Here is a 288,358-nt window from a genome sequence, read left to right as displayed (position 1 = left end):
CTATTACGAGTAAACAATGAGTGACAAGCAGAAATGGTTGGATATTAGAAGAAAGAATATGATTACAGGTTAGTGCTATTTCTTCTGAAGATTATATATGCTAGACAAAGGTATTTGATTATATTTAGGAAAAAATGAGCTCTGATATCAGACCATTTGAATTTGAATTCCACCACTCTTTCTTATTATATTTACAGGGAAATTATACTTTGTGTTTTTATCTCTGTAAGATTATGGTGCTACTGATGTTTACTTCATCCAGCTGTTGTGGAGATTAAAAGTATCAAGAAGCATGATCTATTTAGAATCATGCCTCACACAAATCTTGTTAAGATGGCAGCATAGGAAGAAGCAAAGCAGCTTAGGGGAGAAAAAGAAAAAAACAGCAAAAAATAATTATTAGCTATTGTTATTTTTCAGCACCCGATTTTTCACCTTTTGCTTTTCCCTCCTTTCCAAATTACAACAAAATTATTATAGGGTGAACAGGTTTTTTTTTTCAACTGTTTTATGATTTTGGGCAAATCATAGTAACTACTGTGTCATAGTTTCCTCATATATATAAAAATAAAACTATCTAAAACAATGACAAGGCTTAAACGAGAAAACACATTTAGGATTATTGGTATATAGCAAGTGTGAGAAATGTTACTGACCTTCCTTCCTAATTGCACTACATAGTAGCACAGACAATTTTTCTCATTTCCCCATCAGTCAGGATGTCACCTCTTTCCCAAGAATAGGCCTTTGTGCAGCAGCTTAACTTGCTACATGGCTTTTAAAGTACAAACCCTTTATGGCAAATGATACTGTAACAGCCCACAGTCTGGTTAGACTATTGTTGAAAATTGTGTCCTAAAAAGTGGCTATCTGAACTACAACAAGGATACTATAAGTGCCGGGCGTGGTGGCGCACGCCTTTAATCCCAGCACTCGGGAGGCAGAGGTAGGAGGATCACCGTGAGTTCGAGGCCACCCTGAGACTACATAGTGAATTCCAGGTCAGCCTGAGCCAGAGTGAGACCCTACCTCGAAAAACCAAAAAAAAAAAAAAAAAAAAGGATACTATAAGTATGATTAATTCTTTTTTAACAGTGAATTATGTAAGTTCACACACTCACATGTTCATCCTATCTACCAGTACACTGACAAAGGAGGAAGGGGTTGAGGGTGAGTATTAAATCATGGCATATGGAATGGATAGAATGGAGATTCCAGGGGGAACTTCAGACATTTAATATACTATTTACTTTCTCATTGTTGGGGAAATAAAAAAAACACCTGATACCCCCCCCCCACACACACACACACAAAAGAAAAACAAAAGAAAGAGAGGTGTATTTTGTCTCACAATTTGAGGTGATACAGTCCATCTTTTCAGGAAAGGCATTAGCTGTGGAGGGTATGGACAGTCAGGCTCCAGCCAATTAGTTGATGGCCCTGCCCTCAATCAAGTGGGCCTTGTACTCCTCAGTTAAATCTATCTGAAATGACCTCACAGACACACCCTAAGGTAGGCCTCATTACTGCCCTAGCTATCTCTTAATCTATAAAGTTGACAATCAAAATTAGCCATCACACTGGTATTACCAACTCGAAGCAATATAGGGTCTAGGCAACACTATGAAGTGACTAAGCTGGGTGTGCGAACTCAAATCTAGTGTGTGTTCAAGTATACTTCTCTGAGAAACATAGCATCACTTTCTCAGGTCCAGTAGACTCAGCTGCTTTGATTAAAGAGCATCTTAGTGCCACTGGGGCGGGGGGGGGGGGCATTCTGACATAATTTTAAAAAAACAATTAAGCTTTTTTTCTTTGGTGATTTTGTGTAACTTGTGTTAATGCATCCTTAAGTCTCAACCTTTTGAGATTGTATAAAGGATGAGATAGGGGAAAGGGATAGGGTTTGAAATTAGTTAAATATCAGGTTGGTTTAAGATAGAGAAAGACAGAAAAATCATAAAGAAAGCGGGGCATTAACAGAAAGATGAGTTAAGGACACTCTAAGAAAGAAGTAACATATGGAAAATAAAACATATGTTTACTTGCCTTGGACATATCAGAAAGGGCTACCTGCCACTTTTAGCAAAAGGTCTATGCATTCTTTAAATTTTACTTATATTTGAACAATGTACATTTTTAATCTCCAAAGCTATTACTTCTCCTTTATATTTGCAATGGTAATGTATAGTCACTGTGAACATTAAAAAATCTTTAAAGTACTTAATAATAGACAGTTTCCATCTTCCTATTGAAAAATCTGGTGATAAAATGACGGTCTCCCCTAATAACTCAATTGGAGCTAGTCTCATGAAGTTCCCAAAGGCTATAAATTGTGAAAAATATCAATAAATGTTTTACAATCCTTGTTTTTTAAAAAATTTCTATATCATTTTATACCATGAACCACTCGTTTTAATGATTTTACCCTTGGCCTTTTGACTTTCTCCCCTCTCACAGTTCTCTTCCTAACAGAGAACTCTGTGGAAGTGTCCTGTATAAGCTCCTTTCCCTGGAATTGCCCTTATAATTTTCTAGAAATTATATCCTAAACTTTGTTGTATCCTTACCCCCAGTGTGCAGGCTTTGTTTGTTTATACTGTAGCAACAGAATCCTCAAATCTCAATCATACACGAGTCACACTTGATGCATACTTTCATTCTCAGTTTGGTCACTCCATCCTCATAACTAAACCTTTCTAAAAGCCACAGAGCCTTCTCTAGCACTATTTATTTATTTATTTGCAAGATTGAGAGAGAGAGAGAGACAGAGAGAAAGAATGGACGCACTAGGGCCTTCTGCCACTGCAAACAAACTCCAGATGCATGTGCCACTTTGTGCATCTGGTTCTATGTGGATACTGGGGAATTAAACACAGACTGTCAGGGTTTGCAAGTAAGCACCTTTAACTGCTGACCTATCTCTCCAGCCCCACCAGCAATCTTTCATATGCATCCTCAATCTTGTTTCTTTTTTATTGTTTCTTCCATTGCTTTGCTAAGAACCCATCAACTTCCAAGTGACCATCGCAATAGTCTCCAAAGTAACCTCACTGAATCCACTCTCCCATCATTTATTCATCAGGAAGCCATGGTTTCCACTCTTATGGAATTTATAGTGTCACATAAAGGGAATTAAATTATTGGTAGGACAACATGTGACATGAGTCCTTCATACCATTGAACAGAGCCTCCTAGCATATGCAAGCATCGTCTCATAACTGAGGATCTATCACTAAACAGTATGATCATGCCTCAAAATAGAGATTAATTTTTTAAAATGGGATACTTCAAAATAGTGCCAAGTACCAGATAAAATAGGATAACTTTGTAGGATACAGAGTAAGTAAAAGATGTAAATACCCCTTATTAAGCAAGAGAGTTAAAAGATCTTTTTTAATTTTACCCAAGACTAGTATGATAAGGGTAAACTAGATACAAAAAGATCTAGATGTGGACAAAGCCATTCAGAAGGAAAAAGCCACAAGAAAGCCTCAACCAGGAACAAAAGAACAAATCATGTGGAGCTTCGCAGAGCATAACATGTTTGGATTTTACTGTCAGTACCATTGAAGACTACTGGAAGGTTTATTTCAGGGAAAGATGAACAACTTTATATGTAAAAAAAAGACTTCTGATTTCTGTGAGGAAAAATAGATTCTAGAAAGGAAGGGAGGAGGGTACTTAATAGGTTGATATTGTATATATGTAAATACAATGATTGTGATGGGGAGGTAATATGATGGAGAATGGAATTTCAAAGGGGAAAGTGGTGGGGGGAGGGAATTACCATGGGATATTTTTTTATAATCATGGAAAATGCTAATAAACATTTAAAAAAAATAGATTATAATATTAATAATAGACCTAGGAAAACCAGTAAAGCAACTACGAAAATAATCCAGAAATAACGTTAAAAGAGATCATGCTAAGAGTTGGAAAGAAGGGTTCTGTGGAGGGAGAAGAGGATCAAATGAAGGCAACAAGAGAGAATTATGATCAAAATACTATGATCAAAATACATGCACATGATTGTCAATCAAAAAAAAAAAATTTTAAGCCAGACATGGTGGCTCATGCCTTTAATTCCAGCACTCAGGCGGCAGAGGTAAGAGAACTGGTTCGAGTTCAAGGCCAGTCTGAGACAACATAGTAGATTCCAGGTCAGAATGGGCAAGAGCAAAGTCCTGCCTAAAGGGGGGTGGGGGTGAGTTGCTGGAGAGATTGCTCAGTGATTAAGGTACTTTCCTGCAAAGCCTAAGGACCTGGGTTTAATTCCCTAGTACCCACGTAAAGCCAAATACACAAAGTGGTGCATGTACCTGGAGTCCACTCACAACTTACAAATAATATATACTTTTAAAAAGTTTCTTTAAAGAGATAATGGTGAAAGCAGCAGTAAAGTACAAAAGTGTAAGTGTACCCATGAGGATGAAGAGACAGAGTGAAACTTATAAAAGATTGCATGTAGCTAGGAATGAGAGGAAAGTTATATATATATATATATATATATATATATATATATATATATATATATATACGACTTGTCAAGTCAGTATGGTGCCTTACACCTATATCCTGAGCACTCAAGAGGCTAAGGCAGGTATAGTTCTAGGATATATATCCTAGGCTACATAGGGAGTTCCAGGCTGGGCTACAAGGTGAGAACCTAAAAAAGAAAGATAACATGGAATTTAGTATGAAAAATATAAATATATGATAATGACCTTAACTGGGATGAAGAAATAACATATAAAAATGTTTGTGATGGATACTGAAAGGGAAATTGAGTTCTCTTTTGGATGGCTGAAATTATTAATCAAAGTACAGTGCTATGATAGTATAAAATATAAGCTGGCAATGCCAAGAAAGACTTCCTAGAGGAAGATCTAAAAATGATCTAAATGGCCAAACACAGAATGGGGGTATGCTTCATATTGCTATTGATATAATCTTTATAAAACTAAACTGGAATAGAAAATTCCTTGTTTAAGATCCACCTGTTAATACTGGTCAACTATAGCATAATTCACTCTGATGACCCTCTTAGAAGTCCTTCTCCTCCATTAGAATGTTGATTCCCTGGGGGACAGAAATCAATGTTCACTCAGAACTTCCCCAACTATAAAACAGTATTTACAGCTATGAGCTATTATACAGTACTAATCAGAACACAGAACACCCCCAGGTATTAAACAGGAAAATGACCTGTGTAGCAGTCCCTGAGCCTCAGACCCTCTATGATTACTGCCAATTTTCATGTTTTATGATTAAAATTTCTGTGGTTCATGAAAATGTTAAATTGAAAGCAGCAATTAGAATTTTAGTCCAGATTTGTGTGACCCTTTAAAAAAAGAAAACATGATTTCTCAATACCTCCATCTCTTCATATATGAAAAGCAAATTAAGATATTGCTTCACTTTCTACAAAAGCTCATTGATGGTGCAAACCAAATTTAAGTGTCAAGTGATTAAAATGTAAGTAGAGCTCTGTAAGTGAAGGAATACTTTTCCTCAGCGATATGTGATAAGAGAGGAGGCTCGTTGCCTGCTAAATTATGCCTTACTGCATTGTGAAAGGATATGTTCATAACTAATGATTTTGCTTTTTTTAATCTTTTATCAAGCTGTTCTTTTTATATGAGAATCATTACAAGAACAGCAAAGTGTGTCCTCATTTTTTCAAGAGTGTATTTGTAAGATAATAACTCAAATCTGTAACTGATTTTGGTCCCTTTTATTGGTCACCACCTCCTCCATTTTTTATGACTGTATCATCTCTAATATTTAAGTACTGATCAATAGTAAGATGCAATTTGATTAAGAGCCAATTTTTCAAGAACATATCCACCATAGGATACTCACATATACCTTGTGTTCCATGGGTTTTTTTAATTTTTTTATTAGTTTTCTATTCAGCAAATACAGGCAGTTTGGTACCATTATTAGGCTCATCCATGACCTACCCCCTCCCCAACAGCCCCTCCTTGTTGATGTATATGGGTCGTGCATTGTGGAGTTAGCCCACAGTTATTGGTACGATAAATGTCTCTGCATATCATGTCCCAACATGTATGTGCCATGGTTTTACTTCATTCACCACAATTTGATTTAGAGAGGAAGAAATTTTATTCCAACTTAAAAGAGTTACACTACAGAAAATATTTCAGAAACACAAAGTATCTAGAACTTAATCACAACAAGTAAAAATGTAAACTACAAATAAAAATTTTGGGAAATATGGACTATAGAAGTCTTATCAGTTAAGGAGCTTGCCTAGGAAGACTAAGGACCCAGGTTCAATTTCCCAGTATCCATGTAAGCCAAGCCCACATGGTGGCCCATGCATCTGGAGCTCATTTGCAGTAACTAGAGGCCCTGGCATGCCTATAGTCATTCTCTCTCTCTCTCTCTCTTATAAATATATATATATTTAAAAGATTGTTTAAAAATATATATTGCACTGGCCAGATGTAGTGGTTCCCACCTGTAATCCTAACAATCAGGAGGCTGAGGTAGGAGGTTCACCATGGGCTCGAGGCCACTCTGAGAATACAGAATGTATTCCAGGTCAGCCTAGGTTAGAGAAAGACCCTGCCTTGAGAAAATAATAACAATAATAATAATAATAATAATAATAATAATAATTCACTGAAGAGATGGCTTCATAGCTAAGGAGCTTGCCTGCAAAGCCTAAGGACCCAGGTTCTATTCACCAGTACCCACATAAGCAAGATGCAAATGGTGGCCCATGCATCTGGAATTCATTTGCTATGACTAGAGGCCCTGGCATGGCTATTCTCTCTATGTCTGCCTCTAGCTATCTCTCACACACAAATAAATAAAATATTTTTTAAAAAAATATAATAAAGAAGCCGGGCCTGGTGGCATATGCCCTCAATCCCAACACTTGAGAGGCAGAAATAGTAGGATCACCACAAATTTGAGGTCACTCTGAGGCTACACATTGAATTCCAGGTCAGCCTGAGCTAGAGTGAGACCCTACCTCAAAAAAACAAAATAAAAATAAAAATAAATGAAAAATAAAACGCTGGGAAAGAGTGAACATAGGTGGGAATACTAGTAGAGGTTTCACTAATCAACATTTGCAGCTAAAGTGAAAAACTTAATCCCACTGTAATTATTCTATGCCTAAAGAGCTGAAGATCAATTTATTATAAGAACAATATACCCTATTAAAGTCTAAAGATGTTTTTACAGAAATTAGCAATGGCAATGTGCTCACCAAATAAGTTATCTCTGTTTCCTCAGATTCCATTATCCAAGTTCCTTTGTACATAATTGCAGATATATGTGGCTAGATAGCTAAATTGTGGTCAGGAGGTATGTATACAGTTTTGCCTCCACAAGGCAATAAGTATGTCCACTTCTAGCTGCCAGATCAACAGCTAGGACTGAGTCCTAGTGTAACCCAATATATGTGGAGAATAATGAGCTGGCATGCACTGCACAAGCCAAGAAATTAGATTAGATTTTATTGGTGTTTGATTAAAAGACCAAACTGTATCTGAAGTAGGTATATTAAAGTAATTATATTTCAAAACACTAGAGGACCTGAGTTATGTCCCATAAGAGGTCATAAGAAATGTGTCATTCTCCAAAGCCATCAAGAATATGCTAACAATAGGGGCACCAACAATACCAAGAAAGTCAACAGTGGTCGTTCTTTGCAAACAAGAAATGGTGAAAAGAAAGATAAGCACGGAATTGGTGACCCTGAACTACCAGAAGCCAACAGGCTAAAATTTCTGTCATGATTGACATCAACTAAATACCTAAGGGCACTTAGGTTTCCCAGGGACAAACTAATGGGGCAGCCAATAAGGGTGCTGCTTACATCAATCATCACAAAAGACAAGAAGAGAGCAGGAGTCTTAAGTGGTTGACCTCACACTTATTTGCTCAGTTCTAAATCTAAACCAATTTTCAGATCCAAACCAGCTGGCTGAGGTGGTGACTCAGAGTTACACATGACCTTAAGGCTATCTGTATTTTCAGTTCTCTTTAATGGGAATTCTCTGCTCCCAGATGTCCACTTGCTTGCTTACCTCTCCTCCTTGAAGTCTTTGTTAAAAAGTTACCTTTTGGGGCTGGAGAGATGACTTAGCAGTTAAGCACTTGCCTATGAAGCCTAAGAACCCCAGTTTGAGGCTCGATTCCCGAGAACCCATGTAAGCCAGATGCACAAGATGGTGCTCGCATCTGGAGTTCATTTGCCATGGCAGAAGGCAATGGCACGCCCATTCTCTCTTCCTCTTCTCTTCTCTTCTCTTCTCTTCTCTTCTCTTCTCTTCTCTTTTCCCTCCCTCCCTCCCTCCCTCTCTCTTTCTCTCTCTCTCTCTCCCTCTCTCTGTCTCAAATAAATAAATACAAATGGACAAAAAAACTTTTTTAAGTTATCTTTTCAGTGAGCCCTTCCTAAACCATCCTATTATAAACTGTGATGCTCCTTTCCATAGGACTTGCTGATATGTGTGTGTGTGTGTGTGTGTGTGTGTGTGTGTATCACTTATTTCTGTATAGCTCTCATTACCCATTAAAGTTCTAGTTCAATGAGATAGTTGATCTGTTGTTCACTATTCCTAGAATAATACCTAATCATCATAGACTTGACTTATGCTGAAAATTTTTCTATGGAATGAATGAATTAAGAAAAATAGGATTGACTCCATCAAAAATCTAGGGAGAAAAAATATCTAGGAAGTCATCAACTGCAGAGACAAAACAATAACCATGAGAAGATATTGTATCAGGTGGGAAAACTGTAGCAGAGTACCAAGGTTCAAGGACTATTAATCAATATTTGGAAACAGAATAAATTAGGATTTTGCCAAGAAATTAAGAAGAGGCCTATGAATAGGAGTGTAGAAAACTATGTTACACTAGAAAGCAAAAAGGAAAGACAAAAATTATCAAGCTTTGAACCTTAGGGATATTTTGCAGAGCTCAAGTTCGGTGACAACTGAAAAGTATATACTAGGTTTGGCAACATGGAAGTCATCAGTGGGTAAAGCAAAGGCATTTCTCACTAAGAAGGGAAGCCCTGGCAGTAAGTGTATTAGAAACATTCTTATGCAAAGCAAAACTATAACACTACAGCTCCATCCCTTTCCACCAGTTTTCACATGGAGATTAAAAAGACATTTTCTAGAAAATTGTTCCCTGGCTGCCATGATCATGTTGTTGTAAATTAGAATATGCCTCTGCATTGCTTATGCAAATCTAATGGACATATATTTATGGTGAACATATATATGGTATTTATATCTGAATTTCTGAATTCATAATGCTTAGTTCCCAGTGGGAGGTCCAGAGTACATGGAACATCAGAAAGTAGCCCTGCAATAATAAATCAAGTAAACTTTCTGCACAGAAAAAATAATAATAATGTCTGCTAGAAAGAAAGAAACCTTTTTTTCTGATGTGTCACCTGGAAACTGCTGTGTTATATATGGTTTTCTAGAAGTCCTTTTAGACAGAGATGAAAAATCTGCTAGAGAAAGATCAAGAGCTACATGGACCCCAGAAGGAAAACAGTCTGTGGTCACTCCTCTTCCATGTGTACAGTTTTTCCTTTATACCATGATAAATCCATGCTTCATTAGTTGAGATGAGCAAATAACAAAATAAAATATAAAACAATAAAACAAATAACTTATGTGTTACAGTCAGTTTCTACTTCCTGGAAGGAAGCAAGCAACCAAAAGCAGCAGATCAGAAGAAAGTTGTTTATTTTGGCTTACAGATACAAGGGGAAACTCCACGATGACATGAACAGAGGCTACACATCACCTCCTGGCTAACATCAGGTGGACAACAAAAGCAGGAGAGTGTGCCAAACACTGGCAAGGAGAAGCTGGCTAAAACACCCATAAGTCTGCTCCCAGCAACACCCCTTCTCCAGGAGGCTCCAAGTCCCAGATTGCCATCAACGGAGGACCTAACATTCAGAACACATAAATTTACAGGGGACACCTAATTCAAACCACCATATTATACAAATTCAATATGTAGAAAAACAATGAATTAGCAATAAGGTAGGTATAATTTCAAATTATAATGCTGGAAAGATAAATAAAATCTTGAAGTGAGAATCTTTTTTTAATTGGCCAGGCCTGTTGGCACACACCTTTATTTTTTGTTGTTGTTTATTTTTTTATTTTTTTATTTTTTTTAGATTTTTTGTTCATTTTTATTTATTTATTTGAGAGCAACAGAGAGAGAAAGAGGCAGATAGAGAGAGAGAGAGAATGGGCACGCCAGGGCCTCCAGCCACTGCAGACGAACTCCAGATGCGTGTGCCCCCTTGTGCATCTGGCTAACGTGGGTCCTGGAGAATCGAGCCTCGAACCAGGATCCTTAGGCTTCACAGGCAAGCATTTAACTGCTAAGCCATCTCTCCAGCCCTGTTGTTGTTTATTTTTATTTATTTATTTGAGAGCGACAGAGAGAGAGAGAGAAATAGGCATAGAGCAAGAGAGAGAATGGGCATGCCCGGGCTTCCAGCCACTGCAAACGAACTCCAGACACGTGCACCCGCTTGTGCATCTGGCTAATGTGGGTCCTGGGGAATCGAGCCTTGAACTGGAGCCCTTAGGCTTCACAGGCAAGCACTTAACCGCTAAGCCAACTCTCCAGCCCTTGAAGTGAGAAATTTTTAATCAAATAAGTCAAAAACTTTCAAGGAGATAATGAATAATAAAAGAGGTAGAGTAAATCAGATTCAACCTAAAGTCTACTGAAAGTAGAAACCAATGAAATAAAATTAAAATCCATAAATTTTCTAAAGAATAAAATTTTAAAAATAATAAAGATAATAAAAATTCATGAAATAGGGCTGGAGAGATGGCTTAGCAGTTAAGGCACTTGCCTGTGAAGCCTAATGACCGTGGTTCGATTCTCCAGGCCCCACGTTAGCCAGATGTACATCATGGAAGATGCGTCTGGAGTTCGTTTGCAATGGCTAGAGACCCTGGAATGCCCATTCTCTCTCTCTCTCTTGCTCTGTCTCTTTCTCCCTTTTCTCCCCCATCTCTAATAAATAAATAAAATTTATATAAAAAAATCATGAAATTAAATATAGTGGAAATCACTTGAAATGAAGACTGAAAGAGGTATTTAAGGGCCATAAACTTCAAAGTGAAATATAAAAATGAGAATAATTAAGATGCCAGGCACAGTGGTACACACCTATATGATTCTAGCACTAAGAGGCTAAGTCAGGAACATTATGAGTTCTAAGACACCTAGGCTACATGGCAAGACCCTGTTTCAAAAACAATTATAAAAATGAATAGGAAGTAAAATTAAAAACCCTATAATATTAAGCAATGTAAATCCCTGAAAGAAAATTATACTGCAACAATATTGCAACCTCTACAAACCTCCCAGCTACTCGATACCTTAAACTATGATGGTTAAGGACTTAAATATACTGAATAATGGGCCAGATACCAATCTGCCAAGGGAAGCAGTTAAGAGATTTGAAATGAGATGCTTGGACACAGGAAAGGGACACTTCCTGAGATTTGGGGAACACGGTGCCCTTTTCTGAGATGGTTTAGACAGTTTTCATCAGGAGATGTCATATTGCTAGAGAGAAGCTACAAAAACCCACAAAATATTTCCATATATAATAATTTTTAATAATTTTTAAACTAAATGCTCATTGGGATAGGACTCTAGAAATGCAGAAATCTAACCAGAGCAGATACATGTAATTTTAAAATCAGATCTAGTCCTAGAAAGGTAATGAGTACATTTCATATTTTCTTTTAAATATACAAATTCATTTCATAAGCATCTAACACAGTAAGTACTAAGTACTTTGTAAGTGACAAAATCATGGGCATAGGAATTCACAAGTTCTTTCAATACAGCATCCTTATATAACTATGTAATGGGTACACTGTCTCTAACCTACAGGTTAATAATTTGAAGCATGGAGGCTTTAGACAATTTACCCAAAGCCACACATATGCTTCCAGGCTCTAAAATCATTCCTCACACAAAACTCATGACTTTGTTTTTGATGTGATAGCTTTCCCTTTTTTTTTTTCTTTTTTCTTGTAAACTGTCATAATCTAAACTTTTTAGTTTCAAAACTAAGTTATCCATACAGTGTTTTCTGTTACAAAATGTTTAAGACCATTTAATGGTCTTTAAACTTCTTCAGACATTTCAAGTCTGGCAGACTTAGCCTGCCTCCACTAAATGTACAATCTACTCCAATCATGTTGACAGATCAAATCCAAAAGAAGCTGTTAATTAGCACTGCAATTAATAGTGCTGTTTATTAACTTTGAAGAAAATTACTAAAGATGTCAGAAGAAAATTAGTTGAATTTCACCTTTGATGATTTAAAATGTTGATCATACTCTTTAACAGTCAACAATTCCTTTCAAAATACAGATTGGCTTTGAGAGACTTATGAAAAGAAATTTAAGTAATAATAGCTTCCATTGTTTTTTTTATTTTTTTAATATTCATTTGAGAGAGAATGGGCATGTCAGGGCCTCCTGACACTGCAAATGAACTCCAGATACATGTGCCAATTTGTGTATCTCATTTCAGGTGTGTACTGGGGAGTCAAACCCAGAATGGCAGACTTGGAAAACAAGTGCCTTTAACCACTGAGTCATCTCCGCAGCTCACTTCCACAGATTTCATAAAATCACTGATAATGTAAATGCTTTAAATATTTTATTATCGCTAAAACTCTGTAAAATAAAATATTATTTTCACATTTTACACACTCATAAATGGACTTGAATAAGTAGTATCATGTAGCATGAATAACCTAGCTCCCAGGTAAGCATGCATGCCTCATACTCTAAAGCCCACTGTGTTCTGATTGGAACTATCATAAAGGAGATAGTGTCATTTTCGGGTTACACGTGAGTATGTTGAAATTTGGAACATGAATTGGGTCTTAAATTAAACACTTTTAAGAAAACCCTTTATATTAAAGAAAAGAGGGTCAGGGATGTAGCTTAGTGGTAGAGCACTGGACTCATATGCCTAAAGCCCTGGGTTTGATCCCCAGCAAGATACACACACACACACCCACCACCACCACCACCACCACCAATGAAGCAGCAAGGACTTAAAGATAAAAAGATAAGATCAGCTTTATATAAATAAATATGTTCTACAATTTTAATAAAGTCAGTTATTCTAAGAATTATGACAGTTTATATCATTGATTAGGTTAAAAATTATAGTGTAATTATTCCATAGGTAGCTGTTATACCCAATCTCTTATGTGGATCTGAACTATCTTCTAAATTCAATTGATTATATAAAAAACTTACCTTTTTCTTATTTCTAACTATATACTAATTAAATGGAATATAAAAGTGAATAACTAAAGTCCACCATGATATCCTAAAATTTGAGAGGTATCTTAAATCACCAACACTTCTAATGAACGTTCCCTTTAACAGACAATATCTTAAATATATTTCATTCTTGTCCCCCCCAAAAAAAATAATAGTAGAACTTTTATAACCACACATTAATTAAACTGTTATTACATCCTGCATTTTCTCCTCAAATTTCAGTCATTACTGTAACCTAACCATATGTAAAACGTCTAGGATTCACTAGAGTAGCTTAACCTTACAATTTTCATTTTATCTTCAAATTTCTCTCATCCTAAAAATTTAACTTTTGTCCTTCTGTCAACAGACTTCAGAAATACAATGAGTAACATTCGTATTGTGACTTGAATTGTTACTATCCTGAAAGAAATTATACTTGGAACTAGAGAGATTGTGGTTGTTTGCAAAACCTGTTTCCCCAGGTTCAATTCCATAGTACCCGCATAAAACCAAATGCACAAAATGGCACATGCATCTAGTTTGTTTGCAAGGGCAAGAAGCCCTTCTCTCCCTCTCTCTCTTTCTCTCTCTCCTCCATGCAAATCGATAAATAAATAAAACATTTAAAAAATAAATCATATGTGGAAGTCCTCCTACCCAATATCTCAGATAGGGTTTTTTGAATATTAAGTTAAATGAGATCATTAGGGAGGCCTTAATCTATGACTGGTATGCCTATAAAAATGAGACAAAGACAGAGATACATAAGAAACACCAATAAAAACCATCTTTGCTGGCATCATAATTTTGGACTTCTAGCTTCTGAAGTATGAAGAACTAAATTTCTGTTGCTTAAGAAATCCAAGCTTTAACATTTGTCATGGGTGTCCTAGAAAATATTTTTGATTATTTGTGTTCCTCCCTTCACTACCCTAAAAACATGTGACAATTTGAACATTAAAGTCTTCTTTAAAGAAAAATGCACCAACAAAGGTGGCTTGTGCCTATAATTCCAGCCCTCAGGAAGCAATGGCAGCAGTGTCTCAAGTTAGAGACCATCCTGGTCTACAAAGCAACTTCCAGGCTAGCCTGGGATACATGGATGGACCCTACCTCTCAAAACAAAAGACTCAAAAAATAAATCCCAAACAAAAGCAATAAACAGGTTGATTCTCAAGGACCACAGAAATTCTCAGTATTTTAGTTTGGAAAGAAGAGGGGACGAAGATTTTTAAGATAGAAAAGTGTTAAATTGTTTCCCAAATTGATATTTGCAAGTGTTTTCAAGATACCTAAAAATTCTAGTGATTTTTTTTGTACTTAGGAAACACATGAGGCAATATATAGGTTGAGCTCATGTCCTGAAAGATAGCTAAATGTCCACAATGCCCTGAGCAAAGAGCATAGTTTAATTCTGAATAGAAAATTAAGAAGCCCACAGAGCACAGAGAGATTCAAAATCAAATGTCCAAATGAAAACAAATTTATACATATGTTTGCCTTACTAAGAGGAGGAATAATTTTTCTGATCTATGACTCTAGGTTTACTCTTCAGGAAAATTTATCAGGGATTTCTAGTTCAAGAATAGACTCTTACCAAGAGACAAAATAAAGGTTACTAGTTCTTAGAAGTTGCCCTTTCTGAAAATAATCTATTCAGTATTTTCACATTTCTTTTAATGTTCAAATGTTGCACAGAGTTCCTGATACTAGATTTGAAGTGTGAATGTAAAAATAAACTCAGACACCAAAATCTGCCTGTCATTCATCAGGCTGAAACAACAGACAAGATAAAGCCAGCGGCAGAGTTGACAGAAAACTATTTCTGCCAAGGACACACTACAGCTATAAACTATTAAATGACCCTTTGTTTTGAGTGACTGCTACTTTCCTGCTGAAAAACTTTCATTCCCTGCTCCTTGCAGAGCTCCTTACAAGTTCCTGCTTCTAAAAAAAAACAAAGCCCATGGTGCATAGGAAATGATTCAGTGGTTAAAGGTACTTGCTTGCAAAGTTTACTGTCATAGGTTCAATTCTCCAGCCAATTAAATAAAGCCAGAAATTTTGGGGGCGGGGAAGGGGGCTGGACAGATGGCTTGGCAGTTAAGGCACTTGCCTGCAAAGCCAAAGGACCCAGATTCAATCTCCCATGTAAACCAGATGCACAAGGGGGCACATGTGTCTGGAGTTTGTTTGCCATGACTTGATGTCCTAGGGCACCTATTCTCTATCTTCTGCTCACTGCCTCTTACTCTCTCAATCTCTCTCTATCATAAATAAGTAAATAAATAAAACCAGATGGGTGTTCATTTGTAGCAGTAAGAGACCCTGAAGTGCATGCACACACATGTGCAAATAAAAAAAATTAAAACTAGAGTGAAACCCTACCTTGAAAAAACAAAAAAAGAAATTTAAAAATTAAGCCCATGATTAAGTGTGCTGTAGTGCATGTGTATATATGTAGTGCATTCGGGAGGTTTACTGTCAGGATGCTATTGGTGAGTTATTAGGGAGAGGGCTGGGGTTTGTGCTTCCATTTGATTTTAGTTAGATATTTCGATTCATCTAAATTTGGGCAGTAGCTATTTGTTAGCCTTCACTAAAATAAGGATAAGTTTTCATAGATCCCAATCAAATGTGTTTTTCGTTGAGAAGTTTCTACTGGCCCAAGGTATGCTATTGACAGTGATAGCAACTTTAACCAGACGTGGGTTCATGTGGAAGTTATACATAGTAGGGAATCCAGCATATACAAAGGCAGAAGACAGAAAGCTTTATAATAGGTGCATATTAAAGTCACTTCTTCCCTCCTGCTTGTCATTTTTCCTGTTTCTTTTTAAAGCCTCTTGTTTGTTATAAACTCCATTTGAATGTGTCAGGATACTTGCTAAAAGAACACGAAAGAGAAAAGAATATCCTCAGTACAGAGAAGTGGAATTCTCTCTTTTCAGGTGTATTGACAATTGTGAAAAACTAATTTTACAAAAGAAAGAGAAAATAATAAAACTGACATTTAAGAAAAAAAATATATATAGCTTAACTGCTTCCTAGGTGATCTCTATTTCACTAGAATCTGGCTGCATCACCATACTGTTTGGGTCCATACCATGGTGGTGCTGTCTGTGAAAGTAAGACAATTCTGTGATTATCTGGATTTATCATCTCCAATGCTGATACTTTTTGCATGACAGAGGGCTGTAGACCAAGTGTGACACTAGAAATCATGTTGAAGTGTCATAAAAATGAAAGCTATTATTGTTATCTCACCACTCACTGTAAGAAAAACGCTTAACTATACGTTTAAGATACCATATAAATATATGCTATGCTACTTAATATATACTAAATATGCTATACAAGAGAAGGGGTACTTAGGCTGCATAAGATACAAGCTACTTGATTAGTTGTCAGACATCAAACTACCTTGTTGTATCTAAAGTTTCAAAAATTTCAGATTCAGACAACCATGGTTCAAAAATATATTTTAAATTGCACCTCTACTGAACACATAGAGGCTTGTTTTCTCCCTCGACACGAATAATTGTTGACAGGACATTTACACTGTAGTGGATATTATAGGTAATCTCTAGATGATTTAAAAACATAGGAAAATTAACATAGATTATATGCTTATACTGTGTCATTTTATATTAGGAACTTGAGTATCCTCAAAGTTTGGTCTATAGGGACTCCAGAGCCAATTACCCAGTGGACACCAAAGGACAACTGTCCAGTAGTAAACAAAATAGTACCTTCCTTCCTAGTGCTTAAAGTTTAATAAAACAATGTGTTTATGGGACAGGATTTTGTGTATATACATTAGAGTTAATTTCTCACTGCTATTGCTGGGACAAAACACCCAAAGAGAAGCAGTTTATGGAAGAAAATGGTTTGTTTCAGGCTTGCAGTTTTGAGAGGAAATTTTATCATAGTGATGAAAGCATGACAAAAGAAAAAAAAAAACAGGCAACTGACTCACATCTTCATACATAAGCAGCAGGAACTAGAAGAATGAGGTAGCTAGCAAACAACCATGTGGGCCAGAATAATAAACCTCAAGGTCTGCCCCCAGTGACACACCTCCTCCAGCAAGGCTCCACCTCCCAAAGGCTCATCAGCTTGGGAATGAGTGTGAGGCTTAATCACAAACATATGAAGTTGGGGGAAATTTTGATGTACAAACCACCATATACGCATTCCTCTAAAATCTTCTATTCTTATTTCAATCACATCTTCATTATTATGCATTTATTGAGTATGCATACTATGCTAACCCCAATAAGGAGAACATCAATTCTCCAATTAGGCAAAACAAGAACCATGAAATTAATGTAATTCTTCTTTGTCTCACACCCAATCTACCAGCAAAATCCTCCTTCTCTGGCCCCTTCTTGTACAAATAAGAACAAATGGATCCCAAGCTTCCTGGAGCAGTTTGTATTGCAGAAATTTCACAGTGAAAGGAGCAGCAGCATGCTTCTAAGTTCCCCTTTCTCAAGGGTATTCTGATGGAACAGACAAGAATGTATCAACAACAGACATCAAAATCCTACCACTGAATTATAAGAATGTTGGAAGCACAACCTCAGCCCTGATATAATAAAAGGGGATCCAACTGTAATAATTGTGTCATGGAAGAAATCTGGTTGTCAGTCCTCTTCAACATCCTTGATATTCTTCAGCTAGAAGAACAGAAGCTAGCCCCTGGTGTGATCAGGGTTAGGATGCAAGACTTGTAGTTCCTACATATGATGGAACAAACCAGCAATCTCCTTTGCCTTGTCAGCACTCTATCAGAATTGGTAATAAGTATTTGATTTCCAAAGGACTATAAGCAAAGCCCATATCTTGTCTACAACAAGTTGAAGAGAACTGGTTAAAACATACTAATCCCACCCTTTATCTGTCTTTATAACCAAACACATTGCAGTAAAAATGGCCCATTTAAATAAAAATCATTCCCTCACTTTCCTCAGTTCCATAGTCTTAAGTACTTTTCCATTTCATTTGGGATAAAATCCAAAACTTACTTTAGCCTACAAAGTTCTGTAAGACCTAACTCTTCCATGAGCTCTAATTTCATTCCTACCATTCTTTTCATGACACACTCACTCCCCTCAGCCACACTGTTTCTCTAACACCTTTACCAGGCTTTTGCATTTGCTGTTCCTTCTACATGGAACATTTTTCTATCTGCAAGGCATTAAAAGGTATCTTTGGTAAGAAACTATAAAGATATGTCAATCAGTTAATCTGTTCCTTATGAAAATTCCAAATTGAATCAATCATTGAACATGGGAAATGATGTTAATCTTGGGCTGGTAATCCCTGGAGGGCTTGGAAGAAGCAAAAGGAAAACTATATAAAGGAAAATTCTTGGGCTGGAGAGATGGCTTAGAGGTTAAGCGCTTGCCTGTGAAGCCTAAGGACCCCGGTTCGAGGCTCGGTTCCCCAGGTCCCACGTTAGCCAGATGCACAAGGGGGCGCACGTGTCTGGAATTCGTTTGCAGAGGCTGGAAGCCCTGGCACGCCCATTCTCTCCCTCTCCCTCTATCTGTCTTTCTCTCTGTGTCTGTCGCTCTCAAATAAATAAATAAAAAATGAACAAAAATATTTTTTTTAAAAAAAAGGAAAATTCTTATATGATAGGCTGCATCTGATTCTTACAGTGGGGTAATAGAAGGAGACAAGTTCTAGTGAAGATACTACTGAGGGCTAATAACCATGTTTCTACATTGTTAAGACTTTCTGAGCCAATGTTACCAGAAATTTGCAAGCAAAATGAGTGAATAAAAAGTGAGAGAGAGTTCCTAAGAGACTAATGTTCCTGGGTGTATATGTTACATTAAAAGTGGGATGAAACACAGAATCCTTCTAGGCCTTGTAAACCCAAAAACAGTGGCTTTGTCCTTCTCCCTCCACCTCTAAATAGTTATTTGTATTCCAAGGCATAGAGATGCAAGTATTTTAACTTTCTCTTCCCTTTCCTCTTGTTTATATTACAGAAATTAAGTTTTGTTCCCGTTCAGGAAGAAAGATTAGTAGCTGTTTGAGCTAACATATTTAAACTTCCAGATTCATAATTTCAATGTTCTTCTCCTATAGCACAGACCCTCAGGCATGTAGGGTGACTCTGGCTCCCATTGCATCACCCCAACAGGAGAATGAGTTGTGCAAAGAGAACCAATGAAGTAACTGATGTAAGAAATGTTTATATACAAGGTAACATGAATAATTATATTTAAACTCATAAAACATGTGAGACAATAATCCACTATGGAAAATAATAAACACATAAAATTAAAAATGACACCCTTAGCACTCGATAAAACAGAACAATCTAACAATAACAATACTTAAGTGTGTTAAAAAGGTAAAATAAGTCATAAAACCATAAGAAATGAACCAATATTAATAGAACAGTGGAAAAATAGGAAAACAATCAAGGAGCACTTATAGATCATACCAAATTAACCAATGGAATCAGTAGCTTGCATTCAAAAGCTAGTTAGAAAACACCAAAGGCAGAATGACAAAGAAGAGTGACATATATAAGATTCTTAACAGGCATACAGTACAAAGAGACCATAGGTGAAATAGATCATAGCCAATAAATAAATAAGAAGAGATATGGATGCTATAATGAGTTAAGTTTATCATTCAAAGAAAAATAATAAATGAGTGGAAACAATGACAGCAATTTTGGAGAAAAAGGAAATAGTCAATGAGATAAAAACAGAATTTTTTTCAAGAACTAATGAAAAGACATGATAAGAACACTAAATAGAATAAAAATAAACAGATAAATCCTAGATACCAATTACAAAAATTCTAAATAAATTTAGATTTTAAATTTTGCCTAAAGTGGAGCACAACCTCTAGATAATAAAAAATAATATGCACAAAATGACAGAAACCAATTTACTTCGTGGAAAATAGTTAAAGCACCCAGTTGAAAGGCTTGAACAACCAAAAATGCCTGCATGCTTCCAAGTAAGTGAATGTCCCTATGATAAAAATAAAATCACATACCTCATACAAAATCCAAAAGAAGTTCCCTGTGGATATAACACATGGATATGAAAAGCAAATCTTCTGACATTTTAAGAAAAATTATAATAGCATATATGACTTTCAGATAGAGAATGATCACTCAAACAATAGATTTAAAAAACAGAAATCAGAAACAAAGTGGACCATAAATGCAACTACAAATAAAAATCATGTAATTCGCTACTTTGAATGAGGAGAACAGATAATAGAGAACAAACGATGGGGACATTTTTCATGCTTTATTGCTCTGAGTTTTGCCCCTAATTTATTTTGCTAGCCAGTTTTTTAATACATTAAAGTACATATAATCGTGTGGGAGAAGTTGCTTTGTTTAGTTGGGATATTTAGGTAGATAGACATACTGATAGATGATGATGATAAATAGGTAGATAGATGATAGATAGATAGATAGATAGATAGATAGATAGATAGATAGATAGATGATGGGTGGGTAGATGGAAGGATGGATGGATGGATAGAGAGAGAGAGAGAGAGAGAGATGATAGGTACATAGATACATAGATAGAAAGAACATAGATAGATGATACATAGATAGACAAAATTTCTTGAAAGGGAGCCTACAAAAACAGGTCATTGTATAATTATATCTTTTAGTAGAATCCCTACTTCTTAGATAACCAGAATAATAGCCTCTTGCTAGAACACATTTTCACAAAGTGGCCTTTATGCTGTACAGAAAGCTTCAAATCACACTGTTTATGTCATTTAGCACCACTATGGTGCCAAATGAGAGTAATATAGTAGACATTTCAAACTATCTCAACAAGCCTTGATATATAATAGCATTAGGACTCCAGAATGAACTTTTACACTAACTCTGGGGGCTGGGGAAGATGGCCTAGTCATTTAAAGTGCCCACTCTGCAAACCTGACAACAGGACTCCAGATCTCCAAAGCCCACAGATGCAAATAGCACACACATCTGCACCTGTGAGAATGAAAGGTAGAGTCAGGAGATTCCCTCACGGGCCAACCAGCCTGGTGTTCACAGTAGCAAAATAACAGACTCCATCTCAGATAAGGCGGAAGGGTATCACTAGTAATTATATACACACAAAGCACAATGGGCACTAACTGAAAACATTATTTACTTTGTTTCTTCTGTCCTTCAAAAAGATTTAATGGGCTGGAGAGATGGCTCAGCAGTTAAAGTGTTTGCCTGCGAAGCCAAAGGACCCATATCAGGCCGATGCAAAAGGTAGCCAGGTGTCTGGAGTTCTTTTACAGTGGCTGAAGGCACTGGAACACCCATTCTCTCTCACTCTCACTCTCTGCCTCTTCCTATCTCTCTCTCTCTCTCTCAAATAAAAGAAAAGAAAAGAAAGAAAAGAAAAGAAAAGAAAAGAAAAGAAAAGAAAAATATTTAGCATTTCCTATACACAGGTTGATATCATACATTAAGAAAAGTATAAATATTTAAGCTGATCTGGGAAAGTTGGGAAAGCTGGGTGGGACAATAGATATTTTCAGTACGATTCAGAGACCTGCTTCTATTCTCTGCTTTGAGCCCTTATTTTACAATCCTCACGGTATTGTCTGTGCTGCCACATTGTGTATTCATTCACACAAGAGATATGGCTGAGTCCACTGCACAGTATATTCATTTACACAACAAACATGCCTGATATCACCACATATCATAAGCCTTAACTATTCTTTGGCAATCTTTATCTCTAATGTATTAGTTTTAAGACCTAGGGTCAAATCTCAATTCTACAATTCATTAGTTATGTCCTTAACCTAGGTAGTTCACTACTCTGAGACTAAGTTTATTCACTTATAAAATGCAAAACAACATATACCTCCCAGGATTTTGTTAGGAATTATCGAAATACACAAGTGGAGCACATATTAAGCATGATGTTGGGTCTAACTTCACGAGCATTTTATTATATGTTTCTCATACATATGTATATGAAACTTGTAATTGATTATTTAGCCCACTAAAGAAAACAGAAATTCCACGTTTTTTGATATATAAGTACAAATTTTAAATAGTGTTAAGGACATCTTGAAAGCAAAATTTTAAGGTTTATCAAAAAGCATCATCCTTGTAATTTTGAGCAGGAAAATAGTTGATAAGGTATAGAAACCATACACAATGAAGAAAAAGGCTGGATAGCCTAAGCAGGAGACTTACTTTTCTACCTCATACCACCATTTACAAAAGAACAAGTACCACAGACTAGAAAGCATTTATTCTTTATGTGCCCAGCAAATCATAAAGTCTACAAAACATTTAACTTGCACATTTGCATTAGTCTGTTAAATATACTATAACATAACCCAACACACTGGATGACTGACAAACAATGAGCATTTATTATCACAGAAATAGATATTCTGGCACTGGAAAGTGCTTAGAGGTTCAGGTGCTTGCCTGTGAAACCCAATGACCCAGGTTCAATTGCCCAGAACCCATGTAAGCCAGATGCAAAAGGTGGCGCATGCATCTAGAATTGATCTGCAGTAGCTAAAGGCCCTGGCATGCCCATTCTCTCTGTCTCTCTCTCTCAAATAAGTAAATATGTGTGTGTGTGTGTGTGTGTGTGTGTGTGTGTGTGTGTGTGTGTGTGTGTATGTATGTATGTATGTATTCTCGTGGTTCTGAAAGGTAGAAATCCAAGATTGAGATGTAAGCAGTATTTCTTCCTACTGGAGCCATGGAGAAAATATGTGTCACAGGATTGTACCTGGCCATTATACTCTTGTCTTCACATTTCCTTCCCCTTTTCATGTCTAAGTCCAAGTGTCCTTTTCTTACAAGAGCACCCACCATTTTAGATTAAGAACAATTCTAATTATTTCATTTTAATTTAATCAACTCTTCAAAGATCCTAATTGACAGGTATGATGTCTCATGCCTCAATGACAGCATTTTGAAGACTAAGGTAGAGGGATCCTAAGTTTGAGACTAGCCTTGCCTACATGAGTTCAAAACCAGGCTGAGCAACATAGCAATACCCTATTTTTAAAAAGGCCAAGTATGGTGGGGCATGCCTTTAATCCCAGCACTCAGGAGGACAAGGCAGGAGGAGCACTATGAGTTCAAGACCAACCTGTGGCTACATAGTGAATTACAGGTCAGCCTGAGCTAGAGCAAGACTCTACCTCGAACAACAAACAAACAAACAACAACAACAAAAAAAAAAAACAGGAAAATGCAGATCCAAAAATGAGCCTGCTCTCCATTATCAAGCTACCACCAATCATGGGCTACAACAGAGCCTACACCTATTAAATTATCTCTTAAAAAAAAAAAGTTATCCCATTTATCTGGTGCTAACTTTACTCTCTGTCAGAAAGTCTGCTTCTCTTTTTCAGAGAGATGCATATCCTAAGGAGAGAACCACCCCATCATACCGCAAAAGGGCCCCAGCTGAAATTGGAGAAACAAGCAAGTGTGCTGTTTTCTTGGTGAACCTGGTACCAGCACAAAGGTGAAGGAGATTGACACAGAGAACAATCAACTTTTACCAAAGCAGATATCCAGAGACACAGAGGCTCCCAAGACCTCATCACTGAAGCAGACCTAAAATGAACCCAACAAGGCTCAGGGAAATTTGTGGAAGAGGGGGCAGAAAATATGTCAGAGACACACGTTGGGTCATGATACACAGAGATGTTTCCCTCTACTCATAACTGAGGGATAGGCCCACAATGCATGACCCATATACTCCAACAAGGAGGGTCCAGGTGGAGGGGGAAGGACAGGGAGGAGGCTAACAATGGTACCAACTTGACTGTATTCACTGAGTATAAAGCTAATTAAAAATAAAAATTAAAAAAAACAAGACTGATATTCGATCTCACCATATCTCACCAGTAAGAATGACTAAAATTATGAAAACAAACTGTTGGCAATGTTGCAGGAGTTAAGAGCAGTATGATATGCTGTTGCTAAGAATAAAACAGTGCAACCATTGTGGAAATCCATTTGAAGGTTCCTTAAAACACTCAAAATAGAACTATCATGTGATTTACCCATCCCACTTCTTGCTGTATACTTGAAGAAATCTAAATGGCGTACCGCAGAGACACCTGCCCATCCATATTTGCTGTGGCACTATTCACAGTAGCCTTGAGGAATCAGTCTAAGTGACCATCAATAAATGAGTGGATAAAAAATACGGTATGCACACAGTAGACATTTGTTCCCCATAATGAAAAGTAAATTGTAACATCTGCAGGAAATGAATATAATTGGAGATTGCTACGAAAAGAAAATTGAGCCATATCGGAAGACAAATATTTCTGTTTTGTCTCATATTTGGAATCAAGAAATAAACAGCAAGACATGAAGGAATAATGTAAAGAATAATAATAATATAGAATAATGAGAGGAGGTGAAAATGATCAAAGTACATGGCATACATGTATGAAGCCTACATAATCATGTCTACAATATTTTTAAATATATATACTGTTAAATTTTTTAATATTATTCATTTACTTACTTGAGAGAGAAAGTAAATGAGTGAATGGGTCTGCCAAGGCCTCTAGTCACTGCAAATGAACTCCAGACACACCATCTTGCACATCTGGCTTTAAGTGGTACTGGGGAATCAAACCTGGGTCCTTTAGCATTGTAGACAAGTGCCTTAACTGCCAAACTACCTCTCCAGCCCTACTAAAGTTTTCTGAAGGCTCTGGATGTAGCTAAATGATAGAGAACATATCAAGCATACACTAAGCCCTAGCAAAACAGTAGAAAACAAAAAGAAAAATGTCCAAACTCTACAATACCATCACATTCTGAGTTACTGGGGGTGACATTTCAATGTAATTTCGGGGTGGAGGCACCACAACTCATTCATAGAAGTAACTAAATTATCAAATATGTTTAAGACAAGTAACACTAAGTACTATCAAGGAGGAAATGGAGAAAAACTTTTACACTTCCCTTGGAGTATAAAATGCCATCTAACCCAGTTCACCCAAAAACCAATACTACAACTCAGTAATTCCACACTTGTGTATTTTGTCAAGAGAAACACTGGCAAAGGTGTCTCAAAAGCATCAAGCATGGGTGTCACACACCTGTAATTTTATCACTAAGGAAGCCAAGATAGGAAAAAAGTAAGTTTGGGGCCAGACTAGGATACACACAGATCCTGCCTCCAAAAAAAAAATAAATAAAAGTATGAAATATCCTAAATATTTATCAACAAGAGAAGTATATTGTGGAACATACTTATGATCCTTATAATAATATGATTAAATAATGCGAGGGGCTAAGAAGATGGCTCTGCAGTTAAAAATGCTTATGAAAGAAAAAGGATGCTTAATTTCAATGCCTCCCAGCCTGGGTTCTATTCCCTAGTCCAGGTAAATCCACACATACTATGTGGCATCTGAAGTTTGTTTGCAGGAGCAAGAGACTCTTATGTGCCTATACTAACCCCCCCCCCCACCTCTCCCCCCACCTCTCTCTTACTCTCTCCCTTTCCCTCTCTCTCTTTCACAGATAAAACTATTTTTTAAAGAGGGAAGAAGGAGGAAAAGATCAATGACAGGATCTACTAGTATTCATAAGTAGGAATCTCAGAGATATAATATTGAAACATATAAGGCAAGTTGCAAAAGAATAAATGCAACAGTGAAGTGTAACTTAAAATATGCAAACTAAAGCATATCTTGTTTATGAATTTTTATATGTAAAGTGTATAATATACACTTAACTACTTTAAAACAAAAGCAAGTAAATCCCAATATTAACTGTTTTGCCATTAAAACATGTACTAATAAATTTTTAATTAAGCCCAGGGGACTAAGTGGTCTTCGCAAAATCTTACATACAAGCTGATTAGAAAACGACTGGACTGTGAATGGTAATGACAGCTAAATAAAAAGAAGCTATTCTGGAGTCTTAAAGGTTCTTTTTTTTTAACTGTGCATAGGAATAAAACTAAATGTCAAGCTGAAATGCTAAACTATCCTGCACATATAAAAATGCCACATACACACTTAAATATAACTCTTGTAAAATAGACAAAACAGGACAGCACAGTAGAGAACAACATTAGATTCACTCAGATTTCACTGAAGTCCTGATTCTGTCTTGCTGGTTTTATTGCCTTCAGCAAGACACTTATTTAATTTATCTCAACCTTTTTCTATCTCTTAAAGTTTTTTCATTGATAAAATTCCTAATCATGTTCTAGAAAGGTCAAGACTTGTTTTTGTAGTCTACACATAGTATGTCCTCCATTAATAGTACTCCTATCAGTAAACTTATGTCTAGCCAGTAGAGAAAGTAAGATTAAAAGTACTGCTGAGATATCAGCAAAATGGCAGAATTGCACTCAACAATGCACAGATGAATGACACAGAAATATCAATTTGTAAAGCTTTCTATAAACAAAGCACTAATGGATTGAAGAGATATCTTAACAGTTGAAAGTCCTTGCTTATAAAGCCTGATGGTCTAGGTTCAATTCCTCAGTACCCACATAAAGTCAAATACACAAGGTAACAAATGCAAATGCATCTGGCATTCATTCATTCCCCCCCCCTCTCTCTCTCTCTTTTTCTCTTTCTCTTTCTCTCTCTCCCTCTCTCTCTCCCCCCCCCCATCCTCTTTCTCTCTCAAAATAATAAGTAAAATTGGGCTGGAGAGATGTCTCAGTGGTTAAGGCACTTGTCTACAAAGTCTAAGACCAGGTTTTGATTCTCCAGTATCCATGTAAGCCAGATGCACAAGGTAACACACATATCTGGAGTTCATTTGCAATGACTAGAGGCCCTGGCATACCCATTTTCTCTATCACACTCTGTCTCTCTCCTCACCACCCCCCACCTTTCTCTCTTTTCATCTCAGATAAATAATAATTTTTTTTTTCTTGGGTTTTCGAGGTAGGGTCTCTCTCTAGCCCAGGCTGACTTGGAATTCACTATGGAGTCTTAGGGTGGCTTCGAACTCACGGCAATCCTCCTACCTCTGCCTCCCAAGTGCTGGGATTAAAGGCATGCACCACCATGCCCGGCTATAAAATATTTTTAAAGAAACAAGTATTTAATAACCAAAAAAATTAAATAATAAATAAAATTTTAAATAAACTATTAAAAAACAGTATTTCACAAGAGCTAAGGAAGCCAGATGAGAAATTACAGTTCTTAGGTGTAGCACCAAAATAAGAAAAGCTGCTTTCAAGGGAGCACAAAGCATAGTTTGACATTACCCACACCCCTGCTATCCCAACTCCAGACTGCACAGTGTGGAGAGACAGATCCGCTGCTAAGAGGAAAGAGAGAGATGTGAGCACTAGACTTTGATGCATACTCCAAAACCAGACCTATACCAATAAATCCCAGTGACAACTGGAGCCCCACATGCCCAGAATCCAAGCCAGTATTAACCAACTGAGTGAACAAGACGTACCCCAGCACAAGACCAAACCCACCACAATAAGGTTATAAATAGACCTTTACCAGAGGAAAAGCTCTCTTGGCTACCTGATCATCTTTCCTGAACTTCCAGGTCCAGATAAGTCCCCCTGACCCTTACTTGCACAAGGGCTCTCTATCCCCTCCTGTCCTCCATAGCAGGAGCTCTCTGTACTTTCTTTCCTTTCCTCTCTAAATCCTTTTTCATGTTTCCTTCAGACCCAATGCACAGACTTTCAGACCACATGAGGTAACTATTTCCCTTCCTTTGCTTTTATAATTTCTTTAGTTAAACAATAGAAACAAACTCAGGGTTTAGAGTTATACTGTCTATCATTTCTACCTTCAAGCCTTTTCTGTGACTCTTCTCTCTGTTGGGCATTCTTTCCCCCAAGATCTTCACAGGCCCACCTCCTCGTGTCAGTCTTTCTTCAATATTGCCTTCCCAGAAAGACTCTCTAATCTCTTCTAACATGACCCTGTCTTAGTCCGATTGTACAGCTATAATAACTTATTTAAGCTGGATAATTTATAAATGATATAAATTCATCTCTAATGGGAATCTAGGAAGTCTAAGATCAATATAAAAAGAGGATTGATATCTAATGAAGGCTGTTCTCTGCTTCCATGATGGCACCTTGTTAATGTATCCCCTGGAGGGAAGAACACTGTCCTACCAGGCAGGAAAGACTGAAGGTATGAGGAAGCTCCTTACATCCTTCAGACCCTTTATGAGGGTGGTAATTCCATTCACAAGAGCAGTGCCTTCATGACTAAATTGCAACTTCAGAAGGCCTGCCTCAATGCTGTGGCACTGGGGATCAAGGTTCATGAAGGATTTAGGAAGAGGTAGGAGTGGGGGAGGGAGGCAACATCATTCACACTGTAGCTAGCCTGATCATTGTCTTTATACTACCCTGCTTAATTTGTTTTATAACATTTATTTTCCTTTATAAATAATTAAACACCTAGAAAAAAATAATTTTTCTTAAAAAAATTCTGAAAACATTCTGTATAATTATGGTATATACTTACAGAATAAAATCTACTAGGTAGATGTGGTTATTTCATCCAGACAATTACTTTAAGTAAAGAAAGCATATAAAAAAAGAGAAGTTTTAAATGCAACTGAGAAATTTTTAATCTTAAAAATAAGACAATTTCTTAGATTAGGCTGCTGACATATATAAGCTATATTGCATAATTTAATCATTCCTGAAAAATGCTTCCAATGTGTTTTAACTTTAGAGAACCAAAGACTAATGAGCCTCATAAAAATGATAAATTATTTCAAAAGCACATTTGCAAAATAAAACATTAGACATTTTGCTTTAGATATACTATAGACTATATGTGAAAAGACAAGATTACAAAGCTCTTTGAAGAAGTATAGAATATACTTTTGACCTTAAGTTATGGAAGAAATTTTTTAAAAAGCACAAAAATTGCAACCAATTAAGAGTAACACTACAAAAAATATAGTTAAAAATGCCACAGAGAAATACACATAATCACAGTAAGCAAACAACACAGAATTTACATAACAAATTCCAACAAATAATTTTTCTCCTAAAATGGACAAAATAGGGCTGCAGAGATGGCTTAGCAGTTAAGGTTAAAGGACCCACATAAAGCAGATGCACAAGGTGGCACATGCATCTGGAGTTTGTTTGCAGTGGCTGGAGGCCCTGGCACACCCATTCATATTCTCTCTCTCTCTCTCTCTCTAAGTAAAATATATCTTTTAAAAAAAAAAAAAAAAACCTGTTACAATAGGGCTGGAAAGATTGCTCAGTGGCTAAAGGTGCCTGCTTGCAAATCCTTCCAACCTGGGTTCAATGCCTCAGTACAAAGTGGAGTATATTTGCAGTGGCAAGTGGCTGTGGGCATGCCCATACTCCCTCTCTACTTCTCTCAAATAAATAAATAAATAATATGTTTAAAGCTGGGCATGGTGGAGCACATCTATATTTCCAGCATTCTGGCTAAAGTAGGAGGATCACTGTGAGTTCAAGGCCAGCTTGGGAATAACAGAATGAGTTCCAAGTCAACATAGAATAGATTAAGACTCTACCTCAAAAAAAAAGAAGGAAAAATAATAAGTAAATAATATAAACAGGAACTTTACAATTATTATTATTGTTATTTATTATACATAAATTGGCAATAAACATACAGAGATTTTCAGCCTTATTCATTATTGAGATAATGCCAATTAATAATACAAAAATGAAATATTCATCCACTAGATTGGTGCAAATATTAACAATACAAGTCTTAGCAAAGACATAAAACAATGTGAACATACAATCACTTTATAAGAAGCTTAGGAATACTTGAATAGGATAATGTTTTCTTAAACCCAGCAAGTCATCACTTAGAAAATAACCCTACAAAAACACCCATGTGAGGAAACTTCCAGACAAGACAGCAGATTAGAACCTCACTCCTCTTGACTCCATTAAGAAGAGTCAGTTTAAGGAAGCAGAGCCTTTATTCCAAAGAAAGAGGAAGAGCTTCAGAACTTTAACAAAATTGGTGAGAGAGGAGATGAAAAGTACCTAGAAAAAAAGAAAAGCAACGTATCAAAAAGAATTTAACCAGAGCCAGGTGTGGTGGTGCACACCTTTAGTCCCAGCACTTGGGGAGGCAGAGGTAGGAGGATTGCCATGAATTCGAGGCCACCCTGAGATTACATAGTGAATTCCAGGTCAGTCTGGGCTAAACTGAAATCCTACCTCGAAAACCAAAAAAAAAAAAAATTTAACCAAGCAGAACACAGCTCCTCAACTATGCTACTCCCCTGTGGAGTGGACAGGGAGCAGAAGCCTGGTACACAGATAAGCATGGCAGCCCTGATGAAAAAAGATGGGTAGTCCTATCCTCTGTGGCAAGCCCACAGCCCCCATATCACTCAAATCCCAGAAGCCCAGCGATGGAAATGAATCCCACTGTTGCTCTGTACGACGTGGAGGGTAAGGGCCAGGCACCATCTTCACCAAAAATGTATACTTTGAAAGTAAGCTACATGCAGGCCTGACAAATGGGAACAGCCACAAGTTCTGGAGCCGGAATTTAACCCTTCACAGCTCCAGGATGACAGCCTGAGAAGCAGTTGAGGGGAGAAGGCCACATGCTGGCACCAAGAAGCTTGGCTAAAGCAGTGAAGTAGTGTACAGGTAGAGAAAACCCCCAGCTGCACTGGCTTAGAATAGATCTTACAAAGTGAGAATGACACTGGAATTTAAAAGCCTTATGCCCAAGAGCTGTGAAGGACATCCCTCTAGCAGAGTTACTAAAACTTTAGAAATATTAGTGGAAGCATAAAAACAGTCCTCTGCCTGCTTAGATCTTAGTGCTGTGGCAGAATCCCATACTCCCATATACAACATTCCTCAGCTAAACCATTAGCCACATCACCCCACCCCAAACAGTATGGTCTGACGAACCTTGGGAGCATGAGAAAACCTGTATAATCCACAGCTATAAAATAAGTGTGGACCACAAAGGCCTCTGGTACTCCAAATCACTTTTTTTGTATGTATATGTGTGTGGTGTGCATGCATACATGTATGCATGTTTGGATGTGTGTTGCATACATGTTGTGTACACAGGTGCATGTGCACATGTGTCCATTTGAAAGACAGGGATCAATATCAGGGGTCGGAGTCAGTTGTTCTTTACTTTATTCTTTAAGACAGGATCTCTCATTTAACCTGGAGCTCACCAGTTGGGATAGACTAGCTAACCACTAAGCCCCAGGGACCCTCCCGTCTCTACCCCAGGGTAGGGATAATAGTTGCACCCCATCATCCTTGGCTCTTGCCTGGGTGCTGGAGATCTAAACTCAGGTGCTTTCTGGGCAAGTACTTTATCCACTAAGCCATTTCTTCAGCCTGAAAACTACTAAAGACAACTAATGTAGACACTGCACACTAATCAAGTGCAGGCTCAACACCAGTATCAAGCATAAGAATGGCAGAAGAAGCCAGGCATGGTGGCACACACCTTTAATCCCAGCACTCGGGAGGCAGAGGTAGGAGGATCCACATGAGTTCAAGGCCACCCTGAGACTACATAGTGAATTCCAGGTCAGCATGAGCTAGACTGAGACCCTACCTCAAAAAACAACAACACAAAAAAAGAATGGCAGAAGACCACAACCTCAGCTGACACCCACCCAAGTGTATAATAGGGAGTGACCAGGTTTCAGAATGCAGAAAGAAACAGCTAGAACACCTTTTTATTTTCTTTCTTCATGTCTTTTCTTCTTTCTTTTATTCTAGTTTTTTTTTGTAACATTGCTTTGTGCCTTTTTTGCTTGCTTGTTTGTTTGTTTGTTTGTTTGTTTGTTTGTTTGTTTGTTTGTTTTTTCAAGGTATGGTCTTGCTCTAGCTCATGCTGTCCTGCTGGAATTCACTATGCCTCAGGCTGGCCTTGAACTCACAGTGATCCTCCTACTTTTGCTCCCTAGTGCTGGGATTAAAGGCATGGGCCACCATGCCTGGCTCCTTTTCTCTTTTTAATTAAAAATATTTTTTATTAATTTAGTTGTAAGCAGAGTGAGACACAGGGAGGGGAAGGAGAGAATGGGCACTCCAGGGCCTCCAGCCACTGCAAACAAACTCCAGATGCATGCATCACTTTGTGCATATGGTTTTACGTGGGTACTGGAGAATCAAACAAGGGTGTTAGGCTTTGCAGGCAAGTGTCCTTGTCTCTGTCCTACCTTCTTCTCAGTAACCCCCATGTATTACAAGAGTGCAGTAAAATCCCAGCAGTTCCAATTTGTCTTCTCTTTGTGTCAGGATCTCTATGCCTTCTATTCAGATCTCAAAAAATATTCCTTATCCCCTTCAAGTCCTACTGTCCTTTAAGACTCTTACCACTTTTCATCCCCAGGATGTGCCAGCCTGTCTATACTCCAGGTCACCCTTGCTGCTGCTCACTCATTGCCTCCCTGCTTAATTAGGCTTGTTAGGGGGACCTGTAGTAGTTAGTACCTACCATAAAAATAATGCTCAGAGCTTGAGCCAGAACCAGGTTGCTATAGACTCCCACTGTTTGCAAGTATGGGTATGACTGAGCTTTCAAGATTAACACCTTCTAAAAATGCAATTATTACAGATATCTTTGAGCGCTTTACTATGCTTCAGGCATCAAATAGACATGGTACTATTCATGAGTACTATTCATGGTACTATTCATGCAACCAGTGAAGTTTTTCAGAAAATTGTGCTCAGTAGGGGGGCTTCATGTTTGAAGTTTGTCCTTTGTGGGTGCCATGTTAAAACCAATGACCTACAAGTCAAACGTGATAGAGGATAAAGGAGCAAGCAGATACTGGCAGTTGTCGGGAGTCTGCTCATGTGTGATCCTGCCCATATCTCCATCCCACATCTCCATGATGGGTTTTCAGCCATCTGTTCCTCCACACCCTGACCAGCAAGTTCTGTTACTTATTCTCTGCTGTGGGCAGCAACCTGTGCACAGAGAGGTTAGGGTCAGGTATTTGTACCCGAATACTAAATCCTGGGACTATGCACAGTCTGCATTGCTCTGTAAGCATCCCTATTATTCCAAGAAGCATAACATTAAATGGCAAATTAAAGAATAAAGGGGGGAAGAGATTTCTCTTCATTTTAATTTTTTGCCTTGCTTTTAAAGAAGTCCTACACTTTCATTTTGCGTTGTGTCTTTTGTCTTATATAGCACTGCATTTTTTACTATATTGTCCTTATTTTTATGTTTTTATTACTTATTCTAATTCATATATTCATCCAGTTTTGTTTATACATAGTTTTTATCATTGAGAAATTAGTTTTCTTTTCCTTTTAATTCATTTTGTGCTAGTTTATTCTTCCTCTCTAGTATACTTTTGGTAATCTTTGTCCTTTAACTTATTGATTTAAAATAAACCAACATTTTTATTACTCTTTACCCTTCAAACATTTATCTACTTTGGCTTCCACACTTTATTATTATTGACAAATCTTTTTGTTTTGTTTTGTTTGCTGTGTTCTGTGTGTTTTTTAAGGTTTTTACTCTCTTAATATTACCTCTGATCCTTCATAACATTTTCCTATACACTCCTGTGTTTCCTTTCATTTATTTAAACTGTTTTTTTCCTCTATTTTTTCGTTTCCCAGCTCCTCTCATTATTTCACTTATCTTCTATTTCCACATTTACACTTAATAATTCCACATTAACTTTTCCATTTTCTGTTTTATAGTGATTGGTGATATATTAACGTGTTTCATTAATTTTTGAGTTGTATTGCTATATCTTGTGTGGTTTAATACTGTTGCTGATATGCAGTTTGTTTTCTTCTCACAGAGCAGTACTCAAGATTGAACCCTTAAGAATAAACTATTCAATGGAGAGAAAATCCAGAAGAGAGCCAGTCCCCAGACAGCGGGCTAGTGCTAGAAAGCCCTACATGAGCTACTGGGAGAAAGTTGCCAACAACTGTGTGAGTAAGCAAGGGTCTAAGCTACCCAGAAACAACCATCCTGACAAGAAGTACACACAGAAGCAATGGTGGCACACAGAGTTGGTGGGTAACCAATGGCTTTTCTGATTGGCTAAGAGATCAACTCAGTGGAAAGGAACCCATATCTGGAACTGGAAACTAGGTCTGAATGCTATAGAGACAAAGATTATGTTCTCCAATGTCAAGATCCCACTAGTCTTTGGCTAAAAGAGGGGTACATTCATCAAAGTCTTCCTAAAGTAATAATGCGTATTCAATCTGATCTATGCTGACTTCATTCTCTGTTGGAGGATCTGTTTTTCTTCCCCAGAAGGTAACAAGACCCAAGGACATAAACCACCCCTCGTATCCCAGTCAAGGCCCAGCAGAAACCACAGAGGAAGCAAGAAGACAAGCAAGAGTATTGCTTTCATGGTGCCAGGGTGAAGAAGACAGGCGCTGAGGATACTCAACACATACCAAAGCAGAAACCCAGAAGTTTCTAAGAGCTCATCACTAAGTACACTAAAAATACACCCTCCAAAGTTCAGGGAATTTTGCGGAAGAGGAGGCAGAAAGATTGTAAGAGACACAGGTTGGGGTGTCGTGCCCAGAGGCATTGTCTCACCCTTCAATAAATGATTGCTACTCCCATAGTGTATCACCCGCATTGGAATACCAGCAACCCCACTGAGGAGGAACCCCTGCAGAATGGAGGCAAGGAGGAGGAAAAGGATAGTTCTAACATCTGGTGTACCCATACAAAGTATGTTCGTAATAAAAAAAAAAAATAGCCTGTTCAATAAGATCTCCAAATAAAACCAGCAGACAGATTTTAACTACAAGGATGCTATTTTCACTGCTCTTATTCAATATAGTACTCTAAGTTTTAGATAGAGTAACAACAGAAAGCAATAAATAGGATACAAATTAGAAAGAAAAATCAAAATACCCTTATTTGGATATTATACTGTTAAAGATATTAAATACTTCATAAAACCCTTAAATTTGATACACACATTCAGGAAGCATTAAAATAGAAAACAAAAATCAGTAGCTTTCTATACACTAATAATGAATATGTCAAGAAAGAAATTAAGAAAAAAATCCCTTTAACAGTAAAAATACAGCATGGTTTGTTATCACTGGTAATCTTACCATATTACGGTTACTACTGACAAAAGTAACTGAAAGCATCACTAATTCAAGCACTATATCACCCAGGCTCAATATTATGTATGCTATGTTTCTACCACTTTCTTCCCTTAACACAATGACTGGTATTATTTAAAAGGTGTTAAGAGACATCCACTTGCTAGTGGGTTCTTCAGCTTGTATGACTACCATCCCACAGTCCCTCAGTTCTCAACCTCTTCTAATTTCAATGTCTAATTCTTTTCTATCATACAGCATCTCGTATAGTTTATTAAAAACTTAAAATCAATTTTAAAAACTTAAATGTCATATAGTCTATTAAAACTTAAAATCAATTTTAAAAACTTAAGTATCATTCCATTTTAAACTATTTTTCCATTTGGCTATAATATTTAATTCTAAACTAGTGCTTAAAACAATAACATGGTATCACTGATCTATACCTTGGATGTTTGTGGTCTATGTTCCCTCATCTAAGGCACTAAGGAAAATTAGAAAGAACCAGGTCTAGTATCAGCTTATTGCTCTCAGAAACACATTTATGAACCACTGGCTCATTTTAGAAGGTCTATCAAATGCATTACCAGTGGCACAAACACAGAATATATGGGTCAGGGTTATTTTCTCTGTATGTGCAGAACAATCACAGAAATGTGAAACAAAACAAATACTCACCAGCTCAATTACTGGTTCTGCTTAAAATGAGCCCATTTTGTTATTGTCTATTCATCTGGATAATATCGGAATTACTTTTGTTCTAACATGCCCACATACTACCCCCACAGTGATCCTTTTGCCTTAAAGACTTGCCATGTTTATAGACCTATGGGTAAATGGTCTTTAACATTTACAGAAAATAACTTTAAAAGTATAAAGCCTAAAAATTGCTATGGCTAATAATGAAAATTACTGTTTTCTTTTACTACTAAATCAAAACAGGCATGATGGGGCACACCTTTAATCCCAGTACTCGGGAAGCAGAGGTAGGAGGATCACTGTAAATTCAAGGCCAGCCTGAGACTACAGAGTGAATTCCAAGTCAGCCTGGACTAGAGCAAAACCCTACCTCAAAAAACCAAAAGAAAAAAAAAATTGTAGAGAAAGGAATATAATCCCACTCCATTAAACTGGGCTCTAAAGTCATAACTAGTTAAAAGATTTTCCATTTTTAGACACAACCCACAGGTGAAATATAGATGTAATGATGCTTATGGAATAGGATGAAGAGTGTTAAAATAAAGATAAAATTGACAGATGATAAGGGCACATAGAAGAAAAGACTTTAAGGGACATTAGTATATTCTTGCAAGACAGACAGTTAAGAGATATGGAAATATAGCTATATTTTAAAATATGATTTTGTTGGGTTTTATTAGTGATATTTGAAATTAGTATACAAAGCAATGGGTTTCATTATAGGTTTTTCACATTTTATTAACAGTTGACACAAATAAACATAATGCAATTTGATCATAATCTCTTCCCAATACCTTCTATTTCCCCCGTTCATTAAACTTTTCCTATTGCCCTCCTCCAGCCTCCTGCTGATCCTTGTTCTCCCTCCAATATCTCCTCTTACTTTTATGTCCCATGTATTTTGTTACCTTCTTTTTTCTTCTTTTTCCTCTTCCCCAATCCTCCCTTAGACCTCTTCTCCCTCCCTCACCTGCCCTGTCATAATCTCTATTCTAGTTTCTTGACCTATACATACACATATATATAAACTAAAATCTAGAATCTGTATATGTGAGAAAACATGTAGCCTTTGGTTTCTGACTCTAGAATACTTAAGATAAATAATTTCCATTTACATCATTTTCAGGCAAATATCATATTACATTTTTCTATGTGGCTGAATAAAATTCCATCGTGTATACATACTGTATTTTCTTTATCAATTCATGCATTGACAAACATCTAAGCTTATTCCATTTCCAAGCTATTGTGAGTAGCACAGCAATAAAACACAGATATGTATGTTTCACTGTGGTAGGATTTAGAGTCCTTTGAGCAAATATCCAGGAGTGGTATATATGGCTCATAAGGTTGTTCTACTTTTAGTTTTTGGGGGAATCTCCATACTGATTTCCATAGTGGCTGAAAACAGTTTGCATTCACACAAATAGGTTTCTGTGCATTAGTTACAGTTACAAAAGGAAATAGAGTATTTTTTATCTTAGTTGTTTTAATCTCAGTACTTTGGTGATGGAGGTAGGAGAGTTAGCAATTCAATGTCATCTGCAGCTACACAGTGAGTTGGAGCTAGCCTCAACTACATGAGACTTGGTCTCAAATAAATAAATAATAGATAAATGAAAATTTTAAGTAACATAGCTAATAAACATTTAGAGAGAAAAAAGATGCAAATGATCTACTACTGTAAAGTAATTGGAGGTCTAAAGTTGAGAAATTAAGTTGCGATGATATATACACATTAGTGAATAACATAAAACAGCTACCACACACAATACAACTAGAAGTTGAAAAGAATTGCATATGTGCCCTGGGTAAAGATGAAAGGCATAAGATTGAGCAAAAACTCTTCAAAGTTCATACTACATGGAGCATTGGTCAATAAGTTAAAATTTTTGGCCTTTTTCAAAGTACAGCTAGACTACACTGGTGATTGTTTTTGTCTTGCTTTCTGTGCAGCTAAATCAGGAATGTTGAGAGCAGATTTTGAAGAGAACATGCCAGGAACTATTACTTGTACAATTAAGGAAAGCATGGCAATGTATGTCAGAACAGTGTGCTCCTTTCACAAAGTTTTTTTTTTTTTTTTACTTGTACAGTAGCCATGATTACTGATTAATTCATCCAAAACAACACTGGGATAGTTCATTAAGACATTTTTGTTTCTTCCACAAAATAAAGTTTTCACAGAAATAAAAATAACCAGGACCTACTATGTAAAAATAAGATTAAAACAAAATAGACATTGAGTAATGGATAATGATTCTATGTGAATATCCATCTAACTCTGTTTTGCAACTGCTCAGTGCTAATATTCACAATGAATCATGATGGTTAATCCTAATTAATGTACTTTCAAACAGAATTTTGAAGAAAAAAGTAATGATAATTACTAAAAATACTAATTAAAGTCCTATAACCATTCATTAAAAGAACAGTTCAATTAATTCATATGTTCTCTACCCTCCACATCTTCCCCCAATATCATTCATGCATCAATAAGTACATATTTGCTAGCTACAGTACTAATAAAAGTGAATGAGCTCTCTGGGTCTTAAGACACTTAGATTCTTAAGTGCCAATATTTTTCCATATTAAATTCTAACTTAAAATCAAAATAATATAGAAAAATACACATCATGAAATGGACTGGCAACATTCCAGAATCATAAAATGTAGTACATTTAGGCAAGGATGTAAATCAGTGAGTAAATAAATTAATATTCATCCCCATACTCGAACAGGAAGGATGAGTAACATTTCAAGCTTGCTTTCTTGATTAAACTCTTCACTGACTTCTTTTTTAATGTTCTCTAAAAGGCCAAATTATATTAAGATTTAGCTGAAGGAGTCAATGTGTTTGATTAGAAAAATGTAAATAGAAAATAGAATTTAATCAGTAAAATTATTGGGATTTCACCCTGCAAATTATAGAAATTCTTAATGCTATTCTAAACCAAGTATGTAACTTACTTTGCAATCAAGTAGTGTTGATTCTATTTCTTTTTTACCATCTTCTGTAGACTTGGACTAAATGTGTATAGTCAGACCATGATAATGATTTACCAAGTTTTCTCTCATCATGAGCCAGCAAGCCTATATTCTTATTTTTAAAAAATGACAAAATCCTCTATGAATGAGAGCGTAACAAAAAAACCAGTGTCACTGTCACACAAACAAGAAATGTTATATACTAAAAAAAAAAAACCTAAATATTCCCTGTCCCCTTTTTCCTTCAGATACACTCTTCTTCTTGTCACTACTAAGAGAAATTGTCTATCCTGTATGCCATGTTACATGGTTCTTGTCACTGTGATGTTTATCTATGCCATTGAGTAGCCAACATATGAACAACAGGTACCTATCACCTTGAGTATTTTGTTACGTATGTGTGTGGGTAGGAGAACTGTGAATTAAGCACTAAGATAAATGTTATTATAATTCTCCATTTTTCTATAAAGAAATCAAGTCTTAGAGGTTAAGAAGTTTACAAATCTAGAAGTGATGACTTAGGGATGGCTGAAATTTATAGTTGGTGAGCAGCTAGAAGGATGCAGTCAAGTCTGTCTGAGTGCACAGACTATATTCCTTATATATAATGTGCCCAGTTTCTGACCATCATTAGATGTCTGAGTCCTATTCCTGTGGTATCTGCCCCAGTTAGGGAATTTTTATTCTAGTAGTTCACTAATTATCTTAGAAAATGCATTATTTTGAATAATCTTGCCTTTCCCTGAACAGTCTTCTTACTGAATAAGCCAAACTAACATCAGTAAATGGAAAAGCTAGCTTCATTTTTTGTCTTCTGTATTACAACAATAAAATTAAAAAATATAGTTCACCAATTCCAGTCATCTGAATACAGCCATACATGCCAAATTATTCCCAATATTGCCTTGAATGCCACCTTATCACATACAGTATAGATGGCCCTAGAGTGCCTCTTAATGTTTACCTAGCTTTCAGAAATCTTCTCTATCAGTCAACTTCTTAGTACTGGGACAAAATATCTGTCAAAAGTCAGTTTTCAGGCTGGAGGGATAGCTTAGAAGTTAAGGCATTTGCCTGCAAAACCAAAGGACCCAGGTTATATTCCCAAGGACCCACATTAGACAGATGCACAAGGGGGGTGCATGTGTCTACAGTTCATTTGAAGTGGCTGGAAGCCCTGGCTCATGTTCGTGCTTTCCCCCCCTCCCTCTCTCCCTCTCTCTCTCTCTCTCTCTCTCTCTCTCTCTCTCTCTCTCTCTCTCCCTCATTCCCTCCCTCTTTCTCTGTCAAATAAATTAATTAATTAAAATAAAATACTTTTAAAAGTCAGTTTTAAGAGAGAACTGGTTTATTTCAGCATAAATTTCCAGGACACAGTATATCACAGAAGGGAAAGCATGGTGGCAGGAGCTTGAAGTGGGAGTTATATTCAATCAACAGTGAGGAAACAGAGCAGAGCAATAAATCAGACTGCTTAGCCAGCTCTTTACTTTTAATATAGCCCAGGACCCCAGCCTACAGAATGGTGCTGTCCAAAGTTCAAGTGGATCTTCCCACATAATTATCCAACTCAAGAAAATCCTTCATATCAGGCACAGATGCTAACTTGATCTACACAATCCCTCATGGGTGACTGCAGATCCTATCAAGTTGACAATCAATATGAACCATCACATACTCCACATTCAACATCCGCGTGTCTTCTAAGAAATATGCCTACCAGGCTTCCACCCAGACTAACTGATTCTGCTTCTTGCGTGGTATAACAGACAGCTTCAGGTTTACTGAGATGAACTTCCAAACCAGGCACAGGAAGGGATTTATTGAAGCTTACAGATCTAGGGGAGTTCCATAATGGCAGAAGAAACTGGCCTGCTTTCACAGGTCCAAGCAGAGATAGAGAAGCCACAAGCCAAAAGCCACATAACACAGCACACTTCAGGAACTCCAGCTAGGCACAGTTTGTATATCTTTAGTCTGGAGTTTCAAACCTACCACTACACCTTCTCTAGCCAGGTGGCTGCAGATACAAACTAAAACTAATAAAACACTGGGGCTGCCTATTCAAACTACCACAGGAGGCAAGTCCAGGAAACTAGCCCACTATGTACCCTCAAGCCTGAAAAGGTAGTGATTTATACAAAAATCAGATGTGCTAAAACCATATACATGAAACTCAAGCTGGGAAACAGGAAAAGAAATTACTACAACCTTAAAATATTAATTTCACTGTATTTAAAATAAGATTGTTAATGCATAGAAAGAAATCAAGATTGGAGAGATTTCTCAGTGGTTAAGGCACTTGCCTGCAAAGCCTATCTACCTGGGTTTAATTCCCCAGTTCCCACATAAAGCCAAATGCACAAAGTGGTGCATGCATCTGGAGTTCATTTGCAGTGGCTAAAGTCCTTGGTGTACCCATTGTCTCTCTATCTCTCTCTCTCTCTCTCCCTCTGCCTCTTTCTTTCTCTCTCTCTCCCTCTCTCTCAACTAAGTAAATAAATAAAATATTTTTTAATTTAAGATGTGAAGAGAGTCAGGTGTGTTGGTTCTTGTCTATAATCACAGCTCTTGGGAAATTGAGGCAGGAAGAGCATGAGTTCAATGCCAGCCTGGGCAGCATAGTAAAGCCCTTTCTCAAAAAGAAAAATAAAGCCACAGGGTCTAGTGAGAGTGCTCAGTATATAAAGTGCTTGCTGCCCAAGCTGAAGTGCCCAAATTTATTCCCACACCCCACATAAAAAAAAGTTGTAATCTGGTAGGGTTCTGTAATCCCAGCATGCTGACAGTTACAGTGAGATGGGAGGCAGAGAAAGGAGAATGTCCTGAAAGCTCACAGTGATCACAGCAAAGAAAAACAGAACAGAAACTCAGAGCAGAGCCAAAGACCTGCCTCAAATGAGGTGAACAAGCCAGGATTAACCTGGAATTATTCTCTAACCACCACATGCACACCATTGCATGTGTTATCTGCACACACTCACATTCATGAACAAGCACACACATGAACATGCACATATACACATACAAATAGGTAATCAGATAATAAAATAAGAATATGTGAATAGTAATAGCAATACACCCTCCTTTATTACAAAAAGTACTATGAGAAGACATTTTAAAGCTTCCATGCCTATAGATGAAATTACCTTCTGCCAGGAAAGTTAAAGAAACCTTGAAAATATGAAAAGTTAATTATCTCAAAAAAAACAAATAGACACATTTGTGAGAGGTATTAGAGGTTTGGCTCTTGAAAACTAAAATACAGTAAATGTTATAATAAAGTATCCAGACAAATTGTTTGGTTTATTAATGCATGTAAAACATATATTTATATTATGCTACAGTTTATTAAGTACACATGGGTACCATAAAATTCTATATCCTAAAAGACAGGCTGAATGGTTGAATCTTCATCAGGTCCTTAGAAGAAACATCTAAATCACAATGCCCTGGATGATGATGATGACTGACCTTGACTGATTAATGTCCCATTTCTCTCTTTCTCTCCCCCTGCCCTTTTCTCTCTTCTATCTTTTATATCACCTAACTTTTTCTTCCTTCTTTTCCTTGGCACTGGCCCATAACTCCCAGTACCAGCATGTTGTTAACATATACAATGAACTCAGAGAGACCTACAAGGTTTCCCCAAAGAAGACAGATTTCTGTCAGAGTACTTGAAGACCCACCAAAGGTTAGTGGTAAGACCATAATGCCAAAGACAGCATGTACTGTTGGTACGGAAAATGGAGTGACCTGGCTAGAATCTGGAAGAGAGTCAGTCCCCAGACAGCTAGCTTGTCTAGTATCAGATGATGCTGCATGAGTGACTGGGGGGAAATGACCAACATCTGACCAAGCAACTCATGGTCTAAACTACTCGGAAGCAAACAATCTGATGCGATGCTCACTCAAGTGCAATAGTGGCAAACAGCCATGCTGGGTAACCAACTGCTCTTGATTTGACTAACTAATCCACTCAGTGGAAGGGAACCCATAGCTGGAGATGGGAAACAAGTCAGAACCATATCTGATAAACAAGCCTGCTCTCCATTATCAAGTTCCCACCAATCGTGGGCTACAAGAGGGACTACACCTATTAAATTGTCTCTAAAATAATAATGGTTATCCCATTTATCTGGTGCTGACTTCACTCCCTGTTGGAGAGTTTGCTTCTCTTTTTCAGACAGACGCAGATCCCGAGGAAAGAATCAGCCCATCACACCTCAACAGGCAGGGCCCTAACTGAAACCAAGAGTAATTGGGGAAATGAGCAAGAGTGCGGCTTTCTTGTTGAACCTGGTACCAGCACAAGGGTGAAGGAGGGAGATACACAGACAACTCATACCAAACCAGATGTCCAAAGACACAGAGGGTCCCAAGACCTTATCACTGAAGTAGACCTAAAATGAACCCAGCATGGCTCAGGGAAATTTGCATAAGAGGGGGCAGAAAGATTGTTAGAGCCACATGTTGGGACATTATGCACAAAGACATTGCCTCTTACCCATAATTGATGGCTAACCCCACAATACATGACCCTCATTCCCCAATGAGGAGGGTCCCTGTAGAGGGGGCAGGACAAGGAGGAGGCTAACAATGGTACCAACATGGCTGTATACACACTATGTACATAACTAATAAAAATAAATACATAAACAAAAATTTAAAAATCGTCATCACTTAATGGGAAAAATATGTTATTGCTAAAAGAAATTAACATTTGAATAGTTGCAATTGGTGTCAATAGACTTCCTCAGTCAACATTGCCAAAAAATAGACCAAAAAGTTCTGTTAGTTTAAAAAAAAATCCACATACCACAATATCTACAAGTGGCAACCAAGAGCAGTAAAGAGAAACACAAGACAGAGTGTGCCTGCACGCTGACATTCAGAGAGGGGAAAGGTCATCCAATGGGCAAAACAATGTAAACCAAGATAAGGTATAATTGAGCTCTTGAGGAAATACAAGGCAGACTTTTTGTGAGAGAACACTAGTAAAATCATTCTGGAGAGATAGAAGATGGTAGAGGTACAAAATTTTGCACTTTATTTCAGAAGAAAGAGAGGAGGACTGAGATGTTTTAGTGAGTGGTTCTTACAAGCATGTTTAAAAGCAGCATTTGGGCAAACTTCTGTAAGAACCAAGAATTTTCAAAATAAATACCTTCAAAACAAAAAGGGAAATGAGGTTTAATTTTAAATGAATTACTATGTGGTCTGGACTGAATATGAAGTAGTCATATTTGTATTTAATGCACAAGAAATGTTCAAAACTAAGTAAGACTAATGTGTTTACAAATCCACTAAGATGCTCATTTTCCAAAGCAATTTAAAGTTAGATACTAATTTACGTTCTACACTGAGTACCTCAAATATAAGATAATGAGAAAACGCTTCACTGGACAGGCTTACATATTTTTAAATGAAAACTAAAAATTACTTTAACTTGAAATTACAACATAATTCTTGAAACAGCTACTCAGTGACATAAATGGAAAATCTGTTTCTAAACTATATTCATAAAATATCACTGATTTATAAACTATTAAAAGTAATTTATAAAATAACAAATAGTTAATTATAATAGCTAATTATAAAATAGTCAATTTATAACATGTGGCAATTCATAGTCAACATAATAAGACTATGGATTTATCATAAGATATAATTTATATCAATCTTTTTTGTAGCACTAATGAACAAGTCTAAGGCTTCACACATGCTAAGTGGGCATTCTATTACTGAAGTTTTATTTTTTAGTTTGGAACCAGGTCTAAATTGTCCAAGCTGGCATAGAACTCATGATCCTCCTGCCTCAGTCTCTCAACTGTGGAATTGCAGGCAGGAGCTACCAGACCTGCCCTGTATTCCTTTTTATAGAAAATACTTTACTATGTGATTTTATTCACTGAATATTGCCAGTGGACATAGTTCACAAAACTTTCACTCCTTACTGAACAACTTAAGGCCACATGCTAGCTGCACCAAAGATATATCCTCTTGAGACTTTTATGTGCAGGTGGGCATGAGGCAAATTCTAGAGCCACATCAGATACACAGATGTCACTGAGGAAAGGGTAAGAAGTAAATCTCTGAGATCTATGCTGAAGGCAAATTTGAGGGAAACAAGTGATCCACCACCCTTGTCTCTGGTCCCTTCATGTGTGGCTCCTGCAGGAAATCAGATATAACTGGTGTCTGGGCCACAAAGCAATGGATTGCTGAACTACTACACCCACAGACCAGTGTCCTCTATTCTCTGCCCAGCCACAGCACATGCACCTTGCAGCATAAAACCCTACCAGTTTTGTCAGAGACACTCCAGCAAGCCAAGTCTACTCAATGGGGCTGCCGTCTGCCCATGCAGTGCAGTAATGTATCCACAGGCACCCTTAGATTTGATTGCACTGTGTTTTCTGACGCTACTCAAAAATAATTCAAAGGACCCAACTCAAGATAACTGCTGATTACAGCAGAGTTTACTGACAGAAGCACTGACTATCTTGGAGTGCCGAGAACAGATCACTTACTTATTTAAGCCACTTGTTTGAAGGTACAGCCTTACATGTCATGGCTGTCTCTCACCTTTCCCTCCTCAGAAGGGAGTCCTATGTTGCAAGCTCCAGCCAAGGTGCCAGGTGTCAGGTGCTGGGTCATCCTCTTGTGCTGTATTGTTCCCCCTGGTCTCTGGAATTCTCCCGGTTCCATCTCCTGTACTGTCAATTTCCATTGCTCACCCACTGCCACTAACCTCAAGTGGTTACACACCTGTTGTTTTGTTTCTATCCCACGGATGAGCAAACCCACGCCATGTGCCTCTATTGTGTCATCTCCTCTCTTCCCTCAAGTAGTCAGTAAAACGCCCATCCACATCCCACAACAATCATTCATTCAACAGATAGTTTTAATATGTGTTACAGTACACAATGTTCTACATGCTAGGGATACAGCAGTGAGTGTAACAGTCACCATTGTAGTTATAAATACAAATAATAAAAAATAATAGGAGAATCACTGTCACGTTGAGGCCACCCTGAGACTTCATAGTGAATTCCAGGTCAGCCTGGGCTACAGCAAGACCCTACCTCAAAAAAAAAAAAAAAAAAGAATCTGAATGTTTGAGTTAGAGAGATCGCTCGGTGGTTAAGGCATTTCCCTGCAAAGCCTATGGACCAGGGCTCGATTTCCCAGTACATATGTAAAGCCAGATGCACAAAATGGCACATGACTCCAGTTCATTTGCAGTGGCTATAGACCCTAGTGTGCCTATTCTCTCTTTTTCTCTCTCTCTAAAATAATAATAATAAAGGCCATACATATTTTAAGGAAGAATAATTATTTTAAATAAAAGTGAAGTATATTTAGAATGTTATTCAATCTATTTCACCAGAGCCAACACACTTCCACAATGGCAGATGTCAGCTGAACAAGGTGCCAGGCTACCACCCTGCTCTGACACCCCTCCAGAGAGGTAGTCTGTTCTCCTATGATAACATCCTTCTTCTGGCCTAATGAAGCCCTTCTCCCCCCCCCACACCCCCCACAGTAAGCTTCCTTGCATGTTCCTTATTCTTCACTATTTCTAAAGTCTCAGAGATCCTAGAACATTGATTAATACTTTTTGACACATAAAATCACAATCCTTTGTGAAATTTTGTTTGACTCACCCCCTACTTCTGGTTCTGCACTGTCTCTGCATCTTATACACCATCTTACAATTGTATGCTGTGTACTGTAGCATATTTGTTGCTTTACATCTCCTTCCTGTAGACTATAAACAGTCATCTATCTTATTTAGCACTTAGGTTTTATCTCTAAGTGTCTCAGTAAAAGTTGAGAGAATTAGAAGCTGTCTGTAAATATATATATATTGCTCAATATGATACAATAAAGTTGAATTTTCAGAATCTAACAAATTTGGCAGGAAATCAGTCATGAGAATATAAATATGGCTAAGCCAAGTACCATATGTTTTAACCTATAGGCATGGACAGCAGAAAGATTTAGACCTACATATATCTAGGTATTATGGCAATCCACCAATTAGTTGTACAACTCTAGGAAGATGGTTTATCCATCACAATCCTTAAATTTCTTGATTTGTTACCCAGAAGAATCATCTCTCTTTTTTTTTTGTTTGTTTTTGTTTTTTCGAGGTAGGGTCTCACTCTAGCTCAGGCTGACCTGGAATTCACTATGCTGTCTCAAGGAGGGCTTCAAACTCACAGTGATCCTCCTACCTCTGCCTCCCTCCCAAGTGCTGGAATTTAAAAGCGTGTACCACCACACCCGGCTTCATATTTTTTATAGTTGCCCTCTCATTGCTGAGATAAAAGACCCAACCAAAAGCAACTGATGGGAGAATGGAGTTTATTTCAGCAGACAGTCTCAAGGGGAAGTTTCAGGGAAAGGATGGCAGAGACTAAGCATCACATCTTGCCACAGCAGCTGGTAGAAACACACAGAGTGAGTGAAGCTCACACCTCTGGATGGAAATAGTCTGAGTGATCTGAGCTGGAACTGGCAAGCTGGGGACTAATAAACCTCAAAGCCTACCCACAGTGACACACCTACTCTAGCAAAGTTCCACTTCTTAAATCACTACCAGCTGGGGCCCAAGTTCAAGACACACAAGGCTAGGGAGGACATCTCATTCAAACCACCACAGTACCTGTCCTGCAAGTTGATGTTAGGATCAAAGACAACATTTACAAGGGATGAAGCATGGTGTTTAACTCCTGTGCAAATAATAGGATACTCAATAAATTATACTACTACATTATAAGTTATTTAAAAGCAGGAGGGGCATGAGCAGATCTATATAATAAATATAACTTTATGAAGGTACAAAGAATATATTTCCAATTATTAGTTTTAAAAACACCCAGAAATTTCTTTATTTATTTATGTTTTTAATGTTTTATTTACTTATTTATTTATGAGAGGGGGAGAGAGAGAGAAAGGCAGACAGAGAGAGAGAGAAAGAGAATGGGTACACCAAGACCTCTAGCCACTGCAAACAAACTCCAGATGCATGTGCCACCTTGTGTATCTGGCTTATATGAGGACTCAGAAATTGAAACTGGGCTTTCCAAGCAAATACCTTAACCATCTACCCAACTAACTATCTCTCCATCCCGGTTTTGTTTTTGGTTTGTTTTGTTGTTGTTGTTGTTGTTGTTTGGTTTTCAAGGTAGGGTCTCACTCTAGTCCAGGCTGACCTGGAATTCACTATATAGTCTCAGGGTGGCCTCAAACTCACAGCGATCCTCCGACCTCTGCCTCCTGAGTGCTGGGTTTAAAGGCATGTGCCACCACACCTGGCCTGTTTTTGGTTTTTTGAGGCAGGGTCTCACTCTAGCCCAGGCTGACCTGGAGTTCACTTTGTAGTCTCAGACTGGCCTTGAACTCACAGCAATCTTCCCAGAAACTTATTTTTAATTGTACAGGAAAAAAAACTAATGAATACTTCAACTAAAGAAAAATGAGAATAACAATGGAAGAACTTGAAGGAATTTTAGTAAGAACAACTGATGAAGCTTGGGAAATAATAGGATAGGAGATACTTTTCAATAATGAGAATAGTATGTCGAAATGTGTACAGGTTAATGGTGTTGATTTTTTAAATAATAAAACATACTTTTGAGAGCATGCAAATAAGTTTAATGGAGGGGGATGAAAAAGGGATAGCCTGAAGAAAAGTGAGACAGATATGAGGTGAAGAAACAGAGGGAGATAACAGACAACAAGTTGTTGTACCTTACTGGAGATTAGGCAGGATGAAAAAAATAGTATTTAAAGACAAGTAAATAAAAAGCTGGCAGAACTAGTTCATTCTGACATTCTAACAAGGTTCATGTGAAATATTATTGGTCTGATCAAGAATTAATGTTTCAGATTTGATTCCACAAGTTTAAAAAGTTTAAATTTTTTTAATCCATAATCAATCAATTCAGTAAACACATATTAAGTAATTCATCTACAACATGATGTAAAAGTTTCTAGGGTAGACATAATAATAGTTGCTCTAATATGCCCATATCCAAATCTACACAACCTATAAATATGACATATGTCAATAATCCCCCACAGATGTAATTAAATTATAGAACTTGAGATAGGAGATTACTAAGGATTACTTAGTGAACCCAATGTAATCATGGCAGTGCTTATGAGAGGGAGTTAGCATGGGTAAGAGCCATAAAATGCACTGTGATGCAGACAGAGATTGGTACAAAGCATTCAAAGATGGAAGAATCTACTAGTCAAAGAATAGTGATCACTGAAACTGGACAAGGCAAAGAAGTGGATATTCCCCACAAATACTCCAAAAAGAAACACGCCTACTGACACTTTGATACAATGGAATTAATTCCAGACTTCTGATCTCCAGAATTATAAGAAGATAAATTTGAGTTGTTTAAAGCCTATGGGTCCACATGGCTTACTATATTGATAGAAAATCAATACAGTGGCAAACAAAAACTATCGTGTACACTACATTATATTAATCACTATGATAGTAACTGTCTCAAAATATGACTCGTTGCACTTGCACACAAAAAATTACTATTGTATTAAAGAGAAAAAATTGTTCCTTCATTATGTTATAAAAGCTACAACTAAATAAACTATTATAGAAGCATAGTACCTGAAAGAGAAGAATTGGGCTTCAGTGAGTTTGTGGATTTCCTAATCAGCTGGGAAAATACTTCTCATTCTTGCTGTAAGAATTTCACAAACCTCAAACAATCTCAAAATTCAGAGTGGAAAAAAAAAAAAGCACTAAAAGCTTTTTTGGTTAAAAAAATTTTCTAAGTCAAAATGTCTGGGGAAAATGTCTGCATATAATTGGCCTTAGATCAAAACTCCAATAAAACAAGTATTATCAGAACAATTATTTTAAACTTAAGATACAAGTAATATAATATCAGTAGGTGGTGATGTTTGTGGTGGAGTATAAACGGCATTTATTTGCTAAAGAACCATATTTGTAAGCACCTTGCAAATAAACTAAAAATACAACCTAACAATAGCAACAATGCCTGAAGATTCCACAGAGCACTTTTTTTAGAACCTTTCCGGTGAGTTTTGAACCTTAAATTTTAAAATGATAACAGAACTAAGGAGAAAATCTTTGAAGTACAAAAAATTAGTGGTCAAGGGTAAATGTAATTAAAACTACTCTGTGATACTATCTTACTACAGAGTCAGAATGGCTATCATTAAGAAAACTGATGACAAATGCTGGCCAGGGTGTGGGGAAAGAGGAACCCTTACTCAGTACTGATGGTAGTAGAAACTAGTACAGCCACTATGGAAGGCAATATGGAGGTATCTCGAAAAATTAGAAATAGAACTCTCACATGATCCATCTATAACTCCCCGGCACATATCCTAAGGACTCCACACTCTGCTAAAGAGATACTTGTATGTTCATGTTAATTGTATCTCTATTTATAATAGCTGAGAATTGGAATCAGCCTATATGCCCATCATCAGATGAATGGATAAAGAAAATGAGGGGCATATATAATGGAATTCTATTCAGCAGTACAGAAAAGGAAATTGTGAAATTTTCAGGAAAATAAATGGACCTGGAGTTTTATTAAGTGAAGTGACCTAAACTCAGAAAGATCAAAATCATATGTTCTCTCTGATATACAGATTCTAACCTACAATGCCTATATGTAATTAGATATAGGGCAAATAAGGGTATAATCTATAAAGCTAGACTGGTAATAAAGAGCAAATATAAACAGAATAGGAAGTGCAGTGTGGCAAGGACAAAAGGACTCACATGACATGTCAACAGAACGGGGAGGACATTGGGGGAAAAGCAAAAGGGAGAAGAAAGCATTGGGGGAAAAGAGGGTAAGAACTAGGACAAACTGTATTTGGAAATGCCAAAATAAGTAATACTTAAATTTCTGTATGACAACTAAAATAAAATAAAGAAATCAGTGGTCAAAAATGCTCTCTGTTACCTCCATGCCAGACAATTATATTCTCTGTTAATGACCCACACCCAGTAGAGAATTTCTCTAAAACTCAGTCTAATACTTCCTATACCATGTTGTAATTTTCTGATTTAATTATATATAATTCATATTCAGGAAGGGAGATGTACAGGCAAGTTCTATAGCCCTCACAGGTTCCAAACACAGTTTTAAGCATTGCCTAAAGTTTCCACAACCACATTGTGTCTGAGTAGAAAAACCAACCTGGTATATGCCCCAACTCTCATGACCTAAGGGACAAAGTTCACCGTTTTCTTCAAACCATGCTCGCTAATGAAGTACATTCTGCCATGAGAGTTAGCCCACACAATATAGTGCCATTCTTGAGGCTCAGCTATCATCCTACCATACCTACACAAATGCTGAGCACCACAACCCCATCCATCCATAGCACAGTTCCAGAAAAGGCCAAGACCTCAGCTTCTAAAACATACACTGTGTCCTATACTGCCAGGGGATGGGCAGATTTGTATGCAAAGAAGCCGAACGAGTAGAAAATGGACAGCCTACTTCCAGTCCCACCAAGAAACCCATCCAGGCAGCATTTCTGCCCTACCAGTGAACCTGCCACGTGTGAGTGTGTGAGTCCTTGGCATACATGCACACATAAACGAGGCATGATGACCACCCAGGTACAACCCATGTGAACATACCACACAAAACCAACCAGCACACAGAGCTCACACGTACCTGATCCCACCCACCAGTCATACAAGCAGCACAGCCTCCCCCTTACAGTGAATAAGCCATAGAAGTCACTAAGTGATCATGCCTGTACCTATACCTAGTTAAGCTGATAGGAAGCATTCCCACTGCCCAAATGGCATGCAAGAAACCCAAGTTGCCTGTAGAAGCTGAGTGCACACAAGCATGATGAACCCAAGGGAGGCCAATAACCATGTGGATGGCAACCCCATTCCCTGATCAGTCCATGCACAGCGGGCCACGTTCTCCACTGGACTGCAAACACCCCATAGCAACAGTGCATGATAAATACCACTACATGACATAGAGTTCCACTTTCTCTTCCCATAAACTCATGATGCCACTAGCTTGTTTATAAAGTATCCACTGAAGCCCAAACCTGGCTTGATACCAGCCAAACAATGTCTTCCCCTCCAGCAAGATTACATCTTGAGGACACAGTAAGAAATACCTATGCCAAGGCCATTAGAACAATCATAGACATTGCTGATAAGAATTGCAGATAAAGAAATTGCAGAGACGTATTACTGAGTACAATCAGTAATGCACCATACCCACAGAAACTTTAGTACTCATCCACAGGAAAAGTCTCTAAAACAAAAATAAGGGAAAGTCAAAAAATAAAATAAAACCATGATACAACAGAAAAAAACAACTACTAGACTAAAATTGTACATGTCAACACAGAACTCCACATGTCAACATAGAACCCTATGTTCAACAAAGAACTCCACATTCAACATAGGAACACAAAATATATGAAAAAGAAATCAAGTGTGACACCCTTAAAGGAAAGGAAATTTATGAAATGCCTGAAAAGAAATTCAAAATAATATGATAATGAAAACAAATAATAAATTCAACAAGGATATAAACAAAGGAAATAAATAAAAATAGAACAACTTAAGAATACAATGAATGAAATTTTGAAATATAACTGAAATCACAATAGACCAGATCAGACTGAAGAATTTCTGAACTTTAAGACAGGTCTTTTTAATTAACACAATCAGAATAAGATAGAAATTAAAACAGAAAAATTACAAGACCTGTGGGGCACCACTAAATGAAAAAAAATTCACATGGTGGGAGTACAAAGAGAAAAGAGGGGCCAAAGAGCACAGAAGGCATATTTAACACAATAATAGCTAGCAACTTCCAGCATCAAGATCCACAAAGTATCCCAGTTAGACTCAACCCAAAGAAGTCTTCCCCAAGGCGCATTGTGATTAAACTGTTAAAAGTCAAAGACAGAGAATTCTAAAAGCAGCAATAGAAACATATCATGGAAAATCCCATTATATCAGCCACAGGTTTCTCAGTAATACCCTGGAAGACTAGTACAGGATAAGATTTTAGAGAATGAAAGAAAAAACTAGAAGACAAGAATACTGTATCCAGCAAAGGTATTCTTCTGAAATGAAGAAGAAATAGTCTTGAAGAAATAAATCATGAGTTTGGCAATATAAGAAACAGGAAAGAGGGCTGGAGAGATGGCTTAGCGGTTAAGCGCTCACCTATGAAGCCTATGGACCCCGGTTCAAGGCTCAGTTCCCCAGGTCCCACGTTAGCCAGATGCACAAGGGGGCGCACGCGTCTAGAGTTTGTTTGCAGAGGCTGGAAGCCCTGGCGCGCCCATTCCCTCTCTCTCCCTCTATCTGTCTTTCTCTCTGTGTCTGTTGCTCTCAAATACATAAATAAAAAATGAACAAAAAAAAATTTAAAAAAAAAAAGAAATAGGAAAGAGAAACCCACATCTAGAAATGAAAGAACCATGAGTATCTCTACCATGAAAGGATATAATTCACTAATGAATTATATGCATAAAAGAGAAAAAGGAAGACATCAATCTTCTCTCAACAGAAAACCATTAATCCACAAAGACTAACATGAGGGGGGAAAGAAACAAAGAATATATAAAATAACCAGTAAACAATAAAATAATGCAAATAGGATGTTACCTAGTAATAATAACCATGCACATAAACAATTAAATTTCCCAAATTTGTTCTTATTCAACAACATAAAATAAGATGCTACTATCTTACAAGAAATTTTCTCTATACCCCAAAACCCAGTTATGAAAGCCAAAAATGTTATTCTACCCATCCCCAACTTCTCTATGTAACAGGGAGCTATAAAGAAAAACGATGCTGGGCTGGAGAGATTGCTCAGTGGTTAAGGCACCTGCCTGCAAAACCTAATGACCTAAGTAAGATTCCTCAAACCCATGTAAAGTGAAATATGCAAAAGGGGCACAGCATCTGAAGTTCGTTTGTAGCAACTGTAGGCCCTGGAGTGCCCATTCTCTCTGTGTATCTTTCCCTTCCTTTCTTTCTCCCCTTCTCTCTCTTCCTTCCCACCCCCCTATCTCCTCTTGTAAGTGTATAAAAAACTATTTTAAAAAGATCATTCTCGGTGAACTAACCCAATCACAGAAAAAAAAAAAAAATTGCCACATAGTATCACTCAATCTACCCAAGATGCCTTACATACCCAGCAAGCGTCTCGTGGACTAGACAATAGGATGGGTGGGGAGGGAGGAGAGGGCAACGGAGGGGGTGAGAAACACAAATCTAGACCCAAACAGCAATGGTACCATAAAATTCTACTTCCTAAAAGGCAGACCAAATGGCTGAACCTTCACCAAACCCTTACAGGGAACACCTTAACCACAATACACTGGAGAGGATATGATGAAGACTGACCTTAATCTTCTACAGCCTCTCTCTCCCCCCGCCTCTTCTCTCTAACTCTTTTATATTAATTATCTTTTTCTTCCTTTTCTTAAAGGGCACTGACCTGTAACTCCCAGTACCAGCATGTGGCTATCACCCACAATGAGCTTTTGATCAGAGAGACCTACAAGGTTTCCTAAAAGAAAGACAGATTTCTGAGTACTTGATGACCCGCCAAAGGTTAGTGGTAAGACCCTACTGCTGAAGACACCTTCTGTGGTCAAGAGTAAAATGGAATGGCATGGCTGGAAGCTGGATCCCCAGACAGTCAGCGCCTCTAGTGCCAGACGGCGCTACATGGGTGACTGGGGGAAAATGACCAATATCTGTCCAAGCAACTCATGGTAAAAACCTACTTAGCAGCAAATAACCTGTTGTGATGCCCACACAAGTGCAATAGTGGCACACAGCTATGGTGGGAAACCATCTGCTCTCAATTCAGCTAACTGATCCATTCAGTGTCACAGGACCCATAGCTGGAGCTGGGAAACAAGTCAGAACCATATCCAAACATAAGCCCACTCTCCATTATCAAGCTACCATCAATTGTGGGCTACAAGAGGGCCTACACCTATTAAATTCTCTATTAAAAAAGTAAGGGTTATCTCATTTGTCCTGGTGCTAACTTACTCTCCGTTGGAGAATCTGCTTCTCTTTTTCAGATAGATATAGATCCTAAGGAGAGAGCCACCCCATCATACCTCAAAAGGGCCCCAGCTGAAACTAAGGAAAATTGGCAAAACAAGCAAGGGTGCTGTTTTCATGGTGAACCTAGTACCAGCACAAGGGTGAAGGAGATCAACACAGAGAAAAATCAACTCCTACCAAATCAGAGAGACAGAGACCCAGAGTCCCCCAACACCTCATCAGTGAAGTAGACCAAAAATGAACCCAACATGGCTCAGGGAAATTTTGCGGAAGAGGGAGCGGAAAGAATGTCAGAGCCACATACTGGGTCATGATATGCACATACATTTATCCTATCCATAACTGTGGCCTAACCCCAGAATGCATTACCCATATACCTCAACAAGGAGGGACCAAGGGGAGGGGGTAGGTCATGGATGAGCCTAATAATGGTACCAAACTGACTGTGCTTGCTGAATACATAACTAATTAATTAAAAAAGAAAAAAGACCTCAATTTCAAAAAGATCCTCTACCTCATACCCAGGAGGAGGTATGAGGTAGAGGCCTAGAAAAATCTAGACCAAGAGGCTTTCCTAGGTTTTCCAAAGCAGCCCGTCACATCAACTGGCTCATTTCCTACTGTCCTGTTATACTTCTACAGAGCTGTCACTATTTCAACAAGACTAAAATCAGTAGAACCCAGTGATGTAGTTGGATTATAGCATGAGTGAGAGCCTGAGTTCAATCTTCAAAAGCAAAACAAAATAAAATAAAAGGTAAAAAGAAGAAAGCCAACTATATCTTTGAGTCTTTAATTTTTTAGGGATTCTTTGTCATAAAGGTTTTTATCAAATTTGTTGTGCTTTTCTATGTCAATCTGTCCTTTGTTATAGGAGTGTCAGTCCTGTGGTCCTTACAATAGGTGAGGAAAAGTACCATGCCCTCTATGTCCTTTGACATCTGTATTCTTATAGCTGTAAATTATAAAGAATGCTTCCTTTGATATGCATCCTTTCTTTTCTTTTTTTTTTTTGTGTTTGTTTGTTCAAGATAGGGTCTCATTCTAATCCAGTCAGACCTGGAATTCTATGTAGTCTCAGGGTGGCCTTGAACTCATGGCGAGCCTCCTACCTCTGCCACCTGAATGCTGGGATTAAAGACATGTGCCACCATGCCTGGTTATTAATTCTTTCATTTTTACTAACCTCATACAGCTTCAAACTGAAAAATGTTATAAATAATTTAGTCTAATTTCCTCATTTTACAGATGAAAACTTGGCCAAGAAGAGTTGACATATCCAGTGTCATAAAGGTGTGAACACAGATTCCCAAGGAGCAGCTGCACGTACTTTGAAGCACCCTACAAGGCTGAGTGACTATAGAACTGTGAATGTGGAAAGGTGGAATGTTGCAGACTGAGAGCCAAATTATCTTAAGCTATTTTCAGCCCCCTTGTTAATTTATTGCCCACTTCAGTGTCTAACTTAACATCCTGGCAGTATCAAGTAATCATGTGAAAACTTTTTAGAATATACTAACATAATTCCAACTTCCACCAACCCAAAGGCTAATTATGTTATCAGAGAGTATTTGAAGCCTACAGAAAAGATTTCTCCTTCACTATAACCCGCCTACCTGATATTTCCACCAATGTATTTGAAAAAATGCCTTGGTGTATGACCTTCTTTTGTTCTGTAACTACAAAAAATTTCATGGAATTGTTAACATGTTGGAACATGGAATTTGAGCTAACCTGAATCTGTGTTCCTGGGCCATGATCATTCGTACTTGACTCCAGAATAAACTACCTCTTCTTCTATTTGAGGTGTTTTTCATTGACAGGAGTAATTGGGTATTAATATGTTGCAAGTATTTTAGCTTGAATAAACATCATTATTATAGTATGTACTAGTAAGCTATATGAAACTTGAGTATTAATGACTCAGAAATTGTTCAGAAATCCTCTGAGAGGGTTTATGAAACTATTATTTATTTGGCTTTTGCAATAGAACAATTAGTACAGTACCTAAGGAAGAAAGATTTTCAGACAGTAAGTTATTTTGAAGGAACAAGATGTGATCCACAACCTCCTAATCATAACAAAAGTAGCATTTGGGGGCCAAATTCTGTATTATGAATTCAGTGACCCTTTACTCCTACTCCTCCATTTCTTTTGTAATTACTCACTACTTCCTAATACCGGGCTTCTTGTTGAATTGTTAATAAAATCCAGAAAATGCCTGATGAATTTAATTCAGATGTAAATGGAGTTATTTGGGTTGTTTCTGTCTCTGCCTCTAAAAAATTATAGTATGACACAGTGTGCTAAAGCTGAAAGCCCCACAGCTTTCTCAGCTTGACACTTGAAATAATTTAGAGGACAAAGGGGGAAGAGAATCTGTGACTGCTGCACAGCTAATTTATTTACAACAACCAGAGAACTGAGAAAACCTACCCACACTTGTATGCCCACAGAGAAAGAGAAATGAATTCTTTTCAAGACAGCAGATAATTTTTTCTCCTGCTGGTGCCATTCCTTGTTTCTTTCTCTTTTCTTTCCTCCTCATTTTACATAACCTCAACAATATCATAGTTCCAATTCTAAATTTACTTCTGAGTTCAACCTAAGTAGGAAATTACAGAAAAGGAAGTAGGGTGCCACCCCCATTGTGAAGTCATCTCATGGAAATACATTATGATAATAAAAACACCCACAGGTCTGCACAAAATGGCATGTGCTAACTGACTTACAAATAGATGATAACTGAGTATTAGATTTGCCTATGAACTCTGCAAGGTTCTTTGAAAATAAAATAGGACAAGCTGTAAACATAATTTGAGTTTATGAAGACAGTAAATTGCCAAGAATTTTCCTCCAAATTCCTATGTTGAAGAGTTGGTGTCCAGAAGATGGTGCTACTAGGGGGTGGTAGAAACTTCAGGAAGTAGGGTCTGTTTGAGAATATGTTCTTCAGGAATCTGTGACTCTCTCTCTCTCTCTCTCTCTCTCCCTTCTTCCTTTCCTTGTTTCTTTCCTCCCTATCTCCCTTCTTCTCTCCCTCCTCCTCCTCTTCCTTCTTCTTTTCCTCTCTCTCCCTCTCTCTCTCCTTCCCTACCCATGTTCTTCCCACTCTCTGTTTCTCTGCTTCCAGGAGACCAGAGGTGAGCAGTCTTGCTTCGCCATGTCCTGTCTCACCATATACGAAGTGACATACCCTAATAACCATGGGTTGAAACCTAAGAAAGTGTGAACCAAAATAAATTTTTCCTCATAAGTTGACTAACATGAAAATATGTGGATGAGGCCTTATCTTTTAAAGGAAATATTCATGTGCTCAAAAGCAGCTTTTTTTTCCCTTTGTAAATTAGCCTAATACATGATAGCATGGACAGTAAGAAGAATGCTGGCCTATCTTTTAGCTTTTTTAGAGGTAGATTTAATGTTCTCAGAAGTCTCTTTTAAATCTTGAGCTTTATAGTTCTATAAATCTTCATTTTTTGATCCTGTGTGCTAGCACAATCATTTGACATGACATTTCATGACCAAAAATGTCACAGTAAATAATTTCAACAGTAGGTGAATGTTTAGAAAAGTAAAAGTTAGTCCCATCTTAAGGGTATCCAAAATGAAATAAAAATAGTCAACTATCAATCAGATAGAAACTAACATTATATATAAACATATATAATGTATATATGTATATACACACACACACACACATAATATACATTATATATATATATAATTTAAATGCTTGGAAAACCATACATCAAAATGCTACTGTGTGAGGTGATAGTATTGCTGAGTATAGCTATAAGTAATCAATTCTGTTTTGTAAGCCTTTCCATAATGTCCATTTCATAGTACAAGTATAAATTTAATATGTTATATTAATATCCCAAACCAAGCAATTAGGAAAGGAAAGCTGGCCTCAGGATAGTAAAATTACTCAAGTTTTGCTCATGTCTAGGTATATTTCTAAGCCACATACATATGTCTGTCATGGCAAAGGGAAGTCTTGTTGAATATTAATCAGAAACTTTACAAATAATATGAAGACTCAAGCAGGCAAAGAGAAAATCAGCAGACACAATAAGTGAGTAAAATAGAATGTTTCTCCCCAAAACCCTTTAAAATAGAATAATCAAATATTTAAAGTAGTATTCTTAATATTATTAAAAAGATAAGAAACTGGAAGTGTGGCTCAGTATCAAAGTGCCTGACTAGTATGCATGATGCATGAGGCTTTGGGTTTGATCCCTAGCACTGCCCCAAAAAAAGCAGATTAAAAAAATAATAAGTCAAGCATGGTGGCACATGCCTTTAACCCCAGCACCTGGGAGGCAGAGGTAGGAGGATTCCTGTGAATTTGAGGATACCCTGTGACTACATAGTTAATTCCAGGTTATCCTGGGCTAAAGCGAGACCCTACCTCAAAAAACAAAAAAATGAAAAAGAAAGAAAGAAAAAGGATAAAAAGAAGAAATAGAGAAATATAGATATTTTGAAAGAAGTTATGGTAATAAGTAATTAACAACAAATAGAAATTCTAAAATGAATTTGTTAAATTTTTAATGTTATTGTATGAATTTTAACAATGAGACTAGATATAGCCAAAGAGAAACTTATGGAGAATCAAACTAAGTCATCAATCTAGATAAATAGGAATTATAAGAGGAAGCAGGAAATTTTTTAAAATATTGAAAATTTTCATGATATTAAAATGATAATAGCTAACTTACCAAGATTGGTGAAAACATACTGGGTAGGCTACCTCCCTGGCATGCCTCAAGCTGAGTTCCAACTCCAGTACCACATAGGCCAGTTATGATGGCACATGCTTGTAATTCCAGCATTCAGGAGGAAGAGGCAAGAGAAGTTTATGGTCATCCTTAAAAAGTAAGTTTGAGGCTAGCTTGTGATAAATGAGACACTGTCTCAAAAAAAAAGGGGGGGGGGACTGGAGAGATGGCTTAGTGGTTAAGGTGTTTGCCTGCAAAGTCGAAGGACCTAGGTTCAATTCCCCAGGACCCACATTAGCCAGATGCACAAGGGGGCACATACTTGGCACACTCATTCTCTCTCACTCTTTCTCTCCATCTATCTATTTATCTCTATCTCTCTCTCCCTCTCTCCCTCCCTCCCTCCCTCCCTCACTGTTTCTCTGTTAAATAACTTGTACTTTTTATGTGTCAAACATGATTTTAAGTGCTGGATTACACCAACATTTTTGGATAGATAAAAATTTGGCTTATATCATGAGGAAAGATAGTAGACTCTTATGGCTATTTTCCAAGATTATCTAAGGAAAATAGAGTGGAGTTGAGACTATAGAACATTAAAATTTTAAATAAATTCAAGCTAAGCTGGGAATGGTGGCATACACCTTTAATTCCAGCACTGGGGAGGCAGAAGTAGAAGGATCACCATGAATTGAAGGCCACCCTGAGACTACACAGTTAATTCCAAGTCAGCCTAGACTAGAATGTGAGCTACCTCGAAAAAAAAAAAAAATTGTATCTTCATGTATTAGATTCTCAATTAAAAACAGGACATGTAAGAAGGTACTGCAGTCAGCCTCAGGTTTCTAGTATGATATGGGAATAAACAAAACAAACAGATGATGCTTGCCTTCATGAAGCCTAATTTTTAGAGGTAAGAACAGAACAATATACAAAGTACAAGTATAAAACAGATGTAAATGCAGAATTCTACATTCAGTGGTGTATGCATCTGGAGTTCATTTGCAGTGGCTACAGACCCTGGCACACCCATACTCATCCTCTCTCTCCCTCTCACTTCCCCTTCCCCTCTCCTCCTCCCCCTCCTCTTCCCTTTTTCCTGTTCTTCTGCTTGCAAATAAATAATAAATAAAGTAAATCATGAATATTATTTTTAATTGTTATTGGGAACTTTAATATATGAACATATTTCAAATTGGGGATATTCCCACCAGGTTATCTACCCTCTTTAGTTCCCTCTCCTCCATTCCTACTCCCCTGGGTGCCCTTTCCAGTGGGGTATCAGTAGTCACTATGGGTCACAGATACACATATTAGTTCCTGTGGGGAAGACAATTGTTGCAGTCAGGTTTTCATTGCTGGTAAAAAATCACCTAACAGCAGCTTGTGGGGAAAAAGAGGTTTATTTTTGGCTCCATGATGGCAGGAAAAAACAATGGCATGAGCAGAGAGTAGACACCACCTTCTGGCCAACATAAGGTGGACAATAGCAACAGGAGAGTGTGCCAAACACTGACATGGGGAAACTGGACATAACACCCATAAGCCTGCCCCCAACAATAAACCACCTCCAGGAGGCTTTCATTTCTGACTGCTATCAGCTGGTGAGACTAGCATTCAGAATACCTAAGTTTATGGGGAACAACTGAATCAAACCACCACAACAATGCTTCCCAATACAAATATTAAAACTTCTTATACAAATACTGTATAAAAGTGACACTGATAAATCAGTTTAAATTTTCATTTTATAATGGCTATACAGGACATCTAGAAATTAACAGCCTAACAAAAAGATATGTGGAATGCAGATAAAGTGGTACTTAATAGGAAAAATTACAGCAAAAAAAATGCATACATTTGAGAATTGAGAATATGCAAGCTTGTGACAAGGATGTGGAAAAAGAGGAACCCTGCTACACTGTTGGAGGGAATGCAATCTGGTCCAGCCGTTGTGGAAATCAGTGTGGAGGTTCCTAAGACAGCTAAAAATAGACCTACCATATGACCCAGCTATGCCATTCCTAGACATATATCCAAAGGACTTGTCTTAACTACCTTAGAATACTTGCTCAACCACATTTATTGTTGCTCTACTCACAATAGCTAGGAAATGGAACCAGCCTAAATGGTCCTCAACTGATGAGTGGATAATGAAGATGTGTCACATTTACACAATGGAGTTCTACTCAGTGTAAAGAAAATGAAGTTATGAAATTTGCAGGAAAATGGGTGGATCTGGAAAGGATTATATTTAGTGAGGTAACCCAGGCGCAGAAAGCCAAATGTCACATGTTCTCTCTCATATGTGGATCCTAGCTACAAATAATTGGACTTCTGTGTGAATAGGAAGAAAACTCAAGCAGAGACCAGTAAGCTAGAAAGGAGATATAAATGGAATAGAAAGTGAGAGAGGGGGACCTAATAGGATGGTATTGTATATATGTAAGTAGAACAACAAATTAAAGGGGGTGAAAATGCCTAAGTGAGGTCCATGGAAGAAACTGAGTAAAGGAAAGGTGGAGGAAGGCCTAATAAAAGCCTAAAAGGATACAAATAAGTTGTATGGAAACCTAATTTTTTTGGTGAAGGAACACTCAGGAGCCATAGATTGTTACTAGAAAATTTTCAGTACCAGGGATGGGATACCTTCCAGTGAGTTGTTGGCCAGAGAGGTCCATGATGCCCCCAAAACATCATAGGCCATTGCCAAAGCCCTTGGTTTCCCACCAGGAATAGATGGCAAGGCCCTGTGGCCAAAGACTCCACATACTTGGGCTGCAAGGTCACCAAGAAATCATGCTGGAACTGAGCTGAAAACCTCCTCCATGTAGACCAACTAACAGAAACATGAAAACAGCCATGCTGCATGCAGTTCAATGAGAGAGAGAGAAATTACCAGTGAAGATATTCAACAGTGGGCACGGCAAGCCTTATATTTGGCCAGCCAGACCAAATGAGCCAACTGGTGCAATAGTGGCATGTCTGTTATGGGGACAACCAACTGCCCTGTAATTTGACTGGAGGCCTGCTCCATAGGAGGGAATACATCCCTGATACAAAAAAACCTATAACAGGGGTACTCATGAGCCCTAAGGGTGTAACTGCTGCTGTCTGGCTAAATATATATACTATGCTCACCAAACTGCCCAGTAAGCACTTCTCTTAATGTTCATACTCACATATTAATGCTCCTCTCACTTTAGGTTACAGAACCTTTTATTTTCAGATGGCAGTGACCTTGGGATGACTCAGAAGGCACCATGAGAAGTGACAGAGGAGTAGTCAGCACTGAAATATTTCAATCACACTTTCCATGGCTCAGGATCCATTGCAAAAGAAGTGGCAGAAAGAATGTAAGAGCCAAAGGAAGGGTAGGACTCCTTACAACATGGTCCTCCAGACACAAAATGGCCTAAATATCCACAACCTCACAGTGCCTGACCCTACCTACACAAGACTTTCATAATAGGAGGAAAAGATCATGACATCAAAATAAAAGAGAAACTGGGGACTGGAGAGATGGCTTAATGGTTAAGGCATTTGCCTACCAAGCCAAAGGACCTCAGTTCAATTCTCCAGGACCCATGTTAGCCAGATGCACAAGGGAGCACAGGCATCTGGAGTTGGTTTGCAGTGGCTGGAGACCCTAGCACACCCATTCTCTCTCTCTCCCTCTCTCTGCCTCATTCTCTCTCTCTCCCAAATAAATAAAAATAAAGTTTTAAAAATAAAAGAGAGACTGATTGAGAGGGGGAGGGGATACAATGGAGAGTGGAGTTTCAAAGGTGAAAGTGGGGGGAGGGAAGGAATTACTATGGGATATTGTTTACCATTATGGAAGTTGTCAATACAAATAATAAAAATGTTTTTAAAAATATGAAGCATCACAGATTTAAGCTCTAAACAGGAATAATTATGCTAAATGGAGAACTAAATGCTCTCACTGAAAGACCTAGATGATCAATCTAATTCAAAATAAAAACAAAACAGACTCTGTCACAAGAGTCCTACTGTATTAGTTACTGTCTTCATTGCTGTGATAAAAATCCCTGACAAGAACCAGCTCAAGGGAGGAAAGGTTTGTATGATGGTTTGTTTGGGTTGCCAATTAGACAGAACCTGGAATTGCCTGTGAGAGATTATCTAGATTGGATTAGCCTGCCTCAGAACATACATAGAAGGGATTATTTTAATTAGGTTGAGGTAGAAAGACCCATCTTAACTGTGGGTGGCATTTCATGGGTATTAAAAAAAAAAAGGAGGCAGGCGTGATGGTGCACATCTTTAATCCCAGCACTCGAGAGGCAGGGGTAGGATTGCTGTGAGTTTTAGGCCAGCCTGGAACTACCATAGTGAACTCCAGATCAGCCTGGGCTAGAGTGAAACCCCACCTCAAAAAAAAAAAAAAAAAAAAAGGAGATAGAGTTGACCAGGCACCAGCATCCATCATTCTCTGCTTCCTCACTGTGAGATACATCTGACCAGTTCTGCTTCAAACTCCTGCTGTCCCACCATGATGGACTGTAACCTGGAACTATAAGCTGAAATAAAACCTGCTCTTAAAAAAAAAATATGAAGCAAATCCAGACATAATACACACAAAGCCCTGTGTATTGGTGATTCTCCCCCTTTGCTATGACAAAATACCTGACTAAAGCAACGTAAAGGAAGAAGGGATTACTTCAGTTTAAAGTTCAAAGTTATAGTCCATCATGGAGTCCATCATAAGGAGCATAAGGCAGCTGCTCATATTCCATCCACAATCAGGAAGCAGAGAGACTAAATGCTGGTGCTCAGCTGACTTTCTCCTCTTTATTCAATCTTAGACCCCAGCCCATGGAATACTGCCACCCACAGCCCTGGTGGTCTTCCCACCTCAATTAACCAATCCAAAACCATCCTCACAGATATACCCAGGCATTTATTACCTAAGTGATTCAACTTCCTACCAAGATGGCAATATTAACCATCACATCCTCCCATCCCTAGCGCTACATAAACCAGATATGTTGGTGGACACCTGTGAACCCAGCACTCTGGAGATGGACCTTGGCTACATAAAAGTTTGAGGTTTGTGATACATGAGACCCTGTCTCAAAAAATATGGAAAAAAATAAAAATGCAACTTAAAAAATTGATTCATCCCACATAGGTGACACAAGACCCTGGTCTAGGCAGATTTCCATGAGCAGGTTGACCTTCAGCAGTCTTACAAAAACACATATTAGAAAAATTAAATTCTATTCAATAAATGATGCTAGGAAAATTGAATTATCTACATGCAGAAGGAACTAGGTCCCTATCTCTCACCATATACCAAAATAAATTCAAAATAGGTTAAAGGCTTAAATGTAGAATATGAAATAGTGTAAGTATTAAAAGAAACAAAAAAATACAAAATACCAGAATATGACCCTAGGCAAAGATTTTTTTTTTTTGGTGAGTAACCCCAAAAACACAGGCAGCTAAAGTAAAATTTGACAAACTGAATTACATAAAACAAAACAGCATCTGTATATAGAATAGGAGGTGATATTTGCAAACTATTCATCAAGATTAATTTCCATAATATATAAGGAAGTCAACAGCAAAACATAATAACATTCCAATTTAAATATGGGCACATATTTAATATTATCACATATAGAGGTTAAAACTTTGGTCTCAAAGAAACAGAGTGGCTGGGAATGGTGGTACATGCCTTTAATCCCAGCACTCATAAGGCAGAGGTAGGAGGATCACCATGAGTTAAAGGCCTCCATGAGACTACATAGTAAATTCCAGGTCAGTCTGGGCTAGACTGATACCCTACCTCGAAAAACCAAAACTAAGAAAGAAAAGAAACAGAGAATAGAGTGGTGATTACAAAAGCTGAGAAAAGAGTAGAGGAGGGAGCATTAGAGAGAGAATTATTAGTGGGTACCCAGGTGCTGTTAGAAGAATGACTTCTAATGTTTTATGTTACAGAACATAGATAATTAAAGATAAAAATTAATTTAATATTTCAAAATAACTAATACAGAGGATTTTGAATGCTCTTAATACAAAGAAATGATATATGTTTGAGTTGATAGGAATCCCCATCACTGTGATCTAATCATTATACATTAGATACATGTATTACTATATCACACTATAATCCATAAATATGCACAATTGTGTGCTAATTAAAATTACTCAAAAAATTAAAATATATTATGGAGTTAATGTAAAATTCTTATGAAAATAATATTAGTAATTTCTAATCCTTATTAAATAATCAAAATGTTTAAAAATATTTTTTCTTATTTTTCTTTTTTTTGACAATTTCATGCCTGAATGCAATTTATTTTGGTCATAAACACTCCCACATTACCCTCTTCTATCTCTTTCCCATTCCTACTGATCCCTTTCTTCCCAACCAACATGCCTCCTACTTTCATGTCCTTTTGTTATTCTTGTATTTGTTTGTTTGTTCATTTGTAACCTGTGGAGTTTAATTAGAATTGCTTATATGAGCATAAATGAGCATTTCTTACTACAGCATGGGCAACTTACCAGTGGCTATGCCACTGAACAAAATGACTCCCTTCCACCAGCAACTATTAACTGCTAACTGCCCCTCAGGGATGGTTAGGGTCTCATGAAGACCTATCCCAGCCATTACAGAATGTTGATGGCTCCAGTCTTGTCCAGGTTACCCCAAGTGCTATGTATTTATGATTATGATGGCCATGTCATCTCCAAAAGAGCATTCCACAGCATTGCTCCCCATCCCAACTCTTACATTATTACATTCTCCTCTTCCACAACATTCCCTGAGCCTTTTTTTTTTTTTTTTTTTTTTTGAGAGCAACAGACAGAGAAAGAGGCAGATAAAGAGAAAGAATGGGCATGTCAGGGCCTCCAGCTACTACAAACAAACTCCAGATGCATGCACCCTCTTGTTCATCTGGCTTACAAGTGTCCTGGGGAATTGAGCCTCGAACCAGGGTCCTTAGGCTTCACAGGCAAGCACTTAACTGCTAAGCCATCTCTCTAGCCTCCCTGAGACTTTGAGGGGTTGATACATCCGTCCTATATAAAGCTGAGCTCAATAGTCACTTATTCTCAACACTTGTACCATTTCTGTCTTTGTACTAACTGCCACCCACTACAAAAAGAAGCCTCCCTAACCATAAGCACTCAACTTCAGGGAACGTGCATGTGTATGCAGGTCCATATACCTTCTGACTTCATAAGCCCAGGTAGTTTCAAATTTTTCTGTTAGTATAATTAAATGTCTAACTTTAAAAAAAAAAAAACATATGGGGCTAAAGAGGTGGCTTAGCTGTTAAAGCATTTGCCTATGAAGCCTAAGGACCCAGGTTTGATTCACCAGTACCCATATAAACCATATATACAAAGTGGTGCATGTACATGTCTGGAGCTCGTTTGCAACAACTGGAGGCCCTAGTGTGCCCATTCTTTCTTCCTCTTTCTTTCTCTGTCTTTCTCTTTCTTTCTCTCCCTTTCTCTCCTTTTCTCTCTCTCTCTCAAAATAAAATAAAACCAAGTTTTAAAAAGTACACTCAGCAAACAATTCTTATATGCAAAAATGAGATGTGCATATCCCATAACCCCATGGGAAATATCTGTAACCTCACAGAAGAGGGTCCCCAGCAGAATGGGGGCGGGGATGAGAGATAAGAGGTAACCAAAAAACGATGTACCCATATAAAATATGTTAATAAAAAAATTACAAATTAAAAAAAGAGTTGTCACATAAAATATATGTTGGCATATTGTGGAAATTAATCTTACAAGGACATTTAATACAATGTTCTATGAGTTAAATACTTGCGTAAATCTCCTGGTTGTATTCTTACTGTTATAGTTAAGGAACTATCATAATATGAATCTCAAATTCTACTCTGTCCAAATTTGGATAAAGAATGCAGCACTTCTCTGGTCCAGCATCCTCTTCTTCTTTGCCCATGATCACCCACTGGTTCTAGGACTCAAGAAATTAATTTAAAAGCCACTGTAATCAAACAAAGTTACTTTTAGACAAGATTATATGGTGCTTTCTTCATAATTTATAACTTCACTTTGACATGCCCAAACCTATCATAAAGGCATTTGATTTCAGTCTTAAAAGTGTTCTTACAAAGCCAGGTTTATTTATTTCATATTACTCTTCTAAGTATTTACAAATTAACTTAGTTGTATATTAGCATCACAAAACCTCTAATTGAAAAGCATTTCTTCAGATTAATAGGAGTTTTTATATAGCCTACTTTCATATTAAAATCATTTCTCTAAAACCCAGAATCCTATGGGAATTGACAGCACAGATGTAGTAGCAGATGTGATGGGTTGGACAGCTGATCAGAGTTAACAACTTGGGAAGTATTACAAGCCCACCCATGTGCACCAGGTAATCAGAATGACAGCAAAATAACTCAAAAAAAAAAAAAAAAGCTTCACACTCTCACAGCAGAGACTGCAGAATTGATCTTCAAATAACCAACTTCAAAGCTTCATTGAAAATCTCACTTGCCCTTCTATTTCTTGCAAAGAAAAGAGATGAATCAAAAAACACTCATTGGATGACTAAATGTGTGTGTCACCTGCCTTTGGAAGGCTAAATGGATATGACAGAAAAAAAAACTTTAAACTATTTTATTATTTTTTATTTTTATTAACATTTTCCATGATTATAAAAAAAAATCCCATGGTTATTCCCTCCTTTCCCCTCCACACATTTTCCCCTTTGAAATTCCATTCTCCATCATATTACCTCCCCAATAAACTATTTAAAATAAGTAAATATCATATGAAATACTCTTTAGACTCTGAATCTCCATCCATGTAGAAATCCAACACCAACAATAAAGCAAGGTGTCTCAAATTTTATAATCTAAATATACACATAAGAATTATATGCATATTATAAATGGAAATTATATGTATATTACAAATAGAATATAAATATAAAATGCCTTCTTTATACTGCACAATTATTATGATTGTATAAATGCCACAAATTCTAATATCAAACTAAAACACTTAAGAAACAAAGGGTTAAAACTACAGAGGGCTGAAGAGATGGCTCAGCAGTTAAAGGCATAATGTGAAGTGTAGTTCATATATTGTTCCCACTCTCAAACAAAACTTCTTTAATTAAACACTAATATAGAACTGGGGAGATGGCTTGGCAGTTAAAGGTACTTGGTTGCAAAGCTTGCCAGTCTGGGTTAAATTTGCTAGTACCCACGTAAAGGCAGATGCACCAAGTGGCACAGGCATCTGTAGTTTATTTGCAGTGGCAAGAGATGCTGATGCATCCATGTTCTCTCATTCTCATTCTCTCTCTCTCTTTCTCTCTCTCTCTCTTTCTCTTCTTCCCCACCTAGCAAATAAATAAATAAATATGAATATACTTCCTTTGCTTCTAAACAGAATATCCTCTTAATTCTGGATTTTTACGGTCTATTTTCTTGCTACTACACCTCCCCAAAAAAATAATGACCAGTCTTTTCAACTTATTGACAAAGTTGTTATTTAAAGGCTGACTTACCTAACTATATTTCTTAGAGACACCAAAATTTGCATTATTTCCTTTAAAATAGAAAAAATATTTCAAATTTAAATTGCAAAATTAGTTGTCAAGGTTTTTAAAAAGACTAAAAACATTTTATTCTTAAAAATACTAAAATAGCTCCTGTTCCACTATAAATTTTCATCTTCTCCCTCTCTCTCTTCCTCTCCTCTCCTCTCCCTCTCTCTCTCGCTCACTCGCTCGCTCGCTCTCTCTCCTTTCCCTTCCTTTTTTTTTTTTTTCCTTAGCTAGGTTTTTCCAAAGAACACAGCAGGCTGGACTAGTTTGCAGCATCTTTGTATCTTAGCCATCTGAGAACTAAGACTGTTTGATTTGATTTGACTTCTTTACCTTCTCTTTTCATTTTATTGCCAAACTGCCTAGTATGCCTAGTCTCCCCCTGCTGCTCCTACTGCTCTCTCTTCTATCTACTTTTCTTTCTGCCTTTTTTTCTCTATCAACTCAACAGAAATTACTAGTTTTACTCTTCTTTCTTTCCCACTTACACCAATACCTAATATATTGGTGCACACGGTACTATCAATGGTTATTTACTTGCTAAAATGAATGTTTACTTCCTAAAATGTATTAGTGCACACAGACCTGTCAATGCTTGTTTACTTCCTAAAATTTGATAGCAACAGTAGTATACTCTCAGAAAAATTGAGTCTGGTGGTCCCAACCCCAATATAGCAGAGGAAAATAACAGCATTGCAAACATTTCTACTTCCACTGAATGAATAAGATTGATTTGAAAAAATAATACAAACAACATACTAACTCCAAATACAGAGTTTCCAAGGCAAAAACATATGAAATACAAAAAAACAAAGAATATGACTCCTCCAAAAGTTATTGATTCCACAGAATTAAGTTCCGATGAGAGTAAATTAGGTGAAATTCCAGACAAAGAATTCAAAAGAATGATTATAAGTATGTTCAAAGAAATGAAAGAGGACACAAACTCTTGAGTGGATTTCAGAGAACACAAACAGCTGAATGAAATAAGGAAGTCAATATAGATTATGAAAATGGAATTCAATAAAGAGATAGAAATACTGAAAAATTGAAACACTGGAAATGGAAAATTCAATAGGCCAAATAAAAATTTTGTGGACAGCCTCACCACTAGAATGGATCAAAGGGAGTACTGAATATCAGCTCTTGATGACTAGGGAGAAGAAGGATAACCTTGAGGTAGTGATAAAGATAAACTGATAAAATAAAAAAGCATGAATGAAACAGTCAGCATCTATGAGAACTATGAAAAGATAAAATCTATGAATCACTGGCACAGAAGAGTTTCATGGTAAAGACATAGAAAATGTTTTCAATTAAAAAAAGCATAAAATTTCCCAAGTCTATAGAAAGAGATACCTATCTAGATATAGGAGGCATTTAGAATGCCAAATAGAAAAGAAGAGGAAAGGATCTTCCCATGTCACATTATAGTGTAAACACCAACTACATAGAACAAAGAAAGTATATTCAAGTCTGCAAGAGGAAAATGCCAAGTCACATATAAACATAGGCCCATTAACATAACATTTCTCAACAGAAACTTGAAAAGCCAGTAAGGCTTGAAATGATGTATTTCAAGCTCTGAAACACAATACTGTCAATGTAGACTACGATACTCAGTGAAACTACCTATCATAATTGAAGGAGAAAAAAATGGTGCAATAAAAACAAGCTAAAAGAATCCATGCCGGGCGTGGTGGCGCACGCCTTTAATCCCAGCACTCGGGAGGCAGAGGTAGGAGGATCGCCGTGAGTTCAAGGCCACCCTGAGACTACAGAGTGAATTCCAGGTCAGCCTGGACCAGAGTGAGACACCAAAATAAAAATAAAAAAAAAAAGAATCCATGAGCCGGGCATGGTGGTGCATGCCTTTAATCCCAGCACTCGGGAGGCAGAGGTAGGAGGATCACCAGGAGTTGGAGGCCAGCCTGAGGCTACATAGTGAATTCCAGGTCAACCTGAGCTAGAGTGAGACCCTACCTTGAAAAAAAAAAATCCATGAGAAGTAGGCCATATCTCTAGAAGTTACTTGGAGGAATCATTCAGATTGAAGACAAAGATAAACACAACCATGTAGGGCCAGTAAAGAATAAATTGCATTATAATGATAGATAAGCAAGTGAAAGATAGAAAAATACCAAACACTATAAAATCAACAAAACAATAGGAATTAATACAAATATTTCAATGATAATTCTATATGCTAATGGTATAAACTGTCAATCAAAACACAGGCTAGAAGATTGAATTAAAATCATAAACCATCTATTTGTAGCTTCCAAGAAACATGCCTCACCATTACAGATAGGTGTAAGTAAAGTTGGAAAGGATGGAAAAAAATACCTCAACCAAATATACCTAGGAAACAAGCAGGTGTTACTTTTCTAATTATATCTGACAAGGCATATTTTAAACCAAAATTACAAGAGATTTTTTTTTAATTTTTTTGTTCATTTTTATTTATTTATTTGAGAGTGACAGACAGAGAGAGAAAGAGGCAGATAGAGAGAGAATGGGCATGCCAGGGCCTCCAGCCACTGCAAACAAACTCCAGATGCGTGCACCCCCTTGTGCATCTGGCTAACATGGGTCCTGAAGAGTCGAGCCTCGAACCGGGGTCCTTAGGCTTCACAAGCAAGCGCTTAACCACTAAGCCATCTCTCCAGCCCTAGAAGAGATTTTTTAAGTCACTTAAAGATTCCATCTGTCAGGTTCAGCATTTGCAGAAAAGGACTGTGAGACAGTTCTTTGTCTTCCTTGGTCACTCTCTACTTTTATTTATTTATTTTTAACTATGTTTACTCATTTGTAAGGAGACAGAGAAAGAGAAAGAGTGGAGGAGAGAGAAAGGAGAGAATGAGCATGTCAGAGCCTCTTGCCCCTGCATATAAACTCCAGATGCATATGCTACTTTGTGCATCTGGCCTTATGTGGGTACTAGGGAATCAAACCTGGGGCCACCAGGCTTTGCAAGTAAGCACTTTTAAACACTGAGCCTTTGCTACAGCCTCTCCACTTTTGTTCTTTGGGATGGATCTTTTGTTGAGCCTGGAATTCACCAATAGCTAGATTAGCTATACCTTGAGCTCCATCTCCACCTCCCAGTCTAGTGTTAAAGGCACACACTGCTATCCTAGAATCTAGGGATACAAGCTCAGGTCATAATGCTTGCATGGCAAAAACTTTACCCACTGATTCTGTTACCCTGCCTTCACTGGAGGGTTCTGAGAAGAATAATACTTTTTTAAATGTCTGTTTCTTTTTTTTAATATAAAATTATTTAGTTATTTGAGAGGGAAGAAGAAAAGAGAGAGAGAGAGAGAATGGGTGCACCAGGGACCTCTAGCCACTACAAATGAACTATAGACACATGTGCCACCATGTGCATCTGGCTTACATGGGTACTGGGGACTTGAACCTGGGTCTTTAGGCTTTTTAAGCAAGCATCTTTTTTGCATTTTTTATTAGTATTCTATTCAGTAAATACAGGCAGTTTGGTACCATTATTAGGCTCATCCGTGACCTACCCCTTCCCCATTGGCCCCTCCTTGTTGAGGTATATGGGTCATGCATTGTGGAGTTAAACCATAGTTATTGGTACAATAAATGTCTCTGCATATCTTGACCCAACATGTGGCTCTGACATTCTTTCCTCCTCCTCTTCCAAAAAATTTCCCTGAGCCATGTTGGGTTCATTTTTGGTCTGGTAAGCAAGCATCTTAACTGCTAAGCCATCTCTCCAGCCCTGTTTTTTTGTAATGACCAACTCTGCATCCCATGTTGAGACTTGACTGAAAATTATAAGGAAGAGACCAGGAGGGAATGTTAGGAGTTCATTGTGACATTATTGTAATATTTAAGGTGAAAGATGGTTGTGGTTTAGAGTATGGCAGCAATGAGCGTATTGAAAAAGGTTAGCTCATAGATTTTGAAGATGTGGCCATTGAGATCTGCTAACAGATTAGGTATTAGATATGACAAAAATAGTGGCATCAAGAAAGACTTACTCTTCCTCACCCCCCACCCCCCGAGTAGCTGGAATTATGACATTCCCATTTTCAACACTTGAGAAGTCCAGGAAATCAGCGTATCTGGAATAGGGGTAAAATGGAAAATCAGGATTTATTAAGTAAATTAAATGTAGAAATGTTGGTCATCAGGGAGACATTAAGCATGGAAAATCTAGCCATGGAAGAATTAAGAATATCAGTATTTTTAAAACTGTGAGACTTAAGGGAGAGGCATGGGGTCATGAAATATATAAGAACATGAAATTTTTAAATTAAATTATCTGAAGCTGGTATATTTACAATTGAGGTAATTAAATTAATTTATGCCAAATTTTATGCAAAATAGCTTCATTAAAATTCCATGTATAAACCAATTAGTTGGATATAGTATGGCTTTTTATTAACTTTAACTTTCCTAAATTAAATAATATATCTCAATTTCTTAAATGTCAATTGCTAGATAAAAATTTAGTCTAAATAGCTCGAGTTCTCATTTCTATAAATAGTGGCAATATGAGACTCAATTTCAAGTTTAAAAGAGGTTATGCTTAATCAAGTATATTAAGGACTTATATGAATTGCTTTGTGTCTTATTATATGATCTGTTTTAGAGAACATTTCATGATTGAGAAGAATGCATAATTTGCAGTGTTGAGTTGAAATGATCTTCAGATATCTGTTATATCCATGTGATCTGTGATGCTATTTAACTCAGATGTTTTTCTGTTTATTTTTTTGCATTAAAGTGCATTCATTGCAAGAGTGGGGTATTGATGTCACTCATTATTATTGTTTTTTGTATAATATGTGTCTTTGCATCTAGTAGTATTTGTTTTATGAAACTGAGTATACTAATGTTCAGCCTATATATGTATAAAACTACAATATCCTCTTGATGGTCTAAGAGTCTCAGAGCTCTCTACCCCTCTCCCCACTCCCCGTTTCCCCCCGGCCATGCTCTAGCTAGGTGGGGGATTCTGAAGCTGCCTCCAGTAATGGCATTTGATATTTCAGAGAGTTGTCTTTCTCCACTCTCTGTAAGCCCACATGAGGACTGAGATCTTAGAATCTGTACCTACTAACTGACCAAGCCTTTCTGTATCCGAGTTCAAAGGAAAAACAACTTCCTGCAAGCCATCACCTGTTGACGCAAAGTCTCACTTTCCCAAAAGAGTTCAACAGGAGTTCTAGGCAGCCTGGCTACTGCAGGCTCCAGTCAGTTCTCATCCCCTATACCCCACGTAGCACAGTGCAAGATCTTTCCTCTTTCTTTCAAAGGCCTTAAAAATTTCTTCCTCCTTCTATAACTTGGTCAGCATCCCCTTCCATCTTCCTTTTTGCTCCTCTTTGGAGTCCCCTTCCCTCTTTTTCTGAATCCCACCACTCTCATACCTAGTGTTAAATCAAATATCTATCTCTTACGTTCGCATGTGCATGCATTTTACCACACACCCACACATATGCTATATAACACACATAGAGACACACAAAACAGAAAAACTTTCCAAGCCTAAAAAGTAAAAGCAATTGGTTCCACTTCATTCACAAAAGTTAATGTTTGTATAATGGCCAAGAAGTCCTATATAACCTGCCCTCTCACTGCAATAAGCTTATTTCCTACTACTACTGGTCAGCAGTGACAAATTAATTAATAAAAACCCGGGATATGGGCTGGAGAGATGGCTTAGCGGTTAAGCGCTTGCCTGTGAAGCCTAAGGACCCCGGTTCAAGGCTCGGTTCCCCAGGTCCCACGTTAGCCAGACGCACAAGGGGGCGCACGCATCTGGAGTTCATTTGCAGTGGCTGGAAGCCCTGGCGCGCCCATTCTATCTCTCTCCCTCTATCTGTCTTTCTCCCTGTGTCTGTTGCTCTCTAATAAATAAATAAAAAATGAACAAAAAAAAATTTTAAAAAAAACCCAGGATATATACATACACATATACATATACATATATATATATCATAGTGAATAATTATATTAATAAGAACACTTTGTTTTTAATAACAGTTTTACAAAAGCACTGAGAATCAGTCAAGAAATCTAAAAGCTGGGCATGGTGGCACATGTCTTTAATCCCAGCACTTGGGAGGTAGAGGTAGGACGATCACCATGAGTTCAAGGCCAGCCTGAGACTATATCGTGAATTCTAGGTCAGCCTGAGCTAGAGTTAAACCCTACCTCAAAAAACCAAAAAGAAATAAAATAAAATAAAGAAATCTAATGGAAATTATTTGGATATAAAAAGATATATGAGAAGTCTTCCATATTCAATACATGAAATTTAATTATGTTATTAACAGAAATTCACATTTTATTGTCAAATATTTGTACTATTGTGGTACTGTTTCATTCTGCTAGGAGTAAGCTCTAAAAAGAACGAGGGACACAAACAAGTAGCATTTGTATGCTTTAATAGGTCTACCAGTTTCAAATGATTCCACTTTGACTAATGCACACAAACAAACTCCAAAACATTGCCTTGCACTAAAGTAGCATAGTTAACCTGATACTTTCCAGGCCTCACAAATCACATTTTCTGATGCCCTGAACTCTTGGCACAAATACCCTGCATGGTATGCAAAGTTCTCATTTCAGTAATAACAAATCACCACAGAAGATATGCTATTTTTTCCAGCAGGACATGGTGACGCACCCCTTTAATCCTAGCACTCAGGAGGCAGAGGTAGGAGGATCACTGTGAGTTCGAGGTCACCCTGAGATTACATAGTGAATTCCAGGTCAGCCTGGGCTAGAGTGAGACCCTACTTCAAAAAAACTAAATATAGGGGCTGGAGAGATAGCTTAGCAGTTAAGCGCTTGCCTGTGAAGCCTAAGGACCCCACTTCGAGGCTCAACTCCCCAGGACCAAATACATAAGGGGGTGCACACATCTGGAGTTCGTCTGCAGTGGCTGGAGGCCCTGGCGCGCCCATTCTCTCTCTCTCTCTCCCTGCCTCTTTGTCTGTCACTCTCAAATAATATAATAAAAATGATAAACAACAACAAAAAAAATTTTTTAAAAAAACTAAATATATATATATGTGTGTGTGTGTGTGTATCTTTTCCGATATAGGACTTTAGAAAATGTCCATGCAGTGATCTCATCAAAATTTAAAAGTAGATGATTTGAAGTAAGTTACCTTTTTCTTCATTCAACAAATTATATTAGTATGTGTTATACTCCATTAGCCCTTCTATGTGTTTCTGCCCTCAATAAGATGGCATTACAGTTGGGAGGTTATACAACACAAATAGCACAGATAAGTAAACATAAGTATGATGAGGAAGAAGTAACCACAGTAAGAGAAAAGTAATGATGGGGAAAGGCTGACTGTTTTAGACAGAAGGGTCAAAAAAGGCCTGAGGACATGGTAACTGGACATGCACTTAAACTAGCAAGAAAGAGAAACAGCAAATACAATACTCAGAAGTTTGAAACTTGTCCAAGGACATGTTCAAAGCCAACATGATAGAAGAGGAGGAAGCATTGAAGAGTGTCGTTTGAAGAAGTCAGAGTCAGATTATGTAAGGTCTTATAAACATGATATGGATTTTGAATTTTGTCTCAAAGATGATAGGAAATAAATGGGGGATTTTGAAGACAGTACGATAAGTTTCATCCCAAAATGTCTCTTTGCATAACATATAAATTGGATTAGAACAAGAGTGAAAGAGTGAAAACAAGACAATATCAGTTGAGAAGTTGCTGAAGGAAATTAAGGAATCTTTAACTGATAATAAGATAATAATTACAAATAAAAGTAATATATTAAGATTTTATTAACTAATAAATTAAATTTAAAAAAAAAGAAAAAAAAGATTTTATTGAGATAATGTCACCAACAAAATATATTTGTTTTAGGTTGAAAGTACTATTTAGTAAAATTTCTACATATAATGCTCATTTATTTTATGCCTCTATTTCCTATAAACCTAATTAAAAATATTCATTTATTTGAGAGAGGCAGAGAGAGAGAGAGAGAGAGAGAGAGAGAGAGAGAGAGAGAGAGAGGTGCACCACGGCCTCCAGACACTAACCAAACTCCAGATGTGTGTGTGACCTTGTGCACATGCTTGCCCTTGAGCATGTGTTACCTTGTGCATTTGGTTTATGGATCATGGGTCCTTAGGCTTTGCAGGCAAGTGCCTTAACTGCTAAGCCATCTGTCCAGTCCATGTGTTGCATTTTTAATGGTGACTGACAGTAAGTGCTCACAGTTTTCTACCATTGGCATCTTTAAAATCCACTCCCATTATCTGACATTTCTCTTCACCTTATCTTCTGCTTCTATTTGAGTTTTTGGCCAATGAAAAGTACTACTAGTGAGAGATCAGAAAAGACTAATGGGGTTTGGGTATATATTCTGGCTGTGTTCCTCTGGCCATGATTTGACTATATTCTTCTTAAATTGACAGTTCTTTAATGTGGCCCCTTTCCCATTTTTATCACCCCATTTGTGTTAGTTATGTTTTGTCACTCTGGCAATATACTTGAGAAAAGAACATAAAGGAAGAAGGATTTATTTCTGATCCATACTTTCAAAGGTTTTAGTCAATGGTAACTTGGTTTCATTTGCCAGATCACAGTGAGGATGAACATCATGTCAGGGAGTATGTGGTGCAAAGTGGCTGTCCTCAAGGTAGAGAGGAGGCAGAGAAAGTGATAGGATGGAGGTAGGGATAAGATAGATCCTTCAAAGGCATGCCTCCAGGGAGCTTCTTCTTCTGATAAGATCTTACCTCCCAATTGACTATTAGTGTGAATGACCATTCAGTATGAATGGATTAACTAGGGATGAAATTCATGCCTTAATTATCCAATCACCTCTCCATAACCCCACAAGCTGGAGGACCAAAAATTTAACACATGAGCCTTTTGGGGCTATGTTTCATTTCCCAAATTATAGCATTCCTCATAGGAAAATGTGTAAGAAAGTTATTTACATTTCAAGGCTGTAGATTCCCACATTGATAGTTATGTTTGTAGGTCTGACTTCTATCCTGTGCATACATTGCTTGCCTAGCATCTTCTACTTGGATGTCCATCAAGCAGTTCAAAACTTAGCATGCCCCAAATGGGACACTTGATTTTCCTTCTCCACAGGCCAATTTGCTTATCCTCTACTCTTCATTTTTCTTATTCAATCCCTTTATCATTTACCCAGTTTACTTAAGCTAAAAACATAGGAATCATCATTGGTTACTTTCAATATGGGTGGGCATGGTGGCATGGAATTCTGCTTCTCTTTGTCAGATGGGAGTGGGACCTGCAGAGATAAATGACCCAGTGCTTTACCTGGCCTCAGCTGAAACCACAGAGGAATTGGGGAAATGAGCAAGAGTGCTGCTTTCTTGGTGAACCTGGTATCAGCACAAGGGTGAATGAGAGAGACACCAAGGACACTCAACACTTACCAAAGCAGAGATCCAGAGGTTCCTAAGAGACCATCACTGAAGTAGACTTAAAATGCACCCAAAATGGCTTATTTTATATAACTGTTTAAAAACTCAAGGCTTTTTAAAAATTTATTTTTATTAGATATGGACATACTTAGCATGTAAACAACACATGTTGGCACCATCCTTCCCCTTATTCCTGCCCCTTTTCCAAACAGGCCCTCCTCGCTAGGGATGCAGGTCAACCCCAGGGGGATTGTGGGTCATGCATTATGGGGGCAGCAGTCAGTTATGGGACAGAGGCAATATCTCTGTGCATAATGTCCCAACTTGTAGCTTTAAAAATCTTTCTGCCCCTCTTCCACAAAATTCCCTGAGCCACCCACACACCACCTGGCACAGGGAACCCCTCAAATATTTTAAAGACAATATTAATATTTGGCATAATTTATTATATTAGTTTAAATTTTCTTTAATGTTTTAGTGATTCAAGATTAAAGTAGTTTATAAGAACTGGTGAACTCAGTGAATACCAAGTAAAATTCACCATTAGTGCTCAAATGGCTCTGAAAATATTTAATGAAAATACAAAATCATGAAATGAGAATTCTAATCTTATGGCATCTCAAAAAAATGTCCACAATTAACTGAGCATATGTGGTGATAATATGGGGAAATCATAGAAATAAATTCTATAAGATTTGATTATCATAATCTCGAAGTCACTGGAATGTTTTGAATCCCTAATATAATGAAGAAGTTCCACAGCTTCTGAATGGAAAACTGTTTCTGGGGCAGAATAAAAATGTTTTCTTAGGGATCTCTTAGGACCAACTCATGTAAACAACCCAAGATAGATCAATGATCTTCATCCTCCATCTTTTCTAACTTTTGCCAGGAGCCAGAGCTAACAGAATAAAGAGAAAGCCTCTCATGGGAAATACTTGTGAGATACTCCTTTTCTTATTGCTCCTTATAGTTAATTCCTTTCAAGACTCAATACTAAAGTTTAAAAGAGTATAAAGAGGAAAGAACCAGCACTGTGGTTGCCCTATTTTAGTTAATTATATTGAAAGTATAACCTACATTATGCAATAAAATCACAGTTCTTTATTGTGTCCATGGCTTGTCCAGCCACTGCACAACCATCAACTCCTTGTTAAATGAAAAAGTGACCATCTAATCTAGTTTAAAGTCAGTTTTATGTAATAATTTATTTTAAACAAACCATCCCAGCTACAACATACTATTTATATTTGTGTTTCTCCCCCTCCTTTTGGTTTCAAGGGAGGTGGGTAGAGGAGAAAAAGGGGTCAGAGGAGGGTTAATCAAAAATAAAGAGTTTGCTGGGTGTGGTCACACACACCTTTAATCCCAGCACTTGGGAGGCAGAGGTAGGAGGATCACTATGAGTTGGAGGCCACCCTAAGACTATATAGTAAATTTCAGGTCAGCTTGGCTAGAGCAAGACCCTCCCTCACAAAACCAAAAAAAAAAAAAAAAGATAAATAAATAAAATAGTTTATGAATAAGCAATATAGACACTTATTTGTTAGCTAATTAAAAGTGTGTGTGTGTGTGTGTGTGTGTGTAGAGAAAGAGAGAGAGAGAGAGAGAGAGAGAGAGAGAGATTGGACAAAAGTACTCTGTGGAGACATAAGCATTACAGGTATAGAAAAATATCAGCACTAGAGTTTGGATAGCTCCCAATGAGTTTTTGGTCAGGAAGACCCAAACAATACAGGCGATTGCCAAGGCTCTTGGTTGTCCACCAGCACTAGCTAACAAGACTCTATTGCTGAAGATATCACAACTTTGGTTGCAAGACACTGAGAAATCAAGGTAGAGCTAAGCTGGAAGCCCCTTCCCTACTGACTAGCAGTTATACTGCTAGAAAGTGCTATGCAGCCTGCTGGGGCAGAAAAGCTACCAACAGTTGAACCAGCAGTAGACCCTGCAATCTACACATCTGGCCATCAAGGGAAGATGTACCACTAGTACAGTAGTGACATGTATATTATACTGATTATGTAACATTTTAATAACATAGTTTTAATTTTAAGAAAAACCTTAATACATGGAAAAATACGTTTAATCCAATAATGTATTTTAAACAATCTATCTCAGCTACAAAATACCATTTATGTTCATTCTTTCTCTTTCTGTCCTTACCCCACTTATTTCTCACATTGCTTCTTTCTCTCTAAAGTAAAAAATAGAAGAGGGGGGCTGGAGAGATGGCTTAATGGTTAAAACACTTCCCTGCAAAGCCAAAGGACCCAGGTTCAATTCTCCAGGACCCATGTAAGCTAGATGCACAAAATGGCACATGCATCTACAGCTTGTGTACAGTGGCTGGAGGCCCTGGCATGCTTGCATGCGTGCGCACGCGCTCTTCCTCTCTCTCTCTCTCTCTCTCTCTCTCTATCATAAATAAATAAAAATATTTTTAAAGATTTAAGGTATTGATTAAAAATAGAAGAGGGACTAGTTTGAATAAAAAAGAGAGCCAGTGGAAGGGATATGGACAAGGAAAGAAAGAGAGAGTGGTGGGATTAAATTATTATTATGGCATATTGTCTATATGTATGGAGATTATAATTTTAAAAAATTTAATGCTACGCCTGGGCTGGAGAGATGGCTTAGTGATTAAGGCACTTGCCTGTAAAACCAAAGTACCCAGGTTCAGTTCCCTAGGACCTATGTAAGCCACATGCACAAGGGGACACATGCATTGGGAATTCATTTGCAGTGGCTGGAGGCCCTGGCATGCCCATTCTCTCCCTCCCTCTTCCCCCCCCCTTCCCTCTCTGTCTCTCACTCCCCCTTGCAATTAAATAAAATATTTTTTAAAGAAGGTATACAGGGCTAGAGAGATGGCTTACCAGTTGAGGCACTTGCCTGTGAAGCCTAAGGGCCCATGTTTGACTCCTTAGATCCCATGTAAGGCAGATGCACAAGGTGACACATGCACAAGGTCGCATATGTGCACAGGGTGGTACATGCATCTGGAGTTTGAATACAGTGGCTAGAAGCCATGGTGCACCAATTCATATTCTTTCTCTCTCTCTCTCTCTCTCTCTCTCTCTCTCTCTCTCTCTCTCTCTCACACACACACACACACACACACACACACACACACACACACAGAAAAGCCAGTCTCAAAAAAAGGGATATATACCTTAATTTTATAAATTAAGTGGTTGAGTTGTTGATGTGCAGAAAAAGAGTGAATTGCCACAAATCATACAACACATGGTTAGAGAGAAAAGACCAAAACCACCTTCTACTCTCAGTCTCTTTTATCATAAAAGTAGGAAGTTGTTCATCAAGATTCTAATGTGCAAAAATTAATCAACTTTGTGTAATTTCTTCTGATTAGACCACAGTTCTCCCTCCCTCACTTTCTCACCTGCTGTGGGATCAGATTTTTCTAAAATTTTAAAAAATATATTTTGGACTGGAGAGATGGCTTAGTGGTTAAAGTACTTGCCTGAAAATCCTAAGGACACAGGTTCAATTCCCCAGAACCCATGTAAGCCAGCTGTACAAAGTGGTGCCTGTGTCTGAAGTTTGTTTGCAGTGGCTGGAGGTCCCAACGGCATGCCCATTCTCTCTTTCCCTATCTCTCTTCCTCTTTCATAAGTAAATAAATAAAAAATAAATGTTTTTAATGTATTTATCAGGCTGGAGGGATAGCTTCACAGTTAAGCCATTTGTCTGCAAAGCCAAAGGACCCAGGTTCTATTCCCTAGGACCCACATAAGTCATATGCACAAGGGGGCCCATGCGCCTAGAGTTTGTTTGCAGTGGCTAGATCCCTTGTGTACCCATTCTCTCTCTCTCTCCCTCCTCCCTCCCTCCCTCCCTCCCACTCTCTCTCTCTCTCTCCCCCCCTTCTCCCTCTTTCTTTCTGTCAAATAAATAAATAAAGTTGGGCATGGTGGCACACACCTTTAATTCCAGCACTAGGGAAGCAGACGTAGGAGAATCATTGTGACTTCGAGGCCACCCTGAGACTACATAGTTAATTCCAGGTCAGCCTGGACCAGAGTGAGACTCTACCAGGAAAAAACAAAAGTTAATTAATTAATTAATTATTTTTTTAAAAATTTATTTATCTGCATTCAGGCATGTGCGTGTATGCCCACATATACTCTAGGGCCTCTTGTTTCTAGAAATGAACACCATATGCTTGAGCACTTTTTGGCATGTGGCTTAGGTAGACAGTTTGGGAATTGAACACTAACCAGCAGGGTTTGCAAGCAAACCATCTTCCAGTCCATGGTTATATAATCCCTTATCCAAATTCACAAGATTTAACTTTAATCATGGGGTAAAAATTTTATAATTTCCATCAAATTATTTAACTACCCTGTACCTGTTTTCAAGTTTTTTTTTAATGGCATTAGCAAGTTATATCCTGAAGATGACAAAACAGAAGTACAACAGATATCATTTAATTATCATATTAATTTTCTATCCAATACCTATTGTTCCATAGTGACAGAAATCAAACCTTATGAAGAACATCAATGTGATAATCCCAGTGACTCAAGATTGGTTTTTTGGGTATTTTTGGTTTTTTGGTTTGGTTTTTTTTTTTTTTTGGTTTTTCGAGGTAGAGTCTCACTCTAGTCCAAACTGACCTGGAATTCACTATGGAGTCTCACGGTGGCCTCGAACTCACGGCAATCCTCCTACCTCTGCCTCCCGAGTGCTGGGATTAAAGGTATGCACCACCATGCCCGGCCTCAAGATTGGTTTTTTAAAAGTACTGAAGGAGGATAAGCAAAAGCTAGCTTTTTTATGGCAGTTTTAGTTAGAGATTAAGACCTAGAGAGATCCAGGAGATACCACCCCACATGCCATCTCTCCCTGACACAGGAATGGAACTTCTGGCTGGGCATGGTGGTGCGCGCCATTAATACCTGCACTTAGCAGGCCGAGGTAGGAGGATCACAATAAGTTAGAGGCCACCCTAGACTGCAGAGTGAATTCCAGGTCAGCTTGGACTAGAGTGGCAAATGGACCTACAGTGGCCCCTGCTGCCCACAGCCTAACATGCTATCTAGACAGATGATCCAAGTGGGCTGGCTCTGGGATCCGCCCTCCAAACCTACCAACCAATGGGTTTTGCACTGCCTATAAAGACTCTTGTCTTCTTCCTGTGGCTAACACAGCTCAGCTTCATACAGCTCAGCCAGGCTCTGTTTTTCTAGCTCTACTTCCAGGCTCTGCCTTTCTTCCCACTGCTACAGGGTCACACATGAGTCTGGCTTCCCACTCACCCAGCCTGCCTGGATGGGAGCAGGGAGGGCATAAAACTGTTTCTTGGTCTGGGGGAACTTTTCTGCTTAACTCTGCTTTATAGTTTGGGGTAACTTCTCACTTTGATTACATAAATGATTTTCTTCTGGTCTCTAATCTACCATGTGCCTATTTTCCTTACACCCCAGATCGACCATGTGGGTGCATTCACTAACTCTAGGTCTGCTACTTGTGCAATTTCTTTAAATTTAGGGTAACCATGAATATAACTTTCTTCATTACACATTTCTTCTCTGAATCGCCTGGTCTCTGCTATGATACCTGCCCTCTCATTTTGCTCACTATTTGTCTTGTTAACTTCCCTACATGGAAAAGCACATGGCAGATGCCATGCCGGTTCCTCCCAAGTCTCCCTACACAAACTCCTAGATTCTACTTTCCACACATTTATATGTTTACTCTGATTTCTCCTTAAAAGCTTTAGTTTTTCTTAAGTCCACAAGCTTTCAGCTTTACTCTCATCTCTTTGAGAGCCTCAGTTTCTCTTAAATCCCAATCTCCCTTAAATAAGCCCCATAGTTTGTGTTTTCCCCCTAAATAAACTTATTAATTCATAATTTATCCTTCTTGAGTCCATCTTTATTAATTCCTTACTAAACATAGGAGAGAACAAAAAACATGGGGTTCATAAATTCTGGGGAACCCCTCCTGGATCCCAAAATCTTGTATCAGTATGACAACATTTTCCTACGTAGTCTCTTGAGTTGGTGGTAGTAGCTATTTGACCCAGGTCAGACCAGTCTACCATTTAAAAACAAAATCTGTGTTGATAAAGTGATAGACATAGTAGCACTAAGTAGAATTTTTTGCTTTCTTAGTAAAGAAAAAACAATGGCTGTGAATGTTCTTCTCCCTTTCTTACTACCAATTTCCTCTTACCTGGAACAAGGTACCTGGGACAGCAAAAGCCATGCTTTGACCATAAAATAAACATAAGAGAAACACCACAATAATCACAAACATTGGCTAGAACTTTCCTGAGAAGAAAGCAGCCAAACACTAGCAGCTGCCCACCTTTACATTTTTACTGTGGAATAAAAATGTACACCCTACTGGCATATTAAGCTTTGGGCTTTAAGTATTTTTTAATTCAGGATAATACTATGAATTTGATTTATTCAAGAAACTACCTATGATTTTATCAGTTTCATCCAAAAGTTCTCATCAGAATTATACTCATTACTTTCTTACACCTTAGTTGATGCATCCCATGATAAACATGCTTATATCCCTCTCATCAACAATTACTACAAGCCGAACATAGTGTCTCTTCAATAGTAGCAGATGAGAAACATTTGGTCAAATGAAAGAAATTTAACGGACTATTTCATAGCACGCAGTGGCTGAATTAAAACCAGTTCCTGCATTCAAGCTTGCAGTCTACTGAGGAAAATCAACATGCTTCAATAACGATAGTACAGTATAATAAGCACTGTACCAAAAATATGAACAAATACTATGGCAACATAAGGGGAAAAAATGATTAATTATACCTAAAGTTAAGGATAATAACAAAGAAATATTTAACCAACTGATAAAACACTCAAATCCTTAGAATAACTGTTTATACTAAAAAAAAATATATTTACATTGGTTTTCTTTGTTATACAGTCTGTGATGGTTGGAATGTAAATGCCCCCTTAACCTCAGGTGTTTGTGAATGAGCTTCCTGCTTGGTCTCAAACAGGTGGTGCATTTGACAGGTGGAGCCCTGCTGCAGGAGGTGAACTGCTGAGGGTGGACCCTGGAGTTGCTGAGTCTACAGCTACTGCTCACACATGCTGCATTCTCTCTCTGACACCAACGTACGACGAAGTGAGCCAGCTTCCTCCACCATAATGAACCTTTCCTTGGAAACTGGAAGCCTGAAATAACACTTTTCCTCCTAGGTGCTGCTTTTGGTCCAGTGTTTTGTCCCACCAACAAGAAGCTAACGGCTAAGCAGTTCAATAAAATTTAGGTTCTGCTGGCAATTTTTAGATATTAAGGGGCTTATTCTTCTAGTAATCTTTTAGCATCTTCTTTACATTTATTGCACATGTAAATTCCCTGAAAGTAGGGCTGGAGAGATAGCGGTTAAGCGCTTGCCTGTGAAGACTAAGGACCCCGGTTCGAGGCTCGGTTCCCCAAGTCCTACGTTAGCCAGATGCACAAGGGAGCACACGCGTCTGGAGTTCGTTTGCAGTGGCTGGAAGCCCTGGCGTGCCCATTCTCTCTCTCTCCCTCTATCTGTCTTTCTCTCTATGTCTGTCGCTTTCAAATAACAAAATAAAAAATGAACAAAAAATATTTTTAAAAAAATTCCCTGAAAGTATTCCAACAATCAAAAAGTTAAGGCTATAAAACGTTAGTAATAATATCATGCTGGATATTAGAAAACACAAATGGAAAGACCTATCGTGTTCTGCTTTTTTTTACTTGTCAGCTACCACATAACTAGTGTTAGTGAGCATCATCAAATTTTCAGTTATGATATGCCTAACAGAAATAGCCAGACCCTTTCATGCTTCCAAAAAGAACTTTTGGTGTTGAACTGTCTTCCTGAGTAGAGAAGTTCATATTCCATCTCAGAATACATTCATTTTTCCTACTGCAACCATAGCACAAATAAAGGCATCCTTCCTTTAGAAACAACCAGCCTTAAAAGCAACCCAAGCACATAAACTTAGTTAAATGGTGCCATCTGGTGACATAAATCTTAAAGCAATATACAAAGTCCTGAGCTAAGAATGGCATCAACCCTTTTGATGACATTCAAGTCAAAGTGTCACACATAGGAAAGATTTGGTCCTTCCAGACATGAAACAGTGACACACTCAGATGGTGCCATTTAACAAAAGGAATTATAAGAACTGCTTGGGTCACACTGTATGCTTACCATTCTTGATTCTCAAGTTTACCACAAAACTTCAAAACCTAAGTCCAATGGGATTCCCTATCCATTTTCTAGGGGACCTTTTTAAGTCATGAATATTGAAAACGCCCTCCAGTCAGTCTCTTTCAAATCTCTGAATTTGTATAATTTTCAACATGTCAAATGTCACCTCCTGATAAAACTTTCCCTGATTCATTGCTAAATTCAGCGTATCATAGAACATGCTATGTATCATTTGTCCTTTTCTCCTTTGTATCATTTATCACAATTATAAACTATGCAATTTCAATTAATGCTTATCTCCCAGGTGCCTATCAGAGAGCTTGGCACTGTTTCAAAAGTATTGTGAGCCAGGCGTGGTGGCCCAGGCCTTTAATCTCAGCACTTGGAAGGCAGAGGTAGGAGGATCACTGTGAGGTCAAGGCCACCCTGAGACTACATAGTGAATTCCAGATCAGCCTGGGCTTGAGTAAAACCGTACGCTGAAAAAGAAAAAAATTGACTAAATGAATGTGTAAATAGAGTAGGAAAGTATTGTCTCTCCTATCTTCTAACTCAAATCCTATCAGTGACAAGATTTATTATTTCAAGTTTTCGTTTTCTATAAAAGCTCTCCTTTCAGTACTGATCTACAGTAATCTTCTCTGAATTCCTGTAGTACTTTGGTCCAGCCCCTGGAGTTTAATTCTTGGCTATATGCTATGTTGTGCTTCTGTGCACTTGTTAATATTACCTTCCCAATTGGTTTAAAGGGTTAACTGCTCATTAAGGTCAGGTTTTAACTCCATAACATCCATCTCTACAAGTCTATATAAAAGCTACATAAATACTTTGTAAACTATTACTACTCAGCTTGCAATAGCTAAAACAACCACAATTCTTTTATTTAAAGGAGCACTACAATCAAATAAGTAGGAACATGGTGAACTGTAGTATCCAAGAGTTTAACATTTACTGTTTTAGTCAATCAAGATTTATTTGAAGGTCCATAATGTACTTTGGTTTGTTTCATTGGAGCATATACATTTAGATTGTAAGTAGCAGCAAGAATCGCCTAGTGAGTGCCTATTGTACATGGTTCAATAGCAACATATCCTTGTAGCTTTGCTATTCTGTATCCATAAGAACATAGGTGGAAACTATAATTATATGTTCAAAGGAGAAAATAACTTAAATGTACACTGCTGATCTTCAGGGGAAATTAGATTCAATAATAATATTTGTGAATTTGTGCATTCTCAAAGCTCTCAAGAAATGTCTCAGAATGATAAAAGTTCATTAATATTCTAACCAGATTAATATCAGATCCTTATAAAAACTAAAATAAGGAAAAGCTATTGTGAGGCTGGGGATGTATTCCAATAGAGTACTTACTTAGCATATCCAAGGCCCTGAGTTAAATGCCCATCACCCCAAAACCAAAAGGAACACTACCGTAATATCTTTTCAAATTCATGGGTAATATTCAAATACTCTTTTTTTTTTAATTTATTTTTTATTTGAGAGCGACAGACACAGAGAGAAAGACAGGTAGAGGGAGAGAGAGAGAGAATAGGCATGCCAGGGCTTCCAGCCTCTGCAAACGAACTCCAGACGCGTGCACCCCCTTGTGCATCTGGGTAACGTGGGACCTGGGGAACCGAGCCTCAAACCGGGGTCCTTAGGCTTCACAGGCAAGCGCTTAACCGCTAAGCCATCTCTCCAGCCCTCAAATACTCTTATTTGATTCCCTGATGGCCAAATATCTAGCCATTAAAAACAGTTGTTCAGCAGCTGGGAAGACCACTCAGCAGGCAAAGCACTTGCTTGGAAAACCTGCCAGACATGTTTAATTCCCAAGACGTCCACATAAGCCAGACACAACCAGTGGCAGGAGCATCTAGTGTTGTTTATAGTGGCAAGAGGCCCTGACGTGCATACATGTGCAAATAGTTTTTTAAAGAAATACAGGTTCAAAATGATTCATAATCACCTAAAATAGTTATTAAAACATCAGTGCTGAGCCCTATTTCCAAAGTTTCTGACTCAGTAGCTCTGGGTATGACTCAGGTGACTAGTGCTGCTGATACAGGATACACAAACTACAATTTGAAAAGCTCTGTTTTAAAGAATTTGAGCCAAGTTATTACAAAGTAACATTGTTGTGCAATTGTGCACCATAATCTATAAATACTCTTTAATTTCCTTATAATCAGGTGATAAAAGTAAACACTACTATTAAAAGTTAAAACCAAAATAACCATACAGTGTTTGAAGTAGGTGTTATTTTGAAATAAAAATATTACATTAGAATTATTTTTAACTTGGATTGAAATGCAACAAAAACTCGTACACACATTTATTTTGTACCCTTATAACCACTATAATTTAATAATTAAATAATTGTTTCTATAAAGTTTATTTTACCTTACTTGACTTGCTTTACTTGTCCATTAAGTATACAGTTGACTCTTGTAACCTTGTGCCTCCAACAATGTCTAACACTTAACAAGTATTTAAACAACTGATTATATGAATAAAGATATATTGATGATTATTACTATTGTTATCATTATTAAGGCCTCACATATTGTGAGTACAAAAGCAAATTAAATATAACCCCTGCCATCACAGAGCACTGAATAAAGACTTTGAAGGAATATATATATTCAAGTGACCATAAGGCTTTAATAATACAACCAAAAGGCCATGAAACATAATGAAAGGGCTGGTTAAAGCTTTTGATAAGTACAGATGTGGTAGAACACTTCAAGAAGCAGATGATAAATCCCAATATATATTGGGACTATTGGAATGGTCTCAGGAATCCCTACAGTTCTCTGTTATTACTTATATAAATGAAAAGCACTCTAATCTAAAACAAAGTCTGACCTGTGAGATTAAATGGTCTGAATAAAACTGGATGAGCACTTTTCTAAGACGTGACTACTGGAAGAATTCTCAAGAAAGTATCATTTTACTACCTTCTCCCTTCTAAATTTTTCCAAATGATTTCCCCCTTAAACAAGGTAGTGAGATACAGGGTTAAATTACGTAAACAGAAGCCAGGCATGGTGGTACATGCCTTTAATACCAGCACTCAGGAGGCAGAGGTAGGAGAATTGCCATGAGTTCAAGGCCACCCTGAGACTACATAGTGAATTCCAGGACAGCCTGAGCTAGAGTGAAACCCTACCTCAAAAAAAAAAAAAAAAAAATTATATAAACAAAGTTTTATAAGGAGATAAAAGTATGATACGTATGTATGTATATCTGACTACATAATGACTATTACACCATTTTATTTTCTTTAAATTTTCAAAACAGGTCTAGATGCATAGTATACAAATAATCATTTTCCACCTTGCTTCTTTATCACCTAAATGAAGAACAAATAACCTAATAGAGTGCCTTGAACATTCGTACGTTTTAACCACTGTTACTTTTAAAAGATTTAAATTAATTTATAAAGCTTTGTGGAATTTCAATTCACTTATATTCAAAGTCTGAAATATGTTGATATTGTAATTACCATAAAACTGCAATTACCCATTGGATATTTTTTCCTCAGCAGTACCACAAGATGTCACTCTAAGCCCAACATCTACAAGTGTAGCTTCTAGCATATTGAAAATAAGTTTTCATTTTTCAAACTTTAATGGTGTTTTTAGTTATATTGAAACTATAACATTGGGAGTTTCATCAAAGTGATTTTATAATGTAAAACATAAATAAAATATATTCAATGTTAACCTTCCTAAATTCTTATTTTTAGATTTTCTACCTATAACCACCAGCATTAAAAAGCAATGAAAGGCAGGCGTGGTGGTGTACACCTTTAATCCCAGCACTTGAGAGGCAGAGGTAGGAGGATCACCATGACTTCAAGGCTACACTGAGACTATATAGTGAATTCGAGGTCAGCCTGGAATAAAGTGAAACCCTACCTCAAAAAATAAAATAAAATAAAATAAAATAAAATAAAGCCAGGTGTGGTGGTGCACACATTTAATCTCAGCACTAGGGAGGCAGAGGTAGGAGGATCGCCAAGAGTTCAAGGCCACCCTGAGACTACATAGTGAATTCCAGGTCAGTCTTGACCAGAGTAAGACCCTATCTCAAAAAAACAAAATAAAATAAAAAGCAATGAAAATGGTCAGTATACTCGTTTCTTTTAGAATAGCATTCACAAGGTACTGTGATAGATTTCTAGCAGAGTAAATAAATATAAATAAATAAATAAATGTGCTATATTGAATGGAGTATTTTTTCAAGTTTAGCTTGTTGCTTTTGTCAAGAAAAATAATTGTTGGGCTGGAGAGATGGCTTAGCAGTTAAACGCTTGCCTGTGAAGCCTAAGGACCCCAGGTTGAGTCTTGATTCCCAGGACCCACATTAGCCAGATGCACAAGGGGGCGCCCACGTCTGGAGTTCGTTAGCAATGGCTGGAGGCCTTAGTGCTCCCATTCTCTCTCTCTCTCTCTCTCTCTCTCTCTCTCTCTCTCTCTCTCTCTTTCTCTCTCTCTGCCTCTTTCTCTCTCTATCTGTCGCTCTCAAATAATAAAAATAAAAACCAAAAAAAAATTTTAAAAAGAAAAATAATTGTTTATATCTTTTTTTTTTTTTTTGAGAGAGACAGACACAGAGAGAGAAAGACAGATAGAGGGGGAGAGAGAGAATGGGCACACCAGGGCTTCCAGCCTCTGCAAGCGAACTCCAGACGCGTGCGCCCCCTTGTGCATCTGGCTAATGTGGGACCTGGGGAACCGAGCCTCGAACCGGGGTCCTTAGGCTTCACAGGCAAGCGCTTAACCGCTAAGCCATCTCTCCAGCCCTGTTTATATCTTTTGATAGCAAATGTTTCTCTTAAAATATTATTAATGGGCTGGAGGGATGGCTTAGCAGTTAAGGTGCTTGCCTGTAAAGCCAAAGGATGCAGGTTCAATTCCCCAGGAACCATGTTAGCCAGATGCACAAGGGGGCACACACATCTGGAGATCATCTGCAGCGGTTAGAGGCCCTGGTGCGCCCAGTCTCTCCCTCTCTCTCTCTCTCTCTCTCCCCCCCCCTTTCTCTGTCAGATAAATAAATAATATTTTTTAAATATTATTAATAAAATAATTGAGGGCCAGAGCAATTGCTCAGTGGTTGAGGCACTGCTGCAAAGCCCAACTGCTGGGATTCAATTCCCCAGTACCCACATAAAGCCAGATGCACAGTGGTGCATGCATCTGGAATTTGTTGGCAGTGGCTAGAGGCCCTGGTGTGCCCATTCTCTAGCTAGCAAGCTAGCTCTAGCTCTATTTCAATATGCCTGAATATAAATAAATATTTTAAAAATGACTGAGCCGGGCGTGGTGGTGCACACCTTTAAACCCAGCACTTGGGAGGCAGAGGTGGGAGGATTGCCATAAATTCAAGGCTACCCTAGGTCAGCCTGAGCTAGAATGAAAACATACCTTGATAAACAAAATAAAATAACTGAAAGCAATCTACATAAATGCAAAAGATACATACAAAACCACATATAAATAAACTACATCACTGTTTTACACATTAATGAACAGCAAGCACTAACTTCTTTGGTTTGGTTTGGTTTGGTTTGGTTTGGTTTGGTTTGGTTTGGTTTGGTTTGGTTTTTCCAAGGTAGGGTCTCATTCTCTGCCCAGTCTAACCTGGAATTTACTGTAGTCTCAGGGTGGCCTCCAACTCACAGTGATCCTCCTACCTCTGCCTCTCCAATGCTGGGATTAAAAACATGTGCCACCATGCTCGGGCTGATCACTACCTTTCAAACACTCAGGAGCCGTAGATTGTTGCTAGAAAATTTTCAGTACCAGGAATGGGCTATCTTCCAGTGAGTTGTTGGCCAGGAAGGTCCCTGAGGCACCCAAAACATTAGAGGCCATTGCTGAGGCCCTTGGTTTTTTTTTTTTTGTTTGTTTAAAAAAATTTTTTATAATTTTTTTATTAATTAGTTTTGTACTCAGCAAATACAGTCAGTTTGGGTTAGGGTTATTTATTTATTTATTTATTTGCAGGCAGAAAGAGACAGAAGACAGACAGACACAAAGAATGGGCTCACTAGAGCCTCTAGCCGCTGCCAACAAACTCCTGATGCATGTCCCATTTTTTGCATATGGCTTTACGTGGGTACTAGGAAATTGGACTCAGGTCATTAGGCTTTGTAGGAAAGCCCTTTAACCACTAAGTCATCTCTCCAGCCCCTTGTTACATGGTGTTTATTTTGAGTCCTTAAAGAAAATGTACAGTAAAACATTGGATAATAATAATAAATTAGTAATCGTTATTTTGCTATCTATAAAGAGCTTAATGCAAAATTTTGTTCTGATACATAGTGCTCCATTCTTAGTACTAGGATTTATCCTCAAGTGGTTTTCAAAGGCCAGCTAATGTGAATATATACCTTCAAATCTGGGCATTGGGATTACTTACATAACAGCATTTTACAGATTACTATTATGTCTCATTTTATAAGGGAAATTCAAGCTACACTACAGGCTTTTATCCAGGATATTTATCCTTCACTTAAAATAATGGCAAAATGAAATTGCTGGTCAGTCACTTGCCTTCTTATCCCTGAGGTAATGGTGTTGTCAAGCGGTCTCATTACCAAAAGGGTAGAAGTATCTAAATCATCCAACAATACTTTATCCAAATCAAGTATTCAAAAGCTCAACTTCTCAAAAGAAGTAACCAGTCTAAACTAAACACATCATGCGCATCAATTTAGGCACATTGCCATTTAGTTAATGGCCTTTCCTAATCATCTAGTACACAACACTATTAATATTTAATTGAGAAATTTGTGGTTTAAAATGTTCTGTAAAATACCATTCTCTAATGCAATGGTTGTTTAAATCCTGTAAGACTGCACTTAGAGTTGTTTTTATTTAATACTGGCTGAAATGATTACAGCTATTTGTGTCATTAATTATTCGCTGATACAATAAATTATGTTAAAAGATAAACCCACAAGCAAAATACTATAAAGCTTTTTACATCCATTTAAATTCAACAAATTAATCTTAATGTTTTCTCAATTTAATGTTTAATTTTACTGGAACTATAACACTGGGGCTTTACTAGTAAGTACCCTTGTAATTTAAAACACAAAACATTTCCAACATTGAATTTAGTAAGTTACTACTTTTAGATTTTCTATCCATAAGCCTTCAGCATTTAAAAGAAAAAAACAATGAAAATTTCCAGTAGACTCAGTTATTTCTCCTAAAATGCATTGTATTGTTGCCTTTTATGCACAAGTTGCTGGGCTTGATCTCTGCAAATAAATAAATAGGTAAATAAATAAACTAAAATGTACTGTTAAGAGTTTTTGAATTTAATTTATTGCTTGATTGAGAAAAATGTTTGTTTATATATTTTTTATTTTATTTTATTTATTTGAGAGAGAAAAACGGGGAAAGGACCAAATAAAGAGAATGGGCATGTCAGGGCCTTCAGCCACTGCAAATGAACTCCAGATGCATGCACAACCTTGTGCATCTGGCTTGTGAAGGTCCTGAAGAATTGAACCTGGGTCCTTTGAATTCACAGTCAAACACCTTAAGCACTAAGCCATCCCTCCAGTCCTGTTTATATCTTTTACTAGTTATTTTTTTCTCTTGAAATAGTATGAAGGAAATAGTTAAAAGCTAACCACATAACTGCAAAAGATGTCTATATATGCCCATATGAGATAAACAATGTCCTTTTGTTCTTCATAATTTTTAATGGTTTGATTCATAAAAAAATCATAAGATGGTTAGCCCTGAATCAAGGCTGGCAGTTGGCTGAAGCTGTTGGTTTCAAGCAGGAGCCTAAAGAAATGTCTTTCTATGGTCTGTTGGCCATTTCAGAAGTTTGGAAATGTAATGGTCAATTCATTAGAAAGAAACATCTGGCTGGAAAAAAAAAAGTCAGAAGATGGGCTAGAGAGACAGCTTAGTGGTTAAAGCGCTTGCTTGCAAAGCCTAAGGACTCAGGTTCAGCTCCCCAGAACCCACATAAGCTATATGCACAAGGTGACACATAAGCACAGGTGCCACATGCACACAAGGTGCACTTGCATCTGGAGTGCACTTGTGTCTGGAGTTCATTTGCAGTGGGTAAGGCCCTAGCACACCAATTCATTCTCATTCTTCCCCTCTCTCTCTCTCTCTCTCTCTCTCTCTTTCTTTCTCATAGAAAAAAAAAACAAAACAAAATATAAGAAGTGCTAAAGTTTTCACCAGCAAATTTTGCAGTTCTGGATCATAAGTTTCTCAGAAGAAAGAAAGGTGAAGAGTGCTTACTTTAAAAATGAAAGCAGAACATGTGATACATGAATCTGGAGTTTATTTGCATTGTTTGCATTGGCTGGAGGCCCTGGCATGCCCATTCTCACTCTTTCTCTCTCTCCCCCTCTTTCTGTCCCAAATAAATAAATTTTAAAAATCTTAAAAATATATTTTTTAATTGAGCTGGGAAATGGAACCAGCCTAGATGTCCCTCAACTGATGAGTAGATAATGAAGATGTGGCACATTTATACAATGGAGTTCTATTCAGCAGTAAAGAAAAATGAAGTTATGAAATTTGCAGAAAAATGGATGGATCTGGAAAGGATTATACTAAGTGAGGTAACCCAGGCCCAGAAAGCCAAGCGCCACATGTTCTCCCTCGTATGTGGATCCTGGCTACAGATGATTGGGCTTCTGCATGAGAATGAAAATACCTAGTAGCAGAGGCCAGTAAGTTAAAAAGGAGACATAAAGGGAAGAGAAAGGAAAGGAGGAGGGTACTTAATAGGTTGATATTGTATATATGTAAGTACAATGATTGTTATGGGGAGGTAATATGATGGAGAATGGAATTTCAAAAGAGAAAGTGGGGGGGGGAGGTAATTAACATGGGATTTTTTTATAATCATGGAAAATGCTAATAAAAATTATATATATATATATATATATATATATATATATATATATATATATATATATATATATATATTTTAAGGGCTGGGGAAATGGCTTAGTAGTTAAGGCATTTTCCTGTGAAGCCTAAGGACCTGGGTTCGACTCCCCAGGACCCATGTAAGCCAGATGCACAAGGGGGCACATGCATCTGCAGTTTGTTTGCAGTGTCTGGAGGCCCTGGTGCACCCATTCGCTCTTTCTCTCTCTCAAATAAGTAAAAAAATATTTTTAAATATAGTAAAAAAGAAAAATTTTCAGGGTAATTTGAATACCACACAATTCACCTATTGAAAGTTTTCAATTCAGTGATTAGTTATGTTTAGAGTTCTAAGACCACCACCAATTTTACAGCATTTCTATCACTCTTTTCAGAGACCCTATAACCATGAACACTCATTCATTTTTCTTAACATTTCCAGCCCATGTCATTCACTCTTTCTTTCTATACAGAGTTGCCTGAGCCAGACACTTCATGACAGGGGAACTGCAAACACTTTGAGATCTCCTGTGCATAGCTTTAGAACTTATACTTAACTGTGTTTTCCATGTTCACACATTTTGTACTATGTGTCTGTATTCTACTTATTACATTGCCAAATCTATTCCTCTGTATGGATATTCCTCATTTCCTTGTCCGTTCCTCAGTTGAGGAATTGGGATGTTCCTCTTCCTACCGTGGCTATCGTGAGTGACGTATTTATGAATGTATCCATACACATATTTGTATATACACTTATGCTTTTGTTTCTCTTAAGTCTGTTCCTAGGACTAACATGGTTGAGGCCTGTAGTGGTTTGATTCAGGTGTCCCTCATAAAATTACATGTTCTGAATGCTAGGTTCCAAGTTGGTGGCAACCTGGGCATTAGAGCCTCCCGGAGCTGATGTATTCTGGGGGACAGGTTCATGGGTGTCAGCTTCCCCTTGCCAGTGTTTGCTGTTGTCCACCTGATGTTGACCAGGAGGTGATGTCCACCCTTTGCTCATGCCATCCTTATCCTCTGCCATCATGGAGCTTCCTCTTGAGTCTATAAATCAAAATAAACCCTTTCCTCCCACCAAAAAAAAAAAAAAAAAATGAAAGCAGAACTTTGATTTTTGAGTAGAATGTGACCCAAGTATTTTGTGTTAACCAATTTATTCTATAGAGAAGATGACTTTTTTCTATAGTACACTCACCCTCAACTTTTCACAACAAATTATTCAAAGTTTTATCTGAGTAAATTTGTTCCATACAAAATATTCCTCTTGAATACTTTATTTATTTGAAAGTAAAGAGAAGAGAGAGAGAATGGGCAACCCAGGACCTCTTGACACTTCAAATTAACTCAAGATGCATGCGCCACTGTGCATCTGACTTTACATGGGTACTAGGGAATGCAACCTGGGCCAACATGCTTTGCAAGCAAACACCTTTAACCATGGAGTCAACTTTCCAGTCTCCTAAATATTCCTTCAATGTTGATATTTTTAGTAACCTATCCTTCGTGTCTATTTTATATAATAATTTTTTAGGTAAAAATTAAATAAGAATAAAGAAAAATCTTATTTTTGAGGAACAAGAAAAATATCACAGTTTGAAATTTAGTAAACATAAATTCAAACTAATGAGACCAATTTCTATTAAGATTGTCAATAATTTCTGTAATACATACCCAGCAAAGCTTGAAATAAGCTGCTCTTAAAAATACTCATCACCTTTTTAACAGCATTTTTCAACAGCTGCTCCTCTGGTTTTCTTAATTTTTTGCAGTATTCTTCCAGTAATGATAAAGCTCGGTCAGTATCTGAAAAACACAGTTTTAGAATTCTATATATAGTCCTGGAACAACTACAAACTAAATTCTTCTATCCTATCCTATAGCTATTCCTAACTTCATGACACAAAATATAATAAAATGCTAGTATGTTCCATAAGTGACATAAAATTCATCATTATACTCAATACCTAATTTCATTAACCCACTTTTATTTCTTTATAATCTTGTGTTCCAAAGGAATCTGTAACTATGAAACAACACACAAAGTTATGATTCCTTTTGTCAAAAGAAAAAGAAATCTGCTCTTTCTACCATCTTCCCATGTGGCCAACACGGTGCACATGACTGTCCCGGCAAATGCTGTCAAGAGCATCAACAATACTGAAAGCAGAGGCAAATTCCAAGTTCTTATTAGGCCGTGCTCCCAAGTCATCATTCAGTTTCTAACAGTGATGATGAATCATGGTTACATTGGCTAGTTTGAAATCCCTGATGATCACAGAGCTGGGAAATTGTTGTGAACCTCACAGGCAGGTTAAACAAGTGTGGAGTGATCAGCCCCAGATTTGATGTACAGCTCAAAGACTTAGAAAAATGGCAGAATAATTTGCTCCCATCCGTCAGTTTGGTTTCATTGTAATGACAACCTCAGCTGGCATCATGGACCATGAGGAAACAAGACAAAAACACACAGGAGGGAAAATCCTGGGATTTTTATCCCCCTAGGGGTATAAAGAAAGCATACATATGAATAAAATGTCTCGGTGGAAGAAAAAAAAAAAGAAAAAGAAAAAAATCTGTCTTAAAGTTGATGACTGTCTGCAAAATAATGTCTAGTTTTTAACCAGAATTTGGAGGTTTCCTTTCCATAATAAACTTATAGCCTATGTTCCCACCCTATTTCTCAAGAGATGCACCACCTGTTTCCAACATGCACAGTGCTCAAGTCATACTGAATTAGTCACTTTCTCTGCTTTTTCTCACCTCTGTGTTTGTCTTTGCTCCTAATATTCCCTGTACTGGAATCTCCTACCCAATACTACTATTTCTCCCAAGAATCAGTGTTGCAATTTTAAAAGGGCTTGTTATTAACTAGATTTGAATCTGAAACCTACTTAGCAGCTGCGTGTGGTCTATAACAGGAATCTTTTGGGGTATATGTGTAATGTGTATATGATATGTGTGGTGGTTTGAATAGAATAGATGGCCCCCAATATATTCAGTTTTTTATTGTTTGTACTTTACATCTGTAGCCACCTGGCTGGAGGTAATGTCACTGGGTGATCTTAAGGTGTGGTGGTGGGTTTCAGATTTCAATCTAAAGATATGCAAAGTGTGCCTAGCTGGAGTTCCTGAAGTGTGCTGTGTGGCTTTTGACCTTTAGGCTTGTACTTCTCTCTTTCCACTTGATACTGTGAAGGCAGGCCAGCTTCTTCTGCCATTTGTGGAACTTCCCCTGGATCTATAGTCTTCAATAAATATCCCGTCCTCCATAACTGTGTCTGGTCCAAAAGTTCATCTCCGTGAACCTGAAGCTGTCTGCTATAATATGTATGTGTTTGTGTATGTGCATGTGCAGGAAATACTCATGAAGTCAGAGGACATCAGATGTCAATCCTCACCTACCTCATTTTGAGTGAAGGGCTCTTACTGTTCACATCTCCATTCACTGGGCATACTTGTCTCTGGACATCTCCTGTCTCAAATTCCCCATCTTGCCTAGGCATGATCAGATTACAGAAGCCCACCAAAGCTTCCAACTTTTTACCTAAGATCTAGGGATCTGAACTCAGGTATTCATGATTGCATTGCAAGTACTTTATCTATTAAGCCATCTCCCCAACCCTATTTAATTTTCTGAATTTCACCTTACAGGTATTAGGAATAAATAAAATAATGTATGGATAACGTTTAGCACAAGGTCTACCACATAGTCAGTAGCTAAAAACCTACCTTCCCATAATGAAGATCTCATTCAAATTCTCCTTTCCTGTAAAGCCATCTCTGATGGCTAAAATTAATCACTATCTCCCCTTCTTTAAACCAGTTTGTGCACAATACTCTATATCATGCTACCATAAGACTTTCTGAAACAGATGTCTTCATCTCTCCAAAACAAAATATTCTTGGAAAAGTCACCAGAGTGACATTTTACATGTAGTAATAAAATTGTCCTCAAATTTTAAAAGCTCTGTCTCCCTTGCAAAGTGCCGCTTTAGGAAGTATGCATTTATATATTTAAATAAAATTTGTTGAGCACTGTATTTATATACAAAACATTCCTTTCTCCTGAACCTCTCCTACAACTTTTCTTTGCTGATGTTACATAAATCAGAAAGCTACTTCAACAAACTCCTCACATAACATACACTCACACCTGAAACTGTTCCCATCTTTCAATCCACCTTTCTTTACTAGAAATCAAGTACTTACACTTCTATCAAAAGTCAAGTTATCCACTATCTTCTCTTCCCTACTCAGAGGACACTGTTTCATCAACTGTTATTCTTCTCCCAATTATTCCTATTAGCACAAAAATAAACTGGAATACCAGTAACTTTCAAAATGTTTCTTGACCCATAACTTCCCTTCAACTAACTATAGTCCCCATTAGTCTGCTCTACTTTATAATAAAACTCCTTAATATTTGCTGTCTCCACATCCTTTCCTTTCATTCCCTTTTAATACTCCTCGAGTCAGCCTTTCCTATAACTTCATAAAAACAGCTCTGGCCAATGTCGCCTATTATATCCTTATTAACAAAGTCAATGCTCAATTAGTTTTTGGCAAATTCTTGTAATCACAGCCTAGTAGGGGCTGGAATTGATAAATGAGTAATTCTAATATAAATATAGCTTAGATTTGAAACATCACTTAACATGGCCTGTGTAAAGGCTTGGTCACCAGCCTATAGCACTACTGGAATATGGTAGAGCCATTAAGAGGCAGGGCCAAATCAGAAGAAATTAGGTTCTTCGGGGCATGCCCTTGATAGGGACACTGGAACCTCCACTATCTCTGAACCCCTCAGCTTCCATTCCATGAACAGGCCTCCCACCATGGTGCAGTAAGCCACTACGAGGCCAAAGAAACAGCAGGACCAAGTGAGTATGGACTAAAATCTCTAAAACTATGATTCAAAAGAATCAAGTCTCAATTAGTAGCACTTGCCATTTTCAAGGAGCAAATACTACAAGTAAGATCAATTTCAAGCTAGCAACATGTCATCACTAAACACAAACCAAGGAAGATATGTACAACATTAAGTCATTATACAGGGTTTCAACCACATGAATACAGAAGAGACAACTCCAAGGGCAGAGGTAGTATCAAGATGGAAAATAATTAAGAACTCTTGAGTTTTAATGAGTAACATAATTTATTTCCAACATAATTTTATTTTATATAAAATTGTATACTATTTCAAATGGTTATGTTTAACAACTAGCTTGCAAATTTGCCATAAAGACTAATGATCAGCTCTTACAAGTTAGTACAAGCCAGCTCCAGTTCATTACTGCCTCAAGTCAGCATTTTTCTATAGGTTTTCCTCACACATTACCCTGATACCAAAACCACATGAGGACAAAAAAAAAAAGAAAGAAAGGCTATAGGACAATATCTTTGATGAACAAAAAAAAAAATCCTCAACAAAATGGCAATGAACTGAATATAACAACACATTAAAAAGAAAATTCAAAAGAAAAGAAAGAAAGAAAATTCATCGGTGGCACAAAGAGCCCAATATATGCAAACCAATAAATGTGATACACAGCATCATTAGAATATAGGACAAAAATCATAAGGTCATCTCAATAGATGAAGAAAAGGCATCTGATAAAAATTCAACATCCCTTCAAGGTGAAAATGCTGAATAAAGTAAGTATAGAAAGCTGGGCATGGTGGTACATGCCTTTAGTCCCAGCACTGGGAAGGCTGAGGTAGGAGGGTTGCTGTGAGTTCAAGGCCAGCCTAAGACTATATAGTGAATTCTAGGTCAGCCTAGGCTAGAGTGAGACCCTACTTGAAGAAAAAAATAAGTATAGAAGAAATATACCTCACATAATATAGTTCACATGAATATATACTTATACATTTCTATAAAACTCTGATTTAAAGAAAAGAAAAGGAAAGAAAAGAAAAGAAAAGAAAGAAAGAACGAACTGCCTCACTAGGAGCCCAGACTGGCCTCAAATTTACTGTTGTCCAGGACTACAAGCATATACTACCACACTTAGCCTTAGAACTTTAAGTTCTAAGACCCTATTGCTAAAGATACCACATATTTGGGCTGCAGAACACTGAGAAATCAAGCTGGATCTGAACTAAAAGTCTCCTCCCTATTGAAGAAGTTATGCCTATTGTAGAAAAGTCATCAGCGCTCTTAACCAGAAGTTAAGGACTCTGCAAGCTTTATGACTGGCCGCCAGGCCAAATGTTCCAACTGGTATAATGGTGCAGGTCTGTTGTGGGAGAAAACAAATGCCCTTTGATTGGATTCAATTCAGTTGGGAGGGAATTCATGCCTGGTACTAAAAACCTAATCAAAAGACCATGGCTGGGAAGATCATAAGCCCTAGTGGGGAAATTACTGTTGTTGTCTGGCTAAATTGATTGATTACACCCACCAAACTACCCTCTAAATAATTATGCTTATGGCTACATATTAATGCGACTCTCAACTTTTGGTTAGAGCTTTTTGTTTTTGCTTTTTTTCAGACAGCAGTGACCAGTGGGGAGACTTGAAGCTCATCAAAGTGCTGAGAAAAAGTGACAGTGATGTAATCAGACTGAGCAATCTATATCACACCCTTGAAGGCTCAGTAACCATTGTGAAAGAGGCAGTGGAAAGAATGTCAGAGCCAAAGGAAAGGGAGGAGTACTTTGAAATATGGTCTTCCAGACATAAAGTGGCAGTGGCATTCATGACATTACAGTAATGATATCTACACATGCCCTACATAATACCGGGTGGGGGAGAAATGATAACATCAAAATAGGAAAGAGACTAGTTAGAAAGAAGAAGGAATTCAGTGGAGGGGGGAGAATATGGTAAAGGAAAAAGGAAGGATAATATGAGGGGAATATGATCATGGTATGTTGTCTGTGTGCAAAGGCTGTCAATGAAAAATTATTTTTTTGCCAGGCGTGGTGGTGCACACCTTCAATCCCAGTACTGAGGTGTCACAAGCAGAAGGATCATGGTGAGTTTAAGGCCAGCGTGAGACTACATAGTGAATTCCAGGTCAGCCTTGGCTAGCGTAAAACCCTACCTCAAAAAAAAAAGTTAATTTTTAAAAATAACTTAAATTTTTAAAATTCTTTCATATTTTATCTATGCAACATTTTAATACTTTGGGAACATAGAAAATACTTTAATTTTCATCTTGACAGTAAGCAAACAGCAGTTTCTCTGAAATAATGGACTCTTGACCTCATTTTCTAAACCATCCCTACCCACTACTTACTAATGAAGATATCAAAAATACCACAACTATACTATACCTTTACATATCCTTCTGGAGTCTGATCCCATTATTAATTCTCTCTAGTGCCTAAAGACTTAAGTGTCTCTATTTTATTTTTTTGAGAGATAGTATGGACATACCAGGGCCCTTGCCACTGCAAATGAACTCCAGATGTATGCATCACTTTGTGCCTCTGGCTTTATGTGAGTAGTATGGACTCAAATCTGAGCCATCAGGCTTTGAAAGCAAGTGGCTTTAAAAACTTACTGATCTTCACAGCACAAAGTTAAGTATTCCTAGTATTTTCATGTATTAAAGTGATTTTTGAAAATCTAATAAATGACACATCTTTTTCTACCAATCTCTTAAATTATAAATGTGAAGCCTGTTTGTTTGTTATGTATTTTTTAATGTCTGTGACATTTTGTAGGTCTTTATTTGGTTATGTATACTTGCGAAGGTCGACTTTCAAAGCTAATAATATTCCTATAATCACATGACAAGATACTTTAATAAGGGAGGGACTCATTTATTCAACATTTATATATTAACCAATGAATGAAAATACTACATTGATTCAAAACAGATAAATATTCTTTAAACCAGCAAAATTCATGTCTCATCTTAGTATGAGAAACATCTAATATATAAAATGCTAGAATATAAGAAAAAATAGATATAATCAAATTTCTTAGACAACTTAGGGTTCACATACCAGCATCTAGTGCTGGAAAGTCACAGTTTGGTGATTTATTTTGTTTTTTATTGTTTTGAGGTAGGGTCTTGCTCTAGTCCATACTGACCTAGAATGCACTATGTAGTCTCAGGCTGGCCTGGAACTCTCAGCAATCCTCCTACCCCAGCCTCCTGAATGCTGAGCTTCTTTCAATTACTGATAATGATTATCACCTAGTGTCAATTCCATTATGCTTTTCAACACCCTCTACATAATTCTCACCTCTCTGGTTTAATAATGTTTATCCTGAGAGTAATCTAAAACTAGACAGCTATCCAATGATGATAATAAAACTAACAGGCAAAATGACCAGGATACTGTCATACCTTGTTTACCACGACTAGAGAGATGGCACTTGCCTGCAAAGCCTAAAAACCCAGGTTCTACTCCCTAGTACCCATATAAAACCAGATGTGCAAGGTGAAGCAAATCTGGAGTTCATTTGCAGCAGTTGAAGGCCCTGGTGTGCCCACTGTCAGTCAGTCTCCCTCTCCCTCTCCCTCTCCCTCTCCCTCTCCCTCTCCCTCTCCCTCTCCCTCTCTCTCTCCTTGCAAATAAATAAATAAATAAATAATAAAATATTCTTTTTTTTTTTTTTTTGAGGTAGGGTCTCACTCTGGCTCAGGCTGACCTGGAATTCACTATGTAGTCTCAGGATGGCCTTGAACTCTTGGCGATCCTCCTACCTCTGCCTCCCGAGTGCTGGGATTAAAGGCGTGCGCCACCACGCCCGGCTAATAAAATATTCTTTAAAAATTGTTCACATATCTCTATAACTTGAATATAGTAGAAAATTTAGATAATTACGGAGATAAGTCAGTACTAACATTTTATTTCCTGTCCACATCAATTTTCACCTGAATTGCTGGTATGATGGATGGTCTCCATTTTTCTGTTTTTTTCATTAAATGAAATCTACCTTCAATGATTCTTGTGTGCACTCAGAAAAAAGAAACTAAATTTGGACTACTTTCAGGTAGTTACAGGCAGAAATGAAGCTGTCATTTTCAAATGAGAAGTCTTGGGATGAAATATGCAACCAAAGGATATAGTGAGTGTTACATAAGTGGCATTGTAGATAATCATGTGTCTGTTAATTAAGACTCTATTGTATTTGGTTTAAGAATAGCACAGCCAGTGAGTTATAAATAATTTGGGATGGGTAATTTCAATTTGAAATAGTGGATGTCAATAGTGCAAACACATGAACTTACAGAAAAAAAAAGAAGACAATATACAAAAGAATTTCCTGTAGCTAAAAAAAAAGAGAGAGAAAATTGTAGACCAGAGGGGTGCTGCCATTAACAAAACTAAGATCAAAGTACAATAGAGGGCTGGAGAGATGGCTTAGCACTTAAGTGCTTGCCTGTGAAGCCTAACGACCCCAGTTTGAGGCTCAATTCCACAGAACCCAGGTTAGCCAGGTGCACAAGGGGGCGCACACGTCTGGAGTTCGTTTGCAGTGGCTGGAGGCCCTGGCATGCCCATTCTTTCCCTCCCTCCCTCTCTCTTTTTCTCCCTCCCTCCCTCCCTCCCTCCCTCTTTCTCTGTCTGTCACCCTCAAATAACTAAATTTAAAAAAATACAATAGAGGAAAACATGAATTTAATATACAAATAAGTCTTGGAAAGAAAAGCATTTGCAATAATGAAATTCCTTATATAAACTTATTTAACATTTTAGTTTGGAAAGAATTACATGTGCATTATATTGATTTCCAGTACTAAAAGTATATCATGCATATTTCATATGAAACTGAAAATTCAGAGATCCAAGATCACAGAGTACTAAATACCAGATTTGTAGTTTAATCCTAATGTTTTGGATTCCAAATATAGTGTTTTCTCCACAGTACCATTCTTAATCTTCCAAAAAGAGAATAACATTGTTATGGGAAAAACACAACCTATAAGGTATAACTTGTATCACTGAATTTTAGAATACTGTATTTAATATTAAATCACTAAATTTCACACATATCCCATATTAGAAATTGTATTCATAACATAAATAAAATGGCTTACTATTATATAAATCTGGCAGGCAGATGAAAGTCTCTCATTTATTAATCAGTTCTCTATTTACTGAGTATCTTACTATGATTTAGACACTGGAAGTGCAGTACTGAACAAGAGGGGCAGTAGACTCAAAGCACAGAGATTTTATTCTGAAAGCAAAGCAATTAAACAGTTCAACAAAATAAAAGAGTAAACCAGAGTATAATGACAAGACACCAGATGCCACAGAAGCCAAGAAAGAAGTTGTTACCATGTATACAAAGTTTAGCCTTAAATTCAACAAGGGACAACCCATGGACAGAATATTTTGAAGGGAGGACTGATATAACCATCTTTAGTGCCTTTTATTTTTCAGTTTCTAACACATGATAGGCAAGTGAGAATGGGCAAACCAGGACCTCTAGCCACTGCAAATGGACTCCAGATGTATGCAACACTTTGTGCATCTGGCTTTACATGGGTCCTGAGGAATTTAACCTTTGGTTTTGCAGGCAAGTGCCTTAACTGCTAAACCATCTCTCCAGCCCCTATCCATTTTTGGGGGGTTTAGAAATATTATTTTTAAATATATTTTAGTTATTTATTTGAGAGAGAAAAAGAGGCAGGAGGAGGGAGAGAATGGGCATGCCAGGGCCTCCAGCCACTGCAAACGAGCTCCAGATGCATGCAACCCTTTGTGCATCTGTTTTATGAGGGTACTGGGGAATCGAACCAGGACCCATTGGCTTTTCAAGCAAGTGTGCTAACCGCTAAGACATCCCTCCAGCCCTAGAAATATTTGAACAACCTATTATACATCAATTAAAACAAGCAATAACATTTAAATTTTCATATTTCATACTATTTTAATGAATATATAAAAAATTGAATAGTCACAATTTTTATCGGTGCTTATTACACATAACTAGAAAATAAAAATTGGTGATATTAGAACTCTGGACTCTATAAATAAAAATATTTTATTAAGAAATATTGAAAGTTGTACATGGTGACACACAGCTATAATTAAATACTCATAAGGCTGAAGCAGGAAGATCACAAGTTTGAGGACAGCCTGCACTGCATATGTAAAGGAAAATAAAGAAAAGAAAATGAAAGATGGAAAGAAAAGGGAAAGAAGGCAGAAGAAAAAATTTTAATAACAAAAAGAAGGAAAAGAAGAGAATTAAAAGGAAAGAGGAAAGGAAGGAGGAAGAGAATATAAGTGCTAAATTGGTTTTTATTTGTTTTTGAAATTTTTTTTGTTTGTTTTGGGTTCTTTCTTTTTTTTTTTTTTTTTTTTGACAGAGAGAGAGAATGGGCATGCCTGAGTCTCCAGCCACTGCAGACAAACTTCAGACACATGCGCACCCTTGCGCATCTGGTTAAAGTGGGTCCTGGGGAATTGAACCTGGGTCCTTTCAGCCATCCCTCCAGCCCATAAGTGCTTAATTCTTATGGTTGATGCAGCTGCTTTTGTTTTTGCAAATCAAGGATATTCATACAAAAATAACCAACTAATTAATACCAAGAGAAAAGTTATTCTTTCACAAAGTCTGTAAAAAGGTTTTAATAATAACACATACATTTCAACATGATACAACGAATGTGCTGTTTCATTGGTAATAGTATTCGCTGGCATTTGTTAAGTGATGTTAATCATTAAACATAGATCATCTTATTTAATCTTTACAAGAATCCTGAGGAATACTACCTGATTCGTTTTGCAAAGGAGAGAACTTCAAACAAGATAAATGATGTAACTTTTCAGTTACTTTCTACTCTCATAATAAAACACCTGAGAAAAGCAACATAAACAGGATTTATTTTGGCTCTGCTTTCAGTCCATGGTCACTTGGCCCTGCTGCTTTTGGCCTATGGAAAGGCAGGAGGTCACAGCAGAAATATGTGAAGGAAACCCGCTCACCTCATCGCAGCCAAGCAGTAGAGTGAGGAAGAGGTGAGGGTCCCAAAAATCCCTTTAAGGGCATACACACAATGATATAACTTGCAACTACTCAGTCCCACCTTTTTGGTAAGGCAACAAAAGGCAGGCAACACAGCATTTAGCATATATGCCCTTAGAGGACATTTACAATCCAAGCCACAACATCGTCAAAGGTTATATGATCAATAAGTGCCAGAACTAGAAAGTTCTTTCTGGACTGGCATACTGAAGTGGAGGGAAGCCAGTATTAATCAAATCCTTTCCATCAGCTAACTAAAGTTATATGAAGAAATAATAAGAAAAATAAAGAAAAAAATAAAGCCAGGGATGGTGGTGTGTACCTTTAATCCCAGCACTAGGGAGGCAGAGGTAAGAGGATCACCATGATTTCAAGGCCACCCTGAGACTACATAGTGAATTCCAGGTCAGCCTGAGCTACAGTGAGACCCTACCTCAAAAAAAAAAAAAAAAAAAGAAAAGAAAGAAAAGAGAAAAAAGAAAACAATAAAAAATGTTTCTCACAGAAATGATAGATCTTCATGTATAGGTAGAGAGAGGAAATAGAATTATTTTGCCCACTACTCAATGATTAACAGTAAAACATAAATGTGAGTTATAGTAATGGATAATTACTGTATATCTAAATTTATTCATCAAGAGTCCAACTTAATGAACATCCTAGTAACCTTCTGAGTATGGTTTAATTTTTTCCACTGTGCTGCTGCTGCTGCTGATGATGATGACAACATGATGACAATGGCAATGATGATGCTAATGATGACAATGGTAACAGTGACAGAGGATGTGATTATACAATCTAAGGCAAGAAAACAATGATTTGAAAATACATGTTACCATTTCTACATTGACCAGTAAACTTCAACTCCTCTATTATGTCTTATATTAAATATCATACCTTCACAGATGGACTTAATTCCTGTTATCTAATTTACATGACAGGGTATGTTAACAACACTACACAATCTTAACATGCTCACTTCCACATCTGCATTCCTAACAAATTTCAAGAGTGGTAAGAGCAGACATAATACCTTTTGCCCCTGGAAAACACCTATATGGTATATAGCAGGAGCACAGTAAGGTCTTGGATAAATGGTTAAATAAATAGGAAAATAGATTGCACATGCAATCTAACACCTTATAAAAATAATGTCAGCTTGCCTATGTAGGATAATAAAATAGAATCTAGTAGTGCCACTCTAAACCTTAGTATCATACTTTCAATGATAAAGAAGCCACAACTCTCAAAAATGATAAGACCCATCCAAAATAAAAGCCTCAGAATCTTAAGCCAATGGAGTTAGGGCTTCAGTGAATAACAAGATTGTATTATCAGAAAAGATGGGATAGAAAGGAAAATCTTATCTACGATCTTTGTAATTTTTTTTTTTGTTTTGTTTTCTTGAGATAGGGTCTTGCTTCAGCCCAAGCTGACCTGGAATTTACTATGTAGTCTCAGGCTGGCCTCAAATTCACAATGATCCTCCTGAGTACTGGGATTAAAGGCATGTACCACCATGCCCAGCCAATCTTTGAAATTTTAATAACTCATTTTCATAGAATTTTCTATGTTATATCATTTCTCTTGATCTTTTTTTTTTTTTTTTTTTTGAGAAAGGGTCTCACTCTGTAGCAAAGGTTGGTCTGCAACTCACTATGTGGAACAGGCACAAGCTGGCTTCAAACTCATGACAATCCTCCTGCCTTAGTGTCCCAAGAAATGAGATTAGTGGCATAAGCCACCAATACCCTAGGTGCCCTTGAACAAAAAGCCTAATACAAATGAGGTCAGAAGAACTATTTCATAATGGAGATGATTTTGGCCATAATTCTTGAAATAGCTTTGAGAAGGGCAGTACAATTGAACTTATACAGAAAGCTTACTAGCTGAAATTCAAAATGACTGACTGGACAGAAGAGACTAGGTAAAACTCATGATCCTTTGCTGACATAGCAACCTGCATTGAGGATACAGAGCCCTTGTATCTTGACTGCTTCAAATTCCTGAGCAGAAATTGTGGCTCTGGAACAGATCTCATTTGCCCAATAGAAAAGAGTTATGTATATCACTGTTATTCTAAAAAGTATTTTATAATCACTGGCATAATAATAGCAAATATTAAGAAATAAGGGCATACAAAGGAAACATATAATTACTAAAGAATAATCTCTTAATGTTTAGTGAAAAGTATTAGATCTATTTTTGACAAAAGTGTGAAATGACTGAAAGCCTTAATTCACTCTTTAAAAAAATCTAATACTGTATACATTTCTCACTGACTAGACTCTCTTACCCAAAAAGTAAACAACAGCAAGCCTAAAAGAGATATAAGATATTTGATTTTAAATGGGCCAGTAAGCAATTTCTCTAAAACCTAACACATCACACATCTTTTGCTATCAAACCATTACTATATCACTTGCAACTTTCTTAATACACAATGTATAATATAAAATCAATTAATAGAACAATTTACCTCTATATCTATTATCCAAATCACAGCATACACATAATTAGTAATTAAATATAAAAGTATTATTTTTATTTCTCTGTCCAAACTGTTCCTTCTGTATGCTTCCTGGGTTAATGAGTATTTTCTAACATCAAGCTTTCTATAGCTTCATGACTTTTAATATGCTCTCAATCAATATCAATATACCCCTTTGGGATAAAATAATAATAATAATTTTAGAAAAATATTTTGCAGAAATCACAAGCTTTCTGGCAGATCCAAGCCTTAACTCTTGAGTTTTATAAGCTGTGAGAAAAACACAAAAATGAAAACTGAAGTCTTGTGCTACAGAAAACACATCAAGTTACAGCATTACTCATGTGAAATAAGAGTTCAAACACAAATTGGGGAAAATAAATGCAAAGGGAATGCAACAGCCGCTCAGAAATAGTTCATAAATTCAAGCATATATTTTTCTCTCCATTGATTCTGTTAAAAATACATAAGTAATTCAAGAAAAGCTAGAAATCAGGTGTATATTGCAGGTAGCACACACCTATAATCCCAACACTGGGGAGACAGAAGGATGGAAAGCTCAAGGACAGCTAGGCCACGTAGGAAGATCTATCTCGAAAAGGAGAGAGGAGGACAGGTGGGGGGGAGGAAAAGCTAGAGATGGAAAGATAGTATACACAGATACAAGAAGCAAATGAAAATCAGTGACATATTTAAAAAAATAAGTTTGGCATTATTGCCTGCCAAGTAGCAGAGCTAGCTTTCAAAAAAGTTGGTGGGGAAAGGAGTAGCAGAGTGGGTGGGGGGCAGTGGGACTGCCCACCCTCCTAGATGCTTTGGGAGGAAAAATACAATACTTTATAAAAAAAAAAAAAAAAGCATGGAGGAGAACTGGAGAGATGTTTTAGCAGTTAAGGTGCTTGTCTGTAAAGCCTAAGGACCCATGTTCAACTCCCCAGATCCTACGTAAACCAGACCCACAAGGTACAGCATGCACATGCACACAAGGTGTTCACTCTTTTGCTTTCTCTCACTAAAAAAGACCAGAGCCGGTCATGATGGCGCATGCCTTTAATCCCAGCAGAGAAAGGTGAGTCACTGTATATTCAAGGCCAGCCTGAGGTTACATTTACATAGTGAATTCCAGGTCAGACTGGGCTAGAGTGAGACCCTACCTTGAAAAACATGTTGGGCTTGCCTCACAAAAAAAAAAAAAAAAAAAAAAAAAAATCTCAATGATTAAAAGTGCCTGCTTGCTAAACCTGAAAACCTGGGTTCAATTTCCCAATGCCCAGGTGTGGTGGTTTGATCTAGGTGTCCCCCATAAACTTAAGAATTCTGAATATTAGGTTCCCAGCTGATGGAGATTTGGGAATTAACTCCTCCTGGAGGCAGTGCACTGTTGGGGGTGCATTTATGGATATTATAGCCAGCTTTCCCTTACCAGTGTTTGGCACACTCTCCTGCTATTATTGTCCACCTGATGCTTGCGAAGAGGTAATGTCCACCTTCAGCACATGCCATCATTTTCCCCTGCCATCATGGAGCTTCCCCTCTAGTGTAGAAGTCAAAGTAAACCTTTTTTTTTTTCTTCCCCACAAGCTGCTCTTGGTCAGCTGATTTCTACTAGCAATGACAACCTGACTACAACAGAAAAGTTGGTACCAAGGAGTGGTATCATTACCACTTGAAGCCTAACTGTGTGGCTCTGGCCTTTGGGAGGTGATTTTCAAGAGGAATGTGGAAGGAGTTGAAACATTGGCCTAAGAGATACCTTGCAGTGCAGTAAGTACAGCTTGATAGACTATTTTGGTCAGAGGTGAAAGACCTGATTGCAGTAAGAACTAAGGACTGTGAGGTTTGGCTTATGAGGGTGAAAAAGAGCTTTGCCTGGATGGTGTTAGAAGTTTGTGTGAGAGGCTTACTGTTGTGGCTGTGTCCTGAGAATTTATGCAGGGTTGCACATAAATAGACTGGTATGAACAGAGGGATATAGCAAAGAAAAAATGAAATTTTAGGATGAAACTGCTGCCTGCTCAGCTGCAATCGTATGCGTGATTACAACCAATGAGATTTAGCCAGCTGACCTGCATTGGGACAACAGAAAGAATACAGTCTTTTGAAGGGGCCTGAATGCTGAAGGAGTGTCCTGTTCTTCAGTCTGCTTTATTCCCCCCTCTATTAACATACTGGCATAACACCTGATATTATGGAGTAGAAGAAATACAGGAAAGAGAGGGTCATTGAATTTGCAACAGTCTTGTGTTCTAGAAATGGCCATGGACAGTGTGAAGCAGGATTGCCTGCATGAAGACCCAATGGAGCCATGAGGATGAATTGTGGGTTGCAGTAAAGACCTAATGGAGATGTCAGGATCACAAGACAGCTGTTAAGGAGAGCTATCAGACCCAGATGAAGTTTTTCAGGACTGTGAGCAGCCTAGCTAGAGGGGCAGAATTGGAACTACAGAGACTGCTCATTTGCCAAAATTATCAGACTTGGAGATTTGTCACTGGCTAGAGTTGTTGGAGCTACGAGTTTGATATTTGCCCTGGTTGTTTTAAATCTTGTATTGGTTGAATATTTCTTTGCTATACCCAATGCCATCTTTTGCAGAGTGAATGTTTATTCTGTGCCATTATGGGGTTTTTTTTGTTTATTTTTGATATTATGGCTCAGTTAAAAGACCATCATTTGACCATCATTGGGAGTGATAAAAACTATGGGGACTGTTAAAGTTAGATGAATGCATTGCATTTTATATCATGTATGGTTATCATTTTATGGGGCCAGGAGCAGAATGTGGTGGTTTGAGTCAGGTGTCCCCCATAAACTTAGGTGTTCTGAATGCTAGGTTCCCAGCTGATGGAGATTTGGGAATTAATGCCTCCTGGAGGCAGTGTATTGTTGGAGGTGGGCTTATAAGTATTATAGCCAGTTTCCCCTAGCCAGTGTTTGGCACACTGTTCTGCTATTGTTGTCCACCTGGTGTTGGCCAGGAGGTGATGTCCATCCTCTGCTCATGCTATCATTTCCTTCTGCCATCATGGAGCTTCCTCTCCAGCCTGTAAGCCAAAATAAACCTTTTCCCCCCACAAGCTGCTTTTGTTCGGGTGATTTCTGCCAGCAATGAGAACCTGACTGTAACACCAGGTAAGGCCAAATGCACAGGGTTACACACGTGTCTGTAGTTAGTCTTCAGTGGCAGGAGGCCCTGGTGTACTCATTCTCTCTGTCTCTCCCCCTTCTTTCTCAAAATAAATAAGTAAATATTTTAAAAAGTAATTTTGCATGCAAAATGCTGGCTAGAAAATATATAATGAAAGAAGAAGGCTTGAAATGAGGAATAAAGAGAACACCTTTTCCTCACAGAAAACCAAAATAACACTTTGAAGACTATAGCCAATCAAAAGCAAAGCCATAAAACATTATGTGCCAATGAAATAATAATCTCAATTTTAATAGTGCCCATAAAATATTTGAAGCTATTATGCCTTAGGATTTTATAATATGATAGATAATATTCTTCAATTTCCTTTTAAAAGATATAATGTCAAATCATGAATATGAAAATGATAATGTTTGAGTACATGGTAAAAGGTTGTTTATACAAAACCCACTGTACACTGAGAACAGTTGGCAAACAGGAATTCAAAACAAACAAATGCCATGAAGTGAATAACATCAGAAAAGCATCTACATCAGTACAAAAGACACTTAGAAGATAACCAGTAGGACATTTTTACAAAACACAGAAACAAAAGGGACATCTATCACAAATTATAATAAATTATTTATTTCACATATGTAACAATGATTAAAAAAAAAACTACTCAGACAAAAAACTGCACCGTATAAAAATTCTGTGGAAGCTCTTTAAAATGGCAACTTTCTGCTAAAAACAGGTATGACACAACTATCATTAACTTTTTTTATAGTAAATCATAGAAATCATAGTTCAGTTCAAGAAGTCTTACTTAAATAGCCTCTTACAAACCCACTATGATCTTGAATTATCCAGAGAGTTAACACAAATTATCTTGAATTAACTCTAAATTTTCATCAATTAAATTAAGTAAAAGATTGTCTAATGGGCTTAGTTGGGAGCAAATCAAGTAACCACTGTAGCCAATAGAATCCTGAATTTAAAAAAAAAAAAAAAAAAAAGGGCTGAAGAGATGGCTCAGCAATTAAGGTGCTTGCCTATGTGTTCAAATCTCCAGGTCCCATGTAGCCAGATGCACAGTGATGCAAAAGCACACAATGTCACACATGCACACAAGGGGGAGCATATGTCTGGCCTTCATTCCCAGAGGCTGAAGGTCCTGATGCACCCATTCTCTCTCCCTCTCTGTCTCTTTCTGTCTCTCTCCTAAATATTAAAATATATACATGCATATATACATGCATACACACACACACACACACACACACACACACACACACACACATACATACTGTTGAACAAAAATATTCTCTATTAATAGAGAAATGAAAGAATATTCTGAACTTCTGAGATCTTTAATGTGAAGAGATGGGAAGAGGGAGAAATTAATGCTATCATGCAAAATAGTAAGTTTCAGACACTACAGTTGTAATTTATCCAAGAGCAGTGAAGAATGGCTCCTGGAAATGGACTTAGTGATATTTCACACCCACTCCTATGTCCCACCATGATTGTATGTCACCAGTGAGGAAATTTCCTCTCTACTTTGGCAATAATGCACAAAATAAAAACCAAATGAAAATATGTCTTAAGAAAACTTCATATTTTGACAACATATTCAACAATTAATAAGTACTTGCTCAATGGAGAAGTTATTATTTAAATTTACATTAAGAAGCTGGGTGTGGTGGCACACACCTTTAATCCCAGCACTTGGAAGGCAGTGGTAGGAGGATCACCGTGAGTTCGAGGCCACCCTGAGACTCCATAGTGAATTCCAGGTCAGCCTAGGCTACAGTGAGATCCTACTTCAAAAAACCAAAAAAGAAAGGAAGGAAGGAAGGAAGGAAGGAAGGAAGGAAGGAAGGAAGGAAGGAAGGAAGGAAGGAAGGAGGGGAGGGAGGGAAGGAAAAGAGAAGAGAAGAGAAGAGAAGAGAAGAGTAAAGAAAAGAAAAAGAAAATTACATTAAGTCTCCTTTCTTCTACTATATCTGTACCATGTAACAATGGATATTCAAAATAATGGAGATCAGTCACCCTGGTACAGTATATCTATATTAAATTCTAAGATATTCATTTTTTCCTATTTTGTACATACAGTAAGTCTAGCCAATTAAAAATATAAAACACATGCAATAATTTAGCCAGTGGTCTATAATAAAAATTATACAACCTTTATACTGTCAATTTAAAAAAATTAAAAATATTCTCTAGATCAACTAAATAAGTAAATTACATAATGCATATATTCTACATAATTTAAACATATGCTCATTTTCCTAAGAATGAACTTGTTGAACATTTTTAAAAATGTATTCTGTTATATCACCAACACACTGTTAAAGAAGGAAGATAGGGAGAAAAAAGAGAAGAAAGTGAGGAAGTACCTATAATACACTTTTTGTTTTGTTTTTTGTTTTTCAATGTGGAGGTTTCACTCTAGCCCAGGCTGAAATGGAATTCACTATGTAGTCTCAGGGTGGCTTACAACTCCGGCGATCCTCCTACCTCTGCTTCCTAAGTGCTGGGATTAAAGGCATGTACCACCACGCCCAGGAACTGTTATACTTTTCAATATTCATTTTTAATAATGTGGTAACATTTCTAAAAAAGTTTACTTTTTTTTTTTTCTTTTTTTGAGGTAGGGTCTTGCTCTAGCCCAGGCTGACCTGAAATTCACTATGTAGTCTCAGGGTGGCCTTGAACTCTTGGCAATCCTACCTCTGCCCCCTGAGTGCCAGGATTAAAGTCATGCGCCACCACACCCGGCTAAAAGTCTATGACTATTTCCATATGCCTTCCAAATCCACAAGCAGAAGTAAATGCCCTACAGAGCCCAAATGCACTTTATCCCACAATTCAAGATTTTGTTTACTTAGTAGAACAATTCACATAACTGGGCAACATTTGCATATATGTTAGTCCAGTACAGGAGAGTTCAAGGGTGTTTCAAATTTTGGTTTAAAACTCTTCAGAAGCTCTTATCTTCCACATCAGGTTTTTTAAAGCCTGGTTTTACTAAGCTCCTAGGGAATAAAGCTAATATGGAGTAGATATAAAGTAAATACAATCCATAAAGTTTCATCTGTAATTAACTATGCTTCAAGAACCCAATGGATCTTGCTCAATTCAAAGTAAAAGTTATTGAAGGGAAGAGAAAAACACACATGAGCCTCATGTGGGTAACTTTCCAATCATGTTATTGAATATTGTAGAATAAGTTACCAAAGTTGTGCTATTATAATCACAAAAGTGAAAAATTGCACCAGAATAATTCCAACTATAAGGTCTATTTTAATTAAAATATAAATGATAAAGCTATAATTTTTTTCTGGTACACACAAAATTACTTTGCTACCTTTCACAATTATGTAATTTGCTCAATAAATAGTAAGCCCATGGGGGAATAGCTCTATTGTACAAATTTCTTTTTAAAAGATTATTTAATCTTTAACAAGGTAAGGAGAGTCTATAATACCAAATCTATTCTAATTACAAGTGGCTATGGAATCACAGATGTCTGTGATTATTATCTTAGTCCACGTTAACAGAGCTAAGTACCACTGAGCAGATATTGTTAACAATATTTACTCAAAACCAGGCACTCTCCAATAGAATTTGAATTACAAATATACCACAACAACCAAGGAAATGGAAAATCATGCTACATAGGAACCTCATATCCCACCTTTCTTCTTGACTGGCATTCTGGGGTCTCTCCACTGCCACAGAATTCAAAATCTCTTTTCAAGTCTCTGCTTGATCCAGCTGACTTGAAGTGGAACCACCGAACAGTTGCAAAACACTTCACTGCTCAATTTTGATTTCCAGGCTGAGTCTTCTGTTTCAAACAAAGAAAATAATGATGCATTTTTTTCCCCACAGTTTAACTTTCTAACGATGCCCACGGTATTTCGAGAGAGAAAAAAATAAGTTTTTCAATTTTTACAAAACACGTATTCTTTTCTTAAAAGGTGAGAAAGTTAGTGTACGCATAGAAAGCGTTTTCAGAACTCTTCATTCAGGCAGCAACATTTTCAGAAGTTCGATGACTAACTCAAGGCACAAGCCAAATTTAAACAGCTGTCTCATTACTTTATACTTGATCAAAGACGAATTGGTTGGTAATATAGAGCCTCAATTCTTAGGGGAAAAAAATTTAAATACCCCTTTCAAAGGACTTTTTGAACCCTCTCACTCTAATCTCTTTAAAGGTGCGTGAGTTTGAACAGTTGTCTGGGGCAGAGCACTGAAGAAAAGGCCCCTTGCTATTGAATGGATCAGAAGTTCAGTATCTCACCCCCTCAGGAAGACAGGATCCAGGCTGTCACTTTCATATTTTTCTTCTGTGCTGTCCAAGCCCCACAGGGTTGGATCCTTAATGCCCCTCTGCTTCTGCCTCTCCCGTGTATTACCCGAGAGGATTGAAAAGAAGGGAAGCAATCCCTTGGCATGGAGACATTAAAGGGACAGTGCTACTCCATGGGCACTTGATGCAGGATGAGTTGGCGAAGCAGATGTCTTCACACTGGAGTCATTCACATCATTGCCATGTCTTCGCATCCAAGCACTCCCTATCCGGCGACGGGGGGAGGAGGGGGAGGGTCGGGAAACCAAAGGCTGTTGGAGAGGAGGGAGCGCACCTTCCCCCGGAGGTGTTTTCGGAGACGCTGGAGTAGTATCAGGCGTGCACTCTTGCCCACGGAGGGAAGGCAGAGTGCCGCTACCTGGCTTCCACCTCCACCCTTCCGCTCAACGTCTCTCCAGGCAACCCACCTGTCTTCTGCAGAGAAGACCACACGTGCCCCTGACACCGCTGGCCATCCCTGCCCGCACCCCGGTCCTATACAGAGGAGCCCTGGAATGTCCTGCACCCTCCACCCGCGACGAAGTGATTCCTCGGGCGAGAGGAGCGGCAGCACTGTGAATTATATAACTCGCGAATTTGGCTTCTCTAAGACATGGAGGCTGGAGGGTCGGGGGTTGGCCGGTCTGGGAGAGGCTGCCGGGCATTTAGCTTGCACGACAGCGCGCCGGGCCTCCTCGCGGCATCCTCCGCCCTGAGACACGGACACGACGACAAGGGGTCTTTGTGTGCTGGGGGTGCGGGTGGATGGCTGGGTGGGTCGGGGGACAGGTGGGAGAATCTCTCTGTCCGGTTCCTTTCCGAGAGGGGCAGAAGGGTGGACTGTGAGGGGACTGGAGGAAGAGGAGGCTGAGTCCGGGTGCTCTGACCGTGCAAAGGGCGGCAGGTTGCAGGCTCTGAGGAGGAGGAGAAGGAGGTGCCTGGGCACCCCGACCAGGTCCTAGCGGCGAGCTGCCCTCCCGAGTGACAGGGGAGGGCTGGCGCGGCTCAGCGGAGCTCACTGCCCCGGGGAAGGAGGCGCGCGGCAACATTCCTCCTCCTCGCCCCGCCCCACGCTCCCTCAGGTTGACGAGGGGCGGGGCCCGCCTGACCAATAGCAGAAGGAGGAGACACCGGGCAGGCCTGGGGGGCGGGCTCACTGGGCGCCTGCCTTTCCTACCAGCCAATGAGAGGCCGCGAGTGCCGGACGCCGCGCCCAATCGCAGCCAGGATGGAGGGCGCGGCGTTTGACTAGACGGGGGCGGCGCCCGGCTGCCCGCGCGAGGTGCTCGCTGTGCAGCCCCACTGCGCGCCGCGCTGCCCCGCCTATCTGCGAGTCACGTGAGGCGCCAACATGGCGGCGCCCAAGCGGGATTCCAGGTCTGACCTTAGGGATGGTGGGGGTGCGGTGCCGCTGGATGGAGAAGCGCCCCAGGTAGGCGGAAACCTGGGGTGGTGTGGGCCATTTCTGCATTCTCAGACGGGTGGTGCGCGTAGACTGAGCAGCTCCAGAGAAAGAACACCCAAGTCCATTTTGGGCGGTCCCTAGGTAGTGTGCAGACAGGTAGAGAAACCAAATCACCCAATATCTGATCCTGTATCTGCAGCTTGTTCTCGTTTACTGTAGAACTTTGTAGAAGCTTTTCGTTTTTCTTTTCATTTTGCTCCTGACTTCTCTCCCTGTTGTGGTGGGTTCTTGAAGACACTGTCGTCTCCTTATTACCTGGGAACCTATCATACACCCGGCTCTGAATAAATGATGTGCAAATATTGAATAAAATTCTGAAGGTCAAGTTAAATAATACAAATAAAGGCACCACGCAGTAAAATGCTTTGCAAGGACTATAGACCTACACAAGTGCCCTCTTACTAGTAAAGTGTAGTGATCAATTGAGGGACCTTGGGGAACTTTCATTTGAAATAAGTCGCCTGAAGCAGAATCTGTGTATTTCAACAGTTGTTGAAAGTCACCTTAGGGTTTGTAACTTTATAGAACACAGCATGCCTGAGCCCCTGGTTTCTGTTCCCAGCACCACATGTCTTTACGAAAGTTATTAGCTTATGTTTGCTTTAATAAGGAGAATAATTAATGTCTCACAAGATGATGCACCCATTAAACAGTTGCAATCTTGTTTTCATTGTTTTAGTATTTACTGTCCTGTAACTATAATTCTGGGTCACCCTGCTCCCAGAGCTAGAATAGGTAGGTGATCTTTACAAGACAGTGGTGCCTGGAAGTTTTCTTGGGGCTGAAAGAGGTGCTTCAATGAATTGGATGAAGGCCAAAAAAAAAATTTATGTAAGGTGTCTTTTAAAATATATTTTACTTTTAATTATTTATAGGACAGAGAGAAAGAGGCAGAGAGAGAGGGAGAGAATGGGCGCGCCAGTGCCTCCAGCCACAGTAAAAGAACTCCAGAAGCATGTGCCACCTTGTGCATCTGGTTTACATTGGTCCTGGGAAATTGAACCTTGTTCCTTTGACTTTGCAGGCAAGTGCCTTAACCACTAAGCCATCCCCCCAGCCCTATGTAAGGTTTTTGATTAAGCATGACATTATTGTCATCTGCCTCCATAGTACACTAGATGAATTAGGTAAAAACTCTCCTTAGGTATTACTGTCCCCTTTTGCATTTTCTATTGGATGTCAGGGAGAAGCATTAACCCTATTCCCTAAAAATTTATGATTAGTATACTATATTATTTCCCCCATCTTCCTCAGATTTCTTTTTAAGAACTAGACTGAGTATAGTTCTGTATTGAGGCAGAGACACTAGTCCATTACCCAATTGTATAACATACGAAGACTGTTCAAAGGAGGCCATACTTTCTGAATGTTGATCCCATGGGGTATGGATGAATTGGTCTTTCATTAATTTGAGGCTTAGTATATACTTGACTATAAATGTTATTAAAATGGAGATAAAGAGACTATAGACTATAAAAAAAGCATTGAACTTGGTTTTCAGTAGACATCTTGCTGATGTAGTTAATAAAGATTTTCAAACACAAATTTGAATTTGTAAGAAAAGACCCTATTTCCTTTTTCAAATTAAATTTAAAACTGTTAAACTTCAGAATATCAGAGGATTTAAGAAAAGTTATTGAGATCTCAAAAAAATTCAAGAGTCTTATTCATAGCAAGAAAGGATCTTTTCTGAAACTTCCTTTTGGTTAACCTTAGGCCAAGCCCTTATAGCCCCTCTATGTTGGCACATAACTATCTTTTCATCTCAGAGGCCCTGCTTCCATCCCAGGTGCTACAAGAAACAATGCAGAACAAACAAAGCAATGTAGTCATGATACCCTGCCTCTTCCTAAACGGGAACAGTGTCCATCTCTGATTTGTATCTCTCATTATTGTCCATATACCTCTCTGCTGTCCCCTATTTCCTCAACATCATCACCAAAACTTAATGTAATCTTCAAAATGAACTCAGTAAAGGGGAAAGGGGGGGGGGAATTACCATGGGAACTCAGACTTTTATAAGCAACAACCGAAATCATTGTCAACAGGTAGGTACTACTTCCAACTGAAAAAAGTGGAGCAGATAAGGCTTTGAATGAGATGGGGAAACTATACTGAAAAATGATAAAAATAAAAATCACTGTCACAGTGGGAAATTAACCTTTATGAACCTGTTTTCTCATCTGTAAAAGTAGAAATGATTATTATCTTCAGCTTCTTAGTTCTTATGTGACTCCAAAAACCATTCTCCAACAGAATAAGAATTCATTTAATCATTTGCTTAAAATATATGAAAGCATATAACATAATAACTGGCACATTACTAGATTAAATGTTTTAGTATGACCATAACATTATAACATACATTTAATTAATATTAGTAGCTATTATGACTCTTGAATTTTGTTCTTTCCAGGGCATCAAGACGACATTATTTACACATGGCCAGCTAATTCCTTCTCTAGGAGATGCAAAACTCAGAAGACCAATGGTCATGGAAGTCATAGAAAAAAAGTTTGAGTATCTTAGAAAAGAAAAGTAAGAGGCACACATAAACTAAAAATCAGTAACTTTATTTGTACATCTTTTCTTTTGCCATTGTTTTTGAGGACTATATGTAAGTTTACTGAGTTAAAAATAGTTGGTTATAAAGAATGCATGTCAATAATAGAATTTCACTTGGGCAAATTTGCCCAGTCTGGTGTAACTTGTGTGACTTCAGTGCTTAACAGCTGTGTTGATGCTAGTTCTCTTCAGTTCTGTAGTGTTAAGATGCCTTCCTTGTCAAAGATGTGAATGACTTGTGCATATGCACTGACTGTTGCACTCATTTTTGTGCCATTTTTGTAAATACAATAGTTTTGCACAACCTTTATAAAAAAAAAATGCATGTTAAAAAACTGGAGAGAGAGCTGGAGAGATGGCTTAGCAGTTAAGGCACTTCTCTACAAAGCCAAAGGACCCAGGTTTGATTCCCTAGGACCCATGTAAGCCAGATGCACAAGGTGGTGCATGCATCTGGAGTTCATTCGCAGTATCTGAAAGGCCCTAGCACGCCCATTCTCTATGTCTCTATCTGCCTCTTTCTCTCTCAAATAAAATTATAAAAATTTAAAAAATTTAAAAAGCTACAGGGAAATATGAACAGATAAAAATATTGGTGCATTAAAAATATTGAAATTGCGCATAACTTATTTTGCTTCTTTAAAAAAGACATAAACTTGTTGCTGAAATAGCTGTGCAAATATTTTTTTTAATTGAATGGATTTAGAGCTAGGTGTGGCAACACACACTTTTACTCGCAGCACTTGGGAGGCTGAGGTAGGAAGATCGCCATGCATTTGGGAACAGGCTGGGTTATAGGGTGAGTTCCCTATCTACCTGGGTTAGAGTGACACAACTTGGGGTGGGGTGGGGTGGGGGAGACAAAAAGGACTTAGTAGAAAGCCATTTTGAGGAATTCTTGTGTTGCTCATCAATTGTGAGTAAAATCAGTTTAGGACTAACAGTCTCAACCAAAGCACTGAGGACAACAAAAAGGAACAAACACAAACCCATGGCAGTATCTGCTGTCATAGTACTGTTTTGGCTTTTCGGGTAAAAGAACTCAAGAATAAAGTCAAAGTGTAGTTAATTTTCAAACTTAGATCTTTGATTTCTTTTTTTGTTAGTTTGGAACCTTCTGGACCTAGCTATAAGTCAGAATTAAGTAAAACTGCATCTGTCAGATCACATTAGGTGAAGTTTTATCAGTCACACATTGTTTAATATGTATCTGGACTAATTAACAAACAGTTATTTTTCCATGCAGCCTGACCAAACTTTAAACAAATTACTACTTATAATAATAGGAAATGAACCAGGCATGGTGGTGCATGCCTTTAATCCCAGCACTTGGGAGGTAGAGGTAGGAGTATCATGGTGAGTTCAAGGCCACCCTGAGACTACATAGTGAATTCCAGGTCAGCCTGTACCATAGGGCTGGAGAGATGGCTTAGCGGTTAAGCGCTTGCCTGTGATGCCTAAGCACCCCGGTTCAAGGCTTGGTTCCCCAGGTCCCACGATAGCCAGATGCACAAGGGGGCACACGTGTCTGGAGTTCATTTGCAGTGGCTGGAAGCCCTGGCGTGCCCATTCTCTCTCTCTCCCTCTATCTGTCTTTCTCCCTGTGTTTGTCGCTCTCAAATAAATAAATAAAAAATGAACAAAAAATATTTTTAAAAAAAAGAAAGAAAAAACTAAAAAATAAATAATAATAATAATAGGAAATGTTTCTTAGGAATAACCATCCCATCAAATTTACCTAGATTGGAATTTTTACTGGTAGCCAAAATGTATGGCCACAAAGGAGCTTCATTTTTGAGCCATCCTAAATATTCTTCGATAAGCATCTGTTCCCATTAAATGCAATTTCTGTGACAGATGGTATTGTCTTTTCCCTTTATTTGTTGTTTGTTCACTGGTCCATCCTTAGTATTTGGGAAATGTTTTACAAAAAATAAGTGCTCTAAATGCTCAAGAAACATTGAATGACGTTTGATGCTGGGTAATATATATATAATATATATTATGCATATAGTATATATAATTATAATGTAATAACAAGTACCTACGGAGGAAAGAATATATCAATTACAAAAATGCCATTTTAAACTTGACTTTTTTTTTTTCCTTTTAGAACTTTAAATATACATGGGACTTTATTTCTTGGAGCAACAACTAGTTTCTGTGGAACAATGGCAAATTCCATTTTCAGAAAAGGACTCAAGGTTAAATATGATGCTTTGAAGACATATGCATCACTGGCTACACTTCCATTTTTGTCTACCATAGTTACTTACAAGCTCTTTGTAACTGATGCTTTGTGTTCAGGTAAATTTAAATTAATTACTTATAAAAATAATTCATCTAGTTATAATTACTGATGTAACAAATGATAATAATCATTAACATTTATACATTACTACCGTTTACAAGTACCTTTATACATATTTTCCTATTTAACCTGAACAACAGTCATGATCAAGTAAGGCAAGTGATACTGTCTTCTGAGGCAAATGACTGAGGAGTATTCAAGGGAAGGCAAGTTTTAGCAGACTGTACACATAATTACAGATCCTACTTCCCACCACTTAAGTTTTTTTTGGTTTGTTTGTTTTCTGAGGTAGGGTCTCACTCTAGCTCAGGCTGACCTGGAATTGACTATGGAGTCTCAGGGTGGCCTTGAACTCTCTCAGCAATTCTCCTACCTCTGCCTCCCAAGTGCTGGGATTAAAGGTATGTGCCATCATGTCCAGCATGCACCACTTAAGTTTTTGACATTAAAGCTGGGTGTGGTGCATGCCTTTAATCCCAACACTCAGAAGGCAGAGGTAGGAGGATTGCCTTAAATTCAGGGCCACTCTGAGACTACATAGTCAATTCCAGGTCAGCCTGGGCTACAGCAAGACCCTATTTGAAAAACCAAAGATTAGATAGATCTTTAACACACATATATAAGTGGTATTTCTCCATATGCTAAAGTATAATGAGTCCATTTTTAAAAAAAAAAATTCATTTAAGCCCATTATGTTCCATAGATTTTGAGTGTCTAATATTCTTTGTACTATTGCAGTGTAGTTAAGATCACAAATAGCTACACTGGCTTGCTAGCAAGACCCAGGAATCCTGTCTCTGCCTCCCTGTGAGTACTGGGGGTCTAAACTCAGCCCCTCATGCTTTTGGGGCAGTCACTTAACTGATTAAGCCATCTGTCCAGCTTTCAACATTGTTTCAGTAGTTGTTATCCTGAATTTGAAAGGGAAACCAAATGTATTTTTGCTTTCTAGGTAATCTAAGCAAGGAAAGCTGTGCTCTGAGAAGTTCACTGGTTAGCATGATTTGTGGTATTTTATATCCCAGTGCTTTGGCTTTTTCTAAAAATGGGCGTCTGGCAGTCAAGTAAGTCTGTCTATTCCTTCTCTTCCTTTTCTCTTCATTATTAGGTTAATAAACTCGTCTTTTTTTCAGGTATTAGTGACACGTTCTAATCAAAATATAGTGCCTTGATATTCCAAACAGAATTGTCTTATTTTGCTATTCATATATTAGACCTCTATTGAAAAATAGTAGTTTAGGAGAAATCATTGAACCTTTGATAGACCATCTATCCAAGAGACATAACCCATTCTTTTTTATTATTAGGTATAATACCGTCCCACTGCCACCAAGAGGAAGAGTTATACTCCACTGGTTGTTGCTTTGTCAAACTGAGATGAAAGCAATCGGAATTGCTCTGATCTTTCAGACAACATTTGGGGTAATTAATGGTGTGCAACATTATGAAATATATCAAGGAACACTTAAGAAAAGGGTATATGAAGATTAACAAAAAATGAGTGAGGTCTAACTCAGCAGAATGGACTTTTCTATAATGATGATTCAGGCATTAGTGAAAGGGTGCTCCTTTTCCCTGGTGGGTAGTAGATATTCAATAAATGTATATATAAAGAAAATACAAGTTTCATCTTTCTTTCCTCATTGAATGTGGAAATAGGTTTGGAGCTTCAGGTCTGATCTATGAAATTACATATTCACTCATGAGACATTTCTTTAACTATCTGATATGTGTCAGACACTGAATTACTTGTAATAATAAATGAATTCTACCTACAAAGATTTCTCAATTAAATAAGAAATAAGAAATATGAACACAGGGCTGGAGAGATGGCTTAGCAGTTAAGTGCTTGCCTGTGAAGCCTAAAGGCCCCGGTTCAAGGCTTGATTCCCCAGGACCCACGTTAGCCAGATGCACAAGGGGGCGCACGCATCTGGAGTTCATTTGCAGTAGCTAGAAGCCCTGGCGCACCCACTCTCCTCTCTGTCTCTCCCTCTCTCTCTCTCTCTCTCTCTCTCTTTCTCTCTGCCTCTTTCTCTCTCTGTCTGTCGCTCTCAGATAAATAAATAAAAATAAAGCAAAAAAAGAAGAAATATGAACACATAAGAGGGTTTGAGAGAGAAACACATAATTTGAGGAAACAAAGTATAACTTAACTATTAAGTTTCAGGAAAAGTAACAAACTGGGAGTAGTTGGAAGTTCACAACAAAAGGAAAATATGGTAATAGCACCCTTCTAGTCTACTACAATTTCAATATATGAGAGTCTTAAAACTTACAGACTGGGGCTGGAGAGATGGCTTAGCGGTTAAGCACTTGCCTGTGAAGCCTAAGGACCCTGGTTCGAGGCTCGGTTCCCCAGGTCCCACGTTAGCCAGATGCACAAGGGGGCGCACGCGTCTGGAGTTCGTTTGCAGAGGCTGGAAGCCCTGGCGCGCCCATCCTCTCTCTCCCTCTGTCTTTCTCTCTGTGTCTGTCGCTCTCAAATAAATAAATAAATAAATTTTAAAAAAAAAAAAAACTTACAGACTGCCTTTACTGAGCAGTATAAAAAGCAATTTATTACATGTCTATTTGCCGTGCATTAAGATAAGAGCCAGAAATGTAATGATTCCATCCTTGTCTTCAAGAAGCTTACAGTCTAAAGTAAGAGTTTACAGCATTCTTCTCCCAAAGTCTGATGAGGCATTTTCAGAGCCATATATTTACCTATGGGCAGTTTTATGAGAAAAATAAGCTACAGTACAAAGAACCATGTCCATGTTTATATTTGAAGTTTGTAATCTGGGAAATAAAGCAACAGAAAGGCTGGCGTTTGTCCATCTTCCCGCCAGCTAAAAGCTGGGTAATACTTTACTCAATTACTCTACATTGCCTTTTTACAGTCAGAAAAGCTGGTAATGCCATTGAGATGTTTCATTGGCTTTAAAAAAAGTATCACTTGCTTCAAAAGGAGACATGAAAGGAGAAAGCATAACCTTGGTCTTCTAGACCAGAACTCAAAGGTAAAGGCAGTTGAACCACAGTGAAGAAAGGCAGCAAGGGTCTAGAGGCAGAATATTTCATAGAAGCAAAATAAAGACAGGAGCAAATCCTGACTACCATTAACCAACAGTATGACTGAGCAAGCTACTTCTCTGTACCTCAGCTTCTCTGTATAATGAGTATTACTAGAATCACCCTTGCATTGTTGTAAGCATTTATTGGGTTAAAAAAAAAAAAAAGAAATGAAAGTAGTACCCAACTCATAGGAAGTCTGTATTTGTTATCTGCTATCTTAATGCCTTTGGACTACTGAAATACCAAACATCACAGTTCTGGAAAGTCCAAGATGAAGAAGCCTGCAGCTTTGGTATCTGGTGAGGGCCTGCTTTCTAGATCAAACATGGTTCCTTTTCATTGTGTTCTTACATGGTCGACAGCAAAAGAGCTCTCAGAGGACGTTTCCATAAAAGTACTAATCTCATTTATGAAAGCAAAGCCATACTTAACCTCCCAAAGGCCCCACCCACATCCTAACATCATCACTTTAGGTTAAGGCTTGTATTTGTTTCCTTCTCATTGCTGTGACCAAATACCTGACAGAAGCAAACTAAGGAAGGGTTTATTTCAACTTACAGTTCAAGGTTATAGTCCATCATTGTGGGCCAGACATGCAGCAGGAGCATGAAGTAGACCTGGTCACACACTGTGTCCACATTCAACAGAGAGCAATGATTGCTACTGCTCACTTTCTCCTTGCTATTCAGTCTGGGATCCCAGCACATTGAATCATGATGCCCAAAGGTAGGGTGGGCCCTCCCACCTTGATTAACCTACCTAACCTAGAAATTTCCTCATAAACAGTTTTTAGACATTTGTTTCCCTGTCAAATCCTGTAAAGTTGACAACCAGAAATTAACCATCACAGGATTCAAAATATGAATTTTGTGGGAGCAAAACCTGCCATAGTAGTTGATTTTTTTTTAAATTTAGTCCAGAATAAGTATTGCATTTAAATTTTATGCTTTTCTTTTTCTTTTTTAGAAAGTTTGTTTTTTGTTCATTTATTTATTTGAGAGTGACAGAGAGAGAGAAAGAGAGAGAATGGGCGTGCCAGGGCTTCCAGCCACTGCAAACAAACTCCAGATGTGTGCACCCCCTTGCACATCTGGCTAACGTGGGTCCTGGGAAATGGAGCCTCGAACTGGGATCCTTAGGCTTCACAGGCAAGCACTTAACCACTAAGCCATCTCTCCAGCCTAGTAGTTGATTTTTATTACTGTTCTTGCTACTATTACTGCATATCAATGATTACAGGCCTTTTCCTATCCTTTAGTTACCCATTGACATGTTTGCAGAAAAGAATTAGAAGCACAAAAGTGAAAAGTTGCAGGATTTCACTTGAATAAAAGTGGATGGATGGGTACATCAAATGTTAATCAGCATTTATTGCATGAAAGATGTGCATAAGTTACTGTTCATCTTTCCTTTTAAAATGTATTAATAACTATATTGCAGTATGGTTATAAAGATTAAAGTACAGGGCTGGAGAGATGGCTTAGTAGTTAAGGCATTTGCCTACAAAGCCAAAGGACCTCAGGTCAATTCCCCAGGAACCACTTTCTCTCTCTCTTTGCTTCTTTCTCACTCTCTCAAATAAATAAATGAAATTTAAAAAAACAAAAAAAAAAGATTAAAGTACAGAGCAAACCAAGTAGCACCAAAACGATTATATGCCATAAAGTGAGATTTTTTTTCCAGGAATACAAGCATGTTTCAGTATGCACAGTTCAATAAATGTGACACATCTCATCAACTGAGTGAAGGTCATAAACTATACTTCATTATTTCAACAGATGCAGGAAAAAACTGGATAAAATTCAACATCCTTTCAGGATTTTTTTTTAATTGAACAAATTAGACATAAAAGAATGTATCTCAACACAGCCAAGCCCACAAACCCATGCTAATAGGGTAAAGTTGATTGCTTTCTCCAAGATCTGAAACAAGATAACACCAACTTTCACTCAATGTAATATTAATAAAGTACTAGCCAAAGGAGCCAGGCAAGAGAAAAAAGTAAAGAACATATTTTTTGTGTGATATGAACATGAAATATTCCCCATATGCACTTGTGTTTGAACACTTGGTCCCCAGCTGGTGGCACTGTTAGCGAAGGTTTTAGAACCTTTAGGAAGTGGAGATTTGCTGAAGGAAGTAGGTCACATCGGGTGGACTTTTGAGGGTTTATAGCCTGGTCCCATTTTCTATTCTCTTGCTGCTTCCTGAATGTAGGTGCAGTGTGACAGCCAGCCTTCTTCTGCTGCCATGCCTTCTCCACAATGATGAAAAGTATTCCCTCAAACTGTGAGACAAAATAAACCCTTTCCATCCTTTGGCTGCTTCTCATCAGGTACTAAGTCACAGTTACAAAGTAACTTATCCAGGGGCTGGAGATATGGCTTAGTGATTAGGTGCTTGCCTGTGAAGCCTAAGGACCCCAGTTCGAGGCTCAATTCCCCAGGACCCACGTTAGCCAGATGCACAAAGGGGTACAGGCGGCATCTAGAGTTCGTTTACAATGGCTGGAGGCCCTAATGTGCATTTCTTTCTTTCCTTCCTTCCTTCCTTTCTTTCATTCTCTCTATCTCTCTCTCTCTCCCTCCCTCCCTCCTTTCCTCCCTCTTCCTCTCCCTCCCTCTCCCTCTCTCTCTCTCTCCCTCCCTCCCTCCTCCTCTCTGTTGCTCTCAAATAAAATAAACAAAAATAATTTTTAGAGTAACTAATCCAGAATTTGTACTGGATAGGAATTAAAAATGTGTCATGTTCAGGCAGTGTGGTAAAATACACAGAATGCCTAAAGATGTCTCTAAAACTACTCAAAATAATACATTTAGTAAAGAGGCAGAATAAAAATCAACAGCTTTTCTATATATCAATAACTAGCTAAAGGTAAATAAAGGCTTCTTCAGGCATATAAAATGTGAAGAAATTCATTACCAGAAGACCTGCATTCTAAGAAATGTTAAGGGAGTAGTTTGGATACTGGATCTTGAAAAGGAATAAAGAGCCCTAAAAAATGACACATATATGGATTCATTTTCCTGTTTTTAAAATGTTAGAAGTTTCTTCAAAGACAAACGACTGTTGAAAGGTAAAGTGATCATTATGCACCATATTGTTTGTAACATGTAGATGTAAACGTGTGACAACAAAACCAAGAGGGAAGAAATTATAGTATAATGTAAGATTTATACACCATATGTAAAGTGGCATATTATTATTAAAGGGTCAAAAACCAAAGGAAGAATAAAAAAAATGTTAAACAGATGAGGCAAATAGAAAAATAGTAGGTTTGATCCTTAGAATACAAAAAGTGAAACATAAAGGGTCTAAATGTCCTGTAAAATTTTTAAGTTGTCAGCTCAGATTAAAACAAAAAACTAGTTGCATGCTACATGTAGAAAACATGCATTAAATACAGGCTCAAGTAACTTTAAAAACTGGGAAAATCTGGACCGTTAATATTGAAGTACATTTCATATGTGGTGGTTTCAGTCAGGTGTCCACACACAATGTCTATGTTCTGAATGTTTGACCCTTAGTTGGCGATCATTTGGGAGGTGGAGCTTTGCTGTAAGGAGGTGTGTTGTTGTGGGTGGACCTTGAGGTTGGGCTGCAACAGGACTTTTAAAAGTTAGATTGAATGCATCGCATTTTGCATCATGGATTCTCATCAGTTTATGGGGACCAGAGGTGGAATGTGGTGGATTGAATTAGGTCTCACCCATCAACTCATGTTCTGAATGCTTGATCCCCAGCTGATCGCAGTTTGGGAGGTGGAGCCTTACTGGAGGAGGTGTGCTGTGGGAGTTGAGGTTTGAGGTGTCATAGCCAGCTAGTTCTTCCCTGCCAGAATTTGGATCCTCTTGCTCTGCTCTGCTGTTTGCCACCTGCTGTGACAAAAAGGTGATGTCCAGCCTCTGCTCTACCATTCTTCCCCTGCCATCATGGAGTTTCCCCTTCAGATTGTAAACCAAAATAAACAACGTTCCTCTCAGCTTTTGGTCAGGTGCTTTGTGACAGTCATGAGAAGGTAACTACAGGTATTGATTCCCTTCCTGTTTTGTAGACGTAGAAAGCAGCACAGGAGAGAGGAGGTTGAGATTTGGCACAAGACACTGATGATCAACTGTCTTGATGGAGGAACCCCAGGCTCCCTCGCTGTCTAAAGTGTCTCTTTCACAACTTTCTCCTAATCCCATTTTCAAACAAGCAGTATTCTGGAGCTCAGCACCACGACTTCTCTGAAAACAAGCTCTTGCTCCTAACTTGCTCACATTATGCTGGGCCAACCAACCAAATCATAGTATGGCACCGAGAGCCGAAGTTCTGGGGAGAAAGCAAAGAAGCTGGCTCCTGTGCGCCTTTCTCACCTGAGTAGCTTACGCAGGCCACAAGCTGTGCGGTTTTCACCGGCCCGCGCCAGCTTGCTGCCAGCCTCTGCCGACCGGAAGTACGGGCGGAGTCAGCTTCAGGGTCACCCAGCCTGTATCTCAAACGTTCACACTGTCAACAGAGTTGGCTTCGGGGAAGAGGGAAAGGGAAATCCTAAGTGTCAGCCGGGGCCAAATCTCACCGCAGGAGCGCGCGTCTCCGGGACCGGAAGTCCCCCCAGGCGGAAGCAGCGGCCGAGTCACGTGTCGCCGAACATGGCACCGGGGCGAGGGCTGCGGAGGCTGTACTAAACACGGACGTGGAGAACCGTGAGGCACTAGCTGCTAGGAGCATAGCACCAGGTACTGACTGTCCTTCCGCGAAGGGGTAAAGTGAGTGTCCGGTGTCGGGAGAGCACGGACCGGTAATCACCACCGGCGGCGCAGGAAGAAACAAGGGAGGAGGGGGTTACATCTGTCCTGGGCCTCTCTTCACCTTCCACCCTAAAATGAAAGACTTAATATTCAAATTGCTGGATTTATTTCCACGATTATGCCTATTTACAGGGTGTTTTTGTCCAAAACAGTGCCCTACCAAGATGCAGACTAAGGACTTCCAAATACAGGTTGTCCACTAGAAACAGGTAGACTAGCAACCCACTTCACGAAATTGTTACCTCACGAACACGCAGAACCAACCCCCCACCGCGAAAAAAAAACTATTGATAGCACTGGGCAGGCATTTTAAAAAAGTAGTTTATGTCCGATATATACGTCATATATACACTGAATAAGAACCTACATATTCTAATCCCGCTCCCCATTTCTTTTAACACTCTTGTATGTTGGAGAATGTGTTCATGCTGTTACTGAAGCAGACGCTTAAAAATTTTGTGTCCTGAACACGCACACACACACCATACAGAAATATATACATGCAAACTAAACAAAGGTCTTTGAGATTTCAAGTGCTGATACTGGAGAATTGAAAGTTCAAAGCCATCCCTGGTTACAGGGTAAAACTCTGTCTCAAAATAAGAATCCCCCCTTGCACAAAAATTGTCCTGTTAGCCTAAAGCCTCAAAATCTGCATTGTACTTATTAATTTTTAACGTGGTATGTTATTTCACTGTGTATGCAGCATTGTTTCCCAGTGACTTGTATATATAAAGCAGGCACCCAATCCTTGTTGAAAGTCACTACTAAAAATTAATCTTGTACCAAACTGTCATTCCTGGGAGTGTATACTTGGTTTTGAGTTAGGATCCTGCAGTGTAGTCTAGGTTAGCCTGGAACTCTCAATCCTGCCTCACGTCATCATACCTGGCAAGTCTAAAAGAATCTTATATGCAAGCACCGGTGGTGAGTTTAGGGTCTCCAGCCACCGCAAACAAACTCCAGACACATGCTACTCTGCGCATCTGACTTACATGGGTACTGGGGAATCGAACTCATATCATCAGACTTAATGGGCATGCACCTTAGCTAAGCTATCTCTCAAGCTCTTTGCTTTTCTTAACTGTCACCTTCAAGAATCTTTTTAAAAAGCCAAATCACTTACCCTGCCTAGTGCAAAAATCTACTGGTAGGTAGGCCTTGTTTTTATACAACTAGCAAGCTTGGAATGATTTTTTACAATTACAAACCTAAAATATTTACTATCTGACCCTTTGGGAAATTTTATCCTGGTCCTTTTTTCTTCCAAGTGTATCCTAGAAGTAAAAGTGTTAAGTAGGCATTACCCTTAAGAAATACCAAACTGTTTTCTAAAGTTAATACACTCATTTGTGGGACAATTCATACTTCCACCAGCAGCAGGTAAGCTTCAGTGGTCTTTGTCCTCATTGTAATACAATTGAGTATTTTCATATGTATCTGCTGTTTGACTTTCCTCTTGCTATTTTGTTTAAAGCTTTTGTTATTCTATTGAGTTGCTTCCAGTATCTTTAAGGTCTGGGTACCAATTACTCCTTTGTCAAGACTGCATATTCTCCCACACTTATCTTCATGATATACATATACATGATTTTGAAAATATTTATTTTCATGTATGTACATGCATACACACATCATCAGGGTCTCTTGCCACTGTAATCACCACTTATTTGCAGCACTTTTACATTGGGCTTTATGTGGGTGCTGAGCTATCAAATCCATGCCAGTAGGCTTTTGTTGTTTTTGGTTTTCTGAGGTAGGGGCTTTCTCCTGAGTGCTGGGATTATAAACTTGCGCCACCATGCCTGGATTTTTTTTTTTTTTTTTTTTTTTTTTTTGGTCCAGTAGGCTTTGCAAACAAGCAACTCTAGCCATTTAACCACCCCCCAACCATTTTTGGTTTGAAGCAGATAGGGTTTGTTGTTGTTGTTTTGAGATAGGTTCTCACTGTAGCCCAGACTGGCCTCAAACTCACAGTGATCCTCTTGTCTTTGCCTTCTGAGTGCTGGAATGAAAGGCACAGGGATATGAAGCAGGTTTTCATATAGCCAAGGATGGGCCCTGAAAAGCTGATCTCCCTATGCTTCCCAAAAGCTGGAATCAGCATCAGCTGCTTAAATGCATCATGAGCCTTCTGTTTCATGCAGGTTGTGAATTGCTTAGGGCATATATTTAAGGATTATGAAGACATTCTGTGTACCCTAGAAGTTTTGATTGGTATATTTTGTACACACACATGCACATTTTATTCAGACGCTCTTTCATATTGATGATCTTCAGAAAGACTTGTTTTACTGTTTTCTAGATATACCTATTTAAAAAAAAAATTTTAAGGCTCAAGATGGAAAATCAAAAAGATGCTACTACCAAGAATTATTCAGTTTTTGAAATCATATCCAGAAAAATTAGCCAACTTCCAGAACCAGAAAGGTAAGATCCCTTAACATTAAAATATCTTTTATTGTCAGGCATGGTGGCTCACACCTAAAATCCCAGCACTTTGGAGCCTGTGGTGAGATCACCATGATTCTGAGACCAGCCACTTTATGTAAAGTTGCCAGGTCAGTCTGGGCTAGAGTGAAACCTTGCCTCAAAAATCAAAACAGAAAAAAAAAAAAAAAAAAAAACTAAAGTATTTTTTATTCACTGGGTACATAGCTCAATGGTAGAATGACTATCTAGCATATGTGAAGTCCTGGGCTCCATCTTCAGTACCATTACTCAGGTCTTGTAGGTAACAGACTGGAGAGTCACTGGGGCTCATGAAAAAAAACAGCAAACCCATGGATCAGTAACCACTCCAGCTATAGAAATAACAGAAGAGAGATGAAGGATATCCAGCATTCTTCTCTGGCCACCTAAGCACCTTGCCACAGGAGTGTACATGGGGTGCACGCACATGCACACACACAGTTACACATTCATACACACACAAGAAATTTCCCACTTACTGTCCCAAAACATCATTTTTCGCCAATGGGTGGTTGTAAACTATCTAGCAGTCTTGCTCATTAGCTCTTCCCCAGACCCCAAAACCTGGCCCTAATACTTCCTAGAAGAATGAAAGGAAACTAATTCCACATTCTTTAGCAGGCACTACTGAAACAAAAGTTGAATATACTTTTATATCTATAATCAGGTTCTTTATAGACCAAATGGGTGTGAAGTATACACTTTATACATTATACGAGAGAAGTAATGCTGTGTATTATGGGAGCTCAAGAGTGCTCTCTCCGTTTAAAAGGCCTTGCAGCTTACTCTCCAGAAGCTGATCCATCCCTGTAAGTTTGACGGCAACATTGTAAACTACCTCCCCCCGCAAAAAAATCACAAAATACATTTAGCCAGATCTAAGTAAACTGTATCCTTAAGTGTTGACCAAATTCAAAAGCTGTTCTGAATAGAAATGTAAAAAAAAAAAAAAAAATAGATTTTGGTTTTGTTTATTCCCTAAATTCCAGTAACACATACCACAATGGGAAAGTTCACCACAATGGAAACAAGTTTTTTGGTTTTTGGGTTTTTTTCCCCCTCATCTTCTCAGGAATCTACTTGAGTATGGATCAACATACATTGGACTTAATGCTGCTCTCTGTGGCCTAATAGCAAACAGTCTTTTTCGGCGCATCCTGCATGTGACAGAGGCTCGAATAGCTGCTAGCTTACCAATGGCAGTAATCCCATTTTTGACAACAACTGTATCTTATCAAAGTTTTGTAAGTTTGCCTTTGAGTACAGGTAAGTTGTCTCATTATCCCCAACAACTTTGTGTTGGTATGTATTTGTAACTTTAACTAGTATTTAAATATTAAGGGGCTATAATGTATTATAATACAGTATTTAGGTAAAACTATCTAGACCCTGTCTTGTAACTAATTCTTACTAGAAGCTGTACCAACTAAGAAATGTGCACACACAGCAGTTATAAATGCTTTGTAAAGTGTTTTTTCCTACAAAAGGAATACCTGGAAACCTCTTCTTTTAAATATATATATGTGTGTATATTATGTTCCTTAAAGGGAAAAAATATTTTATAGGAATAAGACTAATCTCTTAAGGCAGTATGTGCATGTGTATGATTTATTGAGTGCATAGGATATCTGATTTCCCTTGAATCCTTGGGGTATAACTAATCATAAACACAAATATTTTCATTTAAAATATATTGCTGGGCTGGAGAGAACACTTAGCAGTTAAGGCACTTGCCTACAAAGCCAAAGGGCCCCAGTTCAATTCCCCAGGACCCACAAAGCCAAATGCACAAGGTGGCATGTGTCTGGAATTCATTTGCAGTGGCTGGAGGCCCTGATGCAACCCATTCTCTCTGTTTCTATCAAATATTTTAAAATATATAGCCGTGGGGAATGAGGAAGGCAGTCTATCTCATTTATATTTTCTGATGTCTACTGCTCCAAACTTAATCAAGTTGGGTATTTTTGGATCCCTGTGGCTAGTGGGTAAAGAATTTGTATGATCAAGGAAAACCTACTGCCCAATGAACAATGAAAATGTTAGCTCAGGTCTGCTGATACAAAACAAGAGCAGAAAGCTAGAACCTGCCTATTACCTTGAGATGACTATATTCAAGCCCAGATCCAGTTATTTTTCCTAGCTATTTTAGGTAACCAGTACATGTAATGATTTTTGTTGTTGTTTGGATGTTGAAGATAATACAGGGTCTTACTTGTACTAAGATTGTACTCTTTGACCACAGAGCTGTCTTACCTAATTATACCTTCGAATATAATTTGTAAAATTGCACTTGTTGTCACTGTGTACAAGATAAGATCTGTTATTTTTTTTAAATCAGGTTTGCTTAAATATCATGACCATCAGTTCCAAAATTAATTTACATCCTAGGTGAGTTGAATTGTGAAACCTGTACCATGACACGGAGTGGACTAGTTGGCTTGGTTATGGGTGGCCTATACCCTGTTCTTTTGGCTATACCTCTGAACGGTGGCCTTGCAGCCAGGTAGGATTATTTTCTTACAATTATTGAAAACCTTTAATAATGCATGAGATGACTTGAAAAACTTAGAACAGTAAATATATCTTCTCATTTCAAGGCATTTAGATGAAAAGCAACGTTTCATTTCTCAAGTTTTTACAATAGCTGTGTAAATATCATACCTGCCTCCTGATGTAGAATTAAGACAACTAAAGCTTAATTCTGTACTAAAAGCTGGTTATAAAAGCAAATTTAGGTACCATGTCTAGCATGAAAGCTGTATTATATACACACTTGCTGTAAGAGAAAATTCCATCCATGTTATATAATTTACAAGACTGCTACTCCATAATAAATCAAGATTATTCTCTTTTACACTTTCATCAGGAGTCTGTTTATTCTGTATACCCCCAGAAGTAAATTAAAGGGGCAAAAGTTAAGCTATTGAAGACTGGCATTAATGATTGTTATGAAACCCCTCACTACATACATTCTAATAAAAAGCAGTTTTAACCTAAGCCTTCTAATTATATTGTATGTAAGTTTTGCTTAACTAATTTGTTTTCTTACAGGTATGGATCAACCCCATTGCCGGACAAAGGAAACATCTTAAATTACTGGATTAGAGTTTCTAAGCCAGTCTTTAGAAAGATGTTATTCCCTATTTTACTTCAGACTGTGCTGGCAGCTTATCTTGGATCTAGACAGTATAAACTACTTGTAAAGGCCCTTCAGTTACCTGAACCTGGCCTCGAAACTCACTGATTATAAGCACTTGTACATACAAAAAAATAAAAAATGGTAAAAATGATAATTAACTCCTATAGTTTGCCCAGTATCATCTCCTCCTCTTTGGTTGTGCCACTTTTTTACATTAAAGCTTTAGTTGTATCTGTAGCACAAGAGGGAAAAAATAACCATATAGCAATTTTCAATGTAGTCTCCACAAAGCAGAAACAATTTTTTATATATTTATCAATTCAGCAAATGTTAATTAATACTTCATTTTCCCAATTCAGTGTTTCTGTAGGTTCATTTGTCCATTAAAACCTTAGAACCTACCAGTAATGTTCACCACATAGAATCAATCCCAATCTGTATCCTTGAAAAGCTATGAGTTTAGGCAAAGTCTATTTCTTGATGCTTCTACCTATTCTTGGGTAATTCTTTAGAATCTTTCTTAGAGTTTTTTCTTTCATGAATGATACTAAACAGGTTAACCTCTAACTCTGTGTCTTTCAGTAATTTCACATAAGGCTGATATCATATATATCTCCAAATCTAACACCTCTCTCATAAATAATTTTTTTAAATGACTAAAAGCTCTCTGATCTGAAGCTATCTACTTTATCCACATCCTATTATTTTTGCTTAAAGCACAGTTCAACTTAACTACTGTATAAGCATGAATTAAAATGTTACTGTAATTCAAATTATTGAACTGGATTCCTTAAAAACATGCAGGCATATAACTCCAGATGCATCCACTACTTTGTGCATCTGGCTTTACATAGGTACTGGAAAATTAAACCTGGTAGTTAGGCTTTGCTGGCAAATGCCTTAACCGTTGAGCCATCTCTCCAGCCCCATTTACTTTTTTTTTTTTGAGGTAGGTCTCACTCTAGCCCAGGCTGACCTGGAATTCACTCTGTATTCTCAGAGTGGCCTTGAACTCACAGAGATCCTCTTACCTCTGCCTCCCAAGTGGGATTAAAGGGGTGCGCCACCACACCCAGAACCCCATTTACTATTCTTAAAGCATCCCCAAAACTACTGGTAGCACACTAACAAGGATTCTTAACATACATTTCAGTCTTTTCAATTGGTAGAAATGGGTAACTTAGAGACACAGTTTTAGTCTGTTGTTACAAATCTACCAAATATTTAGAACACATAGCATATGAACTGGCAGTGAATTCCATTACAACTTAAGGAAACTTACTGATTGGGGCTAAGACCTAAACACTCAGTCAGTGTAGAAAACAGTATAATAGTCTAGTCACAGTAGACAAACTATTTAAAATATTTAATCTTTTACAATCTACTTTGTCCAGTTGTATGACTTTTAACAGAATATTCACCTTTTATCATTAAGGTATTTTGTAAACTCCAAACTAGTAAACGAAGAGCCTAAAGAGTCTAGAAATTTTGACCCCAAGAGGAAAGATACAGAATAAGGAACAGAAGACTACCAATAAAAATCAAATTGTTATACTAACAGAATCATTCCAAACATAATTAATGACTAGATACTTATCAGTTCTTATGAAAACAAAATATTTTAAGTGAGTAAATTTAGGTCAAGAAAAAATATAAAACAATAGAGATGACTGGATGAGCACTACAGGGATTTAAATTCAAACATATGAAAACACTCAAAAGTTTCTAGTGGAAGACTCCTTTTTAATCCCCATGGTAATGAAATTGGAAGTGTGGCACTGGGGAGAAGCTGGATACCAGCCCAGAAAATATACTACGCCTCAAAACTGACGTTAGTCTAGGGAGAACACAAACATTTTCTACTCTACTTTAGAGAATAATGGAAAAAAAAAAAAAAAACTGACTAAGCCAGACTGGAAAGGTGGCTTAGTAGTTAAAGGCCTGGGTTCAGTTCTCCATTTAAAGACATGCACAAAGTGCTGCATTTGTCTGGAGTTTGTCTGCAGAGGCAGTATGCTCTGATGCACCCATACCCTCTATCTGCCTCTCTTACTCAAGTAAATAAAAGTGTTTTTTTTTAATTGTTGACAAAATTAGTGAGCTCTTAATGTCTACCTTCAAAATGTTAAACTAGGTAATGATATAACAGGTATTACACATTTTGAGTGAATTATCCATTCTGTGTTCTATCAAAGTCATAGGTATTTATCGTCACCTAGTATTGTTGCCTAATTCTTTAGTTGTACATGAGCTGTTCTGTAAGAGTACAAGCCACTCTAAGCATAAGCTAGTGGGACTTCACTTTCTGGCTTTATAGGCACTGAATAAACAAAAGAAAGGAAGTGAACATAATGAATTTTGAAAACTACAGTTCAAAAGCCAGCTGCAGTTATGGTGAAATGACAAACTCCTACCATCTCCCTCTGTTACCAGGTACACTTCTCAAATGAGTCAACCAAATAAACTGATTGTTTAGACTAGATGAAAGACCATATTAATACCAGCCAAAAAAATGAAAAATGATAACGGAGTTTTGAGATTTTTCCTACTTATAAACTACTCCCACCAACCAAAATACTAAGGCTTTTATGTATCACTAGAGGAATCTTTTAATATAAAATGATGGAAAACTCAAAAATTTCAAAAATAAAAAACAGGCAGTCGGGTATTCAGAGAAAGTCCAAGAAGCCAAAGCCTCATGATCCATACATCATGTAATGCCTAAATTGCAACACCACCCATACATTTTATCATAACCAACTTTTTCAAAGATAAACAGACAAATCAATGCATCTATTTCAAAAGGCTATTCCTTATAGTTAAGGTCTTTACATTAACTTTTAGTCTACTTAAGCAAGGTGTCTGTATTCCAAATTAGTTCTTACATTCCAGGAAACAAACTCGTGAGAAGCTCTGTGATCACTGATAGCCTGTTTGTGCAATTCTGACCCTACTACATGTAACATGTAATTCCACAGAATGTGCTCTTATGTAAAAATCTAGTATTTCTTGATGAAATATTATAATTCTCTTCTCCAAAGGTTACAATTTTTGAAAGGTATGCAATAAACTGAGTGTCACTCCCATGAAAGGAAAAAAAATATATAAATTTGTTCCAAAATTAACTTAAGTCTCATGGATTTCTATTAAGTCTTTCAAGCATTCCAGAGAATCATTTCATATCTCCATTTCTGGAAAGTGAAATCAGTATAGAAGTAATTTGGGAACTTGAAAATGGCATTTTTTTTTTTTCAGCAGATGCCAAAATTTGACCGACATGGCTCCCACAATTACTTTGTTACCATCAGTCCAGTCAGTTAACAGGTTGTAGAAAAAGATTCGTTTGTGCAGATACTGCTAAGCTGTTTAAAAAGAAGAGAAAGAGATTAATTTAGCGATTATAAAATGCATAAATACTTAAAATATTTTGAACACTTTGTTGGGTACTATAATAGGTGTGACTACTTTTTAACAAATGTGAACTTTTAGTTAAGTTTAATCAAGGAAGTACAGAAGCAGTTAGGTCAATATGAACTCTAGTAGATCAGTATGATGTGTTAGTTTAATAAATGTATGAATTCTGGCCACCATAGGAAGACAAGTATTAAAAAGCTACCTCCTCTTTAGGATTGTTTTTGTATTATTTTTATCAGAGAAGCACAAATCAGGAAATAGAACCCCCCCCCGACTAAATTATTTTCAACCATTACAGTAAATAGATCCAAATTTGAAAATCTCAAAGTGATCTATTTTATAGTTCAGAAATCTTTCAAAATAGTAGTCATTCACAACACAATCTCCTCAAAATAGTACGACGACAGTTTTACATTAATCATAACTTTTTAATTAACAAGTAGTGAACAGAACACTTTAAGATACTGTTTACTACATTCTGAAATAAACATCTGTTATAAATTCAGAAACCCAAGCATTTACAGTAAAATGTGCTTACACATAAATATGACCAAATTTACCTTAAGCCCCTGTAAGGTAAGTCCTAAATACATGCAATTACCATGTAAAAACAAGACCATGAGTTGATGTAAAAAAAAAGTAACAAAGTCACTGTCACCAAAACTAGGAAAAAAAGGATGAAATGGAAACTGAGGAAAGACAATAAAACATAAGGAACCTAACAACACAATTTTAAAAATTGGCCATACTAATCTTTTCATTTTCAAAAGCTCTCCATTCTCTAAACTGCCATTTATGAAATGACATTCTGAAAGTTTATACTTGAAAATTCAAAATATACCATTCCAGAAACTTGTTTCTCCCCAGGCCCAAACTTCAAAACAATGCAGGAAAAGCATTGATGTTAGGAAAAAATTTCCAGGGAAAACAAACCTACTGCTTCCAGAACCTTTAAAGACCAGTCAGTATTAACAATCATTTTTCCTACTTTCATCCATTATTTTCCAATATCATGATATAGATGAATAAATTCTTTGAGCCCATAACTGAAAGATCAACAAACCTGATTTTATTATGACACCATATTTTTGTCATTGGTACTGCACAAAATTATATACAAAGAATATATATACAAAAATGTTCAAGTATTAGTTAAATTTCAATTCAAGGACTGTTTCAAAAAGCTACATTTAACATTTCAGAAAAAGCACAAATTAGTCATTTCAAATAATTTCTTCAAATTACTTTTGGTTTATATGTGTGTGTACATGTATGTATATGTGTGTGTATATATAATTATATAATTCAGTAGGCACTAAATACCCATGCAGCTGCATTGTGAGGGGCTTACACCTGTCCTTAGGTATAAGATTCATCACTCCAAGGTGTGAGTCTGGCTACTACCCATTCATGCAGTAGATGATCTTTACAGTGTGATGCACTGGAAACCAGAGACCAATTTAGGTCTCAAATCATATTATCTAGCAACAAAGCATTTACAGTTGTGCAACAAAGATTCCATTTCCATAACCAAACAAAATAAAACATCTTATGTGTAAGATAACTTACATCTTTGGACTGCTGGAAAATACTTAGTTATGAACATTTAAAATAAAAGACAGCAGAAGCCCTGATATTACCTCTTTTTCCTCATTTCTTATACTACCTTTTAAAATAAAGCAGGAAATGTGGCCAGCAGCTGGTCCCGTATCTTCTGCCCCAACAGCTGTATCCACTTTAGCACAAAGAAAAACAAGGATGCTAAATACGTATATACTTTATCCAACAGTGACGTTTCACAAAGAATTTAATACCTTACACTATAGGACATCATAACCCAGTTTATACAAGTGGACAAGATGATCATACGTCATCATATAATATCAAGGGGCCAGAATTAACTAATTTAATTTTTTAAATCAGGCAAAAGCTTTTGAAATATGAAAGGTAATATTCTTTGTGAAGCCTCACTTTACACGTTTTCATTAACATTTCACAACCTTCAGTACCTAATCATACATAAAATTAACTTAACATTTTAATACAACAAAAATGAAAGCTTTCAACAATTTTGTCATACTCAGTGACAGGATAATCACTGCTGGTCCTCAGAAAGTCATTCATTAACCATCCTTTTAATTTCCAAATTCTTGAATGGGAAAAAATACTAAAATCTGTTACTCTAAATAGGTTATAATTCTGATCTTCTACTAGAACTTAAAAGGCATTCTTGAATATTTGGGGTTCTGTCATCTCCAGCAGAGTATCACATTTGTGCATGCCTCAAATAATGTCAACCTCTGAAAAGTTGCTCTAAAATTGGAATTCCAATTTGCACCTTGTACAACTCGGAACTTCCATTCAACTTCACCTGTTTCACTGTCTCCAAACTGTATCTCTATAAGCAGGTTTCAGTGTACAGTTGGAATCGATGGTCATCCAAGGCCATGTCCACAATGGGGACAGAAGAGCTAGGTACACGCATCTCTGAACAAGGGGACACATTTAACAACTATTTCAACCAGACAAAGCATCTTAAGTACAGTAATGACCAGCACAAGTCTGTTTCCAGGGTGGACAGGGCCCAAATTAAGACTTCCCTTCCCACATTCCAAAAAGAAGAAAAAAAATCGCACGCGCGCACGCACACACACACGCGCACACACACACACTGAGATGTTGCCCATTAAAATACACTAAGCAGCAGAGCATGAGCGGTACGTGAAGAGATGGATCCTTACCAGGTTGTGAGGCGGGAACCACTGTTCTGCAACCCCTACAACGGAGCCTGGCAGGAAGGAAATCACCTAAAAAAGAAACTGTCAGAGAGATTTAATAGTCACAAGTTATCATTGGGAGTTGGTTACAGTGTCACATTCATGCTGTTAGCTACACTTAAAGATTTAATATTACTTTTTTTTTCCTCCTCTGAAATGTGTCCAGTGAAGATGTCCCACTAAGGTTTTGTGTTTGTTTTTTAACATGGTTGTAAGGGAGTAGAAAGGGGTAAACGCGGATAAAGAGCAGATTACTTGACCCTACATTTTAAGAGAAGACGACGCCTTCCGAGCGCACGCCGAGCAGAACTCCACCGACACCTTATCCTTGTCCACATGCAGACACACTCCTCCCGCCGCCTCGTCCTCCTCCGGCAGCTCGGGCGGCTGCTTCCCCACGGGCAGGGCGTAGTCGTGGTCGCCGGCGGGCGAGTCCCTGAAGAGCGAGGTGGTGAGCCGCAGTCCCACGCCGCTCAGCCGGCTCAGCAAGCGAGCCAAGCCGGTCTCGTTGGCCAGGACGGCCCGTAGGTAGCGACTCTCCTCCTGCAGTGCCTGCACGCGCTGACCCAGCTCCCGGTTCTCGGCCCGCAGCTCCTGGTTCTCGGCGGCCAGGCCGCGGACCCGACTCTCCAGCCCCATCACGTACTCCTTCTTCTTCAGCCGGTTCAGGCGAGCAGCGGCCGCCGCCGCCTTCCGCGGGCTCTTGGTCGCCGCCGGGCTGCCGAGGTCGCCGCTAACTCCTCCTCCGGGGCACTTTCTCCGCCTCTTTTCCCCGCCGCCGCCGCCGCCGCCGCCGCCGCGCTCGCCGCCGCCGCCGCCCATGCCGTTGAGCAGCCTCTGCAGCAAGTCGGAGAAGCGCTGCATCTCGGCCGCCGCGGCCTCGTCGTCGTCCTCGTCGTCCCCCTTCGGCTGGCCGCCGCTCTCCGAGCCTCCGCCCGACGAGGACAGGGGCCCCGGAGAGCTGAGCCCGGGCTCCAGGTGCCAGTCCGGCTCGCGGGGGTCCAGCAGATCAGCCAGCTCCAGGCCAGACAGAAAGTCCATGTCCTCCGGGTCTTCCCTGAGGGCCAGGGCCGGCGCCTTCTCCTCCATCTCCGCCCGCGACGGCGACGGCGAGGACGCGGCCGCGCGCACGGACACGCCGCCGCCCGTCCCGGCCTCCAGCTCGTCCCCGTCGCCGCGCGGCTGAGGGCGGCCCGGAGAGCTTAGCCCGGCCGTCTCCTCCCCCGCGGCCGCTCCGGCCGAGCCCGGGGACCGCGAGCAGCTCGACGGCGGCCCCGGGCTGTCGCTCTGCGCGGGGGACTCGCGGCCCGACGCTGCCAGCAGCTTGGTCAGGCTGTGCCTCATGGGGCCCCGCGCCGGCCCGCGTAGGCCTCGGGCCCCTTCACGCCAGGCCCCGCGCCGCCCCGAAGCCACGCAGCCACGGCGCCGGCCAGAACGCAGTGCTGGGGTCGCTGCGGGTCTCCCAGCGCCAGGGCGGGGGGCGTGATGGAGGCTCTTAGCGCCGGGACCCGACGATGACTCGGACCGCGCCACCCAGACAACGGCCTGGCCGGAAGTTAGCCGCGCGCGCCTCACCCCTCCCGGCGCCTTTCGCGGGCCGCCGCGCTGTGGTATCGCGAGACTTCGGCGTGGCTGGATTCTAGCTGGTGATGTCATAATAACCGCGGCAAAAACAATAAAACCGAGATTTGTGATCTCCCCCCCCCCCCATTCAGTGATACTACCCGATATCAGACTGAGCAGTTCAACACTTGACGTTTTGATATTTTGCCTATATAAAGGTGTTTGTAAGAAAAAAATTTTCTTGCGGGATTATTCCTAAATTGCAGACAACACTACGTACACCCCTACTAAAATAGGCGTTAGGGTTAAATGTCCTTGAAAATCAATCATAATACTATTATGGCAAATCACATTCAGATGTACTTACTTGATCTCAGAATATTTTATACTGAAATGCTTTGTTTAAAAAAAATGAAATAAAATTAAATTAAAAATGAGGTCACATTGCATTAGTTTGGGGATTTAGGAGAATGAGCCAGAGGAAGAGAACCAGCACTCATGTGGTTTGGCTTCTTGTTCTGTTCTGGGTTTTTTCATGTATCAAACATAACAATTCCCTGTGATTTTTTGGTTTTTCTTTACATCGACTTTTTGAAGAGACCAGGTCAATGATGAACACACCACATTTTGGGTTTCTGGTCGGGTAGTATTTAATATCATTTTTCTAGTTCCACAAAGGATTTGAGATTTAAATTACTTTACAAGTACATTAGAAGGAAGCAACCCGCATTCTTTTACTTTTGTTTTGCTGTTTGTTTGTTTTTCTAAGTAGGGTCTCGCTCTAGCCCTAGCTGACCTGGAATTCATTGTGTTATCTCTGGTTGGCCTTGAAATCTTGGCGATCCTCCTACCTCTCTGCCTCCCAGTGCTGGGAAGAAAGGCATGCACCATCATGCCAGGCTCAATTCACATTTTTTTGTTGTTTTGTTTTGTTTTTCTTTTTAATTTAATTTTTATTAACATTTTCCATGATTATAAAAAAAATCCCATGGTAATACCCTCCCCCACACACACTCCTCTTTGACATTCCATTCTCCATCATATTACCTCCCCATTTCAATTATTCTACTTACATATCTACAATACCAACCTATTAAGTACCCTCTGTTTTTTTTTGTTTTTGTTTTTCGAGGTAGGGTCTTACTCTGGTCCAGGCTGACCTGGAATTAACTCTGTCATCTCAGGGTGGCCTTGAACTCATGGCAATCCTCCTACCTCTGCCTCCAGAGTGCTGGGATTAAAGGCGTGCACCACCAAGCCCGGCTCAATTCACATTTAAAAAAAAATAATGTCAATGAAAATATAGATGAACTAAGTAGATAAAGATTCCAGAAAGAATAAATGGTTAATATCTGAACAGGATGGGCACAATATCTTGCACAGTTATTTCAGTTAAACTAAAAATAAGTTAAGGTTTGGAGAAATGGCTTAATGGATGAGGTGTTTTGCCTGCGATTCAATTCCCCAGGACGTGGTCAGAGGGGATTATAAGCCAGATGCACAAAGGGACTCATGCATCTGAAGTTCGGTTGCAGTGGCTGGAGGCCCTGGCTTGCTCTCACTCGCTGTCTCTCACTCCCTCTCTCCCTGCCTATTTCTCTCTCTCTCTCTCTCAAATAAATAAACAAAACATAGCTCTCACCTTGAGCCAAATACTTTTGCCTGGTCTTTTTTTGTTTGTTTGTTTTGTTTTTTGAGATGGAGGTCTCATGCATTCCAGGCTGGCCTTGAACCTACAATGTAGCTGAGTATCACTTTCTGATCCTCCTGCCTCCACCTCGCAAGTGTTGCCATTACATACCGCCACCATAACCACTGTGTGTAGTTCTAAGGATCAAACCCAGATCTTAGGTGTGCTAGACAACATATCCCCAGTCCTTACACTCTTAAAGTTGGATCTATTTCTGTGTTTTCTTCATTATCAGCTCAGCAATTCTAGAAGCAAAATCACTCCATTTTATTCTAGTTTGCTGGTATATTTTAATATCTCAAATGGCAAGTCTGTCTTTGCTACTTTTAATATCTCAGAACTTACTAGCTATACTTGAATACATATTCTTCCACATAATTTTAGAATAGTTTTCAAGTTCCAAAGAATTAGGTTGTTCATGGAAACTATTAAACTTATTCTTGTGTTTTTCTAGTTATTTTCTGTGAATTGTGCTATTGGAATAGATTCTTCATTCTTTTCTACTTTCTAAATCGCTGCTATTGCTATAAATGAAAACTTGATTTTTTTTAATCAATTTTTTGACTGACTACTTAACTGAACTTTCATAGTAGTGCTTAGTTTTAAGTTATATATTTGAGTTTTCCTGGTAGAAAATAAAATAGGTTTATTATTGGTTATAGCAGTCAGCCTCAGTTGCTAGGATGAACTTCCAAACCAGGCACAGTTATGAAGTAATTTATTGAAGCTTACAGATAGAGGGGAAGTTTCATAAGGTCAGAACAAACTGGCCCATTTTCATAGGTCGATGCACAGAGAAATACCACCCACCATCAGCACCAAAACCAAACATATTCCATCAACTCCAGACAAAGCTCAAGCACTTTACTTATCTTCAGACTGGAATTCCAAATCCATCCCCACACCTTTGGGCTGGACTCTAGGATCTATCCACAGTGACACCTCTTCCAGCCAGGCAGCTGGAGATCTAAATTACAAGTTTTAATAAACTCTTGAATGTTCTGGGAGATATCCATTCAAACTACCACATAGGTGGTGATGATCTTGCCTCCTTTTTAATACATTTTATCATTTTTGTTTTTACCATTTTACTGACAAGTTCCATAAATATAGACAATATATTATGATTATAATCCCCTCTGACCACCTTCACTTTTCCTTATTCCAAATCCCCATTCTTCTGAATCCCATCTTCTTTCCAACTAGTCTTTCATCTATTTTGATGACACCATTTTCCCCCTCATATTATGCAGGTCTTGGTGGGTTATGTCAGCCACTGTGAGATCATGAATATACAAGCCACACTGTGTCTGTAAGCACTCCTCTCCTTCATTTGCCTCTTAATATTCTTTCCACTACCTCTTCCACAGTGGTCCTTAGAGGATATGATGGAAATATCTCATTTGGTGCTGAACAGTATTTTATTATCTTGACTGACAGTAAAATAATACTTCTGGCTGATGTTAAATGCTAATCTTGAGACTCAGCTTTCCTATATTATTGCTGATTTTAATAGGTATGAATATCTATAGAACCTGTTGATTTCAGATGAATATGTTTAAGCTAAGAAACATGCTCTTTTTATTTATATTAATGATATGAAATAATTAGTTTATTGAACAACTTGCATCATGAGTCAGAATTAAACTATAAGTGCATGTTCCTCAGGAACTTGGGGGCAACCCCCTACGAGATTCATATCTATGGGATTGGGGCTTTGTGATGCCATTTCTGTGCCCTTTCGGGGACTGGTTGTGCGTGGTAGGGTTCTTGGACTGGGCCATGTCTGCACTACAACCCGCGGCTTCCGAAGGGCCAGGGACTGAAAGCATTTTTTTTTTGTGTATGTTTTTAAAATTTATTTATTTACGAGAGAGAGAGACAGACAGACAGACAGACAGAGCGAATGGACGCACCAGGGCCTCTAGCAATTTTTTTTTTTAATTTTATTATTTATTTGAGAGCGACAAAGACAGAGAGAAAGACAGATAGAGGGAGAGAGAGAGAATGGGCGCGCCAGGGCTTCCAGACACTGCAAACGAACTCCAGACGCGTGCGCCCCCTTGTGCATCTGGCTAACGTGGGACCTGGGGAACCGAGCCTCGAACCGGGGTCCTTAGGCTTCACAGGCAAGCGCTTAACCGCTAAGCCATCTCTCCAGCCCTCTCTAGCAATTTACTAAGCCATCTCTCCAGCCTCCAGCCCAGATTCATGGGCTTCAATGGATCTTCTCACCTCAATTAGCCTAATCTAGAAACTGGCTCACAGACATGACCAAAGGTTTGTAACTTATTTGGTAGAGTGCTCACTTAGCTTGCCTAACCCTATTGTGGTGATGCATACCTGTAATTTAAGAACTCGCGAGGTGGAGGAGGCAGGAGGATCAGAAATTCATAGCTAGCCTCAGCTAATAAAGAGGTGGAGGTCAGCATGGGCTCTGTGAAGCTGCATCAAAAATAAATAAACATGGGGCTGGAGAGATGTCTTAGTGGTTAAGCACTTGCCTGTGAAGCCTAAGGACCCAGTTCGAGGCTCGATTCCCCAAGACCCATGTAAACCAGACACACAAGGTGGCACATGCATCTGGAGCTCGTTTGTTGTGGCTGGCGGCCCTGGACTGCCCTTTTCTCTCTCTCTCCCTCCCAATCTCTCTCTCTCCCTTCCTGGGAAGGTGTCAGTACGTGCATGATTTTCTCTTCTCTTAGACCATTATTACACATACTAAAATGTTAGCTTCAATCTACCTCTAGGAAAAGCTTTCCCTAATCTCTCCTAGAGTAGGTTCATAGCTTGTATTATGTCCTCCTAATCTTAAGCACCTTTCTCACCGTCACCCACTAGGACTCAAATTCTGTGCAAATAAGATTTTGTTCACATAGTATCCTAGCACTTGATATAGTGCCTGGCCAATCACAGATTATTTTAAAAATATGAAATTAATGCAACATATTAAATATAGTAAATAAATTTGAGAAATTAGAATGGCTTGCCCTGCCTTGTCTCTATTACCTCTTGTCTGTGCAAAAACCAAAAACCAATACCCAACTGGAGTGTATAAGAAAACTCACCATCTAAATTCTAAGGTTTACAATGGAATAGAATAGAGGACTCAGATATATAAACCCATGAAGCAACAGCCACTTGATTTGTCACAAAGATGCCAAAAATATACATAGGAGAATTCCCATATGTAGAATAATGAGACTACATGCCCATCTCTCACCTCTTACAAAAATAAATTCCAGGGCTGGAGAGATGGCTTAGCAGTTCAGGTGCTTGCCTGGGAAGCCTAAAGACCCAAGTTCAATTCCTCATAATCCACATAAGCCAGATGCACATGATGGCACATGCATTGTTTTGTTCATTTGAAATGGGTAGAGGCCCTGGCACACCCATTCCCCCCTCTCATAAATAAACAAATATAAACAAAATATTTTTTAAATTTCCAAATGGATCAAAAACCTTAATATAGGGCTTGAAATTCTGAAACTGATGAGGAAAAAGTAGGCAAAATACTTCAAGATACAGGCAAAGGCAAGTACTTTCTGAATCGATTCAGCCACCCAGAAAATTATGGCAACAATTGACAAGTGGGAGCTCAAGAAACTAAAATGCCTCTACATTGCAAAGGAAACAGCTAATTGAGTGAAGAGAGAATCTACAGGACCGGGGAAATATTTGTAGCTACAAATCTGACAGGATTTGTATTTAGAAGGTAAAAAGAACTCAGAAAATCTAAACAAGAAATCAAGTAACCCAATCAATAAATGGGCTAGTGAAATGAACAGACAATTCTCAAAAGATAAACACACGAAAAAACTGTAATCCTACCAGCTCTCAATTACATTGAGATTACAATGTATACCTCTTAGAATGGGAGTCATTAAATAATAATAACAGCCAGACGTGGTGGTGCAAGCCTTTAATCCCAGCATTTGGGAGGCAGAGGTAGGAGGATTGTTATGAGTTTGAGGCCACCCTGAGTCTACATAGTTAATTCCAGGTCAGCCTGGACCACAGTGAGACCCTACCTTGAAAAACCATAAGTCTTCTCTTTTCAGATGACAGTGACCTTGGGACAACTCAGAAGGTATCATGGGGCTGGAAAGAAGTAACCAGAGTACCAAGTAACATCTCAATCACACCTTCCAAGGCTCAGGGTCTAATGTGGAAGAGGTGGCAGAAAGAATGTAAGAGCCAAAGGAAGGGTTGGACTCCTTACAACGTGCTCCCTCCAGACAACAAATTGGCCTCGATATCCATGACTTCATAGTGCCTGACACTACCTACACAAGACCATCATAAGAGGAGGGAAGGATCATGGCATCCAAATAGAGGAGAGACTTATTGAGATGGGGAGTGGATGTGATGGAGAATGGAATTTCAAAGGGGGAAGGGGGGGGAGGGAAGGTATTACCACAGGATATTTTTTATAACCATGGAAAATGTTTAATAAAATTGAGAAAAATAAAAATAATAATAATAATAACAAACACTGGTAAGAATACAGACCAAAAAGAACTGATATACATTGCCTTGGGAGTGTAAACTAGTTCAGGCACTATGGAAATCAATAGGAAGTTCCTCAAAAAAACTTAAAATACATCTACCTTATGACCAAGCCATTGCATTCCTGGGTATTGATCCATAGAGATGATTGCACACCAGTGTTTATTGTATTACTATTCACAATAGCTAACATGTCTATCACTAGAAAAATGGCTAAAGAAAATGCAGAACATATGCAATGGGTTTTTTTAAGCCATAAGTAAGAAGCTATGTCCTTTGTAAGAAAATAGCTGTAACTGGAGATAATCATATTGAGCAAATCAAGTCCCAGAAAGGTAAATGTTACATATTTTCTCTCATCTATGGCTTCCTGGACTTTATACAGATATGAAATTATGTAGGTATATACAGCATGAAATTAGAAGTGAAACTGAGAACAGGCAAGGAGGAAAGTCTCAACATATATTTTATACTCGAGTGAACATCTCCTTATATAGGGGCTGGAGAGATGGGTTAGCAGGCATTTGTCAGCAAAGCCAAAGAACCCAGATTCAATTCCCTAGTACCCACATAAAACCAGGTGTATAAGATGGTGCATGCACCCAGAGTTTGTTTGCAGTGGTTAGAGGCTCTGCCATGCACATTTTTTTCTCTTTCTCAAATAAATAAATAAAGATAAAAATTCAAAAATACCCTTATGTAATCCAGTACTATGTATGATGAATATGCATCAATTAAAGACAATAAATATAAAATCTAAGGCTTTAACAGACATGTGAAAATTAGTGCATAAGTTTAAATATCCAAATCTTTAAATTTAGGAAGAAATGCTAATTATTGGGAGGCAGTTCAGGACCTTAGTCTTAGAATAAGAGTACTAACTTGCCATATGCTGTTGACTATTTGTGAAAGCATCAACTTCCGGCTGAGTGACTTGACCCAGATCTGTCAGGCCATATTTGGCTTTCTCTAAAACATGTCTGCCTGCTTAGCTGGAGAAAGCTCTGCAGGTGTTTGAATTAGACATAGAAATAGAGCTTATCAGAAGTTAAGCACATATTCAGAAGAGTCCGTTATTTTATATTAAATTTTACTATAACCACTTTCATTAGCATTTTCCAATATTTACTTATGTATTTGGAAGTAAATATTTTTGCATTTTTAGATCCCTTACCTCTTCTCTCCACTATGCAAATGATATATATTTTATATATTTTTACATACACATATATTCTGAATATATTTCTATATTAAACTGAGAGTGGTGGCTCATGCCTATAATCCCAGCACTTGGAAGGCTGTTGGAGAATTTCCATGAGTTCCACGTTAGCCTAGGCTAGAGTGAAATCCTGCCTCAAAAAATATATATTTTTATATCAATAAACAAAGATCATTTTTTATTTTGTGTTTCCATATTTGCATTATGTAGTGTGAAAGGCCCAGAGTTTGGTTAAACTATTCTTCTTTACTGGCATATAAACTATTTCCAACATTGGCTGTTACAATGATATAATGATTAACAAATCTTGTGTTAGCCAGCTTCCCATCACTATGACATATATCTGAGATAACTACTAAAGAGAAAGGTTTACTTTGACTCATGGCATTGAAGTGTTAGGCTATGATTAATTAGTGCTATTGCTTTGTGGAAAAGCAGCAGCACATCACAGAGCATACAGCAGAGCAAAACCACTCAACTCGTGGTCAGGAAGCAAAAGAGAAAGAAACACAGGGAAGGGCAGGAGAGATGGCTGAATAGTTAAGGTACTTGCCTGTGAAGCCTAAGGACCCAGGTTCAATTCCCCAGTATCCATGTAAGCTAGATGCACAAGGTGGCACATGTGTCTGGAGTTTGTTTACAGTGGGTAGAGGCCCTGGAATGCCCATATTTTTTGTCTCTCTCCCTGGCTCTTTCTCTCTCGTGAATGAATTAATTAATAAATATTTTTTTAAAAAGAAAAAGGGGAAGGAATCAGGGTTTCACTATCCCCTTCAGTGGAACACCTCCAATGATCTAAAGATCTTCCACTAGGCCCCATATCTTAAAGTCTCCACCACCTCACAGTAGTGCCATCCTGAAAACCAAGTTTCAGCACATGATCCTGAGGGAGACATTGAAGATCCAAACTATAGCAAGCATTAAACAGGAAAACAAGTAGACTAGTACAAAAACAGAGAGGACCAAAGCATTAAATGTGAATCATCTGGCAACTCGCAAAGTCGGGAGATCCTCTAGGGACCTGGAGAGTGGAAAAGAGTGAAAGGCATTATAGTGAAGTGGAGTGAATGACAAGGCAGATTTCCAAGGGGAAATCTTTTTCTTGAGTTATCTTTTATTCCAAGTGAAATAAACAGCAGGTTTTAGATAGAACAGTAGGGAGATCCATCTAGCAGAGGCTCACCTGCACAGTCCCAAACCATTATGCTTAATGAAAATATTTTAGCATTATAAAGTAAGTTTAAATTTAGGGATATAGACAGTCATTGAAAAAGCTTATTCTTTTTCAATGCCCCAAATTCTGAAAATTTTTTTCAACACTTATGATTCATCCCTTTATTACTGCTGGCTGCCATCTGCCTTTCTCAGGTAACCCTTTCCATTACATAGCCTAGACTGGTCTAATTCCATCACAGTGGTGGACTTTGCTTCGTTTAAGTTACATGACAACATTCTTCATGAAGATGCTTGCCCAAGGTGACCCAGTTTTGACAATGAACAATGAAAAGACAAGTCATCTGATTGGATAGCATAGGTTTTGTGGAATCCATTTTCCTATGGCCTAAGAGTTGGGATCTCAAAGGTCTGCTCAGTCCCATACTGTGGAACACAGACCTTCTTTGCCACAGCTGTTTTACAGGTATGTAAGTGAAAAGGGTAGAATAGTAGCACTCTTCCAACAAAGTCTTTAAGTCATTGTTAAATTTCAATAGTATAGAGCTATGGAGACATGGGTTTCTGTTCCTATTTCATTACAAACAGATCAATTTAAATTCATTCCTACACACTGAAGCAGAGAGAGTGTTCTGAAAACATATCAGTTTACCTATCCTTTAGCGCTCATCATTTCAAGCATGCATAAATCTTAGGAACCAGATTAGTTCCTCCAGGGCACATGCAGGCCTAATACTTTAGTGGTCTTACAAGAGATCACACTTGGCTACACAGTACAATACATATTCCATAAAATTTAGGTCTGCTCTAGAAAGGAGGTTGTTTTTAATTTCCCCTCAAAGGCAATGGTTTGTGGGGAGACAATTTCTATGTTGTTAGTTTTTTTTTTCCCCCCTGTGATAAGCATCACATTATACAGTAGAACATCACCACAGCTAACCTGCGTGTTCATCCTTTAATGTGCTTCTGGGCCACAGATTAAACACAAGACAACTGCAGAAAGAACAGGCTACGAAGTGACATGAAGCACAGAGGATGAAAAAGCTTAGGGAGGCTGTTTAGAAGGCAGTTTACTTGGAGGAAGCATAGGTTTAAAGCCAGAGAGCTGACTTAGCTACTGTCCTGCACAGAAATGAAAGTACGGAGCTTCTTGTTAAAACAAGAATGCCATGATAGTAACAATAAATTATTTGAGCAAGTGTGGGGGCCTGTGTGTGGAATACCCATGACACTCTGCCTTCAGTTCAAATCTCACTTCTGCTTCTTCAAAGCTTCCTGACTTTAGACAAGTCACCCTTTCAGTCTTACTTTTTTTCATCCACACAAGGGTGGAGGTGTCTGAAGGTGAAAGGAAATACACTTGTCATGTGATAGACACACATCCTTGTTTGTCTTTCTTAGTCTATGCTACAGGCTTTGTTTCTGGGTTGCTCTCTAGACAAGTTGCTTCTCTTCCCTCCCAAAGCCCACTCCCAATGTAAAAATTCCACCTGGATTTCAATAATAGTACTTCCTGTATTCCAGCTTCTACCTACTCCAGTTTTATCTGTAACTATGAGTCTTTGCACTTCCAATTACTTATAATTTCCTCCAAGAATTCTGGTCATTTGTTAAAATGCCTTCTACTCAATGCTATTTCAAACCCATCTCCTTTGTACTCTGCTTGATGAAATTCCACCAATACACTAGGGACTAACATGTTAGCCATCCCTGACAACCCTCTCCACCATTCTAACCTCAGCAAGGGGTGGTCAGATGCTGACAGCTCCTCCTCTGTACCCTTATATCACCCTCCTGTGAAAATATATCATGATGTATGCTATGGTTTGGAAATTTTTGGCCCTAGACCAGACTTGGAGGCTCTTCTATGCAAAAATAAAATAAAAATGATCCTTTTTTTTTTTTTTTTTTTTTTTGAGGTAGGGTCTCACTCTAGCTCAGGCTGACCTGGAATTCACAGTGTCGTCTCAGGCTGGCCTCGAACTCTAGGCGATCCTCCTATCTCTGCCTCCCGAGAGCTGGGATTAAAGGCGTGTGCCACCACACCCAGCCCAAAATGCTCCTTTCTTAATCCTTGTTCTTGATGTCTATCATAGTGTCTGGCACTTAGTAGTCAATAATTACCTTTGAAACTTTGTAATAATTTTGGATGGATATTCCAGCTACCCCCATTGACCAAATGGCCTTAATTACTGAAATCCAGTTTCTTCTTCTTTGGAATTAATCAAATTACTGAAATCCAGCCTCCTCTTCTTTGAAATAAGAATGAAACCAATTACTTTCTGAGGGCTGGGGAGGTTTCTCAGTGGTTAAAGCTCTTGCTGTGCAAGCTTTAGTACCTGAATTGATATCCCCACACCCCATGCAAAAGCTGGAAGCCATGGAGGGCTTCTGTAATACCAGCATCTGACAACAAAGTAGGAAGCAGAGATGGACGAATTTCCAGGAAGCTTACAGACAAGCACAGTGGTAAACAAGAGAGCTTGCTTCAAGCAAGGTGGAAGGTGAAGACAGACCCTGGAAAGCTGTCCTGACTTCCTCATCCATGTCATAGCACGTGCATATTCACAGTCACACACATGAACATTCACACACAAATACATGCACACCAAAAAAAAAATCTTGAATATCCATAGGATTAAATAAAACAGTTCATATAAATTGCTTTGAATGATAAACAGTATGAATTCAATGAAGCATCACCATGATTAAATTAGCCCTATATTCTGATTCTTTCTAAACTGTACAAGGAAGGAAATGTCTTTTGAAACCAGCAATGTGGCTTCTATTTTGATGAGGAAAAAAATGTACCTAATAGCCTAATCATCTTACATGTGTAAAAAAATAGGTTTAAAAAATTGCCTTAGGTAAAGTAACACCTGATAAGAAGTGGTGTATTAAAAAGGTCACAAATAATGTATTTTTACTAAATTACATTGCCTATCAAACTCCTGGTACTCTTGGCACCAAATGGGTAAGAAAATTGCTAATTATGTTTTAGAGATGTTCATAATAATGTACATATCAATGACTACAGGGAAATAAGGAAATATAAAGTATATTTTAATAATTATCTTTAAGATCTTTCTTTTTTGAGTTGGGTGTGGTGGCACACACTTTTAATCCCAACACTCAGGAGGCAGAGGTAGGAGGATTGCCATGAGTTTGAGGCCACCATGAGACTACATAGTGAATTCCACATCAGCCTGGGCTAGAGTGAGACCCTGCTTTGGAAAAAAAAATCTTTATTTTTTGAGAACTTTATATAAACCTCCATGTAACTATATATTTTTTGTCTATTCCTACAAAACTGAAGTATTCCTACAAAAATGTTATATGCATACATATAGATATTCAGTTCAGATTTTTTAAGAAAGCAAAAGTTAATTACAAGAAAATTTGCTGATAGAAAGCCATCACTGAGTTACTCTGTAAATCAAACCCAGACTTCTATGACTTATTACCCTACATTGAGGCCTTTTGTCTATTGACAAACTGTAAAATAGTAAGTGAAATACTGATATTTTCATTACAGTATATGTAAGTCCTGTCTTTATTAAGAAAACAATAAAGTGGAATATAAGCTAAACTTGCAAGAAAAATTACCATTGGTTGGCTTAGTTAATTTGAAGTTTGTGGCTCAGTGAAATGACTGCAATGAAGCTACCTTTTTGGCTAAATAAATTATCAAAATTTTTGTTTACTAAGGTAATTGAAAGAAAATAAAAACAAACTTTTTTTCTGCAAAATGTTCATGTTACTATGCTGATATGTTTGCTCATAGCCCTGAGTACCAGTGAGGCTTTATAAGCCTAACCAGCTACAAAGGTGAGCTTTGCCACTTTTGTGACAATAGCACATTCATTTCAGATACCTTTAACTCATAGAAACTGCTAAATTAAAGCATTTGAAGGCATCTGAGGTTGGGAATGAGTAAGTTATAAAGGGAAGATACTGGCAAAAATAAAAAAAAAGTTAAGAAAATCTCAAAGGAACAGCAAGAACTCTGGTAAATCTGTATGTATTCTAGGTTGCCGAACTTAAAATTAAGCTTTACAACAGCCACAAAATCAGCGCCATAGTAAAGTGGCTTTTCTTTGAGTTGCCTTATGTACATAAAAGTATAATAATTGGGATAATATCTTTGCTCTGGCCATAATGCTGGGCACAAACACTGAGTTAGGAAATGGAGACCAAAGCAGACTTTTCCTTAGGGAAAGAGATGGCGGAGTTTGGCATTGAGTTCTCTCTCCTTGCTCAAGAGATCCAAGCTGTGCTTTCTGAAGGCTTCCGATTGTAGCTGGAGTTCATTGTAGGCCTTTTGGATACAGTCCACCCGGCGCTGCAGCTCCTGGACTCTCAAGTTGCTGTCCACCGCCATGGCTTCTTGCTCGAAGCGCTCCAGCGCCTGCTTCCTGGCCACAGTGGCTGTCTCCAGCTTTTCCTCCAGCTGGTGGATCTCCGCTTGCTTGCTCTGAAGCACCTTGCCCCTCTCCATGGAGAGCTGCAGCAGCTCCTCTTTCTCGTGAGTGATGGTCTGCAGCCTGGCCTGCAGCTCCTGGCTCTGGCTGCTATGTGCCTCTTGGGCCTTGGCCATCTGCTCCATGTCCTGCTGGTGCTGCTGTTTGAGGCTCTGCAGCTGGCCACGTAGCTGCTCTGTCTCCTGGGCATGGGCGCTGGCCTGCTGGTTCTGCATCTCCAGCAGCTTCTTCTCCCGGGCCTGGGCCTGGCTGGCATCCTGGGCACACTGCTGTTTCACCGCCTGCAGCTCCTCGGCGAGGGCCCTGTTCTGCGCGGTGAGCTGCACGACCTTATTCTCCTGGTCCTTCAGAGCCTGGCTGAAGAGGTTCCTGTTCTCCAGCGTCAGCTTCTGGTTCTCCTCCCTCAGCTTGACGTTCTCGCTCTTGTGTTCGTCCTTGAAGCGGATCATCAACTCGTGGTTGGCTGCCAGGGTCATAAAGCGATCTTCCAGCTTCTGGACGAGCTCGGTCTGGGCCTTCATCTTCTCGGCGTCCTGCGACCTCTTCTCCTCCAGTTCGGTGTTCAGCAGCTCCAGGATCTGGCAGCGCTCCAGGGCCTCGTCGGATCTCCGCTTCAGGATGCAGATCAGCTTGGACTGCTCCTGAATCCTGGAGCAGAGCATCGCCTTCTCGCCTTTCTCCTCCTCGGAGAGTCCCCGGAGGTTTGCCAAGGCTTCCCTCAGACCGTCCATTTCCTTAAACCCCATGTCTTCTTCCTGGGTTTTGAGTTTTCGATATTGCTTTTCTAAGGGCTCTTCAGGGGGCGGGGTATCCATCCCTAGAGACAGTTCTTCCTGAGGCATAAGCACTGACTCTTAGTAAGAGCTGATTACTCGCCCTGTGGTTTCAAAAGCCGCAGGCTGTTGCTATGGGTTCCTGGCGTTCTCTGGCCAGTAGGATTTTTTTCCAGTAAGGAGCCTTGTAATTGGTGGACGGGCCTTCAGAATCCTGTGAAGTAACAGGGGGAGTACGGAGCCAATCCGGTGAGGCTACTCATGCCTTTCCAACCAATCACAGCCCTCAGTTCCCAGCCTGTATCCAGACTGTAGCTCGACACCGAGCTGCCAACGGGGAGGGAATCTGACTCCTCCACCCGATTCTTGCTATAAGTAAACAAAGCAAGCTTGCAGAGGCTTACTCCCCTCTCTCCAGCCTCAGTCGTGAGAATTGCTGTCTGTAGAAACCGTTGGCTGCTTAAAAACGTGCCTTGTATGAAGACAGAGTGACAGCAGTTCTCAGAAAGCCTGAAAATCAGCTGCCCTAGGGTTTGGTCCAACCGTGTTCAATGAAATTTCTTTTGTTTCCCCTCTCATTGTCTTTACATCTGAAAATATATGCTCTCAGTTAAATATTTAGCGGGTTCGGGTTCAATTTCCCAGCACCCAAATGCATCATCTGTCAGTGAGACCTTGGCATAGCGAACACGCACACACACGCACAAATAGAGATATTTAAACTCAATGTGCAAAACTTAAAATTCAGATTAACGCTGTGAAACTGTGAGACAGGATCTTTGTGTAATCATAGTTTCTGGGGAACTGTGCTTAATATCTATCAAGTCATGATGATAAAGGGAAAAAAAACAAAACCCTTATGTTGTTATAGGTATTGGATGGATTCTCAAGTACTTTGGGCTTCATTGGGAGCAAAACAGATCACAGGAAGAATTTCAAGCAAGTGCCTTTAACCCTGAACCATCTCCCAGCTACCAGAAAGGATTTCAGATTTTTCTTTCAGTGTCAAATATTAGGATTTTATTATTTTTCTCAAATCATTAATTTATTCTTTTAAAAAATACAGTTGAGAGAGAAAAAGAGAGAACGGGCAGGCCAAGGCCTTCAGCCGTTGCAAAGGAAATCCAGATGCAGGTGCCTTCTTGTGCACATGTGTGACTTGGTTTATGTCACTGTGCATCTGGCTTAAGTGGTACCTGGAGCTTTGAACATGAGTTCTTAGGCTTCACAGGAAAGTGCCTTAACCACTAAGCCATCTCTCCAGCCACAAATCATGAATTTATCTATACAAGCAAGGCAAAGTTGAGGACTAGAAACTTTATTTCCTAGACTTTGTTTCTGTTTCTTAAGCCTTTTACAAAATTTTATTTTATTTTGGGTTTTTGAGGTAGGGTCTCACTCTAGCCCAGGCTAACCTGGGGTGACCTCAAACTCACAGCGATCCTCCTACCTCTGCCTCCCAGTGCTGGGATTAAAGGCGTGCACCACCACGCCTGGCTCAAACTTTTATTTTATTTACTTTTTTATTATTTTTATTTTTATTTATTTATTTGAGAGCGACAGAGAGAAAGAGGCAGATAAAGAGAGAGAATGGGCACGCCAGGGCCTCCAGCCACTGCAAACGAACTCCAGATGCATGCGCCCTTTTGTGCATCTGGCTAACGTGGGTCCTGGGGAACCGAGCCTCGAACCAGGGTCCTTAGGCTTCACAGGCAAGTGCTTAACCACTAAGCCATCTCTCCAGCCCAAAATTTTATTTTTTAAATAATACATAAAAAATAAAATAACTTTTAAGATATTTTATTATTGATTTATTTGAGAGAAAGGGAGAGACAGAGAGAGAGAGAGAGAGAGAGAGAGAGAGAGAGAGAGAGAGAGAAAGAGAGAGAATGGGCACACCAGGGCCTCCAGCCACTGTAAACGAATTCCAAATGCATGCACCACCTTGAGCATCTAGCTTACATGGGTCCTGGGGAGTCATACCAATGTCCTTTGGCTTTTCAGGCAAACAACTTAACTGCTAAGCCATCTCTCCATCCCAAAAAAGATAAAATAATTTTTAAATGGGGTGCCATGTGGTATTTTAATAAATGTATGCATTATATAATATTTTAATCAGATGAAACATATATGTATCATCAAACATTTATCTTTATTTTATTATTATTATTATTATTATTATTATTACTTTATTTTTGGTTAGGGTCTCATGTAGCTTAGGCTGGCTTTGAACTCACTATGTAGTGGAGGATGTTCTTGAACTCCTGATTCTCCTGTCTCTGCCTCCCAAGTGCTGGCATTGAAGACATGCACTGCCATATCCAGCTCATTTATCACTATTTTACCATGAAAAATTTCAAAATCCTTTTTTCTAGCTTTTTGAAGCATACAATGCCTTCCTGTTTTCTGTAGTGAGTGTACTGTAAAATAGCACAGCAATTTCTTGTTACCATCTAATAGTAACTTAGTATCCATTGATCAGACTCTCCTCATGCCCATGCCCAGAGCAAGTCCTGGTAACTCCAGCCAGAATCATGATCCACCTGCATTTATAGAAAAAACAAAAGAGAATTGCAGAAAACTTAATTATCAACTAATTCATTAGTTTACTGGGGCCTATTACAGCCAGCTGAGACTTAGTTACTATTCTTAAACTCTGCATTGGTTTGGTTTGCTAAACTGGAATTTTATCAAATACTTAAATTATAAAATATTGAAGTGTTGTAAAGTGGGTTCCAAATACTTTAAAATATGAATTACTTATTATAATTTTATTTCTCTTTCTTTATATCTTCAGCTTCACATATGTATGTACGTACATACATACATACATACATATACATACATTCAAAGCAAGTAACCAGAACATTAGATTGGCTCTCTTCTGATTTTACAATCATTGACAATTGTATTTATTGATTACCTTATACAGTTATATGATATAGTAAAGTGAATTCACAAAGTATATTTCTTTTTAAAAGATAGTTATTTGGGCAGGAGTGATGGCCTAGCAGTTAAAGCAGTTGCCTACAAAGCCAAAGGACCCAGGTTCGATTCCCCAGTACCCATATAAGTCAGATACATAAAGTGATGCATGTATCTGGAGTTCATTTGCAGTGGCTAAAGGCCCCAGTGTGCCCTGCCTCTATTTCTTTCTCTCTCGAATAAATAAATACAAATTAAAAAATAATTATTTGAAAGAGAATAGGAGAGAAAGAGAGAAGGAGAGACAGATTGAGTATAAAATATGTGTATAAAATAGATGTGCCAGGGCTTCTGCAAATGAACTCCAGACCCATGCTGTTTTTTGTGCATCTGGCTTTACGTGGGTACTAGGGAATCAAACCCAGGCCGGCAGGCTTTGAAAGCAAGTGATTTTAATCATTGAGCCATCTTCCCCAGCTCCACAAAATATATTTCTTAAGAGCAAAAAAAGAAGATAGGTAAAATATTAAAAATATTAATATCAGTTGTTTCTTCAGAGTGAGATTATATCCCACCCGAACATTCCTGAGTCTGCATGTAGTGGATGTTTAGTAATTGTAACTTTGTTTCTCCACATTTAAAAATATTTGTACTTATATAAAATTAATTTAAAGAGCAACAAATGAATAGATTTCAAGTCTATAAACTTCAAAAGAGAATATATGGAGGGTGCATTTGTAGAAAGTACTAATAGATGTTAAGTATACATTAGGAAAATAAACACACCACCACTTACAGCTTAATAATCACCTTTCTCTTCTCTCAACTATAGTTGTTTTCTTTGTCCAACCATTATTCTTAACCTCAGCTACCCTTAATTCTGAAAGTATCCATTATTCCTATCCCAGAGGCCCAAGGCACAAAGCTAGGTCAATACTGTCCCTACTGATGGGTAATGTGTCCCTCTCTTGTGGTTCTTGAGCTTTTCAGCACTCTAATAAGATCTTTTGGATATTAACGTCCATAATAACTCACCTTTTTTTCATTTATTCATTCATTCGTCTCACATGTACTGAGATATTATGAATGACTATCATGTGGCCCAAACTCTAAACATGGTCATTGCTTAATGATTGTGACAGCAGAAATTTATTGTAACTGCTAATGCCCTCATGGATAAATCAGACACTTCACTCTTCTTAAAAAGAACATATGGTAAGAACTAGGTGTTATTAGGCTGGGCGTGGTAGTGCACACCTTTAATCTCAGCACTCGGGAGGCAGAGGTAGGAGGATTGCTGTGATTTTGTGGCCACCCTGAGACTACATAATGATTTCCAGGTCAGCCTGGGCTAGATTGTGATCCTGCCTTGAAAAACAAAAAACAAAAACAAAACAAAACAAAAGAACTGGGTGTTACTGAAAGCATAAGGATGGTATACAAAATTAGACTTTGATAAGAAGGGGAGTATTAAGGTTTCTTTGATAGCACCCCAGTTATCAGTAATCAAATAGGGATGGATTGTACTAGAAACACTAAAGGGGTCCACAGAGTCAAAGAATGAGTGGCAGGGATTAGATTAGACCTCAAAACAAAGTATTTCACGTACAAACGCACTGGCTCTATTTGTGTCACTTTCTCAGAATGAAAATGTCATTTCTCCAAACAAAATCATATGCACAGACTGTTTCAGGTTGGCTTTGTGGAAGGCTGTGATACCTGATAGTGCTGGGGAGTACATATGCAGTGGGAAGAAATGTAAACAAACAAACAAAAGCACTGAGGCTGTTGGTAAGAAACTGAGTGACTAGATAGGTGAATGATAATGAGAGATGATGGGCAGGGATTGTAGGGACTGGAGTCTTCAGTGAATTTTCAGAATAGTTGTAAAGAATAATGAACTGAAAGCTGAAAACATAGAAGATTTTGGTTAGAGTGGGATTCTTGAAATTAATGTGTCAGAAGTAGAATAGTTTTTTTTTTTTAAATTTTTTGTTTATTTCTTTGAGAGAGTGAGAAAGAGGCAGAGAGAGAGAGAGAGAAAGCAAGCGAGAGTAAGAGAGAGAGAGAACGGCATGCCAGGACCTGCAGTCACTGCAAATGAACTCCAGATGCCAGTGCCACCTTGTGCATCTGGCTTATGTGGGTCCAGGGGAATTGAACCGGCTCTTTTGGCTTTATAGGCAAATGCCTTAACTGCTAAACTATCTCTCCAGCCAAGAATAGTTTTGTTATTATGAGGTTCAAAGGGAATGTTTGGCTGAAAAGGAATAATAGAAGTACATTTGAAATGAAGTCAAGGAACTAAGCAGCAACCAGAGTGTTCGATACATATTCTCTATGCTGTGAGCCAAGTGCCAGGGTCTTTGATGAATGAGATCATTGGGAAGGAAGCACTTGGTTCTGGGGGCCATTTAACCAGTACACTGTATTTCATTATTTATGTAACTGGATAACACATATATTTCCTCCTCAACTTACATTGTTTTTGCAATTAACATAAAAAATAGTGGTCATTATTATGACATTTTCATAAGGATCACTTTATTTTGCTTTTATTTGCCTTCTCCCACCCCTTACTCACATGTTTTTGGAAAGAGTTGACTACAAAGCAACAGAAATAACCTACCATCTGCCTTACACCTTGAATGACTGTGCAAGAGTGAGTCTCCTTGCATATAAAGAAGTTAGGAAAAGCCAAAAGTAGAGGGAATGTTCCATGATTGGATCAAGTGCAGAGTGTATCTTATGAAACCCGCTTGTAAAATTACTGAACAAGCCTGAGAACGAATGGAGACAGGAAAGAAGATAGGAGGGCAATCCCAACAGAGAATGGGAAGGAGAGTACAAGAGAAGGAAAATGTCTGGAGGAATTTTTATTTAATGGTGAGTATATATGACAGGCATATACAAAAGTCTAAAAGCTGGGCAGAGTGGAACATGCCTTCAATCCCAGCACTCAAAAGGTAGAGGTAGGAGGATTACCATGATTCTAAGCCAGCCTAAAACTACATAGTGAATTCCAGGTCAGCCTGGGCTAGAGCTAGACCCTATCTCAAAAAAAAAGAAAGAAAGAAAGAAAGAAAGGAAGGAAGGAAGGAAGGAAGGAAGGAAGGAAGGAAGGAAGGAAGGAAGGAAGGAAGAAAGGAAGGAAGAAAAGACAATAATGTAAGTATGCTTTGAAGTTTCAATAGGATCTTTGCCTAAAAGTCATGTGAGGAGGAAAAAATATTAACTTGAGTTCCCTAAAAAATTCAGGTTGCTTACATTTTAAAATTAATGAAGTGCATACTCACGTTTGCTTATAGCCAGAGATAATAAATGTACAAGTTGCATTTCTTTCAGAAGGAAATGTGACCTGAAATCCTCTTGGACTTTCTGAGATAGCTGGAAGGGCTAAGGATGGAGGCAAGGAGAGTGGGTGGTTCTACTGTCAAGGGATCTGGGGATGGAGGAGGCAGGCAGTCCTGCTTCTAGGTAGGGGAATCCTAGAACCAGTTTCATAGTACTTTGGAGATGGCTGCATGCTATAGAGAGGTAGGGAGGTAGAGACTGAACAAACAGATAAGTAAAAAAGGGCTGAGGAAGGATCTTCCACTGTAACAGTGAACAAGCCAGAACAGGGTCCGAACAGCTGCTCTGAATTCCAGCCCAACCTGGGATGAGTGGCTCTATTGACCTCACCTTTTCCTTTCCCAAGATCAGAGAATAGAGCTGATCTGTGCCATGAAGACCTAGAGAGACCATGGGAAGGGCATTGTCCCAGTTAGTTGCTCTACTAAAAAGTAAATACAAGGCTCTAATAACCTATATTTAGAGAAAGAGGCATACAGTCAAGCAGGATTTTTGTTTTTGCTTTTTGGTGTGTGTGTGTGTGTGTGTGTGTGTGTGTGTGTGTGTGTGTGTGTGTGTGTGAGGCCCTCACACTATAGCCCAAGATGACCTCAAACTTGAGGCAGTTCTGTCTTAATCTCCTCAATAGAGGATTACAGATGTGCACCACAGGCCTTCTTTAGTGGTTTACTGATGTTACTTAGGCATGCTTTGTAAAAGTCTATGTTAACTCATTATCCAGGCTTCCCTAAACCTACTTTAAGTCAGTACTTATTCCGAGCAAGGTAGACTACTTGGGTCCTAAAGTGTAGCCATGTTTCATGTATTAAAATCATCCCAAGAAATCACTATGCAAAAATTCAAGAACAAATATGAACCGGTGTTCAAGAATTAACGTTAATCTGCCTTAAGTCTTTTCAACAACTTTTAAAGATAGACATTATGGGCTGGAGAGATGGCTTAATGGTTAAGTGCTTCCCTGTGAAGCCTAAGGACCCCAGTTCGAGGCTCGATTTCCCAGGACCCACATTAGCCAGATGCACAAGAGGGCACATGTGTCTGGAGTTCGTTTGCAGTGGCTGGAAGCCCTGGCGCGCCCATTCCCAATCTCTCTCTCTGCCTCTTTCTCTCTCTCTCTGTCCCTATCAAATAAATAAAAATGAACAAAAAAAATTTAAAAAAAGATAGACATTATGCTGTTAATAGCATAGTCAAAGCTGCTCATTTAGAGGTAATGAGGCCCAGTGGCAACAAAAACTGGAAAAGTTACCCTTGTTAGAGAATTTAGATGTCCAATGTATTCTGTTTCATAAAAGCCACATTAAGTTGCCAATACATTTCAAATCATACGATAATTTATTTTGAGCTTTTATAAAAAAAACCTTATGAAAATTATACATAGAAGTACAGTAAAATTGAACAATTTATATTCTAACTAAAACTTTGTTGCAAAGCATGTCTGTAACTATCTTAAGCTGCTTTAATTTAGTAAACTTGTAAAGAAACACAATCATACATATGCAATTTTAGTACATTCTATTATAAAATACAGGCTTGAGACAGAATTTATTTTAGGACAGAATTAAGCTAAAATAAGCCAAAAAAATGAATTCTATATGTGGCCAGTGGGTGGCACCAAAGTCCACTTGAGACTGTTTCTCAGGACAGACGTGCATAGTTAATTCAGTCTTAGGGCTCCAAGATGAAATCCATTCTTTTATTAGAGATAATAGAGTAAATAGTTGTGTTATTATGTAGTTCCATATCATCACTGATGTACTTCCTCTCCCTACCAGGAGATACCAAAAGCATCTTTCTGTTGCTTTTCCCCTCGACCTCTACTTATAAATCCTGCAAACATTTTAATAAGTGAGTGGCAAGTTTTAACTGTAACACAAGATTGTAGTGTGAAATGGTGGCTTTCTCTTGCAAAAGTTCAGTTTTCCTAGCTTGTCCCAGTATCTTCTCAAATGTTGGCATCTTAAGTCACGCATGTCACACATCTTGTCATCATTTAACCTCCATTAAGCTCTTAATTAGAGAAACACATGCAGATTGATTTTAGCATGCTGGGTAGTGGCACCAGATGAAGATCTTTGCCCATGCAGTCAGATTTTGCAGACCAGACTCCACCTGTGTAGTGGTTTTCAGTGCAGGAGCCATGGATTAGGGTCATTTGGAAATCTTGGCAATGAGAAGCATCCTGAGCGGAAGTGTTGCTTCAATCCATGTGTTGGGGGAATTGACCATCTTCTCCCAGAGAGCAACTTCCTCTGAAGTGGAATCCATCCAGTCCACCTCAGTACCATAACTTTTACCTGAAAGAAAATTTCGCATTTAGAAAGGAATAAGCCATTGGGCAGGGGGCAATAGGGGAAGTCATTTCCTACTTATATTCACCAATGGAAGAAGTGAGGAAGAGTTCTCATAACTAGAGAATGTGTCTAAGACAGGTGTGGAAGGAAGATTTTACCACTGGAATAGCTCCATGACAGATCCTCCTGGTTCCCAGAACAATGGTTTTCTTCACATGAATGTAAAGCCTACATGACAATTTTTGGAGGAGCTGGGAAGGTTCTGTGCTAGGTTATGTTGGAGATGACACTGATGATTCCTGAGGAAGAATGGTTAAGGCTTGCAGTCACACACAACCTATGGCATGGAATAACTATTAAATTGGCCCAACAAAAATTATAAACTTACTTAGAACATTATGAGATTTTTTTGGGTGGATTTTTTTTTTTTGTGTGTGGTAACTTAATTGCACAGTTCTCAAGCATAAAGTTTCTAGATGGCCATGTTGTCACATCTCAATGTCAAAAGGGTAAACACACTTGCCAATGATTGAACGAGTTTTGATTCTTGGCTTTGTTATTGGCACTGTTACTTCATTTCATGGGATAAGTTCTTTGGGGGATAATATTAGTAACTATCTCATAGAACTGTTATAAAGAATAAAGGATTTGTGAAGGAGGAGGTGGGGGAGGGGAGGAAATTATCATGGATTATTTTCTATAATTATAGAAGTTGTCAATAAAAAGTTTTTAAAAAGAATAAAGGTAATATTGCACATAAAGCACATAATACAGTGATGAAATGGTAGCTACTATAATTATTCAAGGCACACCTTATCCTTGAAAGGTCAGAAATGTTGCTTGGGGGAGGAGGATAGTGACAAAGGCTTTCTTCACACCCCAGCAGTAACAGAAACCCTGAAAGAACAGTCACTGCTGGTTGATCCTCATAACCAAAGCTTTTGGGACACAACAGAATGTTCTTTGCTCATTTAGTTCATTGAGCTTAGTGAAGATAGAAGAGCTGTCATTATCAGAAAGGAGCAAAGCCTCAAACAAAACCTTAGTATTGCCAAAAGAATTCAGCTTATGAAGAATTAAAGGAGGAACAAATGTTACCTGTTCCAAAGCCAATCCGGAGACCTCCTAAAAACTGGTTGGTTAATTTATAATGGTCCCAGACTGTGAGCTCTACGCAGGCTTCTGTGAGGTCTTCAGGCCTGAACCCATCGTATACCATGGTGTGGTTGAAGATAGGGTGGGTGGTTTTCCCTACAGCTCTCGTCTTCTGGCGACTTTTCCTACTTGTATCTGGAAGGATGGTGCTACAAAATGAGAGAACATTTTAGTATGACAGTGAACATTGATGCTTTCAGTACACCATAGCACAATTACTAGATTAGCAACAAAGGGGGAAAAAAATGTAAATCCATGTGTGGTGGCTCATGTCTGTTATCTCAGCACTCAGAAGGTGGAGGCAGGAGGGTCACAATGAGTTCCAAGCCAGCTAGGGCTATAGAGTGAGAGACCCTATGTCATTAATACAGAAAAAAAAAAAAGGAGTGTGGAGAAATATCACTGGCAGGGAAGGGTGCATTGTGCAGGAATGAATATGGACATAGAGGCAGCCAAATTTGGTTTGAATCCCGACTCTGCTATCATATCATACTGGACTCTATAAGTATGTAAGATAGTAATGTGTCAATTACAAATAAATATATATATAAACATATATATATATATATAAATATATATTGGCCATCAAATAATAACAAATAACTTGAGAAAATTGCATACATAAAATATACCTTATGATCTGAACAGTAAGCTTCACACCAAAAAAGACAGTTATTATTTATGAGGAATTTTGTTGTAACTTGGGCCCAATAAATTGATATTTCCTGAGAAGCCCAATAGTTGAAAAGTATTAGAAGTGTATTGTATTCTTGATTATCTATGCTAGCCTAAGGAATGACTACTATGTAGAATTGAAAAGGAAGAGAAACTTCACATTTTGCTAGTTTTGACTTTGGGAATAAATAATATGTTTTTTTTGGTAATAATCTATGACTCACTTATGATAATAACTTAATTACCATACCTCTTGCAAAGGCAAGAAGGTCTGAAAGTATTCTTTTCTATGAGAATGTGTGTGCCCATGTGTGTACATATGCATGCATGTGTGTGTGTGTATGGAAAATCATGAACTATGTCACGTATACCTATTAGGTACAATTTATATTCTACTAGTCTATATATGGATACAATTAGAGGGAGTTGGGAGATAATGATATCTGTTAAGGCATTATTGCTAGATGCTAATCACTTTGTACAAAAGAGAAAATAGTTTGCTGTTTGAATACTCAAAGTATCTTAAGTACTTATAGGTTAAGGCATAGTATGGATATGCTTAGCATATTAGTTTCAAAATATCTGCAATCTGACACAAAGGTCCTCTGCAAATAACCCAAAAACATGTGAAACAAAGAATCTCCCTCATCCACAAAGAAGCCAAGTATTGTGACATCCATTATTAAAATTATTTTTTGGGGGGGGGTTTCATTCAGGCTGACCTAGAACTCACTATGTATTCTCAGGGTGGCCTCGAACTCATGGTGATCCACCTACCTCTGCCGCTCGAGTGCCGGGATTAAAGGTGTGTGCCACCACGCCAAGCCCATTATTAAAATTCTAATAAACTGTTTTGAAGCAAGTATTGCCCTCTCAGAAACAGATGTATCTAGAAAACATTGCATTTGTGAGTCTGAGATTTAGTTTCACTACACATATGATCTCTTAACTTTATGATTTTAAAACAAAATGAATTATTTGGAGTTCACGCTACAGATTTTTATACTTGATTTCTTTACTTTTTCAAATAAATTCATTTAATTATGACTGATAAACAAAAGAAACACATGCACACATGTGTGCACACAGAACTGAAACCAACAAGCCAAGGCTAGGCTATAGTAGAAATAAAGGAGGCTGAGCCTTTAAAGTTACCATTTAACAAAAGAATTCAGATGATTTCCCCTTAGCAGTGGAAGATCAAAACATTCCTTCACCCAGATATGGACTTCTCCAGTTGTAGAAAGCTTTTTACCTGTAACAAAACAAGGAGAAAAATATTTTTGCTTTCACCTTGCAGACATAGCAAAAGGAAAACCAGAAAATGCTTGATGGCATTATATATAAATTATATCTATGTACTCTCAAATAAATCTTCATCATCTGACTGTACTGAGATCAGATAGTTCTATAAAAATAATTCCAGAGAATTGGTCCTAATGTCAAAGATACAATTAGTAACTGGGGTTAAAAAAAACTTTCTATTCCTAACAAGGCTCTAATAATGGAGGACCAGTTAGGGTCTTTCTATGAATGCTTCTAATTCCCATCTGTGAAAAAGAATATTCAAGTTCCGATCTTATCATAGAAACATGTCCAAATTATTACTCTAAGAAAGTCCATTCTCATTATGAAGATAAAATTCCAGAGAATGAAGGGAAAGTTAAAATGAGGGCTGTAAACAGGACTGAAAACAGTTTTCTCATAGAAACAGAAAATAAAATGGTGATTAGTTACTAAGGTCGGGGGTGAGGGAAAAGGGGAGCTGTTGTTTAATGGGTGCCAAGTTGTTTCATGAGGTAAGATAAAAATTTTCTGGAAGTATGTTTCAAAGCAGTGTAATATTACTTAGCTGAACACTTAAAATAGAATGGAAAAATTTATGTTATATAGCTTTTAAAAATTATTTTATTTATTTGTTATTTGAGAGAGAGAAAGTCAGATAGAAAGAATAGGTGTGCCGGGGTCTCCAGCCACTGAAAATGAACTCCAGAAGCATGTGCCACCTTGTACATCTGGCTTAATGTGGGTACTAGGGAACTGAACATGGGTCCTTAGGCTTCACAGGCAAGTGCTTTAACTGCTAAGCTATCTCTTCAGACCTAGCATTTTTTAACACACACACACACACACACACACAGAATTTTCTAGCTTACAACTATGAATTGACTCATTTGGTTTATATAATTATCAACATAATGAATTTGTTTAGGGCTTCATTTTTAAAAATATAATATAACCCAAATAAATTCTGGGAGATAAGAGGAATAAGAAAAGGGCATAGATCTCAACCAAAAATCACTCCATACCAAGGACTGGCTCTGGAACATACTGGAGAGCTAGCTTCATTTCACCTCGGCTTTCTGCTTCAAGGGCAACTGGTGCTGTCTGAAAAATGAAAAAATGTCAGCAGGGATAAGAAATGATTTTTTAAAAATCATTACTTTATTTACATGTGCATGTGTCAGGGTCCTTTGCTGTTGCAAACAACTTGCTAGTTTTTATGTGGGCAGCTGGGGAATTAAAACCAGGCTGGCAGGCTTTGCCACCAAGTGTTTTTAACACCTGACTCACCTCTTAAACCTTCAGAAACTTAAAAAAATTTTTTTTTTCCTAGCCCAGGCTGACTGGGAATTCACTATGTAGTCTCAGGCTAGCCTCAAACTCACAGCAATCCTTCTACCTCTACCTCCAAAGTGATGAGATTAAAGGTGTGTGCCACCACACTTGCCCCAAAACATTTTTTAAAATATTATTTATCTATTTGAGAAAGAGAGAGAGAGAGAGAGAGGCAGATAGAGAGAGAATGGGCATGCCAGGGCCTCCAGCCACTGCAAATGAATTCCAGATGTATGTGCCACCTTGTGTATCTGGCTTATGTGGCTGCTGGGGAATCAAACCTGGGTCCTTTGGCTTTGTAGGCAAGCATCTTGACCACTAAGACATTTCACCAGCCCCTGAAACCTCTTATTTCATCTTGCTTATAAGTACTTTTTTGCAGGGTTATATCTGTCCCATTTCTGAGAACATGTATCACTTAGGTGCCCGGGATTAAAAATTTCCTCTGCATCTGAGTTAAGACTGTTTTTCCCCATAACTAACAAAGCAATGCTATGTATCTGGGAAAACCTTACATGCTACTCAGAAAAGACTTCACAGCCTTTTCATCTCCAAGATGATGATGAAATCAAAGTGGTTTGCCTGGAGTGTTCTAGGATCTGATACATGTTAAAAGTTAAGAACTATGCTAGGTATCACCATGCATTTAATCCCAGTACTCAGGAGGCAGAGTTAGGATTATTGGTGTGCGTGTGAGCCACTCTGAGACTACATGGTGAATTCCAGGTCAGCCTAGCCTAGAGCAAGATCATACCCCAGAAGACCAAATATATATGTATATATATTTAAAGTTATGTATATAGATTATTAGTTGGAACCATTGAAGTGCCATAGGCTAAGAATATGAGCCAATTAAAAAAAAGTCAAAAAGCCAGGTGTGGTGGTGCATGCCTTTTATCCCAGCACTCGGGAGGCAGAGGTAGCAGGATAGCCGTGAGTCCGAGGTCACCCTGAAACTACATAGTGAATTCTAGGTCAGCCTGGGCTAGAGTGAGATCCTACCTCAAAAAAACAAAAACAAAAAAAAAACCCAAAAAACAAAAAGTCAAATACCGCCCCCCCCCCCCGAAAAAAAACCCAAAAAATCAAATCAGAAGCCAAGCATGGTGGTGCATGCCTTTAATCCCAGCACTCGGGGGGCAGAGGTAGGAGGATTGCCGTGAGTTTGAGACCACCCTGAGACTACATAGTGAATTCCAGGTCAGTCTGGGCTCGAATGAGACCCTACCTTGAAAAACAAAAAACAAAAAAACAAAAGAAAGAAAGAAAGAAAGAAAGAAAGAAAGAAAGAAAGAAAGAAAGAAGGAAAGAAAGAAAGAAAGAAAGATTGTATCAACCATTTAAAGACAATATTAAATGCAAATCTCTGAGCACAAAAAAATAACTCCATGGAGATACAGGAAATGGTCTATAACCATACCAAATGTACCTGATCTTGTCTGACTCAAAAGCTGAGCATAGTTGGACCTGGTTAGTATGTGGATAGAAGATGTAGTAACGGGGTAGAAAGAAATAAGAAAACATAGTCACATCTAAGTGAATATTGTGTATAAAACAATGATGTCTTCAGGAACTTGAAATATATGTATAATTAAAATGTGGTGGAGCTGGAGAGATAGCTTAGTGGTTAGGCATTTTCCTGCTAAGCCTATAGATTCAGGCTTGATTCCCCAGGTTCCATATAAGTCAGATGCACAAGGTGTTGCATGCATCTGGAGTTTGTTTGCAGTGGCTGAAGGCCCTGGTGCACCCATTCTCTCCCTTTCTCTCCCTGTCTCTCTCAAATAAATATATAAATAAAAATATTTTTAAAATGTGGCTAAAATATCACTAAAGATAGGCACCTGAGTAAATAAAATACTTTTGATTATTTTTGTCCTGGAAGAGTGGCAAAAGTTCCAATTTATAGTAGACAATTTTTGTTTTTGAGAATCAAACTAAGGTTTTTTGTGCATACTAGACTCTACCACTGAGCTAACCCCAATTTCTATAGATATTTAAGTAATTTATTTATTTTAATTTTATTTATTTATTTGCAAGCAGAGAGAGATAAATGACAGATAGATAGATAGATAGGAGACAGAATGGGCATGCCAGGGTCTCTAGCCACTGCAAACGAACTCAGAGGCATGTGCTTCTTGTGCATCTGGTTTATGTGGGTCCTATGGAATCAAACCTGGTTCCTTTGGCTTTGCAGGCAAATGCCTTAACCGCTAAGCCATCTCTCCAGCCCATTCTATAGATATTTTTAAAAATTTACTTATTTATTTACAAGCAGAGAAAGAGAGAGAAAAGAGAGAGAGAGAGAGAGAATGGGTGAATCAGATACCCCAGCCACTGCAAATGAACTCCAAATGCATGTGCCACTGTGCATCTGGCTTTTCGTGGGTATTGGGGAATGGAAGTTGGATCATTAGGTTTTGCAGGCAAAGGCCTTAACCACTGAGCGATCCCTCTAGTCCCTCTTACAGATAGTTTTAATTTACAGATGAATATGATAATATCTATATTAGACAATAAACAAAAAGCTACAACTGACATATTAATAGAAAAATAGAATTATATGGTAAATGGTTAATCCCAAAGAAAGCAATTATGGAAATTAAAAAATGCAAATATGGGCTGGAGAGATGGCTTAGCAGTTAAGGCATTGCCTGCAAAACCAAAGGATCCCAGTTTGACTCTCCAGGATCCATGTAAGCCAGATGCACAAGGGGGTGCATGCATCTGAAGTTTGTTTGCAGTGGATTGAGGCCCTGGTGTGCCCATTCTCTACCTCCTTCTCTCTCTGCCTCTTTCTCTCTCTCAAATAAATACATAAAATAAATTTAAAAATTTTAAAGCAAATATTATGATATTAGATTTGCACAAATTATCAATAATTGCATTAAATGCAAATAGACTATATAATCAAATTAGAAGAAAAATATTCTAATCTTAGCCAGGCATGGTGGCGCATGCCTTAATCCCAGCACTTGGGAGGCAGAGGTGGTAGAATCACTGTGAGTTCGAGGCCACCCTGAAACTACATTGTGAATTCCAGGTCATTCTGAGCTAGAGTGAAACCTTACCTTGAAAAACCAAAACAAACAAACAAACAAACAAACAACAACAAAAAAAAAACAGAAAAAAAATTCTAATCTGCATGGTGGCCTATACCTATAATCCCAGCACTTGACAAGCTAATGCAGAAGGATCATAAGTGCAAGACTAGCTTGAATAATATAGCGAGGCCCTGTCTCAGGAAAACTACACAAAAAGGATTCTTTTCAAGTGATACATGGAAAAATTTATTCAAATCAGACCATATGTTATGCTAAAAGAATGTCTCAGATTTCAAAGGACTGGATTACTGAAATAATAGCCTTCCATGAAGATGGAAATAAATCAATTTAAACACTCTCCCTATTCCCTATAGGTTTTTTTTTTTTTTTTTTTTTTTTTTTTGGTTTTTCAAGTTAAGGTCTCACTCTAGCCCAGGCTGACCCGGAATTCACTATGTAGTCTCAGGGTGGCCTTGAACTCATGGTGATCCTCCTACCTCTGCCTCCCAAGTGCTGGGATTGCCTGGCTCCCTATAGTTTTTTTAAACTCTTTGTTCACTAAATGTGCAAGCTAATTAAGTTCAACCCTAGTTTAAAATAACCCAACTGGAGAGATGGATTAGCAAGCATCAGGAAAGCCAAAGGACCCAGGTTCAATTCCCTAGTACCCATGTAAAGCCAGCTGCACAAGGTGGTACATGCATCTGGAGTTTTTTGCAGTGGCTAGAAATCCTGGTGTGCCAGCTCTCTTCTCTCTCTCTCTCAAATAAATAAAATATTTTAAAAACAAATTAAAATGAGCCCAAGCTACAGATCAGCACTATATGCTAAATGAACTAGGCGTTTTCTACACACAGGACTCTGTCAGGACTTACCTTCCTCTTCAGAGGGTACCACTTCAATTGTTTGTTCTGTTTGTTGTCCCAGTCCCACGTGTCCAAGTCAAGTTCCACCTCCCCTAGGAAGCTGTTGCGCTTAAACGTATCCCGATGCCAAACAGACAGGTTCAACTTCTGTGTCTTTAAGTATTGCTTTTCAATTTTATACTACAGTTGATAAAATTAAAATGGTGAATACTGTTTCTATATGCCAATGTTATGACATAGAGAAGAGAAAAGTCATTTATGGAAAGCCATTTGTGTAGATCAAATTTTCTCATCTGTTAAGGTTTCAAATCTCAAAAAATATTGCAAAGTCATCTACTCTAGGTATCTTATTTCAAAGAGCTAAAAATCCATTTTTCATAAAAGCTGATGTCCTTCCCTGCTTTGGAAAAAGCAAACCATGGCTCAAGTATCATAGCTGGCAATCACTTTCTAAAACAAAAGCAGTTATTTGACTTTGTTGGATGCTTTTATACTCAATATAAATCAAGTTCAGGCTGAAAATACAAAATCAAATTTAATCTAGTTCTGTTTTCTACCTAAGGACAAGGTATTTTGACTACTCAATATCTTGATACCCTAAGAACAAAGGATTTTTTTTTTACTTCATGTTTCTTTCTTTTTTTCTTCCTTTCTTCCTTCCTTTCTTTCTTTCTTGCTCTCTTCCCTCCTTTCTTCTTCCTTCCTTTCTTTCTATCTATCTTTTTCTTTTTTTGAGGCAAGGTCACATATAGCCAAGGCTGGCTTTAAATTTGGGGTATAGCTAAGGATGACCTTGAACTCCTAATCCCCCTGCCTCCAACTCCCAAGTGCTGGGATTATATGTATGTACCACTACATCAAAACAAAATTCAAATTGACTGTATTTGCTGAGTACAAATCTAATTAATAAAAAAAAAAAGTGAAAAAAGAGAGAATTCATTTTTAGGGTAGTTTTATGTTCCCAGCAAAATAAAACAGAAAGTAAAGTTCCCATATACCACCTCCCTCTACAAACACATGCCCCCCCCCTTGTTACCAACACCAGACTAGGATAAGCTTCTTTCAAAATAAGATAAATTGCCTCTTCCAGCTTCACATGGCCAAGGAGAAAAGACTATATCTTTACAGTTTTTTATTTGAGTTGTTGTCAATCCTTGATTATATATAATCATGGAACAAATAATAGTACTTTCAATCTAAAAATATTCTCTTTGCTTTATGAGGTACTACTTGAAGGCCCCTCTTGGTTGTGATTGACCAGCCATACTTGGGTTTTGCCATTTAAATAAGCTACTTTTTCCTGAGTATAGGGTTGAAGTAGCTAGCTGACTCTGCAATAGCTAGGGTTCTAAAGTATATCACAGTCAAACAGGAATTATAAAGTTGCTACAGAAAATACACAGATGGCTCATTTAGCTGCTTCTTCATCTTTTCCCAAAAGATGAGCAAATGTTCAGAGTTTTCGGAAACAAGTAGTGATTAGCACCTAGTTATAAATGATCTGTTAGTCATGACAAAGGCCACATGCTATAGTTTGTGGGGGGTTATACTTTCCATTCAGCCATCCATCCACCTAGCCTTCCCAACATTTTTAGGGAAGAGTTACCTACCCTAGGCACTGTCCTACAAATTAGCATTTGTTAAGTATTTAACATGTGGTAATCACTTTACGCATATTAACTCATTTAATGTGCACAATTCCTGAAGTAATAAGTACTATTATTTTCCCTTTGCTAATCCAAAAGCTCTCATGAGCACCATTTTTCAGATCTGAGGTGTAGACATGATACCAAAGTCTATATATAACATACTGATAATCCTTACCTTTTATAGAATTTAAAAATAAGTGTTGGGCACAAAAGAAGGTAATGAGGAGGGAATGTGAATGTGATTGAAATGTGTTATATGCATGTAGGAAAATGTCATAATGAAACCCATTAGACAAAAGTAATATAGGCTAATGAAAATCATGAAGAAATTTAGTGTCAAGGTCAAAATATTGAGTGTTAGCAGAGCCTACCACACAGCAAGGTTACTGAGGTAGCAGACGACCAAGGAAACTTGTGAGGTAAGGACAGACCCCACCCCGGCCCCACCACCATATGGATAAGCATTTACGACTGTGGGGTATAGTTAGGGAAAGAATATGGGGAAGTCTGTTCTAGCCTGAAGGAATAGAAAATGTGAGACCAAGAAAACACACTTCCTCCAAAGTGAAAAGAAGAACATGGGGTGACCAGAACAAGCATCTTGAAAGTGGAAAGTTGAGTCAGAGCTCTGGCTTTGTAGATGCAACTCAACAGGCTATGGTTATCTCAGTGCCAGGGTTATCATTTAGAATTTTCTTCTGCAAAGAACTTAGACATACCCGCAATATCTCATTATACACTGGATTCAAGGTTTTCTTCATTACAAGTGTTTTCTTCTTGCCCATCTTGCCTTTGTCTGGTAACAAATAGGCCTTTACATATCTAAAACAAGAGAAATGAAAGAAAGAAATAGAAAGAAGCAAATAAGAATAGAGACAAGAAGATAAAAGTAAAGTTTTCACTTGTATAATCATATTGCAAATTGACAGTAATAACAATAAGAACAGTAAAAAAAATAAATGTTTTGGGCTGGAGAGATGGCTGAACAGTTAAGGCACTTGCCTGAAAAGCCTAATGACCGGGGTTCGATTCCCCAGTACTCATGTGAAGCCAGATGCACAAAGTGGCACGTGCATTTGGAGTTCATTTGCAGGCCCTGGCATGCCCATTCTCTTTCTTTTTCTCTCTCTCTCTGCTTGCAAATAAATTAAAAAAAAAATTAAAGAAATGAATGTTCCTAGTAACACTTTTATATTTAAATGCTTAAGGGAATTAAGGTATTTTAGTAGAATGTATCATTTAATATTGGAGATTTTTAAGGGGAATTTCATGAATTTTTTGTTGTTGTTGTTGTTGTCTGTTTCATTTGCTTGTTTTTCGAGGTAGGATTTCACTGCAGCCCAGCTGACCTGAAATTCACTATGTGGTCTCAGGATGGCCTTCAACTCAGAGTGACCCTCCTTCCTCTGCCTCCCAAGTGCTGGGATTAAAGATGTGAGCTACCACACCTGGCCTGAATTTTTTAAAAAATATTTATTTTAGATAGGTATGGTCTTGCTTTGTAGTCCAGGCAGAACTTAACCTCTTAATCTTCATGGCCCCATCTCTCAAGTGCTGGGATGGCAGTTGTCAGCCACTACAGCTAGTCTTGAATATTCTACTGGCCTTGCCTAATATGTGTATGCTTGTCTATGGGCATACCACTGAATGTACCTCATCTCACTTAATATGCACGTTGTGGTATATTGTGGGGAAGCAATAGACCTTTATGGGTTTTTGCCTACGGAGAAAAGGCTTTGGCAGTTACAAAAGTGCTTTATTTTGATAGATATTGTTTTAAGTAGTTTTGCTATTGTCTGTTTAAAAACAAATGAATCTTAGCACAATCTGATTGATTCATCTTAAATGTAAAGAAAAATATAGAATATTGAGTCTTTTTATATTTCTATCCATTCATTCATTCATTTATTTGAGAAAGAGAGATTAAGTGTGCCAGTGTTTATTGTCCTTTTTCCATTGCTACAAATAACCAGAAACCTGTGCCACTTGGTGCATCTGGCTTTATTGTGGGTACTAGAGAATCGAATCCAGGCACCATCAAACTTTGTAAGCAAGAACTTTTAAACAAGTGAGCAATCTCTTCAGCCCCTTTTTATTTTTTATAATAAGAAAAAAAAGAAAAAGATCTGGACTCTACCACAAAAATAATTAAGAATCAGACTTCTGCAAAGGGTGAGTAGAAAATAATATTTAACCTTTGTAAATAACCTGAAATGCAATCATACTCATGATTAAGTGTCTTAACTGTTAAGCCATTTCTCCAGCCCCTAAACTGATTTTTTAATTTTATTTATTTATTTATTTTGAAATAGGGTCTTGCTCTAGACCACGGTGACATGACTGACAAGATGAATTAGTAAGTCTTTTTTGTAGGATATTATTTTGTTTGTTGAGAGTCTTTTTGTAGGATGTAATTTTGTTTGTCGTTTGTTTTGAGACAGGGTCTCACTATGTAGAGCCCAGTTTGGTCTTGAATTTATAGTTCTCTTGCCTCTGAATGCTCAGTCTCTGAATGTTGGGATTACAGATGTGTACTACTATGCCTAGCTTCCCAGGACATATTTAAATATGGAAACTACTTCATACTAGAGTTTTTTTTAACTATTTTCACACCAATGAATATTATGAAATATTTTCCTCATGCCAGGAATTTCAGAAAAAGCTTGAAAATGTGCTGGAAGAAGCAGAATTCAAGGTCTCATTGTTCATTTTACTGCTCTCTGAATACAGGTACTTGGGCCCCTTGTCTCTCTAGCCTATGTATCCTCAGCTAGAAAAATGAACAAACTAGACAAGATGATCTCCAAGGCCCTTCCAAATAGAAATATTCTACACTTTTCTGTAACTTCTAAAAATTTATTTATTTATTTATTTATTTATAAGCAGAGAGAGGGAAACAGAAAGAGTGTGAGAGAGAGACTGGGTGCACCTGGGCCTCTAGCCACTGCAAACAAACTCCAGATGCATATGCCACTTTGTGCATCTGGCTTTATGTAGGTACTGGGGAACCAAACCAGGTTGTTAGGCTTTGCAGGCAAGTGTCTTAACCACTGAGAAATCTCTCCAGCCCCTAAACTGATTTTTAAAATTTTATTTTAATTTTTTGTTTCTTTGAGGTAGGGTGTTGCTGTAGACCAGGATGATCTGGAAGTCACTCTGTAGTTCCGGGCTGGCTTCCAACCCACAGTGATCCTTTTATCTCTGCCTCCCGAGTGCTAGGATTAAAGGTATGCACCACCATATCCAGCTTTGTAATTTTTATTTGTTTGACGTGTATAAAACAGCATTTCCCTCCAACTTTTCAAATACTCCTTTTAATAGTCACACAGAGACCCTGACTTTGATAACACATTCCTTCTCAATTCTTACCAGATTAATGGTTTGAGAACTAAGAGAAAACAAGTGACACCTTAAGATCTGTACTTACGGGTCTGAACGTTGTTTCTTAACATCTGCAGCTGCTAAGTCCTTACACTGGGCCACAAAAACATGCAGCTCCTTCAGGGACTCCACGTAGTCAACTGCAAACTGGATATTTCCTTTGACTTCCAGGTTGCCGAAGTCTCCACTGTACACACTCATCACACTGCCACTCACCTGAATGCATCAGAAACAGGCAGTATTTGTCTCTATTTTGTTCCTAACCCCAGTGTAAGGAGCACAGACATAATCCCTGCTGGGAATTAGTTTTCTAGCTTGCATAGAAAAGCAGTTAATTTAATATGGTATAAGGACATCAACACAACAAATCACAGAGACCCATCGCTTAAATTTCCAGGGCACTAGAAAACGAATTTTCCCATGTTACTCATCCACTGAATCTAGGAAAATGCTTACTAAGCCATGCTCTTCTAGAGCTCAGGAAGGGCAGAAAAATGCATGATTGGTGAAGGCAGTTCGAAGTCTTCTCAAGGGCATACATTAGATTGTTGGTAGAAAAATCAATTTGAATAGATTTTGTTTAAAAAAAAGTTTTAGAAATACAAGGCAAGTAAGAATTTAAATGTAGCACTATGTGTTTAACATACAAGGTGATATAAGTGCTTAAGTAAATATATATTAACGCAGTTAACTATGTATACTTCAACATCTATTCTATGGAAATATGGCTACCTCACTTTATGCATGAAGTTCCATGTCAAGTCAAAATTTCTCCCATCAAAGCTGAGCAACTACATAGGAAGCTTTTCATTTAAAACCCTGTTTCAAATCCTTCCCTACAGCAAAGGACCACAGCTCCCATTCATGTCAATTAGTCTATGCTATTCAACAAGCTTATATAAAGGACGATACAATTATATGCCTGCAAGCAGTAAAAGTCACATCTGATGTAGGAAGCTTTCATAATAGTTTGTGCCATTTGTTGCACAGAAAAATTTAGTGGTTCATCTTGTTGGCAATTTGGGTTCATTATTAAGGCACATCAAAAATATCTGTAAAAATTTATAATGGATAGTAAATACCTTATTCTTTAAAACAAAAGTTATGAGGGGAGGGATTTATAAGCCAGAAATGAATTACAGATGAGAGAAGATACACTTGGAGTTTAGAACTACAACAGGAAGCCTCTTCACAACAAGCAAGAACATGGCATAGCAAGGTTTAGGGGAGCAAAGATTAACACGGAGCCTTTGTTTACATACAGAAGATAAGGATGTCATGCCAGAGGAGCTGCTAAGATTGGTTAATGAGCTCGGGCTCTTCTTGTGTCTCCTGAGCTGGTAACTGCTTTCTGATGCTGTATCTGTTTCTCTGTCATCACTCTACAAAACATCATACAACAGGCACAGTGTTTAAGTTCGGGATGAGTCAAATTTACAATCTGTGTTTAGGCAAGGATGATATTTTGTACCCACTGCTCTACAACATTTCCCAAGGGCCAGCAGGCTCAAGATGGACTGGGTGGACTGCGCTAGAAGTCAATGACAGAGCAGGACAGTGCTGAGCTACCAGAATGACAAAGTGATTTTTCCACCTATAGTGCCACCCCCACGAGTTACAGGAGAAAACAAGACCTGAGCCATTTTGTAATCTCTTAACATATCTGTGTTTTCCGGAAAGCTTATTCATATATATGTGAAAATCTACCCAGAAAATCTGTATCATTTCCTATCAAGGCATAAAATATTGTGCTTAATTCTTTCATTATCACAGCTTCCTAAAAAATATTAAAATTTTTCCTTAAGATAGTAAACCAGGAAAAGATAGAGTAGCTGGGAGTGTTGGTGCACACCTTTAGTTCCAGCATTTGGGAGGCACTGTCGTGAGTTTGAGGCCAGCCTGAGACTACATAGTGAATTCTAGGTCAGTCTGGACTAGAATAAGACCCTACCTCGAAATCCACCCCCCCAAAAAGAAAGAAAAACAAGAAAGAAAAAGATATAGTAATCTATGTTTCAATTAAATTTTATATACTTTAAAATTTAAACACCTCCTTACACATTCCTATAGTGTTATCGTGATTATCTTTTGTTGGTATAACACTAAACTATACTATTGGGAATTAAATTATACATTGTATTCACACGAGATTTTAGCTCATTTCTTAAAATTAAAAAGCAGTAACATACTTATTTTAAATATTCCCCAAGAAATATCTATGTGAGACAAGAAAGAAAAGTAGCAGTGATGAATTTTATTGTATGTGTGTCTAAAGTTTATTGGTATTTTCTTATAAAATTCATTGTTCAGAATGAGCTCCTTTGGGGATTAGGAGAGCACATGGATCAGTTCAGTGGCTCCTGGGTTATGGAGAAGCAGTTAGTACATGCCAACATATTCCAGGACCATGCAATTACATATTAATACAATGAGTGTCAATCCTAATGCAGATTAATAAAGGAGTTAAAGAAAAACAAAACTAATGACTTACATGGGTGAGAAAAGAATCCTCCCTCAAGAATTAAAAAATGCATACCTTTTAAATGTCTCTGTTGTTACATTTACTTCCCACATATTTGACAATCTATTCTCTTCTATTATAGCACATACTATATTCTAGCATATCAGATAATTCATGAATTACTGGAAGAATGGGACCCTGTCTTGTTGGCCTAGAAAAGTTTTTCACATTATCTGCCTTCAATAAATGTGTCTAAAGCTAAGTCTGAAAGAAGCAAGGACTGATTTAATCTTCAAATCTCTTAATATCCACTTTAACCCCATGTGCTTTGAAAAGTTAAATGGTATAGGTTAGCTCTAGCATCTGATACATAGGCCCAAACAGTTTGTGCTTTCTTCTGTGTGGGGCTCTGATATAACAGGTTAACCTGTTATAACTAGAGGGAGGAAAATTTTTTGAAAACAGAAGCTGATATAATTTATCTCTCAAATTCATATCTGATTCATAATATGACCACTGGAGACAAATGGAGATCAATAAAAGTATAAAACCACCGAAATTCCATCGAGCTTCCCCACCTGGCTTCCAAAAAGTTGAGTGACTATTTCTAAAAGAAACTGTAATGGAGCTTTGAATGTCTAAGGGCTGAATATGTGCAGCTACAATTCCTGTAGATGGACAGAGGGGGCCCAGAATGGCAACAGGACGTTACCTATACCTTACTCAGAATGTCCCCACATTCCATCTGCTAAGAGAATTGGCTTGAGGATAAAGTCTTTCATTTGCCCTCAGAAACCACAGGGATGCCAAGAAAAATAGCAGCTAACTTTTACCAGGTACTTATTATGTGCCAGGCACTACGCTATGTTTTCAGTGCATTAACCCACTGATTTCCCAACAACTTCATGAGGCAGATACTTGAAACTAGATTCAGAAACTAAAGATCACACTGGTTGATATCACAACCAGAATTGGGAGTTTCTTACTCCAGATCTTAGGTTTCTAACTATGTGACTGCAAGACAATGAGGTCTTTGTAAATCAAAAGGCTTCAAAGTCCTAGATCTACTCTGTAATAGTTGTTGGGTGTTGGTAAAGTGGTAGGAATGCTAAGCACCAGTTATGTACTCAGTCCTTGGTGAACTGCAGATCACAGTTGTGTTCTTACTTGACAAAATATGGCATAGCGGTTACCAGTATGAGAAGTCAGTGCTGGGCTCCAGTCCTGCATCAGCCCCTTTCAGCTACTTTATCTATCTTGTTCTAAGTTTTCTTACCTGTGATCTTTGGTTAAAATTTGCTGTTGTTATTATTGCTTTATTTTAGCAAGAGCTTTCAAGGAAGTCATGATGTCTAAACTAAGCTTTTACAAATCATCTCTCAGCTACAGAGGGATGGTTAATTCATACCAACATCTCTCTCTTTGGATGAATTTTGTTCCTACTTTGTCCATATTCCCAAAACTATATAATATGACTTCACTGATCAAAACTATTTGAGTCCAATGAGACATGCCTTGTCTCATTCCAGGATCAACAACACTACCTCAAGTGACTTTGGAGGCAAGGGTCAGTCCTGCTGACCTCTGACATCTGCCACAATGGAGTGCAAGCAGCCCAACTGTACGGTAGCAAATCTGTCTATCTGACTGTTTTTCCAAAGGTACAAAACACAAACTTGCCTCATCTTGAAGAAATACCGGAACAGACTTGCTCATCCTTTTGAGTTTGTCAGAATGGGAGAACTTATTGTCAGGTAGTGAAGGCACTGTGGAGACTAAACAGCAGCATTTCAGTTTCAAAATTATTCTTACAAGTATCAGACATTAAGCATACTTTGAAAACACATTTTTTTAAATTTATGAACATATATGCTTTATAAAATGGTTTAAAACATAACAGTTTGCATGCAGAGGACTGTGAGGTAAGTAACATGCAGTTTTAATAAATTATATAAGAGAAAGAATGGCCAAGGAGTTGAACCAAGTATCAGATAAAAATTAAAAAGCCTGGTGTGGCGGAACATGCCTTTAATCCCAGTACTTGGGAGGCAGAAGTAGGAGGACTGCTGTGAGTTCAAGGCAACTCTGAGACTACATAGTGAATTCCGGGTTAGCCTGAGCTAGGGTGAGACCTTACCTCAAAATCAAAAACAAAACACAAATAATCAGAAAAGCATTCATTCTTATTGAACAGGAGCTATACTGGAATTATATCAGGAAGATTCACCATACATGGTAGCTCACACCCATAATCCCAGCAATTTGAGAGGCAGAGGCAGGAAGAGTGCTGTGAGATCAAGGTCAGCCTGAGCTACATAGTGAGTTCCAAGCCAGCCCGGGCTATAAAGTGAAACCGCCTCACAACCCCGCCACTGCAAAGTATTCTGTCAATGTAAATTGATTTTACTTACTGTTTTCATACAAGAGCTTTGGCACCCAAATTATGTAATTTATTGGTTCATCTCCCCCAAGATACATTATATTGCTAACATGTTGTAGGCAGAAAAACTATTTCATCTGGACAGTAAAGGATTTATATTCATAACTCAACAATTACTTCCTTGGCTCCTGAGTACCAAGAGAAGACTTGATTATTTAATGATTGTAAGGTTTTCTTTTTTGATTGTGACTGTGTGCTTGTGTGGGGGTGTTGTGGGGGGGGGGTACCAGGGCTCTGATGTGTTTCTTGTTCAGAATTATGAAAGTTAATTTGAAAAACATTATAATTTTTTTTTTGTGGTAGGGTCTCATTCTGGCCCAGGCTGACCTAGAATTCACTACGTAGTCACATGGTAGCCTTGAATTCATGGCGATCCTCCTACCTCTGCCTCCCGAGTGCTGAGATTAAAGGCCTGCGCCACTATGCCTGGCCATTTAAATATTTTTTGACACAGATAATTTTCAAAATACCAAGTCAACATAAGTGGTTCAAGTTAGGGTACTCTTCAAAGTGAATGTCCAGATCTAACATATGTCTTCTTTCTGATGTAGTAACTGTATGGAAGGCATATTAGAAGGATGAATTCTAGTACTAATTTGCATAGTTCTAGTTAGCAAAGAATTTCTTCATTAAGAACCATAACTTTTCTCATGGTGATCATAGCCCTTATAATAAAAGAGTTTATATACATATACATGTGTGTGTCTATACATACATACATACATACATACACATATATATATATATATATATATATATATATGGGTTTTTGAGATAGGGTCTCACTCTAGCCCAGGCTGACATAGAATTCACTATTTAGTCTCAGGGGGGCCACAAACTCATGATGACCCTCCTACCTCTGCCTCCTGAGTGCTGGGATTAAACGTGTGTACTACCATGCCGAGCCTAGAGTTAACATTTTTAAGGTATTTAAAACAATTTCTGACACACAGTAGTCTCTAAATAAGTATTTTATAAACAAACATTATCTAATAGAAAATCTATTATGAACATAACACAATATATATTAAATTAGCTTTATCTTTAAAAGTACTATTAGGAAGATAGACACATATCAAGTTATATTTCTATTTATAACTCAAAAGACACAAATTGAATCCTAAACATTAGCTAAATTCATCTTTGATTGAAAGAAGTATACTGAAGGAGAAACAAAACCTAGCTATACATACTAAATTTATATTTATTTGCATATCAATTCTCACCTACCTTAGGTTTACAAAGTTAAATATACACACCAAAATCCATTTACAGTGTCACATTAGAATATCCACCTTAGTCATTTCCCATGGAACAACTGTGCTTTGTATCTACACATACACTGCATGTGTGTGTGTGTGTGTGTGTGTGTGTGTGCACGTGTGTGTGTGTGTGTGTGTGTGTGTGTACTGGGATGAGTATCAGTGGAAGAAGTGCAAAATTATAAGATTGTAAAAGCTTTTATATTTTTGTTACAACATTGCCATAAAGTACAGCATTGGTCAAATTCAGAAAGTATAGCATGAGAGGTCAAATTCAGTGTACCCACTATACAAATACAGCCAATTTTATATGTATGGGCTTTTGTTATTTATGTTTTGATCATACACTGAATTACATATGTCTGTGGTCAGAACATGTTGTCTAATAGTAAAACATCAGAGTGATTTTTCAAGAGAAATTACTAGAGAGAAATTAATTTACTTATAGTCCCCCCAACAAACATACAACTGGTCTATTCACCTTGACCAACAACTAAGCCAGCTGGGAGGACATGAAGACAGATATGTAAGTGAATGTCTATGTATGTCTTATTCTCATTCCTCAAACTAGATGTTGAACAAAGCAAAGCAAGATAATGTCAGATGTCCAAACTTCAGTACATCCCAGTTCAAAGGCAATGGGAAAAGCCTCTTTATCCATAAACACCTCTAAGGGGCAGAAGTCGTGTTTTGTCAGCAGCAGCCAGACAGAGCAGCATACTCACAGAGCCAGGCTGGTACTGCTTTCTTTCCTAGGCAGCTCTTAAGAATTTGTCAAGTCATGCGCCAAAGCTCAGTGCGTTCATCACTGACAGGAAGACCTCATGAGCAGGTTCAGATTTCATGTGAAGTCTTCCTGACTTCAGTACCAGTACACTGTTTCCCCATCTATTGGCTCCTCATTTAGCTGCTGTCCTCATTAGGTCTAGTAGTATATCCAAAGGCTATTGGGGAATTATTACTAAATATACTGTATCCCCGAAGATAGGTATAGGCTTCATTATTTTCATACCTCTGGTATCTAAGTTTATACAAAGGACTGAAATGGAGGAACTAAGAAATCACAAAGCCATAGTCGTGGCCCTTGCTAGGTCCTATAGAACCTTTTTTAATGCATAGTGTCATTGGTCCTTTAGACAATGGTCACAGCTAAATAGAATTCTAGGATTGAACAGAAAAGAAGGAACACAAAAAGAAAAGACAAAACAAACATTGTCTTTTCCTAGTGGTGGACATTAATTAGTTGATGGATATTTGTAGCACAAGTATGTATTTATTTCTTATATCCAAATATTTATGTGCTTTTTACATTATTATAGATTTAATGTTTGAATCTAGTTTTGAAGCTTGGAATTCAAACCCTTGGAATAACAAAATTTGCTTTTATAGATATGTGCAAAGGTATAGTCAACCATACTATGTATGATTTGTTAAGGTACAGTTCTTTCAGGTTTCCAAATAAATATCTGATTACAGACATAGAGAAGCTACAGAGAGCCATAGCATGCAAGACTACACCATAGATAAAACATCATTTGAAATCAGAAGGTACCAATTTGATTTTAAGAAAAGACACAAAGTGCAGAGAGACTGAGAAAATCCAACAATATGTAGAAATGGCAATATATAAGTACATTTAAGATACACAACGTGTCCTTAGCGAAAGCACAAAATATTCTTTCAACACAGCAGTAAGATTTTTAAATAACTTTCAGCACAATGAAATAGTTTTTGCAAACTTCTGGAATTTAGTAGTAATGAATACCATGTTATTAATGAGTTAGTGCTTTTAGTAAGTTTGACATTATATAGAATGGAACATTTAGGTATTTGAGAGAACGATCCTGCTACTCACTTCCTGGTATGCATTCATTTGTATCTGGTTCCTGCTCTGCTCTTTGATCTACTCAGAAGGGCAATGTTGAGAATAAATATCATTTTAACAAAAAGATTAAATAGACATGAAAGCAAATCTCAAATGTTAGTTTCACAATTGATATTGAGGAATATGTCTGATTGGTTTTCAGCTCATGTACCAGTATGACTCTTCATTAGCCTTTTGAAGAATCCTATTTAATAAAAACAAACTAAGATCCTGCATAGGAGACCTGTGGTCTCTTTCCTGGAACTTTCTAAGCCACAGCAAGACATGGGAAGAAGCACTGGACCAGGAGTAACCAAACTGACATAGAATCCCCTGCCCTCCACTGACTGAATGGCTACATTATTTTTGAAAAGTCATCTTATTTCTCTGAGCTTTTCTTATCTGCAGAACAAAGGCTAAAATCATTGCCTCAATTCCTCAATGAGGTTGTTATAAAATGAGAAAGAAAATTATTACATATAAGTAAAGAATGACCTTTGAGGAGGTCCAGTGCTACATTGTATATAGGAAATCTCAAAGTCACATTTTGTGATTACAGTAATAATGTAGGAAAATTAAAAACCAGCAACAAATATAAATTATACACTTGCATAAATTCTGAACTATAAAAATCAAGCCTCACTTCTATCCCTTCCCCCACCAAGGCACTATTACCCTTTTAATTTTATAACTGAACTAAGTAATAAATTATTCTGTGGCATGCTTTAACATCTTCTGACTTTTTAATACTTAAAAAATTACTTTCACCTTCATTCCATACCCATTTATATAATACGAGACAGGTTTCTCCATCCTTGTCCTAAGACCCTTTCCTTTGAAGTTAAGACTCTACTAGTTGTACCCAGAGTGGTCTAAATGCTGATATCTGAAAATCAAACACAAGAGCAATTTAACCCAGGACCCCACTCTATTCTTTCAGCCTTCAACGAGTTCTGCAAGTCAGAGTAGCATAAATCATAGAAATACAATTTCCTATTTATAGAAACCCTTGTTTCCCTAGGGTCTCTAACTAGACCCTCACAGCAGTACTGCGAAAATAAGCCTTAAGCGTACAGACAGTATTAAATGTGAGTCAGAATGATTTTTATAACTTAGACTCTGAGTGCTACATGCTGGCAAGTGATGTTCTTCTATTTCTCCAACAGCTGCATCCTGCTGACTGCCCAAATCACCCCAGAACTTAATACATAGACAGACATGCAAACACATAAAGATATTTACCATCTTCAGCACTACGCACTAATTCTTCTGGCAGATTATCTACTTTTGCTTGATCTGTTCAGGAAAAATTAACAAATGGTTAATGTGGCTGTCCCTTGGAGAAAAAAGAACAATGAGATTGTCCCTGGAAGCTCCCGGAGTTGGAAGCAATTAGTCAAGATGCTGTGAGGGATGCAACCAAGATGTCTTCTCCCAAATACTTTCTCTTTAGATTAGCTACTTGAGTCAGTGTATTGGCGAGAGCTTCCATTTCAGCTCGACACAGCTCACATCAGCAAACTGCTGCACATTGACTCCCAAGGGTTAGAGGGTTAGCTCACAGCAAGCAACCGGCCAGCCGGCAGCAGAAGAAAGCACCGGGCTGCAGCAGTCTCTCTGTTCTTCTGCAGAGGGTAAGACGCTAGCCATGCTAACACCTTCCCAAATCTACGGTCATTAACAAATATTTGTGTGTGTGCATCATCGTTTGCATATGCCTCTGGGAGGCTTGCTTGGGAAGCCAACTGAAGAGATGTAACTGGGGACCAGCTGCTAAGTGGAATCTTGGCAGGCTAGTGTGAGAGTGGGTATCGGTATTTGGAAGAGCGCATGCAGGAATACCCGTCAGCTGAGGATGACTTTTTTTTTTTAACCCTCCACATTCCTGAGCACTTTAAAGCTGCAACATGGAAAAAACCTCATACTGCTCAGGCAAGATGATTACTACTAAATGGGGCAATTATTCCTGAAGTCTCCCCCCCCCCTTCAGGGCCCATTACTAATATAAGTAAAAACAATCCAACAAAGGACTGGATTTGCCGTCTCTGGAAGCATTCAGGCGGATGTGGGGGTTGGTCACCTGTTGAGAAGGTTTTATAGGGAATTTGGCATTGTAGGGAGGTTGGCGTGGGTGACCTTCAAGATCCTTTTCAACCTTGAAATTCTAAAATTCTTGGGAGGGTTAGGACTGCATTTATAAGTTGGAAATACTATTTTTAAAGCCTGGGAATCTCTGAATTTTATGAACTATCTGGTGAAGGAGCTTTTCCTTGTGTCTATTTAAACTGACTTAAAAAAAAATTCTTGGCCTCAGCCAGGCAATGGTAGTGTATGCCTTTAATCCCAGCATTTGGGAGGCAGAGGTAGGAGGATCACTGTGAGTTTGAGGCCAGCCTGAAACTACAGAGTGAACTCCAGATCAGCCTGGGCTAGAGTGAGACCCTATCTCAGACAAAACAAAACAAAATCTCAGTTGCAGAATCTAAAATTATTCTAAATCTGGCGATGGCAATTGGCAACCATTTGAGTTTGAGTTTGACAATGGTTAACTTTTACTGAACAAGTCTTCCCATGACTATCTGCAATCCCAGAGGCATATCATAGCTCCAAACTCAAAAGAACAAAACTCAGAGGTCATAGTTTCTACATCCACTTGTCAGACACATCAATTCTGATTCATTATGCTTTTTGCCAGTTCTCAAGAATGCCTCCGTCACTTAGAGAAGCACCCAGTAAAATCGTGTGCCTAGCATATGGCTTTGCACAGTGCTAAAATAAATACTTGAATAGAAGAGAAACATGAGAAAGTCCTTGAAGTCAGGGACTAATTTGACTCCATATCTTTCAAAATTTGTAAGCAGCATGGCCACTTCATAAATGTTAACTGTGGTGTATTGCCTGGTATGGTGCCATACATCTTTAATCCCAGAACTTGGGAGGCTGAGGTAAAAGGATCACTGTGAGTTCAAGGTCAGCCTGGGCTAGAGTGAGACCCTACCATGAAAATCCAAAATAAATAAATAAGTAAAAGTAAAAATTATTGGGTATCATAGCACACACCTTTAATCCCAGCGCTATGGAGGAAGAGATAGGATGATAGTTATGAGTTCAAGGATACCCTGAGCCTACATAGTGAATTCCAGGTCAGCCTGGGCTACAGCAAGACCCTACTCAAAAAAACTAAAAAAAAAAAAAAAAAAAAGTGAGGGCTGGAGAGATAGCTTAGCTGGAGAGATGGCTATGTGCTTGCCTTTGAAGCCTAAAGACCCCAGTTCAAGGCTCAATTCCCCAGGACCCACATTAGCCAGATGCACAAAGGGGCACATGCATCTGGAGTCTGTTTGCAGTGGCTGGCGGCCCTGGTGCACCCATTCTCTCTCTCTCTCCCTCTCTGCCTCTTTCTCTCTCTGTCTGTCACTCTCAAATAAATAAATAAAAATAAACAACAAAAAAAGTGAAAATAAGTTTGTGTTTTTTTTTTTTTGAATCTCAGTTATACTGTGTGATGTTGAGTAAGGTTTAGGTTTTCATTTTCCTCATTTATAAAAAGGGATAACAATTGATCTCTCAGGGGGTTTCTGGTGCTGTTTAAGTGAGATATATATAAAATTAGACAAGTTTCACATGCAATATTCAATAGATGTCAGCTACTGCTCTATTTCGCTAGCACTATTAGCTATCATAATCTGTAAAGACTCCCTAGACTTGTGCTCATATGTACTCAACATGGGAGGTTTTGGTGCCTAGAAATCCAGTTTTTAACTACACAAAGCTTATGTATTGTTTTAAAAGCAAAGTTCCAGACACGGAAGGACAAGCCTCGCTGGCATATACAGGGAAGGTCATTCTTGTCTGTTAACCTGTGTAGGGGCTTTGGTGCACGACAGCATGCGCTGAGGCCACAGAGGAGGAGGAAAGCACGTGTAAGCTCAGGCGAGGCATGAAGGGTGGGGCAGACTTTATTCTCACTTGATGAATCTGATGAAATGTCCTCTAGACTTTTGGAAGGCATTTTCCTAGCAGCACTCCTTTCCAAAGTTTTCAAAACAGGACTGGGTTCTCCTTCTGAACCTGTTACAAGACAAAACCGATGAATGCTGCACAATACAAAAGACAGAAACCACCTGTTACTAACCAAGAGTAGGTTGAAAAGAGAAATTATCTTATTACCCTTTGACTTGTATTTGCTCTAAGTACTTCACAAAAGAAAATAAAATCTGTCTACTATTAGCATATACTTTTAAAGTAATTTAGCTGGTCAAGAAATATTTACAAGCTTAAATCATACAGACACAAGATCACTGCTCAATACAAAAGTGCTCTACTCATTTACACTTTTATGTTAGGCTCAACATTTATCCTGCCAGACTCTGAATCTTCCCACTGAACAGCTTAGCTTACTGACTCATAATTTTTAAAATATCTTCCTGGAGTCTATGTAATTTAATACTATTTCTTAGCTAGATAGGCTAGTCAAAAAAAAAAAATAGATAGGCTAGTCAATTGCAAGCATGTTCGTTTACACAAATTAGGTTATAGTCACTATATTAAGTGCAAATTTACAAGTCTCCAGTGGGTCACTTTATCCTTTTAGTAACTCATGTGACAGCTCAGTAAGAGGATGATTCAACAAAGTTAACAAACAGGCTTATTTTTTTTTTCATGTTCAGTTTCAGAGAAAAATATTCCATTTCTTTCTTTCATTTTCTGTGTTCAAAGAGCTTAAACTTGACTAATTAGGATCACTTATGAATTATTTGGTCAGTATTCAAGAAGTGATACCATAGCCTCTTACAAAAAAAAAAAAAAGACTCATTCCTCTTAAGTTGGCCACTCAGCAAAGCATTGAGACTGTAGTCTATTAAACTACAAAGATAAGTTTTGGTAAAATACCTCAGCTTCACCATTTCAGCATTCGACTCAGGTAACTAATTTTTTCAACCTGCTCTGGGCATTCTCTGCTGAAATTTCCAAGAGTTTATTAGAACAGCCAACTGAGACAAACTATCTGTTTTATGGCTTGCTAAATCCAGAAGCCTTGGGTACATTCAGATGGACATGGTATTGGTTAGTATCTTTCACATTTTAGCTAAGGCTTGGCCAAAGACGCTGTAAGTTGTATCAGGTGATCTCATCTGACCAAAACCATAGGCAAGAAGGAAAAGATTCTGCAGATAATGGAAAGCAAGAGTAAGGGAATGATAACAAAAATAACCACAGAACAAAGTATCTGAGGGAAGCAAAGTTCCAATCTTTGTCCCTTAGGCACAGCCCACAACTGATAAAGCATTGATCTTGTGTCTTGAGTTTCTGCCCATTTGTGGTACTTTACTTTCAAGAAGAAAACTTCCTCCCATATTTTAAGGTGCTTTTTAGGCCCACAAAATTATTTTAAAAATATATTTGGACCTTTTAAAATTTTATAGATTAGTACAAAGTTGGGCTAGACTCTGAAATAGCCTTGTAGAAAAATCATTTCTATGTAGTTTATCTCAATACAGAAATGCTTTCCATTAACAACAGCTCAGAAAAAGTGAAATAATAAAAAGAACTTAGCACCTCCTGAGAGTCAAATCACTCCCAATATTTAAAAAGTCACCCTGTATATAAGCATCATATAAAGCAGACTCATGGATTAAAGTTTTCAAAACACTCACTGGAGGTATTTCTCCAGCTGTCTGCATTAGAAGCAGCGTTTCCATCCAAAAAGTCAGATTCAGAGGGAATGTCTATTCCTTGTCCATTGTCTTGTCTCTTATATAGTGTTGCTAGCATCAGTTCAACTTTGCTTATTTTTGTTGGGCTCTCTCTGTTTGCCAGGAGAGGACTGGGTTGCTGATTTCTGGACATACTCATTCTTTTAGGAACCTCTTCAAAGCTAAGCTCCTGAAAAGCCCCTGGACCCTCTGCATCATTACTTCCCCAGTTCTTGTCTTCTAGGGGTCTTATAGCACTAAGGGTCATTGTTAATGAGGTTTCAGGGACCTCAACTCCACTTGTATAACTTTGCACATCTACTGATGGCTCAGTCAGGGCTTCATCTCCTTCCAATAGTTTATGACGTGGGTTGATTTGAGATTGCAAACCTTTACTTTTAACCTTCATTTTAGAGGTTCCTGGTGCTTCCTCATAAGAATTGGGCTTTATCCCTGCCTCCTGTGAGGGCTCCTTCTCAGGAGTTTCTCCCACCATCAACAGCTGGAGCTGAAGAGGAGCTTCAGATATTTCTTTAAGGAGTTTCTCAAGCCCACTATCAAGAGCATTCTCAGTTACTGATGGGGCCTCAGTCTTTTCTACAGTTTCTCGTATTTCCTTAGGATGGAAGTCAGAAGCAGCTTGCTTGGGCATATCACAACTACCTACTACCTCTGATAGATAAAGAGCCCCTTTGTCCTTTTCATATATTCTGAGGGAGGTTTCAAGAGTTTCCTTCAGTAGATTTTCTAAGCCAGCCCTGAATTCAAGGCACTCTGATTTGGGCTGGATAATTTTTTCCCTCACAATTTCTGTCACTTCCTGAGGTAGGTCCTTGCTATTCTGAGCTACAGTGGGAACAGATGAACTAATGAGTTGTTCTGATAGAGATACTAGAGAAGATAGATTAGGGCCAACTTCACGAGCTTTATCAGGAACTCCATGAACGGGATCAAAGTCCTTCCGGTCTGGAACAGTGTTCATGGTGGTCCTCTGCATCATGATGTCCAGAGGGTTTGGAGGACTACCACCTACTTGTCCTCCTTCAGGAAATTCTGCTTTCCCTTCTCCAGGCATGCATTCCCTGGAGCAAGCTTCTCTAAGTAACCCCTGCAATGCAGCTGTTATGTCATTCAGTGCAGGTTTGGTTGGAAGAACAACTTTCTCTATAGTCTCTGAAATTTCCCTGTGAGAAGTCAATGCCCTATCTTGGGGACCAAGATGAACATCCCAACCAAAAGACGTATGTGATGGATAGTTGGCCACTTCCCCCAAAGAACCCTCTCTGTGAAAATGAACAGTCTTGGGCCCTTCTTGAGCCAGCTGAAGCATGTTTTCTGTGTTGAGTTGGCACTCACTTCCTTCAGCTTTCTGGGAGACAGCGCTACTTCCCAAAGCTTCACGTCCCTCTGGAAAAGGAGCTATCAACTCTCTCTGGTCTGCTGAACTGCTGTGATGCTTTTTTATTCTCCTCTCAAAAATTCCAACATCTTCAGATTGGGAAATGGTTCTTGTGACAGGTTCCAATGTGGTTTGCAAGGGAGAAGGTGAGGTTCTAGTTTTTTCCTTCACAAGGTTGTCCAAACTAGCAACCAAAGTGTTCTGTTCAACCTCTGGAAGTACCATGTCGTCGACACACTCATCAGAGCTCTGCTTTGGTGTTACAGCACCTTCCTCACTATCAGCAAAATCCTTGGGAGACCATGCCTTGTTTTCAGAACCATCTATCTGGATTATTTGTCCTCCATGAGATGGATGGATCGCTGCTGTGGAGGCTTCCGAAAGCAGCTTCTGCAAGCGGTCATTCAAAGCATCTTTGTGGTCTTTAAACAAAGCATTTGTTTGCACTATGGATTCTTGAATCTCTTGAGCTAAGTAATCCTTTTTCTTAATCACTGGAGCAACAAACCATTCCATAGTTTTTTCCATACTTTCTATTGAAGGGTTTTTTCCTACCAACTGATAAGTGAATGTTCTGGGTGGTTTTTGAGGAGATGTGGTTTCATCTGGTAGCACTTGTGATGTGTACTTTGGATTTAATCTCTCCTTTTCCTCCTTCACCATAATGTTTTCCTGGCTTAAATGTGTCTTTCTTTCAGGGGGATTTTTTCCTGATACTTTAAGGTCATTGAATTCCTTGGATTTCTGACTACTAAAAGGCACAGATTTTTCTTGGTTTACTCTAGTATTTTCATAATTATCTTTATTGTTTGGGTTAGCTCCTAAGTTCCAAAACTTTCTCAAGTTCTCAAAGTGAGAGTGATTATAGGCTTGTTCTACATTTGGTTCATCTATGCCTTCTTTCAGGGACAAAATTTTAAAGTTAGCATTTGATTCGTCAATTACAAATCTGTCTTTCTCCAAAGAAGGATGCATTTCATTCCCATTATTTGAAGGGCATTTCAGGACTGGCAAAGAGCTGTCTCTTCTAGAATGCAAACTGCCTTCCATTGGCAATCTCTTTCTGTGTTCGTTCATTGTATTCTGAAACAACGATGGTTCATCTGATTGGTCAGCTGAAGGATAGTTTTTGGATGGACCTGATAGTGGAGTCATGACCTTTTCAGGTTTATTTGAGGAATAAAAGCTGGAGGGGTGGGGTGCTTGGTCATCCTCATCAAGGATTACTCGTTTGGCGATGACTTGACTACATTCATTCTGGCCTGAAGATAAATTGTCCATGGACATGACCTGTGATTTCACAGGCTGGTGGATGTTAGTGGGAAATTGTTCCTGGCTGCGCAAAGATGTGTGTGCTTTTTCAGTTAATTTTGCGCCAGCTTTTTCTCCCTCCCAAAAGGATATTCTTTCACTCACTCTTTTGTATCTTTCTCTCCGCACTTGGGTCTTGGGAATCTCACCAACTTCTTGCTGTAGTTGGACTTTGGGCTTCTTCCTGGGAGAGCCACTGTTGGCAACCTTGAGAGGCATGTCATTATTCTCTGTCTCTACAGAAGCTCTCAGACCAGAGGTGTTTTCTTTCTTGCTCTTTCTCTCAGTTTTCACTTGGTTTATCAAATTTGGTTCTTGAACAATTGTTGAAGAGTCAAATTTTGCTTGTGAGTTTCCTTCATTTTTTTCAGATTCAGGAAGTTTGGGTTCTTTATTCAAGCTTCCAGTAGGCTTAGTATTGCATGGAACATGGTTTTTTGCATCAACACTGAAGGTGTTGTCATCATTTGGGGAAGGTGACCCACTTCCTACTCCTTTGCACTTTGAAGTTTGGCTATAGTCCATATTTTTACTCCCTTGACTTTGGGTCCTGTGGCTTCTGCATGGCTGCAATATATCTGGACCTTCCTTTGGGATGCCTTGTTGGGACCAGTTCATAGAGTTAGATTTGATATTGACATCATTATCTTGACAAGTTTCAGAAGTCAGCATCTCTCTCTGTGCCTGGAATGTCGAATCATATCTCACAGGTTTCAAATTCACTTTGGTAGATGGTACAGCCTTTGAGCCATCTTCTTTTAGGCAAGTGTGATCTGTCACTATGGCAATAGTAGCTTGTGATGCTGAGTTTGATTTTGGTCTGAGATCTGTTTCTTGGAGAGGTTGGAGGGATGGATTACTGTCCTCTGAATGAGAACTTCGGTTAAACCAGTCTAGGACTTTAGATATGGAATCATCAGTTGTCTTCCTTATCTCAGTGGAACATGGACCAGAACAAGAGGATATTTCAGCATTTAAAGCCGTGAGAAGGGGCTTACCTTGCTGATGGTGTCTAACATTGTGATCTGGTATCTGAGATGGCTCAGGCTCAACACAATAGGACAGTTCATCTGCAACACAGAAATGCTTTTCTAAATAATAAAAAAAAGAATGCTCAAAGAAACATCTTTAATTTTTCTAGAAATGGCACTTTTTATTTGCACTTTCTACAGTACTAGCTGTTTATGCCATGCCTTTCAGGTATCCTAATTAAGGTACTATGTCAATAGTACCCCATAATAGTAAAGGACAACAAAGAAATACCCCTAGAAGAAGTATGAAGATATAATTAGAATATTTCTTTGATTCATGGGCTTATATTTTTTAACCATGAATTTTATATTCATTCCATGTTATATTCAAATCATATACGTGTGTGTACATACATATATATGTATATGTATTGATATATATGTATGCATACACACACACATATATAGAAAGAGAGAGAGAGAGTTTTATTGAGGTAAGGTCTCACTCTAGCTCAGGCTGACCTTGAATTTACTATGTAGTCTCAGGCTGGCCTCAAACTCACAGTGATCCTCCTACCTTGATCCTCTCTAGTGCTAGATTAAAGACTTGGGCCACCATGCCAGGCCCATGTTATATTTTAAGTATTAATGTCTCCTACTTTCCAGCCTTTGCATAGCACTGACTGACACTCCAGAAAGTGCACCATGTTGGCTTGGCTTCCCTCATTCCTGTCATAAACCCTATCGGGGGCTTGTGGGACTTGTGCCCAAACTTGATGAGCACAAACTTAAATGATTTCAGGAGTTAGAAAAACAACTTTCAAGTAAGGCTACACAATGAATTTCTGCTAGAACAACTGGGTGAACAAATGAGAACATTTGCATTCCTGGGCCTTATTCCTGATGGATTGAACCAGGACTTTTCAAGATAGGCCCCAAGAATCTTGACAAACAGCTACTCGAAGTTTACACACTGAATTTTGAGGACCCTCACTGGAACAGGTTCCTTAACTATGCCCCATTTTCTTTCTACCATTTGTAAGTTAGAAGTTATTTCTGTGAGATAAATAAACTGAAATTGTCGGAGAATGTGATCCCTACCTGTTCCCTGATGTCAGCCAATCAGTGACTAGGAGACTGAAGAAGGATGTCTGCATTCTTTCCAAACCCAGAGTCCTGTCTGAGCCTCAGTCACAAAGCTCAGAGCACACTTGACTCCAGGAACACAGCCATTTTATAATGGCTCAACAGGCATTTAATTAAGACAGTAAAATTCAAATACTTTAGTATTTATTTTCTTTAAAATGATAAATTATGCAGTACATGTACAAGGATGTTCCTAACATTTGGGTGAACTAATTTTTTTAAATAAGCCACATTTCAGATGCAATTAGCCCATGTCTGTTAATAAAATTCTACCTTTAATTAAAATCATCAGCTTTGGCTAAATGTAAAAACAAGAGGTCTTTGTGGAACATTGTAGATATTGGATTCTTACTTAAGTACATATTATATCATATATACACATGACCCTAAAGTTCAGGAATCATGTGTCTGCTTACAGACTATTTAATAATAAGGCAAAATATGCCTTATGTGTGATATGCTATGAGTGAAAAAGAAAACTTGGTATATAAATAGGATGAGTTATATTCACTTATAATTTTTTGGAAGGCTGTACAACTAAATGTTAGCAATAGTTAATCTTAGATAACATCTCAGATAAAATTTTTAAAACTTCTATGTGTATTTACCCTTAAATATTTTACAGCAAAGTTATTACTTTAGCTTCTATGCTATGTAATGTTTTCTTATTGCTGAGTATTCTTTTATTTTGCTTTTTGTCAGTATGACAATAAATATGATACTCCAGGTCAGCCTGGACCAGAGTGAGACCCTACCTCGAAAAACCAAAAAAAAAATAAATAATAATAATAAATAAATAAATAAATATGATACTGATTACATTGAAGCTTATAACTAAAGCCATTATGATTCACAGAGTGAGAGTTTATCTTTTATGGTCCTAATTTTCTTTTTATGTTCAAGTATCTATCTATCTATCTATCTATCTATCTATCTATCTATACATATATATATATATGTACATATATATAATTTTAGCAATTCAGAAAGGAAAAAGCAGAGAATGAGTGAATAAGCATAACTGTGTTTATAAGCATTCCTCAAGACCTGATGAGCTCTATCTGCCAATCAAAATGGCCTAAGTTGATAATGTTTTTCTCCAAAATATAGTGGTAAATTGGGATTTAAGAATTAGACAGAACAAATAAGGAAATACAAAATTACAATGATAGTGTTTGAAAAAGAAAGTGCACTTTCAAAACCAGCAAAAGCTTACTTACCATTCTTTTATATAGATTATAACAGAGGGAAACATTTACAATGAATCTGTTCCATCCATTGAGGTAAGCACATATAATTATGTTTGGCCAATCATTATTAATTTGCTTTAATTTAAAAAGGAACTCCTGGGGCTTGGGAGATGGCTCACTGGGTAAAGTACTTTGCCACATAGGCATGAAGACCTGAGTTCAGATTCCTAGCATCACTGCAAAAGATGCATATGGTGGTTCATACCTGTAATCCCAACACTGAGGAGGCAGAACAGAGAATTGCTGGGACTCACAAACTAGCTAGTCTAGTCAAATCAGTGAGCTCTATGCTCAGCTCGAGACCCTGTCTCAAAGAATGAGGCAGAAAGCTATACAGAAAGACACCCAATGTTGACTCCTGGCCTACACACACACATACACCATACACACACAAAAAAAGAACTATTATGTTCAAATGATTTCAAATGTCCAAGGAGGAAGTAGAGTCATGTCTTTTTAAGTGGCTTGATCTGAACATGTATGAAAGTGGAGATATGAAGAAAAGGGCTCAGGGTTAAACTAATACTGACTAAAAAGAAAAGAAAGGCCAGGCATGGTGACACACACCTGTAATATCAGCACTTAGGAGGCAGAAGTAAGAGGATTTCCATGAGTTCAAGGCCAGCTTAGGACTACAGAGTGAGTTACAAGTCAGCCTGGGCTACAGTGAGACCCTATCTCAAAAAAAAAAAAAAAAAAAAGGTAGAAACTTCATTGTTACTATTATATATTTTGGTGATTTACAAAATTATTGTAGGATTGGATGTAGATATACTGAAGATGAGAAAAAGCACATATGAGTTCCCTTTATTGTGTTTTGTTTTTCACTTTTTTCTTTTTTTCGAGGTAGGGTCTCACTTTGGCCCAGGCTGATCTGGAATTCACTATGTAGTCTCAGGGTGGCCTCGAACTCAAGGCTATCCTCCTACCTTTGCCCCCCAAGTGCTGGGATTAAAGGTGTGTACCACCATACCCAGCCTCTTATTGTGTTTTTCTTTTTTAAATATAAGAACGAGGGGCTAGAGAGGTGGTTCAGCAGTTAAAAGCACTTGTTAGCAAAGCCTGATGGCCTGGGCTTGATTCCCCAGTATCCATGTAAAACCAGATGCACAAGGTGGCACATGCACCTGGAGTTTATTTGCAGTGGCAAGAGGCCTTGGAGTGGCCCTATTCATTCATATGTATGTGTGTATGTGTATATATATATATATGTATATGTATATGTATATGTATATGTATATGTATATGTATATGTATATGTATATATATATACACACACATGTGTGTATATATATATGTGTATGTATGTGTATGTGTGTATATATATATATATATATATATATATATATATATATATATATATATACATACATATATATATATATTGCAATTCTATAGGCATGAGAGGGTGGTTTGAGGCACCCAATCAATATGTAAAGTCTAGTTTTTCATCCTTACATTAGGTGAGTAATAATAGATTAACTATTCAAAGGTATAAGCATTTATATATACACTTCAATAACTTCAAAACAGTGTCATTTGTTTAATTGATATGGTTTCATTTTTAGGGTCAAATATAAAAGAGGTTATGTTAAATATAAACTAGAAACTGTTCTGTCCTACTTCTTTTTGTAATACTGATGATTAAAGAAAGCCTACAAATCCATGTCCAGCAGTGTCTGTCTGAATTCTAGCTGGAACGCTTAGTAGGCAAAATTGTTCTTCTACAAGAATGACTGGCCTGGTCATTTTAATCCCAAATGAGGTTTTTATAACCTGTAGTACAATTCTTACCAGCGGAGATTTTGGACAATTCTGATTCAGGCCTTGTTAATTCTGATGGTTTATCTTGGTGTTCATCAATGGTGGATAAATTCTCAACAAGCTGGTGGTGTGCAGTTAGCACTTCAGTGGGAGAATGGAGCCCAGTACTGTGAACAAAACCAGAAGTCCCTGGCTGATGTGTTTTATTTTCGGATATACTTGGGCTTGATGCTGGTGGATGAAAAGACGAAGGTTTTCTGTGAGAGGGCTTTGGGTCATCCCCACACTCATCTATACCCCCTAAGTCTTCTGTTCTGTTTTTCAACTTGTCAGATTCTAAAACCTGGAATTCTCCCACTTCCCGGCCATGGCTAAGCCCAGGACTTGGTGGAAGTTCGTCCTTCATGGCAGAGAACCTCACATGCTTTAGTGGCTCCAGGGAGTTTAAGGAAGAGTCATCTTTGAAAGAATGTTCCTTTTCGGAAATTCTCTCAGGGATGGTTAGGCCTGGAGGCACACTTTTGCTTTTGGGTTCAAAACTGTAATTTAAGCGGAGCGTTTCTGAGTCTGTGCTACTGGAACTGGAGTTGCGCTTCAGGATCCCCCTTGGAGGCCCCCTGGCACTCAGGGAGTCCGTCCTTTGTCTAGGAAAAGACTGGCTATCGTCTTGCTTTCCACCATTTGATTTGTAGATCAATTTTCTGGCTTTGGGAATTGGAGCTTTGATTTGGGTCCCATCCGCAGGCTTTGTTGGCCCAAGCTTTGTGAAATTCTCTAGCTTTGGGCTTAAACTATCTGGGTTAGATGCTTTTGCTTCTGATCCTGGTAATTCACCTGAAATTAAAACATATTGGGTGATATATCAAATGGTGAACAATTATGCAATTTAAAGTCATTATACACTTAGTCCATGTTCAATAAAATATATGCTCTCTCTCAAATAAGTAGAAATAAATAAGAGAGGGCTGAAGAGATTGCTTAGTGGTTAAGGTGCTTGCCTACAAAGCTAAAACGGACCCAGGTTCAATTCCCCAAGACTCATGTAAGTCAGATGTATGAGGAGGGGCATGTGTCTGGAGTTCATTTGCAGTGGCTGGAGGCCTGGCAAAACCATTCTTTCCCTCTCTCTAATAAATAAATTTTTTAAAGTAGGAAAATATTAAAGACAATAACTAAGAAGCATAAGTGTAGATCTAGTGTGGAAAACTCTTAAAAATTTATGCACTGATGCCTAGAAAAATTTTAAAGTAAAGTAATAAAATTACTTAGTGTGACACTATAGTGGTGAATACATGTCATTTTGCCTCTGTTCAAAGCCATGGCATGACCCTTGATGTCAACAAACAGCTGTGGAAGATAAATATGTCTCAAAGAAGCCCAGGAGTTTTAGCAAACATACTACTCTGGCAGCATGTTCCAATTATGGGGTTGGGGAGGCTCTGCATTTGTGGAGATAGGGTGACTATGGGCAATGTATATATCTTCTGCTCAATATTGCTGTGAATCAACTACTCTAAAATATAAATTGTTTAAAAAAAACAATGTGTAAATGTCATTACAGTGCATATAGACTTCACATTTAAGACTACTGTGAGTCAGGAAATAATTCCAAGAATTAAAAAGTGGGATTGAATGAAATTAAAAAGCTTCTGTACAGCAATGGAAATAAACATTAGAGTGAAGACACAGACTATAGACTGGGAGAAAGTCTTTGACAACTATATAACAATGTGACTATATATTTGTGTGTGTGTGTGTGTGTGTGTGTGTATGTGTATATATATATATATATATATATATATATATATGTATGTATTCCTTCCAACAATGTGTTACTATCTAAAATTTATAAGGAACTCCAAAAATTAAACACTGAAAGATCACCTAATTAATGAACAGGAAAATTAACTGAACACAGAGATAAAAGAAGAAATGTAACACATATTTGAAAACACATATTTGAAAAAACACATATTTGAAAAAAAAATGTTCAACATCTTTCAATATCTTTTTTTTTTTTTTTGAGGCAGGGTCTCACTCTTGCCCCGGCTGGCCTAGAACTCATAGGGATCCCACTACCTCAGCCTCCCAAGTACTGGGACTAAAGGTGTGTACCACCACCCTTGACTTCAACATCTTTCACATCAAGAAAGCACAAATTAACATTGATATTTCATCTCACATACATGGAACATCTGTTGTAGAAAAAAGCAACAACAACAAATGCTGGTGAGGATAGGTATGAGGGAAGTGAGTATACACTGCTGGTGGTAATGCTAACTGGGGCAGAAGCTACTGTGGAAATCAGTATAGAGAGAGGCTCCTCAAAAATGTAAAACTATCGGGAGGCAGAGGTAGGTGGATCGCTGTGAGTTCAAGGCCACCCTGAGACTGCATAGTGAGTTCCAGGTCAGCCTAGACTAAAGTGAGACCCTACCTCAAAAAACGAAAAACAAAACCAAAAAGTTTAAACAAAAAACTAACATGATCCAATTTCCTATGAAATATTTATACTCCCCTAGCTACACTGTTCAACTGTTTCTGCTCCTTGACTAAGTACAGTAGAATCTTCATGTAAAAACAATACAATTCCATAAGTGGCAGACATAGATCAATGAAGCCAGAAATGATCAAATGCTCCTGGGCAGCTAGACTGATAATTATAGAAGATCATAACATTGCCAAGTGATCTTTTCTTCTTGGGGCAAACTTTAAAAATTTTTTTAAATTATTTATTTATTTGGGTTTTTCAAGGTAGGGTCTCACTCTGGCTCAGGCTGACCTGGAATTAACTATACAGTCTCAGGGTGGCCTCGAACTCATGGCGATCCTCCTACCTCTGCCTCCCAAGTACTGGGATTAAAGGCAAACACCACCACACCTGGCTTCAATCTCTTTTAAGTAGATAACTGTGTCAGCACATGGAAGGCATCCAAACAATACTATATTATACGAAAGACTAAATGCCTTTGGTTAAAAAAAAAAAAAAGCAAAAATTCCCAATTCTCCCAATTCACTCAATGAGGGAACATAAGGCACAGAGGTCACAGTACAAGTGACCGCCCTAAGGCTGGAATGCACAAATACCCAGTTCCTAAAATTCCTGTTTCCTCCAGGAGAAACCAATAAGCAGAGAGCAGAATAAGAACATCATCAGTAGTTCTCACTTTCTCTGGGAAGTTATTTTAGTGAAAAAAACTCAGAGAATTTTCCCCAGACCTCAGATAATGGAGATAAAAATATCTAGTCCATAAAAATAATATTTACCCTGTTTTGAAATCTGAAATAAACCAGCTCTTCCATCTTTTGACTGCTCATTTTTGGTTTGTTGCAATAAATGATCCTCTGGCAACTTGGAGCTATTAAATGGATTCTTTCTTTGCTGGGGAGAAATATTGTTTGTTAAACTTAGTTTAAATGTCATAACAATAAGTCAGTGTTAGCAAATGCTTACCATCTCCCAGATTTGATAGTTTTGCCCAGTCCATTCTACTATCTGATATGTTTGGGTGGGGGACTTTTTAATCTGATTAGCATAAAATTACCACACATCATACCAACAATTAAAAATTGTATGAAGTCTACTCATTGCCAGAACACTTTTATGTTCACTCAGAAATAGGCATGCAAATTAAATCTAACTGGTGATTAAACGTGGTCTTGAATATAGCAAACACCTGGTCAAGGTGAGGGGCAAGCTTTGGGTCTCTAATCAGGTCAGATTCCCACCAAGGCTATTCACACCACAGTAGTCATTGTGCTAGATTAGAGCTCTGTGAATTTAGTTGTGATTGACCTTTCCTTCAAAGACGTGTTAATTGTCTTGAAGTGCTTCATGGTCATTGCTATGGTCAATTTTAACGATAGACATGATATGAGTAGACAGTTGTTTTTTTTTTATTTCTTTCTGAGATAGGGCCTTACTGTGTAGCTCAGGCTGACTCCTGCCTCATGATCCTCCTGCCACAGGACATCTTTTACATTAATAAAAGATTCAATGTTATGCCTGAGCTGCAAGATCACCAAGAAATCAAACTGGGACAGAGCTGAAAACCTCCTCCCTGTAGACCATCTGACTGAAAGCTGGGAAAAGCTGCATGCATGCAGCACTATGGGAGACAGAAGCTAGCAGTGGTGACAACAGTGGACACTGCAAGCCTCAAGTATGGCCAGCCATACTAAATGAGCCAAAGAGTGCAACAGTGACATGTCTGTTATAGGGAAAACCAATTGGAGGCCCATTCTATAGAAGGGAATAAGTGCCTGGTACTGAAAACCTAATCAAAAGCCTATGATAGGGGAGGTCATGAACATTAGGAGTGAAAAGCCTGCTCTTGTCTGGCTAAATGCATATATTATGCTCACCAAACTGTCCTGGAAGCACTTTACTTAATGTTCATATTCATATATTAATGCTACTCTCACTTTTTGTTAGAGAAGCTTCTCTTTTCAGATGGCAGTGACCACTGGGATGACCCAAAGGCACCACAGTGCTGAGAACATGTGTTGTAGGAATGTTTAGCACTGAAATATCTCAATCACACCTTTCAAGACTCAGGGTCCTTTGTGGAAGAGGTGGTGGAAAGAATGTAAGAGCCAAAGGAAGGGCAGGACTGCTTACAATGCAATCATCCAGAACGAAATTAGCCTTGATATCCATGATCTCACAGTGCCCAGCACTACCTTCACAAGACTCTTATAATAGGCAGAAGATAATGACATCAAAATAAAAGAGAGACTAATGGAGGGGGGGGGATATGATAGAATATGGATTTGTGAAGGGAAAAGTAAGGAGATTATTATGGTTTATTGTCTCTAAGTATGGAAGCTATCAATAAAAATGTGAAGAAAAAAAGACACAGAGAATATAAATATCAAAAGTTTTTAACCATAAAAATTCAGTGTCAGTGCTTATTGTTTGTAAACTTCTATAGTTCTGTATATAAACCTTCATAAATTGACAATTCCCTCCTAGAAGCAAACCTCAAAAAGTGGTTCAGGAAGCTGTGAATGCAAACAAAGACTGAGGTGATACTAATAAGCCACATTCCACATGCCTAGTGGCACCAGCACCAAACAGACCTTTCACTTCCAAGGGGAAGACAGCCTAGTCTTTGGCAATATGAACCCAGTACTCATTCACCTTTATCCACACAGGAATGATTTTTTACATTAAATAGCTGAAATTATCTATGTATAGAACAACAGTGTATGACCCGATTTTCTTTATATCATGGTGTGATGATATGTTTATAAAAATGGAATTCTCACCAATTATGAAAATTTTTGAAATATGTGCTCAGTCTACCTTAGATGGAGACAAAGCTGACTTCCTTGCATTTTCCTGGGATGTGTCAGTCACAGTAGAAGCTGGGTTCACCACATCAGAACTGCAAAAGAAACAATAATTCAGAGAATAAAACTGCACTCTTTAAAGAAGCATAAATCATGACTCTAAGCTAAAAGCTGTCATGGAAAAACAAGAAAGGATGTTTATAAATCAAATTGCCACGGAGGGAGAAGGACTGAAGCCGGGCCATGATTATACACCAGACACAAAGACAGATGACCAGCATGAAGCAAGAAGAAAATATCTACCAGGAATCTTAAATCTGTCTCAGGGTACCAGGCACACAAGAGGTTTTTTAAACTTGCAGAAATGATTTTATTTCAAAGTCAGCTCTAAGATCAGATGTAGGCTAGAAAGTGAGCAATTGATTTCATAGCCAACATCATGTCCCAAAGACACTTGCTTCTATAGCAGTGTTTACTGTCATGCATATAGGAAATACCTGAAGAAAAGGCTTAGTAAGACAAGTGTTTTGGCAAAGGGACAGAAGGACAGCAGACAAGAGAGTGTGGAGGAAGGCTGGTGGGTTTAGGTAATGTCCTAGGACCTCTCAACCAGCTGTCCAAGTTGGCCAGATGAATTCCTATTCAAATACAGAACAAAGACAAGAAGGACATTTAGAATTTGGTAGGAGGGTAGAAAAGCTTGGAGCCGCTCTGTAGAGGTGAGAAGCATTCTGTAGACTACATTCTCTACAGAGTCAGAGCAGCCCAGGGGGAAAGAAAAATAAGAGTGTTGGAGAGTGATGCGTTGAACAGGCCACTCCTAGACTATGAGTAAGAAAGGCAAAGAGGTCACAGAAACCCATGAGAGGAGGAAAATCAAACAACTCAGACAGCCTGCCTCAGGCATGAGAGGTGAAGTCACTATTGGCTGAAACCACTGTTCCCTGTTACACTCCACCAGTTCTTAGTGACATCATAGCCAAGAGCTTGGAAAATACCTCTGGAAGTGCTGGCTTTTCCCCATGTGGCAGAAGAACCAAAAGCCCAGGAAGGGAAGCAATTTGCCACAAGGTCATGGAATCGTGCCCAGGATTACTGTCACTATACTCGTGCACTAGCTGTTCCCATAGCTTCACTTTCTTTTCTTAGTTCTGCATTGCTATTGCTACTTCTGTACAGTTAGTCCCAGAAAAAAGACCCTTAAGTAAATTGTTCTTCCCTTCATTGCTTTCCTCATGGCTCCAAAATGGAATTAGAGCTGATAAGGTGTAACAGACAGCCTGGTCACATGGAGATAGGAAAAGAGAAGTGGGGAGAGGGATGTCATGGAAAGCACAGGGAAAAGAAGAGAAACATAATGAAATCAGAATTTTGACAGGCCTTATGTAGACAAACTCTAAAGCATAAATCAGTCAAAGGGAATTGAGAAAAGCATGGCTGCTGGCAGAAGTCACTGTCCACCCAAGGAAAGCAGTCAATAGCTTGGAACTGGGGAGCAATTTCTTCCAAGTATCATTTTAAGTGGACAGTGTGGGATGGCAGCTCAGTGTAACGTGCTTGCCATGCAAGCATGGGAACCCGCGTTTGCATGCCTAACACCTAACATGGCAGCACGTGCCTGTAATGCTAGCGCTGGAGAGGCAGTGACGGGAGGATCCCTGGGGCTTGCTGGCTGCATAGTTCTAGTCAACTTGATCAGCTGCAGGTTTAGTTAGAAACTCTGTCTCAGGGCTGGAGAGATGGCTTGGTGGTTAAAGAACTTGCCTGAGAAGCCTAAGGACCCATGTTTGATTCTCCAAGTACCCACGTAAGCCAGATTCACAAGGGGGTACATGCATCTGGAGTTCATTTGCAGTGGTTAGAGGCCCTGGTGCACCCATTCTCTCCCCCCCCTCTCTGTACCTTTTTCTCTCTCCATCTCCCAAATAAATAAATAAATAAATAAATTCTTAAAAAAAGAAACTCTATCTCAAAAGATAAGGTGGAGAGCCATTGAGGAAGGCACCTGACATCAACCCCTGGCGTGGGTGCACATGCACCCACACACAACTGTATTCACACATGCACACCCCCCCCACATGTATACTCACACACATACAAGTGTTCACATATATAAACATGCACATGTACTACACATAAATATACACGCAAATGAAAAGGCTAAGGGTAATATGAAGAATAGCATATTTAGTTTTCCAGTGTTTTACACAATCTCTTTCAGTAAATAAAGCAGTCAGAGCTGGAGAGATGGCTTAGCAGTTAAAGCACTTGACTGCAAAGCTTAAGAGTGCATGTTGGAATCTCCAGGTCCCACATAAGCCAGACTCACAGTGATGCAAGTGTGCAATGTTGCACATGTACACAAGGGGCACACACATCTGGAGTTTGCAGTGGCTGGAGGCCCTGATGTGCTCTCTCTCGCTCTCTCTCTTTCCCTCTCTCACATAAAAAAAAATAAAGAAAAATAAATAAAGCAGTCAAATAAAGGACCTGAGCCAAATGCTGAGGTTGGAGGTTCCAAGGAATGTTCATGTTCCCCTGCCATCTTCTTCTTCCTTCCCACTCCCCAACCCCAAAGGATGAGTATAGCCTCTACATTGTTTTCCCTCAGCTGCCTGAAAATTCAGTCCCTGTGCTCCCAAGCACTGAGCCTCAACTGCCCAAATTGTATGTTATGTCGTCTCTTCTTCCTAGATATGAACCCCAGACTCTTACAGAAGCATGCATTTCATGGATGCCATGCAACCTTGTTCTCTGTGTGCATATCTTGCCACTCACAGTAAAGCAAACTGCCAGATTCCACAAGAGAACTTTGACTATCTTGTACAGTGCATGGCACATGACTGGCAAATGACTAGATAACTGAAGGCCAGTCAAAGGGCAGGCAGCAACAGACAGTATTCACTGGGTTATCTTGTGGTTTCAAGAGAGAAAAATGAAATGTGTGTAGGAACCTCATTCAGCTACAGTACATGGTTAGCTCAGCTGGAAAAAACTGAAGCAAGCCTTGTATTGCCAAATCTGTTAAAAATGCACCCTCTCCCTGGCAGCCCTGCTTCTCTCAGACTACTGGGATGCTGGGTTGCTTGTCCTTTATTAGGCAAACTCATTACTGCAACCACCACTTTATTGTCAATTGATTCTTACAGTATCTCTGAGGTATGCATCATTTCTCTTACTTTGCTTGTGAGAAAACTCCAGCTTGGAGACATCAAGTAACTTGTTTGATGTCACAAACTCAGCTGGGGATTCCAATCTACGTGTGACTGATGCCAGAAACAAAGCTAATCATGGCTGTGCCATGCTGCTGCTGGAAGCGTTCATTACCTACCACAGCAGTGGTTTGAGCGAAGAAGGCCGGAGTGATGGCTCAGTGATTCTCACATCTGTCTCTTCTTTCCTGCCTGTACTGACGCCTCCTTTACTTTCGTAGACCTCACACGTGGTCTCCAGAAAGTTCCACTCCATTAATCCATTCCATTTCCCATCATTACATTGAAGTAGGACAAAACACAACTCGAGTCATGTTTCCCTTCTGCCCACTGTCTTCCCTGAATTCGCACTCCTGTGAAGTTTGAACTCAGCAGTATGGCACTAGAGATCATCTACCATCTGCTCCAGCCTATCTCCCCAGCCCTCCTGTGTTGACTCCCCTTGTCAAAATGGTCCAGACTGACTCTTGGGACTACTTCCCGTCTTCAACTTCTGCCCAAATCTCTATCCTCTTCAAACCCAATCCAAATTCACCTTCTGCATCATCCCGACTATGAGTTGCTCTCCCTTGTCTCATTTGAGCACATTTCATTGGCACTTTGGATTAGGAATCTGCTCCCTGGCTGGTACTGTTTGCTATCATGTGGCCAGATCTATATATAGATGTATTATTTTTCCTAAGAGAATATAGCCTCTTTTGACCAGATACTGTATCTTTTGTTTCTTAGAAGTCCTCCCCTGCCAGAGTGTAGTAGAGTGTGTCCTGAATATAAAATATACACAATACATTCCATGTGATGAGGTTTCTAAACTGTGAAGCAGGCCAGATTCCACACCCTCTGCTCTGTAACTTTCTTCCTTCAGGCATTCTTCAAAATGGATCTGTGATGTTAGAAGCAGCCTTTAAACAGAATTAGCTAAAGATTGTTAAAATGTTAGATAATATTGTTTGTAGAACCAGAAATTATTTCTGCATGCATTTTTTTTACATTCTAAACATTATTTTGGTCTTAATTTGGACTGTGAATTTTGGGGGGCCTAATGCTGTGTGTCTCCATCATCCAGCTCTGCTGGCACAGGCTAGTACTCAATGATGCCTTAACAAATAAAGAAACGTCTGAAGAAATAGCTCAGTGCTGAGTGAAGGAAGACAATTAGAAAATGACTGCTACACCCTTCAAGTCAGTATTATTTTGTGGGTATACAGTCCTATAATGCTACAATAGTTCATTATATAGATATGTTGGACACAAATATTCCTATTAAAGTATGAAAGTTTTGATGCCATTGTTAATTTATTGCTACCATGCTGACTTGAATAAATCAGAAATTTGATAAGATAAACTATTCTCTTAAGACCTTCATATAAGTGATTCTATAGTCCAGGCTTCCTAGAAATTAAATCTTTTTTTTTTTTTTTAATTTTTATTAACATTTTCCATGATTATAAAATATATCCCATGGTAATTCCCTCCCTCCCCACCCCCACACTTTCCCGTTTGAAATTCCATTCTCAATCATATTACCTCCCCATTACAATCATTGTAATTACATATATACAATATCAACCTATTAAGTATCCTCCTCCCTTCCTTTCTCCACCCTTTATGTCTCCTTTTCAACTTACTGGCCTCTGCTACTAAGTATTTTCATAGAAATTAAATCTTTACATTACTGAATTTGCTATCCATTCCTGGGGCGGAGGTATCAAATTCATTGTCCCACCCTGCCTTTGAGAGCAAGCTCGTACATGGACCTTATTATTGGAGGTAAAAGAAGTAGCTAATTCTTCTGGTAGAGGGAGTTAGATCTATACAAACAGAAGCTTTCCAAGAAAAAGATCGTTAGTGGAAAAAGATAATACTATTTCATAGCCAAAGATAGGGTTAGACAGGCAATGAAGTATACACTAGGACTTTTCACTACTTTGACACAGAAAGCAGGATTCAAGTCTGCTGAAAACAAAATTAGGTGAGAACTCTGTTCTGCCAGCAAGGGAACTCATTTTTCTGTTTCATAGGTAAGTGCCCAGGTGCAAACCCATCAGCGTCATAGAATGAAATGTGTTGGTGAAAGGTTTACCCCATTCTGCCTCAACTCTGGGAATTATTACCTAGAGATTCTAGAGACGATTTTAGACTAATGGGCACTACATACCTCAGGCTTAGCCAACCTTCTTCCTATCTCTATGCCTTCTAGGTCTCCAGCTCAAAAGCTCCTCTCCCATAGTTAAGCAGATTTTAGAGACAGCACAGATTCTCTTCCACTTTTCTATCCCCCCAGTGCTCATGAAGATGCTTCCGCAGTAAGAGACTCAGTAAAGCCAAACAGTGGAGGCTAGATCAGTCTTGTTGACACCTCATAATGTTTTCTCTCCCTTTTAGTTTTTTTCTATTCACTCCCTGAGGTCCAAACTACCTAATTCAACTGTCCATTTATTTATCAGTTTGTTTTTCATCAGTCCCAACCACCACTCACCACCTATTCTTTATCTAGGAGTTCACCATCTCATCCACTATTTTCTTGCACTGATTCATTCACTAACTCTCCTTTCTTCATGCACTCCAGAGAATATTTGTAGGGCAGTATCTAAGTGCTAAGACTAGTAAAACAAAATAGAGGCATAAACTAAAAGTCCTTTTCCTAATGAACCTAGATGGACAGGACAATACAAAAATGCATACAGACTACAGTTGAGAACCTCTTCTCAAGTAGCTTCTATACCCTATGTTAATTATTAGATATGCCTTGTGCCTTACAAATACCGCAGCACTCTTCAGTTTCATCTTTACAGCTCAGTCATGTGTTTCCTCATTGTCCATACCCTCAATTAAGTTGTCACCATCTCTCACCTAAATTTCTGCTACAACCTCCTAATTGAACTGACATGTATAACAGAAGTCATGTTAGCTCTATCCTGCCCAGTTGCCAGAATGATCACTCAAGTAAACTTAATTTTAAAAAGTAATAATTTGATGGGCTGGAGAGATGGCTTAGTGGTTAAGAGATTGCCTATTGAAGCCTAAGGACCCTGGTTTGAGGCTCGATTCCCCAGGACCCACATTAGCCAGATGCACAAGGGGGCACATGTGTCTGGAGTTTGTTTGCAATGGCTGGAAGCCCTGGCCCACCCATTCTCTCTCTCTCTCTGCCTCTTTCTCTCTCTGTCTGTCACTCTCAAATAAATAAATAAATAAAAATAAATTTAAAAAACATCAGTAATTTGAGCTGGGCATTGCCTGTCTAACCCTATCTTTGGCTGTGAAATAGTATTATCTTTTTCCACTAACGATCTTTTTTTTGGAAAGCTTCTTTTGATCCCAGCACTCAGGAGGCTGAGGTAGGAGGATCACTGTGAATTTAAGGCCAGCCCAAGATTAATTCCAGGTCAGCCTGGGCTAAAGCAAGACCCTACCTCAGAAAAAATAATAATAATAATTTGTTGGCTCCTTGTGACTTAATGAAAAATTCTAGCCTCATGACTGGCATTGAGGGCTCTGCTTGCTGTTTCTTTCCACACACTTGCTCACCACACACACAGCAGACCTGTCAAACCAAAATACATCCATGTCTCCAGGATGCCAAAGTCCGCCAGCCCTCTGCCTGTGTCACCCTCTCCTCACATCCAGTGTGACCCTTTTCATCCTCCAAGAATCAAACGAGACTACACCCAGAATCTCCCTGACAATCCCTTCTCTCCATACGGGACGTAATCTATGCTGCTGTCTGTACTCAGAAGGCTTTTAAATATTGTTACCAGCTGGCAGAGGCATGAGAAACACTTGCCTGATGTCGACCTGAGCAAATTACTAAGATCTTATCTTATTTTTTCTTTTTTTTTTTTTTTAATAAAAAAACAGAACCAGGGCTCTAGCTCAGTGGTAGGACACTTGCCCAGCATACACGAGACCTGCATTTGATCCTTAGCACATTAAATTAAAATGAAAATACCGTTATCAAATCAAACACCATGTATGGTTATACACATCAGTCCTTCTCCAAGAAGTGTGTTCTGAGAAGCCAGAGGCCAAGCTTTTCTCCTCTCTGAATTCTTTGCCACCACCTTGACATGGTCCTCAGTATATGCTGACTGACTAAATAAGCAGCTGTATGAAGAATGAAGTTTCCCTACTAGCATCCCTACAGAATGACTTATCCTACCGGATGCCAGGAGGTCATCACATTCGTGCTTTCAGGTGATCACAAATAGATATTTAAGATTTTATTTCTACTCCGTATCCTAAAGGCAAGTCTGAGCCACCCATGAATCAGCAGTTTTATCTTCACTGCTCATATCTACGCATATTCTCCACACCTCTGCAATGCCCTGTCTGTGCTACTCACAAGCTGATAAGGACCACTTTCAGAAGGTGGTCCATTAAGCAAAAGAAAAAAAATTGAAACTTCCGTCTATATAGGCTTAAGTTATTTGAAGAAGTCAAGCACTCTTTATACACTTTTAGAGTTCGTGTTAGATCCCTTCAAGGAGAAATAAATAATGCTACTATGGGGCAGGTAAGGAGTGTGGAACAGAGAAGAATATATGAGAAGGAGCTAGAAGGGGGAAAGAATTGGGAAGCTGGAATATACTTGAGTGACTATTGTTTTTTCACAGGTCTGGGCCCATCTGGAGTCATAGAACCAAAACAATATAAACTATCAGGAGGCCAATCCTCAAAGAAGTCATCTTAAAAGAACAAAGAGAGGGCTGGAGAGATGGCTCAGAAGTTAGGGCACTTGCCTGTCAAGCCTAACAACTCTGGTTTGATTCCCCAATACCCATGTAAAGCCAGATGCACAAAGTGACACATACACCTACAGTTTGTTTGCAGTGGCTGAAGGCCCTGGAATGCCCATTCTCCTTATCTATCTGTTTCTCTTCTGTCTGTAGCTCTCTGTGTGTAAATAAATAAATATTTTTTAAAAGAAGAACAGAGAAAAATGGAAAGGTCAGTCCATTTCCAGGCTCCTTTGTCCATAGAAGCACCAGTAGTAAAGGCATCGAAGGCCCTGGTCAGCAGAGCCCATCACTAGACTGTCAGTGGTACCTAGATCCTCAAACTTGTTTCATAGAACATGTTAATTCAAGTAACAAAGAAAGGCTTCTCAGGCTGGTACAGGCCTGCCTCAGAAGTCAGAATGTGTTACACTTCATGTATGGGTAGGGTTATGACCCACATAGGAAGTGCTTTACATCTTTATCCTGTGGTCTCCACTTTGGCTAAATCATATCCTGTGGCTTATTGTGTATATGTGTGCTTAACAGTTACATTAAGGAGGAGATACAACGTGCTATCCATGTGTGGTCCATGGGCTAATGCCAGAACATCAGCTGCTTATCACTGATTCACAATGAGATTAATAAAGAGGTTAGAGCACATGTTGAGAATGATTTATAGTGATATGGTGAGACATCCAGCATATGATCAGTGATCCACTGCACGTCATTATTGTTGCTCTTGTATTTTGTTTTTATATTTTATGAAACATAAAATAAATGTTGATGATTAGAAATAATTTTTTTTTAAAAAAATGAAGGAAGTCCTCAATACAGTTAATGAAGTGCTGGTCCAGCCAACACAGAGCTGAAAGTTAGTTGCCAGGATTAAAACTGTGAGTGTTCAGTTTTCCCTTTGCCAGTCTGAAAGGAACAGTATTCTCTGCCCATAAACCTCTCTGTGCTTCCTAGTGCTAAAGGTGCAAACAAAGGCGAGTCTAATGCATGCAGACAGCTGCCCACGGTTGACTACCTGCTGGGCACCCATGGCATTTTAATTCATAGGTTAGACCCCACTGAATCATGGCCACAACTCAATGTAGGATCTTGCCACCAAGCCTATTTAAGAAGCTTAGTAATTTCACTTTATAGCCACTGTGGTCTCACATTCCCCAAACCCTGGATCCTGGCTAAGAAAATATTGACAGTTCTTGAGTCATTCTGTTGAAATCCATTTAGTCTAAAGACACAGGACCCAAAACACACTTAACACACCCAGTTCACAAAGGTTAAAGTGTAAGTGAGAAACACGGCAGGAACTTGATTCCATGGAAAGCGCAGCTTCTGACTTGGAAAGGAGGAAGTGAAAATAGCTCCTCGTACACTCTGAGTTATTACCACCCAGACCACTCATAATGGAATTGGCCTGTAATGAGCAAGGCGTGCTGGATACATCCACCATTTACACTCTTGCTTTTGACCATACTTGATCCATAATTACAATGCTACCTGGCAATGGCCAAATTTCCTTCTTCCTGAGACATTCTAAGTGGTTCCCATTCCTCATTTCATTTAATCTAACAACATCCTAGCTAAGCAACTCTGTTCTGATGCACAGATAAGACCCACAATCGGAGGATGTAGCTCAGTTGGTGCAGTGCTTGCCTGGCATGAATAAAGCCCTGGGTTCAACCTCTAGCACCAAATAAAGCTACAGGGAGTGGTACATGCCTCTAATCCCAGCACTGGGGAGGGGAAAAAAAAAGGAGAATCATAAGTTCAAGGTCACCCTCATCTATACATCAAGGTTAAGGCATGCCTTCGCTACCTGAGACCCTATCTAAAAAGCAAAAAAGACCCAAAAGAATTGTCTGAGGTTATATAAGGAATGAAGAAAAATGCAGACACAACCCTTACAAGTTATATCTTGGGCTCGAAGTGAGGAAATCTGGGGAATGCACACCCTCCCTAGAAGGCATGAGGAACTTTGCTTGAACACCTCTGTCTCTCGAGCCTCAGAGGCAGAATGAATGCTTGGAAAGTCTGATCTGAGCTGGATCAAACTGTGCAATGAGCTGAGTTGGTCTCTGACACTACCAGCTGTCACATTTCCTCTTCTGTGGCGCCTGCCAGCTGGTCTGTGCTCTGTGCCCAGCAACACCTTGTCATACCCATATCGTAAGACATGCTCTCAGATGCTGGGTGCTGAATCTAAATGGCTGTGCCTTTTTATCCTAGTGTTTCTAATACTTTAAGCCTCATATTTCTTTTCCTTTTTTATTAAACAAACTCCAGATGCATGCGCCACCTTGTGTATCTGGCTTACGTGGGTACTGGGGAATTGAACCTGGGTCCTTAGGCTTTGCAGGCAAGTGCCTTAATGGCTAAGCTTTCTCCAGCCCCTCATCTTTCTTTATGAAAGTCAGGTCTTCATTCATTAGGGGTATAGGAAACAATAGGTAAAGTGGGAAGCACCAAGGGAATGAGTATATCTATATGCGATTCTGGTCTTTTAAAATATCTGTGTTTAAGAGCCTATCCCTCCATTTATTGATACCTACTTTACGCTATAAACTGTGTTTTGAATTTTACATTCAAGGCTGGAGAGATTGCTCAGCGGTTAAGGCACTTGCCTGCAAAGCCTAAGGGCTCAGGATCTATTCTCCAGTACCCACGTAAAGCTAGATGCACAAAATGGTTGGTGGTTGTGTTTGGAGTTTGTTTGAAGCAACTGGAGGACCCGGTTTGCCCATTCTCTCTCTTTTTTTTCTGTCTTATTTCTTTCTGTCTCTCTCTGCTTGCAAATAAGTGAAAATATTTTAAAAATAACTCTACATTTACCAGCTATTTAAATGCCCAACAACCCCGCTAAGATATCATTCTTTTACAGCTGTGGAAAGTAAAGCTTAAGAAGTGAACTCAGCACTGCTACAGAGTCACAGTACCAACCAGCAGCTGCTGTCCAGGTGCTTTATCCTGCAGTCAACATGACTTCCAGAGATAAAAACCAAACACGGCAAACCGTCCAGGCCTTGTTCCCATCAGAGCCCAGAATCTTCCCAAACACTGCCCCTTGCCCCATACCCATGACACCGGCCCAGCACTGTACACACCCACAACCTGCCCCACAGCAAACCGAGACATAAACCCGCAGGCAGGCAGCAGGGTCTGTCTTACCGTGGGCTTGCTGGTGCTGCATCCTCTTCTGGTTCTTCCACGACGCCAGCCAGCTCTGGGGGGAGGAAAGCATCTCTGTCGACATTATTCACCCAGCTTTCCTTTGCCCTCATTGCTCTGTCCTTACTCTGCTCAGCTGCAACAGGAAATGATAAAGCAGGATTAGCTCTTACCTCCATCTATACCTCTCTTATTGACTCCTATTGCTAAGGACTCAAATCTGAGCCTTGGGTCATGCCAAGTGCCAAGGCAACTACTGAATTACAGGTCAGGATGACAGCTACGAGAGAAGTCAGTACATTCCCATGAGATTAGCTCCTTCCCTCCCAAGCAGACTTCTGGGAACACAGGTACAGGTAACCCAAGAGTCCACTAGCACCAAATTACACTGCCCTCTCCATTAATCTGACCAGAACGGGAGTCCGGACTGAATGTGCATAGCCAGGGGATGCTGAGAGCAGGGAGCAGTTCTCATTGGGATAGAATCAACCTTGCCAAGCATTTATGAAACATCGACAATGAGCCCAACATGACACTTGACCCTGGGACACAGAAGAGTCTAGTCTTTTCCTATGCTTCTTTCCCCATCCCCAGCTCTCTACACATCCAAATTCTAAACAGTCCTCAGCACCCAGCTCAGGTGTGGAGATTTCTCTTCAGGAAATAAACTCTTTTGCTTCTTTGCACTGCGCCTCTGATAGTTAGCATCAGTGGAGAGACAGCTAATGGCCAAGCACTGTACAGTTTTCTGGTAGTCATTATCTTATAAGGAGGGAGACTTTTTTTTGTTTATTAACTTGGAAACTGGTGATCATAAAATTGGGCTGGAAAGATGGCTTACTGGTTAAGATAAAGCATAAGGTGAAGCATAAGGACCCAGGTTCAATTCCCCAGTACCCACATAAGCCAGAAGCACAAGATGATGCATGCATCTGGAGTTTGTTTGCAGTGGCTACAGGCCCTGGTGCACCTATTCTCTCTTCCTCTCTATTTGCCTCTCTATCTCAAATAAATAAAAATTGTTTAAATTCAATAAAAGTGCCTAAGGCCATATAGTCAGTAAATGCCAAGAATACTTTCATCATTATTAAAAAGATGAGGCAAGCTGGGCATGGTATGCCTTTAACTCCAGAATTTGGGAGGCCAGAGTAGGAAGATTGCTGTGAGTCAGAGGCCAGCCTGAGACAACATAGCAAATTTCAGGTCAGCCTGGGCTAGAGCAAGACTTTACCTCAAAAAAAAAACAAAACAAAACAAAAAAAAAAAAGGCTGTAAAAGGGCTAGAGAGATGGCTTAGCAGTTAAGGCATTTGCCTGAGAAGCCTAAGGTCCAAAGTTTGATTCCCTAGTATCCACATAAGCCAGATCTACAAGGTAGCACATGCACCTGGAGTTCAGTTGTAGTGGCTGGAGGCCTTGATACCCATTGTCTCTCTATCTGCCTTTTCCTCTCTCTCTCTCTTCCTCTCAAATAAATATATATATATGGAGAGAGAGAGAGAGAGAGAGAGAGAGAGAGAGAGATATTTCAGGAAATACTAGGGCCTCCAATTTCCAAATACATTGCAAAGAGGGAACTATTCCCTACAGGTATGGATATGAACCAGTCCAGTTTCTTCAACCAAAAATTAAGAGTCAACACTATTAATCAGTAACCCTTAAACTTTCTTAATGTCTGGGTGAATTTTCAAAATAAGAGAGCTGCAAGAAATGCATTATACATACTCAGCAGTCAGCCCTTATCTGCAAAGAGTGTTGCATGGTGTCAGGAAGATTTGAAATCTAAGCCCTGCCATTTACCAACAGACTGACCTTGGGAAAGTTACCCTCACCTTGCCCAAGAAAATTTATGGGGAAAGAATACCTACCTTTTACATTTTCTGCTACAGTGAAAAATAGATAATTAATGTCTATCATATGTTGGATGCTACAGACTAGACAGAGGCTTATAATAACTTATCTAGAGCTAGGTAGTTACAAGGCACCCAGTTAGTAAGGAAATCAAAAGATTTGGGGTCTAGAGAGATAGCTTAGCCATTAAGGCACTTGCCCACGAAGCCTACAGACACATGTTCAACTCTCCAGATCCCACATAAGCCAGAGACACAAAGGTAAGACAAGTGCAAGGTTGCACATGCACACTAGGTGGCACAAGTGTCTGGAGTTTAATTTCAGTGGCTGAGGTCCTGGTGTGCCAGTTCTCTCCCTCTCTCTCTCTCTGTAAAACAAATAAATAAAAAGGCTTAAAAAAAAAAAAGAATTCTCAGTAAGCCTATATAGTCCTTTAAAATATTGTGGTTGGTTGACTAAGAAAATACCAGATGTCAAGATCCTTGACCAGGGAAGCATATCTCAGTTACATCTTTCATTTACTCAAAATGTTCTCAATTTCCAAGTGCAATGCCAAGGAAGAGGTGGTAGATCCCTTACCATCTCCAAGCATATATAGGCTGCTGGGATTGGGCATGGTGCCTGTATGTGGTTACTTTTCTCATCGCTGTTACAAGTACCTGACAAAAGCAACTCAAGGAATGACAGTTTATTTCGACTTACACTGGATAGAGTCCATCACGGAGGAGAGGGCATGGCAGTGGGAACATGAAGCACACAGCCACATGACGTCCTCAGTCAGGAGGCAGACAGCGATGAATGCTGCTGGGATTCTGCTAGCTGTCTTTATTTTATGCAGTCCAGGACCCCAGCCCATGGAAGCATTCTGCCCACAGGTGAGGTGGCTCTTCCCACCTCAACTAGCCTAATCTAGAAAATCCCTCACACATTTTCTATGTCAAATTGATGACTGAGATTAACCGCTACAATGCCTAAAGAACTTCCTGTCTTCCTCTAAGGCATGTCACCTGGCCCTGCCTTCTTCAATCTGAATCCAAGACAAGAAGATTTTGAACAAAAAGGCCACACACTATTCAAAGCATTCTCTCAGCTGATTTCAGTGATGACAAATCCTTCCCCACCCTCCTTTCCAAACAGCTATAACATACTGACCAATCACCTTACCTGCCACTTGGAGCCTCTTCTTTCTCATGGATGCTCTGATGATATCTGCACCGTGAATTTTGTCTCTGTGCCTTTTTGCCTTGGCTTCATAAAACCACTGGCCACTCATATTCTTCAGCTGTTGGTCATCCTTAATTTTTTCAGGCAAATGTCTACAAAAGGACAAAAGCTTTACTTCACTGAGAATCCACAGTAAATAAATGAGCTTACTGTGACACTGCATGGAGAAGTTTGTATTCATACAAGCAGACGAAGGTCTCAATAATTTATATGCCACAAGCCTTCCAGACAACTAACAAATGTTCCTCTTTGACTTCAAAGCCAGCAATGTCAAGGATTTTTTTCTAAACTCAAAGGTAGAATCCATGATCCACAGACAATGCCTGAACATTTGCTTCTTGGCTGTACTTCTCTGTGTCTACCATTCAAATGAGTATGACCCACACAGGAATGATTTAGTAAGCTTCCCTGAACGTTGGTTTCCTTATCTGCCAAAGTGTATGACAGTGACACATCTCATGGAGTTTCTCTGAGAATTAAATAAATTTATAAAACATATAATCAACCCTCTGCACCTGCCTGGTCCCTATTAAACACTCACTGAATAACAGGTAGATGGTTGCCAGTACAAAAGTCCTTCCAATTGTGGTGAAATGAATTTAACAGAGACTTTGCTAGACAGAAAGGGGCACCATATCCTGTGTGCTTAAGGCAGGTGAGAATCAGGAAAGATCAAACTTCAGAAAGGAGCTACAGGCAAGCCCCATTTGTTCAGACACTGCTCTGAAGGGTTGCACAGTCATTCATACTCACTCAATAACTGAAACCCAAAAGAAGAGACGGAATGCTGCCTAATTTATATGGGCTGAAAAAACACTGTTTCAAATAACATCTTTTAACCTGTGCACCACTCTATTTAATAAAAAAAAAATTATCTGTTCTTATTCATGGAGATACACTAAAATGTAATAAAAGCCCCCAAGGAACTTTGAACTCTTGGAAGATATATGTTATGTGCTATGCAAATCCAAAAGGACTTTTTAACAAAGATTTATTTTTATTTATTTCAGACAGAGAGAGAGGGAAAGAGAGAGAGAGAGAGAGAGAGAGAGAAAGAATGGGTGTGCCAGGGCTTCCAGCCACTGCAAATGAACTCTAGATGCAGGCGCCACCATATGCATCTGGCTTATGTGGGACCTGGAAAATTGAACCTGGATCCTTAGGCTTTGCAGGCATGTGCCTTAACAGCTAAGCTATCCCTTCAGCCTCCAAAAGGGCTTTATAACCATCATTTAAGATAAAAGGCACCTTTCCTATGTGGTAAGTCTGTTTTAGCCAGTGTGGATGGCCCAGTGTGGTTGCTGGGCTTGTAAAAGGGTTGTATACAGGCATTCCCGGGAATGGTGAAAGGGGTGGAGGGCAGTCATCCAGGCCTAGCAAGAAAATCTCCTTTTCTGTAAGCATGTCTGGGGAGTGTCCATCCACCCAGAGTAAACTCTGCTGGTCCTTCCTCTCCTGTCCTAACTACCTAGGAAGAAATACCCCAACTCTGTATATGCTCAATCACAATCCTGAGCAGTACATTGTCCTAACATCCTACCGCTGAATCCTGACAAAGACAGCATTATTAATTTATGAGTCTGAATCACCAAGGAGACAGCAGTTCCTTTTAAACATTTCTAATGGTTCCTCACTGTAGAAGCAGACAATGCCAGCTACACTGAAGGTTACAGATCTTGATTTCTCCTCCAAATAAGACCAAATCTGAGTCTAGTTCCAGAAGAGGAAAGGGCTTCCACCCCTCCCTGGCCAGAATGAGCTCCTAGGGAGAGGGCTTTCATTCCATACATCTTTACTTACTCATATAAAGCATGCTTGCAGAGTGAGAAGAATGTCATATGAGGCCCTAACCACCTGGCTTGGGGCTATCGTATTAGATCACTTACTACCATGTCCCACTTACTCCCACGTCCCACTTTGTTAGCACCCATGACTTCATACTGTTCTCCAAACCTCCTGAAGATCTTTAGCTATCAGAGGCAAAAGTCCATGGGATTTTGGAGGCTTCCTAAAATAGGACAAAATCCAAATTTCAATTCTTTCTAGATGGACAGGTTACATAACAATTCTTCACTTTATTCTCCTTGCTTGCAAACATAAAAAAAGAAAAAAAAAATAGGATCTTCCATGCAGGACTCTTGAACAATTCATTGAAATGTTTGCCTGAAAGTATTTAACAGTGCCTGGATCTTGGAAAGAGCCCAATGAACGAGACACCTCTCTGGATGTCTTCCCCTGGCTTCTTGTCCAGGACATGTCTCTCCCTGCAGGCCCAGGCCAAGCAACAAGAGGGTACGCTTTGGCCTTTTCCATGTTCCCAAGCACCTCCCCTTAGCACTCTCATCATATCCCAACGATCTGTTTGCACATCTGTGTTACCCAGTAATCTGTAGACTCTGCAAACTCCTTGAAGACAAGAATTACATCTTAATCACCTTTCATGACTCCAGCAGGTAGCACACGGACTGGCACAGAGTTGATACCCAGTAACTGTTTGTTGAGTGAATAAGTCAGCAAAGCAAATAAGGGCTCAGCAGCCAGCCCCAGTCTGAGTCAGGAAAGAGATAATGAAGATCCGGGCTCCGCGGAGCTCCAGTGAACCATGCCCTCCCACCACAGCAGGGACTTCTGACAAAGTGACACTGCTCGTCTCTCATCAGACCAGGGCGGGGGGAAAAAAACAACATCGTGAAATTTCCTGTCTGTCGGCACACTGCACAAAGCCAGGTTAGGGAGGCGATTCTGCTGCTAAAGTGCTGGCTGTGTCAAACACGAAAACCCGAGTTTGAATCCCAGATGTAGTAGCCAACATCTTCATGCCAGCCCCCCCTATGGCGAGATGAAATGTGAAGCCAAGAGAGTCCCCAGAGCTAGTAGACCCGCCAGCCTGGTACTCACAGAGGTGAGCATCAGTGTCTCTGTCCTCTGACCTTCACATATACCGTGGCATGTGCCCTACGCAAACACACATACACAAAGGTGATAACTTTAACAAAAGAGTATCACTACTCCTCCCAGGCCAGCTCCCATTCTCTCTTCATGAGGCTAGTTTTGTTCACCCGAGAGGCACTTGGACAGGATCCTTTGCAGGCCTGTGCGCAGCTCTTCATCTCTTGCCTGGATGACAGCCTCCAAGCACCAGTGACACATGGCCAGATGACTGTCTGAAAGCTCCTGGTGAATGCACAGATAGCACCCACTGTGTGAGTCAGACTCACGGAAATGCATGGCCCTCAAAGAGGCTGGTCGCCACCATGGCAAGTAAAGGAGTTCTGGCTCCTTTATTTTAAAGTGGCAAAAGAATGAGAAGTCTTCCAAATTCAGGAAGGGTTATTTACATATTACCACCACTAGGTTTAATAATCACTTTCTTTTTCTATCTTTGTCCCTTGTGATATTCTGTAGGTAACTTCACATGCATGATACCAAAGACCAATTTTGTAAAGATGCATGCCATTTTAATAATCCCATAATGGTGCTGTTAAACCCTTTCCTTCTTCTGTCTCATTTATCTCTCATTTTCCCTGAACTATAATTATACCAACCACATTAAGATCAGCTTCTCTACCTTCCAGCTGAAGGGGGACTGGGAAAATTGCTTGCCATTGACACTCTTTCGGCTTTACTACTCTCTCCACACATGCACATTGTGTTAGCTTAGCATACAGAAGTTGCTCAATAACCACTACTGGGCAGGCATTAATGACGGGAGAGCCCCAGTCCAGAGAGGGCATTGTCTTGTCACCCTTCCTATCCAAAGTCCCAGTTAGTTTCCTGTGTGCTCCCCTGTTTCTTCCATGAACACTTCTGATACAGTATATACTGTGTACAGAGTCACATACTTGGCCCTCAATATGTATCATATCATTTAATCCTTAAGATTTCACCATGATATACAAAGAATTTCGTTAAAAGCGTAAGATGGCCATGGTGCCTATTCTATGTTACAGGCCATATCTAAACCCTGTGTAGTTATTTCTTCACATCTTCATCCATTCATTACCTAGCACATTCCAGGCTTGTGCTTGGAATCATACAGAAAATTCAACCTGCAGCACTGTTAGTGTGAGGCCTTACAGAAGAATACAAGAAGAATGTTTCCGAGCCCACCCGTCCTCGCTGTGCTCATACATAGACACACCCTAGCTTTCAAGTCTTCAGCATGACCACCAAGGGTCTGACGTTACAGACAGGACCCAGCTGATGTGATCTAGTCAGCCATGGATAGTAAGGCTCAATGGGAAGCCAGAAAGATGACTGCTCTCCTCTCCAACATTTTGCTTTTCTTCTTGAAGCTCTTTAATCCCCTAGAATATTCTAGCCAAGATGATTAGATTGCATGATTATACAATTCTCTTTGATGTTTGTTTAGAATAGGAAAGTTGGAAGAAACTCTGCAATGTTACAAATAGCCTCATGTTCTAAATGAGATAATTAAGGCCCAGAGAAGTAAAGAGACTTGTCTGAGATCACACAGAGCTGGGATCAGAAGCTAGCTTGACTCTCTGATGCTCTTTCCAAACCCCCTCCCCACCTCAGAGAGACAAACACAATTTTGGCTTCTAAGATAGCTAGCACACTTCATTCTTTCTACCAAGGATTCAACCTTTTGTGGAGACTCTGAACGTTAAGGCACTTATAAATAAAACTGCCAATGTTCCCTACAGTGTAAAAAAAAAAAAACTGCCAAGAATGATATCTCTTAGGCTGTGGGCATGTCACAGATGCTCCACCACCCGCTGAGGGGTAGCACAGGGTGTGAAAAGTACGCAGGCTTTCGATGGCAAGGCAGGCTTACTCTCTTTAACCCTATTTATATTTCTCTAGCTTAATGGCTCTAAAGGCTGAAGGGAAAATGTCTGTAAGTTGCAGCCCCTTGGTAAACATTGGTTTCTTCCCCGTTTCCTTGAAAAGGAAGTCTCCTTTCCCCTTTTCTTTGAAAGAAAACATGACCAGAGCTTCTGAAAGTCAGTTCTTCAGGACAGCTGTCTGCACTTAAATAAACGGGGTCTTAAGCAGGCAGCTGGGAATCGTATGATGTGGTGGGGCTAGAGGTGGTATCGCATGCACAAACGCCCAGCTACACAGACGCGGTTGTGCGCGGCTGGGGGACGTGGTGCTGGTGTGGTGTACAGACAGACATGTGCAGCAATTTCCTGCTGGCAGGGTGACGCAAAGGCTCAGGAAATGCCACCTCTACAGTGTGTCATTTTCAAACCATAAAAGACTAAAATTACATATGTGTATGTATGGTAGTGTTTCCTTATGAGGCAGCGTGGGTGGGGTGGGAGAGACAGACAGACAGGCAAAGTGACAGAGGGTAGGAATGACAGAGAAAAATGTCTATCTTGATGTCTTCTTTCCTGTTGGTCTGTGAATTGTTTCCACAAAGGAGTTAGGGACAAAGGAGGATAACCTGAGCCCAACACGTGTCAGTGCAGATAGAGAGGCAGCGTGGGAGACCGTTGGGATAGGAACAGTGGAACTATTGTCGCCTTATATGCTCCCCAGAGACCGCCACAGAGGACACTCCACCCTGTCCAAGTCTATATTCTACCACAACAGGTTGGGTGATTTTGGAATTAGATACTTCCCCTTTATGATACTCATTTTTCTCATCCATGAAATCATTATGGAAGGTAACATACAACCTATCTCGTGTCCAACGTCTTGAGTGGGCTTGGATACGAACACCTCAAAGCCTTGGATATAAATGGGGAAAGACAAGCTGGTTTCAAAGTGAATGCTAAATCTCATCTTCAGCCCTGCTGAAAAGGATTCAGAAGCAGTGTCTGGCCTTGTAGTCAATGATGCACTATCCATTACTGACATCGAAATGGCTGTGTGTGGGCCCATACGTTACTAGTGTCTGAAAGAACTGTATGGAAGTCATTCATACCCATCATCCCAGCACTTGAAAGGCTGAGGCGGAAAGATCACTACATGTCTGAGGCCTGCCTGGACTACACAGTGAGGCCCTGTCTCAAAACAAAACAAAACACAGGGGGGCGTGTTTGTCTTTCTGATGATGCTTTGCTTAGGATAAGAGTATAATTCTATAGGTAGTGTTGTTAAGACACATCCCCCAAGTAGAAGGAGAACTGGAGCATTGTCAGATCATGTTAAGGGAACAAAATTTATATTTTAAATTTGCAATTAATAATGCATTAAATGGGTAAAAGCCATGAGATGGTAAATTCCTTGAGGCCTGTCATCAGGCTTTCAAGCATCCTCAAATTCCATTCACATCATTGTCAGGAACAGTTTTTCTATTCACCAAGTATGCAATTGAATTCCACTCATTTATTAGTTGAGAGTTTTAGGAGTAATTCCCTGCTAAGAAATCACGTTATTAACCAGGGTTTTCTGTCCCTTTTTAGAGGCACAGGCTGAGTGGTTGGTAAAATAGAAGAATTAAAATGTATCATCACCTACCACATGCCACAAAGATTAAGAACTAGTTACTTAATCTTGACTTGGTCAGTTCCTGACCATTCTCCACCTCTGGGGCTCAGAAAGGTTAGGTCACTTGCCCAGTGAACCACAGTTGATTACTGTTGCAGACAGGATTTGACTCCAAAGTCCATGCAAGAGAGTTCTTCCTCGGTGTCATGAATGGACCCTCACGATTTGGTTCTAGAAAAAAATTTTCAATGAGCAGCACGGGGCAGAGGGAAAACACTTGACGAGGGGCCTGTTTCATCATATCTTTTGCATCCTGAGTAACTCATTTCTCCTCTCTGCATTTTACCGTGTCAGTAAAATAACTGATATGGTCCCCAGCTTTGCTTATCAGAGCTGTTGAGACGTAACTGACCAAAGAAGAGAGACAGACAGACTGAGGTGAATAAGACAAAGGGACTGAAGAGTGAAAGCCCATGGAGGAACATTTTAAGGGACTCGTTCTGGCCCGGGAACAGCCAGCTTCAAACCATCTGTTACAAGTCCTTCCAGTCCGAAGCAAAGAAGTTACAGAGCGGAGCACACCTCAGATGGCCTCTCTCGGGGTGCACAGGCCTCATCTCACGTCTTTCTTTGATGCGCACTGTCACCCTTCCTGGGTGCTGGATCTGCTCAAGGGCAAATACACAGGAGATTTTTATTTTTATTTTTATTTGAGAGCGACAGACACAGAGAGAAAGACAGGTAGAGGGAGAGAGAGAGAATGGGCGCGCCAGGGCTTCCAGCCTCTGTAAACGAACTCCAGACCCATGCGCCCCCTTGTGCATCTGGCTAACGTGGGACCTGGGGAACCGAGCCTCGAACCGGGGTCCTTAGGCTTCACAGGCAAGTGCTTAACCGCTAAGCCATCTCTCCAGCCCCACAGGAGATTTTTAATCCCTGATTAGAAAGTTCCCAGAGAAGAGGGCTTAACATAGTAGGCAGCAGATTTTTTTTCTCTTTCTTTTCTTTTGCCAACCTAGGCAGCTTCCTATAATTTAATTACAAAAGAAAAAAAACCAAGGACTGCCCACAGCAGCTTCTGGGCACCCTCAGATATAGCGGAGCACAGGAGAGTCTGAGAACCCAGCACTGTTGCCGTTGCTACAGACTGCCTGGTGCCTGGTGGGTAGAGCGGTCCCTGAAGGGCCAAACTCAAGGTTGAAAAGAGAAACATGAAGCTCAAGTTCAGCCAAGGGCACTGTAAGCTGTGGAAGGGTAAAGCATCCATGCTACCAAGAGGATCCAATGGCTCAATAAGTGTCAGTCCTCCACCATCCTGGGGAGATTGCTCAAGGAACCCCACTTGCTGAGAGTGAGGTGTGGGACCCAACCAAGAGCACAAAGCATTGCAAGTGACTTGAAAGAAAGATCACAGTCCCACGTCCTACCTCATCTCATAACAGATACCAGCTACGTATCTGGGAGAGAAGGTAGATTTAGCAAAACTGGCATTTGACTCTCACTTCTGACACCTACTGCTTATGCTGTCTTGGGGAAGTCACCATACCTGTCTCAGTCAATTTCTACATGCATCCAATGAAGCAATTATATCCCAAAAGTATCCTAAAAAGTCATGACGCATTAAGCCCATTGTACCTTGCCAAGTACATCTATATAAAGGAATTACTACTAGCAATAATCAGACGTTCTCTAGTGCTTGAAGCAAATCTCAGCATGTTCTTTTGTAATGCAGCCCTGTTCAATTAGGGTTGAGATACGGGAACTGGTGTAAATAAACCCATTGTTCATAGTCCTGATATTCCAGGAATTAAGAATATGGCTTGTGTACTTTTTGGAAACCTTGGTTAGAACCATAAAGTTAATAGTACTGAGTGACACTCAGCAAGTTTTTCACTGCCCTCAAAACTCACGACTACAGTGCCAGTAAATGGCAGGGCCAGGACACTAGGTGTGTGGAGAAGCGACACTTAATAACAAAGCGCAGTAATTCAGCAACCTGGCGGAGTGCCCTTTCTACCACACAGGGGAGCAAAAGTGGTAGGAATGTTGGCATGGAACATTTGGGCTCCATCCAAGAAGATAGTGTATCAAAGTTAGCAGGACTCTAGTCAAGTGAAAATTTACTTGGTCAGAGAGTACTTTTTTAAAAATTTTTATTTATTTGTAAAGACGGGGGGGGTGTAATTAATTAACTAATTAACTGAAAGTTAAGAGTTTGCTTTTAGTAATTTTTTTTTTTTTTTTTTTTTTGAGATCAGGAGTCACTGTATTGCCCATGCTAATCTTAAATATGTGGGCTTAAGTGGCCCTCCCAAGTAACTGGTACTACAGGTCCATACCACCATGCCTGGCTCAAGTGTTTAACCAAGATCCTGTTTCTGACTGGGGTGAGTCCAGTGGGACAAATTAAGAAACACAAGGAAGAGAAGTTCTGTCCAGGAAGTAAATCTAAAATTGGAACCCATAAGTTTAGGCTACAAGTCAGAGCTACCAATCAAGATTTAAAAGGACAAAAAAAACAGCCCTACTTTCTAGGGACTGCCTCAGGCCTAAGCACCTCTTACCTCACTCTCTCCTCTTCCGCCCTCTTCAGGGCAGCATCTCGCTGCAGAACCTTCATGATGGCCTCTTGTTCCTCTTCTGTTAGGAAGCTTAAGTCAATCATCTCGATCAGGGTACACAAAAAAAATAGCAGCAAACGTGGCTTAAGATTCTTAGGGAAAAATAGCTAAGACTATAAGCAGTGAGATTTAAAGATGCAAAAATGAAATATCATTTTCAGTTCTATGACAAAATTCTTGACTAGGCTCCACAAAAATATTGGGCAGCTGACAGAAAAATCCTGAGTCTTGTCCCCTCAGGTAGTAGTGGTCCACAAGATGAGGATGAGGAGAAGCTCTTGGGGTACGCATTCCTTGCTTGCGCCTTCAACAGCATTCCTTGTGGGCACCGTCTCTGGACCAGTGTCAAACACGGTCTATCCTCTTTCCACACTCATTAGCTCAATGGGACCCAGAAACACTGGAGCATCCCTGACCTGGAAGATCATGAGACAGCAAATACCAGTCAGAGAGAAGCAATTCCTGCTAGCTTTGGTTGGTATTACAAGATTTTTAAATGAGCATGGTAAGAGATGGTTTCTGAGATGAGGAAACCAGTTCTGCCAGCTTCCTGAACCCAAGATAAATGAGTCATGAAACAGGCTTCTCCTCAACTCCAGACCACCAAGGTACAGAGCACAGAAAGATGTCTGTCAATGTTTAACCATCCACAGGAGTGGGGATACTTGCAGAAAGGAGCTGGTCTCCTCTACAAATGCCTGGCTGAAAAGACATACTAAAGCTCAGGGAGATCAGGGGTGTGGCTGCAGCTATTAAGGAATAATGGATAAGAAACCAGAAATAAAAATTTAAGTGCTGGGTATAGTGGCACATGCCTTTAATCCCAGCACTCAGGTGGCTCAGGTAGGAGGATCGCTGTGAGTTCAAGGCCACCCTGAGACTACATAGAGAATCCCAGGTCAGCCTGGACGGGAGTGAGACCCTATCTCGAAAAACAAAAACAAAAATTGTAAGAGCTTACCTCTTCACCTGGAGGAGTGTTTCACTGGAGTGTATCTGCACTCTGTAATGAGAGGAGAATGAGTATTAGGTAGAGGTAGTTTGCACAATAGTGCAACAGCTATCACTCACCGAATTGTGGTCCTAACCCAGGCTGCATTAGGAGGAACCTGCCAAGCTTGTCCCTCCTCATTTCTGAGCACTTACTGGTAGGTGTATATATACACTGGGGGAAAGGAAGAAAGAGTCAGAATTTCAAAGGAGCCCACCACCCCAAACCGCACGTGTAAATTACAACATAGGTAAGACTCCTGCTTTCTTGGAGGCTCTTAAATGCATGTGAAATAAGAAGGTGAAACCAGAAGAATGCCACAGCCACACGGGACTTCTGGGATGATCTTCCTCCAGGTCTGGGTCCTCTGAGCTGAACAGGGACAGCAGACACTCAAAGCCACATGTTTCAGTGATTTTTTTTTTTTTTAAGCATCCCTGCTTTAAAAAAAAAAAACTGTGTGCACAAATGCATGAAGTTTAAGAATGCATTTCTTGGACAACGGAACTACTGGGAATCCGCTTCTATAAGCCACAGGCTTGCTAGCTTTAAGTCATTATGTGGGTTGCCCACCACCCTAAGGCTTAGTGTGCTCCTCTGCATTAGCAGTAGGATATTCTCCAAAGGGCACAAGAATTAAGAAAACAAAGACTATGAAATAGCATTCTTTTTTAATATTTTATTTTTATTTATTTATTTATTTGAGAGAAAGAGAAAGATACAGAAATTGGCAGGTAGAAAGAGAGAATGGGCACACCAGGGCCTTCAGCCACTGTAAACAAACTCCAGATGCATGTGCCCCCTTGTGTGTCTGGCTTACATGGGTTCTGGGGAGTCACACCTGGGTCCTTTGGCTTTGCAGGAAAATGCCTTAACCGCTAAGCCATCTCTCCAGTTCATGAAACAGCATTCTTGAAATGTATTCTTGCTTCATTTCTGACACCTTGTTCTCCTTTCACACTTTTCTTTCATCTGGCTAGAGAAGACTGTATGTGTTAGATGTTTCCATATGTTACTGAGCTACACCTCTTTACAACCTCCCCTGTGAAGTTTGAATTTCATAAACAGATTATACTGATGACCTTTATTTTGTTTTCCTATATCTCTTGCCTATTGCCTACAATCACAGCTTAGCTGCATATGAAGACATTACTTTAGCCTCCTTTTGAAATTTCAGTGTACTTGCATATGTCATAATATGTTATAGCTGGCTTATTTGTCTTGGAAACTGCTCCTCCTTCAAGGCAGATCAAAGTTATCACCTCCAAGCAGCCTTTCCTAACTTCCACAGCCAGAGGTAAAAGCCACCATACATGACACTACTGTTTCTAACTTGATGTGTCCTCTCTGGAACAGACTTGAACCTGACCCATCTGAATTAGGGCCACTCTGGCTGACCTATAAGATAGGAAGACAAGGGAGAAAATGTTTGTTGTTGGAAGCCAACGTTTCATATTAGTAGCAGGAAGTCGAGTGATAGAAATCCTCCTCCCTCTTCCACGTCTTCACACATATCTCTACTGCTATAATTGCTCTCGGAGCCTCCACTAAGTGAGTCTTTAAACATGAGGAAATATTTTTTTAGAAATGAATGAACCAAATCCAAAAAGGCACCATTACCAAGAGGTGGCTGTCCCAATTCTTCCTTTCTTTCATGTACAGTAACTTCCTCAGAGCCCAAATGATGGCAAGAAAATGGATTGAGGACACATTCCCCAGTAAGGCCTTGTAATATCATCTGGCTCAATAACAGACTCTTTTTAAGTTCAAAGACTGGGTACAGGAAGAAAACAAAGGAGAAAAACAATGTACGTGGTCCAGCAGTGGTAACTGCAAAGGTTCCTGCAGGGGGAAATGTTGGTTTCCACACCTTTATGTAGAAACACAAGCTAACCAGTGCTTATGGGTACAAATCCCTCAGGGTTAAAGTTTTTCTCAGAAGATAGGTTGTCATTTTCCAAAGGTGTGCACAGCTAGAACCCAGTCCTTGAACTTGGGTAGCCAGGAGTCTCTACCTACCCAGACTGTAGAAGCATGCTCAGAGAGCATTTGACACGCCTCACCAGACTCACTATTCTGAATGACATCTGAATGAAGAGCTAAGTGACCATTCATTCATTCATTCACCAAATCAACACTCTACACATTGGAAATACAGCAATGAATAAGGCAGAAAAAAATCTGTTGTTAAAGAACTTACATGTTACTAAGAGGCATGATCAAATTAAATGATAAGAAATATTGGGGGCTGGAGAGACGGCTTACAGGTTAAGACATTTTTCTGCAAAGCCTAAGGACCCAGGTATGATTCCCCACTGCCTGCATAATCCACATAATGCACATGGTGGCACATGTGTCTGGACTTTATTTTTCAGTGGCTGGAGGCCCTGGCGTCTCTCTCTCTCTCTCTCTTTCTCGTTACCTCTTTCTCTCTCATAAATAAAATAAAATATTGGGCTAGAGAGATGGCTTGGCAGTTAATATTTTTTTCCTGTGAAGCCTAAAAACTCAGGTTTGATTCCCCAGTGCCCATGTAAGCCAGATGCACAAGGCTGTGCATGCATCTGAGGTTCGTTTGCAGTGGCGGGATGCTTTCACATTCCTACTCTCTGTCTCTTTGCTTCTTTCTATCTCTCATAAATAAATATATATTTGAAAAACTTTAATAGTACTTTGGTGTGTTTGTGACACGTGAGTATGTGTGTGAGTGCAGACGCACACACATGGAGGTAAGAGGACGACTCTCAGGTGTCAGTCTTTGCCGCCCACCTCCTTTGAGGAAGAGTCGCTCATTGCTCATCGTTGCATTTGTCAGACTATCTGGCCTGTGAGCAGATTCATCTGTACTCTCCCTTCCTGCCTTGTGCATGCTGGGATTACAGACACTAGCCCTATGGCATCTGCCTTTATGCAGGCTATGTGGACCAGAACGCAGGTACTTATGCTTGCATGGCAAACACTTTATCTACTTAGTCTTCTCCCCAGTCAAAAATAATTTTAAGGGGGCTGGAGAGATGGCTTAGTGGTTAAGCGCTTGCCTGTGAAGCCTAAGGACCCCAGTTCAAGGCTCAATTCCCCAGGACCCATGTTAGCCAGATGCACAAGGGGGCACACACGTCTGGAGTTCCTTTGCTGTGGCTGGTGGCCCTGGCGTGCCCATTCTCTCTCTCTCTCTCTCTTTCTCTCTCTCTCTCTTTCTGCCTCTTCCTCTGTCTGTCGCTGTCAAATAAATAAATAAAAATAAACAAAAATTAATAATTTTAGGGCTGAAGAGATGGCTTAGCGGTTAAGGCGCTTGCCTGCAAAGCCAAAGAACACAGGTTTGATTCCTCAGGACCCATGCAAGCCAGATGCAAAGGGGGCGGACAAATCTGGAGTTCGTTTGCAGTGGCTGGAGGCCCTGGAATGTCCATTCTCTCTCTCCCTGCCCATTTCTGTACCTCTCTCTCTCAAATAAATAAATAAAATATTAAAATAATAATTTTAATTTAAAAATCCAAGTAAGGGGCTGGGAGAGATTGCTTAGTGGTTAAGGCACTTGCATGCAAAGCTTAACAACCTAGTTTTGATCCTCTAGTACCCACATAAGCCAGATGCACAAGGTGGTACATGCATTGAGTTTGTTTGCAGTAGCTAGAGGCCCTGGCACACCCATTCTCCCCCCCCCTCTCTCTCTGTATACATATATATGTATATATCCCCTCAAGTAAATAAATAAAACAAATTTTAAATATTTTTTTAGTTATTTGAGAGAGAGAGAGATGCAGATAGAGAGAATGGTTGCACCAGCGCCTCTAGCCTCTGCAAATGAACTGCAGATGCGTCTGCCACCTTGTGCATATGGCTTATGTGGGTACAGGAGAATCAAACATGGGTCCTTAGGCTTTGCAGGCAAGTGCCTTAGCCACTGACCAATTTCTCCAGCCCCATAAAACTATTTTTAAAACATCCAAATAATTAACCAAAGTAATATATTGAAGGTGAACAATCTTTGGACAAAGCTAGGGAGGGAGTAGAATAACCATGCATGGTTTTTGCCATCAAGTGAGACTGGCACTTTCCAGTGGTTTTGTCAGAATAAACCACCCTGATATTGACACTTATTTAATGCTCCCCTCTGCACAGACTCCTCAAATCGAGGTGGACTCTCATTCTCTTCTTAGGCATCAGAGAATCCTTAGACCATGACACTGGGGATATATTCTGTCCTCTACAGTGTGTGGTATTCTCATCAGGGCCTCTCACAGTCATGTCTGTAATGAGAAGATGTGCTCATATTCACAGGGATCACTGATGTGATGTGATGAGTGATATATATATATATATATATATATATATATATATATATATATATATATATATATATATATATATATAAAACATGGCTGTGAACCAATACCCCTTTCCCACTCAAGCTCTTTTCCTTTGGTGCCAGACATTCTGAACATATGTAGTTCTTCCTGCCTTTGCATATGCCATTCTTTCCTTTTGGCGCCCTGTTCCCTCTTGAGTCCTGACTTATATGTCACTGACTGCACCGCAAGCTTTCTTTGGCCTCCGAATGGCAGGTGGATGCCCCTCTTGTGTGCCCATTAGTACCTGACTCCCCCACCACCACAGTGCATTCCTCACTGCCTCAAACCCCTGCCTACTCGCATCTTCACAGCCATTTTACCCGCAAGGTTTGGGTGTCTGAAAGTTTTGTACCCCAGCACCTGCCACTCAAATAGGTACTGAAATATTTTTAGAAATCAAATAAAGAAATCCAGGCAAAAGAGGACTGAGGTTCCACTTGCCCACTAACATGAACCTGGTTCTGACACCCACAGAGGGAAAACGAATCCACGTCATCCATCGGATTCTAGCTCTAGGTCTTGCCTCCAGGTTTTTTTTTTTTTTAACTTTTTTGTTCATTTTTATTTATTTATTTGAGAGTGACAGAGAGAGAGAGAGAGAGAGAGAGAGAGAGAGAATGGGCACGCCAGGGCCTCCAGCCACTGCAAACGAACTCCAGACGCGTGCGCCCCCTTGTGCATCTGGCTAACGTGGGTCCTGGGGAATCGAGCCTCGAACTGGGGTCCTAAGGCTTCACAGGCAAGCGCTTAACTGCTAAGCCATCTCTCCAGCCCTTGCCTCCAGGTTTGAGTAAGTCCCGTGGCTTCTCTAGTCTCAGGTGTGTGAAGAATACATTCTCTTCCTTCTGCAGATGAGCCTGCGGCTCGGACGAGAAAGCAGGGCGCTGCAGAGGGTTCCTATGGACACTAAAGGCAGCACAACAGGGAACCTGGAGGGCCTCACCTGGAGACTGTGTTTGATTTACATTTCCTGTGACTTCCCTGCCGTGGCACATCTCTAAGTCAATGCTTCAGTGTTCCTCTTCTTGCCAGTTGTTCAGAAATTAGGTAGGAGAAGAGAAACCAAGATCCTGAACAGACTTGTATTTGCTGGCAGCAAGAAGAAAGAAAGAAAGAAAGAGAGAGAGAGAGGGAGGGAGGGAGGGAGGGAGGGAGGGAGGGAGGGAGGGAGAGAGAGAGAGAGAGAGAGAGAGAGAGAGAGAGAAAGAAAGAAAGAAAGAAAGAAAGAAAGAAAGAAAGAAAGAAAGAGAAAGAAAGAAAGAAAGAAAGAAAGAAAGAAAGAAAGAAAGAAAGAAAGAAAGAAAGACAGACAGAAAGAGGGCTGGAGAGATGGCTTAGCAGTTAAGTGCTTGCCTGTGAAGCCTAAGGACCCTGGTTTGAGGCTTGGTTACCCAGGACCCACGTTAGCCAGATGTACAAGGGGGCATACACGTCTGGAGTTCGTTTGCAGGGGCCAGAGGCCCTGGTGTGCCCATTCTATCTCTCTCTTTATCTGCCTCTTTCTCTCTCTCTCTGTCTATCGCTTTCAAATAAATTTTTAAAAAAAGAAAGAAAGAAAGAAAAAAGCTGGATTTATAGCCCCAATCTCCAATAATCTTGACTAAGCAAACTCACGGTAAAACCTAGTTAATTAAAGAATCTCTTTCCAGGCTAGAGAGATGGCTTAGTGGTTAAGGTGCTTTCCTGCAAAGCCAAAAGACCCAGGTTCAACTTCCAGGACCCACATAAGCCAAATGCACAAGGGGGTACATGCATCTGGAGCTCATTAGCAGTGGCTGAGGCCCTGGCATGCTCATTCTCTTTCTCTCTACCTGCCTATTTCTGTATCTCTCTCTCTCTCTCTCTCAAATAAATGAATATAAATATAAATAAAATTATTTTTAAAAATCTCTTTCCCATCATGCTCTACTGCAAAAGGAGGCTCAGAAAGCACCCTCTGCTTTTCCAGACAGCTGTTGGTGCATTAAAGCCTACAGACCCCAAGAAAGAGGAGGAAAACTCGTGTAAGCAGTGACTTTCACATGACCAGGGTTTCAGAGGAAAAGCAACTTGTTCTGACAGTCCCATGACAGTAAGAATGAAAGCTTGAAAGAAAAAAATAATTGTTGTAGGAAAATGAGAACATGAACAAATACATATGAATTGGGGAGGATGGTACTTACCCCACCCCAAAACAACTGTCGACATAAATTCAAATAACAAAACAAAACAAAAAAAGCCCTGATTAATGAAAAGCCTTATTCCTAATGGTAACACAAACTTCATAGTGCCTAAAACGAAATGCTTTGTAAACTTCCCACATCACAGAGGCACTGGAGGATGGGTTAGATAACCCAGAGGTGGTGCCGGAGAAGCTGAGGCTGGGGAAGGGTGAATCAAACACTTGCTTATCTCCTTCCAGGAAGAAAGGTCTGCTGGGTATGCCACTTCTCCAGACATGTGCTACCAGGGCATGAAAGCTCACACAGTACACCAGGGCCAATGCTGCCTATAAATTCCCCTTTGGCTCCACTGTCCTCTGCCCTGGGGACCCACATTTTCCTTCTTTTTTTAAATTTTTATTTATTTAATTAACAGAAAGAGGGAGAGAATGAGAAGGAGAATGGGCACGACAGGGCCTCCAGCCATTGCAAACAAACTCCAGATGCATGTACCCCCTTGTGCAGCTGGCTAATGTGGGTCCTGGGGAATCGAACCTGGGTCCTTTGGCTTTGCAGGCAAGCATCTTAACCGCTAAGCCATCCCTCCAACCCCACATTTTACTTCTTTCTCTGTTGCATGTAACAAATTCAAAAGCAGACATATTTTGCACTTTCCCTAAGGCTTCTTTAGTCACAGAAACTTCCTCTTTCCTCCAGTTGTTCCTCACATAATGTTTTCTATACTTCTGGGGTCTTTGGCATCTTCCTCTGACTGTAAAAATTAGCAAGTAATGCAAAGTGCTCTATACCTATCATCTCTGCTACTCACTCTGAGTCCTCAGGAAGAAATGCGTCTCTGCATCATATAGATGAGAGTACTGAGGGTGCAGAAATTAAGCATACTAAGGTTGCTCGACCAGAATGTAATGTGAACCCAATGCTTAAGATTCTGAAACCATTGTTCTTTTTTTTTTTTTTTTTCACGACAACACCATATTTCCTTTCTTCTCGGGAGGACCAAGCAGCTGCTTTGAGGCAAAGATGAGAATCAGAACCCAGGTTTGCCGATTCTCCAAAACCCTCTTTTTCACCCTTCCCTGTACATGGGTGACATGAACAAGCACATGAGCTATGCCCTGCTGTTCTCAGCACAACTCGTGAGGAACAGGAGACTTGTTTTATGAGTAGATGCTGAAAAGAGGACAAGCTCTCCATCGAGGGAGGAAAGCATTGTGTCAACATGTGGGTGTTAACATGTGCCTTAGCTTCTTAGAATGCTATAGATTCCTAGAACCAGACACCGTTGCTAGAAGAACGTGCCTCATGGTTAAACTCAATCAGAATGGGTTGTTATATGATTGCACAGAAATGTTTATATGAAAAGAAAACTTTGTGCATATACTGTTAGCAAACAATGTAATATGAGTATTTTCTTGGTTTTATGTGATTAAGGCTTTCAGCACTTTAGGGAAAAAAAAGTCACAAATCACTAATTAATGTGTTACCTACAATGAGGCTTCATGAAAAGAAAGAATAATTGTTTTATGACTGGCTCAGAGTGGCCTCTTAAAATATTACTTGAAGCCAGGTGTGGTGGTGCATGCCTTTAGTTCCATTACTCAGGATGCAGAGGTAGGAGGATCACCAAGAGTTCAAGGACAGCCTGAGACTACATAGTGAATTCCAGGTCAGCCTGGGCTACAGTGAAACCCTACCTCAAAAAACATGAACCTATGAAGACATGGATGAATTAAAATTCCATACCTGGAATAAAAAGAATCAGTTTATCTTATGCTTAAGTTTCATTTTCCAAAGACAAACACTAAAAATGCAAAGTTTGCTGTAACTCTCAAGATTTAAAAAAAAAAAAAAAAAAAAAAAGGCCAGGCGTTATGGCACACACCTTTAATCCCAGCACTTGGGAGGCAGAGGTAGGAGGATCACCACGAGTTCGGGGCCACCCTGAGACTACAGAGTGAATTTCAGGTCAGCCTGAGCTAGACTGAGACCCTACCTCAACTTTTCTGATTTGTTCATTTCCTATAGCTTCCAGTTGATGCAGACAAAAGCTAATGTCTCCTATAAATTGGTTTAGTAATCTCAAACTAAGAATGTAGAGAAGGGTGTGAAAGATATTTGTAGGCTATAGTACCCCTCCTCCCAAATCTCTACTCAAGCTTAATGATAATGTGCCTAGATTTCTAAAAAGTTTATTCCTGACATTTCTTGGCTTCAACTTTAAACTTATGGTGCACAGAGGAATCAGAAATTTCAACCAATCTCCAACCAAAAGCAGATCATGTGAGGAAAATAGGATAGATACATAGATTACCCTCATTAGATAAGTTCTAACAAAGGAAGCACAGCTAATCTGTGTGGACAGGAGGGATTTAGGACGGAGATAACATGAGGAGAGTTTGAAGGTTAAATTACAGAGAAGAGAAGGCATTCTGGGCAAGAACACAAGGCTGTAAAAGCATACAGCTGTTCAAAAGGAGGCTGGTATCTTGAGTCCAGAGTTTAAGCAAGGAAAGTTTAAACTGCCATGGAACAGGAACCTAAATTGTGTGTGTGTGTGTGGGTGTGGGTGTATGTGTGGTTTTTCGAGGTAGGGTCTCATGTTGGCCCAGGCTGCTTTTTTTTTTTATTTGCTTGTTTTAATTATTTTACCTTACTTTATTTATTAGAGAGAGAGAGAGAGAGAGAGAATGGGCATGCCAGGGCATTCAGCCTCCACAGACAAACTCCAAACACATGTACTACCTTGTGCATCTGGCTTACATGAGTCCTGGGGAATCAAATCTCCTTTGTAGGCAAATGTCTTAACTGCTAAACCATCCCTCCAGCCTTTTGTTTGCTTGTTTGTTTGTTTTTTGAGGTAGAATCTTGCTCTAGCCAAGGCTGATCTGGAATTCACTATGTAGTTTCAGGCTGGCCTAGAACTCCTCCTACTAAGTATGGTACTTTCTTGAAACATTATGATTCCAAGAAACAAAGCAGTAAAGAAGGGGAAAGAGGAAAGGGCAGTGGGAAGTTCATTGTAAACTTCAAACATTTGTTTAAAATTCAAATGCAATCTAGAAAAGGGATGTGCGGTGGTTTGAATAGATGGCCCCCAATATATTCAGTTGTTTGTTTGTAGTTTGCATCTGCTGGCTACCTGGCTGGAGGCAATGTCACTGGGTGGATCTTAAGTTGTGGTGGTGGGTTTCAGATTTAAATCTAAAGATATGCAAAGTGTGCCTAGCTGGAGTTCCTGAAGTGTGCTGTGTGGCTTTACCTTTAGGCTTATACTTCCCTCTCTCTCTCTCTGCTTGGACCTGTGAAGGCAGGCCAGTTTCTTCTGCCATTATGGAACTTCCCCTGGATCTGTAGGCTTCAATAAATATCCCTTCCTCCACAACTGTGCCTGGTCTGGAAGTTCATCTCAGCAAACCTGAATCTGTCTGCTACAGGATGTCACTCTACAAAATATATATTTTTTTGTTTGTTTGTTTGTTTTTGACAGTATACCAAAAAGAAGCTTTGAGATTCAGAAAATGACGACTCACTCGGCACTGCATGGAGCTGCTGTTGAAACCAACACATCCATGGTTATAGACAAAGAACAAGGAATAATCCAACCAACTAGAAAAATAAGAAACAAAGTTTTGGAAATTAGTAAACCTCTTCCGATAATAATGCTAAATGTAAATGCTTTTAACTGTCCAATTAAAGGCACAGGCTAGATAACTGAATCCAAAACAAGGATCAAACTGCATGATGTCACCAAGAAACATACTTCACTGACACATACTCACAGACTGAGAGTAAAAGAATGGAAGTAAATTTCCCAAGCAAATAAAATCCAAAAACAAGCTGGCATAGCTATTCTAATAAGCAATTTCAGGTCAAAAATAGAGGAGAAAAAGGTCACTGCATATCAATAAAAGGAACTTTCCAGAAATATAATACAACTGTATATATATGTACCAGATATAGAGGCTCTCAGTTTCATAAAACAAAGGAGCCATGACACAATAAAAGCAGGTGACTTATAGATAGCTCATCATACTAAAAATAAATAAACTTCTGAGCTAAACTATACCACAGATCAAAAGTACTTAACAGGTATTTATAGAACATTTTATCTAACAGCTGTAGAATACACATTCTTTACAGCATCCCATAATATTTTCTCTTTAATAAATCACATTTTAGGCCATCAAAAGATGTAATAAATGCAAAGAATTGAAATTCTTTGTCTTAATGTATCATAATTGAGTAAACCCCAAAAGCAATAAGTAGCAAGAAATAATAAAGATTGTGCAAAAATTAATGAAACAGACATTAAAGCAATAATACAAAGAATCAATGAAAGAAATATCTGCTTCTTTGAAAAAATAAACAGGATTGAAAACCTTTAGTGAAACTAACCAAGTGAAAGAGAAGACCCAACTTAACAACATTAAACCTGACAAAAAAAAACTCCTGGGCTGGAGAGATGGCTTAGTGGATAAGCACTGGCCTATGAAGCCTAAGGACCCCGGTTCGAGGCTTGACTCCCCAGGACCCACGTTAGCCAGATGCACAAGGGGGCGTACAAAAATTAACAACAACAACAACAAAAAGTCCAATGAAATTGAAAGAATCATTAGGAAATACATTGAAAATTTATTTTTCTAAAAACTGAAAAAAAAGAAGAAATGGGTCAGTTTCTATGACTGACCAAAATTAAATCAAGAGGGCAAAAAAACCTAATAAACATCCATAATAAGCAATGAAATTAATGTAGCAATAGAGTCTCACTACAAACAAATATCCAAGAGGACTGGACAAATTCATTATTAATTCAAATAACCCTTTCAGGAAGAGCTAACACCAATGCTTCTGGAATTGTGACATAACATAGAATGTGCAGGGACACTACAAATCTCATCTGGTGAACTCAGTATCACCCCAATGCCACAACCAGATGAGGATACAATAACAACAACAAAAAAGAGAGAGGCCTAAAGATTGATTTCCCTGATGAACATAAATGTGAGATTTCTCAATAAAACACTTACAAGCTAAGTTCTAAAAATCATTAATAAGATCATACCCTACAACCAAGTTGGTTTCATTTCAAGAATTCAAGGAAGTTTCACATATACAATTCAGTAAGTATAATATAGCATATGCATAGACTCCAGGATAGTAATCACATGACCATCTCATCAGATACAGAAAAGTCCTCTTCGATATATCTTCATGATAAAAGCCCAATAGAAATTAAAATATAAGGAACACACTTAACATAATATAGCCAACAATACACTAAACAGGGAAAATAGAATTTCTAATTTCAGTAATAAAACAAAGGTGCCTACTCTCCAGTCTTGCCCAATCTAGTACTCAGAAAAGGAAATAATGGGCAGTGAAGAGACAGTACAGAATAGGAAAAATATACCACCAAGGCATCACACAAGGGATTGATGTGTAGAATATATAAAGAACTATAAAAGTAAGCATCAGATAAACAAACTATCCAATCAACAGATGGACAAATGACTGAGTACATAGATCTTAAAAGAAATGCAAATGGCCAACATACTCCTGAAAAAATATGTTCAACATCCTTAGTCATCAGTATAAATTATCATTGAAGTACAAAATAAAATTGATTTGAGATTCTATCTCAACCCAGTCAGAAAAGCAATCATCAAAATTTAAAAACAGGGCTGGAGAGATGGCTTAGCAGTCAAGCGCTTGCCTGTGAAGCCTAAGGACCCCAGTTCGAGGCTTGATTCCCCAGGACCCACATTAGCCAGATGCACAAGGGGGCACATGCGTCTGGAGTTCGTTTGCAGTGGCTGGAAACCCTGGCGCACCCATTCTCTCTCTCTGTCACTCTCAAATAAGTAAATATGAACAAAAGAAATTTTTTAAAAAGTAAAAACAAAAACAAAAAAAGACCAATAACAAACATTGACATTGATGTATGGAAAAGTGGATCCCTTATATACTGCTGGTGGGACTATAAACTGGATCAGCCACTATGGACAGTCTTTAAAAAATTAAAAATGGAATTACCATATGTTCCTCTATAGAGCTTCTGGATATATATTGCAAGGAATCTAACTCAGCACACCACAGTGTACTACTAAAAGTTGCCAATATATGGAACCAATATAAATACCCATCAACAGAGGAATGAATGGGGACAATGTGGTTAGTGTACACAATGGAGCTTATTCAGCCTTTAAGGACAATGAAATTAGATCATATGCAGGAAAATAGATAGAACTAGTGGTCATGATGCTAGGTGAAACCAGATAGTCTCACAAAGCAAATATCACATTTTCTGTCATGAGAAATCTAGATTTAAATATGAATGTATTATATTTTTATGCCATATGTTTGTATGTAATATGAAAGTTGAAGGGGCACAATAAGAAGAGAAAAATATGTGGTGATAAGGGGAGAATGGGGAACAAAATAGGATGAAAGAAAAATGTTGCAGTCAGGTTCACGTTGCTGGCAGAAATCACACGACCAAGAGCAGCTTGTGGGGGGGAAAAAGGTCCATCTTGGCCCACAGACTTGAGGGGAAGCTCCATGATGGCAGGGAAAACAATGGCATGAGCAGATGGTGGACATCACCCCCTGGCCAACTGGTGGACAACAGCAACAGGAGAGTGCGCCAAACACTGTCAAGGTGAAACTGGGTATAATACCCACAAGCCCACCCCCAACAATACACTGCCTCCAGGAGGCGTTAGCTCCCAACTCTACATTAGCTGGGAACCTAACATTCAGAACACCTAAGTTCATGGGACACCTGAATCAAACCACCACAAAAAGTGAAAATATCTCATGTCTTCTCTCATATACAGAATCTAGATTTAAACACACACACACTCACACACACACACACACACACACACATACACACTCAACATGCACACATACTCACACACGACATAAAAGCAGAAGGATTTCATGGGGAAAGGGGTCCAGCAAGAAGGCGAAGGGGTGAGGAGGAGTATAACAAAGAGATTAATTTGAGCAAGGAGCAATGATATATATGTAACCAGAGTGAACGCGCGCACACACACACACACACACACACACACACACACACACACACACAGCTGAGCTATAGAATCCTAATTAGTTCTTTGTATAGAAAAGAAAACACACTAAGAAGGGTTAGACCAGTTGCTTCAGGTCACACACTTGCCTACTGTTTGAGCCAGAATTCCCAAAGGAAGCTTCTGTTATCTTCCAGGAAAGACAGTTTCAGTGGAAATAAGGATTTCCAAATGGGCTAACGAATGGATTGGACTGCATTTTTCACACCACCTCTGAAGCCTGCATATGGACAGCAAGCAAGAATTGCAGATAAATTCTAGATTTAATTATTTTCTAGGCTTCATGTTCTGAGGAAGGGAGTGGGGAAACCAGCTGATTTATTAACGAGACTGCAATTAAACCTTAAATTGTAAAGTTAACTGAACTGTAGCCATTACCAGCTCAGAATTTAAAAATGAGCCTCACCTTGGGCACAGTCTGAGGGTGACAGACTCTCTCCAAATGTACTAACTCAAGGTTCACAAAAGTGTCTACTGCATCACTTGATTTTCTTTAAATGTCCAGAGCCTGAAAATGTAGCTCAGTTGGTACAGTACTTACTTAGTATGCATGAAGCCCTGAATTTGATTGCAAGTGCTTCATAAAATGAGGCCAGCCTAGAATACATGAAAGATGCTGTCTCTAAGAAAAACAAAAACAGAAACAAACAAAATAAATAATAAATAAATAAATAAAACATGGTAAAAAAATGTTCAGGTTTCCTACTGGGGAGGAGGAAAGGAACCAACATGAGTCAGGCAGGCGAGACAAGGAAAGACCATGGGAAAGGAGATGACACGGAGCTGTGAAAATGTCATAATGAAACCCACTACTTTGTGATCTAACTTTTAAAAATTAATTTTAAAACATCTCCCTGAGTCTCTTCACTCTTTCTGTCCCACCCCATGATTCTCAATAATAAATTAATTAGTGAATAGTTAGTCTACTGGGCATTGTAAATATGATTTAATCTTCTCAATAGCTCAGTAAAATACTGATGATTCCACTTTACAGATGACCAGGGTAAAGCTCATAATAAACAAAAGAAATAGAGTAGAGGAAAAATAAAAAAAAATTCAAAGGAGTAAAGAAAAAGCCAAGAAAAATGCAAATTGGGTATAAAGAACATGTTCTATAAGCATATAGTTAACTCAGTGGTAGGCAGAATAGCAATCTTCACATCCTAATTCCTGGGCCCTATAAGTGGTAATGGTAAACCTTACATGGTCAAAAGAACTTTGTGAATGAGACTGAGGATCTTGTGATGGGAGATTATCTGTCCTAGATCATCTAGGTAGGCCAGGATAACCAAGCGGTCTTTTATTTTATTTGATTTTATTATCTTATTTATTTATTTTTGGTTTTTCAAGGTAGGGTCTCACTCTAGCCCAGGCTGATCTGGAATTCACGATAAATTCTCAGGGTGGCCTTGAACTCACAGTGATCCTCCTATCTCTGCCTCCCAAATGCTGGGATTAAAGGCATACACCATCATGCCCAGCTCTCAGGGGATCTTTATGTGAAGGCAGCCGGACAGTCAAATGCAGAGAGAAGAGATATGAAAATGAACTCAGGCTGGAATGATACATCTTAAAACTGGAGGAAGGGGTCATGAGCCCAGCTTCTAGAAGCTGGAAAAGACCAGGAAACATTCTTCCTAAAGTCTCCAGAAGGAGCTCAACTCTTCTGAGCCCTTGATTTTCACCTATATGTCTCATTTTATATTTCTGCCTTCTAGATAATAAACTTATGCTGCTTTATGCAATAGAATGTGGTATGACAGCTTGCTTAGTCATCTCTGAATTTTCAGCTTTCTGTCTGGGCCCTGGATTTGTTTTGTACATGTGTTTTCCTGATGTTTTTGTTTTTACTTTGCAGAGATGAGAATCTAATCCAGAGCCTCACTCATGCTACGCAAGCACTCTCTACCTCTCAGCCACAGCCCCAGAAACCCTGCTGACTAAATACTTCCTCATGAGGAACTCTGAAGGGGCCACCTGCATACTTTTGTACTGTCACCAGTACCAGGTTCAGTGGATTGGATATCTGAAGTACCCCTCTAGCTCAACCATTCTCCTTTTCTACCATTCCCTCACATGGTATTGTTCTGCAGGGCCTCTAGCCACTGCAAACTCCAGACACATGCACCATCTTGTGCAATAGCTTTAACTGCTAAGCCATCTCTCCAGCCCTTCTCCCTCACTTCTGGTCACCATGATAATCCAACAGATTTGGATTCAAAGCCATCACTGCAGTCATGCTGTAGCCCCACTTAAGCAAAATCCAAATTCTTTGTCCTAGTGTTGGTGACATTCTCATTCTGAGACCCCTAGCCCACCTTCTTTCCCATGGGTCTCTTCCTACCACTTCAGCTCCAGCCAATGATTCTTCACACATTCCCTCTACCCCTTTACTGACAGGTGTTTGTGCACATTGTTCCTGCAGCTAGGATACCCTTCCGCTGTACCTTTATACTTTCAGACCTGATCTGTCTCTCAATTCTCAGTTTCAAATGCCACCTCCCACAAAACCACGCCTACTACCCATGTCCTTTCACAAATATTCCCACCACATGCTGGCAACATTGCCTCCTCCGCTGAGGTCTCATCACACTTACCCCCACCTCTCTTGGCTAAAGAAAGAAAGAGCACAAGTAACATACTTCCTCAGGACTTCAAGACTGTTGTCTGTAAAATGGGCATCATGACTATTGAGTTGTTGAGTAGCTTAAAGGATATACAGAGTGCCCATAGACTAATCACTCACTAATTGATACACTAGCATTATTGTAGCTTAAGAATACCAGTTCCCAGTTACAGAGTATTTAAGGGAGAAATTAATATTCACTTAAATTTTAGACACTTAGCATCTTGCAAATGGTAATGAAAAAACAAACATGAAATTTCCCTTGAAATCTTAATGAATATCAGATTTGATAGCTATCAAGTGCCTTGAGGTAATACTCTAAAGTAAGAGTGTTTTGTTGCCATAACAACTATCATGTAATTTTGTTAGGACTACTGCTGCCCAAAAGCATGCTAAGGTCTTTCCAGTATCTCCAAAATCCAATCATCCTTTAAGAAAGTGATCATCTTCAAGAAGTATATTCCCTAGTTATGAGAAGGTAGGAGACACAATCATTTCTCTCTACAACTGTATTTAAAATGAGTATTAAATATTAAAATGAGCAGCAGCAGTTATCTCAGTGCAGCTTGGTTTCCTCCAAGCTCCAATCCCCTTGCTTGTATTTCCCAGGCTGACCTGACCCAGTACAACTTCTCACAGGGTGAAAGCCCTAATGAGCAAATCTCATGAAATATTCAGCTGCTCTTTTGGAGAAAAACAGCTGAAGCTGACCTTAGGAATTCCACTAATTCCCCCTACCACAAAGCCTAAAAATAGCCAAAGAGCATTTCTAACTAGAGATGGCCTTTCCTTTAAAGGCGATAATATGCAAAATGGCATGCTGAGGTCATTAGCCCAAACACTGCAGTCCCCATGATAAATCCTTGGCCAAATGCTCCTCTGAGAATCTGCCTTCAAAAGGTCAACACTGAATTTCATTGTGATGGCTCCTTTCCTCCACCCTTCCTCCACACTCCACTGTACAAAAAGGCAAACGTGTTACTAGCCTCTAAGTACCTCTGTGGCTATGAGAAACTTACCTCCCCTTAGTTGCCCTCAATTTCCACAACTATCAAGTATGGGGCTCTGACCTAAGGTTTTCTCCCAGCTTGAAACCCCATGGGAGGTACATTCAACCTCAGTGACTCCTCACTGCTTTGAGGTAAGAGCCATCCCCATCAGTTACATTGGGCCCTCCAGATCTGCCCAAACTCACCTCTCTGTTTCCCTTAGACAATATCTCAAAGTGTCTCAAATTTACCTCTCATACTCTATTCTTTGAAACATGTAACTTTCTCTGCCTGTAAAGCTCTTCCCAAACATGTTAAACCCTTTGTCTTCCCAAACACAATCTGAGTATACCTCCTTTGGGAAGAGGAGGCTACCACCTTCCTCACAAGCTGGATTAGTATCTCCTTATCTGTGGTCTCCAAGGTTCTGCATTATAGAGCAACTGTGTTTACTGTTTCCTGACAAACCTTCTCACTTGAAGGTAGAATACCATATCCATCTCCTCAATATTCAAACTTGTGCCTGATACCATATCATACCAAAGTTCACCAAAGGATCATGCACATTTCATAATGTTGGTCCAAAAGATCAGAACTTTTTTTCAAAAAAAAAAAAATCCCTGCTCAAAAAGGGAGAGGGTAACATTCTTCCAGGTTTTGCCATATTAGGAAAAAATAATATATATGTACTTGGTCAGAATTGTGACCTAATCTTTGCAGAGGTTGAAAATATACATTACATTTGTCCCTGAGAAACCTCCCACAAAGCCAACAGAACCACAGTTCTTAAAAAGGCAGTTCAAAATTAGAAATGATGTCCAACTTGGTGGCTTTTTTCCCCTTTTTACTGAGAGAAAGGAAAAACTCCAAAAGGAATAAATTACATACTAAACTTTTCTGAAGATTCTCAACCAAGACCTGAAAAATTAAATGAAAAGCAGCAAGAAAGAATGTGATGTCACATTTTCACATGGATGATGGAGGAAGGGACCAAAAGAGAAAGAGACATCAAAGAGAAGCAGGTACCGCTAGCCTAACAACCAGCTCCAGGGTGAAGGTGACAGATACAGTGATCAATCAAAACCTATCAAAGCAGAAATCCAGAGGCCACAGAGAGCTCAACACTAAATCAGACTGCCAACAGGCCAGCCATGGCTCAGGGAAAATTTCAGAAGAGGGAGTGGAAAGATTGTAAGACCCATAGAGTGGGTAGAAATACCTTGAGGAACAGCCCACATCCTACTCCACAGTGACTAACTGAGGCCTTCATGACCCCACAGTGAATACCATGACCCCATTGCAGAGGGCCCCAGGAAAACGGGAACAAGGGGCAGGGGACAATAAAAGTATAACCTATTATAATATATTTTAAAAAACAAATAAAAAGTGAGGGCCAGGTGTGGTGGTGCACGCCTTTAATCCCAGCATTCAGGAGGCAAAGGTAGGAGGATCACCATGAGTTCAAGGCTATCCTGAGGCTACATTCCAGTAAATTTCAGGTCATCCCGGGCTAGAGTGAGACCCTACCTTGAAAAACCAAAACAAACAAAAAAAGAGTGAGGGAAAAAATATAAAAAGGATTAATCAGAAAGAGACAACTATTCAGTGAAAGGGAAGTGGGAAGGGGGAACAATAGAAGGTAATAGGAAGGGAATATGACCAAATTACAGTATGCTCATGTATGAAGTTTTTTTAATGTAACAAAGGAACATGATCTTGTATAGAAAAATCAAAGTGTCTTATTAACTGCTAACATAAAAAGGTACACATATGTTATAGAAGATTAAAAACTACATGAATGCAAATGATTAGTAGGATTTGAATTTGGCAGAAAAACTAGAGAGAAAACAAGATATTTTTACCTTCCTCCAATGCCTTTTTACATCATTATACACATTGTTCCTATGCAATAAGGCAAACCAGCAAAATACTATCCTCTGAACTCTGAGGAAGAAACTGAAGTTCATGGAGTTAAGGGACCCGTCTATGACCATACTGCTCCTAAGCAGTAGAGTCAGAATTTGAACCCAGACGTATGGAGCTCCACAGATCTGTCTGGTACACGAGAAGAAGAAAGATAAAAGTAAAACAGGCCACAAGCATGGTACCCTGCACAAGGGCACAGTGACGCAAAGTGGACTGGGCTTTTGCACAAACCTTTGCATGCTCAAAACACTGGACTCTGCTGTATAGAAAGTTGTCAAACTCCATGTGTAATCAAACCAGTCAAAAAGAGATTATGTGTGTTTGCATGTGTGGTGTGTGGGTGTATGCAGGCATGTTTGTATGTGTGTGTGTGTGTGTGTGTGTGCACATGTGTGTAGAGGCCAGAGGCCAACACTAGGTGTCTTCCTCAATTGCTACCCACCTTATTTTTTTTTTAAGACAGGGTCTCTCACTGAACCCATATCAGCTAAACTAAGTAGACAACTTGCCCCAGGGGTCAGCTGGTCTCTACTCTGAGTGATGGGATTACAGGGACACACCACCATGCCCACCATTCCATGGGGACTGACTGGGGATAGGAACTTGGGCAACTGCTTGCTTGACAAGTGTTTTACCAGGTGAGCCGTCACTTCAGTCCCTGCAAAGAGATTTTTATTCTTTATGTCATCCCAATCTAAACAGACTCAAAGCTTGAGGAGTAGGTAGAAAGTGGAATGTGGTATCAGCAAATCTATTCTTCTTAAATCTTTATAAAAAATAAAAACCCCTGAGAGGGAAATATCATGGTTTACTGCCTATAAGTATAGAAGCTATCAATAAAAATATATACATTTTAAAAAATAATAAATAAAAAATCCCTGCACTGATTGACTGGGAAAGAACTTCATCATGTCAGCCAAACCTTAAAACACCTCCAAAGGCAGGCTAACTGACCCTTCCTCTCCAGAGTCAGCCCACACTGTGGCTGCAGGAGCTGTCAGAGATGTGAGTTCTGGTCCTTGCTCTGACAGTAATGATGAAAACACTTGTGGTTTTTCGCTCTCTGGCTGACATCTTGAACAAAGTACAGTGTTTGTACTCTGCCCTCCAGGTCCCTCCCACTGTTTTTCCCCATCATAGGCAGAAAATCATATGACTAAGTGAATGGCAACACTGCCAAGCTTAAAGAGAAGGAGATGTACAGGCAGCAACTGAAGAATAATACCCTGTTGTGCAAAAAGCCTTTTTTAAAGACTCTAAGCACCTTTCATATTATGCAACCACAGAGAAAGAGAGAATAGTAATTAGGAAAATTTAGGTACAAAGATGAACAAACATATTTACCTTTTTGTGGTATTGGAGAATTGAACCTAAGACTTTAACCATGCTAGGCAAGTAATCCTAGCCCTCTTTCCTTGCTTCTAAGCCTCCGTTCTTCCCTCCCTTTTTTCTTTCCTACCAAGATTGTCCTCTACTAGCAGACATGGCTGGTAAGTAGGAAGACCTGGTTTCTGTTATCAGGAACATTTTGGCTCAAAGTAGAATTGCATATTACCACTTGTACAAGTTTGGGGGTTTTCATTGTACCTCAACACAGGAAGGCTTCAGAGCAGCCACAGCACAGAGGAATAAGGATCAAGATAATTCCCTTTCATAGAAGACTCACCCAAGTTCATTCCAGTAGTAGGTGACAGAACAGGAAAGGTGATATATTTAGAAAGGAGGGGGAAAAAATCAAAGTTATCAGGGTATGTTTGTCAGTTTTATGAGTAGAATAAGAAGTGAGGTATTGGAACAAAAATTAAGAAGTGAGGCTTGACTTCAGCCTTGAGCAGGAACTAAGTACTGGATAAATCACATGTCAACCTATGCAATTCAATGGACAAGACAGGACCCTGGCTCTACATTGGAGAAGGTTGGGTACAGAAACACAAAGGATGCCTACATGGATGCATACATACATCCAAACAGATGTATATATATCTATATCTATATATCTATATATCTATATATCTATATCTATATCTATATCTATATCTATACAGAAAAGTGCAATCTTCCACTTAAACAAATTTCTTTAGCCACCATCAATAACCATGTGCATTTTTCCCAGGGGTAGAAACAAGTGTTTCTAGGCATTGCCTTTTCCTTGGCTTTCACAGTGGGTATTGGAGAGGGGAGCTTATGTAGGGTTAAGGGAATGTGACCAGTGCTACTGAACCAAGCTCAAAACATCTGACCTTGATACTTCTGACAGGTGCTGCATGAGCTAGCTAGTCCTCTTGGGCCAGGTGATCCCCTCTGGGACTGTGAGCAGTCACATTCCTGCACAGCAAGCTACCTTCCCAGACTGCATTTGCTGCTACCAAGGTTCAAGAATGTAATTAATGAGCAACCTGGACCTGCTCCCATGGCTGGGAGTGGAGGGAAATGTCTGGGAGAGATTTCAAGGTGATGATAGAACCTCACAATCACCAAAAGGCTTAATAATACAAGCCAAAGCTCTATACAGTAGACAGGATGGAGTTTAAACCATAGAATGTGGACAGCCTCAAGGAAAAGACCTCATATACAAAGGAGAACACAATTTTTCTTAACTATAGGTTTGTGTTGGAAAGAGAAGCTAGGTAATAATTCTAGGATTTACTCTTAACAGAATTACAAGTTTTCTTACTAGTGAGCCTTTAGTCAACCCTACAGAATTCTGCTTCTAATTTCATTTCATCATGAATACCTCAAATAATCACAACTTTATAAAAGTTTTTTAGATGAGATTCATAGGTGTAATTTATACACTATTGGGAATGACATTAACCAGTCGTCTTTCATTCCCATACCTAAGCAAGTAACTATCAAGCAGTGGGGCTAGGACGGAGACAGGAGTTATTTGATAGTATGACCCAGGACATAATTTTGAAATTTGGACTTGAAGCTAAAAGCAACTCTTCTCCCAAAGGGAATGTAAATTTCTCTTCCATCACATTAGTGGCCAGTACTAATTGTGAAGCAAGTTCAATGACCAAAGGGAATTAGAGCTCCTAAAATGAAGAGCAGAACCACTTTTAGCATCCTTGTCAGCCATCTTGACATCTGAAGACAGCAAAACTTTCTGTAGATCCCCAGCAATGGAAACGTGAAGACTTGATTTTAAGCAAAAGCCTAATAATACCAACTTAGTGAGAGGGAATAGGATAGGCGCACACATCCTACGTACACATACCAAACTATACAACTATGCCACGCTCTGTGTGTGTAGGATCATTCTTCCAGTAATGCTTAGGTTTTTCTAAAGAACAACGTAATTTTCAACCAAACACACATGCACTAATATCACTATGACTACTCTTGGTTATTTGCAAACAATTTGTGAAATCTTGAAAATTCATCCCCCTGTTATACACAGAAAGCTGGTCCTGGCGGCTGAGAAGTGACTATAAAACCATCAAATTTGTACCTCGAGTGTAAAGATCAAGAGCTTCTCCCCTGTAGAAAAATGCCCTAATGAGGCTTATTGTGGCTCAGATGTGGTTGTACACTGGGAGGGTGACAGCAGAGTCACATGTGAGGTCACTGTTATTGTTTCTCTGAAGATCCACCAGGCGGACACATCCGCAGCTCTCACCCAGTCCTCAGACAATACAGTAAGGAAAATGTGACTGTCATTCTCACTTTACTACAGAGAACAACACCCTCCTGGTGCCCTTTCCAGTATTACGTCAAACAAAGATATGAGTATATGTTTACATATCATATATTATTATCTAATGCAATTTCAAGTTTTTATTCAAAAATATAAATATGGATCAGGTAATGCTTACACACTTTTTTTTTGAGGCCCAGGAGATGGTTCAGTGAATAAAGTACATGATGAGCAGGGGTAAGGACCTGAGTTCAGATTGCCATAACCCATGTAAGCCAGATATGGTAGCATGTCTTATCATCCCAGTGCTTCTTTGGTGAGCCAGGGAGAAGAGACAGGAGAGTTCCCAGAGGCTCATGGACCAGCAAGCCGGGTACGTGCAGTAGTGAATGAGAGAGACGGTCTCAGTTAAAACAGAAGTGGCACTTAAAATTGTCCTCTGTCCTCTACACATGTGCCATGGCACAGGCACACCTGTACTCACACAAACATGCACACATGCAAAGATTGTTTTAAAATATTTTGACCCCAGTTGAAGCAAGTATCTAAAATGACAAGTAATAACAGGAACCTTAAAAGATGTAGTGGCTGGAGAGATGGCTTAGCGGTTAGGCACTTGCCTGTGAAGCCTAAAGACCGGGTTCAAGGCTTAATTTCCCAAGGACCCATGTTACCCAGATGCACAAGGGGGTGCACGCATCTCGAGTTCGTTTGCAGTGGCTGGAGGCCCTGGCACGCCTATTCTCTCTCTCTCTCTATCTGCCTCTTTCTCTCTCTGTCACTCTCAAATAAATAAATAAAAATAAAACAATTAAAAAGAAGATTTAGGTAAAACAACCTTACTCACAACTTATTTCCAAGAAGATAAGCACTCTTTTTATAATTTTTTTAAGGTAGGTTCACATTCCAGCCCAGGCTGACATAGAATTCACTACGTAGTCTCAGGATGGCCTTGAACTCACCAGCAATCCTCCTACTTCTGCCTCTACAGTGCTGGGATTTAAGGCATGTGCCACCACATCGAGCACAGAGAAAGAGAAAGAGGGGGGCGGGGGTGGAGACAGAATCAGCATGTCAAGAACTCCGGATGTTGCAAATAAACTCCAGACACAGGTGCTGCCTTGGGCATCTGTCATGACGTGGGTACTGGGAAATGAACTCGGGTTGTTAGGCTTTGTAGGCAAGTGCCTTGGCCACTGAGCCATCTCTCCTTCCCCTTTCACAACTTTTCAACAAGCCACATTTGAAACCCGTTCCCCCCCCCCCCCCAGGACATGTCATGTAAGAAAGACCCATTATGCGCACTTCACTGCAGAGAGGACCACGAATGCAGAAGACTTTGTGTAGTAGAGAAACAAGGCCAGCTTTGCTCCCGGCGCAGTCACTGCCAGTAACAAGAGGCAAGCCCCTTAACTTGCTAAGGCTTCCACTCCACATCTGCAAAATATGGCAGCTGAAAAAGGTGGTCTGCCTCATAGCTCCCTTCCAGCAGCCAAGTGCTCTGATTCAAGCTGACGAAGGAACACAATTGCAGACCACAGCAGAAGGGGACTACAAAGAGTCACCGACCCATAACTTGTAACACTCATTTCACTGCCAAGCCCGGAGGAACACCATCCCAAAGTCTGAAGGAGTTTAACACAGTCATCTTTCAGTACAGCTTAGAGTCCTCTAATAAGTGGAATCATTTTCAGCCAAATTAAATATGTTCCTATGTGGTCATCATGAAGTGCATATTCAGTCTTTTGTCCTGGTTTTCTTAATACATAGATCCTAAACCCTTGAAATCTGTCAAGTGGTAACACTGTCTTTAGTACACTAAGAAGATAGTTGATGGTTGGCAGCCATGAGGTAGCCTCAGGATGGGGACTGGTCACAGGAAAGAGCAAGACATAATTTGAGGCTTGAAACTTTTCACCCTATTCCCCAACATCTGGTTAAGTTCACCACCAGTGGTCAATGATATAAACAATTGCATCTACTTGATGAAGCTTCCAAGAAAACCTCAAAGACTGGATCTTACGTGTTTTCAGGTTGCTAAACGTGCCCCTGGAGAGTGAGTGGTACGCCAAGAGAAGGCATGGAAGTTCCATCCATCCCTCGTATGTTGTCCTGTGCATGCATCTCTTCCATCTGACCTTTCATCTACATCCTTTTAAGCATCCTTTATTGCAAATTAGTAAATTTAAGTAAAGTACGTCATGGAGTTCTGTGAGCTGCTTGAGCAAGTTAGTTGAGGCCAAGTAGGAAGTCACGGGAATTTTAACCTTTAGCCAACAAGTCAGAAGTATAAGTCACAACTTACAACTTGCAAGTGTCATCTGAAGCTGTCTTATGGAGTGAGTCCCCAAGCTACAGACATCTGATGTTACCTCCAGGAACAGAGTGTCAGCACTGAGAGGATACTCAAGTGGTGTCTGATAGAACTGATTGCTTGGTTGCTGTGTTGGAAACACACATCTAGGGCCACAGAAGTGTTCTGTGTTGTATGGAGAAGAAACTAGGAAAACCACACATTACCTTTTCCCATATCCTTGTATACTTGTTCTACCCTTGTTCTTGATGAGTAAGTAGCAAATTAGATATAAGCAATCAAAATTAATCAATAGCAATGAGGCTATCAAAGGCCTGCAAAGCACTCAGGATGTGCCAGGCACTGTTCGGCACTTGGGTACTCAGTGACCTGTCACCATGTGTGCATTAATTCCCAAATAGATGGTCAAGAGGGCAACTTGGGCAAGCAGCACAGCTTCCATGCTTGTGATTTTGACCTCTATGCCATGGTGCCTTCTTGGGCGGAGGTATCATGATGGGCAGACAAGCTAGGTTGGATCTTGGTACATCCTTGGCTCTTCTTTCTGACCTTTGTGGACTCCCTAGCTTGGTTCACCTTTCAGACTTCAGGTCAGACTCTGCCCGTAGATTTGACTGGGCTTCTTAAAACAGCCCAAGGAATGGAAGCACTAGGAGACCTCCAGCTGCCTGATGGCCACTGCTTAGCCACAACAATTACATGTCCCATGACAGACTTAAAACCTCACAAGCACCTTTCTTTTTTAGTGTGTGGGGGGGGGGGGCAATTTTACTGTGTAGCCTTCACTGGCCCCAAACTCAAGCTCATGCTGCCTCAGTCTTGAAGTTCTGGGATGACAGCTTCACAGCACCACTCTAGCCCAAGGACAACTCTCACCTGTGCCAAGAGACCAAGCTAGAGAGGCAACAAAAAAGAACAGAAAAGGCACTTGGTGAGCTCCTATAAATGGCAAGTATTCTTTGCAAAACATGGTACAATACAACGGCCTGAAAATAGAGCCTGAGCCTTCAGAGTTACTGAACCACTGAATGCCTCAAATTCCTTCGGCCTTATTCTCCCATTAGGGAGCCAAAGCCACCAAGAGGAAAGAAACAGTGTGGTGAACCTCATGAATGTCTTGCAAAAAGGAGTAAGCAAATTAGCAGAGATATAAGGGGAAATTTTTATCCAAAGACATGAGGTTCTCTGCCTCACTGATTTTTTTTTTTTTGTCTTAGATAAAAGCAAAAGAAAAAATTTGAATCCAAAGGAGATCAAGAAGAACTAATTAGACAGCAGCACTTTTCACTGGAAATTCAGGGTCCACAACTGTATTATTTTAAATATTGCCTTGCAAATATGCCAGCCTAACTGATATAATTATGGGATTAATTTTAATTTTTTTTTATCTTTTATTTATTTGAGAGTGACAGACACAGAGAGAAAGACAGATAGAGGGAGAGAGAGAGAGAATGGGCACGCCAGGGCTTCCAGCCACTGCAAACATACTCCAGATGCGTGCGCCCCCTTGTGCATCTGGCTAACGTGGGACCTGGGGAACCGAGCCTCAAACCAGGGTCCTTAGGCTTCACAGGCAAGTGCTTAACCGCTAAGCCATCTCTCCAGCCCGGGATTAATTTTATTACAAGCTTATTTTATTGAGATCTATACACATTAAAAGCATAGAGATATGAAAATCACTGATTGTAATGTAACATATAATGGACTCAAGAATAAAAATCACATGATCAGAGATAGCGAGATTGCTGAGTGGTTAAGGTGCTTGCCTGCAAAGCCTAAAGACCCAAGTTCAATGCCCCGGTCTTCAGATAAGGCAGATGTACAAGGTGTCACATGCATTTGGAGTTCATTTACAGTGGCTAAAGGTCCCAGGGTGCCCTGCCCATTCTATTTCTCTCCAGCTTTCTCTTTGTGTCTCCCAAATAAATAAATAAAATATTTTAAAAACCAAAAATCACATGATCATTTCAATAGATGCAGAAAAAGCCTATGACAAAGATCAACATACCTTCATCATAAAAACTCTGAAGTGGGCTACAGAAATGGCTTAATAGATAAGGCACTTGCCTGCAAAAACTAAGGAACCAGGTTCAATTCCCCAGAACCCACATAAGCCAGAAACACAAGGTGGCACATGTGTCTAGGGTTTGTTTGCAGCAACTGTTGCCCTGGTATACCCATTTTCTCTCTCTCTCTCTCTCTCTCTCTCTCTCTCTCTCTCTCTCTCTCTCTCTCTCTCCCTCCCTCTCTCCCTCTCCCTCTCCCTCTCCCTCTCTCTCCCTCTCTCTCAATCTCTCTCTCTCTCTCTCTCCCTCTTCCTCTCTCTCAAATAAATAAAAATAAAGTATTAAAAAATAAAAATTCTGGGCTGGAGAGATGGCTTAGCAGTTAAGCACTTGCCAGTGAAGCCTAAGGACCCCAGTTCAAGGCTCAATTCCCCAGGACTCACGTTAGCCAGATACACAAGGGGGCATATGCATCTGGAGTCCATTTGCAGTGGCTGAGGTCCTGGTGTACCCATTCTCTCTCCCTCCCTCCCTCTCTCCCTTTCTCTCTCTCTCTCTGCCTCTTTCTCTCTCTGTTACTCTCAAATAAATAAATAAAAATAAAAATTCTGAAGGAACTAGGAATAGCAGGAACATGCCTCCATATAATAAAGGCTGTATATGACAAGCCTATAACCAGTGTTATGATAAATACATATAAACTGAAAGACTTTCTTCTAAAACAGGAAAGAAACAAAGATGTCTACTTTTCCTGTTCTCATTGAAATAGCATTTAGAATTCCTAGATATAGGAATAAGTAAGAGAAAGAAGTAAAAATGATATAAATAGGAAAAGGAGAAGTCAAATTATCCACATTTGTAGATGACATGATGTCATATTTAAAAGACTCTAAAGATCCATCAGAAAACTCTTAGATGTGATAAACTAATTCAGTAAAGTCACAGGATATGAAGTGAACATACAAAAATCAGTAGCTATTCAATGTACCAATCACAAGCTTTCCAAGAAAGAAACAAGAAAAACGATGCCATTCACATTAACTTCAAAACAAATAAGATATCTAACAGAAAAGTAACTGAAGAGGTAAAAGACCATTGGAATGCAAACTTTAAGACACTGAAAAAAGAAATCAAGGAAGACCAGAAACCATAGGAGATAGGAAGACCTTCCATGTTCATGGGCAGGAAGAATAAGTATTCTGAAAATGGCTCTATAACTGAAAGTGATCTGCTGATTCAATGCAATTGCCATCAAAATCCTAATGGAACTGTAAAACCAATCCTAAACATCATATGGATGCACAAATTAGCCCCCAAAGACAGTCCAATTATAAGCATAAATAGCAATGCTGGAAATACTGTGAGACCTGATTTCAAATTACACTACACTATACTAACAAAAATATCCACCTTTGAAACATTCATACATTCATACAAAGATTGCACAAGAAACACATCACCGTAAATCTTAGTTTCTAATTCCTTTCTGTAACTCCTTGAATCCACAGAGATAGTGAAGAAAACATGTTTCTATCATCTGGATTTATAGACTGATGTCAGTAACCACTAGCTGTTCACATGGCCTGTGGCTGCCTGCTGCAACACATCAGAATTTGTATCTTCTTATTTGGGTTTTACTTCCTTGATGTAGCCAATAACAAGACTTCTAAGTAAGGATGAAAGAAGGTGGGAGGTAAGAAAAGGAATTTAAGCCAAGAGAAAACCTACATTCTTCCATAATGAAATCACACCATGTATAGTCACTGAAGAGAACAAGCCTTGACTACCCCACACTCTAAAATCTGCATGGAAAAACACCAATGACGTCTACACTGTAGAATTCAGTGTTACCTGAACATAGAGATTTCTGAAGGCAAAACTCAAATGAATCAACATTAACTGAATACTGAAGTGGATAGGACAGTTTCAGGATGGACTTGAGCATATAATCCAGCTTATTTGAAGGCAGTTGGAAATCAACTTTCTTCAGGGATGAAAACAATTAAAAATGAGGTTCCTACTTTTCCCTTAAGCTTTGTATGACAAATGTCTATCATTTTCCTAGACATAAAATTCCTCAGTTTAAATATGAGGCAACATAGGGCTGAAAAGATGGCTTAGCGGTTAAGGCACTTGCCTGCAAAGCCAGATAACTCAGGTTCAATTCCCCAGGACCCACATAAGCCAGATGCACAAGGTGGCTCATGCATCTGGAGTTCATTTGTAGCAACTGTAGGTTCTGGTGTACCCATTCTCTCTCCCTCCCTCTCTCCCTCTCAAATAAATAAAAATAAAAAATAAAGCAGAATTTTCTTTAAATGGGGCATTATAAAAAGAGGCAATCAAGTCAGGTGTGGTAGTGCACGCCTTTGTCCCAGCACTAAGGAGGCAGAGGTAGGAGGATTGCCACGAGTTCAAAACCACCCTAAGACTACTACATAGTGAATTCCAGGTTATCCTGAGCTAGAGTGAGACCCTACCTCAAAAACCCAAAAAGAGAAAAAAGAAAAAAAAAAAGAGGCAATCTTCATTTATTTGGAAACTTCTCCAATCTCTGTTTCTGAAATAATTGAGAAGAACAATTTTTAAGTTTTCTATGAGAATTTTATTTATTTTATTGTGTATGTGTGTGTTATATTTGTGTACATGTTCATGTGTATATGCATACAGGTGCTTATGAATATGTATGTGTATACATGTGGAGGCCAAAGGTCAATGTCAAGTATCTTTGTCAATTACTGTCCACTTTATTTTTAAGACAGGATCTATCACTGAACTTGGAGTTCATGGATACAACCAGGCTAGCTGGCTAGCAAGCCCAAGGATCCTCCAGTCTTCATCTACTCAGTGCTGGGATTAAAGGCTCATGCCACTGAGCCTGGCTTTTTATGTGGGTGCTAATAATCAGAACTCAGATCTTCATGCTTACACAGCAAACACTTTACCAGGTGAGCCCTCTGAGAATTTTAATTACTACAAAAACAAAGAGAATTTCTGAATTGGTCCAGAATTACAGTGGGTAAAATCCTCAAACTATAGTTCTTGATATCAAAGTTTAAAAGCTCCTGTGGCTTACAGAAGCCCCATAACCTGGACTTCTAGTTTGCTTTTCTCTATGGACTTGTAGTTTGTTTTTCTCTGAAGAATCTATAGAGTGAGAAATGTATCCTAAGAGTCAACAAAGTAATTTTCATTTATTTATTTCTTGGTAGAATGTAATCACTCAGTGTATGGTTCAAAAGTACTTGTTCACGGGAGGCAGAGGTAGGAGGATTGCCAAGAGTTCAAGGCCACCCTGAGACTACATAGTGAATTCCAGGTCAGCCTGGGCTACAGTGAGACCCTACCTCAAAAACCAAAACAACAACAAAAAATTACTTGCTCAGTAATTGCTAAATGAAAGATTGAAATGTTCCCAAGGAAGGAGTAACAATAACTTCCTCTTCCCATTCTGCCCAGGATTAGATATAGATACTCCTTTTAAAAATAAGATATGGGCTGGAGGAGTGGCTTAGCAGTTAAGGCATTTGTGTGCAAAGCCAAAGGTTCCAGGCTTGATTTCCCCAGGACCCACATTAGCCAGATGTACAATACATGTGTCTGGAGTTCCTTTGCAATGGCTGAAGGCCCTGGTGCACCCATTCCCTCCCCCCTCTCTGTCAGTATAAATAACTAAATAAAAAATAAAATATTGAAATATATATGTATATATATAAGATGCTATTTAAAGTTTTGTTCATACTAGCTTTATTTGTAACATCCAAAAATGAAAAATAACCTTAATACTCTTCACAACACTTTGACAAATTCTGATATAACTATACCATGGGATGTTACTAAGCAATAAAGAGGAACTATTGATGCATACAATAACTTGGATGACTTTTAAGGTATTAAGCAGAATGTAAAAGAGTCAGTCCCAAAAGTTTCTATACTATAACTACATGGCTCTATTCATATGATATCGCTGAAATGGAAAACTATAGAAATGGACACTAGATGAGTGTTACCAAGTGTTAGGGCCAGAGTGGGGGAGGTGGAAAGGAGGTACATGTGGCTACGTTAAGAGTAAGAGGAGGAGATCCTGTGGTGCTGAAACTAGTTACTCTCTTGCCAGTGGTGGTAGATCTGGGAAATAAAGTTGTACAGAATTTAATACACACAGGTACACAGCCACATGCAGGTAAGTACATATAAAACCAAAGATATCTGGACTGTATCCATATGAATACCCTTGTTGTGATATCATGCTATTATGAAAGATGTTGCCTTTGGAGGAAACTAGGTGAACAGTGCATGAATCTCTGTGCTATTTAACCTAGTGTAAATCTATAATTATCTCAAAATTTAAAAAATGAACTGAAAAACCCTAAAGCAATTCTCCTGGCCACCACCAGCACTACCAGTTCAGGAAGTGTGAAGAAAGCAGTGATTAACATGCGAGACCTTTTCTAGTTGCCTCCAGAGGTTTCTTCCACCTCTCAACTCCCAGTGCACCAAGTATTTTTATCATGCAATCTAACTCCTACTTTTACATTAAAAACAAATTTTACAAGACTCATATCTCCTTATCTAGAACACAGCTTTAAAATTTTTGGGTTGCAATCCATACAGTATCACATAACAAGAGTGTAGGAGTCTCAAAAACTTGGCAACAGTAATAGACTTTTTGTTTTGTTTTAGTAATAGGTTTTTGAATGTATAGCAACCACAGGTTAGTTCATAATCACGTAATGAACCTGAGATGTTTCTGGCAATACCTGTCTGTATTATATCAAGTGACTGCACTGCCACCTTGGCTCTGAACAGATGTGCACCTTGCAGTATACATTCTGTCACGCTACTGAGTGCCAACAATCACTGCTTGAAACAGCTTGACTCAGAATCAAGATTACTGGGCTGCAGACATGGCTTGGCAGTGAAGACATTTGCCTGCAAAGCCTAACAACCTTGGTTTGATTCTCCAGTACTACATAAAGCCAGATGCAGAGAGTGGTATATGCATTTGGAGTTCATCTGCAGTGGCTGGAGCCCATGCTCTCTCTGTAAGACTCTCTTCTCTCTGCTTACAAATGAATGAATAAACTTAAAAAAAAAATAAGATAGTAATGTTATGAACTGCAGTGCCTTTACTGTACATACAGTTTTCTTCTCCTATTGAAACATAATGGTTACTTGTAGTCATTAATGCTCACATCATAGTTTGCAAAAAGCAAATCTTTTAATGTTTTCCTCCAATTATTCTACATGTATGAACTTAGTATACTTTTGGATCATATTGTATTAGGATATTTGATTTTAGAAATTACTCTTTGGAGGAGACTCTTTGGAGAGACGGCTCAGTGGTTAAGAGAACTTTCTGAGCAAGCATGAGGGCCGGAGAGATCATTTGAGTTGGATTTCTAAGTCCATAAAAGCAGCTGGATGTGGCCATGTGCATGGTGGTGATGTTGGTCCAGTAGGGAGCACAGACTGGAAAGACCTTTACGATCAGTAAAAGACTTCAGCGCATGTGAGCTCATGGAAAAGAGAGAGGTGGAGGGGAATGCCCGTCTTTCCCTCCAGCCACTGCAGGCAGGCAAGCACATCCTGCCACTGGCAGCCACACAAAGTACCATGTGGGCACATGTAGCACATGGAAAACACACCACAGTACATAACACAGAGGCAAAACACAATTGCTGTTTGAGTTGATGACTTGAGTTTCATTTTAAAAAACTGTGAATTATTGATGAGGATCACAATCAAATTTCCATCAACTTTATTATGCAGTAATGCACAGCGGCATTTCCAGCACAGACAATTATAAAAATTAAAACATCAATCAACTCTGGAAAATGTTGAAGATATTTTAAATCTGTAGCATCAAATATTAGACCAATATTCCATTATTTATGTAAAAATAAACAAACACACCCATGTCTTTGTATATGAACTTGCTTTTGTCTTTAATAAGTGATGATTATATGCATACAAAAAATGCCTTTAAAATAAATTTCTCAGCTGGTTGTGGTGGCACACACCTTTAATCCCAGTACTCAGGAGGCAGAGGTAGGAGGATTACTGTGAGTTGGAGGCCACCCTGAGACTACATAGTGAATTCCAGGTCAGCCTGAGCTAGAGTGAAACCCTACCTTGAAAAACAAATAAATAAATAGATAAAATTTCCCTATGGTTTATTATCAGTAAATGTTTGGCTGTTTATACCTACTTCATATACCTACGTACCCTGGTCACGTAAAAAAGTTTACAGATGAAAACTGATTAGAGTGGAAAAGCATATGAAGCCCTGATCTAAAACAAAGCATCTTATGTTTGCTTGATATCCTCTCAGTGCCCATTACAGTGCTAAGCCTAAAGTAGAAGCTGAAAAAATAACATTATTTTATTTTATTTTTTTTTTAATATTTTTTTTGGTTCATTTTTTATTTATTTATTTGAGAGCGACAGACATAGAGAGAAAGACAGATAGAGGGAGAGAGAGAGAATGGGCACGCTAGGGCTTCCAGCCACTGCAAACGAACTCCAGACGTGTGTGCCCCCTTGTGCATCTGGCTAACGTGGGACCTGGGGAACCGAGCCTCGAACCAGGGTCCTTAGGCTTCACAGGCAAGCGCTTAACCGCTAAGCCATCTCTCCAGCCCAAAATAACATTATTTTAAATAAAACACTGAATCAATAAATACATCCCCTACTCATAAAACAGGGTAAACTGGAAATTCATAATTTTTTTTTACTTCAAAAGGATAGTAGTAGCTGTAGTCATCCTCCTCAGAGGCTTACAGGGCAGCTAACACCCAGCCTGCTATAGTAGCAAGTTACACATATCTTTCAGCAGAGAGCCCCAATAGTTACTTGTTATGTGATCTTCTCCCAGATAATTTCTCTGTATCTCAGTGTCCTTACTTAAATGGAGGATAATGCTTATTTCACAAGGTTACTACCTGAAGGACATACAGTGTTCATAAAAAGGACTTTCTTGAGGTCAATCTTACCAAATGCTCAGGAATTATTGCTACCCTTCATAGACACTTCCAGGCACTAATGCTCACATCATAGTTCAGAATAGTGTCTGGTTCTTATTAAGCTTATGACTCAGTGCTTCATTCACATACTACCTTCTTCTACAGATTCAGACTGGCTTACATTGATGATGGTAAACATCATGTGAACAAAGTGAATGTAGACAAAGAATGAAATAAATGGGAAGAGGCAAAGAGTTGAAGATGAGCTGGGAATGGATGGTGTTTTCAAAGTCCCTCTCTGCATGCATGCTCCCACAAGAAGGTTTGCCTGGAACTTGGGCCTGTTCTCCCCCACGATTTCATCCAGTGCTTTGTCCACAGGCAGTATAGAAAGAAAAAAAAAAAAAAAAACAGACATCTACTTAGTTCAAAGTGTGGTGGGCTAGAGTACTAAAAGGGAGGAAAAGGGGGCTCTTTACTATCCCTGCCGGGGAAACTATTTATTCTCAGGACTGGGAGTGCCTTAGTCCATTCTTAACCAAGGGTGGTAACTCTTCCCCAAGTGTGCAGCTGTTTGGAAATATTTGCTCTTGATGTGTCACTATTCATGAGAAGTTCTCTGACAAATACTTGACACATGTGTATCGCTGAGTCCGTTCAGTGGAGATAATGCTGACCCACGAGCCAGGAATAGACAAACACGGGAACAAGGTCTTGGGCCCTGTCTTTAAGGAGCCGAGTAACTCATGTGGCCAGCCAAAGTCATACACCTGGCTTTTGTTTGAAGTTTAAGAGGTGTCATCCATGATTGTGACACATGTGGGTCCCTCCCTTGACAGCACTTGTGATCTAATTCTGTTCATGCACAGACCTGCAGAAAAGCCATGATCCCAAAACAGAATATTATTCGAAGTATATTGCCAGCAACTAGGAGGAGTATGTGAAATGGAATATCATGTCCATATATGTCCATGTTACACATGTAGACGTGGCATATCCTTACAAACATCAGACAATGTGAATGTGCTTCCAAGAATCATAATTTTTAAAGCCTAATGAGTTTTCTTCCATATTAACACAATTAAGAATAGAATATACTGATTGGGAAGCGATTGAGTAAAGGAAAAGTAGAGGGGAGGCTAATCAAAATGTAAGAGGATATAAATAAGTCACCTGGAAACCGACTTTTTTGGACAACGGAACACTCAGGAGTCATAAATTGTTACTAGAAAATTTTCAGCACCAGGGATGGGATACCTTCCAGTGAGTTGTTGGCCAGGGGGGTCCCTGATGCCCCCAAAGCATTATAGGCCATTGCCAAGGCCCTTGGTTTCCCACCAGAAATAGATGGTAAGACCCTATTGCTGAAGACTCCACATACTTGGGCTACAAGGTCACTGAGAAATCCTTCTGGAGCTGAGCTGAAAACTTCCTCCACATAAAGCAGCTGACAGAAAGCTGGAAAAAGCTACACTGCATACAGTTCAATGAAAGAGAGAGAAATCACCAGTGAAGATACTCAACAATGGACACTGCAAGCCTTATATTTGGCCAGCCAGACCAAATGAGCCCACAGGTGCAATAGTGGCATGTCTGTTATGGGGGAAACCAACCACCCTCTAATTTGACTAGAGGCCTGCTCCATGGGAAGGAATATATCCCTGATACTGAGTAGTAGTAGGAGTAGTCATGAGCCCTAGGGGTGTAACATCTGCTGCTGTTTGGCTAAAATTATATACTATGCTCACCAAACTGCCCAGTAAGCACTTCTCTTAACATTCATACCCATATATTAATGCTACTGACACTTTTGGTTAGAGAACCTTCTCTTTTCAGATGGCAGTGACCTTGGGATGACTCAGAAGGCACCATAGTGCTGAGAAGAAGTGACAGACGAGTGCTCATCACTTCAATTTCTCTATCACACCTTCCAAGGCTCAGGGTCCATTGTGGAAGAGGTAGTGGAAAGAATATAAGAGCCAAAGGAAGGGTAGGACTCCTTATAATGTGCTCCTCCAGACACAAGATGGCTTGGATATCCATGACCTCACAGTGACTATCACTACCTACACAAGACCATTATAATAGGAGAAAATATCATGACATCAAAATAAAAGAGGGACTAATTGAGAGGGGCAGGGGATATGATGGAGAGTGGAGTTTCAAAGGGGAAAGTGGGGGGAAGAGAGGGAATTGCCATGAGATATTGTTTATAATCATAGAAGTTGTCAATAAAACATAAATAAGTAAAATTTTAAAAAATGATTTCTATGAGTTCAAGGTCAACCTGGGCTACACTGAGACTGCCTAAAAACATGACTGTTGCTGATTTTGACATGTTATAACAGAAAATAATTTTGTTGTATTAAGGAGAGGAGCATTCAAAAATAATTGTTGGGCTGGAGAGATGGTTCAGTGATTAAGATGCTTGCCTGAAAAGCCTAACTACCTGGGTTGGATTCCCCAGTACCCATATGTGGCGGTTTGATTCAGGTGTCTCCAATAAACTTAAATGTTCTGCATGCTAGGTTCCCAGCTGATGGGGATTTGGGAATTAACGCCACCTGGAGGCTGTGTATTGTTGGGAGCGGGCTTATGGGTGTTATAGCCAGTGTCCCCTTGCCAGTGTTTGGCACACTCTCCTGTTGCTACACCTTATGTTGGCCAAGGGCTGATTACCACCCTCTGCTTATGCCATCGTTTTCCCCTGACATGATGGAGCTTCCCCTCGAGTTTTTAAGCCAAAAATAAAACCTTTACTCCCACACACAAAAAAAAATTATCCAAACTTGAAAAATTTCTCCCCCAAAAGAAGAGCCATCAAATTTTGCTGGATAGAGCGCTTGAGCATCTAGCCATGAACTTTGTGATGATTAAGGACCAGAAGCAATGGGTGACAGGAAAGCCCCAAACTGCAAGCCCAAAGGCATCGGTTCCATGTCCAGACATGTGGCTGCAAGCGTCATGAGCCTGGACTCACCCTTCAACCTGCTTCTGCCTCAGTGTTCTCATCTCATCTGCAAAGTGAGGACTGGAAAAGAACCTCTGAAGAACAAGATAGCCTCCTGTCATCTAAGTCTTTTCTGTTTAATCAGCCATCTGCTGTCCCCTTCTGCACTGTCCACTGTGGACTCAGCAAACAGCTGTTTCCCACCATGCTAACGATGCTTCAGAAACACTGCATGACTCTTCCCTGTGCCCACTTCACTCCCTCAGCTCTAGCCCAAGTCCAAGTACCAGATGGAATCGTGTGGTTAGTAAGATGTTGGAAGTAACTCATGTGGTCTATGTTTAAACCTTAAACACAAAACGGAATACATGTGACAAAGTGCTATTTTCCTTTGCAAATTCTTTTTCTTTTGGGAGAGGAGAGGGAAGCGTGGTGCTAGGCAAGTGCTCTGCCACTAAGCCACACCCATAGCTGCTCAACTTCTAACTGAGAGAGAGCCGTGATTCTCAGCCTAATCCTGGAGAATTCTACCAGCTGCTCTAGGAATACAAGTGCCAGGAGAGAAGATTAGTAACCCTGACATGTGGGCAGTACAGCTGAAAACATCACACTTAAACCCAGTATATAATTGGTGAATTCGATAGGACAACTTTAGCAATTGAATTGCTAGACTTGAGTTTTTTTAGAGTCACTGGAAATCAGCTACAAAATTTGGATGAAGGGTATAGTCTGTTACAGAGAAACCCTGCTCCTCTACACATTAAACTCTGGATTATTCAAGATAATGTAACTCACCAGAGAAGCCATGACACCAGCCCAGGCTCTAGTAGGTAATCTTTAAGTTATGAGTGAGTCTGGGCTCTACCAATAGCACCTTCTCAAACCTATGCTTTTGGAGTGATTTAGAATAGACTAACTGACTGGGTAGTAGAGGCAACTTTCACCCAAATATCCATCCATTCTTCTGTGTTCTGTTCCATGTCAGGGCCATCCAACACTTTGTTAACTTGTAGCCTGACTTTCTAACACATTTGATGTAAAACTTCTCTGAATAAGTATCCTATGAAATGTGTCATGTTAACAGCCTTGAAGCCTCCTGAAAGATACACTTTCTTTTTTAAACAAGTACCTTTTGAAACAATATACTAAAAGGTAAAAATAATTTCATAAGAAAAATCACAGAAGCAAATTGTTTGTTAATGATGTCTTCCCTGACTAAGATTCTTAGTTTTAGTATTTTATCATGTGTCCTTCATTACAAAATACAAATGCACAAAAGGAAGGAACTGAAAAAATGTTCTTATTGTCACAAAATTGAGCGGTTTTCTTTTTCCTCCTTGGGGACTTGAAATTACAAAATTTCTCAGAGACAGGCATGGAGAAAAGTTCCAGCCATCTCCAATTTTTATAACATTTGTGAAATTTAAGCTTAAATATCACATAACCAATCTCTTATAAATCTGGCTTTAGAAATCAAGGCCATGGTCTAACACTTCCTGTCATGGAAATTAGTCCAACTGGCAAAGAAACAGGCATTTCCATGGTTAAGGTCTCACAGATGTCACATTATTTAGTTCTGCACAAATAAAAATTTTTAAATCCTCATGGGGGGGGGGAGAAGAAAGAAAGATGGAAGGAAGGAAGGAAGAAACAAAGAAAGAAAGAGAGAAAGAAATAAAGAGAGAGAGAGAAAGAAAAAAAGAAGTTTGAAAAATCTGTGACTAGAATTTGGCAATATGTATAAAGGTCTTAATCTAATACAACTCTACAGTAAATGAAATGTGGTTATTAGCTGGTATTTATAATTAGTAGTATTAATTATTAGTATTCATACCATCAACTTCTTTTTTTTTTTTTTTTTTTTTTTTTTTTGGTTTTTCGAGGGAGGGTCTCACTCTAGCCCAGGCTGACCTGGAATTCACTATGGAGTCTCAGGGTGGCCTCGAACTCACAGTGATCCTCCTACCTCTGCCTCCCGAGGGCTGGGATTAAAGGCGTGCGCCACCATGCCCGGCAACTTCATTCTTGATATCCCAAATAAAATCACATCTACCTCCCAAAAAATGTTTGCATTTCACTCTCTAAAATGTTGATAGCCTGACATCTGGTTCACCATCTGACCTAGAAAGGTTGAACTCTTCCACCTTGAGCCAAAGCATACTAACGGGACCTTGCCTTGAAATACTCTGGCCTATGAACAGAAGAAGGCAAATGCTTAAGCCTAGAAGTCTGTTGTAACCACCTAACAAATGTTATTTGACCATAGTCTGTACTTAGCACTGTATTAGGCTAGAATTTATTTGCTCATGGTCAGTTCTTTCATTGCGTCCCCAAGTTCCTATCTCCTTAGTGTGATGTGCTGTTTGTTTAAAAGAAATGCTACAGGGCTGCGGAGAGGGCTCAGTTAGTAAGCTGCTTGCTACACAAGCATAAAGACCTGAGTTCAGATCCTTCCCAGCACCCATATAAAAGCTGGATGAGGCAATACACATCTGCTATCTCAGGGCTGGGGAGGTGCAGACAGGCAGAGCCCCAGGGCATGCTGCCTAGCTGGTCTAGTCAAATTGTTGAGATCCAGGCTCAGTGAGACACCTTGTCTCAAAAAATAAGGTGAACAGCCGGGTGTGGTGGTGCATGCCTTTAACCTCAGCACTCAGGAGGCAGAGGTAGGAGGATCCTCCCTGAGACTATGAAGTGAATTCCAGGTCAGCCTGGGCTACAGTAAGACTCTACCTTGAAAGACCAAACAAAACAAAACAAACAAAAAGAAAACCACTCAGTGTTGATCTCTGTGTGCACGTGTACTCCCACACAAACACACACAGGTACACCACACACATTAAAAAAAGAAATGTTATATGAAAATATCTCTCAGAATAAAACTAACAAGAACGAAAAGGGAACCCAGACCAATCCACTTTTATTTTCTTTCTTACAGCTCTATAATAGAAAAATCTTTACCTGCTTTTAACTTTTAATAAGACAGATTATCTCCAGGTGATCAAATTTTACCAAACATCTACCAGAAGGGAATGACTTCAGACAGATGATTCTGAAATCCACAAATGGAGAAAACCACCATTGCTCCTCTTACCTGTGAAGAGCTGGGGGAACCGCCACCCTTGGGTCCCATAGCACCAAGCATGGAAACACACACAAGCAGGAAGCGTGCACTGGCTTCGCCAAGGACACCCTCTTCTCTATAGTGAAGCAACAGAAGAGCCTTAAGATTTAATGAGGCCCAGGTAAGACTGAGCCACTTGAACAGCCAGGCATGGGGACGAATGCTTATAATTTCACTGCTCCAGAAGCTGAGACAAGAAAATTGCAAGGACCAGACCATTCTGTGCTACATAGTGAGACCTTGTCTCAAAAGCAAAAACAACAGGCCGGGCGTGGTGGCGCACGCCTTTAATCCCAGCACTCAGGAGGCAGAGGTGGGAAGACTGCTGTGAGTTCGAAGCCACCCTGAGACTACGTAGTGAATTCCAGGTCAGTCGGAGCTAGAGTGAGACCCTAACTCAAAAAATTAATAAATAAAAATACATAAATAAAAACAGACACTCATAAGTGATTTGAAAGAATGATTGCTATCACATGATGTCACACCATTGTACCCAGGAAATACAGTGAAGAAAAGCAACTGACTTGAGTGTGAGGCCTAAGCTTGAACTTTCGGGCTTCTGCTTATAAGTTGTGCAGTCCTGGGCAAACAGTTAACTTCTCTAGGTCTCATTTTGCTTGTCTGTTATATGGCTCAATTGTTTACCTATGAGGCTCTTCATGATGATGAAAAAAAAATGTCCATGCTAATACCTAGCTGACATCTTATTTTTGTTGTTGTTTTTGTTTTGTTTTGTTTTGTCTTTTTGAGGTAGGGTTTCACTCTAGCCCAGGGTGACCTGGAATTCACTATGTAGTCTCAGGGTGGCCTTGAACTCAAAGCAATCCTCCTAAATGAAAATATATGTGAAAACATTTTAAAATCTCTACAAATATTACATTAGAAGATTTAAACTTTTTAATTATTGACCTTTTTGCTGACCAAGCATACGTGATCAAATCAAATCTTAAGGAGCCTGGTTGATGCATAGTTCTTCCCAGGTAGCTATTTCATAATGGTTTAATCATCGATCTTACACCACACCATATCCATCAATTACAATTTCAATTACAATTTTGTTGGTGGTGGTGATTTTTGTGAGTGCTTCCATTTCTACTTTACTTTTAAATACAAAAATCACCCCTGACTCTAACATACTCACTTTGGTATTTCAAAGCTTGTTTACATCCAAAAGGTTAAGGTCATATTTGATGCATAAAATGGCAAAAATACCACATATATGCCAATGTACATACAGGCTTGAGAAATAGACTCTTCTCTCATAGTAGGAGACATTTTTATTAACAAAGTCCAATTTTGGAGGAAAATAAAAAGTTGTGGCTCCACATTAGTGTCATTTCATGCTGTTATGAAGGCAGCCCAACCTCAGGCTCAGGTTTGACACTCATTGCTATGAGTTTGTCACAGTAAAAGGACACAAGGCAGAGTTAACAAAGAAAAAGGCAGGGCAAATCCAGCTGTGAGCCTCCCCGGCTCCTGTCCCAGTGAAGTCACAGAGGACACAGGCAACAGTGCATGTAAAATGGCACCAACTAGGGAGATCCTTAGGGATTCAGTGTGCAGAGTTTTCCTGGGAGATGGTCACATACGCATCCACCCAAATCCCCAGAAGGAAAGCAGGCATTCAGCATATACTGTACTGTTTGCATGGTTTTGGTTCAGTAAGTAACTGCTATCATTTAGATGAATAGGAACACTCCTGATATCCAAGTTGTCAGGAGCCAGCCAAGGGCCAACCTGGCAAGCAGGCCCTTATGCAGTCAAATTTGGCTTTTGTTTTTTTCTGTTCACATGAGAATAAAAACCAAAATTTTCAGGCTGGAGAGATGGCTTAAGTGGTTAAGCACTTGCCTGTGAAGCCTAAGGACCCTGGTTTGAGGACCCACGTTATCCAGATGCACAAGGGGGCGCATGTGTCTGGAGTTCATTTGCAGCGGCTGGAGGCCCTGGCGCACCCATTCTCTCTCTCTCTCTCTCTCTCTCTCTCTCTCTCTCTCTCTCCCTCCCTCCCTCCCTCCCTCCCTCTCTCTCTGTCTGTCACTTTCAAATAAATAAATAAACAAAAAAATTTTTTAAAACCTCAAATTTACTAATTAACAACTGTTAGTTGACTTTTAAATTCTTAAAACAAGCACAACAGTGCCTCAAAATATCTTCATTCAACATACTTGTCCGTTTAACCATAGGAATTAAAGTAATAACCAGCCCCTTCCCCCGAGTCTCTGCCTTGAGAACATTCAGACCCACAGGGACGATAGACTGAGTGTAGAAAGACTGATGACACAGTGGCGAATGGTGCCGGCCACACAAAGCACATTAGAGAAAGATAAGAAAACGTGATGTCATGAAACAGGAAGGTTTGGGGGAAAATCCACAAAAAACAACCCTACTTTAATGACAAGCAGAATGGAAAAGTAAGTGACAGAGGCAAGAAGAGCTTGACAAAAAGGACTAAAATAGTCCATTTAAAAAAATCTAATTTTGATCCTTTTAGTGGCTCATAAATGTGATGATGGGGTGTCTAGGTACTTGCATGCCATGTGCCTCTTACAGACTTTGTGATAATATCATCACAGTAACGATCTGATATGAAAAGGAAATAAAAAAAATAAACATCTTTAAATCCAATTTGCAAGGCTGGGTGTGGTGGTGCACGCCTTTAATCCCAGGACTAGGAAGGCAGAGGTAGGGGGATTGCCATGAGTTCAAGGCCAACCTGAGACTACATAGTGAATTCCTGGTCAGCCTGGGCCAGTGCAAAACCCTACCTCAACCCCCTCAATCCAATTTGTTTGGAACATCACAAAGAAACCTAATTATTTACATGCTAATTTTAAAAAGGGGAAAAAATTCTAGTCTCAGAGATATGGGAAAATGACTAGGTGGATAAGTGCTCACTGCACCAGCAAAAAAGACCTGAGTTCTAATCCCCAGCACCCATGTAAAAATTCTGGGGGTACTGGAGTGCACCTGGAATACCAGCACTGGGGCGGGGTGGGGGGTGAAGAAATAGGGACTCCCTGACACACAATGGCTAGTCTAGCTGAATCTGAGAGAGCTGAGTTTAGTAAGAGACCATGTCTTAAAGAGAAAGGTGGAAAATAACTGAGAAACGCCCCCAATGTTGACTCTGGCTTACACACACACACACACACACACACACGTATCCATGTGCACTTACATCCACACACACACACGTGTGTGCATGCACTTGCCACACACACAAATCCAGTTTCAGCAGCACAAAGTCCTCCATGGTCATTCAGCCCACTTCTACCTCTCTGGCTTCAGCTCCTGCCAACCTTACTTTGAATATGATCCGGTGACGCCCTCATCCTTTCCCATCCTTTTCAACTTTCTGATTTCAATTCATCCAAGCCTCAACTGTCAGCTCTTCCAGCTCGACTGCAGTACCTGTTCTCCCTGGCATCTCACCACCTCACCTCTGCTCAATTCTGACTATTAACACCATACTGCATGGTAGCCCTAGACATCTGTCTTTCCCACTGGACTCTGAGCCTCAAACAATTTCTGACACACAGTAAACACACAGTATTTGTTGAATGAGTTCACTTATCCAACTCTGATAGTCATCCCACTAGAGTATATCCATTGTTTAATAAACTTTAAAAGACTAGAAAACATTTTTCAATAAAGACTACCTAATCATACACAGTAAACTAGAAGTGCACACTTGATCATTGTGCTTACAGGTGGTAAATGATTTGACCATTCCCACCCACATTTCACCAGTTGTGGTGCTATGGTCTCAAAGGTGCAAGAGAGCAAACGAAAATCTATTATAGGGCTGATCCTAGACTTGACTCACACAATGAGAAGGATGTGGGCCTTGGCACAGGAAGGTCAAGTTCAAAAGGTTAGGATTCTAACAGACCAAAATGGGATATCTCTACAAGTTTAAAATGCATGTCCGATACCCTGTGTACTGAATGTCAGTCTAAGACTTGCCTTTAGTTTCTGGCTGCTTGGAGAGTGATCTTGGGGAAAATCTGAAAGAGAACGATGAAAACAAACACATCCACACACTCCTTACTTCCTCACACCCCAAGCAAACACCTGTGCTCAGTTCTATGGTGGGTCACATCTGTCTCTGGCAGGATCTGACAGGTGGAACTACATTTCCTCCACACCCTTGGCTTCTGGCCACACATGGGTTCATGACCATGATTGTCTTTACATTTCAGCTTAAGTAACCAAGGCCAACTCCCCAGTGGCTTTCCCCAAGGAACTCCAGGCATAGCTCATGTTCCCCCACGGTCCAAATAAAGCAGACAACACCAGGGAAAACATAAACACAGTCCTAGAAACCCACAAACATATAATGTGTGTATTTGTCTGGTCTGACTACTTGTAGATAGGACCTAAGTAGGGTCTTGCAAATGCCCCTATTTAGTAATTTTATAGCCCAGGACTCTCTGCCCCTCCCCTCCCCTTACCCCCACAGTACTGTCCCACACTATGTGCATACTGAACACAGAACGCTGGGAGCAGATTCACTATGTAGTGGGTTCTATTCCTAGAATCTTAAACTCAATTCCAGAGAGATTTTGATATGCTTTGAATGTTCTTCTTGGGTTCATGTCTCAATCATTTTGCCAAAAGCATATCTGTGTTCTTCATTTTAAATGGCAAAATTTAGCTCCAAATAAGGATGTATTCATCTCTCTGAAATAACTTGGGTTGATATGATCCAAGTCCATAAATTGGTATATGGGTGGGATGTCTTGCATTAACCAGCAGTACCATTGTTACACATACCATTCAATTTTACCAAAACCATTTAAAACAGGGGTCTTGTTATGTCCATAAGTTCAAACTGCACCAATCAACCTCAAATCCATCTTCCATACTTTGGGCAATAGTACTGTTTTAAAGGTATTTATAATTTATAATATTGAAAATTTTCCTTTAATTTCTTGCAGCCTCCAAAATAAAGGGTAAGTTCTTGTCCTGATTTCATCATTGAATGTCACTTTACCACATTCACAGTCTCTCTAGCCATAACTTAATGGCCTTATGTACCAACTCAGTGGTCTTGCCCTGTTCCCTTGATTTCTCAGGACCTCCCTGACTCTATGTTTTTGAAGGTGACATGTCTCTTAATTATCCTCTCCACTTTACCTCCTCCCCAAACTAGCAAAATGCTACTCAGCCATAAATCTAGTTCATCTGTCATCTTCTGACTTTCTCAGGCAGTTGCATTCTCTGTAATTTCACAGTAAGTTACCAGAACATTTACCATATTATGCTATGACAATGACCTTATAGTTGTCACCTTGAAGAGCAAAGAGAAGAAGCCAAGAGAAAGGAAAGGATAGAAATTGGAGAGAAAAGAAAGGAAGAGCTGGAAAGATGGCTCAGCAATTAAGAAGCTTGCCTACAAACCCTAAAAACTGGGGTTCGATTTCCTAGTGCCCATGTAAAGCCAGATGCACAAACTGGCACATGCATCTGGCATTCATTTGCAGCAGCTGGAGGTCCTGTTGTGCCCATTCTCTTTTCTATTCTATCTCCCTCTCTGCTTTCAAAATAAATAAATAAAATACTAACAAAAACAATAAAGGCAGGGAAGGGATCTGATATTTGTTGAAGAGCAACTCTGTACTAAGTACAAATTTACCTGGATATATTTTTTTAATTTTTTCTTGCATTATGAAATAATTTAGCAATGTTTAAGAACAGAAAATCAAGACTCAGAGGGCCTAAGTTACTTGCTCAATTATACCACTAGGAAGTACATCCAATATTGAAACCCAAGCTTACTTGACTCCCAAGCCAAGTTTATTCCACTGCCAAATGGTTTTATGGGAAACATCAGCTTCCAGACACACACTTGACCATGAACACTAACCAGGAATACCTTCTTTACTTATAACTTTGTTGACCATCATACATCATAATTCCAGCTTCTGATCTCTTACTTATGATTGTACCTCAAAACTACCTATTATTGACTATTGTGTAATAGATGGTAAAGTGTCCCCAAGATTCTAGGAAGAACACAGTGATGACACTTGCAGAAAAAGGTGACAATGCATTGTTTCAAAAGGAGAGTATATATTGTGATTTGTTTGTAAACTGGGCATTCCTGATCTGACCATCCAAAATCTAAAATGCTCTAAAATCTAAACCTTATGAGTAACAATATGATGCCACAAAAGGAAAATTCTGCTCCTTATGAGTTGTATTAAAAACACAGGGAGAGCTGAAGAGATGGCTTAGAGGTTAAGCGCTTGCCTGAGGCTCGATTCCCCAGGACTCATGTTAGCCAGATGCACAAGGGGGCACACATATCTGAAATTCATTTGAGTGGCTGGAGGCCCTGGTGCGCCCATTCTCTCTGTCTCTCTCTGCCTCTTTCTCCTTTTGTCTGTTGCTCTCAAATAAATAAATGAAAATAGACAATAATTTTAAAAACACACAGGGACACTAGAAATATTGTATAAAATTATCTTTGGGCTGGAGGGATTGCTTAGTGGTTAAGGCATTTGCCTGTAAAGCCAAAGGACCCAGGTTTGATTCCCCAGGACCCATGTTAGCCAGATGCACAAGGGGGTGCAAGTGTCTGAAGTTCGTTTGCACTGACTGGAGGCCTTGGTGCACCCATTCATTTGCTCGCTCTCTCCCTGTCCCTCCCTCCCCCCCCTCCCTCTCCCTCTCTCTTTCTCTACCAAATAAATAAATAATTTTTTAAAATTATCTTCAAGCTATGAATGTAAGGTATTAGGAAACAGACATGAATTTTATGTAAAGACTTGGGGACTCCATCCCAAGATATCTCATTCTAGATATTCAAACATTCAAAATAACATCTAAAATACTTCTGGTATTTCAGGATCTGGGTGTGATGGCACATGCCTTTAATCCCAGCACTCAGAAAGCAGAAGTAGGAGAATCGCCCTGAGTTCAAGGCCACCCTGTGAATACATAGTGAATTCCAGGTCAGCCTGAGCTAGAGTGAGATCCTGCCTTGAAAAACAAAAACAAAACAAAACAAAACAAATTCAGACAAGTGATACCCAAACTATATAAAATAAAATAAAAAGGTTTCATGTCTAAGAAGTTTGACTAGAATTAAAGAATTCTTTAACAGATCCAATCGTGGACAGTTAAAAAGCAATTTCATTTTACTCAGTATCTTCAGTATATTTCTTCTCCTCCATCAAATTGTGATGCCCCAAAAGTAAACATCCTTGAGGTCTTCTAGAAATAAAACATACAGAGAAAAACAACTTGCTAGTTCTCCTGAGTCACAAGCTGGGTACTCTAACCCCAACAGCTCAGTGAGAGGCTCTGGCCACCATGTGCTGGAAGAAACTGATCCTCTTTCCTGGAATATTATGTCAAGGCCATCATTACAGCTTTGTGCAACAATCTCAGTTTCAAATGTCATCTAGTTTGAGACTCACTCCAGACAATGTCTCAACACAGGATTCAGCAAGGATAAGCATGACATCTTCTTCTAAAGAACTCCCCCTGACAAAAGCCAGGGCTAGTTGGAGAAGTCAAAGTAAGTCACCTGAGCTCAAATGTTTGTTTAATCAGGTATTAACTCTGTAACCCAGGATGAGGTACTTAACTTCTCTGTACTTCCACTTCCCCCTAAGTAAAATTGGTAATTATCAATTATTTCGGAGAGTTCACCTACCAATTAGATAAGCAGGAGACAAGCACATCACATGGACTCAGTAAGTTAATAGATATCCTGTTCATTGCCATGTTCTTGTTATTATCTGTGACACCTCAAAAAGAAATGGGAAATAACTCAGTTTTCTCTTCTAAGTAAAGGATAATAAATGATGTCATTTGCCTAATGTATGATATGTTAATTACCTTATTCCAGGAAATAGTACTGATTCCTAAATAAGCCAAGTTGTGGACATCCCACTTTGCAGTTTAATGTCACCTCAGATAGCTTCTGAATACTTAAACCTCATTAGTTAGTATTATCTCTGTGTAATAAATGTCCTAACTTTTTCACAACAAACCCATTTCAAGTTTTCTTTTGTATGAGATAAACAGTGGCCAAGCTGGGACTTTCCAGTCTGCATGTAAAAATCAGTTTGTAGTGCCCTGTGTTCATGAACAAGAGGGAGGAATGCTGGCCAGATGTGGGTAGAATACAAGCATGTCAGATTCTCCTTTCATGATGCAAAAGCGTGAGCTCTGGAGTTAAACTGCCTGGGTTCAAATTTCTGTTCCTTCTTTTATTACCTATGTCACTTTGGACAACTTATTTAACTTAGCTGTACCTTTATTTCTAATGAATAACATGAAAATGGTATCAACAATAAACCATTTTGATTACTAAACAATTGATGTGGGCACAATATTTAAAATAATATCCAATATATACTAAGTTCTCAATAAATAAACACCATTATCAACATGCACTTGATTAGCATTTAAAAAAAAAAAGTCACCTGCAATGACCAGATGTGATACGATATGCTGCAATAGGAACCACGTACATCCAGATCTGGCTAAATACTGTTCAAGTGACTGGGACCCTATAGAACCAATGATGAACTCCTAGATGCTGTAACTGCAGTGGACCTGTGGTATCCACAGACTGGATTGTTATGGTTTTGACTGCTCGTAATTACCTTGAATATGTCACAGGGAAACTAGTTGTATTCAGAAATGGCCCCAGATAGTTACAACAGCACATCCTTAGATGATGACGCCTTGGCCAAGAACCCAACAGCAGTAAATTATTTTGCTGGTTTTATCATGTACATGACCTTACCCAAGCAATCTTGTAGGACAGGTATGACCGTTGACGGTCTATGGACACACGGAGGCGATTAGAGGGCATGATCACAGTTGCAGGTTTGCGGACAGCAAAGGTCTCACGATGCATTCCCTGAACATGTCCCAAAATGGGGAAAGCGAAAGAAGCATAGAAATCTTTCTGGAAAGAAGCAAGCTGAAAATGAAGAGCATTTACTTCCAAAACTCAAAATGACTAGTCTAAAACCAACAGTGGTAAAGAATTCACCCTAAAGAATTTAACATGCCACATCTGCCTTCTTTCCAATGCGGAGCACTGGCAGGAAGGCCCGGAGTGGTCAGGCCCACATCTGACTGAGCAACTCGGTCTGGCCTGGGGCTCCAGCCTATGCCCTCAGCCTCACAGCCCTGTGTTTTAAGCAAGTGACTCAGCCAGAGGCAGGAAGAGCAGGCGCCTGTGGCCATGAGTAATGGTGGCACAAAACACATCAGTCTGGTCAGAAGCCGAAGGTGTCAGTTCAGTTCTTTCAAGACTTCACAGTGAAACAATGCTTGTGAAGGGGGAAAAAACGTCTGTTCACAAAGAAGTCAAGTGATGTCCTTCTCCCTCAAGTTCAGAAGGCAGCGTTGTATGGAATTACTTGCTATACAATGTGTTATGTACACGCATGTTGATGATTGTCCCCAGGGCCCTGTGCGTGCTAAGCAAGCACTTTAATACTGAGCTACATGCCCAGCTCTGCAAACTTTCCTTGACGGATTTATAAAAAGACAACTCAAGAAAAATAAGCAAAATCCATTTCTTCTATTAGTAGCTACAAAGTATAAAGTGTGATATTCAGAAATGCTTTTATTTGGGCATTCTTTTATCTTAACCATTAATCTGAGGAATAATAGCAAGGAAAGTATTTTTGTAAGTTTAAGTACATAAAGAAGTCACTCAAGTGTCAGACAGACATTGTACCATGTCTAGCAGACTTCATTCATTCATTCTTTCACTTGTTCATTTATAGTTTAGTACAAAATAGTAGCCTTCGGGCTGGAAAGATTGCTCAGTGGTTATGACGCTTGCCTGCAAAGCCTAAAGACTTGGGTTCAATTCCCCAGTATCCACATAAAGCCAGATGTACAAAGTGACTCATGTGTCTAGAGTTTATTTGTAGGCCATGGAACCCCCATTCTCTCTCTCTCTCTCTCTCTCTCTCTGCTTACAAATAAATAAAAGTAAATAAATAAAAAAATTTTGAAAAATACTGGCCTTCTATTGAGTGCCAGACTATGTGGGTTATAGCCTTAAACTCTGTGCAAGCTCTTGGAAGTTCAATCTTTTCCTACATTTATCTTTTCATCACATTCCTATTCAAACAACAGCTGCTGTCTCTCTCCTGCCTTCTGTATCCGCTTCCCCACCCCCACCAGCACTGAGCTACTGAATAGGGTCGTGTTCCATTCCCACATTCTGCGAAAGTCCTAGCTTTGGGGCCAAGTGCTCAAGTGGAACTAAGGAAAAATACTGTATCTAGTGACTTAAGAGGCAATTACTTAGAGAAGCACATAACTTTATGATTTTTAAAATTCTACTTCTATTACATTTCTACATGCCTATCTTATCTAAAATTTTCCTCAAAACATTTCTCTCTTCCCAAAATTCCAGGAGGTTCTAGGTTAGTAGCAAAAATCAAATCAGTGAAAGCAACTCCACTCTGAACAATCTGTAGGAGTCAGGTGAAAACCCTTCAAAAACCATATAGGGTTATTGAAAGCTCAAAGCTACAGAATGTCAGAACATTTTATGGCCAACTGAGTCACTTGAATGTGGAAATTCTCTAGAAGATTTCTATCTGGACAGATATTAGTGGAAAATAACCCAGAACCAGATTTCTAAGATTGGAAAGAACCTCACCTGATTCAGCTCCAGAAATGCATAAGGAAACGCGGGATTAGGAGGAGACGGTGACTAAGCCAACTTTGTACAACTTGTTTTTGGCAGAGGCGAGGGGAGAAGCCAAGCACCCTGCCTCCTGATGCAGGGCCCATGGGCCCATCTCCCCAGAGCTTCCACCGGCAGGGTGCATGCCTGCAGATCCTCACCACGCCCCTCACAAGCACATGGGCCTTACAAGCTGCTCCCACTGTTTCTGCCTCTGCTTGACTTCAAAGTTTCTAGAAAAGCTCTCAGGTAGTTTCTGTGCAAGTGAATAGTGCTCTTCAAAGGCAAGCCTTCCTTCATACTACAAAATAGAAATGTCTGCTCTCTTCAGTTTAGGGTTGGGATGACATGATGACAAAAAGAGTGGCCATCACATTGCTGGATTCTTATGAAAATCACAGGGTAGAGCTCTAATAGAACATATACTTCATACTTACTCCTGTTCGGTCAAGACGTGGACTCCATCACTTCATAAAGTCCAGGAAGACTTCAAAACTTTCTATATTTCAACATTTTTAATAGCTTACACACCTGTGTGCAATTCAAGTAGCAAGCAGTTAACACGTGACATCGGTCCCCATGATGACTGATGGAGGGAAGTGGAGGAGTGCTATAGCTAGGGTCTGAAATGTCCCCCGGAGGCTTTGAATGCTTAGTCACCGGTTTGTGGGGCTATTGGGGACATGGTGGGACATTTAGGAAGTAAGCTATAGTAAAAGGAAGACACTGGAGGCATGTCCTTAGAGGGGATATTGGGACCACAGGCCCTTCCTGTGTCTCACCTTCCCACAGGCCATACAGCCTGTGAACATAGACTGAAGCCACAGCTGAGACAATCCTTTCTTCTGAATGAGCTGATTATCCCAGGTATTTTGTCACTGAGATGGAAAGCTGACTAATACAAGTAGGCTCATTATCTCAAATTTACAGAAGAGGAAACTGGCTCATAGAGGTTACCTGTGCCACCCAGGGCCATGCGGGTAATAAAATGTCATCCTCAAGCAATGACTTCTTGAAGGCCCTCTCCTGAATTTGAAAATAAGCTTCATATATATATATATATATATATATATATATATATACACACACACACACATATATATAGATATAGATATACATACATATATACATACATATATGTGTGTGTATATATGTGTGTGTTCTGCTCAAATTTTTCACATCAACACACTGAAGAGCAACTACTTCTGTTGCTTTTGAGACACTTAGCAAGTAGCACAGACTGGCCCTGCACACTCAGCCGTGGTCCACAGCATGACACATCCCTGCAGTGGACTAAAGGGGAGGAATTATGGAGCGTATGGCAAACCCTGAGATGCCCAAACAGGATTTGCCTTTATGATGCTTTTAAGTACTCAGAACTTATCCTCTGCATTCTTTTAAAAACACTATCAGAAGGCTCTTTACTTCTGATAATAATTCAATCATAGCTAAAGGTTATGTTTATGTGTTTGTTAATTTATTTATAGAGGCAGAGAAAAGATTTTGAAAACAATATCTCAGATTTTGTATGAGTCATTTTGTATGGGTATAGATGTATTGATTTCATCTATTATTACCAGTGATAATCTGCAAGTATCTTCTTTTCCACAATGGATATGCATAATTTTGGTAATAACACAGCAAACAACAAAGAATATGTTTATTTTAAAAACAGTATTATGCCCAAAGGAACAAGGGTTTGCCTCACCAGGGAATAAAGAAGTTCAATTACTATGAGCTAATGATGAAAAATGCTACAGGTTCTCTAAGCCCACAGGCCAGAACCTTTGCCCTACACCTTCTTGTGGATATTCCCAGCCACTGATCTGCCAAAATGCCAATTTTACTCAAATATTTTGGGTAAAAAATAAAAATGTTTGTATACAGTTAAACTAAGATCTACAGATCATGAAATACAATGGAGAAATTTTAGTCCTTAACAGGAGCAACCCTGATCCCAGCTCCCAGGAGCACTTGCCAGTCACCTTGCCTGCTAGGGGCTCTTCTGTGGGGAAGCTTGAGAAGCTCTAAAACAAATCTTATCTAATACCATCACCCCCAACTTTAAGACAGTGACAACCAAATTTCTCTTAATGTGGTATTTTTTTAAAGGTTCTTGGGCCAGAGAGATGGCTTAGTGGTTAAGGCACTTGGCTGTGAAGCCTAAGGACCCAGGTTCACTTCCCCAATACCCAGAAAAGCCAGATGCACAAGGTGGCACATGTGCCTAGAGTTCATTTGCAGTGACTAGAGGCCCTAGCATGCCCATTCTCTCCCTCATTCTCCCTCCCTTCCTCTCTCTCTCTCTCTATCTCTCTCTCAAATAAATAAATTAAATATTTTTAAAAATATATCTTCACAGAACAGGTGGTAGCAATTTTTTTTCCCAGGGAACTCTGGAAGGTTACTGGAACACAGCTTGACCAAGAGGGTGTACTCCTGGCTGGCATTATGGGTATGGAGGATAGGACCCAGGCAGCCCTCCACCCCTGGCACCTCACATTCCTATAGGGCAGCAGATCACTCTGCACAAGCTGCTCATTCATTTATTCCACAAATGTTTATTGAGTAAAGACTGGAAAGGCCCTCTTAGTGGACAGTGGGATCATTCACAAGCCAACCGTCAGCTCTGACAGATCAGTGTGGACAATCGATCCTTCATTAGACCCCAAACCACTTCCAGGATAAAGTAAACAGAGCCCTGCTCCACCCAGGCAGGAGCAGCTGGGCAGATCAGGCAGACCTTCTGGAATGAATAGGGCTGCAACTGAGGGAGGCCAGGGCAGTTCCTGGTCCCTCAGAAAGCCCAGGCTCCTGACCATGAACGTCAGAGCACCTCTGAGGTGCTCTGAATAGTGTCTGGCACTTAGTAAGAGCTCAACCGTGTTAGTTGTTGGTGTTTTATTATTTCTTATTCTAGCTGGCTCTTATGCAAGGAGCATAAAGAAAGGGGGAAAGTTGTAGAATTCGAAACTGAATTTTGTAGCCAGGCATGGCGCCACACGCCTTTAATCCCAGCCCTCAGGAGGCAGAGGTAGGAGGATGGCTGTGAGTTCGAGGCCACCCTGACACTACATAGTGAATTCCAGGCCAGCCTGGGCTAAAGCAAGACCCTACCTCAAAAACAACCAAACAGAAGAAGAAGAAAGAAGGAGGAAGAAGTAGAAGAGGAGAAGGAATCTGAATCCCAGGCATGTTACTCAATCAGCTAGGTGACCAAGAGAAGCAATCTTTCTGAGCCTCTCTGCTTTCCATCTGCAAAATGGAGCATAGTGTACCACTCTCATGGTTTTGTGAGAATTAAGGACACCTTACATGCAGAACAGTATCTGGCCCCAATAAGCATCCAATTTACAAAGTCAGCAATGCCCTGCCCTCTTCCCCACCACATCTTCCCTTCCCCATCCTGGACAGTGTAAGCCCTCAATAGATCCTAGAACGACTCCGCCGAGATAGCACACGGACAGTGAGGTGGAGAAGCGCTAGAGGTACTACAGGAAGTAGCTAGGGCGGGTGGAACTGCTCCAGAGCTCAGAAACTGACTCAAGGCCTCGGCCACTTCCAGCCACCCTGCTCTGGGGGGCAGGCGCCAGCATCCTAGCAAACTTGGACAGCAGTATGACCTCATCCCCCCTCCGCGTGTCTGTACGACCCCCCGATGGAGAGCTCTCCAGGCTCATGATTCAGTCTGCTTTTATCTCGTTGTCCATCTTAGCCCCTCGCCCAAAGCCCTCGAGGCTCTGGTCACAAACGAGCACTCAGTGACAATAAGGACTTTTCACTGAGGCAGGAAGTGCGCCCCTCGCTGTTCAAGGGAACGTGTAAATGGAGGGGAAAGGGAAGGGAAGAAGGAGGAGGCGAGAAGTACGCAGAGAGACCCACTTCCCACGGGTTTGTGGAGTCCTAGGACTTAAACGCTGAGCCGGTGGGTTTTCCAGTTCGCAAGATGGTTAAGTCCCACCAACGCGATCTATCTTCTCAACACGAGAAGAGGTCTGTCCGGGTATATGAGTAAAGTTCCAAACTAAATCCTGTTTTCATCAGTCCCTCGGCTGTCCTTCCCTGCATCCCACCTGCGAGCAGGTGCTAACTCTCCCTTTGCTCACGTGAGCATTCCGCGACGGTTAATGTGCAAGCGGGTCCCGTGGCCTCGAGCCCCAGGCCCAGGAGGGCTCCTTGAAAACCCCACCAAGTCGCGACCCACCTGCGCACCTCCCGGGCCCCGACCCCCACCCCCACCACCCCCACCACCGGGGGGAGGGTGTCCCCCAGCTTCGCGGAGACTAGGCTGCGCATCGAGTACGCGGGAAACTGAGGAACAGAGCTGCCGGATGCCAAAAACCATTCACGCTTTACAGGTCAGAAGAATGAAAACGACTAATAAAATAAATGAAATAAACATCACTGTTTACCAACTCCCTGGTTGTTTCACCAAAGCCCAGGGCTGGACTCAGAAAGTTGTGCAGGTAGCGTAGCCCCCCGGGACGAGAGCCCGAGCTGCCGGCCCCGGGGACACCTCCGCGCCGCCGCCGGCGTCCCCTCCCCGGCCCGGCCCGGCCCGGCCCCGCGCTACCTTCCTCCGAGCCGCGCTGGGCGCCGCGAGCCTCGGGTCCCCGCGGGGCGCTGCAGCCGCCCAGCCGCCCAGGTGTCGCCGCCGCCGCTGTCCGCGCGGGGCGGGCGGGGCGGAGGGCGGCGCGTCCCCGAGCCCGGCCCACCGCCCGCCCCCAGCCCGCTCCCGCTCTCCCCCGCTGCCTCGGGCTCCAGGGAGAGAAGCAAACACCTTGTCCGCGAAACGTTTTTGCTTTCTGAACAAATAAAGAACGCGGTGGCCTTTCTCTCTCTCTCTCTCTTTCCTTGTTTAATGCCAGCACATCAAGGGCGTGGGGCGCAAGGAACCTGCCCACCTGAAAAGTGGGGACAGCCACCACAGTGCCTCTTGATGGGGCAAGATGCCTTAACCCCAGGCGGGCGTCAATTTCCGTGTGATGCTTTTTTATGTGGTGAATACAGGGCTGGAGAGATGGCTCACTAGTTAAAGATGCTGCTTGTAAAGCCTGGTGGCCTGGGTTCGATTCCCCAG

At 39.3% G+C, this 288,358-nt stretch overlaps 6 protein-coding genes, 2 non-coding genes and 1 pseudogene across 21 annotated transcripts in view; 5 read left to right on the top strand and 4 right to left on the bottom strand.

Moving 5' to 3' along the window:
* Dlg2 (discs large MAGUK scaffold protein 2) overlaps positions 1 to 119,047 on the bottom strand; it is a 1,944,997-nt gene extending 1,825,950 nt beyond the window's left edge. For 5 of the 7 annotated variants that reach the window (XM_045145568.1, XM_045145570.1, XM_045145572.1 and 2 more), the window contains exons 1-2: positions 117,361 to 119,047; positions 97,764 to 97,895 (exon numbers count right to left, since the gene is read on the bottom strand). In XM_045145568.1, the coding sequence (XP_045001503.1) occupies positions 97,764 to 97,895; positions 117,361 to 117,379 (151 nt within the window). In that variant the 5' untranslated portion in view covers positions 117,380 to 119,047. Of the gene's footprint in view, positions 1 to 21,276; positions 21,317 to 97,763; positions 97,896 to 117,360 lie in introns of those variants that run through there. The other 2 variants (XM_045145574.1, XM_045145584.1) reach the window with 2 other exon arrangements.
* LOC123459950 lies at positions 94,919 to 95,055 on the top strand. Its single transcript, XR_006636681.1, has one exon. It is a non-coding gene; the product is annotated as a small nucleolar RNA SNORA2/SNORA34 family (small nucleolar RNA).
* Positions 98,210 to 98,594, top strand: LOC105943997 (annotated as a pseudogene).
* Positions 119,048 to 119,316: 269 nt separating the features above from the next.
* On the top strand, positions 119,317 to 125,979 carry Tmem126b (transmembrane protein 126B). The gene is made up of 5 exons (XM_004658120.2): positions 119,317 to 119,452; positions 121,902 to 122,023; positions 124,164 to 124,357; positions 125,314 to 125,425; positions 125,669 to 125,979. The coding sequence occupies exons 1-5, from the start codon at positions 119,372 to 119,374 to the stop codon at positions 125,850 to 125,852; spliced, it is 693 nt and encodes a 230-aa protein (XP_004658177.2). The 5' UTR covers positions 119,317 to 119,371; the 3' UTR covers positions 125,853 to 125,979.
* A 5,937-nt stretch (positions 125,980 to 131,916) lies between these two features.
* Tmem126a (transmembrane protein 126A) lies at positions 131,917 to 137,991 on the top strand. Of its 2 annotated transcripts, XM_004658119.2 has the most exons (5): positions 131,922 to 132,142; positions 134,520 to 134,644; positions 135,759 to 135,952; positions 137,075 to 137,189; positions 137,738 to 137,991. In XM_004658119.2, exons 2-5 carry the CDS (start codon positions 134,556 to 134,558, stop codon positions 137,928 to 137,930), a joined length of 591 nt encoding a protein of 196 aa, XP_004658176.1. In that variant the 5' UTR covers positions 131,922 to 132,142; positions 134,520 to 134,555; the 3' UTR covers positions 137,931 to 137,991. The 2 variants fall into 2 exon arrangements, with proteins under 2 accessions (XP_045002265.1, XP_004658176.1); XM_045146330.1 differs by lacking the exon at positions 134,520 to 134,644 and having other exon boundaries at positions 131,917 to 132,142.
* Positions 137,992 to 140,418: 2,427 nt separating this feature from the next.
* Crebzf (CREB/ATF bZIP transcription factor) lies at positions 140,419 to 145,360 on the bottom strand. Its single transcript, XM_045146224.1, has 3 exons — positions 143,981 to 145,360; positions 142,906 to 142,974; positions 140,419 to 141,187 (listed from the first exon to the last, which is right to left on the bottom strand). Exon 1 carries the CDS (start codon positions 145,358 to 145,360, stop codon positions 144,278 to 144,280), a length of 1,083 nt encoding a protein of 360 aa, XP_045002159.1. The 3' UTR covers positions 140,419 to 141,187; positions 142,906 to 142,974; positions 143,981 to 144,277.
* A 12,290-nt stretch (positions 145,361 to 157,650) lies between these two features.
* On the bottom strand, positions 157,651 to 159,554 carry Ccdc89 (coiled-coil domain containing 89). The gene has a single exon (XM_004658288.2). It carries the CDS (start codon positions 159,491 to 159,493, stop codon positions 158,381 to 158,383), a length of 1,113 nt encoding a protein of 370 aa, XP_004658345.1. The 5' UTR covers positions 159,494 to 159,554; the 3' UTR covers positions 157,651 to 158,380.
* Positions 159,555 to 167,015: 7,461 nt separating this feature from the next.
* Sytl2 (synaptotagmin like 2) lies at positions 167,016 to 287,913 on the bottom strand. Of its 7 annotated transcripts, XM_045146337.1 has the most exons (21): positions 287,852 to 287,913; positions 232,414 to 232,455; positions 231,396 to 231,868; positions 222,367 to 222,518; positions 219,353 to 219,488; positions 208,259 to 208,340; positions 206,218 to 206,332; positions 202,981 to 203,784; positions 195,071 to 198,889; positions 193,383 to 193,484; positions 190,656 to 190,709; positions 189,405 to 189,452; positions 185,528 to 185,622; positions 182,649 to 182,768; positions 181,433 to 181,602; positions 178,725 to 178,827; positions 176,366 to 176,536; positions 172,137 to 172,215; positions 170,983 to 171,082; positions 169,096 to 169,301; positions 167,016 to 168,000 (listed from the first exon to the last, which is right to left on the bottom strand). In XM_045146337.1, the coding sequence occupies exons 3-21, from the start codon at positions 231,494 to 231,496 to the stop codon at positions 167,855 to 167,857; spliced, it is 6,603 nt and encodes a 2,200-aa protein (XP_045002272.1). In that variant the 5' UTR covers positions 231,497 to 231,868; positions 232,414 to 232,455; positions 287,852 to 287,913; the 3' UTR covers positions 167,016 to 167,854. The 7 variants fall into 7 exon arrangements, with proteins under 7 accessions (XP_045002272.1, XP_045002273.1, XP_004658336.2 ...); XM_045146338.1 differs by lacking the exons at positions 189,405 to 189,452; positions 287,852 to 287,913 and adding an exon at positions 287,691 to 287,708; XM_004658279.3 differs by lacking the exon at positions 287,852 to 287,913 and having other exon boundaries at positions 198,818 to 198,889.
* LOC123459996 lies at positions 275,079 to 275,183 on the top strand. The gene has a single exon (XR_006636719.1). It is a non-coding gene; the product is annotated as a small nucleolar RNA U13 (small nucleolar RNA).
* Positions 287,914 to 288,358: the final 445 nt, after the last annotated feature.

The sequence above is a fragment of the Jaculus jaculus genome, chromosome 3, assembly GCF_020740685.1.
Source record: "Jaculus jaculus isolate mJacJac1 chromosome 3, mJacJac1.mat.Y.cur, whole genome shotgun sequence".
In the NCBI taxonomy this organism is placed as follows: domain Eukaryota; kingdom Metazoa; phylum Chordata; class Mammalia; order Rodentia; family Dipodidae; genus Jaculus; species Jaculus jaculus.
The sequence above is the reverse complement of the archived record's forward strand: the minus strand, read 5'-3'. Positions and strand labels throughout refer to the sequence as shown.

Coding starts and splice junctions, on each gene's coding strand:
- Ccdc89 (XM_004658288.2), bottom strand. CDS start 159,493: ATGCCTCAGGAAGAACTGTCTCTAGGGATGGATACCCCGCCCCCTGAA.
- Sytl2 (XM_045146337.1), bottom strand. CDS start 231,496: ATGATTGACTTAAGCTTCCTAACAGAAGAGGAACAAGAGGCCATCATG. Junction 181,603..182,648: donor GCATGACATCCTTATCTTCT/GTATGTAAACAA, acceptor TGATGCATTCAG/GTGAGTGGCAGTGTGATGAG. Junction 169,302..170,982: donor CTGAATTCTTTTGTTAAATG/GTAACTTTAAAG, acceptor CTCATTTTGTAG/CACCATCCTTCCAGATACAA.
- Tmem126a (XM_004658119.2), top strand. CDS start 134,556: ATGGAAAATCAAAAAGATGCTACTACCAAGAATTATTCAGTTTTTGAA. Junction 134,645..135,758: donor CAACTTCCAGAACCAGAAAG/GTAAGATCCCTT, acceptor TCATCTTCTCAG/GAATCTACTTGAGTATGGAT. Junction 135,953..137,074: donor AAGTTTGCCTTTGAGTACAG/GTAAGTTGTCTC, acceptor TTTACATCCTAG/GTGAGTTGAATTGTGAAACC.
- Tmem126b (XM_004658120.2), top strand. CDS start 119,372: ATGGCGGCGCCCAAGCGGGATTCCAGGTCTGACCTTAGGGATGGTGGG. Junction 119,453..121,901: donor TGGATGGAGAAGCGCCCCAG/GTAGGCGGAAAC, acceptor TGTTCTTTCCAG/GGCATCAAGACGACATTATT. Junction 124,358..125,313: donor AACTGATGCTTTGTGTTCAG/GTAAATTTAAAT, acceptor TTTGCTTTCTAG/GTAATCTAAGCAAGGAAAGC.
- Crebzf (XM_045146224.1), bottom strand. CDS start 145,360: ATGAGGCACAGCCTGACCAAGCTGCTGGCAGCGTCGGGCCGCGAGTCC.